This window comes from Ictidomys tridecemlineatus, unplaced genomic scaffold (genome assembly GCF_052094955.1).
Source record: "Ictidomys tridecemlineatus isolate mIctTri1 unplaced genomic scaffold, mIctTri1.hap1 Scaffold_103, whole genome shotgun sequence".
Lineage (NCBI taxonomy): Eukaryota > Metazoa > Chordata > Mammalia > Rodentia > Sciuridae > Ictidomys > Ictidomys tridecemlineatus.
The window spans coordinates 301,671-590,028 of record NW_027520990.1 but is presented as its reverse complement, the minus strand read 5'-3'; the positions used below and the strand labels follow the sequence as shown (position 1 = coordinate 590,028).

The 288,358-nt window shown below is 37.1% G+C and overlaps 1 protein-coding gene, 2 long non-coding RNA genes, 1 other non-coding gene and 1 pseudogene across 4 annotated transcripts; 1 reads left to right on the top strand and 4 right to left on the bottom strand.

Annotated features, from left to right (window-relative positions):
• Nucleotides 1–1,470: 1,470 nt before the first annotated feature.
• LOC144372429 (uncharacterized) lies at nt 1,471–65,380 on the bottom strand. The gene is made up of 3 exons (XR_013432446.1): nt 65,259–65,380; nt 53,852–53,966; nt 1,471–1,633 (listed from the first exon to the last, which is right to left on the bottom strand). It is a non-coding gene; the product is annotated as an uncharacterized LOC144372429 (long non-coding RNA).
• Nucleotides 65,381–116,709: 51,329 nt separating this feature from the next.
• On the bottom strand, nt 116,710–124,937 carry LOC144372428 (uncharacterized). Its single transcript, XR_013432445.1, has 3 exons — nt 124,914–124,937; nt 117,170–117,221; nt 116,710–116,909 (listed from the first exon to the last, which is right to left on the bottom strand). It is a non-coding gene; the product is annotated as an uncharacterized LOC144372428 (long non-coding RNA).
• Nucleotides 117,812–258,912, top strand: LOC144372427 (transport and Golgi organization protein 1 homolog; annotated as a pseudogene).
• Nucleotides 226,751–226,857, bottom strand: LOC144372441 (U6 spliceosomal RNA). Its single transcript, XR_013432450.1, has one exon. It is a non-coding gene; the product is annotated as a U6 spliceosomal RNA (small nuclear RNA).
• A 4,499-nt stretch (nt 258,913–263,411) lies between the features above and the next one.
• Nucleotides 263,412–281,915, bottom strand: LOC144372435 (axin interactor, dorsalization-associated protein-like). Its single transcript, XM_078035809.1, has 5 exons — nt 281,827–281,915; nt 281,462–281,568; nt 266,109–266,231; nt 264,358–264,480; nt 263,412–263,548 (listed from the first exon to the last, which is right to left on the bottom strand). Exons 1-5 carry the CDS (start codon nt 281,913–281,915, stop codon nt 263,427–263,429), a joined length of 564 nt encoding a protein of 187 aa, XP_077891935.1. The 3' UTR covers nt 263,412–263,426.
• Nucleotides 281,916–288,358: the final 6,443 nt, after the last annotated feature.

Here is a 288,358-nt window from a genome sequence, read left to right as displayed (position 1 = left end):
AGGAGGGAAATTAGTTCAAACTCAAGCTCAAAGGAGAAATTTGATAGCATGCCATGTTCAAGTATGACTCTTGGGGACACAGGTATGGATTTTATTTGATTTTTGTAAATCAGCATGTAAGGTTCTGGAAGAAATCTTCCCATACCACATATATATTTTTTTCAGAATGAAATAAAGCCACATATATTTAGTTATTATTTTTATGAAATAAATGCAGGCTGAAATGCATTGACAGCCGCCGATAAATTCAAGACAGAACTAAGAAACTCTCCTACAGGATCGGGATAGTAGTATAATTTCTTCCTGAAATTCACAAGAGGAAATGTATGCGTAGTCATTACATATCCGAAGACAGATATTATATCTAAAGGTAATAGCTAAATTGCACTGATATATTAAATTATTATAGAACACAAATAAGATTCATAACTATAAGAGTTTAGGATTATAGAAAATCCCTAAATGTTAAGAAAGCAAACAAATAAGACAGTTTAGGAAACAGAGTTTATAAATGATTGTGCTGTTTTACTGTATGATTTTGCTAATCTTCATTTTGAGGGTTTCAAGTGAGAGTGCACAATCATGTCACTCACCCTAAGCAATGGAGGTCATGCCCCCAGCATTTCTTTGTCAGTTAAGAAATACGGGTTCATAATTGATGCCCTATCTCCTTTTATTGACTTTTAGATAAATTATTTCAATTTGAAAGATTCAGACCATGCTTTGATAGGCTTTTTATGTAGATTACATACAACACAAATATTTATACAAACAATAATAAAATAAAATGAAAAGTTCATAAAGTTATTCATAACAAGTGTCCTACTTCAATTTGCCATTTTTATTTCCAAGGAATTGGAGGAATTATACAGATGATAAGATTCCAATGAGAGTCATATGCTTTTATTTTTTTATAAATATTTTTTTCAGTTGTCAATGGACCTTTATTTTATTTATTTATATGCAGTGCTGAGAACTGAACCCAGGGCCTCACACATGCTAGGCTGAGCCTTAACCTGAGCCCATCTATGCTTTTATTTTGCTTCAGTGTGTTGCTTATTTGATTTGCAGATATTCAGTCTTTTCTTTTCTACTAATCCATTTTGTACAGAGACAAATTAAGATGCCAGCAAAGCACTCTTGTAAAGACTATTTGAGGGAGTTCAACTGTGTTCTTTAAATGTCTACCCCAATATTCTTACTTCTATTGCCCATGTTGTACTTTCTACAACTTTGATAAAATACTAAAACACATGTCTATTCATAATTTTTAACTGGATCCTAAATGCTTTCTGAGGAGACATTCTCATTTCCATCAATCAAAGTTGATCCAAATGCTTAACTTTCTTGCAATATACTTAGGAAAAACTTGGAAGTAACATCAATGTTCTGATATTTATTAAATATTTAGTAAAGGATAGATATTAAAATGTATGGGTTTGTTCTAAGGGATTCATTGGATATAAATCTTCATCTTAAGATGATAGCATTTATCAAATTTAGAAATCTTACTGCTTCTCTCAGGCCTCAGTAACTGTTTTTGTCTTCTTGTTTTGGCTTCCACTTTCATGAAGAGCCTTGAACCAATCCCGCAATCTGTTGGCCACTTCCCTGAATTCCAGGTCACTGCATGCTGAAAACAAAGTGAAACATCACAAATCTTTATTAAGAATTCAGTAGGATGTCAATTCTATTTCTCCAATTGTTCCGATAGCCAGTGGAAGGTAACAGTAAAAGAAAAAAAACTAACCCAGGGACTAATTGTGATTCAGTTATTTTCAATGATAAACCTCAATACATGCTTCAAGCATAAGATGAAATTTAGCTATAATATCTTATTTGATAGAAGAGTATTTTTATTTTTTACACATTTTTATTGGTGCATATTTATTGTATATATAGATGGTTCCTTCTGATAAAATACTTGGTTTCAAGATTCCTATTGTGAACATCACAAAAAATTGTCTTGATATTTATGTGATTAATATGTTATGGAAAAGTGGTGGGGCATCTGAGATAATGAAGGTTTGAAAATCCAAAATGAACATTATACATTTATAATTGGCCATTCCTATAATAATATGTTACAAATTAGAATTCCTTGCTAGGATATTCAATATATGTTAAAATTCATTAACTAATACTGTTTCTATTTAGTTTAAGATAACATGTTTTTAAACAGAAAAATAAGATCATGCTATTTGGCATTAGAAAAGAGACTGTAAAATATTTAAGAAAATAAAACTACATTTTTGTCATTAAAAAGTGAAGATTAGCAAACTTTGACATTTGGAACTGAAGATAGTTTTGTCTATTTTAAAAATCATTATTTATCAAAAATTATTTAAAATAATACATGATAAGCTACACCAAAGCCTAATGTGCATGTGATTAATGCTACAATGTGGTAGATGAATTCAAGAGTTTGGTAGTAAAATGCTTTGAAAATATATTTTTAAAAACGTATTTATCTCACTTAGAGGACAACAGGTATTACAGATCTATGCCTTCTGCATGTTGCAATAAATAAGTGATTTCCTCAACTGCTAAGTATTCTGTACAAATACAGTTCTTGCTCATTTTATTGGAAAAAATTCATGCAATAGTGTTATAAAATGTTACATTATATATAAATTGCCTTCTGATATGATATATGGTATATATAGATATACTATAATACAATGTATGGAATCTAACACAATCAAGACAACTTCTTAGCACTTGAGGGCAACAAGATCTCAGATTTGAAAGACCTGGTACAGCTGGTGACCCAGATTAGCAAATCATAATTTTCGGAATTACTAGAATCAAAGAAGAAGGTTATATATATTTTTATGGGGGAAGGTAACAATTTTTCTTTTCATATACGAAGAATAAGGAATCAGAATGACATAATCATGCAGGCAGCATGATCATGGGAAAAAAATATTTCCTATGTCTAAGCCAGAAAATTCAAGTAAACAAAAGAGATCTGAAAACCAAATCTGAAAAATGAAACACACATTTTATCTTTTTTCCAGAAAATAATTGGGAAATAAGATATACCAAAGACTAAGGCAAGAAAGTGGATTACTGAGAAAAGTTGATAAAATGGAGAATTGAGGGGTGAAGAGCATTTCTAGGAAGATGGGAAGGGGGATTCCAGGCCAAATGTTGTGTGCTAAGTGCAGAGGCAAGTGATAGGAGGTCTGAAACTGCCTGTTCTGGGACAGAGCAATGTACAAAATACATAGCTCTCTCTTCACCTCAATGAATCTTTCTTTTGCTGAGAAGAAGCTTTTTGAGTCCATCCAATTCATTAATTCATGATTTTATTTGTTGCGCTTTAGGAGTCTTATCGGAAGTCAGGACCTCATCTTATACAATGAAGATTTGGGCCTACTTTTTTCTCTATTAGGCACAGGGTCTCTGGACTAATTCCTAGGTCCTTGATCCATCTTGAGTTGAGTTTTGTGCATGATGAGAGATACGGGTTTATTTTCATTTTTGATGCATATGGATTTCTAGTTCTCCCAGCACCAGTTGTTGAAGAGGCTATCTTTTCTCCAATGTATGTTTTTGGCACCTTTATGTAATATGAGATAACTGTTTGGGGAGACAAAATTTTTACCACATGCACATGAGATAGAGCAATAATCTCCAGGATATATAAAAACACAAAAATCTTAACACCAAAAAACCAAACAACCCAATGAGTAAATCGACTAATGAGCTGAACAGACAGACACTTCTCAGAAGAAGATATAAATTTAATCAACATACATAAAAAATGTTCAACATCTCTAGTAATTAGAGAAATACAAATCAAAAGTAGATGACTGAGACAAGTTATAACTGCCAGTCAGAATGGCAGTTATCAAGAATACGGACAATAATAAATGTTGGCAAGGATGTGGGAGGAAAGGCACAGTCACTGCTGGTGGGACTGCAAATCAGTGCAACTATTCTGGAAAGCAGTATGAGATTCCTCAGAACATTTAGAACGGGACCACCATTTAATTCAGCTATCCCACTCCTCAGTCTATACCCAAAGGACTTACAATCAGCATAATATAGTAATGCAGCCACATCAATTTTATAGCAGCTCAATTCACAATAGCTAAACTATGGAACCAACCTAGATTCCCTTCAATAGATGAATGAATAAAGAAATTGTGGTATATACACATAAGGGAATATTACTCAGCATTAAAAGAGAATAAAATTATGGCATTTGCAGGTAAATGGATAGACTTAGAGAATATAATGCTAGTTGAAGTCAGATAATCCCCTCAAACCAAAGGCCAAATGTTCTCTCTGATAAGTGGATGCTGATCCATCATGGGGGGGCATGGGGAAAATGGAGGAAATTTGATGGGGCAAAGGGGAGGGAGGAGCCGGGTGGAAGCATGAGGGTAGGAAAGATGGTGAAATGAGATGAACATCATTACCTTAGGTACATGTATGACTGCAAATATGGTGTGATGCTACATTTTGTATAACCCTAGAAATGTAAAGTTGTGCTTCAATTGTGTACAATGAATCAAAATGCATTCTGCTTTCATATATACCTAATTAAAATAAAGTTAAAAATGCATAGATCTTTTCAAACAGATGAAACAACAAACCTAGTGAAAGGCAAAGAAAATATGAATTTTATTGATGAGTGACAGTGATAAGGTCATAAAAGTTGTGCTCCTAATACAAATATCTACACTCTTCTGCTCAGGAAGATCTTAGGAAACAAAAACCTGCTCAAATTAGAGGGAATCTACATATTTATGCACTTTTAATATATGCATCACATATCTCTGGAAGAATATATATGAAGATGGTAAAACTCTCCACTTCAGGGATCTGGGTTAGAGGGAGAAACCTGTTTAAAGGAGTCCTACTTTGGCTACTCATCTCTTTTTTCACTTTGATTTGTGTGCTATATACCTGTTTTGACATTAAAAATAAACAGAACTTAAAAACTTTTTAAAAAGTTAGAAATGCATATAAACCTCCATTAAAAATCTCTTTTCTTTAAAGTTTATCCTGAAAGTATACAACATGTATTCAAGCATATTCTCTGAAATTGTTCAATATCATTTGTTCCGCTATACCAAGCAAAAAGCAAAGTTTCACCTACCAAGGTATCCCCTAAAGGTTCAAAGTTATTTTGTAGAACAGATTAATATGACATATCTCATTGTGTTCTAAAATCTGAGTATAGTGATAATACTTACTATGTATGTATAGTTGAACAATTCTGAAATCTCATGATTTTTGAAATTAAGTAATGCATAATAAATATAATAACATTTTAAACAAGTTACCAAATGGGAGATCCTATATCAGGATTGAATATAGAATCAAAGTTTTAGTCTCAATATTACATTGAGCTTAAATATTCCAAAAAAGTTGAAATACTTTTAATTAATAATTTTAGTAATTATAATGAATCAAACAATAATGATAAAATGCATACTTAGTGTGATAAATACTTAACATGTATTAATTATTTTAATCATTATAAAAATATATTGCTTCCATTTTAAAATATTAGGAAACTGAGGTATAGAGAACTGAGTAAGTCATCTGAGGTGTGTCGGATAAAGTGGCAAAACCAAGTTTTGAATCTATAAATTAGACTTCAGAATCCAAAGTCTTAATCCTGACCACAAATCACCTCAGAAATCTCAAAGGAAATGAACAAAGCAGCAAGTGCCAATTTAGAACAAAAAGAAGTCAAGCATCGCCTCCCTGAAAGCTTATAAACTCCATTTCATAAACGATGATTGCAAGGCTGTGAGCTGATCACCAATGCAGGGAGGTTTGATGTTAGCAAAGCATTTTCAAAAGACAATGTAAGACCTATAGGATGTAATTGTATCTCTGAATTCAAAGAAATCACAAGTCTTCAGGTCCAATGTTTGATACCAATTAAAAACAGATCAGGGATCTCAGTGAGCAATGAACTTCTGTACATGCCACCACACAGTCCACAGTAGGGGACAAGCCTCCTCCCCATGGGAACCACGCAGAGGTCCCCTACAAGTTTCTGACAGCAGCAGTGAGTTCCTAGAGTTCTTTTCCAGAAGAAAACAATTGATATTATTGTCTTTCTATTTTCCAAAATGTCTCTCACACAGATTCATTTTTCCAGAAATAATATCTTTCATTTATATAGCATGAAATACTTCTTAATGAGGTTTCAAAAATTTGATTTTAATAAAAATCCTGGAAGGTTAGGGAGAGGATCATTATCTTTATTTTTAATGCTGTGGAAGCGAGGACACCGAAGTTAAAGGACTGCTCTCAATTTTATAGCCAGTAGTGAACCGAAGCAGTGCTTAGTACTCATTAATCTAATTAAATTTGTAGTTAGGAAGGAATAAAAGAAATAAATCATGCTAAAATCATAATAAATATGATTTTAAATTAAAATTGAATAGTATTAAAAATTGCTTTTCAACCCAGGGTTGTGCAGTTGTAGTCAATTATTAATTAAAGCATGATGTCATATAAAGCAGAAAATGGGTGGGAAAAAGGAGAATTCATACATTTTTTAAAAATTATATAACTGTTTATTTTTATGTCCACAAACATTTGATGACACAAAATGTAGAGTAGAGAAGTAAGGATAAAACAAACAAACAAACAAAACCTCTATAATACAGAATAAAAACAAGGAAGGAAATACAGAAAATCTATCAAAGAAAGAAAAAGAGCCCTGGAGGATTGCTTAAGAAGTCTAACATCTGACACAGAAATGTTCATCATTTTGTTTTGTTTTTGTGGTACCAAGGATTGGACAATACCGGGCAGCCTTCCACTGAGCTATACCTCTAACCCTGTTTATTTTTGTGCTTTAAAACAAGGTCTCATGAAGATGCCTAGGCTGGCTTTGAACTTGGGATCTTCCTGTCTCAGCCCTCTGAGTTACTAGAATTAAAGACATATGCCACCCCACCTGACTGAGGAAAACACACACACACACACACACACACACACACACACACACACAGAATATCTTTCAAAATTTAGAACATTAAATATAGAAAGATCACAAAAGTTTTTAGGAAAAAAATTAAATAAGGAACAAGCCAAAGATCATCCATAAAAGATAAAAATATCAGCTCTGTATCCCACTAATTATAAACTATGATGGGTTAGAGAAGGTAACAAACCAAACCTTCAAAATTCTAAGGGAGATAATTTTAAACTTGAATTTCAAATCTATTCAATTATCAATCAAATAGGCCAGAATAAAGACATTTTTAGATGTGCAACAAATCAGAGATTTTACATTTCATATTACCATGAGAACGGGCTATAACAAAATGATAGAGGAAATTAAAAAAAATAAAGACATGAAATTCATAAAATAGTGACCCATGGAAGAAGTAACTTGAGAGGTAAAGAATTCAACCTAGCTGTGTAATGTATAAGGACAAAGTAAACTGATAGGTAGCTCAGGGACAAATCTGGTGGGCAGTAAGGAGAGTGACTTGGCACATAATGTCTGGTGGACAGCTTGTAAAAATTTGTACTCACAAAGGCAGTGGAGATATGAAATGTAGAATGTAGTTAAAATGGAAACTAGATTATTTATTTATTTTTCCCCTTGTTTGTTTGTTTATTGGTGCTGGGGATTGAACCCAGGGCCTTGTGCATACAAGGCAAGCACTCTACCAACTGAGCTATATCCCTAATCCTAACACTCCATATAATGAGGCAAAAAGTATATTCATACAGATGTACTTTTAGTGTAAATTTCACTGTTCTGTAAGCAATATTTCTATCATCATGAAATTGTAAAATTGTTGATATGCAACTTGATGCACCATATAAAGAATACCAATGAGACTCAACGGTTATGAAATATAAGTGCTATTAATTTTGTGAATAAGTGTCCAATTCTGGCTGCAAGAGGTAGAACAGTGAAAGTGAGAACGTCAAGAGTGAAAAGTGGCAATGCTCAGGACCTCACTTTTCAAAAAAGAGAAGGCTTGAGGTACTACTATCTAAAGAACTGGAAATGTAGTTAGGGGTTTTTGTTCTTTTACAAAGCATTTTTGTTTGTTTGTTTGACTAATACATTTTCACTGTTTATAGATGTCATCGGTAGGGATTAAGAATAATCATGACTAATACTGGAAAGAGAGAGGAAAATGGAATATATTTTTCCTTCATCAAACCAGAAAATCTAAAGTAATATTTGAGGTTGGTAGTCATTTTAAACATAAGAGTTTAGTCAATTGAAGAATAGTAACAATCACAATCGGGTGAAGATACAGCCCAAACCTATGTTCTAATATTCCCATTCAATGACACTAAGATATTTTCCCCAACTTCTGTGTCTATGCATAGATAATTTCCTCAACTCAGTCTCAGTGTCTGTGGACTTCATCCATCTCATCATTTAGTCTCTGATGTAAAATGTCACTTAAATATATTACTCTAGAAGTTAGTACCAAAATAAAAGCATGTCATTAAAAAAATGAGCTAGTCAGGTACTTAAAACCTGCATCATTTGAAAATGATTAGCTCTATGACCCAGGAGAGCAGGGGTGGGCATGAGCAGAAGGAGGGCAGTAGGTTGGTGGCTGTCCTAACCATTGATCATTTTCAACCTCAAAATTAGCAGAAGAAATCATCTGTCCTCTTCTTCCTCATGACTCTCTTTTGTGGAAAGCACTGGGTGATAAATACATGCAACTTATGTGGATGAGATTGAAAACAGGACAATTAAGATTTGTTGATTATATTCATTAAGTCAAAAATTGGGGTATTAACTTGTATTATGTAACACATCATGCTTAGAGAGTTTACATACTTTATCCAAATCACAGGTATGTGGTGGCAAATCTGGTGCTTCTAATTCAGAAAAATTTCTATTATGTTCAATTATCATCTTTTCCATATCAATAACCAGTGTAATATACCAGTGATAAACCAAATATACCATTTATTCACAGCTCAGATTTTTAACATTCATTACTCAGAGAGGATCAAATTTGAGAGTTGGAGAGATTTCAGGAACAATTTAGTGTCTTCCGTAAACCCAGGGCATCTATTTTGAAAAACTCAAAATTCAACATTCATTAATACAATATTTTATGCAGAAACTTTTGACAATATTTTTTTATGAATTTGAAATAATTTTTGCTGACAATTAACTCATTTTATTTAAAGTTGGCAATGATTTAACTACAATTACTGAATAAAACAGGGATTCTTGCCAAGTTAGAAACTTTACACATTTTCTTAAGTTTAATTAAACTTCATAAAAATGTAAAAATTAACAAATGTGATGCATTTAATAATTATTTAACTAATCATTTATTATTGGTGATTATTTATTTTTCTTTATAGAGTCAATACTATTTTTTTAAGTCTAAAGTGTTTAGTTTTGACACTTTAATAGATATCAATGACTCTACATGTCACAAAAGAAAAAGATGAAAGAAAGAAACTTTTTTTTTTAGATTGGCTAACTTCACTTAGCATTTTTCTCTGATATAAGGAGGCTGATTGATAGTAGTTAGGGGGTACTTGGGAGGAACAGACAAACTCTAGATAGAGAAGAGGGGTGGGAGGGGAATGGAGAGGGCAGGGGGTTAGCAATGATTATGCAATATAATGGACATCATTATCCAAAGTACAGGTATGAAGACACAAATTGGTGTGATTATACTTTATACCAGATATTTGAAAAATTGTTCTCTTTATGTGTAATATGAATTGTAATGCATACCACTATCATTTATTTAAAAAATCAATAAAAAAGAAATTGTTAAAATGATCCTGATTGATTCATAATGTGTTTACTGAATGCTATGTCCCCTCAAAATTTATATGTTGCAAACTAATCTGCAATGTTTTGATATTTGGGAGTATGAGGTTGGGGATAGAGCCTTCATGGTAAGGGTTAGTATCCTTTTACAGAGGCCAGCGAGATCCCCCATGCCTTCCACCATATCACACACAGGTAGTCAATGGCCTTCTGTGAACCAGAAAGCAGACCTTTAGCAGATACTGAATCGATTGGCGCTGCCTTGATCTTGGACTTCTTACTCTCCAGAAGTGTGAAGAAGAAATTTCAGTTGTTTATGAGCCACCCAATCTGTGGTATTCTGTTATAGTAACCCAAGTGGATTGAGACATACTATCACAGATATAGAGATTATTATTATTATTAAGAACACCCATTTATTAAAAAATGAATACTTATTTATGACAATATGATTCATTAAAATGATTATATATTCTAAGAAAACTCAGATGTAATAAAGAGTTCCAGACAGTTGGATGTTCTGAGAAGATTCAAATTAGGGACAGAGATCACATTGTAAGTGGGCATTATCTTTGAGAAAATTTTGTTTTCTTACAACTGAATCCTATCTCTATTGGACTTGACTCATGGTTTTAAAAATAATTTATCAGATGATTCATTCTTGTGAAATATTAGAAAATAATTACATTATGTAATGAGCGATGAAAGGAAGTAGTATATAGTAATTTAAACACATTTGTGTTAGTTCACAAAATACCAGTCATTTTTGGTCAACAAATTTCCCTTTCTCTGATTTTCTATGGTCTATGAGGTGAAGAAATGACATATCACCACTATCACTCTTGATGAACCTGTGACGTTCCCTTCTTTCATCATTTAAAAATATATATTCTGATGGTCTCTGTAGTGGGATCAGGTTGGTATGTGAGTGTAGTACAGTTAAAATCTCTCAGAATACAATTATCCTAAAGATAAAGAATTTAAGTTTGTCTTAATATGAGTATTTTCTTGCAAAACCAAATTCATTATATAATAAAAGATCCAAGGTATTTTTCTCTAAATATCAACTCATATTCTCCCATTACATATGGCTACTTTGTCCCAAAGACACAAAAAACAAGGTAAGGGAAAGTACTTTAAAATAGTACAATGTTTATTTCAGGTTGAAGAAAAATTATCACTTGTTGGATATAGTCTTAATTCTTTGACTCTACATAATCATATATTACTGAATCATCCTATATTGTATAGCTACCTCTACAACACAAAAGTGATAAATGAATGTTTATGAATAGATGTCATAGATTTATATATTTGCTTATTTCAGTTAAAATAATATCTGTCACACCCTCAGACTGTTTCTTGTTATTTTCTTTGAAAACTCTTAAAAACTGGATCATAGAGTATGAACATTTAAATGTAACATGCTCTGTAATGTGCAAACTTTTAATTCCAGAAAACACTCATGAAATATTAAAATGCACATTATTTTCTTTTGCATCCTATAATTCAGTCATTGAGAAATGAAGTAGTATAGGTATGTAACTGTTTAAATGAAATCAATGAATTTAAACATTTTTCTTTGGAATTAAAACAACATAATTGACATGAATTACATATTTATCTAGGACAATCTAACAAAAATGAGTATAGAATGTGTCTTCCACAGAATAACTGGCTCCAGACAATTCATAAAACTAGAAAAAGTTAAAGATCCCAGAAATTTCCCTGGAATATATTTATGAAGCTGCAAAACAAAGAGTTGCTAACATTCTCTCAAGTTGTGAACTGTGTTCCTAGCATGGAGTACAGTCAGAAAACTTTTTCCAAAGCAAAATTTCAAAATGTACCTATCACTAACTTAAGGTAGACAATAGAAACACATAAACTTGAAAATAAAATAACATTTCCTAGCTAAAAATAAATAATTCTGGACCTTTTGCAGATATGTTAGAAAAAAATTTCTTTTGTAAAAATCAGTAGATAAATATTTTAGGAGAAAATTCATAAGCAGAGGCTTAAGATGTTGGATAAAGGACAAGTATAGTATGACTCACACTTATAAACCAATACATCTTTGGCTTGATCAAAATAAACTTTTAGTCCATTTGTTACAAGAACATAGACTAAGTGACTTATAAAAAACAGAAATAGTTTTTTAAACAGTTCTAGAGGCTGAGAAGAGTATTATAAGACTCCAGCAGATTTCAGCAGATTTGGTGACTAGGGAGGGCTCTCTCTTTGCTGTGTCCTCACCTGGAAGAAGGATTGAGGAGCAACTGAGCCTCCTTTGTAAAGGTACTAATCCTATTCAGGAGGTCTTCTCCCTCATTATCACTATCTCTTCACTTTCCCCAAAACCCCACTTTCTAATACATATTTTGGCTGTTAGGATTTCAACCTATGAATTTGGGGGATGCAAATATTCAGACCATTGCACTCTTCTAGGTGCTTTCCCTGGTAAATAAAGAGGGACTTTATTTATAAAATTTTCATTTTTATTTAAAAGCCCCATATATAGATGCATATGCGCGAATGCGAAGCACACACACACACACACACACACACACACACACATATATATACATATTTAATATTTGTATGTGCACAAATTTACAAACATTTGTCTGATTACAGAGTATAACACAAATACAAATGTCCCATACTAGAATAGTGTTGAGAATTTTTAAATGATGTTTTTCTTAAAAAGCTCAGTATAAAATTTCCTCCTGATATTGTCAAGACAGAAGGATGGATTTTGAGTAGATCCTGTTGTAATTAAGTAGCCATGTGTCTGCTGTGCAAACATACAGAATCAGGTAAGTTACTTTGTAAGTCCTCTAGGACAAAGAAAAAACACACAGGCAACACATACACACACAGAGACACACACAGACATACACATCTTTGAGAGTAATTCATTACCAAGGATTATTTTGGTCTGAGTGTGCTGTAAGTTAAAGTCACAGAAATATTTTTAAATGATAAATTATGAACATGAAGGTGTGAGTCTTCAGCATTCCTATAAATCATAGTTTTATTAGAACATGAGCTACAATTTCTATAGCCATTAAAAAATATTGATGTCACAAGTGTATTTGAAACTTTGTGACTCATAAATAACTGTTTTTTTGATGTGCAGCCTAAGGAAGGAGGTGTTCTGTACTGAAGGCATTTTGCTCCGGCATTACAGAAGACATGTTGAATAGATGAGTCTCCAAGCAAGCACCTGGGCAATAGAATACATGATTCATTATATTCTGACATTCAGTGGCATTTGGGTTATAGAAAGGTCTTTCTGAAAAGCAAGAGCAACTAGGGACCAGATCAAGTGACAAAGTAGCATTACAGACAGACATCTAAAAGATGACAAACTTTGTTGGAATATTTAATGTCCTGCAAAACACAAGTCCATTTCTGTCAAAAGAATAAGAATGAATATTAGATTATGCCAATCCTTTTGAAACTAAATCATTTGAATCAAACTATTTGAAACTTCAAATATTTGCTGATCTTTTTTACTAACAGATTATGACACGAAATTATCTATAACATTTAATAATTATATAACCAAAAATGCTATTTAAATTCCATGCCTGCAGTTATTACTAATCTGTATTTCTAGAGAGATCATGGAGATATAGTCATCTAATTAAACCAAATTTATAGAATTGTCTCTATCTTTTTATTAAATGGAGATCACTATCAAGTTGATGAGAGAAATAATCCTCCACTAATTTTAATATCTTCTCCACATTTTCCAGCAAACCAAAGAACCATGGAGTAGTCAGTAAAATTAGAAGGTAGGGGAGTACACTAGGATCTATTTTGGGATAGAGGTGCTGTATGATTTCTTCATTGGTGAAAGGTAAATGCAGCATTCTATTGTGACTTTTTTTTTTTTTTTTTGCAGTTGGGGATGCCATGTGATGTAAAGACAATCTTGTTAGATTTCCAGGGCTGTCATAACAAACTACCAAAGACTGATGAGCATAACAATAATAATTTATTTCCATATACTTTTAGATGTCTAAGATCAAGGTGTTGGCAGATTTGCTTTCTTCTATGGCCTTTCTCCTTGGCTTGCAAATGGACAACTTTTTATCCCTGGTCCCCTCCTCTCTCTGTTGTTTGCTGGTTGCCATGAGTTGAGCAGCTTAGTTCCACCATGCGTTTCCATCATGATGTTCTACCTCACTTTAAGCCCAAAGCAGTGAGGGAAGCCAACCTTGAAATGAAGTCTCTGAAACTGTGAGCATAAATAAGTCTTTCCTCCCTTAAGTCAGTTTTCTCAGATATTTTGTCTTAGTGACAAAAAGCTAACAGTCTGTTTTGTCTGTATCTCAATTTCTTCTCATAAGTATACCAGTCAGATTGGAATAGACTCTGTTATTGGGCCTCATATTAACTTAATTATCTTTTCAATGGTCCTGTGTCCAAAATCAGTAACATGCTGAGGAACTGGAAATTGTACTTTATCTACCATAAAAACATTAGGGGGACATAATTCAGACCACACTAATAGACATGGTTTGAGCTTATGACACATTGTCAGGGTGTCACAGAATGCAATTTAAACTACCTAACAATTATATTGTAGGTTGACTATAGGTAGTGATTGTATACTATACTGAAAATGCTAGAAGAAAGAATTTTAAGTATTTTCCTCATAATGAAGTGATAAATGTTTGAGAGGTACATATGTTTAACCTGATTATACAATATGTATAAATACTGAAATATTATTTGGTAACCCCTTAATATGTACAATTCTATATCTATTAAAATAAATTCAATTTAAAAAGAAAGATAAAATTATTCTCAGAGTCAGCCTTCTAGATCTGTAAGTTCTATATTCATGGCTTCAATCAACAGGGAATGAGAAATGTAGCACAGTGTCTCAAAACCATTTTGTGGTCAATGTCATCATTGTATATGTATATACAACAGTGGTTCCATAATATTATGTTGCCTAGTGATATGTTAACTATTTTACTTAGAGAAAGTACACTCTATTATAGCCACACAATGACAAATTCTACTATTGATGCATATTTCAGAATGTATCTCCATCATTGAGACACATATGACTATATTTAAAAAACTACATCTGTACTGAACATTTACAGAACTCTTGTTTGCATCATTCTCTAAATAACAACACTATTACAACTACTTACATAGCATGTATATTGTATTAGATATCAGAAATAATCTACAGCTTTTTAAAATTATGTGAGAAGATGTGTGTAGGCTATTACCAATACTGTGCCATTTTAATAAGGGATTTTATGAATCCTCAGATTTCTGTGTCCTGAAGATTTTAGTACCCTCAGGGTCCTGCATCCAATTCCCCTGCATATATAGAGAGGCATTTGTAAATGTTTTAGATAAATTTTCATTTTTTCCTTGTGTTTCTTTCTGTTTCTCAAACATTTCATTTCTTTGACAATTTTCACTCATAATTGCATTCTGAAGAAGGTGATGAAAGGAGAGCCTGCATTTCTCATTTTTTCCCAATTTTTACTAATGTTGTTACACCCCAAATCTCTGACTCCCTCTCTAGTCTGCGCCTGCCTGAGATGAAAGCACTGCTCGGACAGTCCACTTAACCACTGCTCCTCCCAGCACCAGCCTCAGTGATGGTGCTCTGTGAAGGGTTATATTTTATTTCATGAAGCAGGGTTCTGAAGTATAGCACCATTCTTAAACATGGAGCTGAAAATTTATTAAACAAATTTATTTTCTTTATAATGTAGCAGATGTTTACTGTGCTTTCATTTAATATACATCTCAAAGAGTGATATAACATATATTATCAATTCAGGTTTTTTTTTTTGTTACCACACCATAAATCTTCTGTATAATAAAGTTCTGTGTAGGGGTGAGTGTGTGTGTGTGTGTGTGTGTGTGTGTGTGTGTGTGTGTGTGTGTATATATATACACTTTATTAAATTTTTTGAAATGTGTATTTTTTGAAATGACACTTCAATAAAGAAAATTGAATTACACCTATTATAATTTCCTCATCTTCATGGGATAATTACTCTGACAATAAAAATTTGAAATTATTGTTTGAATAAATGGATGGTCAAACAGGGGTCAAATCAATGGAAACTACAGTATTATTCTTTTTTAATGTTTTACTTCCATTGAGATTCTCCTTTTGTAATAGCTACAAATTTTAGATATCTAGAAAATACGTTTCAAAACCCATGTATTTCATAAGCATACCATGGCATTCTGATATGTCTTCTTTCCTAGTGGATGGTAATTTTATGGTCACATATATCTACACAGAGTAAAAATAATAGTCTTCTGCCATTTGAAAGATGAGGTAAAGTAATGCAGATCCATTCAGATTATTATTTTACCTGATAGACTGGCAGATTAATCTTTAATGGCAAAAGACGGACAGTAAAGGTTGTAGAAGGTTAGACAGTAATCAACAAATGCATATTTAATCAGATGAATTCCATTCAGGAACCTGCCAAGAACTGCTTTCACTCTTGCATAATATTGATGGAAGGCATGCCTGCTATTAAAATCAATTCTAGTAGCCATTAAGAGAATTACTGTGGGGTAAAAATGAAGCAGTGAGCTCAAAGGTTGGTACTTCTGGCGATCATTTGAACTAATAAAAACTGACTGGCTTTGCAAGAGAAACATACATAAGTTTGAAATAAGTGAATGAATTTTCAAGTTCATAAAACACTGTCAGGTCATTTCAGAAAATCCTTTACAATGAATACTTCTCAAATAATTTAAACACATTCTTTTCTAATACACTAAAAAGTATAATCTAATACTGCATTAGAATATAATTACCGTTTGTGGCAAAACACAATAAAAGGTTAATGAATTTATACTCCTGATGCGGATGCAAAGTTAATTAAGAGTTGTAGAAAAGCAGTGTTATTGAAAAGTAATGTTGAGAAATGATTCTCAAATTAGTTTACATTGTTAGCAAATAGGTATATGTTTTTTAATTACTGGTTATTGTTATTTAAATATTATGTACATAAAATTATAGGAACAGTTAAAACCTATGTCACTTTTTAATTTGAAACTGCAGTTTAGAACATGTCTTTATATTTAGTGTCTTAAACTAACTCACATGACTCAAGTCTTTGTATCGACCTCCATAAGAAATTAAATCTTTAGATTACAAGCAATACATAACACTCTATGTTTTATAATTTGTATTGCTTATCATAAGTGAATAATTCTGTATGAACAAGGAGATTATTTCTTTGGCAATTTACCTATAACTCAGAGGAGTTTTTATTAAATGGGAATGATGCTTCTATTTTGCATGTTACAGAGCATAGTTAAACAATGATGAAATTGAAAAAGGTATTTTTATAAGAACATTATGTCCTATAATGAAATATTATTTTAGAAACTTTAAACACTGAAATGGTTGAATATATTATATTATTAAACTTTTAATAAGTAATTTTTGTGTTATTAGTGTTTATTTTTTACTATTAATTGATTTGACTTAAGGTACATATCATTATAATTTTAAAACATATTCAACACTAACACAAGGAAGGCTTAGTAGTATACTTGACAAAAGATAAATGAGACTCTAAACAAGGACAACTAGCCAGACCAAGCTTTTGCATTTTATTGCTGAATAATTCAAGTACTAAGAGATCTACATGGAAGAGACACAGCTGGCTAGAGAAGGAAGCTAGTCTCAACAGTCTCAAGGGATTGCACGACTAGCTATGAGGCTGTTACTAAGCATTCCACCTGGAAGTAAGCCAGGGCCATTGGCTTCCTGCAGTAAGTGGATATGGATTGTATTATATCATTTCTTTCATGTTCAAGTGTAGTGTGACCGATTAGCAAAGTCATGCTAGGAGCACAAGAGCTCCCACATTGCTGTTATACAAGGTGTGTTGTTGTGTGATCTATGACATTTGCTAAAGCAAAACAAACATAAAATGGTTAAATCTTGCTGTGTCCCATTATTTTGGCCATTGATATGAACTCAAGGTCACTACTGCCAGCTGAAGAGAATGAGGGATTGTCTCACCAACATTGTTTAGGTTAAACTCAAGTGTTTATTATTTTCTCAATCATAAAGTTTGAATACAACATGAAAAGAAAAAAAATTTTAATGATTGTATATGCTAAATATTCTATTTATAAAATCAGAATAAAAAATAGTGCTCGATATTATGCATTGCTTTTCAGACTGTATATAATGTCTAATTCTTGATCCCTGGTAGAATTTGTGATAGTTTGAATCTAGAATGTTGCCGAAAGTATCAGGTGCTGAAGGCTTGGTTCCCAGATAGTGGCACTATTGAAAGGTGGCAGAAACTTTAGAAGGTGGGGCTTAGTTGAATGAATTAGGTTCCTGAGAACATGCCTTTGATGGATACATTTCATGTTGTGTACATAGTTTCTCTCTCTTTCTCTCTGTCAAAATAAACCTTTCCTTCTTTTAAGTAGCTTATATCAGGTATTTTGTCACAGCAGTGGACAATTGACTAACATAGCATCTATGTTATGTGATATTTCCTCTGTTCCAGATATTTTTCTCATGGGGGATCAGATGGTTTGAGGAAGACTTTTTGTCTCTATATTAGTCCTGATAGAATCCCAAGGCCATAATAATAACTGGTGACAACTCAAGACTCTTTACCTCTTCTGTGTTATTTATTGTACTGTAGGTTGACAAGACTTTGATTTACTTTTCCAGAATCTCTAACAGGACTTCCCCAGATTAGATTCCATCTGAATGCAGTCTCAAGCTATATTTGGAACACAGAAGAGTAGTATGTTACTAAACTTTTTGTAACTGTGCCCAAAGTGCCTGACATAAACAACTTACTGGAGGAACAGTTTATTTTGGCTCACATTGCAGAGACTTCAGTACATGGTTGGCTGACTCCATTGATATGGGCCTGAGGTGAGGCAGAACATCATGGAGTAGTACATGAGGGAGGAAAGCTGCTTGCTCATGGCAGATGGGAAACTGAGAGAAAGAGGAAGGGGTGGGGAAAAGTCAAACCTTTCTGTGGTATGCCCCTAGAGTTCTCCTTCCTTTAAATATGTCCTGCCTCCCAGTTGTCCATTAAGCCATCAAATGGATTTTGATTATCCTTTTGGGTATCAAATGGATCAATCTACTGATGTTGTCAGAACCCTCATGAATCATTGTCAAAAAGTCCCACCTTCAAATCTTGCTGCATGGGGACCGGTGCTTTTAGTACATAATATTTTGGGGGACATACCAGATTCAAAACATAACAAGGAACGACAATATTTTTGCTTACCTAGCAGAAGCAAGCAGACCTAAGGTATGGTTAGATGTATGACTTTGGGGGCCTCTTCTCTGGATGTATTTTTTTTCCCTAAAAATCATTCACCTGTATTTTATTTTCATACTTTCTATTTTATTTCCTACTATGAATTGTAGTGTATTCCCCCTAAGTCAGATGTTGAAACTATCATCCCCAACATGATTTTATTTGAAAATAGTCTTTAATAGGTAAATAAGTGAAAATGAGGATATGATTGGAACTAGGATTAGATGAGACTGTGACTTTTTGGAGAAGAGGTAGAGATTCTCATTCTCCTGTCTGTCCCATTTTCTGTGTTTCTTCTGTGTTGTGTTAGGACACAGAAGGGAGATTTCATGGACACTCGAGGAAGACAGCCCTCACCCAAACTTGATCTTATTGGTTGGGACCCTGACCTCAGATTTCCAGCCTTCAAAGCAATAAGAAAATAAATGTCTGTTGTGTGAGTCTGTGGTGCTTTCTGATGACAGCCTTAACTAAAAACACTGAAGAGAGCATTAGACAGATGAGCATCCCTAGAGCACTCCTTGAAAGATGGCAAAAACCTGACTGTCATACCTGCCTGCCTTTACTTGTTTCTCCAAAACTTTCAATAAGAGCACAAAAATCACATCACTTTGAAATACCCACAGTGATTTATGAAGCTCCAACTGAATTTCAGATAAAGTCTTTTTCTAGGATAGACAAAGCCAAATGGGTTCTCATGGGACTAGCAGGTTTTGTTGATGGTGTGAAAATCTCATGGGACTATTTCTCAAATAGAACAAAGCCATTTTGTCCCTACTTCAACAACAGGGGTATTGCTACACAAGTTTTTTTGGGTGGTTTTTTAAAACAAATATTCATTGCTACACAAATAGATATAAATTTTCTTCTAAAACAGCTTTGGAGTTTAAGAAAATGGAACAAGAAAACATGATAATTAAAATGCACTTAGATGAAATGTAGCAAAGTATTTCAAAGAATTGTGCCTAATTAGTGATGACTTTAAATAGTAATATTATGGGCCAGGCTATGTGGGCACTGACCAAATAGACTGCATTTTACACTGAGACTCTATATCGTGTAAGAAATGCTTCTCCCATGGGACAGCCCCACTGCTGTACCCAAAAACAGTTGCTTAGCATAGCACGTTTGGCAACACAAAATGACAATTCTTATACAATGTAAAACTGTTTTATTTTGGGTTCCCATTTTTCTTGGACAATATACCCTGTCAGAGAATGATTTTCTAGACTTTAGTAACCATTCTTTAACTTGTACTCAAGTAGGGTCGGTCATTTTGACCCATTTCCCCTTTTGCTTATGATTTTAAATCTCATGATATTTGTTTATGATTTTGGATTATAGCAACCACTTATGATTAATATGGTTGTGGAATATAAAGATTGCTTTAATCCTTGTAGGAGGTGGAAGGGTGCAGACTTATAGCCTGCCCCTTGGCCCATCAGCCAGTGAATCTGGACTCCAGCTGATGTATAAAGATTGTTTCATATCCTGCTTTAAGATCAATCAATTTAGCCATAAAATAAAAGTAAGTGGATGACCATTAGAAAACTGTTATATTCATGGGAAATATACATTTTTTCTTCCTTTTTTCTCTTGTTCCTTCCTTTCATTTTAAATTTCTTCCCTCTTTTGGTTTTGCTACCATTTTTACTTAGGCTACTACAAAGTGCCAGTATAGACAATTGATCAGCATACCCAGACTTCACAGATCCCTAGAGTGACAAGACTCAGGTGTCCTAGTTCCATCAGCCTTGGTGGAAATTTGCAGCTATTCACAAACCGTTTCCTTTGGAGCAGCATGACTATCCACAGACTAGTCCTTGGAGATGGGCATCTAGACCAACCCAGTAAAGTCCTCTACCAAGGAAAGACTACTGTCCTGGTTGGACAGACTCATCTTTTGGCCTCCATCATCATCAGTCATAGTGTGGGTTTTGGGGAACATCTGAGACTGTGAATGTCCTTGTATATGTGAGATTAAGATGTCAGCCAGGTGAGTGTCAGCTCTTGTGTCCAAAAACTGCCTTCACTGACACTTTCTCCAAATCAGACAGCCTAATGTGGAGGAAGAATCTATTTTCTGAGACTCATAGGGTAGTAAGCATAAAACTTTTCCATGGTGGGACCTATGGGCAGATCCTAATAGTGTCCACCCCCAGTTCCATACTCACAGATAACACTTCCAGAATAGATCTAGTGCCAGAAAAAAATGCATGGCTGCAGTCTATTCAACTTTTATTCCACCCATCATCACCTGTCACTGATGATACAGTCATAGGCCATAAGTCTGCCCTCACAGTAAACAGTCCATAGCAATGTGGGTCTTGGTACAACCCTGTGCTGATATGGCCTTCACAGGCTGGGATCTTAAATTGTAAAATAGTATTGTAACATTTGTAACTACAGACATAGAGGACTGCTGATTCTTTCCAGAGCTAGGTGGATTTCTACAGTCACCAGAACACAGGCTGGTGACTGTGGATGAAGTATTTGGACCCATGGAGAGGTTGGTATGGTTAGAGTACACTTTATAGGTGCTTCCACAATTCATGACCAACAACTATCCACGGATATGGGAAAAACTGGGCTTGAATTGCCCTGTATGACTGAAACAGTGGCAATAGGTCATAGCAGTTTCACAGCAAGCTTGGACTTAGCCCATCATCTAGTATTAAAATAGTAGATATGACTGCAAAACTCAAAGTACATCATCTGCATAACATTCTGTATAAAATTAAAGATTCATAAAACAGAACTAAAAACCTAATCTTTCAATGTGAAGATGATGTTGGCCATCAAAAAGCATCATGAACTCGCAGGGAACTTGGATTTCAACTACCAGTCAAAATAAAGTCCCAGTCACCAACAAGAGAGTAACCATTTGCAGGTGGAGAAATTAAAATTTATTTTAAGAAAATTCAAGAATCTTTAAAAATATATAGAAAATTATTTTATACTTTAAAATAAAGAACACATGGAAGCAATATAAAAAAATCAAATCCTTGAGCTGAAAAATGCAACAGATTGAAATTTAAAAAGCAACAGAAGGTATCAAAAACAGAATAGATCAAACAGAAGGGAGACTGGTGAGAATAAAGACAGGCTATTTGAAAACACACGAAGAAGAAAACAGAGAAATCAATGAAGAGAGATGAAGAAAGTTTACAGGGACTTTGGAATAGCACTGAGAGAACATATATTTGAATTATTGAGATTCAACAGGGACTTGTGACTTGAGTATGGCAGAGATGAATAAGAAATTTTCAAGTGGATCATAATAGAAAATGTCTGAAACTTAGGAAAAAAATTTAAATGCAAAGCAAAAATAAAATAAAAATCAAAACAAAACAAACAAAGTAAGGTACAAGTCAGTCAAAGCTCATCAGACAGATTTAACCAAGTCTATGCCAAGATGTATCTTAAGGTAGCAATCACTCAAAAGGAGAATCCTCAGCATAGATCTCTCAGACCAGTGAAGAGGGGCCTTGGATTTTTATAATACTAAAGGAAAAGAACTGGTGATCTTTTGGCACTCTGCAAAGATAACATTTAGAAATGAAGGAGAGAAGAATACAGACCCAGACACACAAAAGCTGTGAGAATATGTCCCATCATATTCCTAAAATAAATGCTAAAGGGAATTCTTCAAACTGAAAGAGAGACATTGAAAACTCATAGGAAAACATGGGATATTAGAAAACATCTCAGTAAGAATAACTACACAGACAAATAGAGAATGCTCTAGTATTATAAACATGGTGCACAAACCATTCATATCTTCAGTATTATAACTAAAAAAACATTAACATAATAAGCACATTAGTGTGTTAAAACATAGGTAATTGAAAGATGTAAAATGAGAGATCAAAAATTTTAAATGTAGAGAGGACTGGAATACAAGTATGAAATTCTTTGTTAGTATATTTTCTTTTCATTTGTTGCTTCCATTCTACCTTTTATGAAGACTTAATGATGTTGTTATCATTTCAAAATAGCTTATTATAGTTAAATATTTTTATAAACCTCAAGGGACCACAAAGCAAAAATGTATAATGGATAAAACAAAAATAATAAATGATAAATGAGGCATCAAAACACACTACTATAGCAAATCATTTCACCACAATGAACACCTGTAAGAAAAGGAGAATACATAGACCAATGGTACAGAATAGATGATACAGAGACAAACCCACATAAATACAGTTATCTCACACTAGATAATGGTTTCAAAAACATTCAGTGGAGAAAAGATAGTCTCTTCAACATATGGTGCTGGGAAAACTGAAAATCCATATGTAGCAAAATGAAAACTGCTCTCTCTCACCCTATACAAAAATCAACTGATAGGAAAAAAAATATAGACCCAAATCTCCACCAAGTCAGCTTAGAAACTAACTTCCTTAACAAGATCCCTAAATCACAAGAAGTAAAATCAAGAATCAATAAACGGGATGGAATCAAACTAAAAAGCTTGTTTGCAGCAAAGGAAATGATCATTAATGTGAAGAGAGTGCCTACAGAATGGGAGAAAATCTTTACCACACACACCTCAGATACAGCATTAATATCCAGGATATATGAACACAAAATAAATTAACACCCAAAACACAAATAACCCAATCAATAAATAGGCAAAGAAATTGAACAGACAATTCACAGAAGAAGAAATACAGGAGATCAACAAATATATGAGAAGATGTTCAATACTACTCTAAGATTTTGTCTCACTCCAGTCAGAATGGCAATTATCAAAAACACAAGCAATAATAAATGTTGGCAAGGATGTGGAGAAAAGGCACACTCATACATTGCTGATGAGACTGCAAATTGGTGCAACCACTCTGGAAAGCAGTGTGGAGATTCATCAGAATCCTAAAATAGAACTATCATTTGACCAAGTCATCCCACTCTGCAGTTTATACCCGAAGGACTTAAAATCAGCACATTACAGTGACACAGCCACATCAATATTTATAGCAGCTCAATTCACAATAGCTAAATTATGGAACCAACTAAGTGGCCTTCAACAGATGAATGGATAAAGATTCTTTTGTATATATACAAAAGAATAAAATTATGGCATTTACCAGTAAATGAATGGAACTGGAGAATGTTATGCTAAGCAAAATAAGTCAATTTCAAAGAAACAAAAGCTGAATGTTTTCTCTGATATGAGGATACTAATTCAAAATAAGGAGAAGGGATAGGATAGAGGTATTTTGTATAAGATAGAGGGGACTGAAGGGATGGAAGGTGATTTGGGGGTTGGAATGATAGTAGAATGAATCAGGCATTATTACTATGTGCATATACAACTACATGGCCTATATAACTCTTCATCATGTATAACCAGATGAATGAAAAGTTATACTCCATTTATGTATGATGTGTCAAAATGCATTCTACTGTCATGTATAACTAATTAGAACAAATAAAAAAGTTAAAAAGTTAAAAAAGGAGATAGATAAATGCTAGAAAAGAGTTATCAAACAATTGTAGTAATATCATTTTTATTGAAAACAGTCTTAAATTGAAAATAGACTGAATATACCAATATAAAGTCATAGAGTAATTGAATGAATAAAAAAAGAGAAGCATCTATCTACAATGTGTTTCTTTTTTTAAAGAGAGAGAGAGAGAGAGAGAGAGAGAGAGAGAGAGAGAGAGAGAATGAGAATTTCAATATTTATTTTTCAGTTTTTGGCGGATACAACATCTTTGTTTGTATGTGGTGCTGAGGATCGAACCTGGGCAGCATGCATGCCAGGCGAGCGCGCTACTGCTTGAGCCACATCCCCAGCCCTTTCAAGCAACTTAATTCAACTCTAAGGTTCACAAAGATGAAAGTGAAGGTATGTAACAGGATATTCCACGAAAATGAAATCCAAAAGAGATAAGGGGTCATCATACCTCTGATAAAATTGATTTTAAATCAAAAGCAGTACAGACAAGATAGATCATCATATAGTGGAAAGGTAGCCAATAAGTAAGAGGAAAAATAATTCTATGTATATATGCACCCAATATCAGAGCAAACAAATATATAATGCAATATTAATAGACCTAAAGGGAAAGAGAAAGGATAACACCATATTAGTAGCATTTTAACACAACACTTTCAACCATGTATAAATGGTCCAGATGGAAATTCAACAAGGAAACAATAGAGTTAAAGTTGCACTTTAGAGCTGGGGGGCCCAACTGACATCTACAGAACATTTCCTACAACCATAGGATATAAATTCTTCTCATCATCATATAAAACATTCCCTGGGATAGATAACATGATGGCAATGACAAACATCAACAAATTAAAAATACTGAAAACATATTGAGATCCTTTTCTGGTAAAAATGCAATAAACCTAGAAATCAATAGCAAGAAAAAATTAGGAAGCCATCCAAATACATGGAAATTAAACAATTTAGTCTTAAGCAATCAGTGAATCAAGAAGAAATCAAGAAGAAAATTTTAAAAATTTCTTACAACAAACAAAAATAGAAATACAATATACCAAAGCCTAATAAATGAAGTAAAAGGGGGGATTTTATAGCAGTTGATGCCTATATCAATAAAGCAGAAAGATTTATGGGACAAAAAGCAACCCTTTGCTGCATCTCAAGAAAGGAGTAAACCAAGAAAATAAGAAAAAAATAAACTCCAGATTAATAAAAAGAAAGAAATAATAATAAAAACAGAAATAACTGAGATACAGAATAAAAAAATAAAATATAATGAAACAAAAACCTGGTTCTTTGGAAAGATACATTAGCTTGACAGACCCATAGCTAGACTAAAAGGAAAAAGAAGACAGTTAAAAAATTAGAGATGAAAAGATGATATTACAAGTGATGTCACAAAAATGCTAAGGATCACTAAAGATTATTAAAAACAACCATGTTTCAAAAAATTTGATAGGCCAGAAGAAATGGACAAATTCTTCAACTCAATCACTTTACAAAGACTGAAATGTGAAGTAACACAATGCTTGAACAAATAAAGAGTAACAAGATTGAATCAATAATAAAATCTCCAATCTAAGAAAAGTCCAAGAGAAGATGGCTTCACTTCTACAAAACAAGAGAAGCAAATTCTTCCAAGCTCATTCTATGAATTTAGAATTAGCCTGATACTAATCCAAACAAGTGTACAACAAAAATGAAGGCTATAAACCAGTATCTGATGAACATAGCTAAAAACTTGTTCACCAAAGTACTAACACACTGAATCCAGTAACACTGCAGTAATTATTCACTATGATCAAGTGGGATCTAATTGAGTGATGCAAAGGTGATTAAACATGCAAATGAATAAATAAATGAATGTAATGCATCATATCAACATATTGAAGAACAAAATCTATATTTTCATCGCAATATAAACAGAAAAGTTATTAGATAAAACATCCCTTCATGGTAAAAACACTGAACAAATTAGGAATGGAAGAAGCATACTTCAACAAAATGAAGATTATATTTAATAAACCGATAGTCAACCTTATGTTGAATGGGGAAAAAAGCTCTTTCTCTAAGACCTGGAATAAGACAAGGATCCCCATTTCTACCACTTTTTTAAAACAATGGGTTGAAAGTCCTAAACAAAGTGTTCAAGCATGTAAAAGAAGTAAATTAAATCAAATTAGAAAACAGGGAAATAAATAGTCACTGTTTGCAGTTGCCACCAGAATACATTAAGGAATAATGAAGTAATTTAGTAATTATACAGAGTATAAAATTAACATGTAAAAATCAGTACCCTTTGTTTATCAACCAGTAGAGAATTATCTGCGCTAGAAACCAAGCAAGCAATAGTATTTCAATAGCTATGAAAATAATAAAATGCTTAACAATATATTTAACCAAAAAGGTGAAATAGCTCTATAATAAAAACTATAAAAAATACATGAAATAAATTGCAGAGGATGGACAAAAAATGTGGAAATATGTCCTGTGTTCATGGATTGAAAGAATCAATATTATTCAAGTGTCCATACTACCCAAAGCGAGATTCAATGTAATCTCTTTCACGTACCACTGAAGTTCTACACCAAGATAGAAAAAAACAATTATAAAATTTGTTTGCAGCCCTATGCAGCCCTGTGTAACTAAAACTACCTTGAACTAAATGAACAAAGTGGGAGGCGTTATATAAACTCACCTCAAACTATACAATAAAGCTCTAGGGATCAAAGAGGATGGTAAAGAATAATAACAACAACAAAAATAAAACATGGAAATTGGCATAAAAATTTACACACAGAACAATGAAACAAAATAGAGGCTTAGAAGTAAATCCACATATCTGCAGCCAACTGATTTTCAGCAGATGTGCTAAGAACACTATGGAGAGCAGGGTGTGCTGTCATCTGAGTCACTCCATGAAGGAGAGAATAGCCGTTCTCAGGCTGTGTCTACACCTTTATACTCTGTTTAGTAAAGCAGTAGTTTGCCATGAGCTATTCCACTTTGAGTTTCTTTGCTGAGGCGGAATGACGTATTGGTACAAGGAAACAACTACCATCTGCCTGGGACAACAGTAAGGCATAAACTAATAAATAAATTAATCTTGCTAATAATAATGAGCACATGTAAACTTATCAAATTACTCGGAAGCATGTGGATACATGGAGTTATCAAAATTGTATTGGAAAAATTAGGGCTGACAGCTTATTGAACATACCAGGCCACCAAATGATGCAAACTCTCACTTGAGACCCATAAAAGGAGGGGCACTTCCAGACTGGATATGGCATCCTGACCCCATCCCCTGGTCACTCCTCACAAGCTTTGCTCAGGAAAATTGCCACAGCAAAGAATTTCCAAATCTCTGTCCTTGAGCTTATAGCAGAGTGTGTTTCTTCTGCCTGTGACAACCGTGCAAGTCCCACTTCAAGCTTATAACCTCACTTTGACATTCTGAGCCAACACTGAAACTGCATCTAGATCTCTGTCTGGAATAAGTTCATGAGCTCTACCCCTGAAGTAGAGAGCTTCAGCTGGTTTGTACTCTAATCTGACCATCTACAGTGACTCTGCATCCATATCTGCTGTCTGCCTTTGATCTCAGTTCTGAGCCCCTGTGGGCTGCCATAAAACTTTCTTAGCTTTCCCATAAACCTCAGATACAATTGTGATTCTAAAAATTAGAATTTAAATAAAAGAACCTTTGATTGCCCAGCTTATGACCACTAGGTAACCCACAAGTATTCAGTGAACAACCCCCATTTATTAAAGTGATTAGCCTATGAATTTATTGTTGTTCAATAAATTCTGTCAATGTGAAAAGACACAGATCCATTTGGTCTATGTTAGTGAGATAGCTTATGACAAATACATAATGGAGAAAGGTCAGCTCTTTTATTTTTTTCAAAAAAAAAATGGTGCTGGGAAAATTGACTATCCACACACGAAAGAAATTAGACCCTTATTTTTCACTAATTACAAAAATCAAATGAAACGGATTAAAGGTAAATGAGAGTCCTGAAACTGAAACTACAAGAAGAAAACAGAGGAAACACATTAGAACATTGGAAAGGATAAGGACTTTTTGGACAAGAACCCCAAAGCACAAGCAACAAAAGTCCAAATAGACAAATGGGATTATATCCAACTAAAAGGTTTCAGCTCAGCAAGGGAAACCATCAACAAAAGGAAGAGTCGGTCTACTACTTAATGGGAGAAAATAATTGCAAACTCTATTATCTTATCACATGTTGGTATCCAGAATATACCTCAGAATACAAAAGCAAAGGAAATACACTAGTTTAAAAATGGTCAACATACCTCAATCAACATTTCTCAAAAGAAGACATAGAAAAGACCAGTATGTATATAGAAAATTGCTCTGTGTCATTAACCAACAGGGAATAGTAAGTCAAATTTTAATGAGATATCACCCCAGAACACTAAGAATTGCTATTATGAAAAATACAAAAGATAACAAGTACTATTAAGGATGTGAAAAAAAAGGAACCCTGAAAACTGTTAGTGGATCTATAAATTAGCACAGCCATTTATGGAAAGCACTGGAGTACTGCCTCAGTAATTCAATATAAAACTACCATATGATCTGGCAATTCCAATGCCAAATATGTAGCCAAATACAATGAGATCAACCTGTCAAAGAGACAGCTGCATTCCAGGTTAAATTGAAGCATTATTATTAAAATCAAGAAATGAGAATAAGTTGTGTCCATTGATTGGTGAATATATACATAAAACGTGGTATACCATGGAATACTATTCATCCTAAAGGAAGAAAGGAGTCCTGTCATTTGTGACAAGGATGGACCTGGAGATAATTATATTAAGTGAAATAAGCCAGGTGCAGAAAGACGTGTTATTTCACTCATGTGGAACCTAAATCAGTTGTTCTCATAAAGTTGAGAGTACCAGGATGGTTATGAGAGAGAGCAGAGGGGAAGGAAAGGATGAGAAGACGTTGAACAAGGGTATTAAGTTGTATTTAGAAGAAATTATGGCATGCTCTTGCACCCTAGTATGACTATAGATAATGGTGATGTACTCTATATTTTAAAAGATATCAGAAAAGAGTTTGAAAGCTTTTTTCATAAAGAAATGATAAATGTTTGAGGATATGTAAATATCCTCATTTGTAAATATGTATGTGTATATATAGCCTGAAATGCATTATTATGTTTTTATATCAGTTTAAAAAGTTAATTAATAATATCCATACACACATATACCCAAAGATACACAGAATAACAATATATAATATTTAATTTAATTAATTATATAATATCATTAAAGTTATTACAGGTTTTAAGATTTTTTGTGGGTAGTGGGTTTGTTTAAAATTAATAAAATATAAGCATTTTGATTTCATTTTTCCTCAGTGAAGCATAATGAATTTTCTATTTCAATGATTTCATTTTATGAGATAATTAATATAAATACTATAGTTGTCATATCAGAGAAACACAGCTGCTTATTCTCATAGCTTCAAATTAATGTTCCATACACACATTCTGTCCATGATTAATGTATCATAAACCTTAAAATGATTTAAATTAAATTTCATTTTCATAAAGTAAATCTGATTTTACTGTCCCATCACTATTGGAAAGACCACTGATACTCAGTCTGTAGAACAAAAGCTAAATGACTGTCAAGAAGGAATAGCAATAACCATTCAGGGAAAGGTTTTGAAAACTGTCTGCAGCATATTCTTACATAAAATATAATGGTCCCATTCTGAGATTCTAATCAGCCGGTAGAAATGAAACAACAGGTGAATGGAAGACTCAAGGACAAGGTAGGTTCTGACGAAGGTGTCTGCAATGACACCAATGCTATGCTCACCTCAAACTGAAGAACAACAACTCCAAATGTAACACCACATAGAAACTAGATGCTTATCCTCAAAGAGTAATTCATTGGACTAATTCATTGGGTGATTCATTTCAGTGACAAATGAATATCAGAAGAAGGCTTACTAAAATATTTTATAGGGAAAAATTAGAATAATATGTCAGTATATGTATTATATTTTGCAATATATTAAATGTTATATAATGCACACACAATATAATTTTGTATAATACATTTGTATGTGTTAATTATATTCAGGAAGGAGTAAGAAAAACAGTTGTTTATATTATTAATTTCAGATATATGCAATAATTTTTGTTAGAAAAACTGTAGAAAGAATTTAAGAACTTTATAATGAACATTCCACCTAACTCCAAATTTCTAAGATATGGAGGGAGTATATTCTGCATTTGGGGATATTTCTCACATTGTCAGAATATAACAAATAATGTACCCACCAACTAATCAGAAAACAAACAAACAAAAAAGATTAAGATCACAGAATTATATAATCAAAGAAAGCAGATTAAAAACATATCATAATATTGATATATTAGTTATTAATTGATAAGATCAGTACCTTCGATACTCTTCTTAGTAATATCCCAAAACCATACATTTGATATGGCTGTAACATTTCTGAATAACCTGTCTGGTCTTTCAAATGAATCTGACCTACTAAAAAGTTATGCACATTTTAGAGATAAATATAGTTTAGGTCTTATTGTAGGTCATTAATATCACTATTTTAATCCTCTTAGATATACATTGTTTCTATTTTAAGGAGGAGGAATTGAGTTTCAGGGTATTTAAATATTCAGATCAAATCCACACAGCTAGCTAAACTGTATAGCTATGCATTAAATCTAATCAAGTAAGACTTTACATCTCATGTCATTCATATTATCATGCTATCACATCCTTACAATTACAGAGGATAAAAAATAAATCTGGTAGGAGCTATTGGAAAAGTCCTCTACTAAGGTACAAAAAAATATAGAAAATAAACTCAAATAGCTTCTGCTTTAATTATAGCTTTTTTTTGTTCTTTTTTCTCTCCTTTAGAAATGAAAATAATTCATTTCATAGTCACTTAATGCCATTTTTATTTAAATAGTCCCTGGTTAAAAAAAATCAAATTATCCTTCAATCTTATTTTTTAACTTAAAAATGTATTGGCTTTGTTCCTTGATGCTATTTCAACTGTGTATGTGTATATAATTTTTCACACGTGTTGTGTTTTGGGGCTGTCTCAAATTTCTTTATATATCCTGGGTAATTGGTGCTATAAACTTCATTATTCATTCTGTTAATTCATGCCAAAATGATTCTTATGTGTGTGTGTGCATTTTGGCCCTACCGGTTTGTAATTAATTTCATTGCCATCAAGTAGAATTTTTATAAAGCATCCAGCATGCTTTGTAATGCTGCAATTTCCTAGGCTGCCAAATGAATTTTTCTTTTCCCCTGTGAGGGCAAGCTTCCTCTGGAGCTACATGATATCACTGTGTTGATTGGAAAGGATATTATATCCATATCAGCCGCTTCGTGGTAAAATGAATGCATAACTAATTTTAAATCACAGTCATTCTAGGGGGTGTGACAAGATGTCAAAGAAGCACATATTCCTTATTTTCTTCCTCAAACCAAACTGGGAAAAAACATAGAAGTAAAAAAAAAATAGATATTGATGAAAACAATCAAGGAAAACACAATTAGAGCTCTCTTAGAAGACAGGTGGCCTCTGTGTTTGGGATTAAAACAGGAAAATCTTACCCCAGGGGTCTGGAGCCCAAGGTTAAAGAAGAAGTTTGAGGCCCCTTTCCCTGAACATGGTACTGGGTGGATCATTTCCTACCTTTCACCACTTTTTGGCAGAAGGATAGTCTCAAGAACAGGAAGGATTTGAATGTTTGCCCTGGTTTTTATACAGCAGTCAGCCACAGTATTTTGGATAATGGCAGAAGACCTACAAGCTTCAGTGCAATGAAAAAAAAATGTCGGTTTATTATACACAGCATTAGGAGCAGCCTGAGTATAATAATTGTCTTGCTGTTTCCCAAAGGCTTGATTCGCACAGGGCAATGTGACAAGGACCAGGTGACACAACAAGGATAGGTGATGCATGCCCTTGTAGTGTTTCATCTGAACCCTGAGCGGAAAAAACCTGTATCTTTCTTAATGGGCTGTAGACGAACTTCCCTCCTGACAGGGTGAGAAATATTGAATCATCTTCCAAGGCTATAGGCAAACCTACTTTTTCCCTGAAGGAAAATTCTGACTTCCTCTTCAAAAGCTGCTCGCCTCACAGTCATCGGTAAATAAGCACTCTCAAACCAGGGCTGCCAGTGCCTCTGCGTGAAATATGTGCATCAGTGTGAGGGACCCAGGAGTATTGCATCCCTACTGATAACAGCGGAAATTCAGGGCCCCAGGGTAGTATCCTGTGGCAGCAGAATCAGGCAGGAGTAGAAAGTAGATTATAATTAAAACAAACACATTATCTGCCCCTGAGATATCCCTTGTCAACACCTCTCCATGTTTACTGAGGTCAGAGCTATGAAATAAAGAGAGAGCAGAGCTCTAAGAAAAATTTTAAAATAAGGAATGCTAAAAAAAACAAAAACAAAAACAACAAATACATAAAAATCAGCCAAGTCAAATACAAAGAAAATTAGAGTTACCCTATTAATATCAAACAAAATAGAATACAAAAAACAAAAAAAACAAAACAAAAAATAGCTTAAAGGGTATGGAATGCTGTGGCATGAATTTTAAGAGGAACAGTCAATTAAGAAAAAAAAATGCTATTTGATAAAAGGACACATAACAGTTTAATCCTAAAATATAAAATAAGGTATTTATTTTATGCATATGATGTGTCTAATATTGCTTCAAACTTTAAAAAATTATTTTCTCTGGATAATTTTAATAACTCTATAGAGTAACTAATGTTATGCTGACTTTTAAAAAATAATTAGAACACCAATGCATAAAATAAATAATTTGTAATGATTTATATGTATACATAGGCATTGGGGATGCTATCATTGAATAATATTCCCAGCCCTTTTCTATCCCTATTTTTCATTTGGAAAAAGGCTCTCACTAAGTTTCTGAGGCTGGTCTTGACCTTGTAATCCTCCTGATCCTGCCTCGGCCTCTGGAGTTGCTGGGATTACAGGTGTGAGTTACTGTACCCAGCTATGGAGTTAATAAATATGTTGTCCAGACTATAAACATTGAAAAATAAAGCCATGAATCCTTTTAAAGCCCTCTTTATAGTGCCAATAATTATGAAGGTGCTCAGGACATGTTAGCTCTAGTTATTTAACATCTTACCATAATAACTAATATCATCATAAAATGCTTTGATCTGAGTTATGAAATTATAATTATCCTGTAGGAAGAAATAGATTTCTTTTCTTCCCTTGGCAGGATCAAGTCATATATATATATATGACTTGATTTGTATATATATACAAATAATTTTACTTGAGTCAAAAGTTACTGTCATGCTTTCTACATAATCTAAACCTAAACATCATATCCACTAAGTTCCTCTTTCCCTCTCTTTTGCTACCAACAAAAGAGGCACTTTAGTCATCACACTTACAATGAAAAGCTGCTGTTTATATTTGCCCTAAGATTCATACTTCTTTTTAAAAAATTCTTCTCTGAAAGTATAACCTTATATCCACACTAAAATTGATGTTAAAGTTTCACAACTTACTTTAAGTTTTATTTCAAGTATAGATAAAAGTTTTAAATGATTTTCAATCAACTGAATTTTACATAGAAACTTATAAATTTATTATTTTTAAAAGTTAGAGATGGACACAAAATTTGATAGGTACCCAAGTTTACAATTCTCTTGGCTTTATTATAAGTCTATTCCTTGGTACTGTATACTGTAAAGTGAATTTTCCATTGATTTTTGGCACATCACATAACTACTCTCTTAGTGGTGTTGGGGGAAACAAAAGGAGGAAAACTTATATCCCTGTTTATAAAACTTGTCATTATTTAAAAAATACACACATTAAGAAAAGAAATACACATGAAAGTTTCCATAGATCTTAGAAAATCATTTGGAAAAATCCAATACTTAATTACTCATGATAAAATCTCTAAGAAAACTAGGAATACATCTTGATAAAAGGTATATGCAAAATGCCTACAACTAAGATCATAATTGAATATGCAGAACTGAATGCTTTCTCCCTAATATAAACAACAATGCAAGGTGTTTGCTCTTACTTCTTACACACAACATTGTATTGGAAGTTTTAGCCAGAGAAGATGAGAAGTAAAATTGTCTTCATTTGTAGAAAACAAGATATTGCATTTAGAAACTCTTAAAGAACACACACACACACACACACACACACACACACACACACACCACTACTACTAAAATTAATAAAGAAGCTCAGTATGGTCACAGAGTACAATACCAATACACAAACAGAAAAATCCATTATATACAACGAAAAATGGGCAATCCAAAACAGAAATTGAAACTAATTTCATTCACAAGAGTTATTCAAAAGAATAAGACAGTTAGAAATAAATATGAAAAAATAAGTACACACTGAAACTGCACATTATTGCTGAAAGAAATTAAAGATCTACATAAATCAAGTGAGATTCTACATTCATGAATTGGGAGGGTCAACATTATTAAGATGGCAGTTCTCTCTGAATTTATGTAGAGAGCTAATATAATACCTGTGAATATCCCAACAGAATCTCCAGACACAAGCAAGCTGACCCTAAAATTTATATCAATATAAAGGACTGAGAACAGCCAAAACAATGCTGAACGCAAACAAAGTTAAAGGATTTACATTTTCTGATTTTAAAATTTACTACAATGCTATAGTAATAAAAATAATGCATGGAATGTTGAGTATAGTTGTTAATAGTTTAGGACAAAAGCTAAATGACTGTCTAGAAGGAATAAGCAATACAAATTGTTATTTAAAAATCCTAAAGTAGTAGATTTTAAATGTTCTCATTATGAAAACAAATAGAATTGAGAAATGTATTAATTAGCTTGATTTATTAGTTTCACAATGTATATATAGAGCATTAATGCAATGTAGGCATTCCCACATTGTATGCAATTATTGTCAATTAAATTGAAATAAAAATATACAAAACAGTGTAGTGTTCATATAAAGATGGAATTTTAGCTCAGCAGTAGAGCACTTGCCTAGCATGTGTGAGGCACTGGGATCGATTCTCAGCACTACATATAAATAAGTAAATAAAATAAAGGTTTATCAAAAACTAAAAAACATTTAAAAAGAGATGATATTTAGATGTATAGAACATAATTGAAAGTCTATATAAAATGTCATAATCTTATAAACCTAAGACTTGTGGTCAAATGTCTCTGACAAAGATGTGAATTGCCATACCAAACACAAGTATTGATATCAAATGAATCATGTATCCAGATTTTAGTTAAAACTAAAAATCTCCTCAGAAAAAAACTTAAAAAGAAGTAGATCTTTGTGACCTAAGCTTATGGGTTGACTTCTAAGCTATAAAATAAAAAATACTAGTGATAAAAGAAATAGTTGATAAATTAAACCTCATAAAATCCTGCATTTCAAAAGATGTCATCAAGCTCTTTTATTGGTAGCAAAAGAGAATGCCAAAATAGGTCATAGACTGAAAGAGAATACTTGCAAACTATGTGTCAGGTGAAGGACTAGAAGAAGGCATACAGAAAGATCACAATTTTCTAACAGGACCACCAATAATCCAATTAAAAATAGACAGGATTTGAATAAATATTTCACTAAAGTAGATATATAAATCACTGATAAGTGAAAGAAAAGATTCTCAGTGTCATTAGCTATTAGAAAAATGCAAATTAAAACCCATAACTACTTCACAACCAATAGGAAATCTAAATTTTTTGGTGACTTTAATCTATGTTGATAAAATTACAACCTTCAAATGCTGGTAGTGGAAAAGTACAATAGTGAAGATACTTTGTGAATCGCTTTGGTTTCTAAGCCATTCCTTGAAATGTTTGTAAATTTACCAGCTAATCTAGAAATTCCACTCACAAAGGTTAAAACATGTCAATACAAGTTGGTTTTTTTTTTCTTAATGGAAGTAACCATAATAGCATTATTGATAATAGCTTAAAAGTGGGAATAAAATATCCATTTCCTTGTAAATGATAAACAAAATGTTTCTTCTACACATTTAATTGCTATCCAGCAATAAAAAGAAACACACACAGAAATATGTTCCAATGTAAGTAAATCTCAAAAAATTATGCTAAAAGGAATCTAATGCAAAAGATCATGTATTATATGGTTTCATTTAAATAAGCTATTTAGGAAAGACAAATATACAGAGACAGAAATTAGATTCTTGGTTTCCAGGAAATGAGCTTGAGAATCAAGAAGGATTGCAAATTGGCATAAAATTTCTTTTGGGATAATGTAAATGGTGAAAGTTGATTTTCTAAAAGTTATTTAATGGTATATTTTAAATGAGTGAATTTATGGCATGCCAAATATATCTAAATAGAACTGTTAAAATTACATGTGCTATTATTACTACAGTTGGATGCTATACAAACATAAATAACCTTGTAGGTATTTAAAATAGAATAGCATTCTTAGAGAACTTTCCTCTGTGTGTGTGTGTGTGTGTGTGTGTGTGTGTGTGTGTGTGTGTGTGTGTGTGTGTTTTACTGGGGATTGATTCCAGGGCCTCCCTCATACTAATACTAAACAAGCACTTTACACTGAGATATATCCCCAGATCTTTTTGAGACAGGGTCTTATTAAATTTCTCAGACTGACTTTGAATTTGTGATCTTCCTCCTCCTCAGCAGCTAAAGTAGTTGAGATTAAAGGCATGGACCACAGCTTAGGCTTAGACTGCTTTTTAAAAATAGATATTCTGGAAATATTTCTGCCCTTTTTTTCACCTAATTTGATACTGACAATAAAAATAATATTGACATTTATGGGGCTGGGGGCATAATTTAATGGGAAGGCATGCATCCAGCATGCCCAAAGCAAGGGTTTTGATCCTCAGGAGCAAAATAATAATAATAATAATGTTGAATGTGGATCTTGACCTAAATGATCAAATTAATTGCATCAGTGTTTATCTATGAATCTGTAGGTCTTCCCTAGTGATAGTCCACAAGGCACAATCAGCAATGGCATTTGCTCTGAAGGTTGTTGATCTGACTACTTAATTTTGATCTTCCACTCATAAATGGAATAAATTTTGATGAATTACCTAATCTATTTCTCTCTTGTTTTTTTCCCCTCTGAACATGTGCATCATTACTTGTCACATAAATTCATTATGGGACTCATAGAAATATCCCATGTAAATCTCTTTGAACACTCTTTGGCCATCCACCATAAGCACTCAATACATTTGAGCTATTATTTTGACTTGCTTCTGAGATTTTTTTTAATAAATTAATAGAGAAAATTCAATGAAACTAAAGGGCAGTTCTTTGGACATATGAATAACATGGGAAAACAATGGATAAATCAAAAAATACATAAAGAATACAAAATTTAGAATTACACAGACATGCAAAAGAGTCAACAATATTGGTTTCCTAAACATTAGCAAGACAATGAGGATATATTATCAATAACTATATTTCATACATTTCATAATTTAGATTAACAGACCCATTATTTGATGGATTGAAACTATTGACACTCTTTCAAGACATAATATATAAAATGACTAGTACTACACCTAGTAAAAGTAATTGAATTATTAGCTAAAATGTTGCCAAAAATGAAAATATGAAGCACATATTTTAATTGTGAATTTTATCAAGCAAACATTTAGGAAAAACCATTCCTAATTCTACGTAAAAATTTTCAGGTATTTTAAGAGAAATAAACATTTTCCAACTCACTTCATAAGACAATCAACATCCTAATGATAAAGCCAGATAAAGATATTATAAGAAAATTACAGGTTAACATCTCTCATGAATATAAAAGCAAAATATCCTTAACAAAGTATTAGAAAATTGATTTCAGAAATGTATAAAATAAGATTTTATGTTATGCTCCTCTAGAATTCATTCCCAGAAGTAACACTGTTTCTACAGAAAGAAATCAACTAGTGTACTTTATCATGTTAGATTTTCAAAAGTATATTGGAAACTATAGCAAATAACAAAGAAAAAAGGGGCATACATTGAGAAGAAAGAAATTAAACAACTCTTAATTTACAAATAATATAATTACCTATGTAAAAAGTTCTGCAGTAGAAAACAAAAAGCTAAAGTGATTATATACATGTATAGTTTATAGTACATGTGATTATATAATAATTGTTTAGAAGTTATTATAACAAGGTTGCAGAATATTTGATAAATAGGAAAAATCAGTTGTTTTCACATATTACAAATGAAAAAACGGGATATGATATTAAATACAAAATATCATATATCTCAATACCTCCAAAAATGAAATACTGCCATATCTATAAAAAATATGTACAAGCTCTATATGAGGAAAACTACAAAACTCTAATGAAAGAAATCAAGAAGAATTAAATAAATGAAAAGATAACAATTGGGTATATACATGCATAAAGATGAATATAGGCAGAGAAGTTATATACGTCACAAAATTAACTCTAAATGGATCATAAACCTAAATGTATACTGAAAAATTATATATTGCAAAATAATAACATTGGAAGGAAATCTAGATGAACTTGGTTTGGCTATGACTTTTAAACTTCTAAAATCAAATGTGTGATCCATGAAAGAAAAAAATTAATTATCTGGACTTTATTAAAATTAAAATCTGTGAAATAAAATGTCAAAAAAATTCAAAGATATATCACAAAGTGGGAGAAAATATATGAAAAGGCTTATCTGACGTATGACTGTTATCCAAAATATACCAAGAACTCTTACATCTTAACTATAAACAACACAACCAATTTAAAAAATAACACAAAGACTTTAACAGATAGCTCACCAAAGATGACATAAATATGTCAAATAAAGAATATGAAAAGATGCTCCATATTATATGTGATCAAGGAAATGCAAATTAAATCAATAATGATAAACCACTATATATGTATTAGAATTAACAGTATACATATTTTTGACAATACTAATTGCCAGAAACTAATAATTTTTAACACTTGGATGTCATTAACATGTCCTTTAGGGAGTGAATGGATAAACTGGTATGTCCACAAAAGGCAATATTATCTAAGAAGAAATGAGATACCAAGCCATGGAGAAAAGGAGGAAAATTAAATGCATATTGCTAGGTGAAAAGAACCAGTCAGAAAAGTGACAGATTCTGTGATTTCAACTAGATTATATTCTGGAAAAGGCAAAACTATGGAGACTGTGAAACTATAAGTGGTTTCCAGGAATTAGTGGGGATAGAGATCTGAATGGGTGGAGTGTAGAGTATTTTTAAAATAGTGAAGCTATTCCACGATAAAATAATGGATACATGTCATTATAAATATGACCGAACACAATACCAAGATTGAACCTGAATAAAAACTAAGAAGTTTGTGTGATTTTGATGTAGTTTCAGCAAATGTCATAAATTCAGCAAATCAATCTTATGGGAGATGTTGAGAACTAAAGAGGATGGACATGCATGAGAGCAAGAGGTATACAGGACAACTCTGTGCCTTCAGCTCAATATTACCTTGAGCCAAAACTAATCAACATATAAACATTTTTTATTGAAAGTATTCATTTCTAGTATCATGTATTTGACTTCAAGGACCATGATGCAGATAAATTCTAATGCCCCTTCCTTAAAATTCACTCTTACTACTACATTATTTAGACTCCTAATTAATTTGTAAACTTAACTCACTTGATCTCAATAATAATTTTCTGATCACTTTTCATAAATGACATTAGGGAGGATTCTAGGCAAAGGAGCTGGTAGTCAGGGAAAGGTACAGAACTCAAGTGAGGCAAGAGAGGCAGATTTCATAAGAAAGAGAAGAAGGCAAAGTAGCATTGAAGAGCTCAAAGCATGTGGGTATTCACTAAGAAGCAAGGAAGAATTTGCTAATGATGGTGTTGAGAGAGAGTGCCTCAGTGTCCCTTGTATGTACATGCACCTTATAAAATGTTTTGTTCCAGACTATCATATCAAAGATGTTGTTTAGCAAATGAGGTTGGAAGATTGAGACAGTATTCCCACCCTCCATATGGGAAAGTACAATGCTTTCTAGAAAAATAAAGATAAGACTTTTTTTGGGACCCAGTTTGGACAAGGTTGCTACTATGCTAGTTATGTGAATAATAAGAGTTTCCCATGTCTGAGGTTCCTCAATTGAGACTAAGCCCCACTGTGTGCAGAATATTCTCCTGCACTGTTCTGATTCTCATCTGTGGAATGAATGCATACAGTGAGCTTTTGGTGTTAGCAGTAATGTTCCATATCTCTGTGCTAAGAGTCTGCTGTGTGCTGCTACCATCTATGAACCAGCTAGCAGGCTGACTTCCAAGTAGGGTGAAGTATCAGAACCTTGACCAACGCAGATCTTGACAAATAAATGTTATCATTTAGATACCATGCTAAGGACACTACATCTACTTAATTCAATCTAATCTTCACAGTTGCCCAGTGGATTATATTTTACCTAATTTATAGAAGAGGACATTGGAAATTAGAGTGCTTAACTAACCTCAGGGTCAAACTTCAAAGCAGCAGCAGTATCACTGACATAAAGATATTCATATCAACCATAGCACCTGAGTTTAGCTACTAATGGACTCCCTGGATAGTTGTATTTTAAAGGAAGCATTATAATGATCATAATTCTTAGAAATGAAACCTGATCTGGTATATGAGATAAATGCAAAATGATGGAAAATTAGGCCTGATGCAAATTTAATATCTTATTGGAAGAAGTAATACCTTAAATTGTAGAATTTTAATAAAAAAGTCCTTTTGACTAACCTAGTTAAGTAATTATATCCATATCTTCTATTTATATGAAGAGACTATAATATCAGAAGGTCATAATAATCTGTCCAAATGTAAAACATTTTTGTCTCAAATAATTGTGTTCCTTCATTTTGTCATGCTTCAATGTGGCCAAAATCTGTAAGGGAATTATCTGATAGAGGATTGGCTGACATTTAAAGCTTTTTAAAGGTATACATGGATATACCTGTTATATTTTCAAAATGTGAAACAGTAATGACATACCAGAATTTAACATAAATTAGAAATTCTTTTTAATAAAATGATATTTTTCCATGATATGCTTGAATATTTCAAAGAATAAGAATCTGAAATTATGTATGAATGTATGATAAAATATTTACTTCTGAAGAAAATTAAGTGCCTAATTATTTAACATATAGGTTTGGATTTTCTAGTAGGTACAGCTCGTTCTATAAGTATAACACTAATTTTATTGATACAGTACTCTACAGTATCTGGTATATGAGATAAATGCAAAATGATGTGATATAAGAGACACTATTGTTCTCAATCAGTAGGAGAAAACAAGGGACCAATTTCTTCAAATACAGAAGGACTATGTTATTTCATCTAACATTAAATTCTTAGGCATACTGTTGTCCAATCCTATGATCAAAATAAAGAATTTTCTTATATTCAAAGTCTGCCAACACTCCACCATCTACATCTACCTATAAAGACAATAACAAAATATATATGGCCAAACAAAGCTAAAAGAAATGTCATAAAAAAAGTAAAGATAATGAATCAGTAAAAATGTAGGTACAGTGCAAGAGTGGAATATATGAGAGTTACAGATGTAGGTTTATTTCAGGTTTAGAAAACATCTGCACAGGATGACAAGGAGAAGAAAGTATAGACAAAGTGCCCTGTGGAGAGCACTGATATGCCCACTTACCCAATCTTCCTAATACTGATTATTCATGGCACAAGGGGTAGCTTGAGTCTCTTATCCACTGGGGTTACCATTCTCCCAAGCTCTCATGGGGGAAAGGGGTCCAGGGGAATCTTGAGCACATGGTGGATCTGTGGCACAACTGGGAAAGGGGGCTTAGGAGCTGCCCAGCCCTCTCCCTTGAGAAGACTTTTAGCAAACTTAGCACTGTTACCTTGGAGGAAGACATTCCCTGTATTACTGTGAATGGAAATGAATCTTGGAGAAGCAAGTGACTTTCACTACAAGGTAATTAAATATGTCCCACTCAAGGCTGGAGGGAAAAATTATCCCAGGAAGGTTTACTTGAAAACATAGATTGAAGAGTCAAAAACACTATGGAGAATTTCTTCCCTACACAGCATGGGGGATGTGAGCAGCATTTTGGAATAATTTATGAGACTAACGGATTTGGGAAAAAAATCCTTCAGTATATAAGCCACATACCAATAAACTAATGGTGTATGGTTCTTTCAAAACAAAAACACAAGGAACAAAAGAGAGCTATTTAGAAACTCTGTGGAGAGAATTAAGAAACCCAAGAAACAAAAACACATGGCCTAGGAATGAATTCAGGATAAAATAAATGCAAATAAAGTCAAATCAGAAAAAAATTCCTCAAATACAAGATTAAAATTTTACACAACTTTAAGCAACTCATGATGGTAAAAAGAGGATCTCTTTGATCTTGATATTGTCATTTTATTGGTACATCACTTGGAACTAGATATTGGTGATGGACATAGATCCATGGCATAGTATATCACATTGCAATAAAATTATTTATAGACATAAGAAACTCTACGCTTTTTTCTAATCAATAAAGTGGGGTTTTAGGGGCTGGTGCAGGTTACAGTTGATCTCATTGAACTACTTAGTGTTTTACCATATACACAAATTATTATTGAAATATAGAAACTCAAATTCAAAATCTTTGGGAGACATTTTAAAATTCTCTTATTGTGATTCAGAAATATATTTCTCTGTGGCTGTTTTCTCAGGTTATTAATAAATATTCATTGGTGACTTATTTTTCTTTAGTTGAATTCTGTTATTACTGTTGAAAAAATTCCTTTATGGTGATACAACTGTCAAATTTTCAGTAAAAACTTTCATTACAAAAAAGAAAGAGTAACTAGAGATCTCATTTTCAGAAAAATCCAACATAAAACCGCATAAATTGTCTTCTTAAGAAAATCTGACATAAATTTCGATCAAGAAGGGTGCTTAAATACCACATTTTGGTGAGGATACAAAAGAAGAAAAAGACGTGATAAAAAGGAAACTGAGAAAATAAAACTATTTCATATCCAAATTCAGAATACATAATAATGTGGAAATTCTCATCATCAAGTCATTTTTGTTTAGGGATATATATTATACTTTCATTATGAGCAATGTCTTGGGGAAATAATGTATTGAATCATTGAACAGATTTGTGATTTTTGGTAATATCATCTCAAATGATTTTATGTTTTCCTGATTTTAGTGATTCTGTAAAACTAATAAAAACAGTGGTAATTTTGCCAAAAATAAATGAAAATTGGCATTAATGTAATTTAGAAGAAAATATGTGAGAGATTAATTAGTAACACATTAAGTAAGTTGTCCACCACTACCATAATGATCTTCGTGAATCACCCTGGAAACATGAAAAATCCTGCAGGGGAAGATACAAACAAGACATTAAGAAAAGAAAGCTAAATGTTGCATCCTTCCTTGTTGGCATCTCAGAAACTTTATTATGTAATATTTTCTGAAAATTTGGCTCCAGAAAATATACACTCTCAGGAGTTGGCCAAGATTGTAGTTGACATAAGGTACTAAATCTTAGACTTTCAACAAGTAACACAACATGATTAGCATTGCTTTTTTAAAAAAATATATATATATGCATAACTATTTGCTTGCACTCAATTTACTCTTAAAAGCTAATATCATTCTTTATATATCTCTGCTTGGTTACTAATGTAATATATACTATAAATTATTTTACACATGTCATCAATGCCATATATTTTTAGTGAAAAAGCATAGATGATCTAATAGAATAGAAACTCTGAAGAGCTAGCTTGATAATATAGTTAGGGTAAGCCAGGATAGGTTGAAATTCTCTCCCTAACACTTTTTAACTGTGTTACTTTTGCGTGGTTAAATAACTTCTCTGTATGTTAACCTAATTATTTCTAAAATGACTATATAAGCAGCATACACTTCATAGGATTTTCTGAGGATTAAATGAAATAATACATGTAAAGTAACTAAAGGAGTGTCAAGCTTATATCAATGAGTGTTAAATGGCATAAGTCCAGTTCTTTTTTTTTTTTAGTCCAGTTTTTCAAATTACTAAAAAGTTAAGTTCAACCTATTTAAGGGATTTAAACAGTTTTTATAAAAGTCACAAGTCTGGCCTGAAATCAGTCTTTTTGAAGTTAGAAAAAATATACAGAGGGTAGGCTAGGAAAAGTTAGAAAGGTAGCCTGGTAACTATTTCAAATTAAAGGAAAGTCCTTTAATTATTTGAGTTTTAATTTCCTCAAATGTCAACTGCTCTACAGAAAATAGTCTTCACTTTCTCATACTTGACATCTACATTTTGTTCACTCAACCCCACCACAGTGGTGGAAATGAATTTTATGTTGGGGATAGGAGACAAACTGTAGTGGGAGACAGAACGTTTATTGCATCTTATATAATATGCCAAGTAATTTATTTACATTATTTCATTTAACTCACACTAGATGCTCTTTCTACGGTTGTAACTGACATTTTAAATGCAAATACTTGTGGTCATTTCTCAGGCTTTATATTACTGAACATTGCTTCTGTATTCAGGAGTTTTGTTTCTCATTTGAATTCCATCAATTCCTCCATAGATTCTCCTTCCTCTTCAATGTATGTGCCTGTGTTACAGTTTGGATGTGAGGTTGTCTCACTAGAGCTCCTGTGTTAAAGCAGGAATGATTGAAGTAATCAGAATATGAAAGCTGTAACTGAATTAATGAATTAATCCATTTCATAAATCAATAAATCTGAAAGTACTACTTCACTGAGTACTAACTGTATGCAGATGAGTGTGGCTGGAGGATATGGGTCATTGGGGTTCATGTATTTTGGCCCCCTGGCTCCCTCCTCTTCTGTATCTGTTGAATATTACTACTCTGCCATGCCCTATAGCCATGATGTTCTGCCTCATCTCTTTCCCAGAGCATCAGAGCCATCAGTCCATGAACTGAACCTCTGAAATGGTGAGCTCAAAATAAACTTTTCCTTTCCACATTGTTATTCTCAAGTACTTTGGTAACAGCAATGGAAAACTGGAAAACTCACCTAGTTCTTCTCACTTGTGCACATCATTAGATTTTATCCACTGTAGTGGTTTGATTATTAACTGGGTCTATTCCAACCCAGATCTCTAACCTTAGATATGTAAACATGATGGTGTCTAAACATGGCAGTCCATAGACACCTTAAACACATGGTGTCCAATACCAAACTTAACATCCTTCCTATCTCATATGGACATTGTACCAATTTTTTTATCAGTTTTATCAGCACAGTCTTTTCAAGAGTTACCATTAATTTGCCTCTTCTTTCCTATATTTGATCAAACAACAAGTCCTAACCATTTAGCTCCCTACACATTTTTTAGTCCCTCATCTATCTGCTTCCCATCCCCAATCTCTTAGTCACCATCATTCCAGTGCAGTTATTACTGACCTCATAACTGCTCATGTTTCTTCACCATTGAACCATCATATTTAACTACCACATGTCTCAAACTTTTCAAAACTCCATGTATAACCTCTCTCATATTTTTTGTACTCACTGAAAACCCTTGAAGACTGATTTGTTCTACTATTTACTAAATATATTACCTCTTTTTTATATTATGAATTATCCATAGACCTTAATAAAATGTTTGTAAAATAAGCTTATCAAGCAAATAATGAAAGTATAAATTATAATGAAACTCAGAAAAACATGAACACTTTAAAATTGTCACTTTAAAATTATTGAGTTTTGTGGAATTAAATGAAATATGATTTTATTTTTGTTATCTTTTCCAATAAAAGAAAATCATGGACATAGTTCAACATTCTTTAACCTACCAATATAAACAACACATGATTGTATCTATATATTTCCTTAGACACTTACAAAATAGCAAATAATTTGACAAATCATTAGCTCTCAAAAGTTGTTTGTTACTAAGATAAAATGATTCATTCAATAAATTAATTAATATTAATTCAGAAATTATAAAACAAAGAAGTATAGCGTAGTATTGCTCTGGATGGCTGGTTAGACTAAATTACTCATTTTGAATAGGTATTACAGAAAAAAGAATGCATTATCACTTTTTTGTTTTTGATTCAAACTGGCTTTAAGCTTTCTTGTTTTCTCCACAAAATATGGACAATATTTTTATATTTAAAATGGACAATCTGTAGGTGTTTTCCTATTTCTGAAATAACAAACCAACAATGTCTTCATGAGACTATGTACATACTGCACTGACTGTCCTTTTCTCATTTTGAGGCTTTAAACTATCACTGGATACCTCAAATCTCACCCACAGTGTTGTAAAAAGCTTATAAATGACATAAACTGTAATACAGTCTTAAAAATGTATGTGGTGCTACACTTCATGAAATATATTTCATAATTATGTCACTTACCACACGAGATCTTCTAAATACAAATTATTTGACCTCACTAGACAGAGTTGGAAAACTTAATACATTCTAAATTAGTAGTGGAACAGCACATATAACATTAATACCTTCCATAATATTCAATATTGATGGAGGTCAATACAACCTACTATGGGGATGATATTCATTGTCACATAACCATTGAGTGGAAAGGCAGATAGTGGGCATGAGTTCTTATGGTTAATATCTGAGATATCCCCAAAATCTCATGTGTAAGACAATGAAAGAAATGTAGGCAAGTTGGGAGTGGATGGAGAAGGGAGGTCACTGGCAGTGTTCCTTTGGGGTTTATATTTAGTCCCTCGTGAGCAAAACTCTTTCTGCTTCCTCCTTGCCACCTCTTGAGCTGTTTTCTTCCTCCACACTCTTTCACCATGATGTTCTACTTTACCTTGGCCCCAGAGCAATAGAGTGTGCCATTTATGGACTAAGATCTCTGAAACCATGATCCAAAATAAACTTTTTTTCTTCTAATAGTTCTTGTCAGGACTTTTGGTCCCAGAAACGCAAAAACTGAAATATTCTTGGAAATAGGTAATTTTGTGCCTTTATCTGAGGTATGTGATTATTTATTTCCTTTCTTGATTTCAATGTAATGAAATGAAAGGAATGTAGTATCTAGTTTAAGATTAAAACCCGTCAAGAGCATTCATCATTAAATCAATATGATGCAGATCAGAACTTAGAAAAAGTTTGGAAATATCATCACTCCATTAATAGTAATTTTATGTGCTCTTTCAAAAAAACGTACACATGTGAATTTCAGGAAAAGGGTTGATGGATATCAGACTCTTAATGCATTTCAGCCTATTCATGGAAACCCAGAAACATCAAGTTCCAGAATTCATCTTTGGGTTTTATTTAAACTTAATGTTCATCTACTAGGTACCCATAGGCCACTACTATTACTATTTGCCTTGATCTTGTTTGGGTGTGAGTCAGTTCTGATTTGTTCTTATCAAGTACTGTGACTATGACTGCTACTTTTAAAAGAGTGCTTCTACTACATTTTGCAACCATTTATCCTCAAAGTATATGAAAGAATAAAGATTGGAAAGAAGTTGAATAAAGAATAAGTATAAACAGTCCTTTAAGGCTACAATAATTAAAATAGGAGGATTTCTACTTTCATATCTGATAATGTGCAAGTGCATAAGCTTAAAATAAAATGATTCTGGCTAGAATTTATAGGGAAGATAAAAATCCCACAGTAATTTTATGTGCAAATTAAAATATTTGTGTGAAATTCTAAATTAATCCTTTGAATAGCTTCACAAAATATAGTCTTCAAGGAATAGCTCTAACAATTTCCAAATTTAAAATGTACTTTTGTTCAGTTTATGTTCTGTTTTGGAACAATATTAGCTTTAATCCAAGAATAAATACTCTAAAAATTTAACATTTATTTTATTGTAAATTATCATGCAACACTTGTCAATAAATTTATTTAATTTTATAATTCTCTAAAGCTAATAAAAATCAGAGAACTTACTGTTTATAAATGTTGTACTTATGTATGCATGTTGCCAGAATATATTAGCATACTGGTGTTAGTCTTTTTCTACGGTGTCGAATGTGCATTTTAGTAAAACCATATTCTGATACAAACTAATTAGGAAACCCAAAGTACTAAAGAATTTAAGAAAATCTAAATTTTACAAAATGTAATTGCTTAAACAGTGAAGAATGGAAGTTCAGGCATTAATGAATGAGTTCAGAGTTATAAAGTCTATTACATATTTCCTAAAAGTCTTGTGACCTAGAAAAGGTGTTTTTAATTACAAATTTATATCATATACAACTTTGGATAATACATTCAAAACCTTCAAAAATGGTCATTCATTTGAAATATAAATTAACATAATTTATATTAACATAATAAAAGAAGCAATACACACACACACACACACACAACACATACTGAAAAGACCAACAGATGTGAAAGAATGTATCAGGTTTATTAAAGAAAATAACCATTAACCTCTTGGCTACAGAATTATACTGCTAAGCTATTTCAAAGTATACAATGAATTCTCGAAATTTATAAATACTATGAATGACAGAAAAAGTTGAAAACCCTCCAATGTTTTTGTAATCAAAGAAACTATGATTTATAAGCTTAAATATATATATATTGCCAATATATACATGTTCATCAGTGGAAAACTATGATTTTAAAATCTACACTATAAACACTAATTTTTGCTACCTTATAGGATAACAATGCACAATGCAGGTAGAAAGTATGAAAAATACAACAGACACGAGTATGGCAGTATGCAAAAAAGTGGATGTGGAACCAATGTGAATCTGCAATATGTATATGGGGTAAAAATGGGAGTTCATAATCTGCTTGAATCAAATGTATGAAATATGATATGTCAAAAGCTTTGTAATGTTTTGAACAACTAATAATAAAAAAAGAAAATAGGAAAAATAGTTAAAAATAAAAAAACTTAATCAAAATTTGGAGCAAGTATAGTTTATAAATAAATAGAATCATGATTACACAGTTATTTAATTCTTATCATCTAGAGAATAAGGCATAAAGGGAACTATGCAATTTACCTATTCTCAGCTCTTGGTAAAAGGAACCTTGAGTTGTACAAAAAAAATGAAGGTAGAGAAACAGTATGACTCACAAGTTCAGGAAGATAAACTAGACATTTGTGTTAGCATGCATAAATCTCCCAGATTATTAAACTCAATTATCTTTGATACATTAATTTCCTTGTCTATCATATTCATTCCAAGCCTTGTGAATTCTATTCCAGCAATTCTATTCCATTTCTATTTTCCTACCTCTTTCCCAAAGACATAAACATGAAATTGCCTGTATAGAACAGTTACATAGTAAGAGTAAGAAAATGTTTGGGAAATTTTCTTTCAAGACCTTAAACTTCTTTGTGTGTCTGAATTCAATGAATTAAAACCAGAGCATTCGTGTCTGGCAATGGTTGCAGCATGTTTCCCTAAAAAGCACTCTGCATCCAAGAACCGAAGGAACATATGATTTCCTTGAATGTGTGCTATAACTTTTGTGATCTATTTCCTTTTTATGTTCTATTCCTTTCACTCAGTTGATCTGCTGAAATCTTTTATGTATTGTCTTTGTTTTGATGGCTGCTTCCACTGAAATTTGGTATTACAAATTATTAGGAGTGTGATGGTGTGTTTAGATACCTGTTGGTAGTGTTAAAAATATTAAAAATGACATTATTTAAAATGAATAAAATTCTAAAAGATGAGATATATAAGACTCAGAATCAAGAAAAATATTTCACACTTGGGAAAATCTGAATTTGTAATAAGAATAACAACAATTAAAATAAACTCTTGCATCTAACCAATCAAATGAGTGACCAAAGGGAGCACTTTGGATATGCCTAAGTCTAAAGTTTACTATATCTGTAAATCACTGCCATGTGAGCAATTAAGATTTGTCTAAGGTAATTCTTTTGATTTACCATCCACAATATAAATCCTTTCCAAGGTCTTTACCAATTATCTTGGTATTTGATTCTGTAAGTTCTTTTTATGATTTAGAATTGCTAAATATGTATGTGGAAAATGGCTTATTCATAGTCCATGCTCACAACTATGAATCTTATATTTCCCTAGCCATATAAAAACATCAGGGAACTTAAAAAAATCAGCTGAAAGGTCAGTAATCTTTGAATAAAATTGTTCTTTGTTAATTAACACTATATTTTTTGCAGTACTGAAGACTGTACTTTTGTTTTTAAATGAAGGGAAAGAGAAAAGAAGAACAAATTTATGAAAGAAATCTAGAAGTTTCTGATTGAAGAATGGTATGATTATCTACTTTAAAAAATCAGAATCCATGATCATAAGAAATGTAAATTATATTGTTTTTTAGTTATGCTACTTGGATATAGACACATGAACCTACATACATGGAACACATTATGGAATACATTAGGAGAATGGAGGAGAAATTAATTTTCCTCTACTTTCTTTATAAAGGAAATCTATTTTTATTAGTCTTACTGCAGTCCAAGCAGATTTAAATGATTTATTCTGCAAAGAAGGTGAAAACATACTCTGGTGTCAGTTTAACCTCAAATGGAGGAAGCCAGAAAGATTTAAGAAATATTTTATTGTTAGTTGTTTCTTCCCCTCTTCTTCTAGAACAGAAATAATATCAAGTAACATTTCCTGCATTGCACAGTTCACCTAAGACATGCTTCTAATATAAATGGGTGTTGAAAGATTAGAAATGATTTGGAACTCAGTTTTACATTTCCCTTGTTTCTTGGCCTTTGGCACTGTGGAGAAATGACATTCAAAATTTTCTGCACTGCTTTCCCACAGCAGCTAGCAAAATCCTGTACTTACTTTGCCCTGACAATCTGTCAGAGCAGGATTAGTTTAAATTCCTCTTGCCTATTTCTCAATGCACAATTGAACACAAATGATCTTTATCCCCTGATGATAAGACTTTAAGAAAAGTTTCTTTCTTGACATTTTAACATAAACACTGTACAGAAAACTTAAATAATAACATAATTATTGTTTATTCACAAGGGTCCTCTCATATGTGTTACCTTCCAATATTTAATGCAAATTCTAGAAGATTATGATAAATTCATACTATCTCCAACATATGTTCCCATTCATGAGTAATCTAAAAGCAGGAAATATTACTGAAGAGAAATCTTATTGAAGAACTGTAATGTATCCTAAATATATATTTATTAGAGCTACTTCTCAGATGTTATTAAAGGCTCCCAGTGAAAGAAAGAAACATAGATATCAAATGTGCTAGGATTTATTTCATGCCTATGATTTTTCAGATGAAAATGTATTCCACTGTTTCTTCAAATCAATCGATGTCTAAATTGGGAGTGTGGATCAGGAAATTTCAAGCATCAAAGAATCTTGGCGAAAGGAAAATTATAATTGATTCTGAATCATGTGGGGGATGATTGATAGATTCAGAGTGGTGCTGGAAATCCTTATTTGGGCTTAAGATGGAGAGAGAAAATCCAGGATACAGAGGAGGGAATAAAGAAGGAAGCGAGCTCTGAAGATGGCCCTACACTGGGGTGAGGCAGCAAAAGTGAGGATTAAAGATCAGACGTCCTAGAAGACCACTTCACCCTTTCCACCAGTCAGTCTCATTCTATTGGTGACCTCAAGTTTTAGCACTAACTTAACAGTTGTTTGCAAATTATGTAATTTACTTTGGACAAACAAACCTCACTGTCTCCTCTGCTAAATTTAATGTCATTACATTTTTTTTTAATTTTAAATTTGTAATTTCAAATATAACTTCATTGGGTAAAGTCTGATATAAGTGACATAATTGAAGATTAGATGCCTTTATTAAATATTCATTATGAGACTATAACATGGACTAGCAAGTGCTTTAATTTAGATTTTGAATGTCCCTAAAAGTTTGGTCTCTAGCCTGTGGCATGATAGGGGCGTGGGGGAACATTTAATTGGGCACTGGGAGGCCTTGGAGGAAGTTAGGTCAGGGGCATATTGGGACTCTGGCCCCTTGTCTTTGCTTCATGGCTACCCAGAGGTGAGCAGCTCCTTTGTCATGTGCTCCCAGCACGATAAACAGGAGGACTATTACAAGCCCAGTAGCTATCAAGTCAAGTCACCATGGACTGAAAGCTCTGAAACTCTGAAAAAAATAAACCTTTCCTCCTTATAAATTAATTATCTGAGATATTATGCCACAATAGCAGAAAGCTGACTGGTACACCATGTTCAACAGAATGTATAGTGTGTTGAATGCATTTCACATTAACTACACATTTTTTTAGTCTACATATCTATTATTCACAGTTTTTGAGGGGGAAAAAAGGCAAAAATCAATTCTCTACCACAATAAAGGCACCCCATGATATTTTTAATTACAAGTGTCAGAGAGTTATAAAATACATGGAAAATGTTGATAGTTATCTGTAAAATAGTTTTTGACTTAAAGAAACATCTATTCCCTACACTACCTTCTTTATCTAGAGCTGTGGAGGAATCAAACTAACAGCCATGGAGGCTTTTTAAAAAGCATCAATAAGGCCAAGTGTGGTGGCACATGCCTGAATCCCAGCAGCCTGGGAGGCTGAGACAGAAGGATCACAAGTTCAAAGCCAGCCTTAGCAACTCAGCAATACCCTGTCTCTAAATAAAAAAATATACAAAATGGGGAGGGTGTGTCTCAGTTGTTAAGTGCCCCTGAATTCGATCTCCAGTATCAAATAAATAAATCAATAGATAAATTATAAAATATATAAATAATACCATAAAAACTACAATAAATAATCTAAGAAAATTCAAAAGTTATACTATAATACATACATTATATTAATCTCACAGAATTAGTTTATTTGGTGTCAAATAAAGAAAATAGTGTTTAATTTATGAAATTATTCTATAGGAAATTATACCTATGCAATATATGATAGAAATAAATAAGTATAAAAATAAACAGAGCAAGACCTAAAAGACACGTTTCATACATAATTATTTATAGAAGGCATATAGTAAACACGTTGAAAAGAAATGGTTTTCTTTAGATTTCCTATTTATTCTGATAAGAAATGTCAAAAATATAAAAACAATTATTTGCTATGGGGCTAAAAGGTAGAAAAATAGACATAATAACTGTTAGCTACATGTATAAGAGTAAATTTCATTCTGCACTTAATGTCACTTATTGCAAAACTTTTTAATAGGTTGGAACAAATATAAAGCTACAAATAAATGTTCATCACTTACCTCTCTTAATGTTTCTGCTTGTACTCATGGACTTAACTGAAGCACATGGGCAACGTACTTCACATTTGACTGAGATATGCTTTCCTAAGATACATGCCTGATATTCTAGCTTGCACTGTATAAAAAGAGAAAAATACTTAAATCAAATGCATCTAGTATCAGCACAAAGTCAGGAAATATTTAGAAAGAAAAAAGTAAGTTGTTATGCATTTAATTTGAAAATCTTTCTACATATATCTCCAATACTAAGGTGCACTTTTAAACACTCATATATTATTTATTATTTTATGAAAGAGCAGGAATGCAGTTACCTTGGTCATTGTGGAGAACAGTCACTAGGGAATACTCCAATAGGTTCAAAGACCTGCTCACTAGATAAAGCTCCCTAGGACTATTGTGTGTCTCCACAAGGCTCATGGTCTCCAGCAGGGAAGAAAAACTGCTGACTTTGCTCATTTTCTCCAAAATGTCGTATCCTTACTGCCTTTTGGTATAGGCTAGTCTATGTTCTACACTCAGACCTTTACCTTGGTCCTTTCTATAAGGTAAACCAAGAAGCTGGTGAGAAAGCCATCTAGCAAGCTGTGCCATATTCCCTACCTTTGGGACTGCCACCAACCTAATGAACTCTTTAAGGTGAAAATGTCTGTTAACACTTTTTGTTTTTTTCCAGTAATGCTGTTGATATCCCATTTGGTCATGTGACTGTGGTTCCATTATCATGTCCTCTGAAACTAATCTGGGTCATGAGTTTTTGTGGATAGTCTGCAATCTGACAATACTGTACCTATTATCACCAAATCTACTAAATAAGGTAATGATCAGCAAGGTGTTTAATGATCTTCCATTCTCCCTGTCAACTTCAAGAATCTGATATTGTCTAGATGAGGTTAGTCTCTGAAGTCGTATACTCAAAAAGATTTCTGATTCTACCTCCCACACTTCCACATAGTTCACACACCATTTGATGGTTGAATATTGTTCCAAAAGAGGGCATGTATGTTCTTGTACTTATTCAGGATTTTTTTGCTACTTCTCCTAAGAGCAGCCATAGGCTGATATCTGGCTGTTGTGACTCTCCATGTGTCAGGCTGTTCAAGAGAATCTTAGGGATTTAAACTCAATTCTAGATCTGAGTCCCCTGGTAGTGGTTCAGACAGGCCAATGTTTTGGAACATAATTGGTCTCTCTAGTTTCCACAGAATGCCCTTGTTGCTCCTGCATTATACCCTTATGAATAAAATGTTTGGTTGACTTATGCCTCCGGAGTGGTCTAAGAGTCCTTCAGTTGTTTTGAGAAACACTACCAGTAGATCAGATGCCCCTCATTTAACAGGAGATCTCTCTTAAATGAATCCATTCTTGGTTACATATTTATAGATGGGATAACTGAGTCATTATTTATGGCTACCTTTCAGGGAGTTCTTCATGTACAGGAAGTATCCAACCAGAAAAGTTGATATAAGAAGGCATTTGGGTCAGGTGAATCACTGGGTAAATTATTTTGGAAGCTGTAACCTTAAGGCCTCTTGTAGATCAAGTTGTGATATTTATGCAATCATGAATGCATCTTGATATATATATTAAATCCTCATGTCAGGTAGAAAAGGCAGGTGGAAGCTCAAGGAACTACCAACTACCTGAACTTCTATAGTGTATTTTGATTGTTTACAGAATTTGTTGAGGTCGTTGGCTTTTGAATCTGGAGAGAGATTGTGGGAAAATATGTAATTTGTCTATGAATGAACTGTAAATAGTATGACAGCCACATCTTTTTGTGTTCATTTTATAATTCATATTATTACAAGTTTATAAAGTACATATTATTTATAGCATACCATTTTCCTTGTTTAGAAAAATGATTCCTTTTTGTATTAATTTTTAAATTACATCTTTATAGCAAATTATCCTCATTACTTATATAGCATATTAATAAAAACCATATGTGCACTCCATTATATAAAATATTTTGCTATATTATTAGTTTTATAACATGCATGTTTTTATTCATGTTGATACAAAATATTATTATCCCTGCTCTTTACCAGTTCTCTGTCCTTAATAATATATTAAACATCTTTATGCTTCAGACTACCTTTGAAATGTAGATAAAACAAATGAATATATCTTTTAGAATTCTTAAAGGAATAAATTAATGCATATAAAATTAACACATTAATTTAATTTGTTAATGTTGTATAAATAACCTAGAACACTGATTTAAATATATTAGGTATTCACAAGATGTTAGTTTTTTTTGATTCTTTTGTTGTTGTTGATATGAGTTGTGCATCTTTGACAAAAGAAATGAGCTTTTCCAAAGTGAATGTATGTATATTGATTTTTGAACTTCCTAGAAATTCTGTGAATACATTAGCTAGAATAACTAATACCAACAGAATAAGAATGGAACATGCTACTGGTATCGGTGCACATTGGATAACCTATTTACCTTCCTACAATATAAGTTTTTAAAGAGTTGGAATGTATATCACTCCTTGAAATCTCTCCTATTACCTCCCATGGTTCCTTTATCCTGGAAAAATGATGAATAATTGATGTTTCAAAGGAGAACATGAAGTTAAAACCCACACATATAAAATCCATCAACTCGAATCTTGCTGGCAGTTTTATTGCAAAGTATAGCACTGTGGTTAACCGTGTGAGCTCTAAACTGGGCTTCATCTCCAGCATTGCTGCTTCTCAGTTCCCTGTCTCCTAGGGATTCCTTTCAGTTATCTGCATATTGAGGATCACTACCCAATATATCTTACAAGTTTGCTTTGAAGGTTAAATTATAACATGTAAAATACCAAATATCATTGCCCAATTATTTTAGCAATTTATACCTAATGCTACTTGAGAATACTTTTGCTATAATTAGTATACACCTATTGTCATTATTATTATACTTCTCTAAAGAATATGTATTTTCAAGAATATTCTATATGTTTTAAAATTTTGAGAAACTAATCTCTTATAAACCATGTGAAATATTATAAAAGATGATATTTTATTTAAGAGGCAAATATTTTACTATTTAAGAAATAAAATTTAATACAAAAATTCCATGAGTGCATGCATGTAGTATAAATCCTTTCTTTTGGTGGTGCATAAGATATTGGCAACATAAGATATTGGCACTCCATGTCTCTATTCTATGAAGGCTGCAGAAATCCAGGTTAAAATTTCCTTATGCTCTACTAAGGTTTTTAATTTTTTTTCACGGACAAAAAAACTATATGTAACTTTCTACCTACTAGTGAAAATGCCTAAGATTATCTTAATTGGGACTAATGCAAGAAGGTACATTAAACACTACTTAGCCAGAACAATAAGGCAAATTAATGAAGTAAAAGACATTAAATATAGGAAAGGAAGAGATACATCTGCCTTTTTTTCATATAGAGAAAAACTGGATATTCAGAAAATTCTGAGATCATTAGAAATAGTAAGTAAACGTAGAAAAGTGGCAACATATAAGATCAATATAGAAAAAGAACTATATGACAATATATTAAAAACAATTAAAAATAAAAATTCAACTCACAATAGCACTAATAAAATTACTTAGTTTTAAATTCAACAAAAAACATTATAGGCCTCTATTCAGAAAAATACTAAACATTAATTGTGAAATCTAACTAAATGAAGAGATAGACAAGTGTGTGGAGTTGACAATTCAACTTTTGGCATATATTAATTTTCTTTGAATTTACCTATGTATTCAATAAAATCCAAATCATAATTCTAGTTGATTCTTTATAGAAACTGACAAACTGAATCTGAAATTCATACATAAATACAAACGACAACCACCAAAACAATATTAAAAATTTTATAGGTTTGGATGTAAAGTGTTCCCTAAAAGTTCCTGTCAATGCAGGAACATTCAGAGATAAAATGATTGCATTATTAGATGGAAACCAGAGACCTTTCATCTTAGTTTGAATGAGTCTAACTGGGTGGCAACTGCAGGCAGGTGGAGTATGGCTGGACAGTTGGGTCACAGAGGATGTGCCCTGGGGTACCTCATCCTGCAGCCCCTTTCTCCTCTCCCTCCCTTTTTCTCATCTTCCCCACCTGCCATGAACTGAGCATCCTTCCTCTGTGGGGCCCTTCATCTACGATAGCCAAATCTAAGAACTGAAACCTCTGAAAACCATGAGTCCCAAACCAACTTTTTCCACCTCAAGTTGTTCTTGTCAGGTTTTTTTAATCACAGGGACACAAAAGCTGACTAAAAGAGCCCCTGAATTCAAAAGTTAGCATAAGATATAAAAAACTTAGGTACATGGTACAAGCCTAAGAAAAACAGTCCACTGAAACAAAGTAGAGACAGAAACAAAACAATACTTCTAGGGCCATTTTGTTTTTGACACAAGTACCAAAGAAATCCAGTGAGGCAAGGTGCTACATAGGAAGATCCAGCAGTCAGTTACCTCTTATAAAACAAAGTTCAACCATGTACTAAAAGTAATAATTATGCATCAGATGTAAATTTAAAAGTTAAAATGTTAAAAATTTTGGGAGAAAATGTAGAAAATTTCATTTCTGTAGAAAGTAATAACTATAAAAATGATAAATTAGACCTACTATGTAAAAATCTTAGAAAATACAATTTTGAGAATTGCTATGATATCTCAGGCTTTAAGAGAAGAAGAAATGACTCCCTAGGTGTAAAAGCCATATATTGCTATCGTTTTTAATGTTTCAAATAGATACACTTATCACAATAATTGTGTGTATTAATGTAGAAAAATAAATACCAATAATAAAAAAGTTTTGGAAAAGTGTATCTGCTTCAAGTTCACATTTAAAAATGGAAAAGCTGCTTAGAGAATGAGTGATATTGGTCAAATTACCCCATTTCTCATTTATAAAAGAGAAATAATATATCGAAATTATTTCATACATAGTGGCTTACACATAAGAAAATTACAAGCTTGAAAATGTCTCAAGATATAAATTTAGATGCATCATGAAAAGTTCGGATACATGTTTAAATATACACACACATATATTCATATATGTATATATGAACTTATGAAACTTAGTGTAATAAAAGGTCATGCATTATCATAATGAAAATGAAAACACAAGTTATTATAAATGGAAGACAAAAAATATAAAAAATTGGGCACTGCAGAACATGCCCGATGTCCCAGCCACATGAGAGGCTATCTGTGGTGAGAGGATTACTTTGGTTCAGGAGTTTAGGGCCACACAGTTTAGGGCAACATAGTGAGAACATGTCTCAAAAAAAAAGTTAAAACAAAAAATAGCCCCCCCAATACAGGGCATCCCTTGCTTTAACTCCTATGCTCACCTCATCTCTACATCTAGACCAGGGTCTGGGGTTATAGTACTAAAGTTTTCTGGCACAACACACATGTTCTTTTGGAAGCCTCTCTTTGATGGTGCCATAGTCATTGCTGAAGTGATGGTCACTCAGGGATTTAAGTCAAAAAGGCAGAAAATGATAAGGGATTCATAACACTGTCAAATAATTTATTACCACTTAATAAGGGAGGGTTTCAGAATATTCATTGAATTTGATGGTTTTTCATTGCTCATATATGTCAAACTCCTTACTTGAATGGATGGTAACACATTTATTTCCCCCAGTGTGTTGTGAAATTGGCAAGTGAGTAAATAAAACAAGTAGATCAACATTGTTCAGGTTTAGATATTATAGATGATCAACATTTCAAATATGAGTGTGTGAAAAGACACATGGATTGTCTAGCTTCTCATTTTTCTAAGGAATCATGTAAACTAATAATAATAATCAAGTAAACTAATAGAATTTCATAAATCTTAGAATAATATCAATGTAGTTTTTAAAAGGCCATTTTGATACAAAGTGGCTCATACATAAGAAGATTACAAGCTTAAAAATGTTATGTATCTAAGAAATAAAAAAATGTATCAAGATATAAATTTGTCCTAACCTCATCAGGGTTAATATACTAACTCAAGAGTCTTGATCAGGCCATGGAGGTAAGTCTATGTACTGTCCATGTTAAGGTTAAAGAGAAAGATATAGAATAATTCATTCCTGGAGGGGAAGGGCAGGTGAGTTCTAAAGGTGGACAGAGCAGAGCATGAACCCTGAAAAAGGAGTATGCTCACTCAGTACCTCAGCAACTGTCTTCCAAGATGCTCACCATCCTGAAATATACCAGACTTCTTAGTGTAATATGATCATGGAAATTAAGTTGAATCTCTTGAGCATAAGTTGTAGAAATGGAATTCGAATAATAAAATAACAATAAAACAATAAAATAATAATAACAAATAAAATAAAGCAAGGCATTCCATTGTCACAGAAAGGCTATGCAGAATTATTTGTTAATGAAAAGATAAAAGAATCCTTTATTTAGCAATAGAAGCAGTTGGTTTAATATATTAATCCTTTCATAAAATGTTTTTCATTTTTACGTTCAAACTTAATTTTATTTTGTATCCTTTTCCTTTCTCAAAGAGAAAAGTCTTTAATGGCTATAAATTATCATTTTGCTTACCTTTATGTGTAAATTGAAATACACTAATGATAAAATAACACAATATATAGATCATGAAATATTCTATATATTCAAATCATTAATATGAACAGAAAATAAACCCAGGATTGAAGACAAAAAATATTTAGAATTTATTTATACTCTATATTTCTCTACAAATATTTAAGCATTATAATTCACAGATTATTTCTAAGTCTACTGACAAAAAATCATCTTTCACTTCTAACTTGATAATGATATTTAACACAAACATGAAATATTTACAGACAAGTGCATATTGTTTAGATTCTCCTGAAGGAGTGATTTTTTGATTGACAACAATAAAACATTACACTTTTTCCTTCAACTTAAGCCACACCATGCTGTACTCTTTGGGTTCCTAGTGACTTCAAACCCTGTATTTCTGTCAGAAGTTTATGCTACATCCATGACACTTTTTGCTTCCTAAAATCTCTTCGGTCAACTAAAACCATAGTCATATAATTTAATTAAATATGACAAATCTGATCAAATGCCAGTGTAAAAGAGAGGGCTGAATTTCTATTAAAACAATGTTAAATGTCTCAAGCACAGCACAGATGAGCTTCACAAAAAAAATGTTCATATTTAAATAAATGAATGGGTGTGAGATTATTCTAAAGCACCGGGGATAGGGTTTTAGACATATTAAATAATGTTCTACCCCTCAGGCTGTTTTGCTAGTGCCTTTTAGCTTCTTGTTCCCATTTTAAATGGATCCAGGAAGTCATATTTTTCCCAGTAAATGCAGAAAAAAGAATATATCTTTGTGTTTCATGATGTCTTCAGAGGTAAGGATAGGGAGTTCTGGAATCTAAATCAGTGTAAGGACAGGACAGCTTTTCTCAACATTAGAACTATCCTCAGTTATAGAGATTTATCTCACAGAACATGATGTCAGACGAGGGACCTTTGCCAGGATGGCCCTTGTCATCCTGTTCCATTCCTTTTAAATATGGGATTTTATGATGAATTTCATGTGTATTTTTTTTTCATGTTCAGTGCTTTTATGAGAGCTTATCCCAGTAACTTATCATGCTGATGTGCTGGAGGTGTGACCTCAATCCAGTTGGCATACCTAAGCCAAAAGTCAAACCTCTGCTATGCTGAAAATCAGTTTAAATAGAAATAGTACCCTACATTTCCAAATATTGATTTTCCTACCATAAAATGATCTCAGCTCGAAGTATTTAGGGGAAGGAAGGTGGGACAATTAAATCCTAAATACTAATAGATTCAACATAGCAAACTTTAATGTTGAAGTGTCAGGAATCATCTACCTTTCAAAATGCACATATAGTAACTCTGTTACCAAAATTATTAGCCATTAAAAGTTCAGTAAAAATGCGCCTAATAATGGAAAAGTAAATGACAAAAAGAATAAAACATCATAGAATGTTGAAATTTAAAGTGGAATATTATATTAGAATATAATATAAATACTTATTTAATGCTGTTATTGTGTTATTATTCTAGTATATAACAAATATGTATATATATATGTATATATATATATATATACACACACACACATACATAAACATATGTATACATATGGTTCTCAACCATAGTTACACATAAACGTTACCTGGGGAGCATGTAAAATTTATATGTGTGGGGCCTTATCTTGAACCATTTATGCAAATTCTCTGCAGCTAGGTTGAGAACTCCAGTATAAAATGGATAAGCTTTCCATTTGTTTTCCTTCAATGCAGGTGCACACACACATAGGCAATTTCAAAAGCAAACACAGATTCCATACTGGGGAAAAATTTCTCTCTCTTAACGAAGCTTAACATACAATCAAAATAGACTTTGCCTGAAACAAAGAAACAAAGACCTTCATTTTTGTGTCAATTTTAAGAATGAGTACCTCTCAAATAAACTTGAACAGTTATGTTTTCATTTTTTTATGACATTGCTGAATTTTCAAAATTTCAACAATCATTGGTCTTTTAAAAAGACTAAGCATTCATCCCACAAAAGTCAATAATTTCTCTTAAGAGTAATAAAAGATGATATTACAAAAAGATTTCTTATAAAAATTACAAATGTTCCAATATATGAAAATATAGGTTTTTTCAACCTATATTTTCATAGTTTTTTATCTGTTAATTTGTCTTGTAGTGTATGAAGTTTTTATTTTGCTGAGACTCTAGAAAAGCTAACAAGTTTGAGTCTGAACTCTGATCAAATAATATTCAAATTGGTCACATTGTAATAAAAAACAGACATTTTTAAAAATTATGCCCTAGTCTTGTCATTTAACTGAAATAAATAAACTTGTGGGGGGGGTCCAAAATACAGAAACATGAATAAGAATGAAACTGATATTCCAACCTGCCTATAGTGTCTGACATCCAGGACTCAAAGTATCTGTCTTCTGGACAACTTGTACCATCTCAGGGCTACTCAGCTTCCAGATTAATAATGTCATTGGGGGGCTCAGTTGACCATCAGAGTCAGCATGGGATTTGGAGCTCACCGTTACCATGAAATAAATAACAAGCCCCAAGAGTTGTTCAAACATAGTGAATGTTGGAAAACATGAAATGACCTTTTCAAGAAGGCATGCCTTTGTGATCTTTGGTCTTGATCTAGCTTAAATAGCCTAGAGCAATACTTTCTCTTTAAGGGAGGGAAAATAAACCCTGGAAGTCCTAATTTGAATTTCAATAACAACAAACTTAAAAACAGTAACAAGAATTTAATATAATTTCTTGTGAGGCTAAGAGTTCTGTTTAATTTTATTGTTTTATGCAATTCCCCTTTCCTGGTATCAGTGAAAACAATTAAGAGGAGAATGGGTGGTTCAAAGTGCAAAAGTGGCCAAGTTAAATTTGTATGGGCAACAATAAAGATGATGATTTGAGGTTTCTGAAGAGCCATGTATTCATTCTAACCATATTTTTAATCTTCCTATATAAATAAAGCATTTACTGAAAATAACACATGTAAATAAATATCAAATATAGATTATGTTGAAAATCAATTTTAGGAACAACATTGATAGAAACACTTTATTTGTAAGCTAAGGCTTCACTGTGTGCCTAGTACACATGAAGAACAATGGAGTACCCTATGGAACTGGAAATATACAAGAATGAATTTACTTAACCACAAATGCATTTATGAGGACTGTGTTTAAGCACTTAATGACATAGTGATCATCATTTTTGAGTTCTTTATATACTCCAGATATTAGTGCCCTATTTGATATGCAAGTGATAAAAATTTGCTCCCAAACTGTATGCTGTCTATACACATCACTGATATTGTTTCTTTAGCTGAGAAGAAACTTTTTAGTTTGAATCTATCCCATTTATTAATTCTTGATTTTAATTCTTGCAATATAGGAGTCTTGTTAAGGAAGTAGGAGCCTAATCTGATATGATGGAGATTTGGGCCTACTTTTTCTTCTAGTAGATGTAGGGTCTCTGGTTTAATTCCTAGGTCCTTGATCCACTTTGAGTTGAGTTTTGTGCATGGTGAGAGATAGAGGTTTAATTTCATTTTGTTGCATATGGATTTCCAGTTTTCCCAGCACTATTAGTTGAAGAGGCTATCTTTTCTCCAGTGTATATTTTTGGTGGTGCCTCTGTCTAATGAAAGATAACTGTAATTATACGGGCTTGTCTCTGTGTCCTCTATTCTGTACCATTGGTCTACCAGTCTATTTTGTAGCCAATACCATGCTGTTTTTGTTACTATTTCTCCATAGTATAGTTTAAGATCTGGTATAGTGATGCCACGTGCTTCATTCTTCTTGCTAAGAATTGCTTTAGCTATTCTGGGTCTGGTTTTCCAGATGAATTTCATGACTGCTTTTCCTCTTTCTATGAGGAATGTCATTAGAATTTTGAACTAAATCTGTATAATGCAATTTAATTGCAATTTAGTGCAACTTAATTACATTAAATCTGTATAATTCTTATGGTAGTATGGTTATCTTGATAATATTAATTCTGCCTATCCAAGAACAAGGGACTTGCCTAGTATGTGTGAGGCACTGAATTTGATCCCTAGCACCACATAAAACTAAATAAACAAAATAAAGGTTAAAAAAATAGGGATCATCAAATAAGTCCTCCAACATAGTCTCAGACCTATGGAAATCATCTATGATGGCAAATTGGTGTAAAGGCAAAGTCAAGTTATAAGAAGAAGGACCATCTGTCAGGACTATCCTAAAAGCAGTACCAAACAGATACAATTAGCACTTTCTAGGGATAATGACATCTTTGGCACAAACATATCAGCACTTTTGGAATATATACTGTATTTCTAAAGCAAAGAAATACATAGAGTTGTCTTAGCTGGATTCCAGAAAAAAATCATTCAATAAATCCACTGACTCAATTTATTCAGCCATCAATTTTCGTAAAGTTGGGATTAAAATTTGATTCCCATGTAGCTCTACCTACCAGTTTGGATATCACAACCTCTATCCTTCATTGTAACTTAATAAGTTTTTGTAATTTGCTTGTCATTTTATGTGGGCTTTGATAATGTAATTAGGTACATTCTCCCTGGTACTAACAATATGAATTTTGTAAACACACAAAGCTGAGGTCCTGCACCACACTACATTCACCAAGATCCAAGGCATGTTGAGAAGACCCAGAAACATCCATTCCCTCTTTTAACAATAGCTACTTTTCTATGTGCACCTTAAAACTTTAGCAGACAGACACAGACCTCTTACAACTGTTTACCCAAAACACTCAGGACACATTTAAAAATTAAGATTTTTTCAAAAAAATGTATTTAAAATAATATAGCATATTATAAGGTGTCCCCAGTGGGATCTAAACTCAAAAATAAACATATTAAGGTCCCCTTAAGGAACTATTTGTTTTTACCTGAGAGGAGTAGGTATGGCCATCTGAACCACAGACAGGACTGGAATAGACCACTGGACACTGCTTGCAGGTGGATGACGTGAGACCCCTCCACTGCTTATGGCCTACCCCTACTTCTTTCATACTGTTAAAAAGAAAGAAGAAAGAAAGCAACCACGCTTAGTTCATTTAATTTTACAAATACATTTCTATTAACATGGCTTTTCTTTCTTATCAACTCTTGAAAAACAGAATCAGTAAACTATATTCTCATTGTCATTGTATTCATCTCTGCAGTGTTCTTCATTATAACTTTGTTTCACATTTCAATATTTGTATCTAATAAAACCTCGCCTTAAAAATCTTCTGCTGGTTACACATAGACTATAGTTGTATTTCATTGAGTAGATTCTTTCCTTTTAATCTATAGCTGTGAAATGTGTTTTCAATAACCCCAGAAGCAGAAGCAACACTTTTTCAGCAATACAGGACTCATGCATATGGCACTTTCTTTAAAGCTGCCCTTTGTATTCCCTTAGGAACATTGTGGAAAAAAAGAAACATCTAATTTACTGGGTGCTTGAAAATAAGAGCAGCTTACTTTTAGAGGAAATAGTAATAAATTACTACAATTTTCCAGCACCTATCCGTATTTAGAGAACTAAATTAGTAGGTTTAGTGATAACAAACCCCCTTTTATTGTGTAGAATTTCTCAAAATGGATCCATTAGGCTTTGATCTAAAATAACTTGGGTAAAACCATCCTCTCCTGCAAGTATTTGTGTCTTTTCTTGAATTCATCTCTGTTATTCCTCTGCTACTTGTGTGAATAATTTACACAAAAATAGAGAGGGCTTAAAACCAAGAAGAAATGGGATAGAGACTCTGTATCAAAACATTGACTATTTAGAGTTAATTAGCACTCCCTCATTAATAAATACCTGTGGAAAGAGTATAATTTGATGGAAATAAGACTCTTTTTTATCTTTTTCTTATATTTTCCAGAAGTCAAATCTATAAAAAGTGTTCCCAAAGATGGTCTCAAAATACTATTTCAGAAGCATGGGGGGTGAGTGTTTCATTTAGGGAAAAATGTTTATAAGTTTAAATTTGCTAAAATTTAAATGGGCATTAAGACATTTGAAGCTCTTCCCCCACTTCCAAAAAACTTTTCATGAAGTCTACCAGAGTTCCAAGTATATTCCTTCAATTCATTTCATAGTAGAAACAATGAGAAAAAATAGCCAGACTCTCATTCCTGATTAAATAATTGGCATAAAATCCTAATGTGAATTAAAATAATTACTGGAAAACTGGGCTATTCTATGCCCTTTAAGATTCAAATTCCAGAACTTCAGCAAGGGGGATGAAAAAAATTAAACATTCTACGGTCACTGTTTTCATTTTGTGTAATCAAAATAAGGTAAAATATTAGGCAAAATTATTTTCTCTCCAGATACATTAGGGAAAGTATTTATTTATTTATTTATTTATTTATTTTTGGTACCAGGAATTGAACTCAGGGGCACTCGACCACAGAGCCACACCCAAGCTCTATTTTTTATTTTTAAATAGGAATAGTCTTATGAGTAACTTAGCACCTCAGTAACTTTTGATGAGGCTGGCTTTGAACTCGTAATACTCCTGCCTCAGCCTCCCTAATTGCTGGAATTACAGGCGTGTGCAACTGTGCCTGGCCCAAGTTTGGGTTTCTCATCACTGAAAAACATTTTATTAGAATCAAATACAACCATAATAATAAATCAGATGCATATAGAATTGTTTATGTATCCTTTTGAATTTGCCTTTTTGTCCCCTTTCCTAATGAATCAGCCTTAAAAATCCTCATGAAGTACAGAAACTAAAAAATTGTTATAATAATGACCTTCTTTTATAAATATATGTTTGGATGACTTACTAAAAAAATCTTTATCATTTATTTCAAAGAATAAATATATCCAGAAATAATTTTTAATTGCAAGATTTACTAGAAATATTTAACATTGAACAGATCTTAAACAGTGAAATTATAATGTACTTGTCAAGTAAGTTATGAGGTAAAACAAGCTTGTTTATTCTTGATCTGTTTGAGGTCACCCTTGTTGAAAAGAGATAAACTTTTTCAGATTCTTAAAGTAGATCACTAAAAATGATGAGGTTTCTGTGTAGTTTTGCTCCTGATGAGGATTTTCTCAAGTGAAATATAATCATCAAGATCAGAGTATGCATATATTTATATTTCAGTTGAATGTTATGGCAAAGTATAACATTGCCTAAACATAATATGTAGTTATACTTATTTTAAAATAAATAGAACATTAGATGACATTAAATTAATAAGAATTTGTGTTAAATGAATATAATTCATACTATATAAAGAAGAGTAAATCTTGCAGTTTTTATTATGGTTAAACAATCCTAAAATGCTTAATATTTTGTCATCCAAGGATGATTTTGATAGAGCAGATTTCCACTTTAGCACAATAGTTTAGAAAACTAGGACCTAAATTTGAAATCTGAAGTTCTAAATTTTATAGTTTTTATGTGTTCTTAAATCATCTCAAGACTGGTACATCACACATGAAAAAATTAATTACATTCCCTTTTCAATGAATCAGATTACATTTCAGTACAATAAAGAGCAGTATAAAAAATGCTTTTTTCCAAATTTTTTAAAATTAAAGGCATTTTAAAAGTTTTTTTTAATTCCAAGTTGAAATTAGTGGAGAAAAACAAACATTTCTAACAATCTTATTACTTAAATAAAAAATACTTTAACAAATGTACCATTTAACAACGTACTGGTAAAATCAGTATACATACAAAAATAAGATTATCTTCATTATTTCAAAGAACAAAATACCAATAATTGATGAAACAAGGCTTTTATAAGTGAAAAAAACTTATAATTCATCATTGTTAGAAAAAAAAACTAACAATATAATGCAGCAGACACTTGGGCAAATAAAGTGTTCCATTAAAATGGTCTTAAGAGGGGCTAGGGCTGGGGCTCAGTGGTAGAGCACCTCATAAAAACAAATAAATAAATAAACAAACAAACAAATAAATAAATAATAAACAAAGAAATATATTGTATTCATCTACAACTAAAAACATATTAAAACAAACAAACAAAAAAATCCCCATTTCTCCTGATGGGCAGAATCATAGCCTCTGGTACAGCAGTTCCCTGTGTTTCTTCTTCATTAGCAAAGCAATGAGGAAACTTCTTAGAAAAAGGCAGGGGTGTGGGGGAGTTAAGAGGTTCTGAGTAACTGATAATTTCTAATGACAGATGTCAGAAAGCCTTAGCTGAAGGCTTAGCCATAGGAAGATATGCAGGTTGCCGACATTGTAGACATTTGTGACTTCAGTTCTGTGAAGTACTTCACTTGTCCAATTATATGTATCTCTGTTCATCATAGAATAAATTTTTGCATTTCAAGATTCCTTTTATCAGAAAAGTATCTTGTGACTCAGAATTTTTTTGGTTTAGCATCAGGTGTGCTTCTCAGAATTAACGTTATTTACTATTTTATTAATTGAAATATTCTGTTCTCAGGAAGATCAATTTTTGTAGAAGAAGGTCATAGTTAAAAATTTCTGATATAATATCTCTGTATTTATTTTATGTTATATATAAACACATGTAATTGTACGTAAGTGAAGTTCATCTTTTATTGTTGGTTTTTAATTGCATTTCAAAGTTCCTACTTTAGGGACAGCAATGTGTTTCTAAGACAGAGATGATGTCAGGCCTAGACAGGCAAAGGAACATGCTTAGGATAAGGTAAGCTGATGCAAGCTATCAGAATGGTTGCCTGGCAACTGGGAACAGAGAAATGACAGGTGAAAAAACTAGATCTAGCAAGAACATTTCTGCACATTTCGTCAAAATATCGCAGATATAAAAAATACCTCTTAACCATTGGGTATAAGTCTAATTTTTTAAAAAAATACCAAGGGTCACTTGCTATTAATTATTTTGAATTATTATCTGATAGGGTAATTGGTAATATAATTTGTTTCCATTCATGACATACAAAATTCAAGATGACTGAAAAATTCTCAATATATTTTGGAAAAACTCTTCCAGGAGCAACTGTGAAACATATACCTTCCAAAGAACTATTAATAAAGGAGACTTTGCTTTACAATTCAAGCTAAAAATCTATTGAGTTTCTAATTGCATTGTAGATATGCCCATATTTCCCTTAAGAAGCAAAAAGGAAAAAAATGTAATTAGAACCCAGGGAAATGAAACACTAAGTAAAAATACATGATAAACAAAGTCAGGGTATATTTTCCTCAAAATTTCCTTTTTAAATTTCATAATGCAGAGAACTAAGTTATTTTCCTACCAATATAACTGTCATTTTATTTCTAATTGCTGAAAATTTAAAATGACAAACAGAAATTTAATCCACTGGTGTCATTTTTCTACACATCTCCTTTCCAGGGAGTAGAGTCATATTATCTTCTGATTATCTGAAGCATCACCTTGTATTTCTTATTCATTTTTTTTACTCTAGCCTGTTCTATACTCTAGTATAGATCTCCCACATCAGTCTCATATGAAAAACAACAATTTCTAATTTCTCTAATAAGTACTATGTTAATCACCACTACACTTGTTTGCTCATTTAAGGTCTACTTAATTTCTGTTCAGCTAATCGTGTTGTGCATTTTAACAACATAATTTTAAAGAAGCATCCATATTTTGGAGTTTCTATCAATTTTCCAAACAGGATAAATGATGTTACCAAAATGATTAAAAAAGAAAAAAATAGCGACCTAATCCCAAGTTGATTTGTTTCACATAGAACTGTGCCATTAATCAGTCATGACAATTCAGTAACTTGTCATGGGTGTAAATTTCTTCAGTGGAAATTTTAGGTTTCATCATTATGAATCATTAAATCTTTTTTTTTTTATCTTTTTTTTTTTTATTGTTGGTCGTTCAAAACATTACACAGTTCTTAATACATCATCTTTCACAGTTTGATTCAAGTGGGTTATGAACTCCCAACTTTACCCCGTATACAGATTGCTGTTTCACATCAGTTACCCTTCCATTGATTGACATATTCCCTTTCTAGTGTCTGATGTATTCTGCTGTCTGTCCTATTCTCTACTATCCCCCCTCCCCTCCCCTCCCCTCCCCTCCCCTTTTCTCATCCCTGTTTAATGTAAATCTTCTTCTCAAGCTCTTCGTCCTTACCCTGTCCTTGTTTACTCCCCTTATATCAAAGGGGTCATTTGGTATTTGTTTTTTAACGATTGACTAGCTTCACTTAGCATAATCTGCTCTAATGCCATCCATTTCCCTCCAAATTCTATGATTTTATCATTCCTTAATGCAGAGTAATACTCCATTGTGTATAAATGCCACATTTTTTTTATCCATTCATCTATTGAAGGGCATCTAGGCTGATTCCATAATCTTGCTATAGTGAATTGTGCTGCTATGAACATCGTTGTAGCAGTGTCTCTGTAACATGCTCTTATTAGGTCTTTAGGGAATAGACCGAGAAGGGGAATAGCTGGGTCAAATGGTGGTTCCATTCCCAGCTTTCCAAGAAATCTCCATACTGCTTTCCAAATTGGCTGCACCAATTTGCAGTCCCACCAGCAATGAACAAGAGTGCCCTTTTCCCTGCATCCTCTCCAGCACTTATTGTTGTTTGACTTCCTAATGGCTGCCAATCTTACTGGAGTGAGGTGGTATCTTAGGGTAGTTTTGATTTGCATTTCTCTAACTGCTAGCGATGGTGAGCATTTTTTCATGTACTTATTGATTGATTGTATGTCCTCCTCTGAGAACTGTCTGTTCAGGTCCTTGGCCCATTTATTGATTGGGTTATTTGTTATCTTATTGTCTAATTTTTTGAGTTCTTTGTATACTCTGGTTATTAGGGCTCTATCTGAAGTGTGTGGATTAAAGATTTGTTCCCAGGATGTAGGCTCCCTGTTTATCTCTCTTATTGTTTCTTTTGCTGAGAAAAAACTTTTTAGTTTGAGTAAGTCCCATTTGTTGATTCTAGTTGTTAACTCTTGCGCTATGGGTGTCCTATTGAGGAATTTGGGGCCCGATCCCACAGTATGTAGATCATAACCAACTTTTTCTTCTATCAGATGCCAAGTCTCTGATTTAATATCAAGCTCCTTAATCCATTTTGAGTTAACTTTTGTGCATGGTGAGAGATAGGGGTTCAGATTCATTTTGATGCAAATGGATTTCCAGTTTTCCCAGCACCATTTGTTGAAGATGCTATCCTTCCTCCATTGCATGCTTTTAGCCCCTTTATCAAATATAAGATAGTTGTAGTTTTGTGGATTGGTTTCTGTGTCCTCTATTCTGTACCATTGGTCCACCCGCCTGTTTTGGTACCAGTACCATGCTGTTTTTGTTACTATTGCTCTGTAGTATAGTTTGAAGTCTGGTATCGCTATACCGCCTGATTCACTCTTCCTGCTTAGCATTGTTTTTGCTATTCTGGGTCTTTTATTATTCCATATGAATTTCATGATTCTTTTATCTATTTCTACAAGAAATTCCATTGGGATTTTGATTGGCATTGCATTGAACTTATAGAGAACTTTTGGTAATATCGCCATTTTGATGATGTTAGTTCTACCTATCCATGAGCAGGGTATATTTTTCCATCTTCTAAGGTCTTCTTCTATATCTTTCTTTAGGGTTCTATAATTTTCATTATATAAATCTTTCACCTCTTTTGTTAGGTTGATTCCCAAGTATTTTATTTTTTGGGGGGATATTGTGAATGGAGTAGTTGTCCTCATTTCCGTTTCAGAGGATTTGTCACTGATATACAGGAATGCCTTTGATTTATGCGTGTTGATCTTATATCCTGCCACTTTGCTGAATTCATTTATTAGCTCTAATAGCTTCTTTGTAGACCCTTTTGGGTCTGCTAGGTATAGGATCATATCATCTGCAAATAGTGATAATTTAAGTTCTTCTTTTCCTATTTTTATGCCTTTAATTTCTTTTGTCTGTCTAATTGCTCTGGCCAGTGTTTCGAGGACTATGTTGAACAGAAGTGGTGAGAGAGGGCATCCCTGTCTTGTACCAGATCTTAGAGGGAATGCCTTCAATTTTTCTCCATTCAGAATGATGCTGGCCTGTGGCTTATCGTAGATTGCTTTTACAATGTTGAGGTATGTTCCAGTTATCCCTAATTTTTCTAGAGTTTTGAACATAAAGGGATGCTGTACTTTGTCGAATGCTTTTTCTGCATCTATCGAGATGATCATATGGTTCTTATTTTTAAGTCTATTGATGTGGTGAATAACATTTATTGATTTCCGTATATTGAACCAGCCTTGCATCCCAGGGATGAATCCTACTTGATCATGATGTATAATTTTTTTGATATATATTTGAATCCGATTCGCCAGAATTTTATTGAGGATTTTTGCGTCAAGGTTCATTAGAGATATTGGTCTGTAGTTTTCTTTCTTTGAAGTGTCTTTGTCTGGTTTCGGAATCAGGGTGATGTTGGCCTCGTAGAATGAATTTGGAAGTTCTCCCTCTTTTTCTATTTCCTGAAATAGCTTGAAAAGTATTGGTGTTAGTTCCTCTTTAAAGGTTTTGTAAAACTCTGCTGTATACCCATCCGGTCCTGGACTTTTCTTAGTTGGTAATCTTTTGATGGTTTCTTCTATTTCCTCTATTGTTATTGGTCTGTTTAGGTTGTCTATATCCTCCTGACTCAATCTGGGCAGGTCATAAGCCTTAAGGAATTTATCTATGCCTTCACTATCTTCTATTTTATTGGAGTATAAGGATTCAAAATAATTTCTGATTATCTTCTGTATTTCTGAAGTGTCTGTTGTGATATTACCTTGAGCAACCTATGAATCTTTAACAAAATTATTTTCATGAAGACACTCAACAAATTCAGGAGCACAAAGGGTGCATATTGTTCATGTGTTGATTTCAGAATTTGAGGTAGTGTTACCAAGTAAAATGAATGTATCATTATGGCATAAAGGATTAGGTTGCCTGGAACAAGAAATTTCTAGGAATGCAAAAGTTGCAAAGCTTGGTCATTTAAAGGTAGCAAATGACAGACATGGAGGGAATTCTGTCATATGATAACTAAAGAAAGTGAGAAGATGAAAACATGGTTATGTTTAAGAAGACATGATTTCTGTGAAAGTATACCTAAAAAAAATAGGTGATCCTTAACACTTAGGTTACAATTTCAAGAAACCATGCCAATAAATCATGATAAATAATATAGTATGTTTATGTACTATAAATACATATATAAATATACATATGAATAGATATTTTCATAAAACTTTCAATTCCTGAATCTGACTTCATGTATTAGAAATTCTTAGTTTTACAGGCCTTAAAAATGCAAAAAGAATAAAATGTCAAATTATGCATTATGTATTTAACTTAAAAGAAAAACATTAGCATATAAATCATAAATTCTTAGATATATTTCCTCCTTTCTATGTATGGCAATATTAACTTAATTCTTATTGACTTTGCTCCAATGCAAGAATTTGCCTATAATTCAATAAAACAGCCTTCAAGTCAAGAGAGAGTCTGTACATTTCTTAACCGGTGGCAACTTGGTACATTTCTTGTCCACTCAATATGCTTAACATTTCATTTCCTTCAGGCAGTTGGTTTGTTAAATTCTGTCAGAGTTGTGGAAGAGTTCTGTTTTAAAATTGGACTGGCTAGTCATGTTTCATATCCTACTGGCTGTAGCTCTTTAGAAAAGAAGGCCACCCTCACTGCTTCTTGCCATGGGTCTTAGGAAAGGACAGATGGGATTCACAGAGTGCAGTCAATTATCTTGTATGGGGAGAAACAAGCAAACTTATGTGAACATTGAATTTGTATGAAACTTCTTGAAACTACAGCAGCTACTACATATTTTAAATGATTTATGGCATCTAGATGTCATTAATTTGAGTATTAAAATAAAATAGTATAAATTATGACAATTTTAGTGAAAACAATTACTTCAAATATGAAAAACATTATGCTAGGGAGTATTATGAGCAATGTGGATATAAAACAACAAATACTATATAATAAGTTGACATAGTATATCTATCATATGAATAAAAACCTTACTTGCTTCATATATTCTATGAAGAATAAAGATTCACTTAAAAATCCCATGTCTAGACATATTTTAAAACATATTGGTAGAAATAATTGTTAAAAGGTGCCTTCTGAAACCATTCCTAACATAAATTGAATACATCCTAATAAACGGTTGTAATGATATATTTTAAACATCAACTATGCTTACCAGACTAGCGGAGAGGATCTACCAATATTATCAAGGAGCCAAAGTAAGTAGTGATGTAGAGTACCTGCTTCACAGAGGTAATAAGATATTAAACATTAGTGTTTATACTTTAAAGAGTAGTGTACAATTTATAATGAGTACCTCTTTCTTTGAACATATCATTAAAAATGTTTGCACAGTTATATTGTACTAAGGAACAATACAGTTGAAATTGCATTTATATCATGTTTTGTTGTTTCTGTACATAGATATTAATATGAAAAGCCCTTTAGTGAGGGAAATTTTCTATCAAAGAAGATTTTACTGATCTTATCTGAAAGTTATGTTATCATCAAGAGACTTGAATTATGAAAAGGTGATAATGATATTTAAATACATACCCTGTTAAATAGTTTTTTTAAATGGTAAGGATAGTCATAATTTGTGAGAACATCAATAATTTCAAAATTTCAAAATAGACAACTACAAATGACATGAATGTATTGCTATATCTCTTCAATCTGACTCTCAGTGGATTGAAGGAGTAATACAGGTTTGAAATATATAAAATGCAGATGATATTAAATGCAGATTACAGGAATCTAATCTCCACTGTTGTTTCTACATATTTAACTCCAAACAATATTTTAATAAATAAATATATTTTCAATAAAACCATGGAAATGTGTATTCCACTGCAAAGTATACTTACTGTATAAGATATAAAGAATCAGTGCATTTGTGGACTAGGAGTATCCATAAATCTCTTTCCAACAAATTATATGGCAACATATTGGAAATTCATATCCTATGTATGAAAAACTAATTGCCAGAATAATAGCTATACACAATTCAAATCCTTGGAATACATGTTATAAAGTTACGTTTTGAAGCAAAATCTACCAATTATGCCATGTCTGTGTATGAACATAATACAGTGAAATCCACTTGTGTGTGTATGTGTGTGTGTTCGTGTGAATATATATATATATATATATATATATATCATTACATATAATAATAATATAAGGCAGATCAGCAGAGTAGAACACAGGGATCAGGTGGAGGGAAAAGGGAAGGTACTGGGGAATGAAATTATGTTATTTCCACATACTAATATGGCACAATGAATCCCACTATTATGTACAATTATACTATAGCAAGAGCAACAATTACAAAAAGGAATTAGAGTCAAATTTTAAATAAAAACAAAAACTGGAAAGAACCCGTTATGTGAGTTTCCACCACACTATCCACTGGAAATAAGGAAAGTAAAATCATAAAATATGTTACTTAAGATATTTAAAAGTGGGGAGGGGGCATGGATCTGGGGTTGTGGCTCAGCGGCGGAGTGCTTGCCTAGCATGTGCGAGGTCCTGGGTTCGATCCTCACCACCACATAAAAGTAAATAAACAAAATAAATGTATGCGGCTGGGGATATGGCTCAAGTGGTAGCCCCTTCGCCAAGCATGCGTGAGGCACTGGGTTCGATTCTCAGCACCACATAAATATAATGTAAAGATATTGTGTCCACCTAAAACTAAAAAAAAATAAATATTTTTTTTAAATATTTAAAAGCCATCGTATACCAATTTGGGAATAAATGTATAGCAAACACTTAAATGTTCTGTTTATTTATTTGCATAATAAAAGTCAAAGTACTTTGCCTTTTGAGAATAGAGAAATACCACAAGGAAAAATGCTTTGAAATCAAACATCTTTGCAAATGTGTTGAATTACAGAGAAAAGGAGAAAAGAATGTATATCTACATATTTTGTCAAAAGATATTTCATGTTTTCCCTTTAATGTTTAAACCTAAAGAACTGAATTGAATCAAACATTTCTGGTAAATTGATTGTTACTGAAGTTTGTTTGCTGATAAGAATTTTCTCTGTGAGAAGGGAAGAAATGGCTAGACATCTTCAATAGGAGGAATATTTTTTGTCCATGTACAATGGAATCCTTTGAAAAAATGGTTTGTAGAGGTACTCATCCATGTTAAGTTTATGAAAGGCAATGTGGCATTCAAGTGTCATAGTGTATTTTCTTAAGTTGGATGACAATTCACAAAGGTTTGCTTTTTTATTGTACTTCAAGACATGCAATTATATTTTTCTTCTATGTGATTTTATGCATCAATAGTTTACAATAAAGATTAAATTTAAAGAAAAAGTTACTCTGAGTTTCAAGACAATAAAATATTCTAAAGCAATATTGTAGAAACTGATCCACAAATTTATAGTTAGATTTTCATATATATTTATATATCCTAAAATGTGACAGACACATATATAGTAATAATATCTATAAATTTAGCAATTCTATTTTATGTTATTCTTTAAATCATAAGCTTAGGAAGGGGGGAGTTTAGGGAAATGAATGACTTTCCTTAAGCTTCTGTGGCTTATAATTCAAAAATTTGGATTTCAAGTGACACTGTTTTCATTTCACCATTTATGTTTCTTGTCATGAATGTCCACATAAGAATTTAAATGTTTAGGAAAACCACATTTCAAATATTTTATAAATTTCTAGATTAGTATTACAAGTAATAAAACAAAACAAAATTATTATCCCAATTTTTACTTTAACAGTTCCACCACCACTAAAAAATATTGTCTAATAATACATATGACTAATTAAATGTAAAACTTACATAAAGTGAAATTGATAATATAACATCATATATTTGATTCTCACTTGGGAATCTGTAAAATGACTAATGGACTATGCATTGATTGTTTCACTTATTGAATGACAGATGTGCTTTCATTCCTGATTTGAACATATAAGAATAGTCACTAAGTCCAACTTATTGTATTTAAAATAAGAACTAGAAACTTCCTCAGATTTTTCAGTCATGAATGTTTCCAAGTAGAGCAAGTTTTCAACCATTAATTGTGTTAACAACTTAACCTTGAGGAGCTCTCTGGCATCAACACCAATCAAACTACAAACTCATAAAAGATGTTCACAAAAAAACAAATGTGTGATTCTTAAAGACAAGAGAGATTCTATATTTGGAAAAATACATGCACATTTAAAAAATAACAGTGACAGACACATAATTATAAAGGAAATAATATTCTACCTAAAAGAAAATAATTAACAATGGACCATTTCTCAAAAGTCATGAGAAAATATTCTGTTTGAAAATTCAAAATATTTTTTGTATTTCAAAATATGTCTTGATCAAAAATTCTTTTCATTTTTGTTCATTTATAAACAGAAGGAAATGTTTTAGCTCATCTTCAAGAAACAGGCCTGACAGCTTTAACAGAAGCGTTGAGCCATTAAATGCTGCATTTTATTTAAGAAAACAGTTATTAAAGGCCAACCAAAGTTCAGGGAAGAAAAACATAGCTTTTCCTTCATGTACTCTCTTCACGGAAGTCATAATTCTTAACTCATTTCTTGCTTTATTGGAAAAAGAAGTTTACAAAAATAAAAAGGAGAAGGGAACAACCATATTTTGCTTGTGTGTGATTTATAAGCTTAAGAGTATAAAACCTTCACGATGAATTGGCTCTGATAGTATAGTATATGTTTCAAGTTAACAACTAATTATTAAAATTAAACAAAAAGCCTATTTTTTTTAACTCTATGGTATTTTTCTCTCTACTAGATTTTATTTGTTTCCCATCCTGAAAAATATATACTTTCAAGCATATGTTGACTCTCCAGTGCCATCCAAGTAATGTCATATTTGCAACATGGAGGGACGATCTTCAAGAAATGTTATCTCAATAACTTGTACCATACCTAAAAGTTCATGAAAAAAAGCCCTTCAAAAGCATTTTTATTACTTTTATTTATCACAAGTCTTATTTTCTAACCTACCAAGAACACTTACTCACCCTATGAATATACCTATTATGTGTTCAGGAACTATTTTACAATCTGAAAAATATAGGGGGAAAGAGTCTCTGAATTCATGGAACTCAAATTTATTTGTAAACAAAAAGATAAATGTAGCTTATAGTAGGGTTTTGCTGTGGTCCAGGAAGAGGTCTGGACAATCTATTGCCTATCTCACCTACTCTTTCATCTTTCAAGTCCCAACACGGATATCATTTCTTTTGCAAAATATTTTCTGACTCCCCAAGCATATGTGCACTAACAATATGGTGTCCCTCATATTCCTTTATTATAATGATCACCTCTGTAGTATTTTTCCCATTTGATGCAAGGTATATTCACACTTCTCTAATTCTGAGTCTCTATCTTGCTCCTATGACATTGATCAAATCATTAATGCCTGTGCTTACTGTTCTTTTCTTGCTTACTTCTGCCATTTCTCCTAGCTCTAAAGTTTGGGAGCTAATGGAGCCACTTAGAAAATAGGCTACGTTCTACAGCCTAAAAATATCTCTCACCTTATGTTGAGCCTCACCATTCACAGGCAAGCAGAAAGCAGCTGGGCAGTAAAAGATGTCATTGGAATCATAGCATGAGATTGTACACAAATTGGATTTGACTGCCGCATCCTCTGGAGTGGCCATACTATTTTGCTTTCTGTGCAATTTGCCCAATTACATTCCTGCCTTTCCTTAGATTAGATCATGCTTCCAGAAATAGTGTCTTAAGATTGTGGAGTGCATTGGTTTCCTATGTCTGCTACATTAGATTACCCAAAACTTGCTGATTCTAACAGAAGTTTAATCTCCCAAATCTGGATCATCAAAGTCTGAGAGCAGTGTCACAGGACTGAAGTCAAGATGTTGGCAGGAGCACAGTCTCTCTGGGGGTTCCATGTGACTATGTGTCCCCTGCCTCTTCCAGCTTCTGGGAGGTATCTGCATTCCTTGGCTTATGGCCTTATCTTTCTATCTTTGTTGCATTTCAAATCCTCTTCTTCTCTGTGCATCTCCATCAGAATTTTTGTCTCTCTCTTATAAAAATACACATGATAGCATTTAGAGCTCACCCTGATAATCCAGGAAAAACTTCCTCTTCTGAGAAACTTTAATTGCATTTTTTCCCACATTTGGTAATATTCCTTCTAATAGTAAATAAGATAACATTTGCCAATTATGGAAAAAAGGTGAGGGCATAAAAATTTGAGGACTGCCATTTAGCTAATTTCAGAGAACACACTTGGTAAAAAGAGATTTCACCTTTCTCACAACAAAGAAGCTTCAGGAATGAAGTCAGGATTAGAAAGATGCCTTAACTAAGCCCATTCATGAAACCATCTGTTTGGTGCGTTTTGCCCTTTGCCTCCCCTAATCCACTCTTTTACATCTAAAAGGAGGATGTACGGTTGGTCACAGTGATACTTTGGGACTCAGGCATCACCTTCAGCTAGCTTTACTCTTCTGCAAATGCATGTTTTGCTTACTCATGAAAACAGATATAATTCATTTCTCTTTCAGGAAAAACAATACAACAATAACAAACCTAAAGCTCTAGGTTTACTATCCATGGTATTTCACATTCATCTCATTTTCTCAGTGAATTAGATAATCAATTTTATTTTTTATGTGTGTCATAGACTGTATCAGTGTTTTAGTAATGATGAGTGGAAAACAATGAAATCCCCATTTTCTACCAACAAAAACTAAATGTCCATGACATGAACACTTGTCTTCTGCTTATATGTTTTACTGATAGAAGAATAGAGGATGGAACAAGTGGGTTGTTCTTCTCTTTGTGCATTCAGCAGTAGTGGTCATTGGGAGAAAGTTGAATCAGAGTGGTGAGAAGACAGGCTTAATATAATAGCTTAGGGCTAGATACAGGCTCAGGAGCATCCAAGGTTGACAGCAGAGAAGCCATTGCAGTATAACAAAAATTGGATTTACCCAGTGTTGTTTCTTGGCTTTCTTCTCATGATAGTTAATTGTGTTTTTGTTCTTTGCTATTCAATATTTTCCAAAACTATCCTGCATGCTCTCCCCTCTCTCCATAATATCTTTTCACCATTTTTTTTTGTATTATTGGTAGTGGGAATCAAGCCTAGGACCTTACGAATGCTTGACAGCACTCTATCACTAAGGCTTACCTCCAGCCCTGTCTTCACTGTTTAAATCATAAATCATTGTTCTCCAGTATGTTTTTCTGAGCCCAGCATTAAGTAAGTATTTAATAAAATCATTGAATAAATAAGTAAAGGAAGGAAGAAGAAAGAAAGGAAAGAAGGAAACTAAATTTCCTGGTTCAAGCACTAACAATGACTATTATTTAGTTAACTTCATGCCCACTCAGAAGAAATTTTATTGCATAATTATAAATGTTTTATAAATACTTTGTCAATTAAGTCCTTGGTAAATGTAATTAGTTTTCATATAAAACCTCATCACTTAGAATAAAATAAAAATAATAGACTTGGCTCTGGATTCAAACAAAAGTCTTTTTGCTCCTAACAATTATTTGATGTCATAACCTAAAGGAACATGACAAAGCATTTTATATAGTCTCCTTCAGTTGGTTCAGCCTACCAAGGATCCTTTTCAGCTTTGAGTTTTAGAATACTTAGCATGCTTTCCATGACTCATTTAGGAAGCAAGCAATCAGGAAATTAAAAATTGTCTTTTCATATCTGTAAGGGTGAGAGTGGTTTATATAGGCTTCTTTTAAATGCTTTGCTTATTTTAATAACATTATTAATTTGCTGTATTTTTTGTTTTGTTTTGTTTTGGGTTCCTCATATGACTTTTTTTAGTATAATAAAATCATTGGACCTATAGGTTTCTTTGAAAACTAACACAGTGCCTCTTACCCTTCTAATAGTTTTTCTGTCCCACTGATAGTCACTAAATACAGAGTAGCTTATAAGTTCATAACTGCCCCACTAACAACCTGGACACAGTGCAGAAAGATGACTGAGAATTTATCATGTTCAGTGTTACTTTACTGACCGGTAGAATTGTTGGGAAGAATAAAGGTTTTGGGGTCCGGGTGTGTAGGTTTCTATGCTAAACTGGCCTGGAAGATGCTCCCTCTCCAAAGAATTGGTCACTGTCTCCCTATATTGAAGAGATGATCAAATAAGTAACATATTCTAGTAAAGCTCTGTTATCAACTTTGGATCACATAGTTACATTTTTGTACTCTCTTTTATGTGGTATCTTTAGCATTTGTTTGATCAAATGCATGCCTGGATTAATTTGGATTTTGCCTTTCAGGAAATAGAGAGAGCTTCTGGTTTATCTTATTTTAATGCTTTTTGTATATTATTTATGCACCCTAGCTTATGTAAAATCATGTTCCATGGGTTACTGCTAAACTGATTGGCATGCATGGAGGTTGTATGTGAAGCTCCAGTGCAGGGTAAGTATTGACTTATTTACATTATTTTTCATTGCACATGTGTCTAAAATTTGGGTATTCCTAGATTCCTTTAAATCACTTTCTAGAATCAGACTACATATAACTGAATGGTAGTCCTCTCCCTCAGTATTCATTAGAAATAAATATGGATCAAGATGTATGTTTATACATTATTATGACAATTGTAGAGATGCCACCAAATATTACTTACTTTTTATCACACCCTACTATATTGAATATTTAAAGAACATTCTTAGCTCTTCAGTTTCTGTAAAACCAGACTGTCATCAGGATGCTGTCCCCAAGTCTAATATTTGTTTATTTGTTTGTTTGTTTTTTCCACTGTTTTAGGAAGAAGTAAGGCTACAGAACAGTAAGCACTTTCTTTCCTTAATCAACAAGGAAGAAAGTCCTCCCTGATTCCAAAATATCTTTCTCAGTTTAATAGGTGTATACATTAGGTCAGATCACTAAAATTTTTATTCAATTTGTTATAACTTAGTACTACCATAAATCATGTAAATATGTGGTGCAATCTTAACATAATATCTAAAATATATTGCACTTTAACACAGTTAAAAAATGAAAAAATAAACCGAGTGTGGTGGTACATGCCTGTAATGCCATCAGCTTGGGAGGCTCAGACAGGAGGATCACAAGTTCAAAGGCAGCCTCTGCAATGGGAAGGCACTATGCAACTCAGTGACACCCTGCCTCTAAATGAAATACAAAAATAGGGCTGGGGATATGGTTCAGTGGCCGAGTGCCCCTGAGTTCAATCCCCAGTTACAGCCTCCCCCCAAAAAAAGAAAAAAATAGAAAATATTTTCTATACTTCTTGATTTCTTTTTTTTTTTTTTTTTTTTTTTAAGAGAGAGTGAGAGAGGAGAGAAAGAGGAGAGAGAGAGAAATTTTTATATTTATTTTTAAGTTCTCGGCGGACACAACATCTATGTTTGTATGTGGTGCTGAGGATTGAACCCAGGCCGCACGCATGCCAGGCGAGCGCGCTACCTCTTGAGCCACATCCCCAGCCCCTATACTTCTTGATTTCAAGTCAGACTTCATTTATTTAAAATAAAATTACTGAGACTTGGGGTGTAGCTCAGTGGATGAGCTCTTTCCTAGCATGCATGTGACTTTATGTTCAATCCCTAGCACCTCAATATATAAAATTTTAAAAATAGTGCTTGAGTAAATTCTTTAAAATTTTTTAACTTATAGTTCATTAAGCATAAAATCTCTATCTGGGGATTTAACGTGTGAGGAAATAAATAAAAATGTAATTCTCAACAAAATACACATTGAAGTCAAGTGCTTGTGAAATTTTTAACCTGCAAGATGAAAAAGTTTCAAAGTTCATTCTGCCTTAAGGTAACTAATGGGAATCATACGAAAGCATCACATTTGCTCCATTTTGGTTTTGTTTTTGTTTTGGGAAGAGGGCTTTTCATTTTCATTTTATGTTACAACTCGCTTTAAACAAGTATGCAAATGTATCTATTTTATATCCTAATGGAAAATCAAATTACCTTTTCTACTGGAAGTTACAGACATAAATTTACAGAACCACTTGAGTGAATGATTAGTAGATAGGCTTTTCTGAAAGCTCAGATAATTTCTTACATAAAGATTATTGTTTGAATAGCACATCTATCACTGTCATCATGAAAAAATAAAGAATGACATAATAATCTCTTGGTGAAGCTAAATTTTACACACCCTTAGATTGGAATGAAACACAGATGTTGCATAAATGGTGGAGCTTTACTAAATATAGAACATGACAAGAAATTAAAAAGCAGTTTATGAATTATTCATTGAGTTTCCCGTTGAATAACTGGGGGAATCCTGCTAGTTCTTAGGAGCATGTCAGCACACCCAGCCACCTAGCTCACCTGGAACCTCTGATGAGCATCAGTCTTCTCAAGGATGTCAGGACAATTATGCATTTTTTAACAAAAAAACCCCGCCTTCCTCCAACTACTGACCAGAGTGAAGATATAAGAACCAGCTCCCAGCCAGGCATGGTGGAGCACACCAGTAATCCCAGCAGCTTGGGAGGCTGGGGCAGGAGGATCGTGAGTTCAAAGCCAGCCTCAGCAACTTAGCAAGGGCCCAAACAACTGAGAGAGACCCTGTCTCTAAATAAAACATATATTTAAAAAGTCTGGGGATGTGGCTCAATGGTTAAGCACCCCTGGGTTGTCAAATCTGCAGTACCAAGAAAAAAAAAAGAAAAACAGCTCCCCTGTCTCAGAGGAACACCCCACCTCCTGAGTCCACTCAGGAACCATCTCCCAGCCTGGCTTCTCTGCCCTCTCTCTCCCACAGCCCTTGCTCCTGAGAGCACATGCCATGAGCCTCCTTCCTGGTAATCCAGTCTGTTTCCCAGAACTTGCATCCCAGATACTCTAGAACAGAACAGATATGGTGTCTGTCTTCTCCTGACGACCTGCTAGGTCCTGCCCAGGCCCTCACCATTGAGCATCGCTGGACCTGGGTCCCCTTTCCTGGGAACACACAGCCCCTGGCTCACAAGTCTATGTGAAAAACCCCAAATCATCACCAGACTGCCTCTGCACCAGGACTGCCCTGTGTGCACCTTGACCTCCCAGGACAGCCAGAGCTCAAGGGCAGGGGAGGGCTCTTGGACGTTTTGTCCTTTTCTACCCACCCCCAGTGCCCAGCATGCCCACCCCTGGCTCTGCCAACCTCAGCTCTCAGTCCAGCCCCAGCACTGTGGATAGATCCTGTAAAGACCATGCCAGCCACAGAGGCTGACCACAGAGCTGGCCGGAGCCCCCAGGTCCCCTAGCCCACCATCCACATCTGAGGGCAAAGGAGCATTCTCCACCTGTCCCTGTCTTCTTGGGTTTCCAAGGGGCAAATCAGTTCCCTCCAGCCTGAGAGCCATCTGCACCATGAGGAAGAGCCCGGCCTGTCACCACCAGAGTACAGCCTGGCTTCCGTGGCCTCAGGGAGCTGAGCCTCATGGGTGGTAAGGCTACCCTAGCTGGCCTTGCTGACCCCAGCTACAAGGAAGGCTGGGCTGCTGGGGGTGCCCAGCTAGATCCCTTGCACCCCACAACACACTGGTTCTGAGCCCAGCACATAGTAAGGCTAATGGAAGAGCACTTAATGCCCCCATAGAGCCCCAGGGCCTGCATCAAGGGTGTCTTAAGGGAACCACTAATTCAGTGCCTCCAAAATGTCAGAGCCAAACTCAAGAGGCAGGTGGATTGGGGCAGGGAGAGTGGAGAGGGGTCAAGAGTGACAGTTGTGGCCCTCATGCATGACTGAGTGGGGGTCTTCACCCTCTAGGTGGAGGATGTGGACAGCCGCATGAAGCAGCTCTTCTTAGGGCTTTAGCGAGCCTCCTTGGGGGGAAGAGGGCAGTTTCATTTCTTGCACGGAGATTGTGGTATTGTGTTCAATAAGAAGAAAAAGAGCTGGGGTGGTGGTACATGCCAGGAATCCCAGGGGCTCAGGAGACTGAGGCAGGAGGATCACAAGTTTGAGGCCAGCATCAGCAACTTATGGAGGCCCTAAGCAACTTAGCGAGACATTAAATAAATAAATAAGAAATAGAGTACCTAAAACCCTTGGAATCGATAAAGTGACTGGCCCCCCAGGGGCTGGTGGGTAACCTCATGATGAGGGCTGGTTGCCCTCTAGTCATCAGCTGTGTGATTGGTTGGCCACTTTCGTTTCCTAGGGAAGGGAGGGGCCGAGGGTGGAGCTGATCACCAGGGGCCAAGGATTTAAACCACTGTGCATGCTCATGTCAGGAAGCCCTCATACCACTGGTGAGGACCAGTTTGGAAAGTTTCAGGTAGGTGACCATGTGGTGGCTCTGGAAGTGAGTCACCTCACGGGGTTGGAAGTTTCTCATCCTGCCTGCCCACCCCCCAATACCTCGCCCTGTGAATTTCTTTTCTGACTCTTCAGAGAAAAGAAGGAGAAGCAAAGGGGTGTGTTGTCCCCATCCCCAATGGGGTGGCTTGACAGGATTGGCCTTGTGAGAGTCACTCCCTGTACCCACTGTCCTGGGCTCAGGGTGGCTCCTTTATAGTAAACGGTAAGAGTGACTGAGCTGCCCTGGCTGATTCTCAAACATGAGGAGGGGATCCTGGGAACCTCCAGTACATGGGCAGTGGGTCAGAAGCACAAGTGACAATGGACCTTGCCAACGTGGGCAGTACTGTATTCCTGAGCCCTCAGGCTGTTGGATCTGATGCGAACTCCAGGCAGCTGGTGTCAAGGTTGAGTTAAATGGTGGCACACTCAGTTGGTGTCCCGAGAACTGGATAATCTGATGGAGTGGGGCAGCGTTGGGCAGGGGGGCCCCAACATGCATCTGGCATCAGAAGGGAAGCCCTGAGGGCCATAGGAGAGAGGAAACAGGGTTGAGATCCCAGAGACACCACCATCCTCTTCAGAAGGAGGAAACCCAAGTGCTCTTCACCTTGGGATGGGTTATGCCCTAAGAAGTGTCCTTTGGCTTCCGCTCACGATTGCCAGGCTGCCCGGGAGCTGCAGCTCACTGTTGCTGCCCAGCATGACGGGAGAGTACGGGACAGGCATTGCTACCCAGGAAAGGACCAAAACTCCAAGTTCAAAGTGTGGATTCCATGGGAACCATGTTGTTTCCCACCGTCACAGAAGCCGAACCACCCTGAGTCCAGGACCATCAGCTCTCTCAACTTTGTCAAACCACCCATATGGGGATGGGGACAACAGGCTCCTTCTGCGTGCCCTGGCCTTGTCAACACAGGCCACATCACTGCTGAAAGACTCAAAGGTTTGTGGGTATATTGGGATGCTCAGGGACCCTCCACTACCGTTCCAAAGTGGCCAGGATGAGATACAAGAAGTGGGAACATCAGGTGCGTGTGCACCACTGTGTGGCCGGGCTGGTGTGTCAGGAGCTGTAGTCACTCCAAGGCGGAGTTATGTTGGGGCAGACGCTGAGTCTGATGTGTCCCCACCTGCAAATTCATAGGTTGGAGGCCTGACACCAACTGAGACAGTATTTGGAAACAGGATTTTGGGGAGGCAATTGAAGTTTAATGAGGGCATAAGGATGGGGACTAATCCAACTGAGAGATGCCCTTGTAAGGAAAGGAGCTACAGAGAGCCTGGCCTCGCCACCACGTGAGGGTGTCTGCAAGGTCCAAAGCCAACCTGGTCTTGCATATCCACCTCCGTAACTGTGAGAAGGCAAGGTCTGTGGTTCGAGGCCAGGTCCCCAGGTTCTGGCCAGGTACAGGGCAAAAGCGCATGCGCGGTAGGCCTGAGCGCCTAGGAGCTGTCATTGATGGCCCGCATCATCAGACCTGGCAAGAGCCCACAGAGAGCTGTCCCTTCAGCGCCAGAGCAAACAGTGCCACTGTCCTTAAGATCAAGGACTTAGAATTAAGGCTCTTTTAATGGGAACAGGATTCAGGAGCCAGAGAAGCCAGTGGGAAGGTGTTGTTACCCGATGGCTCCACAAGGGGGCGCGTGTCACCACTCGGAAGCAGGTTGATCTGCGTCCTGTGCTGTTAGCGAGCAGCCTGGGAAAGGGGGACCCGAGTTTGAGGATCTTACCAGGGAAGGCTGCCCTCCTGCCACAAGGGTGACACAGAGGTACTCCCCATTCTTGAGGCTTTGCCTACTGCCTCGCATGTGGGCAAAAGAGACCAAGGACAGAAAGTGACATGGCTCAGGCTGCAGGTTGGGACAAAGCTGAAGCAAAGGAGGTGGGATGGCGCCAGAGACCCCTTCTGCCCCTCTCCTGTCATGGGGTGGAGGGACGGCTGCGCCCAAGCCTGAGGGTAATGGTAGGTTTTGCAGAGAAGCAGGGAGGAGGGACATCTGCCTGAAATCTTGTTCCTGGCTGCTCATGTCCCCTGTTCCTTTGAGCTCAGTCACCAAGAAGCAATCCCCTGGTCCTCAGCAGGCAAGCCTGCACTGAAGCAGGAGGTGCAGGAGCTCAGCCTCCATTCCCAGGGCAGCTAGGACAGTGGGTGTGGAGCTGGGGTCACAGGATCAAGAAGAATCAAAATGTACACACATTGTCCAAAACAGCTATTCCTTCAACCAGCTCCTACTATCCTGCATACATCCAGGTTTCCAGAGCATCGTGTGGCACCTGACCTGCGAGGGCTCCCCACGCTCCTTCTCCAGGCCCTGAAAGGACATATTACTACAGGCGTCAGGACCTGTCATCTGGGCCTAGCCGCTGGGGAATCTGCCCCTGGCTCTGAGGTGCGGCTGCTCAGGTGCACGCCTCGCACATGGGCCTTCTCTCTGGGCCTCAGTTAGCTGCTCTGTGGACTGAGGAGCTTGTCAAGATGCCCTTCAAGACCCTCCCAGGCCACTGCTTCCTCACATAAAGAATGGGGAGGATGGAGGAGAAAATTGACAGGGAGGCCCCAGGCCAATTTTGGGAGTGAGAGGACAGGTCATAAGGCCCAAGCAAATAGAGGTCCCTTCAGAGCCAGGCTACACTGGTGTGGATTCAGGAGACCCAAGTAAGGAGAAACTGAGATCTTCGGGCACAGCCCTACTAGGCATCTGGACTCAGCCTGGTATTTGCTGTTCACAAGGTTTGTTCTGCTCTGTGCACATCTGCTAAGCATCTGCAGTGTGCCTGTGCCTGGGGCAGGCCAGGAAGAGGGCGAGACAGAGGCCAGAGGCCACACTCCTTAGGGGAGGGCCACTAGCCCCACCTGGAGGTGGAGGGGAGGGATTTGTAAGGGCCTTTAGAAAGCAGAAGCCAGAAGGTTACTAGGATGATCAGTGGTCAACCATACTGACCCCCCTGGGCCGGAGCCCCTAGGCTTGAGTTCTAAAGGATGAAGTGCAGCTGGGTGGGAGGGAAGTCTACAGGGTACAGGGTAGGAAAGGTCCTGGAGGTTCAGAAGTAGCAGTCAGCAGCCAGTAGGATGGTGACAGCAACAGGACCACAGCCAGACAGCATTAGCTGTGACCATGACTCCCCAGCAGAGGTAGTGCCTACCTGACCCCGTGGGAGAGTTGACACTGCAGAGGAGCTGACCAGAGTCTTTTGGGGCCTGAGTTCATCTCAAGAATCTGTGCACTTTTAATTCTCCAAGAATTAGAAATTGTCATTTTGGATTGAGCACCGTGAGAGACGAAGATGATCATACTAATTAGGTAATGAGTGATGGATAATCAATAATTAGGTGATAGGTAATAAGCAATGTTTTTCCTTTCTTTCTTTTGTTTGGTCCTGGGGATGGAACCCAAGGCCTCATGTAGGCATGGGTTCTGCCACCGAGTCCCACCCCCGCCCCTGGTAATGGCCACAGCAGCTCATGTTCTCATGGAGCCTGGAAGGACCTGAGCTCTCCTGTGGATATTTCCCCCTTCAGGACCGCACCTGTGAGAAGACAGGTATCAGGCGACACTCTCCCAGGTGTCTCCCAGGGATGGAGTGGAATGTCCTGGTTTGGGGGGGGATTCGAGGCAGGTGTGAAGTGGGGGCCACCACCCCAGAGCCCTGCAGGCCCAGCAGTCCTATTTCTGAAGACCCCTGGGATCTTTCTGGTGACCCAGGAGCTCTGAGAGGCTGCAGCTCAGTGGCCTTGGCGTAAGGTTCCAGATACCTGCCTCTCCCACCCCCACAGAGGGCCGGCACCTACCTCCACAGAGGCTGGGAGGCCTTGGTGTTGAGGTCACTGAGTCTGGGAATCCAAGGGGGTGGACAAGCACAGAGTCTGGGCTTGAGGACCAACTCCAGCTCACTATTGACAGGCACTTGCTGGGCACCTGCTGTAAGCACAAATGACAGAGCTGGGGACAATCCTCACGGATCAGCAGTGTCTCTTATTCAGCAGTGGAGTCGGGCATCTAAGGGGCTCACTTCCTGGGCAGAAAATGGCCACCAATTACAGGAGGGTTTGAGGTTTTGTAGGTTTCATTGAGGTGACTTGTCAGTTCAGGCATCTAGGAAAGAAATTGTGAAAACTTGAGACTTGTTTTTACTGGGCAAGGATAGGGAGTTCAGAGCTCAGCGCCTAGTGCCTACCTTGTCCTCTGGGGGTCATTGTATTGTCACTGGGACAGGATTCATGTGTGGCTTTCCTGTCATGGGGAAGAATTTGCTGGGAAAGAATCAGTGTTTATCCTCCTCCCGGGGACTGCCATTTTAGGACTGATGTGTGTCTCCCTCCCAGGGATTGTCCTGTCACTGGGAAAGGATTTACTGGGAAGGGATCCACATTCTGTTCTTTTCCCCCCTCCCTCCTCCTGGTCACACCGCCTTGGGGGTTGTCATTTAACACGTCCTTCAGTAGGCATTCACAGTAGAGCCGTGTGTTGATGAATCCCAGGGACACGTGCTGACAAACGCAGCGTGAGGGGATTGTTGTCACTGACCCAACACCCCAGGTGTGCTTATGCCACCAAGACATCTATGCTGTCACTGGGAATACAATCAGACAGGACCATGGTCAGTGTATGCAGTCCACCATTGGCTGAAGCGTCACTGTCACGTGGCTGAAGATGCTCCCCTATCCTGGGTCCCAATGTCCCTGTGAGCCCAGTGTGGCGGCCTCTCTCCCAGCTTGGCTCAAGGCCACCTGTTTCTGTTACAGTCACTTAAAAATTGGTGCATCCCCTTGAGAGGGAAGCAGCGTGGCCAGGGAGGAGCTGGTTGTTGCTCTCTTGCTCTGACAGCAGTGCCTGACCAAGGAGAGCCAGCCGGGCAGTCCCTGGTCACCCAAAGCCTTCCTGCTCCTCCATCTCAGGGTCAGCACCACCCAGGGGTGTTTAGAATGAAGCACAGGATTATTTGAGAATTAACCAAACCCATACTGATAATTTTGCATGTAAAGTTCCCAAATTCTAGGAGTACTGTCAGGTGTAAAAGAATGTGGTCCAGGCCAGGCATCGTGGTGCACACCTGTAACCCCTGACACAGGAGGCTGAGGCAGCAGGATTGCAAATGGAGCCAGCCTCAGCAACTCTGTGAGACCCTGCCTCAAAATAAAACTAAAAGGCACTGGGAACACAAGTCAGTGGTAAAGCACCTCTGGGTTCAATCCCCAGTGGGCCCCCCCCCAAAAAAAATTCAAGCCAGGAGAGTAGAAGTTTGCCTTTTGATTCTAATTTAAACATGTCATTGGATACCGTGGCATGCCTTTCATCCCAGCAACTTAGGAGGATGAGACAGGAGAGTTTCAAGTTCAAGGCCAGTCTGGGCAATTTAATAAGACCCTGTCTCAAATTAAAAAATAAAAAGGGCTGGGGATGTGGCTCAGAGTACAATTGGGGGCAAAAAAGAAATTGTCAATTGTTGGCTGAAATTAAATGCAGGAGTGAAAACTAGCTGTTTGAATTGGTGAGTGTAGGGCAGAAGCTATTAGAATTATAAAGCCCAGGAATCTGGTTAATCTCTCCTGCACCAAAAACCTGCCTCAACCAGAGACGCAGGGTGCCCAGAGGTAGAGGGACCCTTGAGCCTGGGTACTATGGGTGGAGTAGCAGAACAGGAGTGGCACGATTAAGAGGTGACTCAAACTGGCAAAGGCTGGCGAGGACAAAATATGCCAACCCCACCAGTCACAATCTTTAAATATCGCTGTAAATTCGCATTTTATAGGCAACATCAAAATCCATCCTGTAATCTATTACTTAATAACCTGTTCAGTTTTTCATCAGTTTTGCTGGTCTGGACAGGAGCAGGACGGCTGGTCGCGAGCTATGACGCCTTGGCTTCCAGGCCCTTCCAGGGCCCCGGGTCTGTCCTGCCCTGGCGGGGACCAGGAACACAGGCATACCCTGCCTGATGGTCGGCAGATTCAAGGGCCTTTGAATCTTATTGACCGCAGATGACAGCAGAGGGGCTGTGGCTCTCCTGCTCTGACAGCAGCGCCTGACCACTTGCCTGGTACCAAGGGTAGGTTGCTGCTACAGTGGCCATGCGTTGCCCCATCCCAGCTGACCACACCCATCGAGGGGGTCTCTGTCCCCCAAGCGCTGTCCTCCTGCCTTGAGCAGAAGTCCTCATGTGGCTTTGCCTGTGTTTGATTCTTCCTGGGCCCAAGGTGGGTCACCGTGGGGCCTTGTGTGGTTTGGTGTATCAAATGCACATCAGACTTCGCTCCTCACACCTTAAGGCCTAAGGACAGAAAGGGTTCCATCTCAGAAACTCCCCCCTGAGGTCGAAGACCTCAAATTAATATTAACAATATTGAGTGCCTGCTGAAACCCAAGGGCCCTGAGTGGCCTGACCTCAAGTCCCCTCCCCACCTCTCTCAGGTCTTCTAGTCAAACACCCTCCCTGTCCAGGGCCCAGGCCCATTTCCTGCTTATTCCTATGGGGTAGACTCAGTGCCTTGTCAGCCTGCAGACCTAGTCACCAGGCAGCTGCACCCCCTCTTAACACCACAAAGCCTGCTGTCCCCCTGGTCCACCAGCCCTTGGTCCTCTCCCAAGCTATGAGTCCACAGGGCTATAAATTGTGTCCATCTTATCAGGACCATCTATTGATGATGAGGTTGGTTCCTCCCCATAACCTCGGGCAAGACCCCTCCATCACCGACGGGTGAGATGAGCACGGCAGCAGACCTCTCCCCCCAGGCAGAAGCTCCAGGAAGAAGGGCCTGGGATCTGAGTGAGCTCTGCCCTTGACCCTGCTGGGTTACATGCTTAGGTGCTAGTAAGTGGCAGCCGGGGGCGGGGGTTACCACTATTGGTCTAGACCACCACTTGGTACGGGAGTCACCAGGTCTGGTGATTCCTGCAGGCCAGAAAGAGGTCCCAACACCTGCACGGTTGTAAAACAGTTGTTTTTTTTTTTCTTTTTTTCTTTTAATGAAGCGCATTGCTGGGCACTGTGGCACTCACCTGAAATCCCAGCGGCTCAGGAGGCTGAGGCAGGAGGATCTTGAGTTCAAAGCGAGCCTCAGCAAAAGTGAGGACCTAAGCAACTCAGAGAGATCCTGTCTCTAAATAAAATACAAAACAGGATGTGGTTCAGGGTTTGAGTGACCCTGAGTTCAGTCCCTGACATCCATCCCCTACAAAAGAGGCCGGCACCCCAACACTTCCCTGGTAGGGACCTCATACTGCAGGCCACAGTACACCAGCCCCAATCATCCGGGATCAGTTACCTGACAACCAGGGACAGCCCTGGCCCCGGAGCCTGCACCATGATTTAAACTAGCCAGCCCTCTCCAGTGGCCAAACACAAGTGTCCCAGACAGCCCCCGCGTGCTGGAGGCTGACCCTGGTGCAACCCTTGCATGGCCCTGCCTGGTGGCCTGCTCTGTCTGAGTGCCTTTGTGTCCCCTGTCAAAAGAAGCTTTAATCCTTCTTCAACAATGGCAGGGTGAGGCCCAGGGCTGGCTCTGGCTGGGCCTCTTGGGGCTGCTCCCCACTCACTGAGGGGTTTCTGGCCTGGAGGAGGAGTATGGGGCTGAACTGGAGCTTGATTTCCCCTGCTCCTGGGTCTTCCAAGTCCCTCCCTGCCAACCTGAGCGTGCTAACTGGCTAGGCTCTGGGGACTGGACACCAGCAGAAGTGGGGCCACCTCAGGGCAACTGGAGAAGCGGCCACTGGCATGGCCCTTCCTGGGTGCTCAGTGTTGGCATTTCTTTATCACTTCTGGGGCCGAACCCTAATTCTGAGGCTTTCAGGGGCCTTCATGGAGGAAGGTGTTGGGTAGCATACCTTGTTGCTGTCACTAGGTCCGCGAGGACCCTCAGAGACTCTGCGGCAGATGCCCCTGCAGCCTCCCCTCCTGGAGTCTCTGGACCACCCATGAGGCTGTGAGTGGGACACAGGCTTCTGGTGCAAGGAGCTGCCTCTTGGCTTCGTGCTATTTCCACGGTGTCCACTTTGTGCTTTGCACATAGCCCTTGCTGCCCTGCCCTGAGACTTGTTCTTTAAATGGACGATTCTTTCTCTTCCTCTCTCCCTGCTCCTCCCCAATCTCCCCCTCTCCCTAATTTCAGGGGAAACAGGATCACCTGTCTTCCCCATCCTAGGCAGAGAGTACTGTCCCTGAGCACACACCCACCACAGGAACAGAGTCATCCAGACTTTGCAGAATTCTCTCCTAGTTAACCAGTGAGTGTCAACTCCAGCAGAGGACACCTGGAATTCTGCCTTTGAGTCACCTCTGTGAAAGCCCCCTGTCCCTGCTGAGGGACAGAATCCAAGCCTCAGGCACAGGAGTCCCCTGTGTTTCTCTTTTGCTAGTAAAGTAATAAACCTTCTTTTTCCCTTTTCTCAAAGCCGTGTCCTCCTTAATGGATTGACATTGGGGACAAGGACCAAGCTTTCGGCACTGTAGTTTAGATGTGAGGTGTCCCCCAAAAGGTCATGTGTGAGACAGTGCAAGTGTTCGGAGGTGAGCTGATGGGTCATGCGAGCCTGGGTGGCTGAACCCCTGACGGGGATTAACTGGGCGGTAATGCAGGCAGGTGGGCTGTGGCTGGAGGAAGTGGGTCACCAGGGGCATGACTCTGCGGTTGGTTGGTGCTTTGTCCCTGGCTCCCAGCTCTTTGTCTCTGCGTCCTGACTGCTGAGAGCCACACGCATTTCCATCCTGAAGTCCTGCCACACCTCTGGCCCCAGCTGTGCAGTCGGCCACCCGTGAACTAAGCCTCCGAAACCGTGAGTCAGAGGACACTTCCTCCTCCACTCTTTTTTGGTCAGGCCTGTGGGTCCCAGCGACACAGAAGCTGGCTCAAGCCGGGCCACTAGAGAAGAAGTAGCCGTTATCTATTGAAATAGATTCCCACACCCTGGTGCCCATCAGGAAAATATGTAGAGACCTAAAATTGGGCAGGCATATGGTAAATTCTGAATATGTGTTAATTCTTTCCATCTCCTTCACCATCAAAGAAGAGTAAGACTGGACAGGACCTCAAAGTTTATCTGTTTTCTCTTCATCATCGAGAGCTCCTGCCACATTTGCACCCTATCTGGTACTTCTGAGGTGTTCCTCATTCAACTTCATGTTGACATCCTAGCCACACCTTGTCTTTGGAAGACAAAAACTGAGAGCTATATGTGTGCTCAGATTGAGGAACAAAACAAGATATCGCACTGTGTTTTCTGGTTGCAGTTTATTTATTTTTAACTTCCCGTTATATTTTATTTTACTACACTTATTTTCCATTTACTGGTTCTTTTTTTCATTTTTTCCCTATGCTGTTGTATTTGATACTATTAATTTTTAAAGCTACTTTAAAATCATTGGGAAATAAAATTGATCAAAATTAAACCAGCCAAAAATGAGTTTGTGAAGGACTATTGCTTCTCGTTTTCTGGTACATAGGTGCACAGACACAAACACATATGCACCAAATAATGAATGGGATATCAGAACAGAAAGGAGAGGCAGTGGGTAGTGGAACTTAACAGGAATGGCAGGTGATTCCCACATAACCAATGTGAGTTTAGGTGCAAGAGAAAGTGTCCCAAGCCTGGGAATATTTACCCCCGTTTTCACAGTAGCTGGGCAAACACCTAAAGAATATAGACACACTTCTGTTTCCACATTCAGGCATAATAAAATGTCCATCTCACACTAGTATAGTAAAGGAAAAGGTGAAGGACAACAGTCAACATAAACATTTCAACAGGACCAATGACTGTGGAGTCTATTCTCAAAGTCAACTAACTTTCCAGCACAAGTCAGTAAGTGCAGTACATGCTACCAATTCTCATGCCTTGTGTCAGGTACATTTTCAATGCTTCTCTTTTTCAGAAAAATTTTTTGCTTCTTACAAAATCATAAGATTAATTTCATACATGACCAGGATATAAGCTGCATACAATGACCATAGACAAATACACATTTCCACTCCATCCTTTCAAACCCTTGTGATGTGACACTGCAGATCTTTCCATAGACAGGTACAGACTACATCTCAGCCTTGAATCTGAGTTGAGCATGTGACCAACTTTGGCCAAAGGACATTTTAACAACAGCACAATATTTAGTAATCAGGCACAAAAAAGGACCTTAAATATGTTTCTGGTATATATAAAATATGAAGGTTTTTTTTTCCTAAAAGCACAATAATGCAAATCAAGAATCAATACATGGGACAGAGTAAAACTATAAAGCTTCTTCTCAGCAAAGGAAACAATGAATAATATGAAGACAAAGCCTACAGAGTGGGAGAAAGTCTCTGCCACACACACGAGATAGAGCACTAATCTCCAGGATATATAAAGAACTCAACAACAAAAAAATAAATAAATAAATAATCCGATAATAAATGGGTTAAGGAGCTGATATACAGTCAATCAACAAATATATGAAATAATATTCAACATCTGTAGTAACTAGAGAAATGCAAATCAAAACTAAGATTTCATCTCACTCTAGTCAGAATGGTAGTTATCAAGAATACAAACAATAAGTTTTGGTGAGGATGTGGGGAAAAGGTACACTCATACATTGCTGGTGGAATTGACTGCAAATGGGGGCAACTAATTTGGAAAGCAATATGGAAACTCTTTAGAAAATTTGGAATAAAACCACCATTTAACCCAGCTATCCCACTCCTTGGTTAAAGTTTTATAAGGATAGAAACAGAAGTTATTTATCTTTTATTTTTTATTTTTTGGGGCAGGGAGTTAGGGATTGACTCAGGAGCACTCAACCACTGAGCCACATCCCAGCCTTATTTTGCATTATTTTTATTTACAGTTATGCTCTCATTGAGTTGCTTAGCACTTTACTTATGTTGAAACTGGCTTTGAATTCATGTCCCCCTACCTCATCCTCCCAAGTTGCTAGAATTATGGGCATGCACGACAGTGCACAGCCAGAGTCATTTAGTAGCCCAGTGGAGACATAATCTCCAAATAAAATATGGCCTTACTTCCTGTTGAAGTTCAGTTTACATCTAATTATCATATTTTAGTATTTGTTGTCCAATGAGCACATAAAGTTCTACAAGTGATTTTCAAACCAGTTTTCTCCTTTCTGCTTGATCTCTCACTAGTGACTTGGTTTGGGGGACTCACAATTCTCTTATGTAGATCATATTTCTAGTGTGACCCCCCAAATTCATAGATCCTGGTCTAGAGAGTTAGAAGAGCTAAAACAAGAATAAGAGTATTTAGGTTAGATGCTTAAAATATTTGATGACATTAACTCTGAAATAGAGTTCAGAAAGAAACTGTGTAACCCTAGAGCTAGGAGAACAACTCTAAATGAAAAAAAAAAATCTCTTGTAGTCTTTCCATGTAATGCTTCTAACTTAAAAATTGTGGTAAAAAAATTGTAATCAGTCTTATTTTTCATCTATATCAAAGTTAAGCATCAAATATCAGAAGAAATTTACCTTTATTTTGTTTAAGGCAATAAAATAGCACATATTGCATTGTAGAAGCTTAAAAAAGCCATTCAACCTGGATAGAAGTGTAGCTCAGTACAGAGCACTTGCTTGGCATGTACAGGGCCCTGGGTTCACAGTCTACAGCATCACGCTCCCAAAAAGAAAAAAAAAGTGTTTTATAATAATGATGGCTAACAAAAAAGCTATATATATATATATATATATATATATATATATTCATATGTATACAAAAATATATAAATATGTGTGTATACATATACACATGAGTGTGCGCGCATGTGCGCACACACACACAGTAACTTGTATCCATGTGAAAACAACTGTAAACAGTTCCAGCTAATATTGCATACAGATTGTAATGCTAAATGAACCAAGATTTAGACAAAACACTGACTGAATTAGTTCCCTCAGTTCAGCTAACAAGGGACTTCAGCACACTGGTGGTCAAAATCTTTTGGTTTATAAAAAGAAAGAAAAAATTTATTTTTACTCCCAGCTTTTCATATCAATAAGCAAGACATTTCTTCCATATTCAACATTCATGGAGTGACTTGCCCTGGTTCAAGTTGAGTTTAAATTGTCATTAATGCTCAAATTCAAAATTGTCCCCAATGTTCAAAGATATCATACTCTACAATTAGAGGAGGTTGCATCCAAAACAAGTAGCCTCCATCTGAGGTACTTTCTCTGGCATAAGGGGGAGAAATATAACTTAAATTATAGGAATTCATCAAATTACAATGATATTACCTCCCAATAAACCCGTCATAAGTTGAAAATATCACAGTTGAAAATTTGTTTAACAAACCTAATTTATCTATAGAACATTATAACTTACCCTCACCTAAGTTAAGCATGCTCAGAACACGTAGCTTAGCCTATAGTATAAAACCCATTTTATAATAAAGCACTGAATATCTCATTTAATTTATCAAATGCCTATATCCAAAAAGCCCACTGAACTCACAGAACACCACAGGGTGTTAGTGTTGGTCGTTTCCCCTCCTGATCACAGAGCTGATTAGGAGACAAAGCTGACTGCTGCTGCCTAGTACTAAGAGAGCATCTGCCATAAACCTGCCTGGCAAGGATAAGGACAACATTAAAATTTCAAAGTATGATTTCTACCAAATATATATGGTTTTTGCATTATCATAAACCTGATAAAAAACATAAGTCAAATTATTCTAAGTCCCAGATTGTCTGTATTTTGATAATCAGTGAGTATGTAGGTTTGAAAGACAGTTAAAAAGAGACACATCTGTTTTCTCAAGACTACCCAGAATTAGGCTAATGTCTTCTAGTGTTTCAAGTATACATCTGGTTACCAACCCTCAACTTCAGATAAGAGTCACATTTTAAATTCTGTGACAACCTTACTTTCATGTAGACAGACTTATGCATGCTGACTCACCATAAGCAACCTAGAACTTCTTATTTAAAAAGGAACAGAATCTATAGTTACTTCTACTAGTATTATAAATATCTCATTGATTCATTTTTTTATTTATTTCAAAGATGACTGCTTTTAGACTTATGAGTAAGGACACTGATGAGTATACAAAGGCACCTGTGATTTCTCACCTGCTCAGATGGCTCTAACTGGATGACCAGGCGGGCACAGGCTCAGCTTGAGTTTTCCATCAGTAAGAACAAGGACAAGAGCCCCTGCCCAATGTAGAAACTGACTTTTCAGCAACAGCCCATCTCTGTTCCACGTTTGAAATTAGAAACTGATGGCCACTGAATCCTCTCTAGAGGTGTTCAGCCAAATAACTCCTGGAGCTCAGGAGGTCACAGGATTTGAGGATGTGAACAAAAGAATAACACATTTCCCTGCAAATACAGTAAAGGAGGATATTAGGAAAGTGGAGTGGTGAAAAACCTTTTGGCTAAGAAATTCCACTCCTGAAAATTCCCATCAAAATAAAAGCCTCAGTATCTGCAAACACCTATGCAAATGTTTGTACTGGGGAAAAGTAGAGATAAGGTAATTACCTTCAGTAGAAAAGAGAAGAAAATATTTGTACACTTTCATAATGGAATGTTACATAGCCACTAGACAATAGAACCATACTTGATAACTCAAAAAAATTCCCACAATGTGTTATTGAGTCAGAAAATGCAGAAAAGTGTATTTGTAAATACTGCCAAATTCAGATAGATGAGTATTTATAAACATGTACATGAATATGAGCCTGTGACAGATCTACATGAGATTTGATAATGCTGGATGCAATAAGCTAGACAAACTAGTCCAATAACATGTCAGTGTTGGGAGGAAACACAGCTCTGCATGGAGAAGGCAGAAGGAAAGCAAAGAAATCCAAGCAGAAAGAAAAATTGGGAGGTGACTTCAGACAAATGGTATGAGAAGCTTTGGCTTTTCCTTCCCTCTTGGACACACAGATTCAAAGAAACACAGATCAAGTTCCTTTGTGAAAAATGAAGAACCCTATTTTATGAGCAGCACAAAACTAGCCACATTGAAACTGGTAGCAAAACCCATAAAACCCTAACAACATAAGTCCTTCCCAGCACAGTGTCAGAGTATCACTAGGAAATTGCAGCACCAGCTTCTTCCTGAGGAGGGAAGGGTGTGTCTGAACTATACATCCAAATCCAATTTTCTGACTTTCCTGAGGGCTACCCAAGGGTAACCCTTGGGTACTTCACTTCTTGCATGAATGTGAGTCCTAACAGAAAGTGACCCTGGGTGAGAGTCCCTGAGAACAAAAAGAAAAATGTGGAGGATATTTATTAAGCAAGTATGCTCTGTAGCCCTTCCCAAGGCTCAGTGCAGAGTTCACTGCTGAAACCCCCAAATCCCAGGTTCCTCATTGGAGGGAAAGAGATGGACTGCGTGTCCAACATTCTAAATTTTCCAGGGACTGAATTCTACCCAAGAGTCTGATTCCTTCTCACATATCTTGAAGCAAGTGAGAAGCTGGCATGCTGTGGACATGTAGCAGACACTGAGAACAAAGATAGTTGTTTAGACTAGCAAGTATGCACCTGCCACAGTCCCTCAACTTCGTAGAACTGAAAAGTAAGCAGATGGAAACCACCAAATTCCAGTTCCCGAGGAGGAAAAGGATTAGACTGTATGTATAAGTTTCCAACTTTTTCAGGGGCTGCCATAGAGACTCGCTTCTGTCTTGTTTACCTTAAAGCACTGATGGTATCCCCCAGATACCTGACACACTGGGGGGAAAGGTGGCAGTTTGGACTATCAAGTAAGTACTTATTATACATATCCTGTCTTTGTTGTTCAATAAAGTGGGTAAAGAAATCACCAAATCTCAGTTTTTCCCTGCAAGGGAATAGCTGGATCAAGCATGCAATGTTTCAGCATTTTCAGAGACTGTCTGAGGGACTGACTTTATCTCATCTGTCTAAGAGCACTGGTGAGAGCAGGCATATTCTAGATATACAAGGGAAACTGAGAATAAAGGCAAAGTTTGGACTACTATGCAGTCATCTTCTGCCCTCTCCTGGCTCAGCACAAAATAATCAATGAGAATCTCAGAGCCTGGCTCATTTCTGCAATGAAGAGAGAAGAAAGAAAAAATATTCCAAACATTCAGAATTGGCTTCAGTCTCACTGTTTTCAGAGCATGAATGAGATCTGGTACAATCTAGATGTCTGTGTGCTACTGAGACCTCAAAAGAGTCCAGGTGTGCTGCTGCACCAGAAAACCAGTGATACCACAGACAGAATCCAGAAGCAGCAGAAGATTGTGAATTCATGAAGGAAAGAAATAAATAAATGCAAACAAATATAAAAAGAACTTCCCTAACTGGGAATTTACACAACCAAATCCAGCAAAGACACATACACAGAGAGTTTGAAAGGTCCCTGGCAGGGCTTCCTACTGAGAGTCTTGTTCTATAAAACTCCTATTTATGAAGACTGGAAAAGATGGTTGCTTTTTCTAATGTGCAGGTATTAACTCTAAGAGACAAGGAAAATGAACAAATAAGAACACATGCCTCTCCAAAAAGAACAAGATGAAACTTCAAGACCCCAATTTTACTGACACATAATATATGAATTACCTGGCAAAGTATTCAAAATTAACTTGGAAAAAAATAAATAAAGAAAATGAAAATTTTAGCAAAGGTACATGTGAGCTAAAAGAAGTCTAGACCTGAAAGAAAAGAGTAACTGCATTGAAAAATTCACCAAAGAAATTCAGTCTGCATCAAAACATCATACTAGATCAAGCTGTAGAATCACTGAATTTGAAGACAGGTCATTTGAAATTACCCAGTTAATTGGATAAAAAGAAAAAACGTGAAAAAGAATGAAGGAAGTTTGGTGAATACACCATTGAGTAGACCAATATATATAATGAATGTCCAAGAAGGAAAAGACAGACCCAAAAACTTACTCAAATAAATAATGGGGAAAAAACTTGAAATTTTAAAAAAAGGAACAACTAGACTTATAAAATCCAAATAAGTCTAAATAAGATGAACCCAAAGAATTCCACATTGAGAGAAATTATAATTGAAATGTGAAAAGTCAGACACAAAGAAAACTGTGAGAGCAGCCAGTGAAAAATGACATATCACATACAGGGAATTTTCCCCGAGGTAGTCAATGGCTGTCTCAGCAGAAACTTTGCAGACAAAAGGGCAGTGGAACATTTTCAAAATGCAGAAAGGTAAAAAGCAACAACCAAGAATGTAATATCTGACAAAATTGTCCTTTAAAGTTGAAGAAGACATATATTCAAAAACAAAGCTGAAGAAGTCTATCATTACAAGACCAGTCTTACAAGAAATGTTAAACAGATTTCTTCAAGTTAAAACAAACCAAAGCTAAATAGCACCATCAATGCATAGGTAAGTATAAAACTTTCTATTGAAGGTAAATGCATAGATAAATGCAGAATAATATATCATTGTAACAGTACTGTGGCAATTGCTGTTAAATTCTAGTATAAAAGTTAAAGACATAAGTCTTAAAACAATAGTATAAGATATGTTCTTGGCTACACAAAACAAAATGATATAAATTGTGATGTTAATAATATAAAGTCCATGGAAAAGATTAATAATATGGTTTTTATATGCAATTTAGTTTTTATTAGTTTGAAGAAGACTGTTGTAACTATACAAAATTTTAAGTAAGACTGAGTGAAATCACATTAAATATATGGAAAAGAAAGAGAAATCAAAACATATCTCTATAAAAAATCAATAAAATATTAAAGAAGACAGTATAAAAGGAAATCAGGGACAAAAAATGTATGGTAGGCAGCAAATCTTTAAAAAATGCTAGCAATGTCTTTCTGTGGTACAATAAAAATTAAATATTTGGTATTTGTACCTGGTTCTTGACACATTGCTCCTACAATTTTTGAAATCTCCAGTGGTCTAAGTGCCTTCTCTATGCTCGTAAGGACTGGTGACTGAATGCTACCTCTACATGCCTACAAGATGGGAGCTGGTTGCCAGAAAGACCAAGAAATCATTAGAGGCATGGAAATTTCCTCTGCATTACTTGAAGTCTGAGAAGGCATGAAAGGATAAAGGTTGAACTTAATCTCCAAAGGCTAATGTCTTACTCTATCTACCTATCTCACAAAACATCCATAATGTAGGTTGAAGAATAGTTTGTAGAATTATGAAATTTCTTAAATCCTGTAAAGAACATAAGATACTAAGAAATTATATTTGTACATTAACTATGTTAGCATATTCAAATAATAGTCATGGTTGTTGTTTGAGGAAAATTCCAAGCATCACCTGGCAATCCGTGCCTAGTCCGATATAAATAATGTTTGAATTAATAACTAAATATGATGTAATCAGTCTAGCAAAGCAACTCTTTCCTCTTGTATATATGTGTGTGTGTGAGAGTGTGTTTGTGTGTGTGTGTGTTTGCATATATATACATGTATATGTGTGTGCACAGGTATTCAATTTGCTACAAGAACATGTACTTGCTTACTAAAAAGACACTGCAAATCTCAACATTGCAGCATTAACAACCATAAAACTTAATAAACTCACTTAAGTTGTGTGTTGCAAATACCAAATAATTACAAACAGCCATTAGGGACTGATTTCAGAAGCATATGCACAGGCATTGTGTTGCCTGAGCTAAATAACTACAGTGTATTTTAATGTAGTATGTGTTATATGAAATCCAAACAAAGAGATTCCATTGTAAGAGATTGATTTGGGGTAAGGGAGGATGATATGATATTCATCTCTGTACAGCCTCTTAAAACTGATTTACTGCAATGGCTTGTAGAAGTAACAGATGTTTATCTGAATGAATATTCATTTGTTCACATCAAGTCTCAGTAGACAACTCTTTCCTTTTAAGAGGTCAAATTTTCCTCTTATGCAGTGTTTACTATTGTGGTTTCCAATTGTCTATTTAGAGGATATAACAATAAGAATATATGTAAAGTGGAGTCTTGAAGGATAATGATGTAGAATCTGAAGCAGAGATAAATACGCTAATTAGAAACAATGAAAATTTCAGATATAAACATTGTGACTTACCTTATATTTCCTGACAGCATGGTGATCATTTCTCATCAACCAATCATGAATTCTCTCTCAAATTACCTTATTATCACACTGTTGGAGCTATAAAAAAATTTATTTAAGAAAGAGTATTATCAGGCTTGTGATGTGCATCAGTGGTACAGCACTTACCTAGCATGCATGAGGCCCTGGAATTGGGTCTCCAGCATTGAAAAAAAAGAAAAAAAGAAAAAGAAAAGAAAAAAAGAAATAACATTACCAAAAAGTGAAGTGACTTCTTTAAATAACCATAGAAACCAAATAAAGAATTTTCTTGTGAAGAATCTTTAGAAATTATACAATTTTATATGAATAGAAATTATTATCATTTGGAAGCCTGTCTGCATTTCTGCAACTTGCTATACAAAATATTGCTTTCTCCCATGCATACTTTTCAAGAAAACAGCAATATCAGAATTACAGATAGTCTGTTTTTTTCATAAGTTCATGTATTAGGGCCAGTTTATCATACCTATAGTTATTTTGGCTCTGCAAAAGATTATTTTGGCAGAAGTTTTATTAGTGTCTCAAATTGTCTTTTAAGAAACTTGGCTAGGTTTATTGCCTAAGATGGCAAGTTATAAAATTCAAACCTTATTATTGCATACTCCCAATCCCTTTCCCCAAGTCACTAGTACTATGAGATTTTTCCAGTGCAATGATTCAACATATATTTGTTACAGAATTCCATAAACAAATAGGATAATTTTAGGAGCAGAGTTATAATGAGATAATGGTTTGGCTTTATTTTTTAGTGCATGAAATGCCTAATATATTTGGCAGCTTAATTAATCTCCATTATCTATGGAATTATTAGAAGAACAGATATAACATGTACACTAAAATATGAAGCTAATTCAAAAGCTATTTGAGTCAGCCTTCTTTCTCAAACTCTCAGACATCTATCTATTCATGGGAAAAGGTACTACTACATTAACAAACCTAGCCTTAATAGCAACTGGGACAAAGTGCCTTAATTTTTATTATTTCCTTAGAATGAGGGGGCTTTTGTTGTAGCTCAGTGGTAAAGCATTTGCCTAGCATGTGTGAGGCACTAGGTTCGATTCTCAGCACTACATATAGTTTCTAGGATAAATTATGAGCATTGGAATTGCAGAGCCAACATGTTGCTTACTGTACGGGTTTGAAACATATTGTTAAATTTACAAAAATCATACAGCATATTCATTGAGTGTCTACTCAAATATTGCTTCTCTTTAGCCTTTCTTACTCCCTGAGGCAAAAATGAAAACAAGTAAGTGCTATGCAGTAGGTCAACAGCTGATCAAACAACCAGCCAACAAAGTCCCTGCCTCTTGATGAGCTTATAGATTTATTAATAAGACAGACATTTATTAGATAACGATACACAAATATGTCATGACAAACGAACTTACATGATCCTTCTCCTGCACATCTCTTGAACTTTATATCTAACTCCTTTATGACATTACCCTTAAACTTAATTGGTATATTTTTTCTTCTGTTAGACTTAGTTGCTTAAGGGCAGGGACAAACATTTGTGACTATAATGTCTAAGTGGATCAGTTTCTGCAGTCAGACAATCTTAACGTACATCCTGTCTCCACACTTATTATGTATCTTTTGGATAATTTTTTGGCCTCTCGTGCCTCGGTTTCTTAATATATGAAATGAATGGGGATAGTTATAATATTAACCCTATAGTGCTGCAAAAGGATTAAGTCCTAGGACACGTACAGAACTGAGAATAGTGCTTGACATATGGTAAGTGCTTAAGAACTATTAGCTATAATCATCTTTCCAGATCTAGTGTAAACATTTTGTAATGTCTACTGCCTAGCTTAATAGATAAATGCATTTAACTCTATCAATAATTCTGAGTTCTTTAACATAGTCAACAAATTGATAAATGACTAGTCTTAAAAATTAGTATGTGCTTTTGCCATGACATTAAATTGAAAGTTTGATTATAATATAATCATTATTTTGCCTCTAAGAAAAATTGTTGTCAGCTAAACAATGGCATAAATTATAATATCAAGTTAAAGAGTTAATTCAAAGATGCAACATTTTATGTGCCATTATAAGTGAAAAATCATTACCAATTAAACTGTAATAATATTTTTTGTTACTTAGAATTTTTATTTTATGTTTATTGAAATAATTTTCTTAAACTTATTTGTTCTTGGATTTTTATCGTGCATCACAATATAAAGAGCAATGGACAAGTTCATGCAGTCCCAAGCAATGTAATTGCATCACAATTGCTGCCTAAGAGTGATTGAAAACATCATTTATTGGATGGTACATTTTGATTTTAGAGATGATAAAAGGCACATGTTAGAATTGATGATATCACATATATATTTATATGTTACATATGATAGGGAGACCCTTAGAATATAAAGATTACTGATTCCCACACTTTCTCAGAAGTTGGGGTAGTCTGTGATGGGTGATGGTTTTAGCTTTGCTGAGATACATATTGCACATATTTTCTGTCAGGAGCACAGGGCATGGTTCTGCAGTCAGTGAATGAATGTGGTGGGTTAAGCACTCAATTCACATAGCTATGAGTGCACCCATGCAGAAACTCACACTTTCCTTGTCATTGTATTCCTAAATATAAGAGCAGGCAAAGATTTCCTATAGCCCTCTTAAATAACAAAAGTCTATTGTGGAGTAGTTATACACAAACAAGCAAAACTACTCTCGAGGTGAGGTAAGGAAGCAGGGCTGGGGTACACTTAGAGGGCAGCTGGAGCAGCATAGTTCACGTGGCAAGTGAGGTCTCCCTGAGGAGCAGCCTGGGCAACAGCCGCAGCCTCCTTCAAGCAGTGAGGTAAGGTAGTGAGGCTGGAATCAGCATGGAGGGCAGCCGTTGCAGGGGGGGGGCCGGCGGTGCCACAGCAGGGCAGTTTAGCTCCCGCCAGGAGGTAAGGGGCGGGGGAGGAGCCTGGGGTCCGCTTGGTGGTCATCCAGGGCGGTGGCAGCGGAACCTTCTTTCCCACAGGGAGGTAAGTTGGCAGGGTTTGGGTATGGTGGTCGTCAGCCAGGGCGGAGGCTGCAGCTTCATTCTGGCCCTGCGGTAAGGGTCAGGGCTGAGGTCTGCGTGGGGGGTAGCCGGGCGTGGCAGCAGCAGCTTCCAAGTCCACGTGGGGGCAGTGGAGGGGGCAGCGGCAACGGCTTCCTTCAGGCAGTGAGGAAAGGCAGGAGGCTGGGGTCTGCATGGGTGACACAGCAGCAACTTCCCTCCCGCCTTGAAGTAAGGCAGCGGGTCTGGGCTCCCGTGGGCGTCACCCTGAGTGGCAGCGGCTGCTTCCTTCTTGCCCCAAGGTAAGGCGGCCAGCAGCCGCAGTGGCGTGGGGGCCTGCGTTGGGGAACTCAGCAGCCTCCTTCCGGCCGGCGTGGAATGGCTGGCCGGCGGGGTTGGGGGTCCGGCCAGCAGGGGTGGGAGGGCCAGCCGGCGTAGGGGCCTTCAGCGGCCTCGTTCCGGCCAGCCGGCGGGGTTGGGGGGGCTAGTCTGCGTGGGGGCCTTCAGCGGCCTCGTTTTGGCCGGAAGGCGGGTTTGGGGGAGCCGGACAGCGGGGTTGGGGGAGCCTGCCGGTGTGAGGGCCTTCAGCGGCCGTCTTCAGGCCGATCGGCGGGGTTGGGGGGGCCGGCCGGCGCGGTTGGGGGGCCAGCCCGCGGGGGGTGGGGGCCTTCAGCGGCCTCTTTCGGGCCAGCCGGCGGGGATGGGGGGGGCGGCTGGTGGGGGTGGTAGGGCAGGTCTGTCGGCGTTGCAGGGGCCTGCCGGCGTGGGGGCCTTCAGCAGCCTCGTTCCGGCCGACCAGCGGGGTTGGGGGGGCGGCCCGCGGGGTTGGGGGGGGCCGGCTGGCGGGGTTGGGGGGGCAGGCCGGCGTGGGGGCCTTCAGCGGCCTCGTTCAGCTGGACCAGCGGAGTTGGGCGGGGCCGGCCCGCGGGGGTGGGCGGGCCGGCCAGCGTGGGGGCCTTCAGCGTCCTCTTTCAGGCCAGCCGGCTGAGTGGTGGGGGCTGCCGGCGAGGTTGGGGAGGCCGGCCGGCGTGGGGGCCTTCAGCGGCCTCGTTCCGGCCGACCAGCGGGGTTGGGGGGGCCGGCCGGCGGGGTTGGGGGGGGCGGCTGGTAGGGGTGGGGGGGCCGGTCAGTCGGCGTTGCGGGGGCCGGCCGGCGTGGGGGCCTTCAGCAGCCTCGTTCCGGCCGGCCGGCGGGGATGGGGGGGGCGGCCGGCGGGGTTGGGGGGGCCGGCTGGTGGGGGTGGGGTGCGGTCCGTCGGCGTTGCGGGGCCGGCCGGCATGGGGGCTTTCAGCAGCCTCGTTCCGGCCGACCGGCGGGGTTGGGGGGGCCGGCAGGCGGGGTTGGGGGGGGCGGCCGGCGAGGTTGGGGGGGCCAGCTGGTGGGGGTGGGCGGGCGGCTGGTGGGGGTGGGGGGGGCCAGCCTGCGGTGGTGGGGGGGGCCGGCCGGCGTGGGGGCCTTCAGGGGCCTCGTTCCGGCCGGCCGGCAGGGTTGGGGGGGGCCGGCCGGGGGGGGTTGGGGGGCCTTCAACGGCCTCGTTCTGGCCGACTGGCTGGGTGGTGGGGGCAGCCGGCGAGGTTGGGGGTCCGGCCGGCGTGGGGGCCTTCAGCGGCCTCGTTCCGGCCGAACGCCGGGGCTGACTGCCAGGGTCAGCCCGCGGTGGTGGGCGGGCCGGCCAGCGTGGGGGCCTTCAGCGGCCTGTTTCGGCCCGGCCTGCTGGGTGGTGGGGGCGGCCGGCGAGGTTGGGGGGGCTGGCTGGCGTGGGGGCCTTCAGGGGCCTAATTCTGGCTGGCCGGCGGGGTTGGGTGGGGTCGTCCGGCGGGGTTGAGGGGGGCCGGCTCACGGTTTTGGGGGGGCCGGCCGGCATGGGGGCCTTCAGCGGCCTCGTTCCGGCGGACCGGCGGGGTTGGGCGGGGGTGGGGGGGCCGGCCGGCGTGGGGGCCTTCAGGGGCCTCATTCAGGCCGGCTGGCGAAGTTACGGGGGGCGGCTGGTGGGGTTGGGGGGGCCGGTCCGTCGGCGTTGCGGGGGCCGGTCGGCGTGAGGGCCTTCAGCAGCCTCGTTCCGGCCGACCGGCGGGGTTGGGGGGACCGGCAGGCGGGGTTGGGGGGACCGGCAGGCGGGGTTGGGGGGACCGGCAGGCGGGGTTCGGGGGACCGGCAGGCGGGGTGTGGGGGGCGGCCGGCGAGGTGGGGGGGGCCGGCTGGTGGGGGTGGGGGGCCGGCTGGTGGGGGTGGGGGGGTGGCTGGTGGGGGTGGGGGGGCCGGTCCGTCGGCGTTGCGGGGGCCGGTCGGCGTGAGGGCCTTCAGCAGCCTCGTTCCGGCCGACCGGCGGGGTTGGGGGGACCGGCAGGCGGGGTTGGGGGGACCGGCAGGCGGGGTTCGGGGGACCGGCAGGCGGGGTGTGGGGGGCGGCCGGCGAGGTGGGGGGGGCCGGCTGGTGGGGGTGGGGGGGTGGCTGGTGGGGGTGGGGGGGCCGGCCCGCGGGGGTGGGGGGCCGGCCGGCGGGGTTGGGGGTGCTGGCCGGCGTGGGGGCCTTCAGGGGCCTCATTCCGGCCTGCCGGCGGGGTTGGGGGGGCGGTTGGCCGGGTTGGGGGGGGCTGTCCGGCGGGGTTGGGGGGGCTGGCCCGCGGTGGTGGGCGGGCCGGCTGAAGTGGGGGCCTTCAGCGGCGTCATTCGGGCCGGCCGGCGAGGTTGGGGGGACGGCTGGTGGGGTTGGGGGGGGCCGGCCCGCGGTGGTGGGGGTCCGGCCGGCGTGGGGGCCTTCAGCAGCCTCGTTCCAGCCGACCGGCGGGGTTGGTGGGGGCAGCCGGCGAGGTTGGGGGGCCGGCCCGTGGGGTTGGGGGGGGCCCGCCGGCGGGGGTGGGCGGGGCCGGCCCGCGGTGGTGGGCGGGACGGCCGACGTGAGGGCCTTCAGTGGCCTCATTCAGACTGGCCGGCGTGGGGGCCTTCAGGGGCCTCATTACGGCGGACCGGCGGGGTTGGGTGGGGCCGGTCCACGGTGGTGGGGGGGCTGGCCGGCGTGGGGGCCTTCAGCTGCCGTTCCGGCGGACCGGCGGAGTTGGGGGGGGCGGCCGGCGGGGTTGGGGGGGGCGGCCGGTGTGGGGGCCTTCAGCGGCCTCGTTCTGGCCGACCGGCTGGGTAGTCGGGGCAGCCGGCGAGGTTGGGCTTCCGGCCGGCGTGGGGGCCTTCAGGGGCCTCATTCTGGCCGGCCGGCGGGGTTGGGGGGGCCGGCCCGCAGTGGTGGGGGGGCTGGCCGGCGTGGGGGCCTTCAGGGGCCTCATTCCGGCCAGCCGGCGGGGTTGGGGGGGGCCGGCCCGCAGTGGTGGGGGGGCTGGCCAGCGTGGGGGCCTTCAGGGGCCTCATTATGGCCGGCCGGCGGGGTTGGGCGGCCGGCAGGCGGGGTTGGGGGGGGCCAGCCGGTGGGGTTGGGGGGGGCCGGCCGGCGTGGGGGTCTTCAGCGGCCTTATTCGGGCCGGCCGGCGGGGTTGGTGGGGGCGGCTGCTGGGGGTGGGGGGGCCGGTCCGTCGGCGTTGCAGGGGCCTGCCGGCGTGGGGGCCTTCAGCGGCCTCATTCCGGCCAACCAGCGGGGTTTGGGGGGCGGCCGGCGGGGTTGTGGGGGGCCGCCGGCGGTGGTCGGGGGCCGGCCGGCGTGGGGGCCTTCAGCGGCCTCGTTCAGGCCGGACGGCGGGTTTGGGGGGGCCGGACAGCGGGGTTGAGGGAGCCGGCCGGTGTGAGGGCCTTCAGCGGCCTTCTTCAGGCCGACCGGCGGGGTTTGGGGGGCCGGCCCGCGGGGGGTGGGGGGGTCCAGCCGGCGTGGGGGCCTTCAGCGGCCTCTTTCGGGCCAGCCGTCGGGGTTGGGGGTCGGCTGGTCGGGGTGGTAGGGCCGGTCCGTCCACGTTGCAGGGGCCTGCCAGCGTGGGGGCCTTCAGCAGCCTCGTTCCGGCCGACCAGCGGGGTTGGGGAGGCGGCCGGCGGGGTTGGGGGGGGCTGACCTGCAGTGGTCGGGGGGCCGGCCGGCGTGGGGGCCTTCAGCGGCCTCATTCCGGCGGACCATCGGAGTTGGGCGGGGCCGGCTCGCGGGGGTGGGCGGGCCAGCCAGCATGGGGGCCTTCAGCGTCCTCTTTCAGGCCAGCCGGCTGAGTGGTGGGGGCTGCCGGCGAGGTTGGGGAGGCCGGCCGGCGTGGGTGCCTTCAGCGGCCTCGTTCCGGCCCACCGGCGTGTTTGGGGGTGGCCGGCCGGCGGGGTTGGGGGGGGCGGCTGGTAGGGGTGGAGGGGCCGGTCCGTTGTCGTTGCGGGGGCCGCCCGGCGTGGGGGGCTTCAGCAGCCTCGTTCAGGCCGGCCGGCGGGGTTGGGGGTCCGGCAGGCGGGGTTGGGGGGGCCGGCTGGCGAAGTTGGGGGGGGGCCGGCCAGCGGTGGTGGGGGGGCCGGCCGGCGTGGGGCCCTTCAGCGGCCTAGTTTCGGCGGACCGGCGGGGCTGGGGGGGGCGGCCCGCGGGGATGGGGGGGGCGGCCGGCGGGGTTGGGGGGGCCGGGTGGGGGGGCCGGCCGGCGTGGGGGCCTTCAGGAGCTTCATTCCGGCGGACCGGAGGGGTTGGGGGGGCGGCCGGCGGGGTTGGGGGGGAGGCCGGCGGGGTTGGGGGCGGCAGGCGGGATTGAGGGGGGCCGGCTGGCGGGGTTGGGGGGGGCCGGCTGGCGGGGTTGGGGGGGGCCGGCTGGCGGGGTTGGGGGGGGCCGGCCCGCGGTGGTGGGCGGGCCGCCGGCGTGGGGGCCTTCAGCGGCCTCATTCGGGCCGGCTGGCGAGGTTGCGGGGGCGGCTGGCGGGGTGGGGGGGCCGGTCCGTCGGCGTTGCGGGGGCCGGTCGGCATGAGGGCCTTCACCAGCCTCGTTCCGGCCGACGGGCGGGGTTGTGGGGACCGGCAGGCGTGGTTGGGGGGTGCGGCCGGCGAGGTTGGGGGGGCCGGCTGGTGGGGGTGGGGGGGGCCGCCCGCGGTGGTGGGGGGCCGGCCGGCGTGGGGGCCTTCAGCGGCCTCCTTCCGGCCGACCGGCGGGGTTGGGGGGACCAGCAGGCGGGGTTGGGGGGTGCGGCTGGTGGGGGTGGGGGGGCGGCTGGTGGGGGTGGGGGGGGCCGCCCGCGGTGGTGGGGGGCCGGCCGGCGTGGGGGCCTTCAGCGGCCTCCTTCCGGCCGACCGGTGGGGTTGGGGGGGCTGTCCGGCGGGGTTGGGGGGGGCTGGCCCGCGGGGGTGGGCGGGCGGCCGACGTGGGGGCCTTCAGCGACCTCATTCGGGCCAGCCGGCGAGGTTGGGGGGGCCGGCTGGTGGGGGTGGGGGGGCCGCCCGCGGTGGTGGGGGGCCGGCCGGCGTGGGGGCCTTCAGCAGCCTCGTTCCGGCCGACCGGTGGGGTTGGGGGGGCCAGCAGGCGGGTTTGGGGGGGCGGCCGGCGAGGTTGGAGGGGCCGGCTGGTGGGGGTGGGGGGGCGGCCCGCGGTGGTGGGGGGGCCGGCCGGCGTGTTGGCCTTCAGGGGCCTCATTCCGGCTGGCCGGCGGGGGTGGGCGGGGCCGGCCGGCGGGGGTGGGCGGGGCTGGCCGACGTGGGGGCCTTCAGCAGCCTCGTTCCGGCCAACCGGCGGTGTTGGGGGGGCCAGCAGGCGGGTTTGGGGGGGGGGGCGGCCGGTGGGGGTGGGGGTGGGGGTGCCGGCCGGCGGCGGTGGGCGGGGCCGGCCGGCGGCGGTGGGCGGGGCAGGCCGGCAGCGGTGGGCGGGGCCGGCCGGCGGCGGTGGTGGGCGGGGCCGGCCGGCGTGGGGGCCTTCAGCGGCCTCGTTCCAGCGGACTGGCGGGGTTGGGCGGGGCCGGCCCGCTGGGGTGGGGGGGCTGGCCGGCGTGGGGGCCTTCAGGGGCCTCATTCGGGCCGGCCGGCGGGGTTGGGGGGCGGTCGTCGGGGTTGGGGGCGGCTGGCCTGCGGTGGTGGGCGGGCCGGCCGTCGTGTGGGCCTTCAGGGGCCTCATTCGGGCCGTCCGGCGAGGTTGGGGGGGGGCGGCTCGTGTGGGTGGGGGGGCCGGCCGTCGTGAGGGCCTTCAGCAGCCTCGTTCCGGCCGACCGGCGGGGTTGGGGGGGCCGGCAGGCGCGGTTGGGGAGGGTGGCCGGCGAGGTTGGGGGGGCTGGCCGGTGTGGGGGCCTTCAGCGGCCTCGTTCCGGCCAACCGGCTGGGTGGTGGGGGCAGCCGGCGAGGTTAGGGGTCCGGCTGGCATGGGGGCCTTTATCGGCCTCCTTCCGGCTGACCGGCGGGGTTGGGGCGGCCGGCCCTCGGGGGTGGGGGGGGCCCGCCGGCGGTGTTGGGGGGTCTGGCCGGCGTGGGGGCCTTCAGGGGCCTCATTCCGGCTGGCCGGCGGGGTTGGGTGGTGCCGGCCCGCGGGGGTGGGGGGCCCGCCGTCGGGTTGGGGGGTCTGGCCGGTGTGGGGGCCTTCAGGGGCCTCATTCCGGCTGGCTGGTGGGGTTGGGCGGGGCCGGCTCGCGGGGGTGGGCGGGGCCGGCTCGCGGGGGTGGGCGGGCCGGCCCGCGTGGGGGCCTTCAGCGGCCTCGTTCCGGTGGACCGTCGGGGTTGGGGGGGCGGCCGGCGGGGTTCGGGGCGGCTGGCCCGCGGTGGTGGGCGGGCCGGCCGTCGTGTGGGCCTTCAGGGGCCTCATTCGGGCCTGCCGTCGAGGTTGGGGGGGGGCGGCTGGTGGGGGGGGGGGCCGGCCGTCGTGAGGGCCTTCAGCAGCCTCCAGCAGCCTCGTTCTGGCTGACCGGCGGGGTTGGGGGGGCGGCAGGCGCGGTTGGGGGGGGCGGCCGGCGAGGTTGGGGGGGCCGGCTGGTGGGGGTGGGGGTGCGGCTGGTGGGGTTGGGGGGGGCCGGCCCGCGGTGGTGGGGGTCTGGACGGCATGGGGGCCTTCAGGGGCCTCGTTCCGGCTCTCCGTCGGCGTTGCGGGGGCCAGCCGGCGTGGGGGCCTTCAGAGGCCAACCGGCGGGGTGGGGAGGCCCGCCGGCGGGGTTGGGTGGGGCCGGCCGGCGGGGTTGGGGGGGCTGGCCAGCGTGGGGGCCTTCAGGGGCCTCATTCCAGCGGACCAGCGGGGTTGGGTGGGGCCGGTCCGCGGGGGTGGGGGGGCTGGCCGGCGTGTGGGCCTTCAGGGGCCTCATTACGGCCGGCCGGCGGGGTTGGGGGGGCGTCCGGCGGGGTTGGGGGGGCGTCCGGCGGGGTTGGGGGGGCGTCCGGCGGGGTTGGGGGGGCGTCCGGCGGGGTTGGGGGGGCATCCAGCGGGGTTGGGGGGGGCGGCCTGCGGGGTTCGGGGGGGCCCGCCTGCGGGGTGGGGGGGGGGGCCGGCCGGTGTGGGGGCCTTCAGCGGTCATCGTTCCGGCCGACCGGCTGGGTGGTGGGGGCAGCCGGCGAGGTTGGGGGTCCGGCTGGCGTGGGGGCCTTTAGCAGCCTCGTTCCGGCCGACCGCCGGGGTTGGGGGGGCCGACCCGCGTGGGTGGGGGGGTTGGCCGGCGTGGGGGCCTTCAGGGGCCTCATTCCAGCCGGCCTGCGGGGTTGGGGGGGCGGCCGGCGGGGTTGGGGGGGGCGGCTGGTGGGGGTGGGGGGGCCGGTCCGTCAGCTTTGCAGGGGCCTGCCAGCGTGGGGGGCCTTCAGCCGCCTTGTTCTGGCGGACCAGCGGGGTTGGGCGGGCCGGCCAGCGTGGGGGCCTTCAGCGGCCTCTTTCGGGCTGGCCGGCTGAGTGGTGGGGGCTGCCGGCGAGGTTGGGGGGTCGGCCGACGTGGGGGCCTTCAGCGGCCTCGTTCCAGCCAGCCGGTGGGGTTGGGGGGGGGCCCACCGGCAGGGTTGGGGGGGGCGGTTGGCGGGGTTTGGTGGGCCGGCCGGCGGGGTTGGGGGGGGCCGTTCGGCGGGGTTGGGGTGGCCGGCCAGCGTGGGGGCCTTCAGTGGCCTCTTTCCCGCCGGCCGGCGGGGTTGGGGGGTCGGCCGGCGTGGGAGCCTTCAGCGGCCTCGTTCCTGCCGAACGGCGGGGGTCGGGGGCGGCCTGTGGGGTTGGGGGGGGCCGTTTGGCGGGGGTGGGGTTGCCAGCCGGCGTGGGGGCCTTCAGCGGCCTGTTTCCGGCTGGGTTGGGGGGGCGGCTGGCGGGGGTTGGGGGGCCCACTGGTGTGGGGGCCTTCAGCGGCCTCGTTCCAGCGGACCGGCAGGGTTGTTGGCAGCTAGGGCTGTGGTGGTGGCGGCGGTCGCGGCAGCTTCCTTCCCGCCACGAGGTAAGTCAGCGGGGCTGGGGTCCGCTTGGGGGGAAGTAGGGGCGGCGGCAGCTTCCTTCAGGCGGCAAGGTAGGGCGGCGGGGCCGGGGTCCTGGGGGGTGGGCAGTTAGGGCACTGGCGGTGGTGGTGGCAGCTACGTTGTCACAGGGTGTCCGAGCTACCGGTGTCCGGGAGCTGCGGGGCCTTTTGGATGCTCCTATAACTTGGCAGCTGGGGCTACGAGCTATCTGTGGGCTGCCTTCCCCACAAAGGGCTGCAGAGCTGTGTGGTCCTCTGCGGCAGTAGCGACAGCGGCAGCAGCTCGCCTATGAGGGCGCAGACATTTGTTGCAGTTCTTGGGTCTTTGTTGTTTTTCCTTGGGCTTTTACCCTTCTTTTCATTAATTTTGGATAAAATGACCCCCGTGATGTAAAGATAGAGCAAGGAACATTGGTGACATGGGGAGCTTTGCAGAAAGTGCAGTTTGGATTCTGCTTTTTCATTGGTGATGGCCAGATGAATCTTCACTGCTGGCCCTGGAAAAGGCTAGGACAGCTTGTTAGTTGAGTTTTAAATTTCCCAGTTTGTGTTTAAAGGTTTTAAGTGCATAGAAGAGGAATGTTCGCCTTAAGTAAGCATATGAGCGGATAACAGGGAATGTTTTCCTCTGGAAAGGGAATTTGGTAGCTCTGACCCATGTCAGTCTGTGAATATTTAGACCTGTAGTGACTTTTTAACATTTTTCATAAAAATCTGTTATTTACAGTGTGTCATATGTTGTTAATACTCCTTGCCTTAAGTTCCCCAGCAAATCTTTTTCATGTCTTCTGAGAAAGTAGACAATTGATAGATTATCCAAGGAATGGAAAAAAACGTGAGTGGGTTATTTCCACAGTCCCTGAGAGCTGGCATTGTAAGACTCATCCTATCCCCAGTAACATTTTCTTACAATAAATGTGAACACTTTTGAAGCCTTTTTATAAAGATACAATTTGGGAATGATATTAAGATAAGGAAAAGCTCTTAATTGATTTCTTAGATTAACCTGTCTTCCCTTTTCTCTTTTCTGTTCAGTGGCCTCGTTCCTGCTGGAAAACTTGGAAAACTTATCACTTAGAAAACTTCATGAAGATGGCCAGTGATAAGCAAATGTCCGATGATGATGACAGCCCCAGCACCAGCACTGGCAGTTCAGATTCAGACCAGCAAGACCCTGCTGCTCCAGAGCCTGAAGATCATGAAGAAAGAACCTTCTGCCACCCAGTGGAAGAAGAGCACCAAACTCTCTAGCAAAACCACTGCTAAGTTATCCACTAGTGCTAAAAGGTAACATTGTCAGGTTGTCTTCCAAGCAATTAGATGCTTCCTTTCGTTTCCTTTTGTGAGTTATACTCTTGAGTGAAATTAGCATGTGTCCACGTGGGTGTCAGTCCAGGCATCTGTGGTGGCAGCTTCATAAAAAGAAATGTGTCACTTTTCATGAAAGGAAATGATCAAAAAAGTTTATATTTGCTAAAAAATGTTGAATGTCAGGAATTGGTTTTTTTTGAAAGCAGATTTTAAATTTGCTTAGTTTTACAAACAAGTCTTTAAATCCTGCATAATAGATATAATTTTTTGTAGTTATAGTTATCCCTCCTTGTTCTTGTGAGAACAAATAAAACTGAAAAGTAGCCATTAACAATCTCAGGTGTCACTTTGCTGTTAAAACTTTGCACATCTTTAAAACTTGTGGATGTTCTTGACATAGTAGTGAAAATCAACAGCAGGAAAAAACATTTTGTTGGTTGTAAGTGAAAGATTATTTGTTTCCTGCTGACTTTTATTTTCTATGATGGCAAAAAAAATCCATCAATGGGACTCCATCAGTGATAGTGGTTGTATTGAGTAGAACTCTTGTATCAAACATAAAATGTACCTATAGCATTACCTAATGTTGATGTTTTGTTGTTTTTCATTGATCACAACTAAAAGAAAAAGAAAATATAAAAACTTATTATTGTATTTTATAGCGATTCATGTTCTTATTTTTCTATACATTTTTACCGTCATTGCACCATTAACCAAACACTAATGAACTTGAGAATATTATATTGAATAGCAGCAGTCTTTGAAATAATTTAAAATTCTTCTCAGTGTGTTGTAATCTTATGGAGAGAACATTAAACAACTTTTGAAAACATTTTAAATTTCAAGAAAATCAGAGAAATGCTCTTTTTCCCCTTACCTCAAGGCCCTCTTTCCTCCAAGAGTATGAAATTTAAATTTACGTGCTGTACCTAAGATCAGAGAAAAGAAATGGTTAAGATTGCGAAAATAGTCCTTGGAAGTTTTTCTTTGGTAAAGGTATTTGTAAATTTTAAACTTTTTTTTTAAACAGATAAAATATTGACAAAACTATTAATGTACTCTTGCAATAGCTTTCTAATTTTTACCACAGTAAAAGTGGATTGAAGTCATTGTCAAAAATATTCTAGTGCTTTTTCTCCTTCTGTTTTGTCTCATTTGCATATAAGCTTGAAAAGAGAATTTCTTTGGTAAGAAGAGTTTTAAAATAGATTTTATATCCTTTTGTTGAGTAGTAGTGGAGGACTTTCTCAAATCAGGTGTAAATGACTTATCTATTTACAGTAGCAAGTGAGAAAAAATCTGCAATTTTCTGTTAAGGAGTTTGGGTTATGCCTCTGAGAACAAAGAGGAAGCAGCCATGTTAGCATTACTGAAGGCAAAACCAGCCTTGCATTTACCTGCATGATGGTAGAGGGCATTCTGATTTTCTGGTTATTCTGTAGACTGTCTCAAATCTTTTTTGTCTGTTCTCATTTCACTAATGGAATTCAGAAGGATTTAGCTGAAGTAACCCTTAATCCTCTCCTAACTGCAGGTAAGAAACAAATTTTGTTGTTTTGATTTCTAAATTGTGGAACAATATCAGGAGATGAATGTATTATCCTTGTATGTATGTGCAGCAGAAGAGGCTAGCTAGCTATGTTTGCTTCCTTAAAGCTTTGCAAGTGCTTTAAACAAAAATTGCCTAGGTGAATTAAATTAGGAGAAAAATACTATTAGCATGTATCATATATTCTGTACTTATGAATATAGTGATCTTGTGCTTCTTGCTGAGATTTGTTTGAGTGGTGTTGATTTTTCTGTTGTTTTTCTGTGGAATATATTTATTCACAAGTATTTTGTAGAAACCTGTAAGGTTTTAAGATTTAAAGTTAGTGCTTGTGTGCAATCTGAATTGATTTTCCAAATTTAGAAATTTTTAAATATGCTGTTACAAAATGTAAAAGCATTAAACAGGAGTATAGTTGTATCTGTTTGATTTATTCAGTAACTTGCCTAAAGGAAAAATTTTATGTGCTAAGCTATGGTTGTAGTTGTTATTTTCTAGAAAACACATTGTTGGAATTATTTACATTTTAAGCAAATATCCTAATGACTTGGGAAAATTCTTAGCAGTAAATTAATTGGAATTGTGAGAAGAATCAAATTCAGTGGAACTCAGAATTTAAGATTGGTTGACAAATTGTATTAAAAGTAGCTGATTGATTTTTTTATTTGTGTCTTATATAGTGTTCTGTTTATTTTTGAATGGTGACTGTGTGGTTGACAAAATTTATCAAATTTAGAGAGCAATATTATAAATAAATTGCATAGAAGTATGTGCTCAAGAATGAGAGGGGAAGGGATGCTATAATTAAGGAAGTGTTATGATTTGATATAAAAATATTTTGGTGTTTAACCTGTGTTTTTGCTACAAATTGTGTTTGCTCATGTTGATCAGCACCATCTCTGAAGTCTACTTGAGACATAATAAGGAATAATCCATTTGCTATTTATTGTGTTAACCAGATCCCCAGATAAAGGGGATCTGATCCTGATTTATCCAGTGAATTAACAGTTTTGCTTATATTTGTAGTCGCAGCCATTTCAGTTTAAAAGGAGACATGAATGTGAATTATAATTATTATATAATTATAATTATAAACAGAGTGATATTTCAGATCTCAAAGTATTACTTAAAAAGTATACTGCTCAATAGTGTAGCCACTAGCCACATTCTGACTATGGACCAGGATGTTGTGGTTAGTTGAAAATGTGATATGCTGTAAGTGTGAAATGCATACTGGATTTTGAAAACTCAGTACAATTTGTAAAAGAATAAATATTTTAAAGATATTTATTACATGTTGAAATAATATTTGGCATGTTTAGTAAGTGTTTTAAAAATTGTATTTTTATCATTTTAGCATAGTTATTAGCAAATTCAAAATTACGTGTATAACTTGCATTATAATTTTGTTGAACAGTATTGCTTTAGAGAAGAAGTAAATCAGTATTTCTTTTAGCCTTCTAAATGGTGTGTCAAATCTGTACCATGTAGGAGGTCAAGTTAAATTTGTTCTGTGGAAGAATCACTTAACTTTCAGAGTATATTCTGATAATTTCCATTATGAAAGATGTAAAGATCTGTCAATTTAAAACTCACATGTCTTAAAGTTGCATGTCAGGTCAAACTTTTTTAAGGGTTTCTGTTGATTTTCTGCAAATGGCTTAAACCAGTGTATGAATATACATCTAGAGAACATAGTAGACATATTGAATGCTTTCAGAGCAGTAATGTATTGGTACATTTGGTAAAGGAATGTACTTTAAGTGTTTAACCCAGGACTGTTTCCACAAGGTCACAGGATTATTTTAGATGGAGTAAAATCTTTCTGTGAAATAGAAAGTAAGTTTCACTTATCGCATATTTTTTCTCTTTATATACCAGATTTCATTTAAGTTCATGAAATAATGCTTAACATTTAGTGATTTAACTAGTGAAGCAGTAAAACTTTGGGCTTGGCTTGTGCACAGTATCGTGGAATACTTATATCTATTTTCTTTTGTCACAGTCTTTGGTGACTGTTGGCTATTGAAAAGGACATCTTTTAATTTCTCTTGTTCTTTAATATCTGAGTTTCTTTGTGGCTGTGTGATTCAGGAAAAAAAACAAATGTAAAATACAAGTTTCTTAGGAAATTAGAAGTTGTTTCTTACTACTTTGGGGAGAGACTTTTTTCCATATACCTCATATGTAAAATAATGCAGATGTTTTGTGTGTCTTTGATTTCTTCTGGGTAGAAGGTTACTTCTTGTAATTTTGATAGAAAAGCCTAAATTTGTATTGTGTTTTTGCTTTCATGCCAGAAAATGCAATAGATTTTGGTATTATATTTCTTTTAACTCATAGCTGCATAAATGAGAATTTTAGCTTTATGGTGGTTGTATTATTTAGATTTGTTAATTTATGTTGTAATTAAAAATGGGATTCCACAGTCATAAGTACATCTATAATTTGTGGGTTAATATTGCATGAGACCTTTAAAACCTTATGCTTGCTACTTCCAGGTACAATTATTTAATTATGGCTTTTGGTAAGGTGTGTGTGTGTGTGTGTGTGTGTGTGTGTGTGTGTGTGTGTATAAACTTGTCAAAGTATGTGACAGTGTTAATTATCCCTCAGGGAAGAAATGTTAATTGTATCTGGGTACATTCAGGAAAATGTTGAATGAGATATAGGAAAACTAGATTTACTTGTACTAGGGAGATTTGTCTTAAACCCCATCTTTTGTTTTAATTAATAAGTTATTCTTTAGTTACATAATTAGGTCTATATACACATCCAGGATGGCCTTTGGGTAGATATCATTGTCAAATTAAATGCAGGACTTTAAAAGTGTTTGATTATATGTCAATAGGAATACTTCTTTTTCTTTTAGTAAAAAAAGGTTTATAAATATTTAATTTCTAATGATTTGATGGTATTTTAGGTTTTAAGTATTGAAGGCCTGTGGGCCAATGCATTTTAAACACAGGGAAATAATATATGTTTTTTTGGTTTACGTTTATACTTTTTACATTCTATATTTTAGATTAGGGTATAAAAATCAATTCACCAGTAAGGGGGAAGGGAAATTATTATGAACATCCCTTTGTTTTACAGAAAGTTATGGACGATAGTTGTTTAGTAATGTGTTGACATTTATGTTCTATTTTTCAAAGGATGTGCTTCCTTTTTCACTTACAGTCAGCACTTGTGTAAACAGCAAAAGTTTAGAAAGGTGCTGGATTTCTAAGTTAATCTTGAATTTCTTTTCCTGTATAGAGGGTACAAACATGTACTCCTAAATATTAATGGGTTTGGACTGAATCTATGTTAAAGAAGATATTCAAGAGTAATTGTAAATCATTTTTGGTTAAGGAGAAGGCCTTATGGGGGGGTAGATATTACAGCTTCAAGTTTATATTAATCATATGTTGACTATCAAAACCTGAAATCAGCTACAATGATACTTGTAAATATTATAATACTTGCAAATTTTGTTAACTTCCCTTTTTAAAAGAAAGAAAAAGAAGTAGCATAAGTTCTAAGTCAGATGTTGGCAATTTGCACATAAGAGTAATTTTCTGAGGATAAACTGTGTTTCTGATGGTTGCCATATCTCTCGCTATTGTCCAGTGTAGATTAGAACTTTGCTAATTAAAGGGTGATCTTCAGACTAGCAACATCTGTATCACAGGTGTGATTGTTAAAACTCAGTATGTTGTTTTCCCCTAACCAGAAGTACTGAGTCCAAATCTGAATTGAGTAAGATTGCTAACTGAATTGTATGTCTATTGAGGTTGGAAAAATCCTGCTACTGAAGCAAGACTGTTCAGATCCATGCTGTGCCACTATTGGCATGCCACTTTATAATCCTGCTACTGAAGCAAGACTGTTCAGATCCATGCTGTGCCACTATTGGCATGCCACTTTATATAAGTTATGGGATATTTTTGTTCTTCAGTTTCCCAAGTTGTAAAATGAAGATTAAGTTGATCTCCCCATTGTATAATTTTTGTGAGGATGAAATGAATTTCTTGAAAGTTTTGTTAACCACATAAATTGGATCCCTAAAGTGGATACAGCATGATAAAAGTAGGTGAGACAGTTTATCAGCATGCCCTCACTCTTGCTGGTGTTTGCTCCAGTGCATCCACATCCTACTTATAGGAATAATTGCATCTTAATTCATCATCTAATTATTCAGTATATATCAAGCAGTTTGTTTTTAATGTGAATAAAAGCAGGATTTTAAAAACTTGAGTTAAAACAGAAAATTAGCCTAAAAGTGTTGATCATAGATGAACAAATACTCAATCCCTTCCAAAAAAATATCTATAAACTTAATGATACTTAAAAAGAATGCCTTGGGGCTGGGGCTGTAGCTTAGTGGCAGAATGCTTGCCTAGCATGTGTGAGGCACTGGGTTTGATCCTGAGCATCACATAAAAAAAACATAAAATATATGCATTCTGTCCATCTACAACTACAAAAAAATGTTTTAAAAAGTATTTATAAGAATACTATGACTATGACTGCCCAGTAAAGTATAAAAAAAAAAATTTAGATAGTTGTATTAGTTAATGTTTTCCCCTCTTTAAATATCCCATTTTAAGAGTTTGTGATTTCATTCAGAACACAGTAATTTCAATATTTGTAAAATTTACACTCATAATAGTATAGTTTACCAATTACTTCAACATAATGTAGTGTAATTCCAGGCAAAACAGTGAGTTGGAATTCGAAAAAAATATTAAGTAACTCATATTCGTTACTTTTTTCATAATTGTGATATTTAATATTAATCACTTAAAGATTATTTAGCTATCATTTCTATTTGCTTATAGAAAGTAGTTGATAATTACAATAATCCTAATTGTGTCTCCCATATATGCCAGTGGAGCAGAAGGACTCAGTTACCATTGAATAACTCAAAACATTTATCCAAAGAGTGATTGATTGAAAATAATATCTCCCCCACATAAGGTCACATTTTTATTAGCTGTCTATTATGTTCAATGACGATAATGTAAGGAGAAAGTGGGTGAAAACCTTGGGTACTTTTTAAAAACCTAAATGGTTATTTCAAAGCAACATGAAGTAAATTGTTAATTTTCTTTCTGCAAGTAAATGATTGGTACCTTATTCTCTCCTTGAATGTGTTGCTGTAACAAAATGTAGATTATGTTTAATTATGAGGAAAATCAACAAGTCTTGCTTAGAGTACAAGAGCATTCAGATTGAGAAAACTGAATGGGAAAACTTTATCTTCCATTCTTCTCTTTTCTATAAATATGATATAACAAAACCACTTGTAGATCTATTAGATCTCCAGGCATATAAAGTGATGATTTTTCTTTCCGTATTACTTTAGACAATAATTGTATTTGGCGGGGCTGGGCTTGTGGCTCAGTGATACAGTGTTTGCCTAGCATGTGCGATGCCCTGCGTTCAATCCTAAACACCACATAAAAATAAATAAATAAAATTAAGCTATGTGTCCAACTACAACTAAACATTAAATTAAAAAAAGAATTGTGTTTGGGCATTTTATTAGAATTTAAAAGATGAAATATCTTTAAACATTTAATGTTTTTTTGCATCTTGATCACAGAAGTTTTTGCCTCTACCCCATATTCATAGTCTAGGAGATAGTTGACAATACCTGGAGACATTTTGCTTTTCAAAACTTGGGGGGAAAGGCTCTAGTATACAACAAAGAATTGTCTCCCTTCAGGAGTTCTTACTGAAATAAAACATATATATGTTTCTGTTATGTTTTACTAGGAATATTGAAGTAACTTGTGACTACAGAATGCACGTCGCCTTTGTATTTTCTTAGTGATGAAAATAAAAACCAAATGAAGAACATGGCTTTCTCTCCAGTGTGTAATTTAATGTCAGAATCTAATATAATGTAATCATCACTTTCTGCAATCATAGAAAGTAATGTAATTGCCTCTTCGGTAAAAGATGGGAAGAGAGTATCAATATCAAATTTGGAGAAATGGTAAGAGTAAGGGAAGCATCTAGAAGAGATGGGAAGGCTCACTCTCTAACCACAAATTCTGCACACCTCTAGTTTTCCACCTCCTACCACATATCAGGCTTTCTAAAACTTTACTTTTTATTTTTTGCCTTAGATAACTTAACTAAAAATTATTCCAAAATTATGTAAAATAAATGTAATTTTCCATTACTAAACTTTTGTTTTCCATAACACATTAAAGGGAAAATTAAATAATAAAAACAGACATAATAAATTCTTGTTTGATATAATCATTTAAATATCTTTTTTAGACAGCAGTAATTCAAACAAAATACTTCCCTGACTTAAAATGTAATATTTTATATTAATGAATCAGGAGGCTAAAACACTAAAATTGTCAGACTTAGTAAATCCTTCAAATATTTCATCTATAGAGGCACAGTACACACTTAGTGTAAATTATAAAAGTTTTTTTTTAAAATATATAAATTCCAGGTCAAAATATATCAAATCAAACATATATCAACTTTGCTTCTCAATTTACTTCTCAATTTACCTCTCAATGTAATCATATTTTGTTGACTCTAAATAACATCGTCTGGTAACTGATAGTGACATTAAAATTTGTATCATCTTTCTGCTAAAATATAGTAAGCTCTACTCTGAACCCCTCATTCATAGGTCTTACATCTGTTATCCCATCGTCAGCAATAAAGCCAATGAGATTATTCTAAAATGTAAACGTCCCCATGTTATTCCTGTCTTTGCTTATTAAAGGAGCAAGCAATGTACTCTCTAATTTCTCTTTTGCCTATTTTCCCTTTGATATAGAAATATAATGTGCATTTCAATCAAATTAAAATCTTTCAGTTCCCTTAACTGTCTAATATATTTCTAGTTAGGCAAATGATGATGCACCTCCTGAAATCCTATTTTCTTTTCACAGACCTCTCAGTCTCGCTCTGCTCCATCTGTAAATATCCAACTCCTCTTTGGGATCCTTATAAAAATCTCCCTTTTGTGGATACACTTTATACAGTCAACTTGATGACTTGATGCTTCCCGTCGGTTCTATTTTGGAAATATTTGCAAAACTGCATTTATTACCTCATATCACAGTTATTCATTCACGTCACTATTTCCATTTGCTGACTATGAAAGAAAACCTTTCTGGTTTTGGCATCCGCCTTGGCAGCAGCAGTCGGAGAAGACAGCCTGGAAGACCTCCTCTTGGGCTTTTACTTAGCCTCACATTCTTCAGAGCTCACCTTCCTCTGGAGCTTCCTGGCTGAGAGCACAAGGCTCACACAGGTGCTGCAGGCAGTGGCTTTTGGGAACCTTCTGAAACTGTGCTGCCTGGCCACTGCTGCTGTTCCCACCACATGAGTTGCTGCGACACACCAAGTATTCAATTATTTTAATGCAGTTTTTATCATAATTGAGACATAACTATAGGCAATTTTAAATCTCTAAATTTTGTGATTTTAGCTACAACGAACCTTATAAAAATCAAATCCTTACTCTTATGTTTTGTTTATTCTGCTTTCTAAATAAGTTCTCATTTTGTCATTATTGCCAGTGCTTACAACCCTCCTTTCTCTTATCTCTAGCCTAGAGAACAGTGACCTGCCCCTAGTTGCTCTTCCTGTCATGAGCCTCTCTCAAGTGTGCCATTCTCCCCTCTCACAAGCATTAGTTTCTAAAATAAACATTTAACCATGTCATACCCACAAAAGTGAGAAAGTATTCTATTATTTATACAATAAACTCAATATTTATTCATATGTCCCCCAGCTCTTCCAAGCATGATCACAAATAGTCTTCCAAATTCCCCGTAGGAACAAACTCAGCCCCACTAATACTTGTTCACATAATTCCTTTGCTTCACACAATTCCTACCTCTTCTGATTTTTATTGCTTCTCTGTCTCTATTTATGGTTAACATTTGCCAACATAGCCTCCATTGCCTCTAGCTCTTTAAGCTTCACCTTGAATTCTCTTTTTTTCATGCCCCAAAGAATTTCTGCTGCACCATCATTGCTTTCCCATCCTAATAGAAGTGAGAGCTTATTAATCTAATATCCATATACTTTTTCAAAAGCTTTAATCATAACATTAAGTGTGCTTTGTCTCAGTTTTTACAAATAGATATCTTCTCCATTATGATGCAAATTCTTTTAAGATTGGTATCATATTGTATCATTTTTTATATCATCAACATCTAGTATATAAAAGGAAAAGTGAAAGAATAATCTAAATATAAAATATATCTAAAGTTTCTAGTTACTGTGTATTATATCCAATATTCAGAGCTATAATATTAGTTCTATATTTTGTGACAAGGAACTTCTTACAATAATTCTACAGTGCAAGTGGACACAAACTTTAAAGCCCAAATGAAAGCCCCACACCACTTACTTTCCCCAGTAATAAATGCTACTTTGGGATTATGCTAATAAAATCTAACCTTCCATTAGATACATGATTTCTGACTATTCTTTAATAAATTACCTCTTAAACAGAGTAAAATTAGAATAAAATAGACAACAATGTTCTATTACAAAAATGCGTTTCATATTTGATGTTAGAATACAACACATTTGTTTTCTAAGTTAGATTCAATAAAGATAAGGAGCTTAAAGTTATCTGGACAGAAGAAGAGAAAGGAATCAGTCATCAGTTAGAATGAAAGAAAGCCCATGATTGCACTTGAAAGGGTGTTAGCAGAAGCTGTCCAATAAATTCACAGAAGATGCTTCTGCTTTAATAAATTGTTGTGCTATCAGCCAGGCACGGTGGTGCACAACTGTAATCCCAGTGGCTTAGAGGCTCATGAGTTCAAAGCCAGCCTCAGCAACAGCAGGGTGCTAAGCAACTCAGTGAGACCATCTCTAAATAAGAATACAAAATATGAGGGCTGGGGTTGTGGCTTATAATATAGTGTTTGCCTAGCATGTGTGAGGCACTGTGTTTTATTCTCAGCACCACATATAAATAAATAATAAATAAAGGTCCATCAACAACTAAAAAATATCTAAAAAAATGCAAAATAGAGTTGAGATGTGGCTCAGTAGTCCAGGGCCTCTGAGTTCAATCACTGGTACCAAAACAAACAAACAAACAAACTGTTGTACTATCAAATCCTTTTGTAGCACTTGAGCTTCACTTTCTCTACTTGTGCTGACAGATCAAGGTTTTGTTTGTCCCAAATCTATAATTTGGTGCCAATTGTCTGTTTATCTTCTGAGCATGAAAGGGAAATCTCAGCCTTGAAAAAAATTTTATTATTAGTGTTATTATTATTGGCCTGGTAAGAACAACAATAGTACTTTTATGAAGCATAAGAAAATTTAGGGTTCTAAGACTTTATTCTGGAAAAAAAAAGTAATTTTATAAATATTATTTCATGTTCAAAGTATATTCATATACAGCCTTACATTTTCAAATGACCAAAGAATGAGGAACACTTAAAAATAATGTGTTTCATTATTCACATAGGTGGTAATAAAGTTGTAGCTTAAATTTTAGCATTAGTACTCATTCTCTAATTTTGTGTTATTTCTATTTATTGTCAAACATCTAACAATACTTTAGGAATAGGATGTCAATTTTTTATGTTCATAAAGTTCAGTGTAAAATAAAAAAGAATTATCCTCTTGATTATGGCTAATATTTTCTGTATAATCTTATGAATCATTACTACTGGATTAGCATTTTTCAAAACCAGGATCAAACATGTTTTTTTTTTCAACTTTATTACCTTTTTATACCTATTATTAGAGTAAATAAATTGGCATCATAACTTTAAGTTAATTTTTTTCACATAATGGATATGCTAAAATTAAATCCATTCCTTTATATAGACTTGTAGAAGCTACAAGCAATTTTCTGATGCTATAAACGATGTCACAGTAATCTTCATATATAAATACTATATCTATATATCTATATATATATATATATATATATATACATATATATATATATGTGTGTGTATATATATATAACTTGTTATATTTTGGAAGAATATTCATGAGCTAAAAGTTGTTCATATTTTTTATATTTTTTAAAGTCAGAAAATACATTAATTTGTTCTTTGATTAGTCCAAATGCATCTTAAACTTTTCCCATTGTCCTCCAGCTTTTACAACACAGTTGTTTTCAGCAATTTAATTGTGGAAACAGTAAAGACATTACACTGAAACAACTCTTAGTAGGCAAAAATTTTTAAAAAAATGTTATCACTAAGAGATAATCTCCATTGATAAAGCAGTGGATGAGTTGGTATTTTTATTTGATCAAAGTTATTACTCTGATCTGTTTAATCTGTTCCCATCTTGAACACCCTTCATTCTTCAAACCTCATTCCTGCTACTCTCTCTGAATTGGCCCCTGGGCTCCTCACTGTTGCTCCCATCAGGCCAGGCCCATTTCATTCTGTTTTTGCTCTTTCCTCTGCCTCAGACACTTTACCCCTAGAACATAGCTAGCTCCCTTATTTCCTTTCATTCTTTATAGAACATCCTTTTCTCAATGAAACCTTCCCTGGCCATCTTATTAAAATGCAAACCCTGCTCCTTTGAGACATTTCCTATCTTCTTTCCCTTTTTTCCTCTTAGCATTTGGCATATTATTGAAAATATTGTTACACTATTCAATATTGTTACATTATTTATTTATATTGTTTATTGTGACTTCCAGTGTAATGTGGGCTTTACAGGGAAAGGCTTTTTCTTCTGGTTTGCTCTTAAATCTGGACTGTCTGACAAGTTGCCTGGTTCATAGCAGGCACTCAGGAGTAGTATTTGTTGACTTAGTAAATGAGTAGTTGAATATTAGATTGTAGTTGACTGGCATATCAATATTTATGGATTTGAAAAACAACATGAAATGAAAAAATAAATAAAAGCCCAATACCCATGATAGTGTTTGCATTTGGAAAGTCAGGGAGGGAAAGGAGATTGAAGAGATTCCAAAGCAGCCATATTGATATCATTGCCTTTCTCTTATTAAAAGAGAATTTGGCCAGGCACAGTGGTGCACACCTGTAATCCCAGCATCTCAGGAGGCTGAGATAGGAGGATCGTGAGTTCTAAGCCAACCTCAGCAAAAGTGAGGTGCTAGGCAACTCAGTGAGATCCTGTTTCTAAATAAAATACAAAATAGGGCTGGGATGTGGCTCAGTGATTGAGTGTCCCTGAGTGCACTCCCCAGTACCAACAACAACAACAAAAAGAGAATCTGAGCAAATATTACAAAATGTTATAATGTTATAAATGTTATAAAAACAAAATTCTGGATGTTTATTACATTATTCTCTGTATTTTTCCAATTTGTAAAAATATTCAAAAAGTTTTTCAAAGTAAAGATTCAAATAAGACACACAAAGGCACATGTCTTTCATACTGTATTCCTGATTTTACATAATTAAAAAAAATTACAGTGAGTAGGGCCTTAGAGAATTACTCTCATTCATACTTCCATTACTGCTTTGCAGATAGACTTCATTAAATTCTTTGCAGGACTTAATTTTATTTTGTTTAGTGTTGTTAAAATTATATTTTTTCTTTATATTCTAATTTGCTATGATAAAAAAAGAGAAAGTACAGAAGGTTGTGAAGTAAAAGGGAAGACTCAGCCTGGGAACCTTTTAAAGATGTTCTTACCCTCCCCTAAAGTTACAATTTAGGCAGCCTAGGAGTGTATCTAGTGGTCTGGAGATGGTGAACTTTTCCAGGTGGACTTCTACATCTAAGTTTTTGAGTAATTTTTTAAATGTCTAATTTTATGCATCAAGAAATTGAGTTCAACAGATGTGAAATGACTTTTCAAGGTGTCATTTCAAGTGAAGGATGAAACTGGATGGCGCTTGCATTAGAGGGTGATAAATTTGTTGGTATTTCCATTATGAGTCATTCTTTTGCTTGAAACAGTATCTTTGCTGATGACTACACCTTGCATTTTGTGGGTACTCTATAAATATTTGTAGAACAAATGAATTGATAATGTTCTGAATACTGAAACCCAGTCTATATACTGGTTTTCCAGAGATACCTCTTGCAAATTTTAATCTATTATCAAATTTAGGGAAGAATATTAAGGCTTTCTGAATTATTTTGAAGACTTTCATAGAGTATTCCTGGTTTTGTTTCTCAGACAAAATATTTACTAATTTTTAAGTTGGGATGTTTTATGATATGTCATATGATTGCAAAAAATTTGCATAGATTAAAAACATACAACCACTAGTTAAGTATTCACAAAATTCGGTAACTATATATGTAAGCTATTTTTCCTTTTTATTTTACCAGATAGAAATATTCATTGAAGAATATTTTTACTTCAGAAGCTAAAATAGAGCATGCATCTAGGCATGGTGGCACACACTTATGATCTCAGAGACTCAGGAGGCTGAAGCAGGAGGATCACAAGTTTGAGGCCAGCCTCAGCAACTTAGTGTGAGCCCCTGAGCAAATTGGCAAGACTGAATCTGAAAATTAAAAATAAAAAGGGCTGGGAATGTGGTTCAGTAGTTAAACCCCTCTGAGGCCCCTAATGCCAAAAAAAAAAAAAAAAAGGAGAGCATGCAAGGTGCGTTCTTTACTTTTCTAAGAATATTTTGTTTGAGAATTATGAGCCCAAGTCTATGGGGTCACAGCTCTAAGATATAAGCTATAGAGGCAGGTACTTTCCATTTCTGCATGAGGATGGGCCATTTTTGGTTTCTTTGGTTCAGATAGGGGAGACTACTAGAGGGTCACCTGTCTCTAGACGTACTTTCAGGCTTGAGAGAGGATAAGTCATTGTGCTTTAAAAAATGAGAAATTTTATGGTATAGTCAATAGAGATATGTAAATGTTTATGTGCGTATTGTGTTTTGCTGTAGTTTACAAGATACAAAATAATAGACTCACTAAAGTCCTCAAGAGATGGAGTTCTGAAGGGTATGTTAGATTCTTGTTTGTGAACGATAGAAACCTGACTCAGGTCCTTGGTGTAGGTAGTAGAGAGAATCTGTAGGCTGTTGTACCTGAGAAGTCTAGGGGTTGGCTTCAGTGGTGGCTGGGCAAGAGCTGTGTGTGTCCTTCTGTTTCTCAGCTGTGTTTCCCTGTTTTGTCAGTTTCATATTTCGTTCTTTTTTCTCTTTTCTGTTTGATTTTACAAAGTTGTTTTTTCCTGTATCTTCAAGTTCGTGGATATTTTCATCTATAATGCTTCATTTGCCTTTCTTAACATTCAGGTGTTTTTCATCTTAAATACTTTAATTTTTATCTATAGAAATTAAATTTGGGTCTTATATTTCATGTCTTTACTTGCTTCTACAATGAATGGAATGTGATTATAGCAACTGTTGTAATATCCTGAATTCCATCATTTGTGTCATTTATGGGCTTCCAGTTGATTGATTTTTCTCACTATAGAACACATTTCCTTTCTTTGCATACCTGGCATTTTTTATTGGAATTCAACATTGTGAATGTTACTTTGTTTAGTGCTGCATATCTTTGGTTTACTCTGATTACCTTTGAGCTTTATTTTGGAATACAGTGAAATAACATACAAGTAGGTTAGTTTTTAATAATCTTGTTTTTTGCTCTATTATGTGGGGCCATAGTGTCATTAACCTAAGGCTAACTTTTTCCTTCACTACTGAGGCAAAACTTTCTGAGGACTTAATGCTCCCTGAATTCTGACATTTTCCACTCAGGTTTGTGGGTGTAGCAGCACTGTATGAGTCCGACTCTTGTACTGTTAGCCTTTCTGATAGCTCTTTCCCTGATAGAGAGCTCTTCCCACAGACATGTTCTGACAGTGCTCAGCTGAAGACCCATTGAGGACTCCTTGAAGTTCTCTCGGCAGCTCTCCCCTCTATGGTCCTTGCTTCATGAACTCAAGCTTGCCTTAATCCTGCCTCCCACCTCTCTCTCCTTAGCTGAGAGAGACTGCCAGTCTTTGAGTAGTGACTTTTTCCTGGGCTGAGGGTTTGTCTCAGTACGCTGGAGCAGTCTTAAGTCTTACTTTGTGTGTTTCTCTTCTCTCAAGGATCACTCAAGTTTTCTTGCCCAGTGTCCAGTGTTTTATAAGCCAGGGAATCATATCTTTTTTGTTTTTAAAAATCATTTTAGGCAGGATGGTAAATCTGGTCTCTGTTACTCCATCTTGGCCAGAAGAGGAAGTTTGAGTATAGGTTCTTGTGACTTCATTTAAAAAAAGACTTTTAACCACATGATTTTATTCTCTTTTATGGCTGAGTAAAATTCTGTTTTGTATATATTTGCCACATTTTTGTTATCCATTCATCCACTGAAGGGCATCTAGGTTGGCTCCACAGTTTAGCTATTGTGAATTGTGCTGCTATAATGCTAAGTGAAGTTAGCCAATCCCCAAAAAACTAATGCTGAATGTTTTCTGTGATATAAGAAGGCTGATTCATAGTGGGGTAGGGAAGGGGAACGTGGGGGAAATAGACGAATTCTAGATATGGCTGAGGAGTGGGAGGGCAAGGGAGGGGCAGGGGATTAGCAAGGATGGTAGAATGTGATAGATATCATTATCTAAAGTATATGTATGAAGACACAAATTGGTGTCAACATACTTTATATACAACCAGATATATGAATAATTGTGCTATATATGTGTAATAAGAATTGTAATGCATTCCACTGTCATTTATTATTTTTTTAAATCACTCAATAAAAAAATAAATATACCCTGTCGCTATTTAGATAATATACACAGGATAAAGTTTTAATCATTGGGAATAAGTTATGGTCCTTCAATATGAGGGATGAACTGACAATTTCCCTCTCCAATTATCTTCTAAATTAAGTAATTTTTATCAGAAAGTGACTGCATACCATATATATACACCAGTGCACAAGCAGAAGCATGTCATACATGAAAAAAAAAAAAGAAAGAACAAGTATAGACCTTTGCTTGGCTGTGTATGGACATTCCACTCTAGATGTGCCCTGATCGTCTCTAAACTTTACAGTTATATATATAGAAAGTAAATCATATTCACATTAAAAAAAAAAAAACTTTGACTTTGTAGTAGGAGCCCCAAACCAATATCCGTCATAGCTATTAATTCTAATGAAAAGAAACCCCTGTCAGTTTCTATATAATAAGCCTAAGGCTCAGGCTGATTTCAGTTGGGTCATGTGTCCCAGCATGGATCAGTTACAGTGACCTGGGAAGTGGTATGTTTCCACTGACCAATCAGAGCCGCTATCCCTTGTTGGGATGGTGCACTAAAACTGATAGTACTGCCATGCCATATCTATGAGGAGTGGGAAATGTTTACCCCTAGGTGAGGGGATGCTAGACCAAAAGATAGTAGGGAATGTCCATATATGATAGAGAATGAGAGTGTCAAAGAAGAACAAAAATTTTTATGGTAATTGGGTTCAAGAAACTGAGATACTTTAATCTGAGCTTCATTAAGCTTCAGCACAGGGGGCTGGATAAACCGCTTTCTCAACCAGCAGAAGTTACATGGGGTCCAGGGAAAAAGATCCAATAGGTGGTGAGAATAGTAGGGGAAAAGAAGAAAGTATTCACTATAAGTTTAGCAGGTATGTTTTATGATCTAACATTATTTCTATTCTGTGTTTTATTTTTTTAAATGTAGTAATCTGAACTTGAAAGTTGACAAATATCTAGTGGTAGGATTTTCCACCTTTTAGTATATATGAGAGATCTCTTTGTCCTCTTATACTGCAGGTGTCAGGAAACAGGACTTCTACCCTCTAAGGGGAAGCAGAGTTTAATGAAATGCATAGTCTTTAGAATAAAATCTTCAGAATTCGTAGGTCCACAAGAACACAGTACTGACTCTGAATAAACGTGCCAGTGATTCTTTTAGCAAAAAACTACTCCTTTTTAAAAGGTTCACTTATTTTTGATTTTTCCACTTAAAGGGTTCACTTATTTTGATTTTGTCCCGGGTTCTCATCTAATTAGAATGTTCTTTGTAAAATGTGTAGGAAGGGGGCTGGGGATGTGGCTCAAGCGGTAGCGTGCTCGCCTGGCATGTGTGCGGCCCGGGTTCGATCCTCAGCACCACATACCAACAAAGACGTTGTGTCCGCCGAGAACTAAAAAATAAATATTAAAAAAAATTCTCTCTCTCTCTCTCTCTCTCTCTCACTCTCTCACTCTCTCTTTAAAAAAATGTGTAGTAAGTAGGAAGGAGATCTGGACTAGGTATCATAAAATCATTGTTCTTTAGTTTGTTTCTAACTGTGACTTGAGGCCAGGTTCTGGCCTGTTTTTTTTATGGTAGATTGTCTCTCTAGAGGAGACATGGTACCTAAAATGGAAGTTTGATTTGTGAATAACTGGGAGCCGGGTTAGTTAAATTCGCTTTCTAGACTAAGATATTAGATATAATGGATTTTCCAAATATTGGAGTCAGTAAGGATTTGGGTTCTATACCAAAAAACAAAGACAAGAAGCCAAAACCTTACCATTTGAATTGAGAATAAAGTCAGTGATTTTTGGACCTTTTCTTAAAGCTAGGAACTACACTTACAGATAAAATAAAAGCTGATTGAAGGGGAGAGATGGAGAGAAGAGTTAGCCTGACTACACCTGTTATTTGAGCCTGTGTTCTTGGAGGCACTGGGAATGCTGGCCAAGCTGGTTGCTCCTTCCAGCTCCAAAATCTTGATTTCCAAAGTGTAGGGCATGTCATGACTTAGTGAATATTATTCCCTTAAAGTATTTTTTAAAAGTTTGTTTCTTATAATGAATTACTTTTATTCACAAAATACTGTGTTTAGTACTTTATTAGTAAAATATAACAGAAGTTAAATACTTCGCTGGGGTACCAAAATCTCTTAAGCAAAAATATTTATCTCTAGTTAATTGTTAAAAATCACTTGCCTATTTATAACATTCTACTAATTCATTAGTTTTATTTCTTGAGGTGTTAACATTTTTATTTATTTTTCATGATAGGGGCCTGATCTAACATTTTAATTAATTCATTTTCAAACAATATTTTTCCTTACCTATTATTTAATTTAAGCATATTTTTGAGAAAAAAAATTAAATTTATCTTTTTGGAACCGGGTCATTATCATTATCATTATTGTGCTGCTCTTTCTATGCTGGGGGAATATGACTGGGCCCTGGAAGCAAACATAAAAGCTCAAAAACTCTGTAAAAATGACCCTGAGTGAATCAAGGATCTAATTCAGCAGCATGTAAAGTTACAAAAACAAATAGAAGACCGACAAGGTATTTCACCTAAGATTCTTTTGGTTACAGTTGAGTTTTCTTTAAAGTTTCAAAGGTGGGTTTCTTGGATTAACAGAGGATCATAAATCAGTTCTCAGATGATTTGTGCTTATTTTGTTATGTTATCTTCAAGTTACTTACATTTTCTATATCTTTCTGTGTAGAGTTAGTAATATGTTCCATTAGGTTATTATACATGATTTGTATTTTTTATTTGAAACAGCCAGTAACTAAATTATTTATTCTTCTATAGAAAAATATTCTTTTCAGAAATTTTGAATAAAATAAATGCTTTTGAAAGGAAATTGTGTAAAACTTCTCATCATTTAAGTTATTTCTAAAAGAAAGGGCCCTTCAATAGAGTTGCTTAATTTGTTTGCACCAAGTTTGCAAATAATTCTATAGCATGTTGAACATCTATAATCAGAAATTGGCTGTGCAGGCTAGGACTTGTAAATTTCCATTCTTCAACCTTGTTTTCTGTACTTAGTCATTTTTCTTTCTCAGTGCTTGAAAAAATTTCTTTACACTTTGAGTATCTAGGTCTTTCCTTTTTTTTTTTCTTCTTTGGATATTCAGTGTCTATCGAGCTGAGCTGAGCAGTTTTGTAACTAGCGGATGTTGTCATCCAGCTGTTAACAAGATTCTTAGATTGTGAGCTCCTTGAAGACAGGTACCGTCTCTGATTCAAATCAATATATTACTGTCATCTTGTCAGTAATCACATGCAGTGGGATGTCAGACATGGTGTACAACAGTTTGTTGACACTATTCTGAAATTACTGACATCTAGGATTGTAAAATTGTTTTGATTTATTTTTCAACTTTCTAAAGTTGTTTGATGTTCTTAACTCAGCTTAAAGGAAATTTGAAAATGTGTTGAAGTCTGTTTTGCCAATCCATTGATTACTCTGTGTGTGTGTGTGTGTGTGTGTGATTGACTTTTATAGGTCGAACACCAAATAAGAATCCAATTAAAGCTTTTTATGAAAGCAGGTGAGTTAATATCAGATCAGTAGCTACTACTTGGAATTACTTTGCCCTGTGAACTTAAGAATCACTTGTGTTTGTCATTTTAAAAACTTAAGCGCAACTATAGTAAATTTAGGGATGGGAGAATAAGAGGGTTCTTTTTTTTTTGGTGTGTGTGTTTGCACACAAAATATCAGGTGATCTGTGAGTTGTCAGATTTATTTTATTGAACCACTTGGATGATTAGTAGCCTAATTTAGTGAGAAAAGAGGAGTGGAATGTTAATTTGAAGTTATTGTGCTTGACGGGGAGCAATTGGTCACGGGGTCCTGGCAGTAGAGAGCTGATACACAGCCTTTGCCTCATGCCCTTCCTCTCTGCCCTGGAAACGTTGCCCCAGCCTCTTGATACTTTTCAAAGAGCACAAATCGATTTAGGAATGCTTATAAGAAAATAAATAGCCAGGATTCTACATTTGCTTATTTGGCAATTTAAATAGATTAAGCCTTTCTCCCTTGATAAGCACACAGGATAGTGAAGCTGTTAATATGTGAAACATGAAGATTTATTTACTTTAATATTAGAACCCAGAATACTAGCCTTGAACTGGTTTTAAATAGTACTTATGTATAAAGGCTTATCTGAGAGGTAGAGGATCTTTTCAAAACAGTGGTACCTTGCTTTCAAGGAAGAAAGGCTATAATTGCTGCAACCTGTTTGTTTGAAGGATAACTTTTAAAAATGCTCATTAATTAGTAGGAATAAAGGGGTCATTTCTTTTATCCCATTTTAGGGCCTATATACCTAGGAATTTATCAGCACCTGCTTTTAGTACTTCACTTAACTTTGTTGAGACGGAAAGAGATCTCAAAAATACTAACTACAAGATGGCAAATGGTGGTAATCAGAATCTAAAGGTAAGCTCAGTTAAAAACTTAAAATTATTTCAGCTATTAATAGTAACATGTTGGTGATAGTGGAAACCAACTATTTTGGTGGTATAAACTCTTACTTGTTGAGATCAAGAAAATTATTCTTGTTTTGGATTTTGTTTTGTTTTGTTTTTGGTACCAGGGAATGAACCCAAGGGTGCTTAACCACTGAACCACATCCGTAGTGCAATTATTCCTCATATAACTACAACCAATTATACCTCATACAACTACATAAAAATAATATATTTAAAGTCACAGAATTTCTTCTGAAATCACACTTACATATCTTTTTTTTTTTTTTTTTTTTTTTACCAGGGATTGAACCAGAGATGCTTACCCACTGAGTTAACCACATCCCCAGCCTTTTTATTTTTTTTTATTTTGGGCCTTTCTAAGTTGCTGAGAGTGGCTTTGAACTTGGAATCCTCCTGCCTTGGCCTCCTGAGTTGCTGGGATTATAGGAATGTACTGTCAAGCCTGACTATATTTACAGGTATTAAAAGTATTTTTTTCTAGATATAATTTTGCCATTTAGTCCATTTTTATACCCTCCTTTTAGGTCACCCAGCCAGTCTCAGGAATGAGTGACAATGGGGTCTGTTGGCCAAGTCACTTCTGCCCCTCCCTGTGTTTTGGATTTGTCTTTTTCTCCCTTTTCTGATTTGTAATCTGTTTGTGACCTGGCACTGTAGCAGCTCACCAGCCAACTTGTGCTAAGCTGGTGTGCCTAGGAGGCACTCCTTCCCCACCTCTGCCAGGGTGTATCTACAGCTTCTGTTGCCCTTTCATGGCTGTGCTCAGTAGCAATCTTGGTCTGATGGTTTTTTTCAGAGCACCACACTAAGGCTTCTAGCCTGCCTCTGAGGTCAGGTGACCCAGATAAATGTGTCTGAGTTTTCCTCTACCTGTGATATACATCCAACACTCAGAAGCTATCACTAAGTCACATTATATTTCTCTTCAAGATTTGAGGAAAGAAAAGATCATGATGTTTTGGCATTGGGTGGGTGATGGGCATTGAAAGGAACTTTCTTAATATACCGTTAAGTCCTCAAAATTTCCAAGAGGCTGTATTAATTTAGGGAGAAGAGCACAGGAATAATGTGGTAATATTCAGTTTAGTCATTGTCGAATAGCTGCCACATGAGACATTGTTCTAGGCATCAGAGATAGAATTGTCATTCAAGAATTTGTCATTTGTCTTGATCTCTGGTCACTAGTTATCATTTTGTATGCTTACTTATACTTTTAGACTTAGTAACTAGATGCATATTTTAAGCGCTTGAGTGAATTCTATCATATTCTACTACAAATTCTATTACACGGCCATTGAATTCTTATTTTTTTTAACAGTACATTATAATTATACATCAAGTGGAATCCATTGTTACATTCTCATACATGCATATAACAATTTGGTCCATTTCATTCCCCAGTACTTCCTCTCCCTTCACCCTGGTCCCTCTCCACTACTCTGCTGGTCTCTCTTCTATTTTCATGAGACCGGTCCTCTTTTTTTCTTTATTTTTTCTCTAGCTCCCAAGTGTGAGAGAACATATGACCCATGACTTTCTCAGTCTGGCTTCTTTAACTAAACATGATGTGCTCAGGTTCCATACATTTTCCTGCAAATGGCATAATTTTGTTCTTCTTTATATTGAGTATAACTCCATTGTGTGTATGTATCACATTTTCTTGATCAGTTCATCCATTGATGACCACCTAGACTGGTTCCATAGTTTTGACTATTGTGAACTATGCTGCTACAAACATGGATATGCATGATCACTATAGTATATTGACTTTAGTTCTTTTGTATAAATGCTGAGTATTGGTATAACTGAAATGGCTATATTATTTTTACAGTCTCACTAGTTTTATTTTCATGGGCAGGTGGTAGATGAGGCTTTGAAGGTAGATGATTGTGACAGTCATCCTGAATTTTTACCACCACCAAGTGAGTATTTTTTCTTATATAAATTGTTGCTGAGTTGTCATAGTATTACCTAAACTTTATGCCCTAAAATTTGTACAAGCCTCATTTATATTTGCTCTTGTTCTCATTTTAATTTATAATGCTTCTGTATAAGTCAGCTTTCCATCACTATAATGAAATATTTGGCAAACGCTAGCTATGATGTAAAGAGAATTATATTATGGCTCATAGTTCTGGAGATGTGAAGATATGGTGCCTGTATTGGCTCAGTGCTGGTAAGGCAGTGGATTGCAATGGCAGGGAAAATGTGGTGGAGCAAACTCCTCATATCCTGAGCCAGGAAGCAGAGAGAGAAGACAAGACCAGGCTCCCACATTCCTCTTCAAAGGCATTTCTCCAGCGATTTAACAAACTTTCTTCAAGATTCTACAGCACTTCTTAATATTGCCACCCTAGCGACTAAGCCTTTGCACATGGACTTTTGGGGAACACTCAGCATAAACATGGCAGTTTTTATTGTTAAGAAAACATTGAGTATTTGAAATCAATGCTTGGTCTTTTCATTACTTAATACATTTAATTTTGGAACTTCAATAAGAAGAATGGAAAGGAACACTTAAGCACATAGCATTTCTTGATCTGTCCTTAATCACTTTTAGGCCACCTTTGTTTCTTGTTTTTGAAAGTTTTCATTATTATCTCCCTTTCCTTAATCTCAGCAGCCTTTATTTCTTTTTTTTTTACGTTTTCCCCCTAATCAATCTCCCTCTGAAATTTTTAATACCATACGTACTGCTTGTCTGTTTACATACAATATGTTCATCTGTGCTTTATATATAAAAAGAACTAGGCTTTTTCGTCTCCCAACAACTTAATTTTTTCACTGTATTTGGGGTAATACTCAACTCCTGTTGAGAATGGATGTCTGTTGTCAGGTGTGGTGATGCACACCTGTAATCTCAGCATCTTGGAAGGCTGAGGAAGGAGGATTGCAAGTTCAAAGCCAGCCTAAGCAATTTAGCAAGGCAATCAACTTGGTGAGATGCTGTGTCTAAATTTAAAAAACTTTAAAAGGGTTGGGGATGTGGCTCACTGATTAAGTACCCCTGAGTTCAATCCCTGGCACCAAAAAAAAAAAAAGAATGGATACTTTAGTCCTTTGGAACTACTGTAGCAAAAATACTATAAACTGGGTAGCTTTAAACAACAAACATTCAATTCTCACATTTCTGTAGGCTGGGGAATCCAATATTGTGGTGCCAGCAGTTTTGATATCTGGTGAGGCCTCTTTTCCTGGTTAATGGATGACCTTTTTTTGGATAATGGGAATTGAACCCAGGGACTTACTATTGAGTGCGATCCCTTGCCTTTCTTATTTTTTGAGAAAGGGTCTTGCTAAGTTGCTGAGGCTGACATTGAACTTGGGATCCTCCTGCTTTAGTCTCCAGAGTTGCTAGGATTACAGGGTGTACTACTGTGCCCAACAGTAGATGCCTAACTTTTTGCTGTGTCCTCACATAATAGAAGGATGGGGGCATCTCCTGGGGCCTCTTCTTATAAGGGCACTAATTCCTGTACAAGGTCTTTACTTTATGACCTAATCACCTCCTCAAAGTTCTACCTCCTAAAACCATTGGGGATTAGATTTCCAACATAACAAATCTTGTGGAAACACATTCAGCCCATAAGAATGCTTTAGGCTAATTCCTTTTTAGTTTTAATTTTGAGGAAATCTTTCTCACGTGGATTAAATGCTTCTCTGTTTTTTAAAACAAGAGTTTAAGGAAATAGACTTTTTTTAATGATTCTAAAGGTTATTATACCCAATAGTTATTTATCTCAAGCTTTCATATAGAGTACCTTTCAAGGTTATTGAAGTGAATTGTTGGCCTCCAGTTAGTGATACCCTGTTGCTCTCTTTACTTTCTCTCATTTGTTTTCTTTTGAATGGCTTTGTTTCTATCCATTTTTATCTTTTACTACCTACATTCTGTCTTCTCTGGTGTCTAATTCCACATGTTGAACCCCTGAACATTTGCAGTTCGTTAGCAATTAGTGTGCTTACAGTGAGTGGGAACTTAGGTGTTTGTCTAACCTATTGTGATTCCAACACCATGTGAAACATCTTTGAGGATTAAACTTTTTTTTTTTTTTAGAATGGTAGTTTTTAATTTGTTAATATTTCTTAGGCCATTTTTAGCAGACAACACATTTAACTAATTTATTTAAATACTATCTTCTCATCAGTATCCACGTTCAGTAAAAGAACTTGAAATCCCAGGATTAGGGTTAAATAGTTTTGCCCAACCTCACAAGCAGAAATTACACTAAGACACCTGTACCTTTCGTTTCTGAAGCTACTGAAGCCAGCTTGGGCTCCACCCTTCTTATTTCATTGACCTTGATTGGCTCTGTGCTGTCCCCACAAACCTAGCACATATTCTCTGTCCTTCTGCCATGCTCACTCTTCCATGTAGCTTTGAATGTGTCACTCCCCTGCTACACAGAGGCTTGATTCCTGCCAGTGGGATAAAGGCTAGCCTGATGACTCATGGGTATCTGAAGCAAAGGGTTTGCGAACACTCACCCCAGCCTGCCTTTGCAGTCATTTTCTAGCCTTCTATCTTGCTAGAGCTCTTAAGATTGTACAGGTTTACTTAGTATTTATAAATGAACTCTACTCTTGGGTTCCAACCAGTCTGTCCAAATCATTCATCTTAAGACCAAAGAAAGGCTGCATCCTCACCAACCCTTTCCCCAACCACTCTGCCTTAGGTGGGTGATTTCTTCCTTCTGTAGTTAGGAGAGAAGTCACTGGCTGTGGAATTAATGTGTCAATAATGTCATAGACTTTTCTTATCTTCATTACTAAAATGATGTGTCCTTTCTTTCTATCTGATTGTAAAATCATTTCCATTTTACAGTTTAGATAGGTGAAGTGATGAGCTCATGGTTAAGCATCAAGGAAGTAGTAGAGCTGGAACTTGAGTTCAGGCATTCTGACATTAGAGCATGTGTTATTAAGCAGGATGCTGTACTGGTTGTACTTAGAGGAAGGTACAGTATTACTGTTTTATTATATTAATATAATTATTGAGATGGTACCTGAGTTTATGAATTGAATTATGAATTTAGTGTCATTTTTGGAGCCATATGGATGCTTTACCAATTCTAGAAAAACTAATAAATTTTATCTCATATACCAGAACTTGCTTTTGTATGAAGCTTTTAAAAGTACAGGGGCCAACTTTTACAACTTAATAGTAAAAAGACAAATAATCGAATATACAAGTATATAATAGACATATCTGCAAAGAAAATATAGTGATAACCCATTAGTACAATATTGTTAACCATTAAGGAAATGCAAATAAAAACACAGTGAGATACTGGTTCATACTCTGAGGATATGCATAGATATTAAGTGTTGGCAAGGGTATGGAAATATTATAACATTCATACTTTGCTGGTTGTAATGTAAAATGGTGCAGCTGCTTTGGGACAATAAGATTGGCAGTTCCTCAAATAGTTAAACATAGGGTTACCATGTGACACAGCAGTTCCACTCCTAGATTTGTACAAAAAAAGGAAAACATGTTCTCCCCAAAACTTGTACATGAATGTTTATAGCAGCACAATTCATAATAGCCCCAAAGGGGGAACAACCCAAGTATCCACTGATGAATAGATAAACAATAAGTACTGATATATGATACAACATGCATGAATCTTGCGAACACTGTACGAAATAAAAGAAGCCAGACACAAAGATCACATGCTGTATGATTCTGTATATATGAAATATCCAGAATAGGCAAATCTGTATACAGAGACAGAAAATAGATTGTCTAGGTCTGGGCATTAGGGGAAAAAGATGAGGAACTGCTAATGGTATTGAGTTCCTTGTTGGATGATGAAAATGATCTAAATTTAGATTGGTGATGGTTGTACAACATTTTGGATATATTAAAAGTCACTGAACTGTATTCTTATGTAAGTTTTATTATATTTATATCAACAAAGCTGTTACAGAAAAATAAAGCACAGAGATTATTAGATTTTTCTCTCATTATACCATATTGGGATGGAGATATACAAGTTATTGTCAACAAAAAACCAGTACTGAAAGCATGGTGTTAGTCTCTTGGGGGCTTCTAATTCTCTAGAGTATTAACAAATACATGTGGCAGAGATAGATGAATGTGAGTGTTAGGATTTTAGATCAAGTTACATTGAGAAAGAGATGAATCATAGGATTTTCAGGCTTGCCCTAAGGCTTATTTTTATCTTAATTTTTCAATTTCTCTTAATTCTTTCCTTTTTTTTCCTGGTTTCTGGGCTGTGAACCCAGAGATATTTTACCACTGAGCCATTCCCAGCCCTTTTTTGTAGATTATCTTGAGACAGGTTCTTGCTAAGTTGCTTAGGGCCTAAGATGATAAGACTAGCCTTGAACTTGTGATCCTCCTGCCCCAGCCTCCTAAATCACTGGGATTACAGGCATGCACCATTACACCCAGCTTCCCTCTTGATTCTTAAAGGAGATTTATAAAAACTATAAATTACAAAACCAGTTTTGATGATAACAGAGGACAAGATTTTGATTCTGACTGAAATTCTAAAAACAAGAATTTTGTTCATTTCTCTTTGTTTACATATCTTTGTATCAGCTTCCTTTTAAAAGGAAAATCTTTAAAAATTGTATACATATAATTTGTCCTGGGTAAAAACATTCATTTCTATGCTAAAAATGTTTTGATGGCAAGAGGAATCACAAGCATTTTTTATTGACAAATCAGTGTTGTGATACTATCAGATTTGCTTATTTTGCTTTAGATGCTGTTAGAGAAATTTGTTGAAGAATGCAGGTTCCCTCCAGTGCCAGATGCTATTTGTTGCTATCAGAAGTGTCATGGATATTCCAAAATCCAGATATACATAACTGATCCAGACTTTAAGGTAAAAAATGAAATGTACAATGGAACATTAACTTGCAAAGTCATGCCTTAAAAATGAATCCAGAATAAATTCTGTAATTGGAGGCACCCAAGTTGTCACCCTGCTTGCCCCTTACCCTGGACTTTTTTAGGTCATCTCACATGGGAAGCCAGGGACACTGAAATAAATGTTTGGGGCTGGTGTGGTGACCATAGAAGACAGGCTAGCTAATTTTATTTCCTCCTCTAGCCATGTTTCATGTAACTGCCTCTTCCTTAGGAACATAGAAACAAAGTGAGATTGTTACCTCTAATTTGTTGGATTTCTAATGCCTTGTAAAAAATTGAGTCCAAGAATATAAAGGCCAGTGCAATCACTGAATTAAACCCAAAAACCTAACTTGTGCTTAATTAAGTGATTAACTTTTTGGTTTATTCAGGAAGATAACTGCCCTACTCTTAGATTAGTAGATCAGATGAAATGTTTGTTAAGATATTTGATATTCTGTAAAGGCTAATGCAGATGTCAGCTGTGGAAATGAAGATTTTTGCCAAGTTCTGTATCTATAGAACTCAGCATTTTGTAATACAGAGTATTTTATCCCTCTTCAAGGAGATAGATTATGTAGTTATATCTGCCAAGTGAATGCAACAGTTCTTTTTATCTTAATATGTGTGCTATGAGGGAATGAGTAAGTGCATGTGCATAGACATCTAAAATGTGAATTAAAATGTTTTGAAATCCAGGGTTTTATACGAATCAGCTATTGCCAGTATTGTAATATAGAATTTCACATGAACTGCTGGAAGTTTAAAACAACCACCTTTAATGATAAAATTGACAAGGTGTAAACCACAATAAAGATTGTCTGGATTTTTAAAATATGTATATTGAATGTTTAAAAAAAATTTTAAAAAGTCTTCAAGTGAATATAAATTCCTTCTTGAGGATTCTAAACTTCATTAGAAAGTTTTAAGTTATGATTTTAACAATAAAGTGGAAAATGAGTTTTTAAATTTTATACAAGTATGAAGGGAGTAACTGTAGAGGCCTTTAAAAATTATTTAACTAACTTTTGTATTGTGATGTTATAATCAGAAATAAAAATTTAATTTTTTCTTGTTTTAAAATACAGATCTTAAATTATGCACTGACAATTCAGCTCATCATAGATTGAAAGCGTTGATGTAGAATTAAGGTTCCAACATTTTAGTTTTTTTTACCAAAATTGGTTAAGGTAATTTGTCCTAAGAAATTAACTTAAATTTTATACTGCCATTTCTCAGGGGTTTATTCTTATTATCAATATAATGATTAGTTAATCCATTAGTTAGAATACTTTGGAAGAGGGCACAATTTTACAGTCTTATTTCCTTGTTACAATGTTTATTTCTGATATATATAATCTGTGGACTTAACAAAAAGCCTTTTTTAATAACCCTATGCAAACCATTATCTCTAGTGGGAAAAATGTGATTATATTAGGTGTCTTTTAGCAGTTGGAATTATTTAAGTTTGGTAGAAACTAATTTTCACATAGATAGCTAGAGATATAACTGTAACCCTGGAGCCACTTCTACTGTCTTTTTACTTACATTGAGTTTTGTAAGCTATATACTCTCCATTAGTTGTCTTAACCATTTCCAGAATTCTAAATACCTTCTATTAATTAGTCAGCTTTCACTATGATATGCTGAAGTAATATACAACCCAAATATTATGACTAACAATGAGAGGGTCTTTTCTTGGTTATATTACTTGTCCTGAAGTTTTGTCGTTGTTGGCCAGGATTGAGCTGCAGCCGGGTCTATTCTCTGTGGCCATGTTCTTTATTTCCAAATCCAAGTTGTACTTTTTTTGGAACATGTTTCTTTAACAGAGGGAAAAGAACAATAGCCAGTTCACACTGTGTTTCCTAGAGTGCTCATTTAGACCTGGTGTATGCTATGGCAGTTTGACTTCCTTTACCACAAAGCAAGTCACAGGGACAGGTCTGCCCCATACGTGTGGATACAGTCTTCCTATAAGAAGGCTCTGAAATAGCAGCAATCAGGCACTTTCGTTGCCTCCCTAAAGGAAATTTCATGGTATATTTTGAATGTACTTTGTGGTTAAAATAGTATATGTGTTGGGGCTGGGATTGTGCCTCAGTGGTACAGCACCCACCTAGCATGTGTAAGACACTGGGTTCGATCCTCAGCACCACACAAAAATAAATAAAATAAAATAAAATAAAAGTATTGTGTCCATCAGCTAAAAAAGTAGTTTAAAAAATTGGTATACATGCATAGATTTATCCCTCCTACACATACCATTCTTCTTTTAAATCAAATAGGATTTTCTACAAGGAATTTGTCTTACCCCTGACTGTGAAGGTATCATTTCTAAGATTATCATCTTTAGCAGTGGTGGTCAAGTTAAATGTGAAGTAAGTATCTAATAAAGGAGAAACTTTATTAAATTTGTAACCAAAATGTTTACACCTGTTGTGATTTGAATCTTGTCTTTTGTAAGAAAAAAAAAGTTATATCATTTTAGAAAATAAATATTAGGACATGCATTGCAGTGAAGCATTTTCACATTCTTTTATTTCCTCCTAGGAAAAGCATACTTTTTATATTGTGGTTTTACTCTTTTTGATAACTTCCATTTTATTAATACCCCAAAAGGGGTAGTGGTGGAGGTGTGGGTTTTAGAGAAGGGGAAGAGTGCCTTGAGGGATTACCTTTAACATCACCATCTGAATGTGGCAGGAGTGGGTAAATTATAATATATATATATATATAATTTATTGGATCTTCTGCTTACCCTTAATTATTTAAAGTTTCTTCATAAAGTGTGTCTACTCTCTTCTTTCTCTTTTCAGTAAATTATTTTGCTAAAGCTTTCTGGGCTTTTGTCTGGGTCAAAACATCATCACTGTTCTGTATCAAATTGAACATTGTGTGTGCTTCTGAAATATTTGTTACTTGTGGTTTTGTGCTTTATGTCATGGGAGTATGAGACAAATTTTGAATGTCTTTGTTTTATTTAAAGTTTGAACACAAGGTCATAAAAGAAAAGGTTCCTCCAAGACCTATTCTGAAACAGAAATGTTCTAGGTAAGATTTTTATCAATAAATCAGTAGTTTTTATATTGTCTCTTAGTATATAACTCTGTTAAATGCAGATTTCTAAATTGTGCTATTTTTTAAAATTGGCTGTGTACACATATATAAATAAGTATTTTAAAAATTATTTTTATGGATATTTAAAACAGAACTAGCTTTAGAATGATTAAATACTGAAAATTTGAAAAAGTCACTATTTAGTGGTGGAACTTGTAAGTAAAATTATAACATTTCATGTTATGAAATTACTTATCAACAGATTTGGCATTTAACAAAAATTATATAGTTAGCTTTTGGCTTTTAATTTCAAAAGCATTTTTGCTTTTTTATGTTTCTCCACTTTAAACATTTTGAACCAATGACTATTTCTTACCTTGAAATACTTAGTGTATTGTCAAAATTATTCACCTCTGTATCTTTCTGTTCAGATCAAATAATTCCAATCCTTTTTTCTTTTCTTTTCTGTCCTGCTTCTTGTTTTTCATCCTAAAAAGTGATTTTTTTTCTTATAATTTGTGACCAAGAAAAAACAAAAGAAAAGATGTATAGAATTATTTGTTGAAAAGGAATCAGTGTAACCAAATCAACCAAATTCCCATGTTGTTATTGGGTGAAAATAATATTTTATTATGGGATCTTGCTTGCAGAGTACATGTACAATTCTTATTTACCCTACACAGTAATTTATATACATTATGTACATGGAAATAACATCTATACAAATTATACATAGCTTTCTTAATTAAAAGTCACAGCCTATTGCTTGGAGAATGTTTTCTATAGTAGGCAACAGAAAGTAGTTCATTGAGCAATTAACAAAGGTAAATTGTCACTAATTGTAAATGTTTATCAGCCTAGAGAAGCTAAGACTGAAAGAAGACAGAAAATTGAAAAGAAAGATCCAAAAACAAGAAGCAAAAAAATTAGCACAAGAAAGAATGAAAGAGGACTTAAGAGAAAGTAATCCACCCAAAAACGAAGAACAGAAAGGTATGCAGAAGTCCAAACATGATAAGAATAGTATGCATTTGCTTAAACGTACAAATACAGAATTATAAGGCTCATATTATTATTTAATTGAAGTATAGATTTCAGTTAGTATTTTCATACTATCACTAAAATATAGAATTCAGTTAAAAGCGGCGCTCCCAGGGTCCTCCGGGGCTCACAGGAAAGGCTGTGCACACCAAGCGCACGGGGCGGAGCCTCTTGCAGCCAGATGGAGGGCGAAGTGCCGGGCTTCTTAGTAGCCTTCCAGGCGAAGGGCCAACCGGAGGCGATGAGGACGAGGGTGCAGGAGCAGGACTTACAGCAGTGCGGCCTGACAGGTAAGTGGGCTGCAGGAGAAGGGCCGCCCAGACACGCCACGTGGTGCACACCAACTTTTCGGGAGCGGGGTCTCCAAGGAGGTTTTCCCCGTGGGCGCCGGGGCTTCCCCTCCACCGGTAGGGGGTGGGTGGAGCTCGGCCTGGGGCACTTCCGGGTAGGGGGGGGTGGCGAGGAAATGTGCCTGGTGGGGCCCTAAACCCCGGTCCAGGCGCTCTGGCTGTGAGGGTGGCGCTGGGGTCAAACTTGGAAGACGCACCGCCCCTTTGACTCTCCTGAAGGAGCCTGCGCGCCCCGCAGGTGGCTGGCCGCTGGGTGGTTGTCCTCCCCGCACGTTGGGACCAGGGACACTCGCGCCTTCCTGCGCGGTCAGTCCGGGTCCCGTCCTGCCCTGGGGAGACACCGCAGTGACCCTCGCAGGCCTCCCAGGCCCGTTCCTCACGGGAGCCTGGGACGGTCGCGGCGCCCGTGGGAGGCGTAGTCGCCGTCAGTCGTCTCACGGAAGCTCTGGTGGAGCGGGGGGGGGGGGGGGGGGGGGGGGGGGCTGTGCGTCTCGGTGGAGAGGGCTCGGCCCGCCCCTGACTGTGGGGTCCCACCCGCGGTTCAGTGGCTCTCGGGAAACGGGAAACGAGGTGCCGCCGGCTTCCCGCAGAGGGTGGTGGGAGGGTGGAGGGGGGCCTGTGTGCGCGCGCGCGGCTGGTCCGCCACAGTGACCCGGAGAGACTGCAGGGGACTGCGGAGGTGGCGGGTCGCCGGGGAAGCCTTGGGAAGAGCAGTCGGGGTGTAAACTACCAGGCAGTGCAGGGAAGAGGGGGAACACTGGACCCAAGGGTAGCGACTGGTCATCCTGTTTGTTAAAGTAAATGGATATTTTGGGAAACTGTTTGTGAGCTAAGATTTTTCTTTTCCTGATTCCAGCAGTCGTGTGTGTTCTTTGTAAAACATTTGGGGAAATAGCCTATGCCTTTGGTGGGTTCCTGGATTCCTGGTCCTGGAGGTAGATACCACCGTCATGAGCCAGTTCTGTGATGGTTATCCAGCAGTTGTACCAGGAAGCTAAGCCGGGGGCTGCTTTTCCAGCCCTTCCTACAAAAAATTTTATGGTGACCTAATTCCCTATATTAAATCCTTTTCTGTCTAACTTCTTTTTGGATAATTTTTTTTTTTTTACTTTTGCAGTCATCTTCTAAGTATTAAATATTGTTATCTTTGTATAGTTTCATATCATTTTAATTAAACATGTTATTATATACTAATTACAGATTCACATGCAGTTTTAAAAAAAGAGATCCCATGGAACCTTCCTCAGTTTCCCCAGTGATAATATCTTGCAAAACTTCTGTAGAATATCATAGTCCAGACATTGACTGGAGTTTTAGAACAGAGGCCTGACTCTGGAGAGCTAACAGATCATTTAGAACAAGAGGAAGCTTCAAACTGCAAGGCATCCTGATCTCACAAGAGGGGAAGGTTAATCATGGCAAGGTCTTTTGGGCGCGGGTACCTGGACTGCCTCATTATAGTCACCTCCTCCTAATCACATCTGGTAAAGGGTGAGTGATTAGATTGGGTAATCCAGGGTAACTCAGTATCGTCTCCCCACCTCCAGGCCCTCAACCTTAGTCAGGGCTGTGGAGTCCTTTTTGCCAAATAAGGTAACATTCACTGATTCTGAGGTCTGTGCATGAACTCTTTGAGGGTCACTCTTTATCCACCACTTTAACCTTTTACTTTTTTAAATATATATCTTTATTTTTACTTATTATTTTATGAGGATCGAACCCAGGACCTCATATGTGTGACGCAAGTGCTCTTTCCACTGAGCTACATCCCCGTCCCATCAACCTTTTACTTTTATTTTATAGAGATAATTATAAATATATATATATAACATAAATATTTATAGTGTTTTGCCATCCTTGTTCAGTTTTAAACACCCTTTATGTAGCAGCATCTCCATTCTTAACCCTGCTTCTCTGTTGGCGCACAGTGTAGTCCTGTTTTCATTTTGTCCTTTAGCAGGAGCAGTCCACATCCCAGTTGTACTAGGTTGTGGGGAGGCCAAATAAGGTGCTGGAGACAGCATGGGAGACATGGTTTATCTGGGAAAGCTTCTAACAGATCAGTGACGGTTCCAGGAAGAGTTCCGTGGCAACAGACTGAACAGATAGCATCTGGGTCCCTGAAGGTGCTTCTCCAAGCAGTACCTCTCTTGCTCCTGGTGTTTTGCCTGGTGGCTCTGGCCAAACAAGTGATATGTATCCTTTCCACAGAGCCCTCAGTTCTCTGCCCAGCCCCATTAAGGGAGGAGGCTTACATGTTAGACTGAGGAAGCAGTGACATCAGCATTAGTTTGTGTGTATGACCAGCATACATGCAAGAAAGTAGCTTTTTACAGATAACACTAACTTGCCCTAGTGCCCAGTGTGCATAGAGAAAGCCAGTGTCCCTCAAGATGATATGTATCTGGACTTTCCAGCCTAGGCTTGATCTCATTGGTCCCTTAATTTTGCTAGGTTTTTGTAAACAGAAAGGGAGCATTCAGGATCATGATGTTTTACTGTCCCCCTTTTCTTTAAGGGACAATATAGCAGGAATGGCAGATTTAGATGAGTGCCATTAAGCAAGCATATGAACAGTCCATGTGTTGTTTGTCACATCACTTCCAGGAATACTTATTTACAGAAAAGGACAGTGGCTTGAGACTGGGTATTATAGAACAAATCCCAGGCTGAGTTTCTCATTGATCAAGAAGATTATATAACAGTGACTGGCTATTTCAGGGCTTTGAATGGTAACACAAGTCTGCCCAAAAAGAAATTTGGAAATCAACTAATGTTTGTATACATAGAATGTCCCAATAAAAGATAGAGCCAATAAAGTTTGACATTAAGGGAATGTAAGCCATGTTCTTCATTCAAAGCCTTAGAGCTTAGCCCACATATGTGCTGAAATGTCTGCTCTCTGGTTTTGCTCTATTTTTTATTTCTAGGAGTTCATTTATGCCCTTATCAACTGAAGGGAGTCAACTGGCTAGCCCAGGGATTCCACTGTCAAAATGGCTGCATCCTGGGAGATGAGATGGGCCTTGGTAAGACCTGCCAGGTATGTTACTTTGAAGAAGCACTGTTTACCTACACCAAAACACCTCCTCACAACTCATTACCATATATATATATATATATATATATATATATATATATATATAATTTTTGGTACCCCAGATTGAACTCAGGTGCACTTAAAAACTTAATCATACATCCAGCCCTTTTTTGTATTTTATTTGAAGACAGTGTCTCACTTAGTTGCTTAGTGCCTCGCTAAATTGCTAAGGTTGGCTTTGAACTCATGATCCTCCTGCCTTAGCCTCTGGAGCCAATGGGATTATAGGTATGTGCCACCACACCTGGCTTAATACCATCTTTAAGTGCTGTTACATATGTGTGTGTGTGAGGGTGTATGTGTGTGTGTATGTATATATATACTAGAATGTGAAATGCTTAACTTTTAAGAGATCACAACCTTGGGATTGATTTTTCTAGTTGTAGGGGTAGTTATTAATTATGTCATTACCTTTATATGAGCATTGACATGTGTCTGTGAGAAAAGTTACTTGAGTTACAAGTGCAGTTAATGGGCCCAGGTTTAGGGCTTTTCTCTGTGTGAAGCATATATACTTGCCCAAGGACCAAATTGACTGTGCTCCTTAGTAATACTATATGAAGTTAACTGTATTATTTCTAATATTACTCTCTCTTTCTCAGTGAGGGTGGGTTGGGGTCGGGCTGCTGTCCATTTTTCTACAGTGATAGAGAAATATGGAGGAAGTACCCTATGTTTTCCAAAATAAAACTTAGACTCTCTGACCTTAAAAGGGGAGAATGAGATGTGGCCCTCTCGGGCATTGATCTAGTGATTAATGGTGGAGTGTTGAAATTGATGCTTCTGCGAGAATAATAAGCAATACTGCCCTGGGTTGACACATGGCCTTTGATTAATGGAAAATTCAGTCACAACACCTCTTGGGTTAATCACATAAGGATTACTTATCTGAAGGATACAAAAGATATCTTGGTATAATCATGATATACGTCAGAGGCAGCTTGATCAGAAATCAGGAAGATAAAAACTTTTCAATCCCAGGAAAGTTTGACCAGTGGTCACTGGAGAGAATGAGCAAGGGTCTCATCATCCTTTTAGAAGTTCAACTGTCCCCTCCAATGCTCACTATATATATAAACTTTAAGCTGGAGCAGCGGTGCACATAGGCTAGTCTGATCATATGTTGAAGCCTCCTTTACTTAGGCCAGATGTATCTCATCAATCTTGGCATTATTCAGAAACAATGCAACCACTTATATAAGGTCCCCTGAGATTCATCACTTCTCTCTCTTGGGCAAACAAATCTGTTCCTGGTATATTCCTGAACGAGAAATATGAAACTAAAATCAGTTTCCTAGAGGTATCCTCCCTATAATCTCCTTTGTCTCAGTCATTGAAATTGTCCTACTGACTTCACAGAGAGCCAGCAAATTCCACTTGTCCTTTGCCTTTCCACCTCTACTTTAAATTCTCTAAAAAATATACCAACTCCAAGTCTGTTTTGGTAAAAGAATGTTTAGAAATTTTGCATCTATATTATGAAGGATATTGTTTTGTGATATTCCTTTTTTATACTAATTTTGTCTGGTTTTAGTATTTGGGTAAAGCTGGCCTCATAGAATATATTGAAAAGTGTTCCTCTTCAATTTTCAGCAAGAGTTTATGTAAAATTGTTCTCATTTCCATTTTAGATGTTTGATAAAATTCACTAGTGACTCTAAATTTATTTGGTAGACACTTCTGATTTGTGGTAATAAAAGACAAACTTTCTCTAAATTGCTTCTTCAGGGAGCACTCAACAGAATGGTTTTAATCCAGTTAAGCCACTTATTAGAGGGATGCTCTGGGCACAATTTGGGCTGGGATAGTTAAATGAGAAAATCATTTCCTTTATAAGATTAATATGATTGTGTCAAAAAAAATGAACTGCCACTCTGTCATCACAGCACTCTAACCACAGCCATAAGCAGCACGGTATGTTTTACATCATTGAAGTTACAGTGCACGCCTAGCCTATATGGTTTCTATTCATTAATGTAACATTGGCACTGTAGTTTTGCATTTTATTATATTCACAATCATTCAACTGGCATCGAGAATTTATAATTTGCTTAAACATCCTATTGATGAGGAATCATGAGTTCCCCCTTTTTGGGGTTACTTAAATTAATTTTGATGTGAACACCTTTGAGCCTATAGTTTTCTCAGGATTTTGAATTTGATCCTTAGGGCATATTTTTTCCTCAGAAATAGCACAGTATTTGGGGATGCAAGCTCTTCACGTGTTTTTGTTTGTTGAGAGCAACTTTAGAGACATAAGTGTACTCAAACATGTCCTGAAGTATGCACATTTGGCTTTGCAAAGTTTCATTTCATACTCCTACTTCTTGTGAGAATGATTTATTGTCTGTTTTCTGCATTTGAATATGTGTTGTAGATATATGCATGTACAACTATGGCATATGGATCTCGCTATACAGTATGATTATAATGCACCCATTATGAAAGACCAAAGGTTGTATCTGTTTTGTTCACATATAACTTGAGCTTAAAACTTGAGCCAGTAGAAGGCACCCTCTAAATGGTTATAGAAAGAGGGAGAAAGTTGGGGAAGAAGGAAAGCACTCTCATCAGAGCAGCCGAGCCAAGGGCCAAGGCTGTGATGTGCGGGTACTGTTTGCTGTCAGGTCTTAGCACTTCTGGCTTAATAGTTTCAAAGTACTCCTGCTGTTTTCCAACAGGTGTATTGGTTTCATTGATTTTTGTTCTTTCCTGATGTTTTTCCCTTTGGTTCAGTTACATAAATATTGAGCCTCATTGCTCGTTAACTCTTGAAGTAATTAAACACTATCAATTTCCTTAGCAAAGACACTGAGCTTACCTGATGTCGTTCTAAGAACGTACTAGTTTCCTAATATGTGGAAGATTGTATGGAATTTCTTTATAAAGCAAGTCATGTATAACAGTTTGTGTTCTCTGCCTATGGTTGTGGGAACTTTATGGTTGTGTCTCCTGGAAAGGTGATCAAAACTGCCTGCTTTGTTTCAGACGATTGCTCTCCTCATTTACTTGACGGGAAGGTTAAATGATGAAGGACCATTTCTGATTCTTAGTCCTCTGTCTGTTTTGGACAACTGGAAAGAAGAAATGGAAAGGTACAGAGTAGATGTAGCTGAACTTGTATTGTTTATGTTAAGATATTTTTCTAGATGATGGATAGAAGATCATAAAGCAAAATCTTGTCATATTCAATGATTTTATTCCAGAAAGGTTGAACTGAAACAGTGTAGGCAAGACACAAGATCTGATAGGGGAGGATCCAGTGGGTGTTACCCTTCTACAATTTAAAGGCTAGTACTTATTCTCAGTAAATTTTGCTGATGTAAAGGAGAAACTGTCCTTCTCACAGTAACATAGGAAGTAACTAAAGTGAGAAACATCATTGCATTTTTAGTTAGCACAAGACCCTCTTAGACTTGATCCTTCTCCCTGCTTAACACAGACCTTATCCTGGGGTTTAACCATTATTCTAGGTACAGTTCTGTGACCAGCACCTAATGAATGGCGTCTGCACACTGCAGTCCGTCCATGACATGCACACACCATCTCATGGCTGTGGCATTTGGGTTCATCTGATTCTTTCCTTGGATTTAGATTTGCTCCAGGTCTTTCTTGTGTAACATATGCAGGGGACGAGGAGGAAAGAGCCCATCTTCAGCAAGACCTAAAACAGAAGTCACGTTTTCATGTGCTGCTGACTACTGATGAAGTATTCATTCGTTTCTCCTAACCTGGGACCTTAGAAGTTGTAGAACCCACTGAATTATATTGACTTTTTTTTTTTGAGAGCACACATTTTTCTAGGAGGACATCCACCTTCATCACATTGTCAAAGAGGGACTATGACCAAACGAAGTGCAGGATCACTGTGCTTCAAGGTAGCTAGACATATTTCCCTCTCTACTGGTGGATTAAGTGGAAAGCTTCCCAGAAAGTGGCACTTTAGCCCTCTTTGTTGATGAACAGGAGGAGTCAGGTAGCAGGGCAGAGGGTTTCATGTACAGAGGCATCATGTCTGATAACCGGGGGATAGGAATGCAGTATGCCTAGTTTCAGTCTTGTTTTAAATCCTTATCTAAGTAAGTCCTCCCCCCAGCTCTTCTTGGCTACTTAATATCCAACTTGTCTTGTTTTGAAGTCTCTACTTAACCATAACTTGTATCTGTTTGTGTGATAGTGCTACTTAGAAATTGTGCTTAGTTTTTAACTTAGTAAACAAGTTAAAGGCTTAGATCCTGTGGTTTAAGAGTTAACAAGAAATAATCAGAATTTATCAATACCAGTCTTTATTTTTTTAATTCTAACTTTTTTTTTTATTTTGGTACCAAGGAATGAACCTAAGGGTACTTAACCACTGAGCCAATCCTCAGCCCTTTTTGTTTTTGAAGACAAAGTCTCAGTAAGTTGCTAAGGCTGGCTTTGAGCCTGCCACCTTCCTGCCTGAGTCTACAGAAGCTGCTGGGATTCAGGTGTGGGCCACCATGCCCAGCAATACCAGTCTTTTTAATGTGTCTTCCTTAATTTTTCAGATTTGCTTGAAAGATGCACCGTTTCTAAAATCGTGAGTATACTGTACCTTGTCAGAAACTGTGCTGAATGTGTGGAAGTCTTGTCTTTTCTTACATTTTTTTGATACTTGGCCTCTTTCCTGATATGTCTGGTCTGTCTTTGGGTCCTGTGGATGTATAGGCAGGCATGGTGGGAATTCTATGATCTAACCTCTACTCATTAGTTCTGTGTTATTGGGATGGTTTCTTAATTTCCATCAACTTCAGTGTCCTCATCTGTAAACTGGGGGTAGTTACCTTTTTTACTTTGGATGACTGTTGTGACAACTGAGATTAAATCTACATGGTTGATGTTTAGCAGATTACTAGAGATTTTTATTACTAGCAGATTTTTATCATTTTTTGGTTTTATTTTGGTACTGGGGATTGAACCCAGGAGTACTCTACCACTGAGCAACATCTCCAGTCCTTTTTATTTATTAATTTTTTAAATTTTGAGACAGGGTCTTTTTGAGTTGCCAAGGAAGGCCTTGAATTTGTAATCCTCATGCGTCAGCTCCCAGAGTCTCCAGGATTACAGGTGGGCCACTGCATCCAGCCTGGAAACTGGATTCTTTACACTGTAACTTGCACAGACACGTTCTCAGGACTGCTGCTTGAGATTTCACTGTAGTATAGGAGCCTTTTCCTGGCAATTACCAAGCAGCAGTCAGTGCTGTAGAACTGACTATTTGGAAAAGAAGCTTGAAGTATACTTGTAATTTGTCCATTTAACTATGTCTTGTTACTGGGGATTGAACTCAGGGGCATTTACCACTGAGCTGCATGCCCAGCCCTTTTCATTGTTTATTTTGAGATAGTCTCACTAAGTCGTTGGGACGGGACTCAAATTTGCAATCCTCCAGCATCCCAAGTAGTTGTCATTGTAGGTGTGCCCTGTTGTACCCTGTGTGCATCTTTCATACTCAGAAGGTTTTGTTCTCAAAGGGCCTTATCAATATTTTAAATATTTTTTCCTCATCCAGATTGTTGTGAATGAGTTTCTGTTTTACTCTTACTTTGATGACTGGGCCCAAGATTTTATGATTCCCTCCGGTATTTTGTTTTACTTAATTTACATTTAAATGAGCATATGATGTGTTCCCTCTTTTTCTTTCTTTTTACTTTATTTCATTTTATGTCGTGTCACGTTATTTCATGTCATTTCATTTTATGGTTCTGGGCATTGAGCTGAGAGCCTCCCAACTGCTCTTCCACTCAGTCCTTCCCCCAGCTCTTCTTGGCTACTTAATATCCAACTTGTCTTGTTTTGAAGTCTCTCCATGGAAAGGGAGAGTTACTGGTAATAACCAGGAAAGTAAATTATAGAGCTGCCCCATGGTCTGTACAATAGAGGGATGAGGAGTACAAAGATATCCATGAAACATGGTACTATCTGGCAGGTCTCAGAAGGTAATAAGATTGGGACATAAATGTTCTTGGGTACTTTATGTAAATTGTCCCATTTTGGTTTCATGAAAATCCTAGTAGGCAGAGATTATTATTCATTTTACAAATGAGGAAATTAAGAGATTAAGAATCCAAGTAAGGCAGAGCAGACATTCAAACCCAGCACTTGGTGCTTTGGGCCTCTTTTTTTTAATGTTTATTTTTTTAGTTGTAGTTGGACACAATACCTTTATTTTATTTATTTAGTTTTATGTAGTGCTGAGGATCAAAACGAGGGCCTCGCACATGCTAGGCAAGTGCTCTACTGATGAGCCACAGCCCCAGGCCCTGGACCGTGTTTTTAAGAGAGTGTCTCTAAGTAGGTAGAAGCATTGAAATGTCACCTTATTCAGTAGAAACACATTTTTACATTTCAGTCTGTTCTGAATGCATTTCTGGGTGGATTTAAGAGCCTTAGTAATAAAGAGACATTTATAATATTGACTCATATCAAGAATCCCAACAACATAGTTGTTTCTTTTAGTATGTTTGTTAATGTTATATTTCTCCATTGCTATATTTTACATTCTGAAAATAGGCAATGTGATAAAATCTGCACTCAAGAGGTTTATGAAGGCCATTTAAAGTTGTATGTTATCGCCATGAAATATTGAAATCTTTTGGACAACAGACAGTAGACTTGTAAAATCTTGGATCGAGAAGATCAGGAGTTCCCTTGTTGGACTCTCCATTCTTGTGTTGGAATTCCCTCTACTTTCGTTTCCGGGAAACAATCTTTAATTTCCTTTGATGAGTGATTCAATCCACTTTCACTCATTGAACCAAAATCCACTTCACTTAGCCTTTTGCGTTAAATAAGCATTTTTAGATGTTTGTGTATATACATATCTGTGTCTAGTCCTTCCAAAGGAATAAAACCTAGTCTGTTTTGAGTGGAACTATACTATGAACGCTCACCACCTATGTCATAACTACTATCCAACCTCATGGGGACCCTGTCTCCTTATAATCCTAAATATATCCCCTGCTTATTCTGCCCAGTTCTCTCCTTGGACTTCCTGCCCTCTCTTTGGATCCCCAGTTCAGTCTTCTCCTACTCCACTCTCATTAGCTGAGTGTCTATCTCTGGCTCTCTTCCTCTCAATTTTCTCATTTTTTCTTCCTCTGAGGAGGAAGGCTTCCTTTTTTTGTTGTTGTTTTTCTGCAAATATTTATTGAATCATGGTCCAGATGAGGCCATAGGGATAGAGAAGATTAAGACATTGACCTTGACTTTCAGGGGTGTGTAGTCTTGTAGCAGATGCAGACAAACAGAAACAAAGGCAAAAGGGTGGCATGTGCTCACCAGTAGGTAGAGTGCCAGTGTATTTATTAACCTGCCCACCGCCTATACTGTGAGCCTCTGTGATCAGATTTCCCACATTTAATTCCTTCCCTCCAAAATTCCTCTTACAGTGCTTGTGGGACACAAGAACTGTGTAAACATATTTATTAAATGGTTTAAATAAGAGGGAAAAATGGGAGATGCTTAAAAAAGAGTTGAGTAAAAGTGAGGAAGAAGATGATATTATTAACAGCTAGTACTTATTGAGATTTACTGCTATAGTTTGGATCCTATATATCTCGCAAAGGCTCATATGTTAAAGTCTTGGTCCCCAGCATGAAACTGGTGAGAGTGTGTGGAACCTTTGAAAGGTGAGCCCTCATGGGATGTCTTCTGGTCATTCATTGAGGATGTGTCCTTGTAATGGGTAGCAGGGATCCAGCCTCTTCTTTGCTCTCTCTGTCCCAGCCTTGAGATAGCTGGCTTGCTCTGCCATGCCCTTCTGCCATGGTGTGCTTAACAGCAAGGGGTCCAGCTGATGGTGGACTGACCCTCCAAAATTGTGAGCCAGAGTAAAACTTTTTACTTTATAAACTCATTATCTCAGCTACTTGTCACAGTAGCAGAAAGCTGACCAACACATTCATTATGGGTTAATTATCTTTCTTTGTATTAGTTTTTTTATTTATGTATGACAGCGGAATGCATTGCAATACATATCACATATATAGAGCACGTTGTTTTCATATCTCTGGTTTTATACACAGTATATTCACACCATTCATGTCTTCATACATGTACTTAGGATAATAGTGTCCATCACATTCTATCATCACTTCTAAACCCATGCCCCCTCCCTTCCCCTCCCACCCCTCTGCCCTATCTAGAGTTTGTCTGTTCCTCCAATGCTCTCCCTCCCTACCCCACTAAGAATCAGCCTCCTTATATCAAAGAAAACATTCAGCATTTGGATTTTTGGGATTGGTTAACTTCACTTAGCATTATTCTCCAACTCCATCCATTTACCTGCAAATGCCATGATTTTATTCTTTTATTGCTGAGTAATATTTCATTGTGTATGTTTGCCACAGTTTTCAATCCATTCATCTACTGAAGGGCATCTAGGTTGGCTCCACAGTTTAGCTATTGTGAATTGTGCTGCTATAAACATTGATGTGGCTGTGTTCCTGTAGTATGCTGTTTTTAAGTCCTTTGAGTATAGACCGAGGTGTGGGATAGCTGGGTCAGATGGTAGTTCCATTCCCAGCTTTCCAAGGAATCTCCATACTGCTTTCCATATTGGCTACACCAATTGCAGTCCCACCAGCAGTGTATTTTCTCCCACATCCTCGCCAACACTTATTGTTGTTTGTGTCCATAATAGCTGCCATTCTGATTGGAGTGAGATGAAATCTTAAGAGTACTTTTGATTTTTATGTATCTAATTGCTAGCGTTGATGAACATTTTTTTTTCATATATTTGTTGACTGATTGTATATCATCTTCTGAGAAGTGTCTGTTCAGGTCCTTGGCCCATTTATTGATAGGGTTGGTTGGTTGGTTGGTTGGTTATTTATTTATTTATCTATCTATCTATCTATCTATCTATCTATTTATTTATTTATTTTAGTGTTTAGCTTTTTGAGTTCTTTATATACCCTAAAGATGAGTGCTCTGTCTGATATATGAGGGGTAAAGATTTGCTCCCAAGATGTACACTCTCACAAATTGTTTCTTTTGCTGAGAAGAAACTTTTTAGTTTGAATCTGTCCCATTTATTGATTCTTGATTTTAATTCTGGCACCAAAGGAGTCTTATTAAGGAAGTTGGGGGATAATCCCACATGATGGAGATCAGGGCCTACTTTTTCTTCTATTAGATGCAGGGTCTCTGGTTTTATTCCCAGGTCCTTGATCCATTTTGACTCGAGTTTTGTGCATGGTGAGAGATAGGGGTTTAATTTCATTTTGCACGTGGATTTTCAGTTTTACCAGCACCATTTGTTGAAGAGTTTATCTTTTCTCCAGTGTGTGTTTTTGGTACCTTTGTCTAATATAAGATAATTGCAATTTTGTGGGTTAGTCTCTGTGCCCTCTATTCTGTACCATTGGTCTACCAGTCTGTTTTGGTGCCAATACCATGCTGTTTTTGTTACTATTGCTCTGTAGTATGGTTTAAGGTCTGGTATAGTGATGCCCCCTGCTTCACTCTTCCTGCTAAGGATTGCTTTAGCTATTCTGGGTCTCTTATCTTAGCAGATGAATTTCATGATTGCTTTTTCAGTTTTTATGAGGAATGCCATTGGGATTTTGATTGGAATTGCATTAAATCTGTAAACTGCTTTTGGTGGTATGGTCATTTTGATAAAACATTAATTCTGCCTAACCTAGAGCGAGGTAGATCTTTCCATCTTCTAAGGCCTTCTTTGATTTCTTTCTTTAGGGTTCTATAATTTTCTTTATACAGATCTTTTACCTCTTTCCTTAAGTGGATTCCCAAGTTTTTTGTGTGTGTTCTGGGGTTTTTGTTTTGTTTTTGGTTTTGTTTTTGTTTTATTTTTATTGTTGTTGTTTTGAGGTTATTGTGAACGAGATAGTTTTTCTCATTTCTTTCCAGAGGCTTTGACACTGATATACAGAAATGCTTTTGACTTATGATGTTGATTTTATATCCTGCTACATTCATTTATTTACTAGTTCTAGAAGTTATCTGGTGGAACTTTTAGGGTCTTCTAGGTGTAGAATCGTATCATCATCAAATAATGCCAATTTGAGTTCTTTTCCTATATGTATCCCTTTGATTTCTTTCGTCTAATTGTTGTGGCCAGTGTTTCATGTACTGTGTTAAGTAGAAGTGGTAAAAGAGGGCATCCCTGTCTTGTTCCAGTTTTTAGAGGGAATGCCTTCAATTTTTCTTCATTTAGAATGATGTTGGCCTGGGGCTTAGCGTAGAGAGTCTTTATGATGTTGAGATATGTTCCTGTTATCTTTAGTTTTTCTAGTGTTTTGAACATGAAGGAGTGCTGTATTTTGTCATATGCTTTTTCTGCATCTATTGAGATGATTACATGATTCTTATCTTTAATTCTATTGATGTGATGACTTACATTTATTGATTTCTGTTGAACCAACCTTGCATCCCTGGGATGAATCCCACTTGATCATGGTGCACAATCTTTTTGATGTTTTTCTATTCCATTTGCCAGAACTTTATGAGAATTTTTGTATCTTGTTCATTAGAGATACTGGTCTGAAGTTTTCTTTTTTTGATATGTCTTTGCCTGGTTTTGGAATCAGGGTGATATTGGCCTCATAAAATGAGTTTGGAAGTGCTCCCTCTTTTTCTATTTCCTGAAATTAATTAAGAGTATTGGTATTAGTTCTTCTTTAAAGGTCTTGTAGAACTCGGCTGTGTATCCATCCAGTCCTTGGCTTTTCTTGGTTGGTAGACTTCTGATAGTATCTTCTATTCCGTCATTTGAATTTTTTTTAAGAGAGAAAGAAAGAAAGAGAATTTTAATATTTATTTTTTAGTTCTCGGCGGACACAACATCTTTGTATGTGGTGCTGAGGATCGAACCCAGGCCGCATGCAAGCCAGGCGAGCATGCTACCACTTGAGCTGCATCCCCAGCCCATCGTCATTTGAAATTGATCTGTTTAAATTGTGTATTTCATCCTGATTGAATTTAGGCAAATCATATGACTCTAGAAATTTGTCAATGCCTTTGAGGTTTTCTATTTTATTGGAGTACAAGTTTTCAACATCATTTCTGATTATCTTCCTGTTTGTCTGTAGTGTCTGTCGTGGTTTTGGAAGGAAGGCTTCCTTTTTATAGGCCAGCCTTTACACAGACGTTTGTTTTAATTTTTCAGGTATTGTCCTTCCTTACCCACTTTTTTGTTTGACACACTTAGTTTTACAAGTGCAAAAATAATGCAGTGGGATTCCATAATGTTTACCAATAAAATTAAAAACTTAAAAGTCTTATAACGCCCACTTTATTATCTTTTGCATGATTTTCACATTTTTAAAAGGATATTCAATATTTATACCTTTTTCATTATTGTATTTTGCAGCTACCATTTATCATTTTATCACCTATTATTAGATAGTTTATTTTCATTTTTTGTTATTTTAAGTTAATGCATCTAGAATATCATCCAATCTTTTTCCATATTTTGGATTTTTTAAACAGCTTTCCACCAGTAGCATCTGTTAAAAATATGATTCTAGTACTGAAACTTCTTGAGAAATTGCTCTCGTGACATACCATACCATAAACTTGCTGTGGCAGCAGCCCCCAGTGACCTCCACGTTAACAAGTCCAGTGGCTGCATCATCCTGGACATCTCCGTGATCCTGTTCACCACTCTCCCATTTTAAAGTACTACTCCTTTAGCTGCTGTGACATCACTGTCTCCTGATTTTTCTTATGGGTTTGAATCTCTGCTCTGCTCTTATGATCTTTACCTAGTTACCTAGCCTTTCAGAGTTTTAGTGTCCTTGTTGGCACGATTATGGTTACTTGTCTTATTCCTTGGATTAAATTACACACAAAGCCACAAGCACAATGTCTGTTACAGAGTACAATATGATAAATGTATCCTTCCATTTCTGTCTCTGGCTCCTTACTTTCTGCATAGAGCTCTCTCATATGAGGGGAAAACAAAGCACATGGTAACCTTTCCAGATAGGAAGGTCATGATGCCAGGTATGCTTCTATCAGAGTGGGCTGTTAGTTTTTCTAACAAGTCATAATTGTATAGTAAGATGTGATTGTGAAATATATTTGAGCTACATGAAGCTGAAAGTTTGGATTTTCTCTCACAGCTTCTCCTAGAGTGTTCTTGTTGTGGATGAAGCCCACAGATTGAAAAGCCAAAGCTCTCTGCTGCATAAGACACTCTCAGAGGTAAACTCAAAGGATAGTCTTAGTTTTTACACACACCCCTTCCTTTTTTAATAGACTTTATTTTTTAGAGCAAGTTAGGATTACAACAAAATTGAATAGAAGGTAGAGAGTTCCCATATATCCCCTGCCCCTTTACAAGCCTAGCTTCCCCCATCTCAGCCTCTCCCTGAAGAGAGATGTTAAAACTAATGAAACTACATTGGCACCGCAGTGTCACCAGAGTCCGTAATGCTGGATTCACTCGCTGTTGCATGTCCTGTGAGTTTGAACAAACAGGTGATGGCATGTTTCCACCCTATAGTATCATGCAGAGCAGTTTCCTGGCTCAGAAATCCTATACCCATCTGTTCACCGTTCCTTCTCCCCTCTAACTCCCCTTTAAAACCACTTAGTTTAGTCTATACAGAGCCAACTAAATTGAAACTTTATTATTATTATTCTAATTTGTAATATATGATAGCAGAATGCATTACAATTCACATTACCCATATAGAGCACAATTGTTTATATCTCTGGTTGTACACAAGTAGAGTCACACCATTCGTGTCTTCATACATGTACTTCGGATAATGATGTCCATCTCATAAATTAAAACTTCTGTATTAAGACTTCTGCAGAGCTAAATAAACCTATTTTGGAGGGCAGTGACAAAAGTAGTATTTAATATGGCTAATTACTATTCCTTTCTCTTTTATATAGAAGATAACATTTACTAAAATCTAGTTATCAAATGAGTCAGACCCTACCCCAATAAAATGCATTGTATTTTTGGAGATGTTTCAACTCTCTTTTGAGTGCTTTTAATTTTTCTCTCTCTCTTTTTTTTTTTTTACAAATAAAGATCTTATACTCCTGTCTGCAGTTGTAGATGCATTGGATATACCTTATGCCTCCCCCAATTTACCTATTTAGAAACTTACCTTTCACGTGGAGTCATGAAGAGACCAATTTCTTACAACATATTGCCTTCAGTCTCTCGTCTGTTGTATTTTTAGTATGATACACTTGATTGCATTCCCTTCTCTTGATCTCTTGTATCATTCAGCAAAGTAGATGAGAAAGATCATTGTGGCCTGGAGCTGCCCTTGTTTCTGAGAAGCCAATGAAATGTGAAGTACCTTGTTGACTTGAAAATTTGCTCATTCATGAGACCACACTTGTTAATTTCTGAGATAATCAAAATTTGGTCCTCATCCTATAATAAATCACTTAAATTTAGAGGTCATTTAGAAGAAAATCTTAGACCTGGATTATGTATTTTAATATTTATTGGCCTAAAAGTTGCAGTGTTTAGAGTTTTTACTGAAGATATCATCATTTTTATTAGTTTCAAATATTGTTATTTCCTGCCTGGTAGGGCATCCTCTATCTCTGCTGTCCTCTTTGCCTTTTTTTAGGGACCCTTGATTACATGTCCTTCCCAAGAGTTTGTACTCTATATTTAAAATAATACACATGCATAGGATGTGACTTTTCCACATTACTTAATTCTGCTGGTGTAAGTTCTTGTTAATGTCAGCTCAGAGGTTGACCTTGCTTGGCCTAATATCTGTTGTTACTGTTTTTCTTCCTTCATTAGTCTCTTATCCTCCGTGTTCCTGTCTGTTTCTCAATGTTTTTCCTTTTTCTCTTGGAAATGCTGGGGTTTGACCCAGGGCTTCATGCATGCTAGGCAAGCGTTCTGCTGGTGACCCACATTCCCAGCCCTGTTTCTCAAAAATTTACAAAATCCCTTTTTATATTGGACTGTCCATGGCTTACTATCCAGAAACATCTAGAAATCTTGATATCTTGACTCTGATATATTGCAAAGTTTATGAACAGACATTGTGTCAGTGTAAATCTTGCTGTTTGCTTGTAGCAGAGAGGCCTGATGCTATAAATAACTTTGGCTTCTTAAACTCTTTGAATGAATGTGTTTACTCAGATACTCCCATTAATTCCCCCATGTAGGTCATAACATAGTTTGACTCCTCACATAGATTGCATTTAGTAACCCTAGTGAATACTCATGTAATACTCAAGAGTTTACAACTCGATGTCACATGCTTACAAGAGTGTCTTCTTACAGATTATTATCCCCTCCTTATGGTCGAAACTGGAGAGGTATTATTTCTCAATTAAATAGAGTGTACAACTTGAACCTGAGCCTTCTGATTTCATTTGCCTTGGTTCATTGTGTTATATCATGTCCCTCTGTGTTCAAATAAATGTTGTGATGGGTCACTTGGTTTTGCTTACCAGTGGTAGAGATTTTTAATTGTGTTAATTTACATATTCTAGTTCTCAGTGGTCTTCAGTCTCCTGTTGACTGGAACTCCTATCCAGAACAGCCTCCAAGAGCTCTACTCTCTCCTCAGTTTTGTGGAACCTGACCTGTTTTCCAAGGAACAGATGGAGGATTTTGTTGAACGTTACTGGGATATTGAAAAAGAGTCCAAATCAGGTTAATTCCCATTTAGCAAATTATCCCCAAGAGATCTTGACACAGAAACTTCCCTAATGCATAAGAGTTGTAGATTGAAAAGGAAGAGAATCAATAACTGGAGAATGCCTTCCAGGGAGAAAAACCACCACAGATATAAGGCAGATGATGGTCCCTCATGTGGTATCCACTTGTTTGCTATCCATGGCTCTTACTTGTTTGTTACATGATTCTGCAGTGGGGCTTATTGGTTCACTTTTGGAAAAAGTAGAAAGTACCCACTGATATGTGTGCTTTTTAAAAAACCAACTTCTAATTTTTTTTCATTTTTTTTCTCTTTGTGGTATGGAGATTGAACCCAGGGGTGCTCTACCACAGGGATACATTCCCAGTCCTTCTGTAAAAAAATGGAGACAGGGTCTTGCTCAGTTTCATAGGCTGGCCTTCAGCTTACCATCCTCATGCCTCAAGTTCATGTTACCATGCTGCTTCAACTTGTAATTTATAAAAATTATAGACTTTGTTAACTTTCCATGCCACTTGCCAGTGGAGAAAAGTAAGTGCATGCTATAGACCCAGACTACTGTTAAGAATTCTACAACACTGCTGTTTTCTTTTAACCAGAAGTTCGAGATGATTGGGATGTGGAAGGGAAAAGGGAAGCCTTCATTCGTATAACCGTAGCTTTTTCTTATACCTTTGCCACTCTGCCTTGTGGAACATTCCCATAATATCTGAATACCCTAGGATGATTGTCCAAAACAGATGGCAGGGGGCCTCCCAATGATTATGTGTGTGCTGGTTAAATATGAGTTGCAGAGGGTTCTTAGAGCAAAAATTCCCAAACCACAGGGTAAAGATGACTAGCAAACCTGCTCTGATTGATTACTCCCATGTTTAGAGTTGTCAGATATGGGACATCTAATTACAAATGACAAGGGACACACTGGTACTGAAGAGCTATGAATTGTTTATCTGAATTTCACATTTAACAGGTTGCTTGTATTTTTGTTTTCTGTTTCTGGTTTTCCTACATGATGTATACTTCCAACTTAGTGTAGCTTTTGAAGTCTAAGATGCCTGTAAAAGAACAAGGGATTAGAAGTTTTTAAAAATCCACTTTTAATGCTCGCCATTTTCACATTCACTTGTGTGTCCATGGATAAGTGGTCTGATTTCTCTGAGCCTCACTTAACTGTCATAAACATGGAGACAGTATTGCTCACCCTGCATTTCTACGCTGTATGCTGATCAGTGAGATGGAATGAAGAATACCCTGGAAAACAGTGTCTTGAAAATGAGATTATTCCTAAGAAGAATCCAGTTCTTTGAGTGTTGTAGTTTGGGTATTAAAAGCCAGTAACAAGTCCAGAAGGAATAGGAAGAAACCAGGATAGGGAGAAATGATTGGTCCTCTAATTATGGTGGTTCAGCTTATAATTTTTTGACTTTACCACTTTACAAAAGCAGCAACATTCAATAGAAACTGTACTTTGAATTTCAAATTTTTATTGGTGTACCTATTTGTACCTATGTTTGAGGTACATATTTATACCTGTTGATGTTTTGCATAGTGATCACTTAGGTCATTAGCATATCATATAGCAAAACCTTTATCATTTCTTTATGTTGAATATATTCAAAATTCTAGATTCTAACTGGTTTAAGATATAAAATGCATTATTGTTAGTTATATTAGAATGTTCAATATAATCATCAGGGAAATGCAAATCAGGAACATAATGGGAAACCTCCCCCCCCCTTAGAATGGTTATTACAGACACCAAACGCTGGCAAGGCTGTGGTGGAAGTGGAACTCTGAGACACCCCGGGAATGGAGATGGTATGGCCATCGTAAAAACCAGGATGGCATTTCCTCAGAAAACTAAATAGAACTGCTGTACAATTCAGCAATCCCATACTGGGCATATAGTCGAAGAAGGGGATCGACATGTCAAGAGATGTCTGTGCTCCTGTGTTCATTGCAGCACTCTTAACAGTACCCAGAGTGTGGAGCTCACCTAGGCGTCCATTAGCAGATAAAAAGGAAATGTGGTGTAGATACAGGATGGGATGCTCTTCAGCCATAAGAAGGCATGAGTTTCAGTCTTTTCCCAGACTTGGGATAGGTTGTAAGGTACTGTCCTGTGAGGCGGGGTGGCAGCAGCGAGGCACCACTCCCCAATGACTCAGCGACCCTGAGGGTAAGTAACTGATACCACACAGTGCTCTGTGTTGTCAGTTGTTTAGTCACAGGCATTCAGCACATTACATGAAGTATTCACAGTTTTTCATAGAAGAGGCTTGGGTTAGATTTTTTTGCTGAGTGGACTAATGTAAGTGCTGAGCACATTTGAGGTAGGGTGGGCTGAGCTGTGGTGTTTGGTATGTTAGGTCCGTTCAAGGCACTTTTTACATCTAAGATATTTTCAGTTTGTGATGGGTTTATAGGAATGTAATCCCTTTGTAAGTCCAGGAGCATCTGTAACTGAAAACTTACTGTACAGACTTAGAACGCAGAATTAGCATGAAAATGAGGAAAATGAGTTGCTCCATGTTCTCTAGTAGTTCGGCGCCTCTGCTGTATTTTTGTACCACACTCTTTTATGTTGTTTCCTTCCACAGCAAGTGAACTTCACAACCTCTTGCAGCCGTTTCTGCTGAGGAGAGTGAAAGCAGTGGTAGCTAAAGAACTTCCCAAAAAGACAGAAGTAGTGATATACCATGGCATGTCAGCATTGCAGAAAAAATACTACAAGGCTATTTTGATGAAAGACCTAGGTATTCAGAGGACACTTGGTCCATTAAGAAACTAAATGGGGATGTGATTTTTGTGCAGGGAAATATTTATGATTACACTCACTTTGTGTAGCAAGAATATAAGGTAGAATTTTGTATTCTGAATGATACGCCAATCACCTGATGTGGAACAATAGCAGTGTTAAGTGTAGCTCAGACTTGGTTGTTGCATGATGGAATTTCTCTTTTTCCTCTTGCATGGTTTTTCTTATGCCTGCAATATAGCAAACACTTTTAAGTGTCTACTCATGATTTTTATCCTCTATTTGCTTTTTTTTCTCCCATCTTAAAACCACAATAGCAGTTAAAGAAGAAATTTTAGAAGTTTACAATTGTTTTAACAAAGCACTGCTAAGTTCACCTTGTAGACTTCCTTCTCAAAACAAAGTGAGGAGTAAGAAAATCCCATATGGATATGATTTTAATTCTCAGTGCAATTGATTGCCATTTGGGAGGGTAGTATAAACTTGAGGGAAATACTATGAAATGAGAAAGGTTATGTTTGTGTTTTGTTTGTGTTTTGATTTGTTAGTCCCTTTTCCTCTCTATCTTCAAAATTTCAGATGCATTTGAAAATGAGATGGCAAGGAAAATTAAACTTCAGAATATCTTATCCCAGCTTCGAAAGTGCGTGGATCACCCGTATTTGTTTGATGGTGAGCCAGTGTCCTGTTTCCCCCCATTATTTTTCATTAGTAGTTCTGTAACCAAAATCATAGCCAGAGTCTTCAACAGAACTGCTGCATTCATGTGTCTACTCTGCTTCTTCTCATTTTCTGTATATTAATGATATCTCGTGTTATTCATACTGAAGATTTCTTCACATGTCCCGTAATATTCCTTAAGCTGCTTTCCTTTTTCTCTCTTAATGCAGGATCCATTGCATTTGCCTGGACTCTACTTTTCTGCAATCTAGAAATGTTTCTAAGATTTTTTGGAGGGCAGGGAGCTTTTCTTTCTTTCATGATAGTGACAGTTGTGGAGAGGAAAACTGGCAGCTTTACAGAATGGGTCATAATGGCGATTCATCTGACCCTTCTTTAGGATTGGATTTCCTTTTGTCTTGAGCCCTCTCGGTCACTACGCCCAGTTCTCTGTGTTCTCTGTGATGCCCAGGCATTGTCAGTTCACGTTTCGTTAAACTCTCAGATCCCTTGACACAGCAGATGGCTTCCTCCTTGGGATGCTCTTCACTCAGCTTCTGGGGTAGCAGTTTTTCCTGCCTTTCTTCCTGTCTGCATGCTCCTTCTCTGTGTCCTTTGCTCTCTCCTTTCATCCTAGTGACTTCTGTACATGTCCCTCTAAGCACTGCTCTTGTTGCCACAAATTTATGTGTAGTGTTTCATTTTCATTCCCATTGGGGTTTTTGGATGCACTCTGATGGCTGGCCCTGGAATTCCTTAGTGTAGAAAGATTGCAAAAAGTCTGCTGTACTTGTTTTAAGGAGTCTGCCAAGTACCATTAGGAGCTGTTTAAAAGTTTAACAGAACTTTAATCAAGTGCACATTAGAACTTTTTTTTTAAGGGAGAAGGGCCATTAGGAACATAGATTTTGAAGGACATCTTCCAGAATATTCTGACTGCCGCCTGTACCTTGAGAATCACTTTTATACACACCTAAGCCTATTTCTTGATTTCTTATCTAGAGTGAGAGCCTTAGAATTTCCTTTGTGGATCTTCTTGATCTCTGGCATCTTCCTTTCCCTCAGTTTCCTAAAGAGTGAGTTTGTTTCTTAGATAAATATTTATTAGACTTTTTGGATGTGCCAGGCTCTGCAGCTGATATTAAGCAAATAATTAGAAAATGCCTCGAATAGGTGAGACTGAAGGGCCTACTGCATTAGAAAGAGCTTGGGCTCTCTCTGTTGCCTACCTATTGGGTTTTCTACTTAAGAATTTTGCCCTGACTCAGGGCACACAATTAGGATTGGGCTCTCTGCTTTCCAGGTGTGGAGCCAGAGCCTTTTGAAGTTGGAGACCACCTGATTGAGGCTAGTGGGAAACTTCACCTGCTGGATAAGCTGCTGGCATTCCTGAATTCCAGGTAGGAATAGGTTGACATGTACTGCTCTTGGGGAGTGACTAGTTCAAACCTGAGTAATGAAGAACTTACTGATTCTTGAGACTGATTCAAGTTCCCTTTTTTAGAAGCCTGGAATTCAGGGCCTACTTTCTCTGCAACTGTACACCCACCCCATTCTATCTCATCCAACCCCACTCCTCCACTTTGATCCTTTCTTTCCTGAATTCCTTCAGCATTTAGGATCCCAGTCCAGGACTTGGCAAGCCCTACCTTACTCTGCTACCTTGTTGATCAATGTATGTTCACCTCATCTGTCCAGCTATGTTGGTTGCATCCACAAGGATGAGTCAACATTGAGCATTTCTTTTAAAATTGCCTGCTGGTTCCTTGAATTGAACTGACACATAATAAAGGTTGAGTAAACATTGGTTCTTGTTAATCTTTGGAATTTGATTTAAACTCAAGGCGTAGTTGGGGAATACTCTTTCCCTGAAATGCAAGTTGGGTATCAGAAGATGACATTTGGTTAGTGTTCAGCAGCCTGGTATCCAGCATGTACATCTTCATCACCACAGGAAAGGGGGAGTCTAGGAAAAGACAAGAGACTCAAGAATTTCAGAATTGTGCCTTTAGGATGATTGCCCCAGGTGTGGCCTGAACTAACTTAAAACTTCAGATTTGTCAAAATTGCCCAGTCTTTTGCAAATTAAATAATTGCATGTCCTGGGGCTGGAGTTGTGGCTCAGTGGTCGAGTGCTTGCCTAGATAGCACATGTGAGGCCCTGGGTCCAATCCTCAGCACCACACAAAGATAAATAAATAGCTCAGTGACTAAGCACTCGCCTCACATGCGTGAGGCAGGAGATTCGATCTTCAGCACCATGTACAAAAATATAAATAAATAAAACAAAGTTATTATGTCCATCTACAACTAAAGAAATTAAAAGAATAAAATAGATAAAGGTATTGTGTTCAACTATGACTAAAACGTAAATATGAAAAATTGTTAATAATCATAATTACATGTCTTACTGTATTTTATGGCCTTTGACGTATCTACCATAAGTGTGTGTGTTAGAGATGGAGAAGAACCTATAGATACCTTCCATCCAAGTTTTTCATGACCTCGAAAGGTCACGCCCAATGTCATATAGGTAGTAAGTGGCAGAGAGAGATAAGAATCCAGGTACTCACCTTCAAACTCAGTGCTTTTTCCAAAAATATGGGGCTAGAGCCTGGCCGATGTTCTCCCTAACTCTTGGTCTTACTCTCCTGGCAACATTAAGGTAAGTTCGTTTTCTTAGAAAAAAAATTTTTTTGACAGCATTGTCCTTGTTTGTTCAGGCAAATTTAAAACAATGTCTGATGATAAGGGCTGTCACCCTGATTTTGTTTCTTCTACATTATTTTGAATTATCCTTTCCTTTATTCACACTCTATATGTAAGTTTCTTGTGTACCATGGGGGATTGCTTCTCTAACATGATGCTTTTCGACTTTTCTAGATGGTAATGACTTGTACCGCCAAGTGGGAATAGCAGTAGATAGCCTTCCATAGCTCTTCAGGATCTTGGGGAGTGGGTGCACACACATTTGTACCTTGCCTTTACTCTTCACATGTATATTTATTTTACTATTGAAATGAAACTTCTGTCTTCATTGAGTGAAGTGATATTCCGGAAAGAAGATCCTTGGTTACGACAGGGCTTCCACACTCCCTGGTGAATTGACAGGTGCCCTGGGACTGCTCTGAGGGATGCAGCTACATGTGGAGGCACTTTGTCTTCTTGTATAAAGTATTCAGAGTTTCTGAGAAAGTTACAGGACATTGATATTTCTACTTTAGCATTTCCCTTATGTGTAAAGTTATCCCCTTTGGTCATGTTGCCTGAGGGTCACTCCCCGTAAACACTACTAGAGTTGGCAGTTTCTCCTTTTCTTCTTCTTGCCAGGGGTCATTGCGTCTTACTCTTCTCTCAGATGACCCAGATGTTGGATATTCTCCAGGACTATATGGACTGCAAAGGTGACTCCCCTTTTCCACTACATCATCTGAGAGTCATAAGGGGTGTGGGAAGGTTACCGAGGAAAAAGTTAAAGAAGGTGAAAAGGCTGAGGAGAGGGGACAGTGGTGTGTGAAGCAAGATCAACAGCAGGGTAGAGACGCATGGGCAGAAGTAACACCCACATTCTCACCAGGTGATGTAGGTGATGGGTATGGAGCAGACATTGTGAAAATGCTGAGTGGCTTCAAAAATGTGTGAGTCGAGTTTCAGCGACAAACACTTGCAGTGTCTCTCGACAGCTCAGCAGTTGTGTACTTATGCAGGATTAGTAAGAAAGGGAAGATAGATAGTATGGAGATCCCACAAATCAAGCAGAGGGAGGGTGAGAGCAGTTATTTCTGTGACAATAGGGGATGTAGGCAGTTACTTGAGAACTCTGCTTAATATATAATAAAATTGATGTGGGATAATGGGACAAAGCTTGAACAGGGGTTGATTTTTGAGCCTGTGGGAGAGTATCAGCCGCAGAAATAACTGTTTTAAAGTTTAGTTGGGAGTGGTCTCTCAGATCTACTTGATGCCCCCCAAGTACTGCAGTAACTGGACACTTCAGCTACTGGCACATTGAGGAATCTCGAGTACCAAAACATGAATTGAGATTATAATTCCCCTTCCTGACCTGATGCGTGGTGACAAGTGGAGAGCCCTAGAGCTTCACTAAAAAGCAGGTGCTGGGTCATCAGGTAGGCTCCCAAGCGCTTGTCTTACTGCTTGCCTAAGTCAGGATTGTGTCTCAGTAGTCACCAACTGCCAGTGTGTGGATATTTAGAGTGGCCTGGGAAGAGTCAAAACCAAATATTACCTATGCAAATGCCAAAGACTTTGGCTGCCTGTGGTTTTAAAACCCAGGATAGTGTGTTATGGTGATTTTTTTGGTGAAGTGATGAATTTTTTTTTTTTATTGGTTGTTCACAACGTTACAAAGCTCTTGACTGAAGTGATGAATTGTTCCCCTAAATTTAGATCTTTCAGACTGGGGTTGTGGCTCAGTGGTAGAGCCCTTACCTGGCATGTGAGAGACAATGGTTTGAATCCTCAGTACCACATAAAATAAGAAACAAGATCAAGTTATAAAACAATTGAGATTTTTCCTTTGGGCTTTATTGAAAGTAGGGCAGGCTTGGGTGTGGAAAGGACAAATAGGCATTGGCTTAGGGATGACTCGATTATTTTATTTCCTAAGAGTCCTTGCAAAGAGTAAGGACCTGTGTGTGGTTGTTGTCTTCTCTACGTAAAGGCTACAGCTATGAGCGTGTGGACGGTTCTGTGAGAGGCGAAGAGAGACACGTGGCCATCAAAAGCTTTGGACAGCAGCCCATCTTTGTTTTTCTCCTGAGCACCAGGGCAGGTAAGCCTATGGGTGTTGAGGAAGCAGACAGTCATCCCACCACTGGTACATTTTCCCCTAATTCTCTGAAAGGAGAGGTTCTTACCAAGGAGTATTGAAAAAAGAGAGAATCGAAGCACTTACGTAGCCTAGTACTGGACTTCTCGGTGTGGAGCTCTTTTCTGTTCAACCTGTGAAGCTGTGATCGTGAGAAGGGAGGCTGAAACCTGGGCCTGTTGGAAAGTAATTCTAATCCACTTAGACCACTGACCAGGAACGTCCTGTTTTGTTTTGTTTTTAATTTGGGGGAAAGTTTTATTCACATTCATTCATTCTCCTTTCTAGCCATGAATTTGGAAAATAAGATAATCTCTTTTCTAGTTTCCCTTCCTCCAGGAGTACCTCTGAAAGAGTGTTATAAAGTTTAATAAAGATTTGTTTAAAATATGACTAGAGTGAAACTGACAGCTATTTATAATTATTATGGTATTGTCCATATGACTTAATCATAAATAAATGACACTTGTGGTTTTGCCAGTTGCTTTCACATAGTATTAAATAATTTGAAATCGGTTTGGGGAAATGGAATTTTTCTTACATTCTGAATCAAAAAACCCTAAATTAATTTTGAATTCATAGTCTGGGTTTCATGATCTTATTTTTTTGATGGTAATCCTGATGGAATAGATATAGGAACACAAACAGGAATTGTGTCCTTGATGATAAAGAGATTAATGTCTTTATGGAATGAAAGGTCATCCTTATGTAGAAAGCACTTAGTAAGTGCTTTGTACTATATGGGTCTATAAAAGAAGTGTTAGATATGACCCTTGAGTATCAGGAGATCATTTCTCTAGTGTGTGTCTTAAAGCCAATAATAAGATACAATCAGATTCCTTTGGTCCAGTCTCTTCCCAGGTCATATACCACACCCTGTCATTCAGTCCCATTGTCTCATGATTATTCTTTGGGGAAGCTCAAAGGATGTGGTCAAAGGCATGGTCAGTGTTGGGAGAGGAATTCCATTTATGTGTTTAAGATTTTTTTTTTTAGAGGAAGAGAGAGAATTTTTTTAATATTTATTTTTTAGTTATCGGCAGATACAACATCGTTGTTTGTATGTGGTGCTGAGGATCGAACCCAGGCCACACGCATGCCAGGCGAGCACGCTACCGCTTGAGCCACATCCCCAGCCCCGCGTTTTAAGATTTTATTTTTCATATTTAGAGAGCAAATAATGTTTGAAACATCTAAAATTAGTTAATCTCCTTGGAGGCCTCAGAGTAGATTATCTAGAAGCTGAAGCAGTCCTGGACATTAGCCTTTTTCACGCACTAACTGTCATACGTGCCATCGTGTTGTAGCTATACCTGTGCCGCGTTTTCATTTAATGTTTCCTTCCAGCTTTCCACGGGGTTGTTACCACATATTGCCGGCAGATGGCAGCGATAGCTTAGGAATATGTCCCAAACAACTAAATGCAGCTTAAAATATCTTTGGTGAGGAAGGGCTGCACTAGCCACTATTAACTCAAGAGAAAGATAATTTTTTTTTAACTTTTTTAGTGATGACAAAGCAACTTTATTATTATTATTATTATTTTTTTAGAGAGAGAGAGTGAGAATTATTTATTTTTTTTAGTTTTCGGCGAGCACAACATCTTTGTATGTGGTGCTGAGTATCGAACCCGAGCCACACGCATGCCAGGCGAGCATGCTACCGCTTGAGCCACATCCCCAGCCCAAGAAAGATAATTCTTATGGAACACAAACACATTTTCAAATGATATGACTGCCTTGATAATTAGCATACAGTGGACAAAAAGGTTCTGGAGCCTGGCACATTAGTGCATGCCTACAGTTCCAGCTACTCAGGAGGCTGGCTTGAGCCCAGGAGTTCAAGGCCGGCCTGGGCAACACTGTGAGACCCTGTCTCTGTCCCAGGAGTAATGACCTCAGATTCTGGAATATGGGATGGAATCCTGACTGTTTTATCTTCTAGTGGTGCAACTTCAAATAAATCCCTTAATGTAGCTGTTTCCATTTCAGCATCTGCAAAATGAGAATAGTGCTAGCAAGGACACAGGGTTGTTGTGAGGGTTAGAAGAGTCAACACATGTAAAGTGCCATGAGCAGTGCTTGGCAGTAGTAAAATAGAAGTGTAGCTCTTATTATTGGGTATAACTTAGCCTTTCTCCGTATTCAGTCATTAGTATTTCTTTATTCCAACTTTGATTTTATAGGAAGACTTCAATGAGAATGTTCCTGCCTGGCTTGTCTTACATCCAGCCAGGAGTTAGTAGTCCTGTAGAAAGGAACCCTTCATTCAGTTCTTGGAACAAGTCCTTTCAGGCCTGTTTTAGCAATGAGCTCCAGTGACCCTGGCTAGAGTGTGTTCTGTACAGTTTCCACATTTATCAAAGAGAAGCCTGTGGTTTGCTTCTTAGTACTCTAAATTCCTGAACCCAAAGTGCTCTTTTGGCCTTTTCCTGCACCATTGGAGAAAGACCAGAGAGTTGTTGCATTGAGTGTTCTTGTCTTGAACTGATTTTACGACATCTTCTTTGATCAGTGTGGAAACCAGTACAGGAAGACACTCTCAGGTTTTCTCCACTCAGAGGCAGGTATCATCTGCTCTAATCATAGCTAGTGTCAGGTCTTCCTACCTTGTTGAAGCTGCAAGTGTGGTCATGTGTGTTTCTTACTGCCCACTGCAGACCTCTCGTTGTTTTAAGATACATTTTTAGTTGTAGATGGGCACTGTTTTAGTCAGCTTTTTCACCTCTGTGACCAGAACCAACTGTGGAGGAGGAATGTTTATTGGAGGGTTCATGGTTTCAGAGGTCTTAGTCCATAGAAGGCCGACTCCATTCCTTGGAGCTCCAGGGGAGGCAGCATCATGGCTGGAGAGTGTGACTGAGGGTAGCAGCTCACATCATGATCAGAAAGCAGAGAGAGACTCCACTGTCCAGATACAAAATATATACCCCTTATCCATTTGCCTGCTGAACCCCTTTTTCCAGCCACACCCACCTGCCCCAGTTAGCACTCAGTTAATCCCATTAGCAATTCATTCACTGATTAGGTTAAAGCTATATCCCAGTCATTTCTCCTCCAAACCTTCTTGCATTGTGTCACATGTGAGCTTTTGGAGGACACCACATCTAAACCATAACAGATGATACCTTTATTTTATTTATTTTTATGTGGTGATGAGGAAGGAACCCAGTGCCTCACGTGTTCTATCACTTGTGTTTTATCACTGAGCTACAACTGCAGCCCCCAGACCTCTTATTTTTGTAGCTGTTTTCTGAAAGAACTTGTTCCTTATTCACAGACTGTTTGAAGCAAAATCCAATCAAGGTTTTCAAACAAATATTAAATGTCTTCATGCAATTAACTTAAGCATCCTTTTCTTCTGCTTACTTCTCATTCTGTTATATTTGATAATTAAATTTTCCCAGTTCACGCAATGAAAGGTGAGGTAGCACTTTTGACCACTGTAGGGTGGTCAAAACCTGAAGTTTGGGGCAGAAATTTCAGTTTGAAGGATGAAACCAGTCAGTTGGACTGATTTCAGATTTTCAGTAGGACCCAGTCCTGCCTTGTGTGTTTTCTAGTTCCTTATTTGTGTGTTGCTGATCATGCTCCTTTTTTGTATGGTTTTCAGGTGGAGTTGGCATGAACTTAAAAGCAGCAGATACTGTTATTTTTTCTGACAGTGATTTTAATCCTCAAAATGACTTGTGGGCAGCTGCCAGAGCTCACCGAATTGGCCAGAACAAGTGAGTGAGTTAGTCATTGGCACCTTTCTGCTCTGTTGGCTTGCAGCTGTGGATTGGGGAGGAAGGTGGACCATGTAGTCCTGACAACAGTGCCACGTTGGAGTTAGAGTCCACTGGGTTTGAACCCTGTTGTGCTGCTGGCTTGTAGAATCATGTTGGGGGATCAGTGGTCCCATGATCAGTTCAGACTCACTTTGTTGAAAAGAACAGTTAAATTCCAAAATGATTAGAAGAAACTTAGAATTTATTTAGTTCATGTTTCTCACGTTAGATCCTAATTCAGTTTAAAAATGAAGTTAAAGCCAGTGGGTGCACATGCCTGTAATCATTATCAGCATGGGAGACTCAAGCAGGAAGATCAAGTTTAAAGCCAACCTTGCAACTTACCTAAACCCTGTCTCAAAACTTTTTTTTAAGGCTAGGATTATAACTTCATGGTAAAGCTCTCCTAGGTTGGGTTCCCAGTATCACAAAGAGGAAACAAAGTTGTGTTCAGCTACCCTTTGACTTGAGGTAACATGCCTGCCAGGGGTTATCCTGGCTACGGATGAAGGCCCAATAATGGTCACTTCATCTTCCTTCCTCTTCCTCTTTTGGGGAAAAGTTCAGACAGAAGTTGAGGCCAGATTTCTCTAACAAATGCTCAGGTCCCAATGAGCAGTGTCCTTTTCATTGTTCCCTGAATGTGTCATTTGGTTTTGCTTCCTTTTGGGTGTATTTTCCTGGCATGCTTTTTTCCCCAGCTTTGCAGACTTCTAACACTGCTCTCATTTGACTCCCGTACAGGGCTGTAAAAGTGATCCAGCTGATTGGCCGAGACACTGTGGAAGAAATAGTTTATAGGAAAGCAGCCTCCAAACTGCAGCTCACCAACACAATCATAAAAAGAGAGACCATTTTACTCTGGGAGCCCAGAAACCTTTGGCTGATCCTGACCTCCAGGTAAAATGTGTTCTTTTTAGAGTCTCATGATTTATAACCAGTACTATCTTTGGATGAGAATGCAAATAAAAGATGAGAATAAAATAAAAGCATTAACCACCCATTGTTGCAAATTACACATTTTTTTCATTGGCCTAATTCTTACCCTCTCAGTACCTAACTACATGCAAGGTGCCATACAAGCTAAAAATGAGGGTGGCATTTAAAGGCAGAGAAAATAGAATAAAGAGAATGAACTTTGAACCATCTAACTTGGATTGAAATTCACATCTTATCCCTTATTGGATGTATGACTTTGAGCATGTAACTGAACATCAAGAATCTAATCTCTTTATGGCTTCTAAAGATGAGTGTGCCACGAGTTACCTCAGAGAGAATTTGTTTAAGTTAAAAAAAAGGAAGAAAAAAATTTTTCTTCCTTATTTTTAAATCAGTGATGATTAGTTCCATAGCTCCTCTTTAATCCCAGACGCTTTGAGTAGTGACTTACAGTACTCATTCCATACTCAGAGATGAGTGAACAAGATTAGGAATTCAAAATTATGCCATAGGATATAGGGATGAAAGCACTAGAGTTAATTTGTTGAAGAAGGAAAAATTAGATGGGAGTCAAATGCTGTCTTAGAATATCCTAGAGAACTCTCTTTTGGTAGGAGGTTTAGAGTTATTCCTTAGCAGCAGCCTTTGAGATAAAATTGAACCTATATTATAATATACCCCAAGTCCTTCTGAGGGATTAGATGCAGAGAGATCAACCCCTAGTATCTAGTATGATTCAAGCATGAAGAGAGTAAAAAATGTCTGAGAAAAGGTAGTAGCTGTGGGAAAGTCTGCTGTAGGAAACTGCAGAGAAATGACAGGAGTTGGCTATTGTTTTGAGGCAGGCAGTGAGAGAGAGCAAGTTCCAAGATGGCTTTAAGCCTTTAAGCCTGAAAGATGAGAGTAGAAAGTAGGAAGATAGGGATAGAAATTAGAAAGATGAAGATAATGTAGGCTTTAGTCAACAGAATTTGTAGTAAAAATCAATATACATTATTGTTAGAGGGAGACTCAGAAAAGAAAGGAATTAGAAAAATTTGCAAGAAAAAACAGGCTTTAAAAGGATCAGCTTATCAAACAAAAAATTCAAGACGTATATGAAAGGGAAAAAATTACACAGTATTACAAGCAGAATCATCAAATTTACAACTAGCCCAAGCATGAGTTTAAAAATGGCAGTTTTCTCACATCTGTATCTTTACACATCAGCATTGCAGACAGGGAAAGCGCTGTTTTTGTTAGGGAGTCACTCACCTGCAGGAAAGGGTCACAGATTTGGGGGTACTAGAACCCGAAAGAAGAACCCTAGGTTTTGTTTGTTTGCTTGACTTTAGTTTATCTTAGAGAGTAACTGGAGTCTTTGGCCTTTTGTGTTTTGAGTCTTCTGCATGCTCATCTGTCATGGTGGCCGGGCAGGCTGTGCATTTTATTTTCACACTATTGAAGAGGCAATTTCAAATGGAAGGTGAAAGCTTGAGAGAGAGGTGCGTGTACACTGTAGGTGTCTAAATATACTTCTTTACAGGACCTTGGGAGAGGAGCTCATCATGGGCTGTTGTGAAGGCACAGGCGTCAGGAGTTAGAGGAGATGCTTCCCCAGTGGAGGGAGCTCCAGACATTCAGTCAGGGGTTTCCCTGTGGCATTAGCTGCTAGCACATCATTGTGAAATGCACAGGCACAAACTCTGCCATGGGACCAGATCCTGGGGCCAGTACAAACTATGGGCTGGTGGAGAGGACCTCGGTGGGACTTCCTGCCCAAGCCATGGCAAGAAATCACACTCTGGTTCTGTCTTGATTCTTTCCTCCCCACCAGACTGTGAGTTATTTATGGTTGCCAGGAACAAGGGTGATAACTCACTGCCTTGTCTCAAAATACAGCAGGACATTTTTTTAAGTTATTAAAAGAATCTAATAGTAAAAGACGTGGTTCTGGTTTGATAAATCTAAGCAGTATAGAGCAGTGAAGTCCTGAAAAAGGAAAGCAGGTTCCTTGTTTTAGAAGGAGAACACAACAGAAACAGAGAACAGATAAAGATGCGGTGAACACTTATTGAATGCGTACTGTGTGCTAAGCATTGTGTGTCGTGCACTTTTTCCAGTTGTTTTAGAAGAAGAATAACAAAAAAATGAGATAGACGTTGTCTTTACCTCCATCTTAAGAAATTTTCCAAACATCAGATTCATGACTCTAATCCGAGCACTCTTTAACTTCCAACTACATGCTCTTAGTTACTATAATAAAGTGGTTTTCATTTAAAAAATGGGTAGTTCCTTAAAGACATGTTGTGAGTGAGCAGTAGCGAGGGAAGCCAGGAGACATAGTCCAAGGAGTGGAAGAGGGAAGGGTCCCAGTATGGACTGAGCCTCATCATAAATACTTGGCTTTCTTCTGTTTTGGGTACTAAATGCCAAAGCCATTTGGCTTGGTTATATATATGTACACCAAAGTTAAATATAAATATAACAGGTATGGTTTTGCTTAGTTTTTGTCATAGTTTTCATCTCAGGTATTTTCAAGCTAAAGTTTCCAAGTTACAGAATAGGCAACCTAGAGATAATTAACCAAATCTAAAAGGGCAAAATGAAAATGAAGTCCCATGATGTGGATCCCAATTGGTTCAGAATTCCTAAGAGATAGTACTTAGGGAGGTGGAGAGTTGCAAGTAGCATTATCTAAGATTCTGGTTCCTGTAGCCATAGGAAGTAGGCTGAGTATATCCCCTAGGGGGAGCAAGAGGGCAGGATGGGGAGTGCCGCAGGATTATCCAGGGAGACTGAAATTGAGAAAGGGCTTTTGGGTCTGGTGATCAGGGTGGTTATGGTTTTGCCAAAGTGGGTCTCATAAACCACTGTAGTATCAAAGCGGCTTGGCAAGGACAGGTGGCAGCTCATGGTGAGATGAGGTATTCAGTGGCACCTTCTCTTTATAAGAGTTTGGCAGTGGGAGAGGTAAGAAGGTAGCCAACAGGTTCTCTGAGTTCTCTCAGGACTGCTGGAAGTGCCTGTAAAAAATGCTGGTGAGAAGTGCTATAGAAGATGCTGGAATCATTTTATCTGCCCCCACTCCTCAAAAAAATTGGAGGCCCAAATTTTTTTTGGTATTGTAAATAATTGTCAAAGTCAACATCTCTGATCATCATTTATCACCTCTCTGCTTATTCCTCATCCAACTTCAAAACAGCCTGGCAGGTGTCATTTGTGATGGAAGAGAAGAAAGTCCATCAGGGAAAGAATTACCTGGTATCATTTAGACACTTAGCAAGTCACACATCCTCATCTGTGTTTTCATGAGAACTAACTGGGTCTCTCGTTTTCTTCATTCAAGTTGAGTGACATACTGAAATTTGGCTTGGATAAACTGCTGTCCTCTGAGGGGAGCACCCTGGAGGAGGGAGACCTGGAGTCCATCCTGGGAGAGACAGAGAATAGCCAGTGGGCCTCTGATGCCCTGCCTGCAGCTGGAGGAGGGATCAGAGAGCAGGAGGAAGGAAGTGAGTTGGGGTTAGGTGAGCCAGTGACTCCATCACCTCAAGGTAGGGTGTGAGTGAGATGCGTCCCCACGGGAAGTCTGGGACCTTTCTTTCCTACCCAGCCCTGTAGTCATCTGATGACATTCTTAAGGCTTCCTGGTTCAAGAACTGCCAGAGTAATCCTTGTTCCCTTGAAGCTGGACTTTGAATCCAAGTGATGGTATTAATGTTTATGGTCCTGTCAGTCTCAAGGATTAAATTTGAACCTTTTCTCCCTTGACGCAGACATCTTCTCTGGAGTTTATTTGGTAAACCTCCTATCTTTATGATGGTGCTTTGCACAGTGATTCCTCTTCTCAATAGTAGAATGTTTTTTAAATTGCAACTGATATTTATGGACATTTATTGTGTTCATCAACAGTACTGACTATGTCATGTGCTTTAGGTCGTTTAAGACCCATGAGGTGGGGGGCTGGGGTGGTGGCTCAGCGGTAGAGCACTCACCTCGCACGTGCAAGGGCCTGGGTTCAATCCTCAGCACCACATAAAAACAAAAATAAAAATAAAGGCATTGTGTCCAACTTCAACTAAAAAAATACATATTAAAAAAAAAAGACCCATGAGGTGTAGGAGATCATTTTGTCTTCCTTTTTCTTTTTTCTCAAATTTGGTGTCTCCCCCTCTCTCTCTCTCTCTCTCTCTCTCTCTCTCTCTCTCTCATATATAAATATATATATAATTTAGTTGTAGATAGACAGCATGCCCTTATTTTATTTTTTTAATGTGGTGGCTAAGGATCGAGCCCAGTGCCTCACACATGCTGAGTAAGCACTCTGCCACTGAACTACAACCCTAGCCCCAATATTTATCTTTTTGTCCATTTTCTGTTCTGAAATATTTGAATTTCAGACTTGAAAGGGTTTTTTTTTGTTTCTCGTGATTATTTTTAAAATGACTGTTCTCCTGTATCAGCAAGAGGGAGTCAGTATGGGCTGGTGTGAGAGGGTTTTACGGACCTTTTAAAACATTTTTATTCATATATGACAGCAGAAAGCATTATAATTCTTATACATATAGAGCACAATTTTTCATATCTCTGATTGTATACACAGTATATTCACACCCAGTTCCTGTATTCATACCTGTACTTTGGATAATAATTATCACATTCCACCATCATTAATAACCTCATGCCTCCTCCCTTCCCCTCCAACCCCTCTGCCCTATCTAGAGCTTGTTGTTCCTCCCATCTCCCACTCTCTATCCCACTATAAATCAGCCTCCTTATATCAAAGAAAACATTCAGCATTTGGTTTTTTGGGATTGGCTAACTTAGCATTATCTTTTCTAACTCCATCCATTTACCTGCAAATGCCATGATTTTATTTTCTTCTATTGCTGAGTAATATTCCATTGTATGTGTGTGTGTGTGTGTGTGTGTGTGTGTATACACACATACACACACACACACACACACCCCACAGTTTTTAATCCATTCATCTATTGAAGGGCATCTAGGTTGGTCCCAGAGTTTAGCTATTGTGAATTGTGCTGCTGTAAACATTGATGCATCTGTGTCCTGTAGTATACTGTTTTTAAGTCCTTTGGATATAGATTGAGGAGATGGACAGCTGGGTCAGACGGTGGTTCCATTCTCAATTTTCCAAGGAATCTCCATACTGCTTTCCATATTGGCTGCACCAATTTGCAGTCCTATCAGCAGTGTATGAGTGTGCCTTTTTCTCCCACATCCTCGCCAACACTTATTGTGGTTTGTATCCATAATAGCTGCCATTCTGACGAGTGAGATGAAATCTTAGAGTGGTTTTGATTTGCACTTCTCTAATAGCTAGTAATGATGAACATTTTTCATGTATTTGTTGACTGATTGTATATTATCTTCTGAGAAGTGTCTGTTCAGGTCCTTGGCCCATTTATTGATTGGGTTATTTTTTTTTTTGGTGTTTAGCTTTTGAGGTTCTTTATATACCCTAGAGATTAGTGCTATATCTGATGTGTGAGGGGTAAAGATTTGCTCCCAAGATGTAGGCTTTCTATTCACCTCACAGATTTGTTTCTTTTGCTGAGAAGAAAGAAACTTTTTAGTTTGAGTCCATCCCATTTATTGATTCTTGATTTTAATTCTGGCACCAAAAGAGTCTTATTAAGGAAGTTGGAGCCTAATCCCACATGATGGAGATTAGGGTCTACTTTTTTTTCTATTAAACGCAGAGTCTCTGGTTTTATTCCCAGGTCCTTGATGCATTTTGACTCGAGTTTTGTGCATGGTGAGAGATAGGGGTTTAATTTCATTTTGTTGCATATGGATTTCCAGTTCTCCCAGCACCATTTGTTGAAGATGCAATCTTTTCTCTAGTGCATGTTTTTGGTACCTTTGTCTAATATAAGATAATTGTAGTTTTGTGGGTTAGTCTCTGTATCCTCTGTTCTGTGCCATTGGTCTACCAGTCTGTTTTGGTGCCAATACCATGCTGTTTTTGTTACTGTTGCTCTGTAGTATAGTTTAAGGTCTGATATAGTGATGCCCCCTGCTTCACTCTTCTTGCTAAGGATTGCTTTAGCTATTCTGGGTCTCTTATTTTTCCAGATGAATTTCATGATTGTTTTTCTATTTCTATGAGGAATGTCATTGGGATTTTGATTGGAATTGCATTAAATCTGTATAGCGCTTTTGGAAGTATGGTCATTTTGATAATATTAATTCTGCCTATCCAAGAGCAAGGTAGATCTTTCTATCTTCTAAGGTCTTTTTTTGATTTCTTTCTTTAAGGTTCTGTAATTTTCATTATATAGATTTTTCACCCTTACTGAGATTCTTAATTCAAGAGTTCCTTCTAGCCTGGCACAGTGGTGCACACCTGTAATCCCGGTGACTCCAGAAGCTGAGGATCATGAGTTCAAAGCCAGCCTCAGCAAAAGCGAGGCACTCAGTGAGAACCTGTCTCTATTAAATACAAAATAGGGCTGGGGATGTGGCTCAGTGGTTCATGCCCCTGAGTTCAATTCCCAGTACCTCCCTCCCCACCCCATCCCACCCACCACAAAAAAGAGTTCTTTCTCTCATCAATACAGAGAAGCACAGTGGCTTCAGTAGGGTGCTTCCTTTACTGGTAGGGAAAGGGCTGGGTGAGGCTTTTGGTTTTGTCCTTCTGAATTTTCTCCCATTGCTTCTCTCTTTCTCCCTGCCATAGACTGTCGAAGGCTGTCTGCATTACCCCTTTCTCACCCGAGGGCAGAGCGTCCCTAGATGTCTGACTGCGTCTCCTTCCAGCCCTTCCTTTGAATTCCTAAGCAGCCACTGCTCTGAACTACCAATCTCAGTCATCCTGGGGTGACCTCATTCTGGAGGATGAACTTCATCTGTCTGGCACTGCTAGAGCCCCACTGTCCTGCTCCTGTGCAGTCTCTGTCTGCCTCCCCAGACCAGTGAGGGCTTCAGAGCTCAGCTGGTTTGGGATGTTCATTCTCTGTTTACCTCAAGTGGAAGTTTATAGTAGTTCCCGACTCCTAATTTTGTGGTAGGCTTAGATTAGGGGTGGTTTCATTATCCTTGTTGACTGGTGTGGTTTTTATGGAATATATGGAGAATTCAAAATCTAGGCAATTGGCATTATATTACAGAACACAGTTCTTGGACTTTTCTTGTGTTTTATCTTTAAAATTTGTTATGATACTATCACATTTATATTCTTCAAGAACTCTTTCTTGTTCTCAGCTTGTTGTTTTAATCGTATCCTATTCCCATTTCAAGGATATAATATCCTCCCCGAGGACATTTATTATAGCTTTTTAAAATATATCTCAGGGAGGATATTTATTATATCTTTTCAGAAAGTGTTACCCTGCCCACTGTATTATCTCTTTTTCCTCTATTTGCTTTTCCTTCTTCCTCCTCTTTTTAAAAGTTTTGTTTTGGAGTCTCTCGTTCTTGTTAGCAGTTTATCTGAAACATCTGGTGTCCTCTGATCATCCCAAAGCTGACAGGCAGCTCTGTTGTGAACAGGTGGGTGGCCTTTGGGCCTCATGCCAACAGCACTGGTTGGCAAGCCAGCTCTTGCACTGGGGGAGTCAGATTTGAAGATTTCACTGGACAACTCATTGTATCCTAAGACGAGTCCTATACCATTACAGTGAAATTGGTGGTTTAAATTGGAAAGACAGGGAGCTGAGGGCACATGGTGCTCTTGGTGTTTGGTGTGCTGATCCTCTCAGTTCCTCCATACTGTGGTGCCTGTGCTTGTGCATCTGAGTTTTTGGAGGACTGAAAGGGTTTCAGTTCCTGCAGTCAGCCCCAGCTAGATACCAGTGTTTTGGTTCCACAGCTCTTTTGAATCTGTTGTCCTCTTCTTATGCACTTTTTATCTTCCAAAGAATTCGTGCACTGTTTCATCTACCATTGCCTCATATATCTTTTTAGAAATCTGTGTATTGTCCTTTAGCTGTTTCGGGTGAGAGAAAAAATAGATGTGTGTGGTCATATTTTTAAGTTGTATTTGGTTACCTTAGTACCAAGTTTCCACCCTTTTCTGTACTCATCTAGATTGACTTTATTTACTAGAACAAAATAAAATTGCAGTGTTTTCAGAAAGATAATTATGTATCTCAGTCTACCTACAAAACAAGTTACATTTTTGCAGACAGTTTAACTGTTGGATTCTCTACTTGGATAAAAATTTGGAATGTTGTCTTCGATGACTGTCTTGATTCTCTTTGTGGTAGATGGTTCCTCTGGCAGGACCCAGATGAGGGTCTAGACCTGTGGGCTCCAGCTGCCTCTTCGAAACAGAGTGAAGACATAAAGCATGGTTAAAAATAACAAATGAATATGAAAGAGGAGTAGTTAGAGCAGCCCATTCACAATTAAGTATAAAGTAAGGTTGCTTTATCTTTAATGCCAAGTTTTTTAAAAAGCACAGTTATATGGTAAGCTGAGCATTCCCAGAAACCTGCCTTGGGAGCATACGCAAAACCTAGCCCCGCCCAACTCCTCCTTTGAAGGTGGAAATGGAGTTGCCCTCCCCTTGAGCCGGTACTGGTTAATGGAAGTGAACCAGGAACTGAAAATAGGCTACTGCCTTCCCATTTGTTTGGCCAGCGATTTACATAATTCTGTCTCATCCAGAAGGTGTAAGATTTCCATTGCAAATAGAGATTGTGGAGAGGGGTCAGCAGCTGGACTAGGGGAGTAAGATGTTACTTTTCCTGGTGGTCCTTTGGATTTTGCTTCGCTTTCCAACGCCCTGTGCAAACGGAAGCATGGCTGATGGTTCTTAGGAGAAAAATACATGAATAGTCTTTTAATTGGTTCCTTGATCATTCTTTTCTCTTTTATTACAATTTTAACTTTTAAGTGACTCAGCTGCCTTCTCTACTATTTGGTCATGAATTTCTTTTTTTCCTTCTCAACAAGGATTGTTCTGGGGACCCAAGTGCTGTCAGCTTTTATAAGGAATGTTGATTACTTTATATGAAATAGGATGGAAGGAGGTTGATTAAACCCTGTGAAATGAGAGACAGTTGGGGAATTCTGGGAAAGATGGCAATGGACAAAGATTAGTGGGATCACAATGTACTTCTACAATATTTGTGAGAGGGATGTGTGAGATAAGGATCAGATTTTTTTTAATAGCATCAGGTATCAACCAGCACTAATGAGTGAAAGCTAAAGGGAGGCAGCTTGAAAGTCTTTGCAAGAAAGGATTTTGTTCATAACTATGACTTCACAAATAATGACTCTCCCAGGATTCTCTGAATTTCCCCTCTGAGAGTGGACCATTTGAGTAGAACCAGAGTATCAAAGAAGAAATTTTAAAGTCTAGTAAAAATTTATATGTGGATTTTTCAAAATGCTACAAATAGTTGATTCTTTGCTGTCTTTAAACAATATACAGTAATCACAAGAAAAGTTCCTTCTGTTCTTTGTGTCATTAGTTCTTGGCCTCACTCAAACCTAAGTGATGATGTGGAGGAAGAGAGCACACAAGATAACATGGCTATTAGCTTCCAGTTTAGAGGCTTGTCCTGGCGAACATTTCTTCTCTTTTCATGAGGTATAAAAATATAACCAAAATCCATCAGGACACATTTTATATGGCTAAAAATTTATGCTTTCATGAAAATAGGAAAGAGTATTTCTGATTTTTCTTAAAGTTTTCAAATACATCTAAATACTAGATAGAAAAGACAGTGGAATGAGATTACCATCATTACCCTAAGTACACATATAAAGACACAACTAGGGGTTGGGGATGTGGCTCAAGCAGTAGCGCGCTTGCCTGGCATGCATGCAGCCCGGGTTCGATGCTCAGCACCACATACAAAAAAAGATGTTGTGTCCGCCGAGAACTAAAAAATAAATATTTAAAAATCTCTCTCTCCCCTCCCTCCCTCCCTCCCTCCCTCTCTCTCTCTCTCTCTTAAAAAAAGACACAACTGATGTGACTCTGTATACAACCAGAGATATGAAAAATTGTGTACCATATGTGTAATATGAATTATAATGCATTCTGCTGTCATATATAACAAATTAGAATTAAAATAAATAAATTTTTAAAAAAGATTTTAAAAAGTGGGAAAATCAGAAACTAATATCATTCCATGCTGTACATATCACTTCCCTTTCTCAAGTACAATCTGGCACAAAATGTGTTGAGAAGAGATTCCCCTCCAAAAAAAAATCCACTGGGGCTGGGGATATAGCTTAGTTGGAAGAGTACTTGCCTCACACGCACAAGGCTCTGGGTTCAATCCCCAGCACTACCAAAAAAAAACCAAAATCTGATATTACATCCAATGGTATGAACAAGATTTAAAAAGCCACATAACCATACTGAGAGCACAAAGCACACAAAAGGCTTTCTAGATTCCAATCTAGGAAAAAAAAAACATATCCCAAGGAAGGAGAACAATGTTCTTGCAATTACTTTTCTCTAAGGAGTGTCTTAGTATGGTGATGAATGACCTTTTTTAACCCCCAGCACTGAGGATTGAACTGAGGAGTCCTCTACCACTGAGCTACGTCTGCAGTCATTAATGTTTGTTTTGTTTTTATTTTTCTTGAGACAGAGTCTCACCAAGTTGCCCAGGCTCTCCTCAAACTTACCATTCTCCTACTTGTCAACCTCCTGAGTAGCTAGGATTATAGGCATGCACTATTGTACTGGCTACAAATTATGTTTTTAAATCAGGAAATTGTCATTTAGAGAATATTATTCCCATAAGTTCTTTCTATATAAATTATTATAGAGCAAGCTTCACACAACCAATTGAAGAGACATTATTGTTAATAGATTATCCTATATTGTAGTTAATCGTATGGAAAAGAAACAATGTAGCAAAAATGAAATCATAAAAACAAAGACATTTCACATAGTAATGTAGATTAAAATGTCGTATATACAACTATAAATTCCCCCAAAATGCGTGGACCAAGATCCTACCCAAGATTGAGACTTGAGGAAGGACTGACTGTATCCTTTAAAGGCACAAACTGATTTTTTCTTCTCTGTGGTACCCTGTACCACACTGTAAAGAAGCCCAGGCTATCTTGCTGGAGGGAGAGTCCATTTGAAGAAAGCCCCTGACATATGAAAGACCACATGGAAAGGGAGACTACAGAAAGCCAACAGTCAGCACCTTAGTTCCGGACATACAAAGCCATCTCAGACCTTGTAGTCTAAATCAGGCGTATGCTGTATGGGTGAGCCTAGGTGACACTGGAGCAGAACCTTGGTTAAAGTCTTGACTTACAAAAGTATGAGAAATAAAATGGTTGTTTGTTTGGTAGTGGGGATTGAATTCAGAGGCTCTCGACCACTGAGCCACATCCCTAGCCCTATTGTGTATTTTATTTAGAGACAGGGTGTCACTGAGTTGCTTAGTGCCTCGCCATTACTGAAGCTGGCTTTGAACTCTCGATCCTCCAACCTCAGCCTCCTGAGCCACTGGAATTACAGGTGTGCACCACCACTCCCGGCAAATGGTTATTTTTTAAAGCCACTAAATTTTGGAATTTTTAAAAATATAACAATAGATAACTAAAACACTGTTTATTGATGATTTGTAGGGCTTTTATTTAATGACCAGTTTTATTAAAGAATACCCCATTTATTTCTACTGTGATCAGCAAACAAACTGAAATTCAATATTTAAAATTTTTTGCCAGGAATATAACCTATCTTGCAAATTTCCATGAGGACTAGAAAAGAATATATATTCTGGAGTTGTTGGGCATTGTCAGTCAATGTCAATAAGGTTAAGGTGGTTGATAGTTTTGTTCAGACTCTTGTGTATCATTAGTGATTTTTTTATAGTGTTACTATCAGTTGTTAAAAGGGTGTTAAAAATTCAAAGTATAGATTTGTCTCTTCAGTTTTGTCAGCTTTCATATATTTGGGGCATATAAATGTTTGGTTGTATGGTGTCATGTTTCTGTGTTCTTAAAAACACATTATGGTATTATGAAATGTCTTTCTTATCTCTTATAAAACTCTTTATCTTGAATTAAATTCATCTGATGTTAGTATAGCCTCTGCATTCTTCTTGGCTTACTATTCATGATGTATTTTTATCTATTTCTTGTTTTCGTTCTATTCATATTTTTATTTAATGTAATTAAATAAAATTACATTAAATAAAAATTAAATTTTTTTAAATTTATCCATTAGCTTTTAGCTTTATTGCTTTTCATTATTGTTTTAGCAATGTTTCCAGGAATTATGAAATGCATTCTTTAATTTATCACAGTTTTCATAATTTAAATTGTGTTACTTTCTCACATCTCCCCAAGTCCTTTGTGCTTTGTTGTCATACATATTACAGCTGTGTACCCTATGTTTTTTACCATAGTCATGTTTCCAAGAAATTAAAAGAATAAATATGTATACATATTGACTTTTATATTTACCTACATTTTAGTATTTCTAGTACTTTTCATTTCTGTTTATGGTGCATTGTCTTTAAAAATATCTACCCCAAATTCTCCACATTCCTGTATCATGTTGCTTCTCTCATTATGAAGTAATATCTATTTTCCCACCCGCTGAGTCTGGGCTGGTCTTTTGTCTTGTTTTAATGAACAAAATATATTTTTGGTGAAAGTGATGCCATGCCAATCCTAGACCTAACACCTTGGGAAGGTGTATACCTTCTACTTTTATCCTCTAGAAATCTAATCAACAAATAAAAAATTTTAGAATGACTGAATGACTAAAAGCATTTGAGGAGATAAGCCTTACCCAACCAGTTGAGCTAGCAGACATGTAAACAAAGCTATTTTGTCAGTTCTACCTTTGGTTAAACAATCCCTGCTAAAGGAAACCACATAAGCATTAGTAAATACCTAGAGCAAAGGACCCATCAGGTTATGTAAAGCCAAATCATAGAATAAGGAGAAATAACAAAGAATTTTTATTTTAAACCATTAAGTTTATTACACAGTGAACTAAAACACACAGTGCATCTGTTTCTACCTGATGGATCATCTCCTTTTATCCTGAAGAGGTTCTTTTAGCATTGTTAATAGTAGAGATCTATTGATGTTGAATTTTCTTACTTTTTATTTATTTGAAAATGTCTATTCTGCTTTCAGTTTTGAAGAGTATTTATCCTGGATTAGCAGTTTTTGTCTTCTAGCACCTTAAACCTTTCCGTTAACTTTAATCTTTCATTTCTGATAAGAAGTCAGCTATCATTTTAGTCATTTTTACCTATGTGTAACACACCACTTTTTTCTAATTGCCTTCAAGACCTTTTTCTTCCTAATTGATTATTTACAGTTGACTCTGATGCATCTAGATGTGATTTGCTTTGTAACTAACTTTAGTATTCACTGAGTTTCCTAAATCTGTTAACATCTTTTTTGTTAATTTGAGATAATTTTAGCCATCATTGTCTTAAATATTTTTTCTGTACAATTTATGCCTCTATTCTTCTAGAAATCTAATTATATGTATGTTAGGTCACTTTGTCCTGATAGTAACCAAGTCTCTATTTTTTTCTTTCTGATTTTTAGACCAGATAATTTTTATTGGTCTATCTCCAAGTTAACTTTTTGCTGTTTTTGCACTATATAATCTGATGATAGATTTGTTTCATGAATTTTTCATTTCAAATACTATATTTCTTTTAAAAGAAATTTTTCATTTATATGTTGACACCCATATCTACTTATTCATTATGATTAAGCTTTTCTTTAATTCCTTGAAATTAGTTATAAAAACTTTATAAATTTTTTTTCTGCTAATCCTAACATCTGGGTCAGCTCACGGAACTTTTTTTATATGTGACATTTTCTCTCGTGGTTCTCATTTTTCTATCTTCTTTGCATTCTGGCAAAATTTAATGATATTCTACATGCCTATAATCCCATCGACTCAGGAGGCTAAGGCAGGAGGATCAAGAGTTCAAAGCTAATAAATTATGCATGGCACACATTGTTTAATTTTGCATGTAACTTCTTTTTAGTGCATCAATGAGGTTTTAGTGACATTGTCATCCAACACTTGGCCTTTGTTGTTCAGGGAATGCCTTCATGATTTTAATACTGGTTTTCCTATTCAGACTGTGGATTGGGTTTGAATATACTGTTATCAACCACCTGGTCTTTTAATTACTCATCCCAGTAAACTTATAGTTTGTGAAGCATTTGTTTCTCAGATTCATGACACTGTTAGAATCTGAAGTAGTAGCTAATGGGTATCTGTGAATTCTTTTTTTTTTTTTTTTTACTTGTAGTAGATTGTCTGAAACAGGCATATTCTCCTCTGTGTTTATCCAAACCTCCCTGTCATGTGCACTACAAGTTACAATTTGGAAGTTACTGTATTAAAATTCTGTCTGTTCATGGTTCTAGAAGAGTGATGTTCTCTCCCAAACACTGGTTACTACAGCAGCATTTTTAATATTGTAAAATAAGAATAAAGGCTCTGAAGGCCAAAGATTTTAAAAAGTCATTTTACAAATGTTATGTTAAATTAAAACTGAGCTTTGCTGTAATACTGTTTTCTCTTCAAAATGTGATGGTACAGGAAAGGTGTTATATGAAGGGGTGGTATTGCAGGGGAGCATTTTATATTGAAGAAGTAAAAAAGTTATAATATTTATAATTTTGATGAGTTTATTTTTATAGGGAAGATTTTTCTCCCCTGAAATTTTTTCTGGTATAGCAAAATGTTTCCATTATTAAAAATTGAAATTGTTAAAAAAAAAAGAGTTCAAAGCTAGCCTCAGCAACTAAGGGATGCACTTAGCAACTCAATGAGACCCTGTATCTAAATAAAATGCAAAAAAAGGGCTGAGGTTGTGGCTCAATGGTTAAGCACACCTGGGTTCAATCTATGGTACCAAAAAAATTTTAAATTATATTCTGGTCATTTATAGATAATATATCATAAGAAGTCTGGATTATATTGTCTTCCTATAAAGGATATTCTGTTTTATGTGTCATGCAGGCTAATTACTGGTGAATTGTTTTGATCATATTAGATTTGGTATTATTATTATTATTATTATTATTATTATTATTATTATTATTATTATTATTATTTGGTACCAGAGATTGAACTCAGGGTACTCAATTACTGAGCCATATCCTGTTTTGTATTTTATTGAGAGACAGGGTCTTGCTGAGCTGCTTTAGCACCTCGATTTACTAAGGCTGGCTTTGAGCTCGTGATCCTCTTGCTTCATCCACCTGAGTCACTGGGATTATAAGCATATTCCACCTCGCCTCACTAGGTTTGGTATTTTTCTTTATTTCCATATTTCATGGTGCATTATACTTGTACATAATGGTGGGATTTGTTGTTATGTTTTCATACATATGTACAATATAGTGATAAAACTTAGCCAATATCATTCTTGAGTATTTCTCTTTTACCTGCTTTCCTCTCTCCCCTGATCCCTTTCCTCTATTCTACTGATCTCCCTTTGATTGTCATCAGATTCCTTTCACACACACACACACACACCTTTCTTTTCTTTTTTCCTTTCTGGCTGCCACATACATTTTCAGCATGAATCAATTTTGATTTCAAATTTAGGTCTACCATTTTCCCTTTACTCTTTTGTGTGTGGTTCTTTTTGCTAAGGCTTATTCCTGAACTCTTAATTAAGTACCTGATATATTAGTGAAGCTGTTGCAACCTGACTCTGCTGGAAACCATTTCTTCCAACATTGCCATTTAGCATCATCTTCAGTCTCCTTTATAGCAGTCAAACTCTGCTAAGCCTTAAAGAGTCTCATCTGGTACATTCCTATCAAAAATGAATTTCCTCCAGGCTTTTAGTATTCTCTCTCTAACACACACATAATTACATTGCACCCACCATAAATAGCTCAGACATTCTTGTCCACAAAATTCCAACCACTATGATAATCTTGCACTTTGATAATTTTCTCCTTAACTCAGTATGACCACCATCTTACTTGAGCTTCATCTCCCTAATTGTGTTTTGTGCACCAGGCCTACAGTCATGTCTGAAATTAATACCTGAAAATGTTTAGTTTTTCTAGTTTTATACTCTTTTGTGTCAGGAAAACAAATCAAGTACATTAGATCTATAACAGTTTCAAGTAAAAATACTAACTTATATCTTTGCCCATCAATAGTGGTAGAGACAATTAGGTCACAACAACAATTTCATTGTCCATGGAACGAAAAATTAATTGAAAGAGTAAACCCAAAATGGATATCTGAAAAATAAACTGGTCAAAATTAGTAAGGCAATCAGACTTAAATAATCATATATTTCACCAATAGCACTAGCTTAAATGTATGAGTCTACAATAACTAGAAAAATACATGTTAATGGCTAGAGTCATAAAAGTTTCTATTATGATAGGCAGTCTCTTATGATGCTTTAATATTATATGATAGTTGTGAAATGATTACAAACTAATAATGAATATAATCTATTTGAAGATTAAAATGTTCTTCCCTGTATTATCTACAAAGTTTAGATAAACCTAAAAATGCCCTGGAAAAGAAATTTCTTAAGTCTCATCAAAATGAACTGCCAGGTTTTTTCCTACATTTGACATGACACAGTGCCAAGATTTCTAGTCCTGAATACACACTTTCTATAGGGAAGAGACTTTTATCTTGGCAATTAATAGATCATTTATCTCATTTCATACAGCCAATTTTAGTCGTAAGAAAAGAAATGTTTATGTATTTATTCTGCTGACTTTAATCTATAATCTAATCAGGGATCAACAAACTTTTCCTGAAAAGAGACTGATAATAAATATATTAGACTTTGTAGGCAAGTCTTCATTGCCACTCAAGTGCCAGTGTAGCACAAAACAGCCTAGACTGTGGGTAAATAATATAAGTTTCTGTGTTCTAATAAAACTTTGTTTACAAAAGCAAGTGTTATTGTTGGACATCGTGGTGTGCTCCAACAGTCACAACTACTCAGAAAGCTGAGGCAGGAAGATTACTTGAGCCTAGGAGTTTAGGCCAGCCTGGGAAATAAGAGAGAGAGAGGGGGGAGGGAGGGGAGAGAAGAGAGAGGAGAGAGAGGGAGGGAGAGAGAGAGAGAGGGGAAAGAATGAAAGAAGGAAGGAAGGAAGGAAGGGAGGGAGGGAGGGAGGGAGGGAGGGAAAAAAGGAATAAAGAGAACAATTAAAAAAAAACTGTCAGGCTCATCACTGTTCCAGAGTATTAATGTTTATGCTCACAATAGATGTTTGGCTAGGCTGTATACATACATACATACATGCATACATGAAAGCAATTCTGTTCTTTTGTTTGCTTTCTTTTATTTTTTCCATTTTTTTGTTGATACATTATAGTTTTAAATCATGGCAGTATTTGTTGTTACATATTTCCACATGCAGAATATAACACTCCAGTTTGGCCTATATCATTCCCCAGTATTTTCCCTTCACTCCTCCATCTCCTGGTCCCTTTCCTACACTCTACTGATCTCCTTTTGATATTCACTTTCTTTTCCTTTTTCCTCTCTTGCTTCCACATCCGAGAGAAAACATATGCTCCCTTGATCTTATGAGTTTAGCTTATTTTGTGTAACAGAATGTTCTCAAGTTTCATCCGTTTTCCAGCAAATGACATAATTCATCTTTATGACTGAATAAAGCTCCATTGTGTGTATATGCCACATTTTCTTTATTTATTCATCCTTGATAAGCACCTAGTTTGGTTCCATAGTTTGGCAACTGTGAATTATGCTGCTATAAACATGGGTATGCATGTACTACTCTAGTATTATGACTTTAATTCTTTAGGATAAACATTGAGTAGTTGTATAGCTGGGTTATATGGTGGTTTCCTGCCTAGTCTTTTGAGGAACCTCCATACTGATTTCAATAGTGGTTATATTCATTTACAATCCTATCAACAGAGAAAAAAGTGTCCCTTCTTCACATTCTCTTTAGCATTTATTATTGTTCATATTCTTTTTTTTAAGTAGTTGGACACAATACCTTTATTTTTATTTATTTATTTTTAATGTGGTGCTGAGGATCGAACCCCGGGCCTCGAACGTGCTAGACAAGCAATCTGCTGGGGTTTTTTTTGTTTGTTTGTTTTTAAGGGCGGGAGAGAGAGAGAGAGAGAGAGAGAGAGAGAGAGAGAGAGAGAGGGAATTTTAACATTTTTTTTATTTCTTAGTTTTCGGCAGACACAACATCTTTGTTTGTATGTGGTGCTGAGGATCGAACCTGGGCCGCGCGCATGCCAGACGGGCGCGCTACCACCTGAGCCACATCCCCAGCCCCAGCAATCTGCTGTTGAGCCACAACCCCAGCCCCATATTGTTCATATTCTTGGTGGCTGCTATTCTGACTAGAGTGAGATGAAAGCTCACTGTAGTTTTGATTTGCATTTCCCTAATTGCTAATGATGTTGAACATTTTCATAGATTTGTTGTCCATTTTTATTTCTTCTTTTGAGAAGAGTCTGTTTAATTCATTTGCCCAATTAAGCTAGGTTATTTGAGGTTTTGGTATTAAGTTTTTTAAAGTTTCTTATATAGTCTGGATATTAATCCTGTGTCAAAGAGTAGTTAGCAGGGCTGGGGATGTGGCTCAAGCGGTAACACGCTCGCCTGGCATGCATGCAGTGCAGGTTCAACCCTCAGCACCACATACAAACAAAGATGTTGTGTCCGCCGAAAACTAAAAAATAAATATTAAAAAATTGTCTCTCTCTCTTTTTTAAAAAAAAAAGAGTAGTTAGCAAATATATTTTCTCCCATTCCGTAGGTTCTTTCTTCATGTTACTAATTGTTTCCTTTGCTGTGTAGAAGCTTTTTAATTTGATGCCATTCTGTTTATTAACTTTTGTCATTATTTTCTGAGCTTTAGGAGTTCTAATAAGAAAGTCATTGCCTGTACCTATATGCTGGAGTCTCAAACCTATATTTTCTTCCAAGGATTTGCATAGTTTCTGGTCTGATTCCTGGGCTTTTGATCTCTTTCAAGTTTGTACAGGGTCTAGTCTTATTTGTCTACATATAGATAACCAATTTTCCTGGCACCATTTGTTTAAAGCCTGTCTTTTCTCCCAATATATTTTTGGCATCTTTGTCAAGAATCAGATGACTGTTAACTATGTTGGATCTTTTTCTGTGTCTTCTCTTCTTTCCCATTGGTCTATGTATCTGGTTTTATGACAGAGCCATGCAGTGGTTATTTCAATAGCTTTGTACTATAATTTGAAGTCAGGTATTGTGATGATGCCTCCAGCTTGCTTATTGAATTAGAATTGTTTTGGCTATTCTGAATATTTTATTCTTCCAAATGGATTTCAGGACTGTTTTTTCTAGGTCTGGAAAAATGACATTTATTATTATTATTATTATTATTTTAAATTTATATATGACAACAGAATGCATTACAATTTATATTACATATATAGAGCACAATTTTTCATATTTCTCTTTGTATACAAAGTATATTCACACCAATTCGTGGGTATTTTGATGGGAATTGCATCAAATCTGTATGTTGCTCATAAAACCAATTTCAAACATATACAATCATATTAGTAGTGATTTTAGTGTCCAAAAAGAGATCTACTAAACAATAATTACTGGGCTGGTATGGTGACTTGTAGTCCTAACTACTCAGAAGGCCAAGCCAGGAGGATTGCTTGAGTCCAGGAGTTGGAGATCAGGTTAGGCAAAATAGCAAGACCCCCATCTTAAAAATAATAATAATTACTGATGTCAAAACACATCTCAATCATTATGATAGTCACTAACTCTTCATTGTTTTCCTTGAAACTCTAATATACAATTAGTGAATGTCAATTTAGGACTAATTGTGCTTGTGCCTCAGCCCTACTCATCATGCCCAGCCTAAACCTCCATCTTCCCTGGATTTAAGGACAAGATACTTGTTTAAATTCCACTTAAGTTATATGATCCCTTTACTTAAAGTCTAATATTTTATCCATTTTTATTAAGTCTAAATCCTTATGCTTGATTTTCAAGGAATTTCATAATCTGACCTAAGCACACAAATATGTCATCCTTTATAGAATCCTTTCCTCTTAGCAAAATGAGGTGTCCTTACTGTCCTTTAAACATACTTCTTTCTGCTGAGTCTTTTATGCTGTTTAATTCACTTGCCTTTTATTCTCTTTTTAGAATCTGAATCCTATGTACTTATCCAGGTCTAGCTCAAATCCCAAGACTCATCCCTTACTTTTAACTCTTTAGTGTTTACAATTTGTACCAAAATACATTTTAGTATTTATTTTGTGGCAGGGTAGGGCCCTTGCCACCCTCCCACTACACTAACTTTTACCAAGGAGGAAACTGGTGTTACCAAGAAAGACCTGTTTATAATTTAGGAGTTCCCATTCTCGAGATTATAATGAGGATCTAGAGTCACCTCCACCCTTGGAGATAGATCCAAGATTGGGGTCCTTCGGCACAGGTGTAAAGGTTGATCCATTGCCTAAATCTCTTACATTGGCACAGAGGATGATGTACACACACACACACATACACACACACGCCAAAACTCAGGAAGGAAGGAAGGAAGGAAGGAAGGAAGGGAGGGCGGGAAGGAAGGAAAGAAAGAAAGGTGGGCGGGCGGGGGGGAAAGAAGGAAGGAGACCCTTTGAAATCCATTGAGAAATGATACTGTTCTGGTCAACCTCACAGAAAATGGATATTTCTTGTCATTTTCTGACTTACCATATTGTGACCAAGCATAGTGCTATTATTTTATTTTTCTACTAAGACCTTTACTAGGATTCACCTGGTTTATAACTTTCTAATTTTAAATATAACTGAATCTGCTGGAAGGTGGTGGCAGAGTCTGTAATCCCAGATATTCAGGAGGCTGAGGCTGGAGGATCGCAAGTTTGAGGTAATCTTGGGGAACTGAGCCAGACTCTGTTTCAAAATAAAAACTAAACTGGGCATGGTGGCACACATCTGTAATCCCAGTGGCTCAGAATTGTGAAACAGGAGAATTGGGATTTCAAAGCCAACCTTAGCAACTTAATGAAGCCCTGAGTAACTCATTGGGACCTATCTCTAAATAAAATACAAAAGAGGGCTGGGGATGTGGCTCAGTGGTTTAGTTCCCAAGAGTTTCATCTCTGATAGCAAAAAAAAAATTAATAATAAATGAATAAATAAAATAAAAAGGGCTGGGGATGTAGCTCAGCAGTAGAGCACCCCTGGATATTTGTACTAGGGAGTACAAAAAAAAAGAATTTTCAATACATATTACTTTTTGTCTAGTTTATTTCACTCAGAATCTCCCTGTTTTTGCTATTATCAATAGTTCTTTATTCTTGCTAAGTATGTTTCCAAAATTTATTATCTATTTTCCTATTGATATACATTGGGGATTTTTTTTTTAAGTAAACCAGGTTATATTTATACAGTGGAAAATTATTAAGCAATGAAAATAAGAAGTACATTCACATTCAACAACTTGGATAAATCTTATAAAAATACATATGGAGCTAAAAAAGCCACATACCAAAGAACACATGTGTATGATTACACTGTATAAAGTAACAAAACAGCCAAAACTAATCCTTGTTATTAGAAGTTAAAATAGTGCCTAACTCTGGGGGAGCGGAGGGAATAATTAGGGGAGCAATGAGAAAGGGCTCATGAAAGTGCATTTGATGTCCAATTTCTTGACCTGGGTTAGGGTTCAGTGGATATGTTTACTTTGTGATAATTCATTGTGCTATACGTGATTTTCTTTTGTCTGTTATATTTAATAAAAGAGAAGCTCTATTAACAGTAAAAAAATCAATCTCTACATTCATGTAATAGTTAGTAATCAAATGTCTACTATATGGTTAATATGAGTATAAGGGTTCTGAGGCATGTAAGACAGACATGTTCCCACAGTCCAACATTGGGGATTTTTTGACTATTACAAATAAAACCACCATGAATAGTTGTGCACAAGTCTCAGTGTGGATGTATGCTTTTATTTCTCTGGAGTAAATATCTCGACAGATGTGATTTAATTTTTAAAGCAACTGCCAAACAGTTTTCTAACAGTTTGTGCCATTGTTTATACTACATGTTATAGTCTGCAGTTCTAAGAGAGATACCATAGTCTTCATCTTTGTCAACATTTGTTATGATGAGTCTTAAATTTTGTCCATCCTACTGTATGTGTAATAACATTGCAGTTTTGATTTACATTTCAACTTATGTTGGATATCCTTTCATGTGCACATTCACCATATTTGTGTCTACTTTGGTGAAGAAAAAAAGTCTTCTGCCCATCTTTTCAAATTGGGTGATTTTTCTTATTAATAAGTTGTAAGAATCATTTGTATATCCTAGATATCATTCTCTTGAGAGAGATATGTTTTGCCAATACTTTTTCCTAGTCTGTCAGCTTACCTTTCCATTTCCATAACAATGAATATACAATAGACAAAGTTTGTTGTTGTTGTTGTTTTTGGTACTGGGGATTGAACTCAGGATCATACCACCACTGAGCCACATCCCCAGTCCTATTTAGTATTTTATTTAGAGACAGGGTCTCACTGAGTTGCTTAGTGCCTCACTTTTGCTGAGGTTGGCTTTGAACTTGCAATCCCCCTGCCTCAGCCTTTTGAGCCACTGGTATTACAGATATGCACCACCACGCCCAGCATGAGACAAAGTTTTTGAGGAGAGAGAGGAAAAAAGAGAGCATGAGGCAGAGAGAGCTAGTTAGTTTTAAAAGCCTCTGCCAAGCAGCTTTTTATATTTTCTTCCAGAAGTTGTATAGGTTTAGCTGCTACATTTAGGTCTGTAGTCTATTCCTACCAGTAGTGTGTGAGGGCTCCCATTGATCCACATCCTTGCCAACTTATTATTATCTTTTTGATTATAACCATCTTGATAGATGTGAAGTAGTATCTCACTGAGGTTGTACATTTCCCTAATGGTGCTGGGTATACTTTCATTTGCTTATTTGCTTTTGAATATTTTCTTTGGAGAAATGTCTATTCTAATTTCTTGCCATTTGTCTTTTCATATTGAACAATAAGAATTGCTTGTATATTCTAGGTAGTTATATTCTAACTACATGAATTGTAAATGTTTTCTTCTATGATTGTGTTTTCACTTTCTTCGATGGTAGCCTTTAAAAGTTTTAAATTTGATGAAGTTCATTACTTTATTATTTTTTCTTTTGGTGCTTGGGCCTTTGGTGTTTTAAATACAAAGTCATTGTCTACCCCAAGACTTACCTATGCTTTCTTACATTTAGTTTTGGTTCTTACATATATATATATGTTGTCCATTTTGAATTCTTACATTTATGTCTGTGGTCCATTTTGAGGTAATTTTTATGTGGGGTAGGGCTTAACTTAATTCTTTTGCATTAAAGACTATATCATTTTGAAATATATTTTCATTTGGAATGCAATTCTAGGATATCAGTTTTTTTTCTTTCAGAACTTGAAAATGTTGATGTACTGTTTTCTGGTTTGCATGGTTCTTGAATGAATTTTGACATTTTAGTTTCACTCCTTTGTACATAATGGTATCTGTTTTCTGTAGATGCTTTTCAATTTTTTTCTTAGCACTGGTTTTAAGCATTTAGTGTAAATTTGTGTCATCTTTATCATTTTTCTTATTCATTGAGCTTTTTGAATCTGAGTGTTCATCAGATATAGAACATTTTTATTTATTATTTCTTCAAATGTGTTTTTCCCACCTCTTTTAGGAACTACCGTAACATATATATTGGACTGGTTGAAGCTGTGCATACTGATGCTTTGTTCAATTCAGTCTCTTTCTCCGTGTTTGATTTTGGAGTCTTTATCACTGCATATTCAGTTTGCTGATATTGACTTCTTCAATGTTGAATCTGCTGTTAATCTCATTCAGTGTAATTTTCACCTTAGCCATTGTTTTATCTGATTTTATCTAATTTTATCTAATTCAGACATTTTTATATCTTCTTTTTCTCCTTTACATGCTTATGCTTTTCCATAGCATCTTGAACATATGGTATACAACTGTATTAATGTCCTTGTATAATAACTCTATCACAGTGTAATTAGTGATCATTTTTATTAATTTTCTTTTCAACATGGGTTATATTTTCCTCGCTCTTTGCATGCCTCATACATTTTTATTGGATTCCAAACATTGTGAATTTACCTTGTTCAGTACTGGATATTTTGTATTCTTTTAAATATTCTTGAGCTGTGTACAGCTTTTTGCTGAACTATCTTGGAAACATTTTGTATTCTTTTAAATATTCTTGAGCTGTGTACAGCTTTTTTTCTGAACTATCTTGGAAACATTTTTATCTTTTTAAGATTCGGCTAGACAGGAGTTACCTTAAATCTTGGGCTATTTTGTCCCTTTTACTGACTATGTTACTTGATGCCCTTTTATTATAGATTTTCCATTCTAGCTGGTGATTACAAAAATTGATCTGCATGCCAACAATCACCACCACCTTCCATTCTGTTCCTTTCTGAAGGTTCTTTCTCTGGCCTTACATGTGAGCCCACTGTTACATAGCCGCAGACTTCAGGAGAACCCTCCATAGATGTCTAGAGAGCTAGTGCATGTACACACTCTCCCTGCCTGTGCAGTTCTCTACTGTTTCCTTTATTCTGCTCTGGAACTTCTAGCTGCATCAGTCTTTTCAGACTTTAAAATCCATCTCTTCAACTCAGGAGATTTTCTATTTGAGTTTCCCTTCTCTGGATGTGGCCTGAAAAATTCTTTCCAGGGAGTAAATTGGGATAATCCTAGCACTCATCTCTCATGCCTAACTTTATCTTAGAGGTCACTCTTATGCTGCTTATTATCTAATATCTGAGAACTGTTGTTTGTATTTTGTCCACTTTTTTTTTCCAATGTTTCATATGCGAGGGTAAATCTGTTGCCCCTCTTGGAGAGATTTAGTCTTCCATAAATGTTTAACACTATTCTCTGGCACATCATTTACAATATATGAGGTTCTTCCTGGTAACAGCAGCGGTAGGCCTACTGAATGCTCCTAGGCAAGTGCCTTCACAAATTTCCAATGGTATATGTTATTATCCTGCCAATTATTTGTTTCAGATATGTTTTTCTTGTCTCATTTAGATTGTACTCTGACATTAGGAACCCTTCATATCTTAGAATTTTATGTCCCCTCCACCCAAACTGGTCACATTTATCTTTAACAATTACTCAACCCTTACCCCGTAAGAATTCCCTTTGAGGTATTAAAGAATAATTCACTTGAGATTATTTATCTCCATGCCAACAATCACCACCACATTCTATCCTGTTCCTTTTCTGAAGGTTTTTAATATAACCTTATATTAAACATGTTAAACATCAATGCCACATATTTAAATGCTATGAGTAAAAGTGAATGCTGATTCATCCACTAATTGTATGTATCCTGGTAGAAAGAACTACCACTACCTTATTGTGGCCAGTTGAGAAATTTTCTTCTCATTATCCACCAAACTAGTTAATATGTCTTTAAGGCAATAAGTTTAAAAAATAATACTGATAAATCAAAATATTGAAAACTTTACAAACTAAGCAGCTAGTTCTTCAGTACCTGGAAGCACTGACTATGCATATAAAAGTATATCTGATTATGAGTCAAAGTAAATATCAAGAAGGTAATATGCAATTAGATCATTTTGCTCTTCTGATTTTTCCACCAATGAATTATCATTAATTTCTATTCTACAATAAGAAAAAATCTAAAACATACCATATTCTATAATAAGAAAAATAAGAAAAAATTAAAACTAGTTTTAAAAGATCTACTTAAATATTCCAGTATCATGTAACCAAACAACTACTCTCCACACAAGTATGTTTTTATTCAACAAACACATTCAGGGGTACATTCCTGGAGTTGAGGATGCATGCTGCTGAGAGGTGGACCTTAAATGCCTTGTTCTCATAGCTTATTTCCTCTCAGTACTATTTATATATGGGGGCTTAATAGTTAATATATGTGTTTAGGTTAATAGTGTAGTATATTTATAATATTATTGGAACCATGAGTTTATCCAACAAATCATTTGTTAACTCTCTCATACATTCTAGGCATTTCCCTAGTCACTGATGTAACAGTAGTGAACAAAACAACTAATTTCCTGCTCCTGTTGGAAATTGTGTTTGAGGTTGGGTCAGAGCAGTCAAGTAGATAAACAAATGTAAGGCAAGTGGTAAGAGAAGTCTAAAGTGGTAAGGCAAGTCTGAAGAGAAAGAAAGGCAGGGTAATGGGCTTGATAGTCATGGCAAGAGGCTCTATTTTGTGTAGGATGGCCAGGAAAAGCCTTTATCACATGAAATGCCACTGTTACAGAGACATGATAAAGTGAGGGGGTAGTTAGCTAGTTAGATGATTTGGGCAGTTAAGGTTGAGGCAAAGTTGCAAGTGTAAATGCTCTGAAGCAGGGGTGGGATTGGTGTATTTAAATGGAACTAACAGACAAGAGAAGAATGTTAGGAAATGGGGAGAAGAGGATGAGGGGAGTCGCATTGAATAAGAACAGTCCATAATAAGGCAGGGCAATCCATAATAAAGTCATGGCTTTTTTTTCTTTTTTTTTCCTGATACCAGAGATTGAACCCCCAGGGGCACTTAAACACTGAGCAACACCCACAGTCCTTTTTAAAATATTTTATTTAGAGATAGGGTCTCACTGAGTTTCTTAGGGACTCACTACATTTCTGAGGCTGGCTTTGAACTCAGGATCCTCCTGACAGCCTCCTGAGCTGCTGGGATTACAGATGAGTACGACCAGGCCTGGTTAAAGTCATTGCCTTTTATTTGGAAATGGGAAGCTATAGGAAGATTTTGAGCAGAGAGACACAATCAAATTTATATTTAAGAATATCACTCTAGTTGCCATCAGGACAATAGATATTGGGGAAAATGAGGGCAGAAGCAAGGACATAAGAAGGCTATGGGAATCATTCAGTTGACTTATGATGTGGGTTTGGCCTGTATATTGGCTTAGCAGATGCAGAGGAGTGGTCAGATTCTGGGCATGTTTCAAATGCTTATTTGGAAAGAAGGAAGTCAGAAAAATAAATAAATAAAATGCTTTATAATTTATATCAAATTCTAGAAAATGCAAAACAATCTATGATGACAGGAGATGTTTGGAGACAGCCCAGAAAAGGAGAGGGGAGGGATTACAAAGAAGGATGAAATATTTTTTTGATTTTGGTGATAGTCTCATGGGTATATTCATGTCAAAACTTATCAAATCGTACACCTTAAATGTGCAATTTATTGTAGGTCAACTATATCTCAATAAAATTATAAAAATAAAGACATAATATTGTCTAATGGACTGGAGTTGGAATGTGAGAGAAAAGAGATCAAAGGTGGTTTGTAAGTTTTGGGCTTTGAGCACCTGGATAATGGGAATTAAATTGTCATTCTTATTTCTGAGATAGGGAAGACTGAAAGCAGATTTTGAGAGAAAAATGAGTTCAGTTTTCAACATGTTGTTAGAGATGCCTACTAGATACATTTTATAACATAATAAATACATGGTAGAAAAGAAATGAAGAATGACTCAGATAGACAGTTTCTCTGTATGATCCACTGGTTCTCCAGAAAGCGCAGAAGTACACTGGACCAACGGGGACCTCTCATGGCCCCTGTAGACAAATGTTTGTGCACACCTTTTTTTTCCCATCGTTTTCTTTATTTAACATTGTGAACATGGTGGACTACATTCTTTTTTCTAAGTTTTAAAGATTCAGTTAATTTGGAGAAACAACTGATGGGTTCATTGTTGGAGGTTGATGAATAACCTTAGCAGAGACTATAGTAACAAGCCCTTGGTCACAGACAAACGAGAATGGCTCCACCCAGGATGGGAGCATTGCAGACACTCTTCCTTGGGCTGGCTAGCTTGTGCCTTTCCCCCCTTAACTGTACATATCAGTAATTCAGCTATATTATGGTTTAAATCAGATTTTGCTCCTCTTCTCAGAAAGTACAATTGCTTGTTAGTTGATAGGTTGTGATGAAAAGGAGTCTACTCCTTGGGCTTGATACTTAGCTCCATTACTCACTGGATGTGTGACTGCCTCAATTTACTCTAAAATAAGGATTGGAATAGGACCTACTACTACTGTAAGGTACTATTGTTATGAAGATTAAATGAATTGATATGTATAAAACCTTCAGAATAACAACTGGACATAAAGAAAGCATTCAAGAAATGTTAGCTACTAGCTTTCTTCTCTGACAGTCGGTTTTGTCAGTTGGTTCCCACTAAGTTGTGGACTTTTTTGGACCAGGACCAGATATCTTGTCTTTTGATTTTCATTCACTCCCACACCATGCTAGGGCTTTGTCCAGCGTCTGGCATGAATGGTAGCACAGAATGAGAGTTAAAAATATGCTTTTGAATTAAATAATTTCTTCCCTTACGGATAAAGATAAGAATCTCAAGATCTTAGCCTGAAGACTAATGTCCATCTCTCTGCCCCCACCTGTCCCCGCCTTAAAAAAAAGCAGGCCACTGTCTCCAGTTTACACCCTCACTCACAGTTCCATTCACCTTCCCCTTTCCTAATCAGAGGGATCTTGGGGTGGGGCTTCAAGGAACCTCTAGGAGTTTGAAGGGGAGGGAGCCTGGAACCATAGACTAGCTGTGACAAGTCAGGGGTGGGATTTGGTAGTTCAGAAAAGGAGGTACCAGACCAGGAATGGGGGATGGGAGTGATGGTGGAGTGGGCTAGTTCAGGATGAACCAGAAATGAGACGTTGAGGAAAGCCAGAAAGGACCAGTTGGCGGGGGGGGGGGGGGGGGGGGATGGGTGGGTGACTACTAGAATCATGTGGAGGGTCGCTTGTGAGGGCACAGAAGCAAAGGCAGGTGATTGGACGAGAAGGAGAGTCCTAGTTGCCAAGGCAGCGACTAGAGGAGAAGGTCTTCAGTTGAGGAGAAGGTCTGGACTAGAGAAGGACGGAGCTCCAGCTCCGTGTGTTCTCCAGTAGAGTCTGTGGACTGACCCCCAGATATCCCTGCTGAAGTGTCACCCGGGAAAGGCGTAAGCCTTCCCTGGCGCCACCCCTCTGCGCTTGGCTACCCACACGCCCCCTGAGCCCCACCTCCTACGCGCCCACAGACGCCCGCCGCAGCCTACTTCACCGGCTCACCCAGGTGACCACAACATGGCTGTGGCGCAGGTGCTGGTCTTCTGGCTGTTCATGGTGCTCTTCTGGCTGTTCGTGCTGCGGCCGAACTGGCGAGTGCCGGGCCAACCGGACCCGAACACTGGCCAGCGCTGGTCGAAACACAAACTCTGTGCAGACGACAAATGCAGCAGTGAGTGCGCAGGCGGGTGGGCAGCTCAGGGTCTCCACTGTGGCTCTTTGGGGCTGCATGGGGCTCCGATCTCCCGGTCCCCAGCCCCGAGGGCTGGGTGAGGAGGGTCGCAGGATGACGGGTGGGGAGCAGGAGTGACAGAGCCTCGGGACTCTGCGTGTGTCCCCTCTGGCTCTGCTGGCGCCCCAGCCAGCCCGCTCGGGTTGTGGGGGGCTTCGACTCCCACTTGTTGCCAGCGTTTTATTTTTCTCTACTGACTGAGGCGGGGGTTGGGAAACACTATTCCCCAGGGACAGCTCTCAGTTTATTCCCTTCCAGGATTCGCCTAGGATCTCAGTGGGTGATGGGGTTGTGCCCACGCTGTAGCAGAGCGCTTTTCTGCCCCCTCTACAGGGACCTGGGCCGGTGCAGTATCAGGGCAGATGCTCTCCAGGGCTCGGTGGCCCTAATTCCTGCCGCAGGTTGATGGTGGGGCTCCTTGGGAAGGCTCACTGGCCCCTTTGTCCTTTTGCTGCACTGGGGATTGGCCTGGTTTTGCCTTTTAACAGGGACTAGAGTTTAGGCTTGGGAAGAGCACCGAGTCCAGGCACGCAATGTGTTCCGAGGTCTCGGCCCCGACTCTGCTTCAATCCTGTCATTTCTGTGCATAGAAGCCTCCCTTCATATTTGAGGTAGGGTAGCAGGTGGGCCAATAATCTTTTGCTTTTGAAAGAGGCCAAGGATCTGCACCAGCCACCTGGGAACTGCAGCCTCTTCTGTGCGCAGGAAGCGGACAGAATTCCTGGATTGGAGGTGGGCAGTGGGGAGGATGTAGCCATTCAGATTCAGATGAAGAGGTTTGTTGCAATAACAATAAAAAATACTCCAAGATTTTTATAAGCCAATTCAGTTTTAGACTCAGTCACTAGTATTGTTGGAACCTCTTTCCTCTATATATTTACTGGCCCAGAATACTTCTTATGGACTCCCGCTTGGTTTCTAGTAACCTTGCAACTTGATGACCGTGTTGTCCATAAATTGTAAGCAGTACATATTTTAAAATATTCATGCTAAAAAGGCCAAGAAGTTTACCATTGAGCTCTTTATGTCTAAATTGGTGTTACCAAAACCAAATTTTGTAATTTGAATTGTTTGTTCCACTCCAATAAAGAAAAAAGATGTCTCCAATATATGTTAAGAAGTTCCTAGAGGTAACCCTAAGGCTGGAATAAATAAACACTCAGAGAAGCAAAGCAGCTGCCATGATATTTTCTTTCATTTTTGCTATTCTTTGCTATTGAGTGCTATCCTACGTGGGATACCTGGACAATCTCATCACTGATGCTTCGTCAGTACTAAGACATGGTATTGGTTAGGTTCAGTGGGGTAACATAACTTGAGAAATGGCCTGTGTCCAAAAAGATGTGACCAAAAACAACAGGTGGGTCTGTGTTGCGTTGTAGGAAGTAGTGAGGTGTGTATGTAAGGTGTCCTTGTGTGCCTTCCAAATAAGTGCTCCAAAAAAAAAAAAAAAAGAACTAAATAGGTGCTCCATAGTATGCATTATGTTGTCACCTAATATATTACTGATTTATAAATCCTCTATGACCTAAGGGGGAACAAGAGAAACATTGCCATTTCCACTTGTGATGAGAATTCCCCACCTTAAAGTGTCTCTCACCTTCAACTTGGCCTCTTAATTACATATGAATTAGGATGCTGACAGTTCTGAAAATAGTCCTATTTTAGCTTCAAAAAAACAAGTTACCCTCTCCAAATCTGTGTTTGTTCCTCAGACATATATTTTTATAAAACAAACATTCTCGTGTATTTTACTGCTAATTGGCTTTTAGAAAAAGTGTTATTTCCATTTCTTTGTGCTTTTTACATACATCTATTGTCCATTTCATCTTAAATCAGAAACTGTCTATTTGGTCAACCAAAAGAAAAATGTTGCTTCTACCAGTTTCTAGATCAATTGTGATCCTAGTCCTGCATTTTAAGCATGAAGGTATTGCCTGACCTTTTCTCGTGGTTAAACTTGTTCCTTGTCAGATAGGATACCCACTTTTGGTTTTGTTTATTAAAAAAATACGAATGAGGATGTTTTGAAACAATCTTAATGTTGGATATAGTCAACAATATTTGCTCAGAGAAAATATATTTCCTGGTTATTTACCCAGATCCTGAACCCAGAGACAGCAACTCTGCTGCAAATGAAATTGACAGTGTTTACGGCTGCATGATAGTACTTGCAGCCACTTAAAGGTAATGTCTTTTAGCAGTTAGTTCAAGTTAATTAACCCCTTGGGGGTTCCTGGATATTCTAACCTCTTCCCTATTACCTCTGCATGAAGCCATACTTAAGCCTGTCCATGTCTACACTTGGATTTACATATTTGCAAAATGAAGCTTTCTATGATTATGAAACAGAAAAAATTTGAGGAGGCCTGCAAGAACCAAGAGTTTCACTGAAACCAGCTATGGTTGGTGGTAGCCACTTTGCTTTTTATTTCTCAGCACAGAGAAAAATAGAGAAGCTTCCTTTTCCCTCGTCTAATTGCAGGGAATATTGTATTTTATAGCAATAAAATCTCTAAGGATTTTAGATACTTTGAGCAGGTGAATTAAAAGTGATTCCAGAGAGTACTGGAAAAACTTGATTTTTGTTCATAGTGGGATTCATATTTCCTGATGAGTCAATATGGACTGTGAAAAATCAAATCCTAATGTTTGTTTTTTTCTTTTTTCAATGTTTATATACAGTGTTAATGTATCGAGGTGAAGCTGTTGAAGATTTCACAGGACCAGATTGTCGTTTTGTAAATTTTAAAAAAGGTGACCCTGTATTTGTCTACTATAAACTTGCAGAGGTATCACCAGAACTTTGGGCCGGAAGTGTAAGTAAAAGTTTGACAGGTGTTATATTCTTAATTTTGATGGGTAGCAGTGTAGATTTAAATGACTGATTTCTTGGGGTCTTTGTAGAGTTAACCTGACCTCTTTGCCAGGCCCTGTGCTCCTAACACACCTAAGGCCTGGCACAGCATAGAAAGTCAGGAGACTTTCTGAAACAGAACTGAACTGGTTGTGGTTGCTACCCCTCACATCAAGTTCCAGAAGGCTCTACACATCATAAAGGTCGTCATGGTGAAAACATGACAATTCTTAGCTTTGCTGTTTCAAAAGGGAAGGATTCATGGACATTAGAGTTAATCCTGTAAATTAAGTCTGAGATAGTAACTCAGGCATGCATATTTAAAGTTGATTTTTTGTGTATTTTACCTAATCAATTGTGCTGTTTTTAGTCTAAAAAAGCAGAATATTATGTCCATTGTGTGCTTTTTTTCCCCCCTTTTTTTCTTTTTTGCAATTTCTGGGTCATCCATTTCCTGCTTTTCCTATATTCTATGCCTGAAGGTTCCCCCAGGGCTTCTACTTCCAGCCAGTTGTATGGATCTTCTGATGAAAGACATGACATTGTTTATATCATGCTTTGATATTTTAAATGGGGAGATTCACTAGGAGTGTCCTCCTAGTGGCTTATGAGTATTGTCCTTTTCATTTAAAAAAAATGTGATATGTGGATTGTTTACGTAAAATAGTAGCAAGGGTCTTTGATGACTGTAGGAATGTTCCAGTTTAGAGACATTCCGGGTTGCATCCTTGAAAGTTCTCACCCTAAATAAAACACCACACAGCAGAAAATGAGACAGAAAATAAGAGTAATCCCTATGGAAAACTAGTTTCATTTTGTTGCCATTTCTGACTCTTAGGGAATGATCTTGAAACATGGTGCCTCTAGGTACAAACTTTATATTTAGACAGAGTCCCAGTTGCAGTACTCCATATAAAGAACCATCTATTGTTTCTTTCAAGTATACCAAATAGGATTGGTAACCTTTAAACTTGGAACTGTTTTTCCATGTACCTAAGTGGCATTTTTCATGTAGTAGTCGTCTTTCTTTCCTTCTTTGAGCTTTTGGATAAATGGGCTTGATTTGCATTTTCTCCTCTCACATTCTAGCCTGTTAACTCTGTTCATCCCTAGGACTCTTGCCATTCTGGGTGGCAGCACTCATCCTGTCTTCCTGAGGAGCCCTGCTTTCAGCACCTGACCAGAAAGGATCTTTGCCGACTGATGAGTGTTTGGGTGGCACCTTGTTTGCATTGCTCCTCTGGCATTCATTTGTCCTCTTTGCCTTCAGTTAGGTTGTGTTTCATCTTAGCTCCCTATAAAATGAAAAACTCAGTTAGGAAAGGACCCCTGTCTAATCCATCTTCCTTTTGAATATTTCCTTTCAGGGCAGTGGCACTTAAGTACATTTGTTCTGATAGTAGCTTATGCAGAATTTGTTCTCTTGTGGCAGTTCTTGGCTCCCCACCCACAAATCAAATCAACAGCACCTTAGCAGGGATGATGTATGGAAGCAAAATTAGATATAAAAATTATTTCCAGTCATGAGCCTCCATGATTCTGCATCATTTTTTTCATATCACAAGAAATGGGATACCACCCAGTGTGTAATTATGGAGCTTTATATAATCTATGGTCTCATTTGACACAGATTAAGAAGAGATAAATGTGTTCCCTTTCTCCATACATCTCTGGTTTCTTTCCCTTTTCCAAATTTAACCTTAATAGAATTTTCATCAGAAGGGAAAAGTGTATTTCCCCTCAGACTCGCCTCTCATGTCATAAGTGTTATACTTAAGAAATTAAAAACTCTTTAGTTTTCAAAATGATTCTCCTTTTGAGTTTTCAGTTTTCATTCTGCACTGTTGTTGGTTTTCTAGAGTCTCAGACTTTATCTGCAGTGATGAAACTTTTAATTGCTCCGTCTTATCTAATCTTCATGGCAGTATTCTACCACTAATACTGGCTCTCAGATGGTTTCTAGATATAACAAGAACATTCATGAATGGGGATATTTTAGAGGTAGTGATAAGATGCCTTTTTAATTTTCTTTTTTGTGCATTTGATTTGCCTATCAGTTTCCTTTAATTATTGGCAAGAATCTTCTGTTCCTTTTAGTCAGTAGTTAGTAATAGGAGTGTCTTTCTCAAGGGGAACTTTATATACCTTTTGTACACTTTATGTAACTTCATATATTTTAACTGTTGGTGCTGAAAATAAATGGGGTTCTTTTCTGCAGAGGATTTATTTTGGGTGAAACTGAAGTTTGATATGTGGTTTCATATGCATTATATTGTAATTTTCTCCCCTGCTGAGGGCCATTAGGAATGAAGCTTCAAAATTTCTTTGCTAGCGTACCCCATGTTAAATGGATTTCACTGTTGACATTGCATGTAAGGTGACCTTGCTCAAGGACCAAGGCGGATCCGGGTTTAGAGCTGATCAGGTTTGAAGAAGTATCCCACTCCTTAGGGTGTTCCCGGTTTAAGACAAAAGGAGTTTTAGGGAAGTTGGAGGTTGAAGATTATTGCTGCTGGGAGTAGGGCGTGCCTGCAGCCTGAGTTCCCGCTGAGTTCTCCTGGAGAAAAAGTTTTTAGGAGGTGAATTGTTCGGGAGATTGGATTGCCCCCGAACATGTGTGGAGGCGGTGTGAGTCGGGAATAAAGAATTTCTGTTTGAATCTACAAGGCTGTGAGTGCCTCCTGATTCTGTGCCCAGCCAAGACTGCAGCATTAATTATCTCCCCCCTTCTGATTAATTAAACAACAAGCAATGTGGCTACAGGACCGTGCCTGGTAGGTTGTCCAATTCAACATATGGTTCTTACCCGTCATGGGAGAACTGACCTTTAGACGTCAGTTTCCTGTCTTGGGTTGAATCCACTGCAACCAGATCAACCCGTCACTGACTACCGGTCCAGCATTCAGCCATGCTGTGGATAGGCCTAAGAACCAGTGTGGGTGGGTGAGGTTCTTGCCTCACATCTGTTGGCCCCCAAATTTAACCTTGGTGCCAGTGGGGGGGTGAGGTTCTTGCCTCACCTCTGTTGGCCCCCAAATTTTAGACCATCACTAGTAGAAGGGAGGAGGATACAGAAATGCCACGACACCAAGCCAATTGACGGCTCCTTTGGAAAAATTGTGTCACTGGTGACACCATCAGCAAAGATGCCAGCATTACCACAATTAACATGGGGTGCGCTGGCAAGGAAATTGCATCACTAGTGACACCATCAGCAAGGATATGCCAGCAGTACCACAATTCGCTGCACCAGACGATAGTTCACAATGCATGCAACTCATATATAGTCCAAGCAAGTTCTGCAAGCAGTTCAAATCGGAGGAGTCTATCAATATGTTCATTTCCTCCCAAAGTAAATCAAGTCCTTGATTGAGCATTACTTGTTGAGTTATATTCATTGATGCATCAGTTTATACAGTTTACTGTGATAGCTGTAGTTTGGTTTTCTTAGTCTTCACTGGCACTGGGATGGAGATGGGAATTCTGGCAATGATGTTAAAGAGACATTATCCTGAACAGAATTATTAAATATAATGAAAAGGAAAAGTGAAAGTAAACAAACAGATCTGTTAATCACCTTTAAAAACAATAGTAAGCAAACAGATCTGTTAACCACCTTTGAAAACAATCATTAACAGCTGTTTACCTAATTTAGATTAAACCACTTAAATCACGTGAATAAAAAAAAAAGAAAATTCGGATCCATTTTTTCATGAGCGCTCCTCATATAAAAATATGGACATACACACATACTGACATGCAACACAAAACAGTGCACTCATAACATACAACACGTAAGACAATAATAACAGCCTTGTAGCTTTACCTAGGTAAAATCTCCATTGCAATGTTTAGAAACTCCACAGTCAAAAAACACAGTCAAAAAACAAAGCTGATCAGAAAAACATTAACCTAGGTTTGTATGAGCTCAAAAAATAAAATAGAACTTTATGATGTGGGAAAAATGCAATAATAAAATAGATATTGAAAAAAGGCACCGTGGTTAATCACTGTCGCAGATGTAAGAATAGCCAAGCTGGAGCTCTGGATATCAGCTGTTATGGTTTTGAGTCAAATTATCTTCTTTTTGGTCTGTAGAAATTGTTTTAGTTAGTGTCTCTGGAATCTAAATCGGCTGCTGTTCTCCCTGTGGAAACACAAAAACAGAACCCCGACTCCAGAAAAACACTGGATCAGGAGCTTTCCAATGTCCTGTTAGAATATCTTTCCAAAGTACCTTAGGCTTATGTACATTTTTTGGATACATATGTCTTTCCGCAGCATTAAGTCCTGATGAATCCAAATTTAAAAAGTTTAGAGTAAAAAAAGGGTTATTTTAAGTTTATCTTTGGGGGATATATACCCCTTTAAGATCCTTTTAAATTTAAGTCTTTCAAAAGCATTTTGCCTTAGTTTTTAGAATTACTTTAGACCTTTTAATTTTTAGATGTGGTTTGAAACCATAGTTGTCTTAGCCCTTTGTATTTTCTATCTGAAATACCTTTACTTGACATTTTTAACTATTTTCTATCTTATTTCTATCTTCTAGTTTTCTTCTAAGGTTTTTATATTTACCCTTAGTTGCTTTCTTCTCTCCTAGTTTTCTTTCGTTTCCTATTTTGTGGGTATAAAATTCTTGTCTTTCTACATCTTTTTATCTTCCTATATCTTTATCTTTCTACATCTTCTCTCTTTTTTTTTTACCTTTTTGTACTTCTGTTTTTGAAGTTTTCCACTTCAAATTTTTAATCTTCTTTATCTAATCTTTTATCTTATTATCTTCCCATTTTCATGGGTTATATTTTTTTTTTACTCCATCATGAAGGCATCTTAACCACCTTCAATTTAACCTTTTAAAGCTTTTTGCAATGTACTTAGACATTTTACAACTTTTTACTTTACCAAACAAAGATTATCTCATCTCCCTCTTTTTAGTTTAATAAGTACATTTTAATAGTTTGATGAGTAAAGCAATCTTTTTTCTCGCCATGAAGGTATCTCAACAACCTTCAATTTAACCTTTTAAAGCATTTCATTTATCATCTATACTGTACTTTTAAATGTACTTTTTCACCACCTACAGCTTCACTCTTTTAAATGAGGCTTAGATTTTGTTTAAATCGCTTAATATTAGTTTACATGGCTGCCCTTTAACCAAAGGCTCTTTTTTACTCCATTAGGAAGCTTTGTCTCAATCTGCCATGTACAAATACCTTTTTTTCTTTCTACCTTTCTCAAGCTTTTAAATTAAATCTAGTTTCCTCAAAATCTTTTTAAATGGCATTTTACAACTTTTCACTTTACCACACAGAGATTATCTCAACTAGAAACATTTCTTTTTCCTTTAACCTTTTATATTAAAATATATTTCCACATCTTGAATCTTTTTATATCTCTTTTTTAACCATTAACCCTTTTTATAAATTCACATTCTAAAACAACCCTTATAAAATTACTCCACTTTAATAAGATGAAATACTTTCATGTTTTTTAAGGTACTGTTATACTGTAATTGAAACCCAGCTGAAACTTCTTATACTCTCTGTATATAAATTACACATGATAGAATCTTAACACTTAGTAACCTTGTTTCAGCAAAGACACAGACCAAAGCAATATTAAACATTTTTCCATTTGCCAATTTATGAAAACACACATAATGTTTAAATATATTACCTTATGGAACTTAATAAGTAAAGAGTACTTGATTTCATATTTAGTGGTTGATAGTTTAACATTTTAGCTTTGTAAATGAATTAGCTGTCTGTAAAAACCAAGACAAGTATAGTGAACAGAACTAGCCATCTCTTACTTGTTGAAGAAAAATCCTTCTACAGGATACCATAATGGTCCCATTGATACACTTAATAACTCATCTTTATAAAGCCATGGGCTACATTTTTGTATTGTATCAACATATGCCATAGTTTTTCTTGGTCTTACTGGGGTACCTCCTTCCTCTAACAATTTTTCTTCCTCGGAGGCGAACAACTTCAAACCTTGAGTCAACCATTTTCCTTAGTTTGCCTGAGAAAGTTCTAGGAACAGGCCACTTGAAATGAAAAAAAAAATAAATCAAAACAAGAACACATTGTTTTTTGAAATGGTCACCCATTTTTTTGCTCTCCTTCAGGAGCAAGCAAATTCACTTACCCCCAAGCTTCAGACATCCCACGTACGGGCCACCATAATGCCGCAGTCTTGGCTGGGCACAGAATCAGGAGGCACTCACAGCCTTGTAGATTGAAACAGCAATTCTTTATTCCCGACTCACACCACCTCCACACAGGTTCAGGGGCAATCCAATCTCCCAAACAATTCACCTCCTAAAAACTTTTTCTCCAGGAGAACTCAGCGGGAACTCAGGCTGCAGGCACGCCCTACTCCCAGCAGCAATAATCTTCAACCTCCAACTTCCCTAAAACTCCTTTTGTCTTAAACCAGGAACACCCTAAGGAGTGGGATACTTCCTCAAACCTGATCAGCTCTAAACCCGGATCTGCCTTGGTCCTTGAGCAAAGTCACCTTACATGCAATGTCAACAGATAAATCCATTTAACATGGGGTACGCTGGCAAGGAAATTTTGAAGCTTCATTCCTACTTGACAATGGCCCTCAGCACTCCCCAAGTGCGTATAAAAGTAGATTTGGACAAAGCTAGGAAAGCATATACTATCAATACATCTGCTATAGTGGTAATACATTTTAGAGATTTTTGTATTGTTTTTACTTATTAATTTTTATGACTGTTGTGTATTGGTTAAGAAAGACATAAATATTGGTTTATGAGCAATGCTACAAAATGTACAGGTAAATTCTTGCTAGAGGTTATTTGGAATTGCATTTATAACCAACTTTGATTTACATAGTTTTAACCATATAGTATCCAATAATCTTCTATGCAGATCTTTTATTTACTTCAGAAGTCTTAACTTTATATGCTCTGTGTTGAGAATTAAGCTAAATGTAAAAAAGAAAACTTCAGTGGTTGGAAATGTTGCTTTAATAGTTCTGTACTTAATTTTTATTTGAAATAATAATCTCAGTGTAATTGTTATAGCAACTTTCTTTCTTGGTTATACCTTATATCTATCTATTATGTGTATATTTCCTGCCACTTCTGTATTCCTTGTACAGAATGTATCTGATATTTGTCTCTTTTGCACTATAGGTTGGCCATATGTTTGGATACTTTCCAAAAGATTTCATCAAGGTAGTTCGTGAACATACTAAAGAAGAGCTACAAATTCCAACAGATGTAAGTTATGGATTTCTTTTTTGTTCTCAATTGTAAACTGGCTTATAAATCCATCAGTTATATTCAGATAACTGCTTCTGAATGTTTTATAATGTGTTTGGGGGGCAATCTAACATTTGTGTGTCAGATTTTCATTTGAAATCAGACTACCTGTAAAAAAAAAGTTTGAAAGGCATTCTAGGGTGATTATATTATAATCTGAGAGTTGTCTAATATATTGAAACAGATATTCTAAGAGGCAAATAATTTCATTTTACAGGCAAAACTCATTGGATAGTTATTAGACATTTTAAGTATATTTAGGTTAAATTAATAAACTCTAACTTTTATACTAGGCTAGAAATATGTACTTACAAAGGTTTTCTTATTCTTAGTCATATACGGGATCATAGTCATGTTATAGATTTGGAAAAGGGGACCTGAGCGTTTCAGGTGATGTTCAGTCTCAGATCTTTTAAGGCCCCAACTGCTTCCTTTATACAACATTCCTGTATGGTGCTCTGACTTAAATTGATTTTGTGACTGAAAGGATTTCGTGTTCTAGAATTCTCACTTCAGCTGATTATTTTCTAGAGTTTTAAATTGTATAGTAATTGATGCCCACCAACACTGAAACATCTTTGGGCAGCTCTTTGTAGTGGCTGTAGAATATGCAAACTGCTAGGCTAGGACAGTTCTTAGATTAGATGGACTGAATGGATAAAGTCATCCTGTTTGTTGTTGCTGTTCCTAAAATTTCTTTATAATCTCAGGGGCCATAAAATCACTTCTGTTGCTTGTTGGACTTCATTGTTGGTAAAGAGAGTTCTTGGGATTTAAGCTGTGACAGCAGTTCACTGATTACAGAGAACTATTTGTTTTGAACTCTGCCTTCTCATTGTATTTCCCATTACATGCATCCCTCATGGCTTAGAAATGCATGTGATGAGGAGAGGAAATCACTCATCCCTACTACATTGAACTGCCTCCCCCACCCCCGGAACCCCCGCAGAATATTATGAAGATTTAATTAGGAATGGAAATTTTTTAAAAACATGTCCATTCATACTATGGCTCCTTTTATATCAATTTGCTTACTAGTAGCAAGAAGGAAGACTAGATAATATACACATAATCCTGAGAGAGATCTTAGTGACTGTGAAACCCTGATGAAGAGAAAGGTGTATACCTTGTTGAATTTTGTTTTCAGTTTGTTCTTGTGGTAATAATAATGTGAGGAGCCTCCTTAATATCATTCTTTATTCCATTCAATGTACTTGTATCTCAGTAAGATACTTTAAAACTGATTCATTTTTCTCAATGCTGCAGGATCTTCCAGCTTCTCCTGAGTAAATGATTAAGAGTTAAATTTCTGAAACATAGGTGTAGATATTAAGAGCTGGAGGATCCTATAAGTGATACCTTGCCTTTCCCTACTTATGTTCAGAGCAAATTGAGAGAGACCCAAGAGTCAGGCAGTTGGAGACCAAATTGTCACCATTTTTACTCATTATGCTTTTTAAAGAATATGACCCATGTTAAAAAAAGAAAGAAAGAATAGACTTTCTAACACCGTAGACTAGAAAAAGACAGATTTACTCAGCCATAGATGGAGTTAGGCAGTGGGGGTTGGAGGAGGGTAATCTGGTTGACCTCAAAGATTCTTTAGAACCAATCCTGAATTTGGGAGCGTGGATGAGTTTGCTTTTGTGATACTTTGTTATTGACACATTAATGGTTTTCTTTTCCTTACAGGAGACAGATTTTGTTTGTTTTGATGTTGGAGGAGATGATTTTGATAATTATAACGTAGAAGAACTTCTAGGATTTTGGGAATTGTATGATTCTGCAAATGAAGATTCTGAGAAACCTATAGAAAAAGTGGGACAATTTCCTGAAGTCTCCCAGGATGTTGAACCTGAACCTAAACCAGTAGTAGCAAACTCACAACAAATTGAAAGTGCATTCTCAGAAAACACTGTGGATCTTGAGGAACAATTTTTGGCTCAGAAGAACCATCCTCATGCAGATAGTCAAACAGATAATGCTCAGGGTGAACAAACTTCACTTGAACTTTTTGAAGAAATACTACCAGATAAATTGAAAGTGCCAGAAAGTGAAAAAAACAAAACCAGCAACATTTCTCAGGTCTCAAACGAACAGGAGAAGACTGATGCTTATAAACTTTTGAAAAAAGAAATCAATCCTTATCTAGAAACCAAAGAAAACAAACAAGAAATGAATATAATTTGGAAGATTTTAAAGAAAACTGAAACCACAGCCAAAAGGGTAGACATTTCTCAGGTCTCAAACGAACAGGAGAAGACTGATGCTTATAAACTTTTGAAAAAAGAAATCAATCCTTATCTAGAAACCAAAGAAAACAAACAAGAAATGAGTATAATTTGGAAGATTTTAAAGAAAACTGAAACCACAGCCAAAAGGGTAGACATGATGGACAAGGAACGAGGTGATATGGAAATGGGAAAGGAGGAAAGTCCTCTGGCAGATGAGGCTTCTTTATAAATTTGACTGTATAGTTCAGTCATCCTTTAAATGGGATGAAAACAATTAACCCTCCCGTATCCTTGCCCAGTTGTTCTCATGGGCTCATGCCAGGACATGGAGGGCAGTGTTGACGTATCTGGAACTGTGTGCTGAGGGGGAGTGCTGATCATTGGGCTTAAGTGGGGGTAGATAGTGTCATCCATCTGGCTCAATGCATTCTTCTCCCTTGTAGAGATGCAGCCATCCCATGAAGATGATTTTCCTAAAGAGAACACAAATCGTCTTAATAGAAATCTTCATGAAGAGCCAAACCTCCTGCGTCATCATTTTAATATGAACCATCCTGAAGAGCCCAGCCTCTTGAATCAACCTGTGACTGAGGACATGGGTGTTTCAGAAGTGTCTCAGATCCCAAATACTGAGAAAGTAGACCCAGGTAAAGCTTGCCAATTTTTCTCTACAAAGTAGAGGCATTACCATAATAAAGGCTTTCAAGGATATTTGTTGCCAAAGGTACAAAATAGAGCAGAGAGTGATATAGGTACATGTGAGTTCAAAAAAAAAATATCTTAAGTGAGAGAAAAGCAAGAATAAAGATGACTAGAAATCAAAAATAGGCCAGAGACTGTAACTCACCTAAAAGCAAATGTTTAGGTATGACTAGCTTGTGTAAACCATTTACAACTAAAATATTTTTCTTCAAAGGCCTTATGCTCTAAAACTGTAGTTTTCAACCAGACCAACAGCACCAGAAACTCTAGGGGTGGGACCCACAATCTGTGTTTAGCAGGCCTTCCAGGAAAGTCTGGCCTAGTACAAGTTAGCTTGAATAATCACTGTTCATAGTCTCATAAATTCTGTGTTTTTCTTCCCTTTTCTTCTAAATGGAATATAATATAGCTCAAGTCCTGTTTTGACTTGCTTCCTGGACATGGTAATTAAACTTTTTCAAATGCAGTCAATGGTCCAGATCTTTATACTATATACTTACAGCAAACAGTACAGAACTGCAATCGATTTTAGATTGACACTTACGAATACTTCATCATAGTGCACAGTATCCAGTGGGAGATGAGAAACAATTTTTCAAAAAAATCCCCAATAATGGCATCAACAGCATTCTACTTTTGTGTTGCTCACTCTCATTTTATCAGTAAATTAGATGATGACTAATTGTTTATTTTAATCCATCCAGTATGGTGCTATGAAGCCATAATTACTGTATTTTGTGTTTTTAAAGGTTCTGGTCTGTAAGCATAGCTATAAGCATTATCCTGCACCAGTGCAGGGCTTGGCAGCACTGATCTGAACCTCCCCCCCACCATCTGCACACACAGAGTGTAGGAGAACTCATAGCAAGGGGGGATTCAGTTAATTTGAGAAGGAATAACATATGAGTTCTCCCATTTTCCAGAAGACATTGCATCCATATATGAACACTACTGACTTCTGAACTGTCTTTAACTCTATAAGGTTATGAAAATGAATCACGCACCATTACAATTTGTTATTTTCATGCTCCAAAACTTTCAAGAATAGGGAAAACTTGACTTACAAAATTAAGAATGAATTATTTCCCTGGCCTTTTAAGTTCCACCACAAAATGATGTCAATGACCTTTAATAGGTAAAATCTTCCCTAATGTCATTTAATGTGTCTCAGGTGCTGAGATGCTGAGCCAATGGGGCAGACTTCACCAGCAGTCAAATTCATAGACCAATAGTGAATGGAGGGCCTGGGGTTGTAGCTCAGTGGTAGAGCGCTTGTCTAACATATGAGGCACTGAGTTTGATTCTCAGCACTGCATACAAATAAATAAAATAAAGGTCCATCAAAAACTAAAAAAAAAAAAATTAGGCAAAAGCTTAAAAAAATAGTAGTGAATAGAATCTCAGGGTTGAGAAAGACCTTAGAGGCAACTGGTCCAACTTCTTAATAACTGCATGCTGGACTCCTGCTGTTTAATCAAACATACCCCAGGCTCATGTAACTCATACTGAAATTCCACCCCTACAAGCTCTCAAGTCTAACTGGAATTCTACCTCATTCACAGAGCCTCAATGCAGGTCTGTACCCAATTCCCTTTAGTCTCTCTTGGTACTACTGTGTTCTTTTTAAATAGTTGTCATCTGTCCATTCAATAAATAATTGTTGAGTATCTCTGCCAGGTGCCAGATACTGTGTTAAGCCTTGGCCCATTCCACCTGCAAATCTGCAAACCAAGACTCCCTCTCTTTCAGCTTTCCTAAAATTTTAAACACAAAGTTTCACCAGCACTAAATCCATGTTTTTTGAATGTGACCCTGTCTATATATCTCTGGTTTTAAAAATTTTCCTTGAGTAAATATTGTTCTGGTAGCAGTTGTATGGCCATGGAAGTAGTGGAGAGTAGACTGGAGATTGTTCATTTTATAATTGAAGGGTTTGACAGCTCTAATTAGGATTTTGAAGTTTTCTTCTCTGTTGTGTTAATTGTCTTTAGGAGAGCCACATATTCCAGGCACTGTGACTCATATATTTAGTGAAACACTCGATGAATATTGAAACTGAAGAGAGACAATTCTTATTCTATAGCATAAAATAAAATAGCAATTTCCCCTTTCAATTTTAGAGCTACTTATAACAGAAGGTACTCCTGTTGATGCTGCTGATACAGAAAACCAACTAGAGATAAAGGTCGAAGAGCCAGCAGATGCCACCCTTTTGGACAACATACTTTTCTTGTTATATTCATTCTTGCTTTATTTGTCTAAGATGGTAAGTTTGACATAGTTTCTTCAATTAGAATGTTGATTATTTATTAGTTTTTAAGTGGCTTCTGGTCATGAAGTGAAAAACTTAAAATGTCTTTATGAAAATGACTCTTGACCCTTTGAGTAGATAGCTCCTGAAACAAAAGCCATAGGGGTGTGGCTTTAATGGCTACTTGGTTTAGCACATGAGGAAGATTTGCTGTTTACCAAGGCTGGACATTTGCACACCTGTAAAAACTTGGTTCTTCCCCTCAGAACCTTTCATTCTGGCAGGGAGATAACAGCATTCACTTGAAACACAGTAAGATAATGGCAGAAAGAGAGGTATTTATTCGATGGTAGAACATTATTGTCCATAAATGCATTTATTATGGTTGGAAGGGTGATCAGTAAGGTCAGAAAGTGGTTGAGATGTGATTGAAGCACAGGCAAAAGGCAAACAGGAGTCTGACATGTGGTTTGTTGTTGATTAGACAGGCTGGGGTGGTGGGGGAAGCTGGCAGTCAGAAGAAATGTGTTCAGAGAAATGGAAACATGAAGAAAGGATATTTGGGGAGGGCAGGAGAATGTGAATAGTTGGTGTTGTAAAGTGTGAAGTTGGAGGGGGATGGGCCTGTTGGAGAGGCCAGCAAATCTTAAAGGAAGTCATGAGCCAAAGTAGCAGACCATTAATAGTGGGGATCCTTAGAAAGTTTTAAGAATGAAAGGAATTAGGTTAGATCTGTTTCTTAGAAAGAGTCACTTAAGGCTGATCTTTCTAAAGAAAATCATGATCCAAACAAGACATTTAATCTGTCTAGAAGCTTATCTAAGCATTTTAGGACTTACCTCCCCCCTATTGGTATTTGTTGATATTGGACTTTTAGAGTTTAATTATAGGAATGAGAAAGCTTTTAGAGGTTGGAGGATAAGATGGCCCTAGGGCCATTGTGACAGTAATCCTCCTCAACTGAAGTTGTTTCCTGTAGGTTGTGTTATTTCAAGGCTTGTGTAAGAAAGATGATGTTGTTGTTTTCCTTGTAAAATGTGTAGATTTTGAAGCCAGGTAGATCTGGTTTCAAATCCCAAGGTTATCATTTAGACGTGTGGGCAAATAACTAAACTTTTGAAAAAAGTTTTCCTCATCTGAAAAATGTAGATAATGCTTACTCCAATCATAAGAATTAAATGATTTGACAAGGTAAAATGTCTGGTGAGGTGTCTGGCATTTTGAAGGGTTTTACCCCTACACATGCCCTAATTCTCATGTAGACAGTCAGAAGGTGATATAAAGACAATGAATACCTGGGGAGGAAAGACCACCAGGGTGGAAAAGATGTGGTGGGGAGAAACAAATCATTTTTCAGTTGGCTCCATGTTTGTTCATGATGGTGGCAGCCACCTGGGTAAGGGGTATGTACGAGCCAGGCAGTTAGAATAATTATATTTCCAGTGATTAAAGCAGTCTTCTACAGTCATAATTTGATTATCAGAATGAATCAGCATCACTTGGAAAGTTAACAGCCTCATGATATGGGAAGGATTTCTTTATTCATATTTTTTAGGTATGCACAGAGCCCTCCTCTAGGTCTAGGTCAGGGGACATGAATGTGGTGCAGGTATGGTCAGTGATTGTACGGTGATAGGTAAGACATAGACGTGAGTGGCAAAGAAGAGGCACAATGTTAGGAGACTGATTTGAAAGGAGATTTCAAAAAGGCATTTTGATGGCCCAGTATGTACAGGACATTGTGTGAGGACTAAAAGAGTCTAACAGGTGTAAGGTATGATTGTGATTTTTGAAAGCCTTAAGAAAAGGACTTAACAAATATATGCAAAAATTATGAACAAGTCAATGTAAAATCTTAAACAAGTAGTATGATATCTGATAGGACTGGAGAGTAATAGGCTCTGATGTGTTTGGGAGATGTGCACCAATCAGATTCATTGATCAATGGAATCTTAGCAGAATCTTAGTGTTAGAAGAAACCTTGGAAGGCTGTTAGTCTAGTTTCTCACTCATTGCTGTTATTTTCTTTACTGTGGCCCTGACGAATAGTTATGAGGCCTGTACACCAGTATTTCCTAGCATGAGTCACTCTCTTACAAGGCTATATGTTCTTCTGTTGTCTAGTTCATCCTTGTATTGACTCCAAATTTTCCTCCACATGATTTCCTCTATAAAATTGAATTCTTTTCTACATAGAAATCCTTTAAATATTTGAAGTTATATCTTAATTTAAAAATTATTTTTAGTATTTTTATCATGGAAACTTTCAAATAAGAGCAGAGAGAATAGTAGGGAACTATAGGTAACCATAACATACTGTATATTTTAGAATACTAGAAAAAAAGATTGTGAAAGTTTTACCATAAAGAAATGATGTTTGAGGAGGTAGATATATTTAACTGATTTAAACATTACATAGTGTATACATGCATCAAAATGTCATGTTACCTACTTCAATAATTATAATGTTTGTTTCTATGTACTAGTTAAAAAATAAATTTAATTAGAAAAGCTTTAAAGAAAAGCATAGAGAATAGTATAATGAACCCACGGGCCATCACACAACTTAACAGTAATTCCTTGATAGCCAATATCAGTGAGTTTTTAAAATTTGTTCTAATTGGTTATACATGATAGCAGAATGCATTTCAATTCATTGTATATAAATGGAACAAAACTTTTCCTAGTTGTACACAACACGTGTAGTCCTACATGTACCTCGGGTAATGTGGTTCATCTCATTCCACCATCTTTCCTATCCCTCTTCCACCTCACCTGTCCTACCTCCCCTTTGCCCAAATTCCTCCATTCTTTCCATGCCCCTTACCACCCACCTCACCCCCATTATGGGTCAGCATCCACTTTCAGAGAGAACATACAGCTTTTGGTTTTGGGGATTGGCTTACTTCCCTTAACCTGATATTCCCATTCACCCGCAGATGCCATAATTTTTTTCTCTTTTAATGCTATAAGTAATATTCCATTTCATATATGTACCACAGTTTCTTTATCCATTCATCTGCTGAAGGGTTGGTTCCACAAAACTATGGAATACTTCACAAATGTGGGTTTCATCCTTGCTCGGGGACTATGCTGATTTTTTCTGTATTGTTCCAATTTTAGTATATGTGCTGCCAAAGCAAGCACACTCTGAGTTTTAACAAATGTAGATACCCATGTAAAAACTACCATAATAAAGATATAGAACAGTTTTTTTTTTCACTAGAAAAGGGGTTTCCTTGGGATCCTTCCCAGTGAGTGCCTTCACCACCTGTTCCAGGCAACCATTGATAACTTTTTTTTTTAAACTATAGATTCATTTTTCCTACAGTACTGTTTCATATATATGCCACTATAAGTGGACTCATATCTAGGAGTGCAATTGCCTCCTACGTTTAATGTATGTTTTTGTCTTATGTGATACTGTCAAGCCATGCTAAAAAATGACCACAATCATTTTATACTTCCACCAGCAATTTAGGAGACTTCCACTTGACTTCATCTTCACTAGCACTTGGGCCATTTTAGTGGGTATGTCTTTGTGAGTGTATTTCCTGATAATTAATGATATTGAGTGACCTTTTTTTTTCTTTTGAGATAGGGTCTCACTAACTTCCTTAGGCCCTTGATAAGTTGCCAGCCTCACACTTGGGATCTTCCTGCCTCAACCTGGGATTGATTGCTGGGATTACAGATATGTGCCATGATGCCAGGATCAAATACTTCTTCATGAGCTTGTTGACCATACTGTTTTTGTACGTCAACTCTCTCTGGCTAGCTGGAATCCAGACTTCTCCCAGCTCAGTGCCAACTGTGGGATTGGTTAGCTTATAGTTGTTCTTGGCACTCACAGGTACTGCTTAGAATGTAGCCCCAAACTGAAGACCACCTCCATGCAGATTTCTGTAACTCTTTTTCTTTGTGGCTCCCATGTTTCTGGTAGTTTTCTCTACATATTTTTGGCTGCTTAATCTCCTGGAACTCTGGTCTCTCTCTCCTCAGTGAGACTGTTGTGCCCCATTTGTGTTCCCCTTTTCAAACTGAGGTCTAGAGGGTGCCTCCAGGTAGAATGCTCACCTATTTGTTCTCCTGCTCTTAGGGGTGACAGTTGCATGTTCCTTGTGGCTTTCTATCTGAAAAATAGCTCTTTAAAAATCTTTTTTGACTGGGCATGATGGCACATGCCTTAATCCTAGTGGCTCGGGAGGCTGAGACAGGAGGATCACAAGTTCAAAGCCAAAAGTGAGGTGCTAAGTAACTCAGTGAGACCCTGTCTCTAAATAAAATACAAAATGGGGCTGAGACTGGGGATGTGGCTCAGTGATCAAGTGCTCCTGAGTTCAATCCCTGGTACCAATATATATATTCCAACTTTCTGGTTGCTTTCAGTGGGAGAACAAGTCTCATATAAGTTACTCTCTATTGATTTCTCCTTTTGTTGTAACTTTTTGCAATAATTGAAAAAAATATGTTTGTGGGACTTCTAGGATATATTGTAGTTTGGGTGAATAAATGACATCCCCCTGGTACAACAATTTAACCTGTTTTCTCTATTGCCTTTTTTTTGGTGGTGCTGGGGATTGAACCTCGGGCTCCATGCATTCTAGGCAAGTGCTGAGCTAACAACCTCAGTCTCTCTCTGTTGCTTTATATTTCTTGGAAATTGGTAGTCAGGTTTAGGTTCAATTCTGTTTCTTATGAAAATTTAATAGGAAATATTGCATTGACATCTGCATGTCCTCTCCTTTGATGTTGACTACTAGTCAACAGTGACCTTGGTGAGATTTGCTAATATATTACAGGTTGCAAAATAGCAATGGTCTGAATTGCTAGGATTTTTCTTTCTTCATTTAAAGGCTGGGATGCCTATACAAATAAAAATTTATGATTGATTATTCTTTCTTTTTTTTGGTACTAGGGATTAAACTCAGGGGCACTTGGCTAATGAGCCATATCCTCAGCCCTATTTTGTATTTTATTTATATACAGGGTCTCACTGAGTTGCTTTAGCAATTCACTTTTGCTGAGGCTGACTTTGAACTTGCTATCTTCCCTCCTCAGCCTCCCAAGCTACTGGGATTGCAAGTGTGTGCCACAGCGCCTGGCTATGATTGATTATTCTTTACACAGATATTCGGTTTGTATAGTTAAGGCAGGAGATAAACATTTGATTCCTTTTCTTCATTTAAACACTTTTCAGAATAGTAAGGTATTATTCTAGCATTATCAAATGATACCCAAAGTGGCTTTTGAAATCTTTTTAACTTTTATTTAAGAGTCAATATGATGTCATGCATTTAAAAATATTTGGTGTGTTTAATCCAGTTAGGAATAGTAATTGTTCTTATCTGATGCTCAATTTCTCCCCCTTTTTCCTTGTAGAAGCCTCTTTATCTTGGCTCCTGGGACCCTTTGCCACCACCTAGTGGTCATTGTTACCTGTTTCCCTTGCTTTTGAACTATGAGATGTTCCAAGTTCATCTTAAACATTTCCTATCCAGACCTTGAAGGAACTATTTCTCTAAAAGAACTTTGGTTTCTTTCAATCGGAAATGATATTTAGAGGCTACATTCCAAGTACTAGGATTGCTTATTGCTCAAATTGACTGTCATTTGTAAGCCATTTTAGTGAACAAAGCTCAGAAATATGTGGGGATTTTTGATCATGTCATTTAGATAATTCCCATGAAAATTCAGGATGTTAGAGAGATTTTACTTCACTTCATCTATCTTAGATTTGTGTTTTCTTTCTCTGATGTTGGAGTTCCAGTTTTCAATGACATAAATATAATTGTTTACAGTCTTGTGCCACTTAATGACATTTTGGTCATTAGTGCATAATAATGGAGCTAAAAAATTCTTGACACCTAGTATTTTTAATCTTTTTTGTGTTTTGATATGTTTAGATATATAAACATTTACAATGTTACAATTGTCTACAGAATTCAGTATAATAATATCTTATAGGTTTTTATCCCCAAAGCGATGATATACCATATATGAATACCTACGTGTGGAAATGGCTATATTTTCTAGGTTTGTATAAGTATACTCAATGATGTTTACACACTGAAATTGCCTAAGATGTGTTTCTCAGAATTTATTCCCATTATTAAGCAACACACGACTATATTTATGTTGTTTAAAATACTTTCAGGAATGTATTCCTGAAATGAAATGAAATTCTCTTGTCTTTAAGCTATATCCCACTAAGGTATGTTTGAAATAATTCATTTCTGTGGTTTGTCACCAACATGATATCACAGGTTGTTTCATTCTTGCTTTCAATATTTAGGTGTTAATTTTTAAAGATTTTTTTTATTTATTTTACAATTATTTAAATATTTAGAAGAGCCAAAGTTAATTTGTGAAAATAAGTTGTTTCTGTTTTCTGGTACTGGTGATTGAACCCAGGGCTCCTATCCACTGAGCCACATACCTAGGCTCTTTATTTTTTATTTAGAGATAGTTCTCACTAAGTTGCGTAGGGACTTGCTAAGTTGCTGAGGCTAGCTTTGAACTTGTGATTCTCCTGCCTGATTTTGAAAGAACTCTAGCTTTTGTCCCAGTTCTGTCTATCCTGATATTACTCTCTTTTATAGTTAACTTTTAAAATTTATTTCATTATGCATTCTGCTATTAAAAAAATAAGCAAATGAGAAAAGGGATATGCAGCTCAGTGGTAGAGCACTTGCCTACCACACAGGAGGCCATGTGTTCAATCCCCAGCACCATAAAAAGAAAAAGAAAAGCAAATGATTTTTACATCTAGCTATGATAGCTTTATATAGGTACTGGCTTCACCTTCCCAACTGAAACAACTAAAATAAATATGAAAAAAAACCCACAAACATATAAAATTTTAAGATCCAGTAACATTGAAGATCAAGCAACAAAGAATGATTCTGGAAACATAAAGAACAAATGCTATGAGCTCTTTAGTTGCCCCAGCTTTTACTATGTTAAGAGATTCCCAAGCCATGACAAAGAAGGGGAAGTCAGGCAGAACCAGAGGATACCATGAATTGAGAGATGGTGCTGAGATTCCAGGAAAACCAAAGTGACTAGAATTCACAGGGTGGAGTACCAAAAGAAGGTTGCTACATTGAGAGACAATTCTGGAAATCTGTGAAAGGCTCTCTGAGTGTTCAGCAGGGTATTGATCTGCACATAAGTGTGATGAAACTGCTTAGCAAGTCAGAGAAACCATCTTAAGTGATTAGAAGGAACAGGTCTTAACACAGGGACCAGAATAGCACCTGGAAAAAACTATCTAAGGAAGTTGGGTAGAATAATCAGAAGGGTGTTACCTCGGACTGACTATTACAATTTATGTCATACCTAACAAATATTCAGACCCAAGAGAATCAAATTGTTTCCAGTAATTTAATTGTATACGAAATATTAAGAATAGTAATTCGTAATGTATGGCATCGAATCAAAGCTTACCAGGCATGCAAAGAAGCAAGAAAAATACAATCCACAATGATGAGGAGAAGAATCATCCAATCAAAGCCAACTGAGAACTATCGGAGATGTTAGAATGAGGTAATGGCATTTTTTAAAAAGTCATTACTACTATATTTCGTGTGTTAAAAAGGTAAAAAGAGATATAGAAGATATATTTTAAGAAAATCAGACTTCTAGAGTTGAAAATATATGATAAACACAGTGGATGGGATTAATGCCAGAATAAGCATTGTGATGAAATTGTTAGTGAACTTGAGGACATAGCAGGAGAAGTACCCCAAATGAAACAGGGAAAATTTCTTCTGTTAAAGAAAAGTGAACCAGAGCATCAGTGAGCTGTGGGACAGTTTCAAGTTGAGCTATGAGAGGTATTCAGAAAAATATTTTAAGAAATGATGGCCAAAAATTTGTGGAAACTGTACATCTGCCGATCCAAGATATTAAATGGGACTACAATACAAAAAGCATGAATAAAGCTATATCAAGGTATATTATATCATAAATAAATTGCTCAAAACCAGTGATAAAGAGCAATCTTAGCAGTTAGAGAAGACATTTATGTAGAGAAGAACTAAGGATGACATCAGATTTCTTGTCAGAAATTAGGCATAAGAGAATATAGTGGAGTGATACCTTTAATATATTTGAAGAGTAATAATGTTGGCCAATAATATCATGCCCAGTGAAATATCTTTCTAAAATGAAGACTTGTACTGACATACAAGCTGAAAGAATTCACCTACACTTGCACCAAGACAGCAGATGGAAATAATGGAATAAAGGAGTAAAGAACACTGAAAATGGTGACTGTGTGCATAAATATTTAAAATAATTTTTCTTATTTGAACATTTTAAAAAGTCATTGACTGTTTAAAGACAAATATCAGTGTAGTATGGGACTTAGAAAACATGTAAAGTAAAATACATGACAACAGTATAAATCTCAGAAGGGTAGTAACTATTGTAACGTTCTTATTGAATATGTGAAGTAATATAGTATCATCTGAAGGTAGATTGTGACAAATTAAAGATGTATATTCTAAACCCTGAAGCACTAAGATTAGAAAACAGAGTTATAGCTTAATAAGCCAATAGAGGAATCACTAAAAATACCGATAGTGGTATTTCTGCAAAAGAAGACAGAAAGAAAAGAAAAAGAACAAAGAACAGAAGGAACAAATAGAAGATTATATTAAGCTTACACCTATGCACGGCAGTAATCCTATTAAGTGGAAAGTATCTAAATACATCAGTTAAAAACAGAGATTGTCATATTGCCTAAAGAAGCAAGACCCAAATAGATGTCTAAGGGAATAACACTGTAAATAGAAAGACACAAAGAAGTCAAAATTAAAATGATTGAACAAGGTATCTCATGTTAAACACTAGTCAAAGGAAATCTGGAGTAGCTACATTAAACCAAAAGAGGTTGTGGGGCAAAATATATCATCAGGACTAAAGAAAGTTATTTCCTAATGATAAACGAATCAGTCAAGATTATATAATAAACCTAAATGCTTGTACTTTTAATATTAGACCTTCAAAATACATGAAGTATCAAAATTGATAGAATTATGAGGAAAATGATGAATCCTATAGATTACATTTAGAGATTTCAATATCCTCTCCTCAGCAATTGGCAGAAAACGAAAAATAAAAGTAAGGTTGTAGAAAGTGTGAATGACATAATCAATCCATCCATTTGAAATTAATTGACATTTATAGAAAACCCCCAAGGAGCTTAGTGCACATGGAACATTTACCAAGATAAACTATATTCTGGATCTTAAAAAAATTATCAGTAAATATAAAAGTATTCAAAGTCAGGCAAAGATTATTCTCTGAACACAATAAAATGATAAATCAATAATGGAAAAATCTGGAAAATTCTCAAATATTTGAAAACTTAAGTGCCAGGCTGCTATCTGCTATCTATCTATATCTATATGTATATCTGTATCTATCTATCATATATATATATTTGGTATAAATGAACAACACAGTACATTTATTTTTATGTGGTGTTGGGGATCGAACCCAGTGCCTCACACATGTGAGGCAAGCACTTTACCACTGAGCTACAACCTTAGCCCCCACTGCTAAATAATTTTTGAGTCAAATAAATCAGAGAAGAAATTCATATTTTGAGTTGAATAAAACTGAAAACAACATATCCATTTGTGCAATGTCACTAAAGTGTTATTGGAAAACTTATAGCACTCCCAGGCCCAAGATAGCTTTATTAAAAAATAAGTCTCCAGTCATTGACTTAGTTCCTACTATGAGAAACTAGAAAAGGAAAAATAAGTTAATCTCCAAGTAAGCAAGAAAAAAAGATATAATAAAGACCATAAGTCAGTAAAATTTTAAAAAAAAGGAAAATAAGAGAAAATCAATGAAACCCAAAGCTAGTTCTTTAAGATGAATAAAATTGATCAACATCTAGTGAGGGAAATAAAAGAGGAGACACGGGTTACCAATATTCGCAATCAGAGAAGGGATATCACTACAGATTTCACAGATACTAGACTGATAATGGGGATATTATGAACAGTTTATGTTAATTAACTTGACAATTTAGATGAAATGAAGAAATTTTATTTAAGCCACAAATTGCAAAAGTTCACTCAAGAAAAACAGACAATTTCATAAACCTTGTTGACTATTAAAGAAATTGAAGGTATAGGTAAAAACCTTTCTTCAAAGAAAAAAATATAAGACCAAGATAGCTTTATTGGTGATCCAATTAAACCTGTAAGGAAGAAATGATATTAATTCCTAATAGTAGTAGTAATACTAAACCCTTGTAGAATATTAAAGCAAGGAAATAGTTCTCCTATGAATCCAGTGTTATCACTACACCAAACCAAGACAAAGATATAATAAGAAAAGAAAACCACATACCTCTCATGGGATCTCCAATGAATCTGTACAGAAATTCTAAACAAAAATTTAAGTCAAATACAACAATATGTAAAAGGAAAATACATCATAGACAAAAACTAGACGGATGATGGGGATTTATGTCAAGAATCCAAAATTTATTTAACATTTGAAAATCAATGAAATTTACCACATTGATGTACCTAAAAGCACAATCTTTGTGTTTAGCTCGAGAGATACAAAACAAGCATTTAAAAAATATAGCAGAGGGGGGAAATGTTGGGGAGTAATATTGGCCAAATGATATTGTTATTTTGTGTGCATGTACAAGTAGGTGACAATAAATCGCATCGACATGTAAAAAAAAATCAGCCCTGATTATTAATTAAAAAAATTTTTTAGATGTTGATTAACTTTTATTTTATTCACTTATTTATATGCGGTGCTGAGATTTGAACCCATTGCCTCACACATGCTAGGCAAGTGCTCTACCACTGAGTATCAACCCCAGCCCCTCAGCATTGATTATTGATGTAGAAAAACAAACAACAAACTAGGAATAGAAGGGAGCTTAAAACATCCTCTGAAAAAATGCAGCTAACCTCATACTTAATGGTTGATAATTGAATACTTTTCCCCAAGATCAGAAACCAAACAGAGATGTCTACTCTCATTACATGTATTCAGCATTGTACTGGGGTGCAGTAAGGAAATAGCTAGTATACTAAGGCAAGAAAAAGAAATAAAATGCACTCAGATTGGAAAGGAAGAAATAAAATTCTCTTTTCTTTTCAGATAACTTGAATATATATATAGATACAATCTGGTATGATCTAGAAAAAAGCTATTGTAAGGTTGACAGATAAAATTTACATCTAAAAGCAATTATATTTTCTATATATTAACAATGAATAATTAGAAATTGAAATTTTAAAGATTTCCATGTACAATAGAATAAAAATATGAAGTATTTAAACATAAACGTGGCAAAAACTAAAATGTATATATTAAAAACTATAAAATATTGCTGATAGAATTTAAAGAGAACCTAAATGGAGAGATATACCTAATTTATGAGTCAGAAGACTAAGGTGTCCATTCATCCCAGTTTAATCACCAGAGTCAACATTATTCCAATCAAAATCCCTGCAGAGTTTTGTAGAAAATGACAAGCTGATTGCAACGTGGCTTCAAGACTTAATCTAGGGCTGGGGATGTAGCTCAGTGGTAGAGGACTTGCCTAGCATATGCAAGGTCCTGTGTTCAATCCCTAGTACCATACAAAGAGGAAAAAAAATATTCTAAAGCTACAGTAATCAGGATTGCAGACAAAACATCAAGAATTCAGAGATAGATACACAATATATATGGCAACAGTCATTGACAAAGATGGAAAGACAAGTAGAGAATGGAAAGTTTTTTCAGCAAATGGTACTGAAATTACTGCATATTTATATGCAAAATATTGATCCATGCCTTGCATTAGACACCTGAATTAACTCACAGACTTAAATATTAAACTCAAAACTACAAAACCTCTAGGAAAAAAAGTAAGAGAAAAAATTTTGTTGAACTTAGGTTTGGCAAAGATTTCTTAAATTTGAGAACAAAAGCATTAAAAAGGATTTGACAATGTGGGATTCATCAAACTAAAACCTCTGTAATTCAAAATACACTTTGAAGTCAATGAAATAGACAAAACACAAGCTGGGAGGAAATTACTGTAAAGCATTTATCAAGACTTGCATCAAGGATATATGAAGAACTCTTAGAACGCATTAGAAAAAAATATAGTCCTGTAAAATAACACTTCATCAAAGAAGATAAACAGATAGTAAATACATTAAAAATGCTTGACATAATTATCAGGGAAATGCAATTTTGAAGCATAAGAGTTACCACTACACACTTATTAAATATCTAATATTAAAGACAATTGTGCTGAGTGGTTGGAGAAGAGATGGAGGAACTGGATGGGTACACATCTGGTGGGGATATAAAGTGGTAGAATCACCTTCTTAAAAAGGTAAACATACACCAGTCATATCCAACCATTCTTTTCCAAAGAAAAGATAAGTTATATAGCAATAGGAGGAATTTTATATCAGTGTTCTTGGCTATTTTATTTGTAAAAGCCCCAAACTGGAAAAAAATCCAAATGTCTATCAATAGATGATAGACAAATTGTGGTATGTACATGTAATGAAATTCTACTCAGCAATAAAAATAGATGATAGATAAACTGATGTAGATGAATCTCAAATTATGCTGAATAAGAGAAGCCATAGAAAATACAATATATTATCCCATACACATAAAACTTGAGGAATACAAAGCAATCTATTAAGATAAGACATTTTGCTGGAGGAATGGGAAAGTGGGGGGCAAGAAAGAGGGGTGACAAAGGGCAAAATTACCTAGAGAATGAGAATAATTTTGGAAGTAAAGGATGTGTATATTATCTTGATTATAATGGTGATTTCATAATTTCATGTTAAAATTCATCAAATTGCACACTTTAAATACATGTAATTTATTGCATGTCAGTTTTACCTCAAAGCTATAAGAAATAATATATTCATCTTTTTTCATTTTCTAAGATACAAATAGTATTCTATAAATATTTTTCTCTACTTCATTTTTAAAAAATGTATTCCGGAAACCAGCTCTTAGCAGTATTTAAAATTATTTTCTTTCTTCTTTGGTTTATTCAACAACTTTCATTGATGACGGTTGTTTCAGCCTTTTGTGACCATCTTGTATTGTTATAATTAATGCTTGAATAACATAGTTTTGTAAATACAAGTTTTAAACATTTGTTGTTGTATTCCCAGTATCTTTAGAAATTAGGGCTGGTGGACTATAGCTCAGCAGTAGAGCACTTGCCCAAGATACCCTTCCCCAGCACTGAAAAAGTTAAAAAAAAAAAAGTGGGATTGTTGAGTTAATAGGTAAATATATAAGCAGTTTTGGGAGATGTTGCCAAATCTCATTCATAAGGGTTGTATCATTTTGTATACTTATTAGCAGTGTCTGAGAATTTGTATTCCCCCACATTCTCTCACCTACTGAGTATGTTTTCAAACGTTTGGATCTTGCCAATGCAAGTGAGAAATGGTGTCTTGGTGTGGTTTAATTTGTATTTTGTTCATTATGAGCTAAGCAGAGCATGTTTCCATATGTTATAGCTATTTGCATTTCTTTTCCTGAGATCTGTTTATTTCTTCAGCCCATTTTTGTATAGGTTTGCTGGCCATTTTATTTATAATGTTCTTTATATTTCAGGAACATGATTCTTTGGACAATAATATGTTGCAAATATTTTTTCTCAGTTTGTCATTGTCAAACTGCGTGTGTGTGTGTGTGTGTGTGTGTGTGTGTGTGTGTGTGTGTGTGTGTAGCAGGTTTAGATACAGCCAGGAAAGATTTTTTCAATGAGGCAGGTTTTGCCCACTCATAATACATAGAAAATTTCACTTAATATTTTCTAGTACTTGTTTATTTTCTATTTTTACATTCATGTTTCTTATCCATTTGTAGTTTATCTTTTGAATAAGTAGAGAAAAATCCAATTTTATAATTTTCCATGTGGTAACGCTACTTATTAGAAAGTCTATTTTCCCCAAACTAACTTTTATTGTACCCCAAATGTCCAGTTGGTTCTGTTTCTGGATTCTCTATTCTGTCCCACAATCTCTATGTATTCCTGGGCTTGGACGAGGGTACATGAATTAATTATATAGTCTGCCCTCCCTGTACCCTTCATTGCTCTTCTTTTTCAGTGCTTTCCTGCTTATTCTTGTTCTTTTGAATTGAATATATTCAACTTGACGACAGATTTTTAAAGATCCACAGATGTTCATTTCCTCCCCAAGTTAAATGTCCCCAGTTTCTTCAATTTTTAGCACGTGCTTTTCGGGCTATTCATGATTCTGTTCTTTTCCACAAGTCATGCAACCCTAAAATGTGGCATCCAGAAATGAAGCCACCGGCGTGGGGTGATAATGACATGATTCCTTAGGGTTAGGCTTTTTTAAAAAGAGTGTCATCCACGAGTGAGCAGGGAAGGAAAGCCCAGCAGTAGTCTTTTAGAAGGGAGCAGGAGAAGCTTCTCCTCTTCTGTCTGCACTTTTGGGGCAGGTAGGTACCTGGTGTCTCAACACGTTGACAAAAGGGTTTTGCTCTGGGAGGGGCTGGGAGGCCTGACTTTCTCCTTTTTCCTAGTCTCTGCCTATAATCCCCTTCTGCTAGTTCCCTGGCTTCCTCCAGGGCCTTCTAAATCGCCGGTCCTCTCCTAGTTCCGGGGACAGGTGAGCCTCTTTCCTTCTGGAGTCCTTTCATTTGGACTCTTCCGCTTGGCTCTACTGGCGCTGTCCCCCACCGGGCTCCGCAGTTGGTTCTTCCCGCTCCCCGCCACGCCCCTCAGCATCCTCTGTCTGCTCACTGCAGTCCACCCAGGGGCTTCCTCTGATGACGGGTTTCACGTGCCTTGGGCGGAAAGCGCCTGTGGTGGAGGAAGGCAAAGTTCACTCCCAGTACCCGCCCCCTGCGCTGGGTCCTACTGAAGTAGGAAACGGTGAAAGAGAGGGTCCTGTGCTGTTCTGCAGGGAAGCGTCGCTTCCACTCAGCTGTCCCTAAACCATGGACTCAGTACCTGCCACTGTGCCTTCTGTCACTGTTTCCCTGGGGGACCCAGAGCTCCTGGGACCCCTGTCGGGTGGCTGAGTTCTGGCAGAGTGGGTGCACTGACTGTCGTGGCGACGGAGAAATGGAGTGTGTCAGGCCCAAGGCAGGCAGGACGTGACTGTATGGTTAAGCGAGGCCGGTGAGAGTGTACTTGAGCTTTCCCCACTTGCACTTTTTTTTTTTTTGACGGAATAGAGGTGACAACCTCATGGTATGTTCTGAAATGCAGCCAACAATCCAAACAGCTAATGTTACTACAGGTCTTTTCCCTAAGGAGACTGCTGGGGAATTGGGCCCAAGTGACAGTTATCTCCTATTACGTGTAGAGGGCGGTGAAAACAGGGAAGAGTAGGCAGGTGTTTACTGCACTGCCTTTGAGCAACCATTTAAAATTAGGCTCTGAATTTTATAGAAGGATGTTAAATTCAGAGAAGTTTATCTAAGCCAGTTTTCAAGAGTTGTCTGAAATTACATGTCACGTATCTGTATATAAGAGTGGAATGGAAGTAAGATTTAAAATCTTATACATATATCGTCATTGTTTTTATTTGTTGCCATAAAATTAATTAGTTCTTTCATATATTTAAGTTTTGTCTTAAAAGAATATTTTAAATTATAAAAACCAGGTTATCTAAGAGAAAAGAATGATCCAGAGGGATTCTAGCCAGGTGTTAGACAATGTGATGATATAGGGCCTGTTACAAAGTGGAAATGTATGCTCAATTTAAAGTATTTAGATTCGGGCTGGGGTTGTGGTTCAGTAGAGCGCTTGCCTAGCATACATGAGGCACTGGGTTCGATCCTCAGCACCATATAAAAACAAAACAATGTGTCCACCCTAAAACTAAAGATACATAAATAAATATTTTTAAAAAGTATTTAGATTCATTATACTTGAAAACACTGGAAGCAAACAAAAAATATGAGACTGCCAGTATCCTCTCTCTTGAAGAAGCTATTGGAAAATATTGAGGAGGTGGATTTCTGATGAGGAAGTTGGTTTAGAATTGCCATGATTCTTTGTGACTGTTTTGTTATAAATTTAAGGTTTCCCATTTCTTCTAATTTGTCTGTTTAAGCTGTTTACTACATTGCCTGATGATACTCAACCTGGGCCTGATTTTTATGGACTACCATGGAAGCCTGTAGTATTCACTGTTTTCTTTGGGATTGTATCCTTTGTCATTTTCTTTTGGAGAACTGCTCTTGTGAGTAAATTAACTTACTTATACCTTAGCACATAAGCACAAGGATTATTTTATATAGTCACTGCCCCCCCCTTTTTTTTCTTTTTCAATTGCTAAAACACAAAATAGTGGTTTAAGTCAAACTAACATTATAAAATAATTTAGTGTGGGTGCAGTTGGTAGAACTGGTAATTCTTACAGCCATCCTGACCAGTAGTTTCATATGTATCAGAAGTCTTAAAAGTGGGATAAAAGATGGGATAGGTTAGATAAATATCCTTTTATGTAGCATATATGTCTAGTAATCTATCTTAAAGAAATAACTATGCTTTGAAGATTTTTGGTAATGTTTTTCAATGGAACAGTGTATTAGATTGAAGACTTAGCACAACATAATTCATTTAGGGGTTATTGTATGTTCGATTAGTGGAATAGTAGGCAGATTTATTTATTTCAAAGCTTTGAGGTACAGAAAATGCTCACAATTAAATGTGAAGTGGGAAAAAAAAGCAGAAACTAAGATTTAAATGTTGATGAACTGTATGTTAATATAAACATACAAACAGGGGGAAATGCTGCAAAGAAATACAGTAAAATGAGAAAAAGGAGATGATATAATTTTTCCAGTCTTTTATATAAATTTTTCCCAGATTTTATGATTTGATCATATGTACAGAAAATACCTTTTTATTTGGAAGTATAGATTATGTGTTGTCCAAAATCCATTAAATGTTTTGTTCATTAAGGATTTTTTTTTCCTGAGCAGAATTAGTCTATCTCTGTGTATGTGTGTACATATATGTATAAGTGTGTGTGTGTGTGTGTGTGTGTGTGTGTATATATATATGTGTGTATATATATATATATATATATATATATATATATATATATATATATATGCGCTTATACATACTTATGTTTGTACTGTAGGTCATTCTGTTTCATAGTTATTTAACATAATTGGAAGAAAATTATTTTTGGTAAATGGACTTTGCATATGAAAAGCCTAACAGTTAAAGAGGCCAAAAACATTGGATACAAATCTTTTCAAATCTGAGTGTTCTTTTTCTGATTTCTTAATTATTTCAGACATATCATTGTTAAGATAAGTTTCCTCTCCTTGTACAATTGAGTGTAAAATCTCTTAAAAAGTATTCCCTTCTTAAATAGAAGAATTGTTTGCCTGGATTCCTGTGAGGAATTTTCTAATCTCATTGAACTTTTTCTCAGCTAAAAGTAAAAAGGAAATAGAAGGATAAAGAGAAGGGAAAAACATGAAAACATTTTATATTTCTCTCTCTTGTTTCTTTCATTTCAAGAACCCTGGTACCTGTTTCTCTTTTCACTAGGTTATGTGGGATGTGGTTCCTAGCTTGTTGCTCCTCAGTTTCAGCATTTGACTTTAAAACTTTAGTCTCCCTACCTTAGATGACTGCTTTTATGCTACTTCCCATTTTCCTCTGTTGTCATTTTGAGTAAAAGGTTAGCAAGGCTATGACATTAAAGAAATGTTCATTTTTTTCTGTGTTGGAGTTTTCTGAATGCAATTTCCTGTTACGAAGATCCCCTGGATGATCTGTGGACACATCTGAATATCCCATCACCATTTATAACATTTGAAAGGACAAGTAATATGCTAAGTTACAAAGAAATTTAGTGATGTTTTAAAAAAATTTCTGCTTAGGTTTTATTATCAGGTAGTTTATTGCTGTTTTTTGGAAACGATTGTTTTTGTCCTTTCCAGAATATGTTAATTGTCATTTTTCTTATTGCTTGTGCATTTTCTTCAAGCAGTCTTTCCTTTCAGATTTCTTGCTATATATTTAGTGGTTTGCAGAAATAAGATGATGTAGCCTCTTAGTTTCTAAATTCAGCCAATAGCCAAATTTAAATTGGAGTTCTAAGATGTTTTCTGGTGAGTGAAAGTGGCATATCTTAGTACAAAGATTATGCATTTAATATTGTTTCCTCAGATTTATTTTGAATAGTCATTGTTTCTAGACTTTATCCTGGTTATTTAGAATTGTCAAGTAAATGATTTTGAGTATACACACACACACACACACACACACACACACACACACACACATACACACATCTTTGCTGTGAAATAAGGTACATATCTTAGTGTTTTTATGTCAGAGGCTATTTATGAAATATCACTACCAATTAAATTTAAAAGGCTTGTTAACCTTTACTTATTTTTAATCCTATAAATTATTATCCTGAACCAGAATGTTATTAAATTCTCACTTGGTTATGATTCTGACTATTGTTTTAGGAATGCTGTTTCTATTGAGCAGATGTTTGACATCAAATTTAATCTTTTTTCTCTCTTCTAGGTAAAAGATAGAGTATATCAAGGTAAATTTTTAGGTTTCTTAAACTTGTAATAACCCTTTGTATTGGTGTTTGATGTGTGTTTTATTTATGTTAGAAGTAGATACAGTGACTTTTAATGTCTATTATCTTTTTTACCTCCTGAAAATTTTACTATTCCTAGGTTGCTAGCATGGATAATAGAGTAGATGATGATGGTTCCAACTCTGAGATAGGAGATAAAGAGGAGGAACAAATTGTGGATAGGGAGATGATGATAAGTTTTAATTTGGGGCAGATTAACTTTGAATATTGATGTAATGCAGATGTATTACATTTGAAGAGTATTTCTATGCTAATGATTTAATCATGCATTAAGTAATTGAGTAGATAATTTGAAGAATGGTAATGTGAATCAGTATGTTTTCATTTCTGTTTTTCTTTGCAAAGAATTAAATGATTCCATTTTCGGAAAAGAAAGTATTTTGAGAAGGGGGGAATATCAAGCTACAACACTTTACTGTATTTCCCATCTGTGAAATAAGCTTAAATTGAAATATCATTTTGGATGAGAGGGGTTCCTGGGATTGAACTCTGGGGCACTCTACTGAGCCACATCGCCAACCCCCTATATTTAGAGACCAAGTCTCACTTAGTTGCTTAGTGTCTCGCTCTTGCTGAGGCTGGCTTTGAACTTGGAATCCTTCTAGCTCAGCCTCCTGAGCCACTGGGATTACAGGTGTGCACCACTGCACCCAGCAAAATATCATTGTTCTTATATTTTTCTTAAATTCTAATAATTTTTATACTCTTATTGCTAATAAGCATAGATTGCTTTTTAAAAGCATAATAGTTATGCTAAGAAGTATTTCCTCATAGTACCATATAACATGTCTTTGCTTTTAGTAGATTGAGTAATTGAATTTCATTTAGTGATTGTAATAATCTTGTGTATTTCCCCCTTTTAGTCAATGAACAGCAAATTTCCAAAAAGGTGAACAATTTCATGAAAGAAAATGAAGAACTAATGCAGAAATTGTCAAATTATGAACAGAAGGTATAATTATTTTTTTCTTTCTTTCTCCCTTGGTTCTAGCTTGAATCATTCCTACCTGTTTTAATTTAAAAATCATATTTTAAAATTTTTGTTTCATTATTTCCTACAAATCATCCAAATTCTAAACAGTCATATGTATTAAGTACTGCTTTCTTCTGGAAAGGGTCACTTGTCTGGAAGTAACTTGTATGGTAGCACTATAATTTGTGTATCTTAATTCTGAATGCTTTATTTACATAGATGAAGGAATCAAAGAAACAGGTCCAAGAGACCATGAAACAAAATATGATTCTTTCTGATGAAGCAACTAATTATAAGGTAAAAATCCCTTCTTTGGGGGGAATTACATTCTAAACTCAAAAGTAAATGTAATGAGTGAGTAATCTTGACACCTTTTTTTTCCAGGATAAAATGAAGCTTCTTGAAAAAGCTAAAGAACTTCTGGATGAGGGAGGTAAAAGTCTTCATGTTATGTTAGAATCTGAGAGAGAACAGAAAGCTAAGAATCAGGACTTGGTAAGAGTTTTGCTGCTAAGTATTACTGCAATTTGGCTTTTGAAATATTTTGTAAAATTGGTTAAGTTGAACTTAGTCCAGCTGTTAACTAAAGTAAGATTAGGAGTCAAGGAAGTTGAACCCACTTCTGCCCATTTTGTGGAACTTTTAAGTACTGATACAACAACTTAAAAAATTTTTACTTACATATTTCATTTTCAATTTCTATAAGTTTCTGTAATTACATAAAAGTTGCAAAAGATGGTAGAGAGTGTGTTCTGAAATATCCTACCCCCAAGTAAGCTTGATCACCTAGCTGAGGTAGTATTTATCAGATTTCTCCACTGTAAAAATTCTTTCCAATCCTTTTCATATTGTATTCTTTGGAAGTTACCATGCACAGCCCACAGTTAAAGTATGAAGAGTTACAAGCTCAGGATGCAGCTCATGGTAGAGCACTTGCCTAGCATGCATGAGGCCCAGGATTCAATCCCAGGCATTGCAAACAAAGATTGCAGATTTATGTCCACTTCCTTAAGGAGCAAGTATCTTTATAATTTTTTTGGAATTCTTCTGTATGTGAGATTAGTCTATTCTTCCTTAAATTTTATCATTTTTTACTTCAAATAAGAAAATTTTAAAAATGATCTTGGGAAATTTTTTTCTCTATCACTAGAAAAAAATTACTAATTTGAACTGGTTTACTTGAAACAGTAATTAATTAGTTAATTTTCTATGCTTTAAAACATTTTATTTACTTATTGCATTATGATTTTCTATACTTTGAACTTTTTTTCTGGTTATCTCATAAACAGTAAGGTTGTGGATGCCATGAAATATTTATGACTTCATTTTCCCTCATCTCTTTCAGTTTTTGATTTTTTGCTTAGTCCAAAGCTGGATCCCCTGCATTTACCTGATATGTAATGGGATGGCTTGACAAAAATTTTGTTGTGTTTATCTTTTTTAGTATATATATGTATGTGTACGTACACACACACACACACACATATATATCAGTATTTCTACTGAAATCCTAATGCATATTTTGTGTTCTGTTTTCACCTGGCAGATAATGGAAAATAAGAAATCTATAGAGAAGCTTAAAGATGTCATTTCAGTAAATACTTCTGAACTTTCAGAGGTAAAGCTGCCAACTATTGCTAACGGATATTAGTACTACATCTTAGTTTTGTTGCGGACCAAAAATTTGAGGTGTGCTAAAATGTGCAAAAAATGAGAACTATATGATGTCTTGTTTGGGAAAGTATAACTTTGTTTCTTCTTTGGAATTAATTCACTAACTGTAGTGTTTTTCATTAGCTTCAAATTCTCCTTACTGAAGCTAAGCTTCGTGAAGAGAAGGTGAAGTTGAAATGCTGTCAGCTTCAGAAAGAAAATACCATGCTTAAGAAGGAGAAAGAGCAGGTAAAGAAAATTTGATGTCATACATAATGTAAACTAGAGAAGTGAATATCATTATCTTGTATCTTTCTTGGATCTGTTTCTGAGGTAAGGAATTTTCATGCAGGACCTTTTCTAGATATGCAAAGTTTAAACAATGCTCCCCAAATTGAGTGCATATATATGGTCTCCATCTGTTTTGGATTTTTGGATTATTGCTTTTCTTATCAAATGTCAATCAGTTATTAACTTGCATAGCCTCAAAGAAAATTTTTAAACCAGAAAATTAAGTATTTTATGATCCTCTTTTGAATAGTTACTGATTCACCGGCCAAGGGAAGATTACATGATAAGGAATCTAAATTTAGGAGACAGTCATATGTGCCCAGCCATTCCTGCTGGAGATAAATTATTTGAATTGGCAGCAATTTTCTGGGGAATGCAATAAACAGGCTCAACTTCCTGATAGCTCTGATGTTCTTACTGCAGCTGTGAGAGTTGGGGCCACTCTGCCCTCTTCCTTAACCAAGGTCTCAACCCCCTCGATTGAGGCAGGCCACCGAGGAGTATGGCTCTCTATTTCTTTGTCTAAGTCTTGTAGTCCTGATATATCCAGTGCAGAAACCCCTCCCTAACCCATAGGAATTCATGTGTTTTGACTTTTCAGTTGCAGCAGGAAGTAAAAGACTGGAGTACATCACACGCTGAGCTCAGTGAACAAATGAAATCATTTGAGAAGACCCAGAAAGATTTACAAGTAGCTCTTAGTCAAAAAGATGATACTATTAATGTAAGTTTATACTCCAAATACATGTTTCATCTCATGAATTCTCCTGAAATCTTCTGAATTAAAATCGAGAGGCTTCCAACCTTTTGCTTCTTTTCCTAGGCTTTGACTAATCACATTACACAGTTGAATCGGTTTCAATGTGAATCTGAATCTGAGGATCAAAGTCGAGATGAGTCAGATGAATTAACCAATGGAGAGTTAGCAGGTAAGATCAGTCTCAGGGAGGTTGAATCCTTTTTTGCTTTCCTGTCTTACAGATGCCACTTTTCAGCTGGCTTAATTTTTTCTTAAGCTTCAGGGTTGTAGACACATATCACTGGATCTATAGATATGTCTGTTGCATTGGCAGAGGTGGGTTGTTGGGGTATAATGTAGCAATAGGCATGTGAAGAACACTGACTTTTTCTATCCTATTGAAAACTAGTAAGTACACTGCAGCTACAATAGTCATATCCTATACCTCTAAGTATTGAACATTATACAGTAAGAGAAATTTATTTCTTAACTTATGCAGATGATACTTGATTTTGATACTCATCATCTCTATGGCTCTGTGGTTTTAAGGTCCACAGTCAGTCCGGAGGCAGTTGGAACCATAAACTAAGGCTGTGAGAACAGAGGCTAGAGACTATCAGAAAGCTAGAGAGGGAGTGTAACAGTGTTTACTGATGAGGAAAATATTTCCAGATGTTTTCTCCCAAGTTGGATATTGCTTACATAGCAAGTATTTCAAACCACACCTGGTAGTAGATTCAGGGAGAAAATAGAGGATTGAATCTTTCTAAACAAGACACTTATTGCCCAGGTGAAGATAGATCTGAGAGAGAAGAAAAGCTTTTATCTTACAAGAATAGCATAGATAACATTTTAGTTGTGCAAACTAGAAATTCACCTTTTTTTTTAAGACAGACACAGTACTTTTATTTATTTTTATGCTGAGGATCAAACTCAGTGCCTCACACATTCTAGGTGAGCACTCTACCACTGAGCCACAACCCCAGTCTGAAATTCACGTCTCTCTCTTTTTTTTTTAAATCTAAGCTTGCAATTCTCTTAAAAGTCATTAGTCTAATCAGTATAATTATTTAATTGATTTTTTTCTTCCAGTATTTGAACACAATCATTCTTTAGTTTAGGGAAGTTAGGAGAATATAGAGTTAAAAGTAAGGAAAGAAAAAGCTAAAGTCTTTTGTTTTTTAGGTGATCGGAACGAGAAGATCAAAGATCAAATTAAGCAGATGATGGATGTCTCTCAGGTATAGTTCTTTGTAAGAGTCCCATAGTACCTGTGAATTCTTCCTGTGCCTCACTTTTAAGAATACCTCTCTTTTCTGCAATTTTTAGACAAAAACTACAATATCAGTAGTTGAAGAGGATCTAAAACTTTTACAACTTAAGCTAAGAGCCTCGATGTCCACAAAATGTAATCTAGAAGGTGGGTTCTTCTTGAGAAGAAATTGCCATGTTGGAAAGACTTAAAAATTTATTGGAAAGATAAAGAATGGCTTCTTGCTTTCATGCTTTTTACTTTTCTTGGCACTACTCCCTCAAACAAGTTCTTAAGTCCTTGTACACATATAGAGATAAGCTGTTTTATCCTTTACAGACCAAATAAAGAAATTAGAAAGTGACTGCAATTCACTACGGTCTTCTAAAGTTGGACTGGAAGAGGAATGCAAAACTCTTAGGCAGAAAGTGGAGATTTTAAATGAACTCTACCAGCAAAATGAGATGGCACTAAAAAAGTAAGATTTCCATTGTTTGTTATTGTTATCATTGTGTGAACTAACAGATAATTTTATCTAGTAGAGATTTGTCTTTTTTCCTTTGTGTTTTGTTTCCTATAAGTTGCATTTTTCTTTCCGTCATCAGTCTTAAGAGTCCTGAGGTAGTTGGAACCATAAACTAAGGCTGTGAGGACATCGTAATCAATTGTCAAATTCATATGAAGGCAAGAAGTGGTAAACTGGTATTAACAGTCACTGATGTGGAAATACCTCTCAAAGATCTAGACCCTTTCTATGATCCCACTATTTTAATTTCCTTTCATTGTGATCAGTTATGTAATTCTAATATTTTGAACTTGTATCTCTAACTCTGGACCTTTAAAAATACTGAGTGTTTTGGAATGACATGTTTTAGTAGAATAAAAACTTCAAAAAGGAATAATATTTACTTATTGATGGTACAAGTTTTGGACTTGAGTATCTCAGATGTTCACACTAAAAATTGAACTGTGGCAAGGATTTTAGGAGTTACGATTACAGAAGTACTTGTTTGTAGTATATATTTATATATTAATCTTCTCAGTGTGGAGCTAGTTATTTTTTGGAAGTTCATTTGTAGTTTTTAATCCACAAAAATACTTGAATTCTCTAAAAATAGTTTTTTTGTGTCAGATTTTATTTGTTTGCACCTGATTTATTAACAAGATATATATATATATATATATATATATATATATATATATATATATATATATGTATATACAGACCTTCTTATAGACCTAACTATTTTTAGGTATTTTGACTTCTGTTGCCTAATTAATGCATTAAATATTGAAACCTTTCCATTAACTTTTCTAAAATTCTGTGATCTCCAAGCGACCTTTTTAGAATCTCAAATTTTTGTTCAGGCCAGTTCTAAATGCCTGGCCTGTTTCAAAGAAACATTTCTCATTTTATCACTTTTTTTTTTCAAAAGAACACTTGTTTTCTCTGTCCCTACTAGTAATATGAATGACCTAAATGGCAATTAATTTTCTTTGTAATGCAGTTAAATTGTAGCACTATTTTCCTCAACTCCTCCAAAATTCATTCAGTCATCATCTGTGGTTTGTACTCTTTTTTTCTCATCCCCAGGTACTATGTTAGTTCATGCCTGTGTCATCTTTTCTGTTTCTAACCTAGGTCATCTGTCTTCATTCTCCATTATTTATATTTTTATATAATTTATTTCAAATTCTTAGTAATTTTCTCTATAGCCGCTTGAGTGGACTTTCTAAAATATAAGTCTGTCCATGTCAATATGTACCTGTGGTTTATGAAGAATTTGCTTTCTATTTGATGACCTGTTCTTTTTTTCTTCCTTGTATCTTTTTAATAGTTTAAATATTTTTAATTATTTTCCTCATCACCTGTATAAGCTTGATATAATCATAAATTATAATGGAATTATAATTATATAATTATAATTATAATTTTATTCATCTTCTCATAATTTAAAGGCCTTGGTATATATTCTGGATTTAATAAAAACCTGACATAGATTAATAGGTTTATTACTTGTTTTTATGGGCTTTAAGTAGCTCCTGAATCAGATAACTGTTGTGGCATCGTATGTTAGTACTTCATATACTGTGAACTCCACAAGACATTCATTCAATTTATACACATATTTAAAGTTTCTGTAGTTCTGCATTCTACACTGTTGGTTTCTTATTTGAAATTATTTTCATTCTATTTGAACATTGTCCTTTAATGATAGATTTGATTAGTGTATCAAAGTAGTACAAGGATAAACAGAGAATAGTATTTTATCCACTAAATATTGCTACCTTTATATTCTGTATTAGGTTGACATGAACTTCATGATTAGAGTTAAAACCAGTTTCCATTTTTAAAGGATCTTTCTTTTGGCTACTGAATTTTGACTGTTACTTAGTTTTAGCAATTTGAAAATATCCAATTAATTACCATCTGTTTTAATTTTTTTTCTTTAAGGAGTCCATTATCATTGTTGTTTGGTCTTATCTCCCTCCCCTAGTTCCTGTAGTCATTTCTCTCTTTTTTTAACAGTTGTATTGGGAAGTGCCTAGGTGTAGTTTTCCCCACCCCACCCACTTTTTCCTCTTGCAGTTATGTTGCTTGGGACCATTAAACATTTCTTGAATTTTCGAGTCTTTTTCTAAATGTTGATTTTACCTCATTCTCTCTTCTGATTATAATAATGCATATTAGAATTTGATTTCCCCTGCCTCCTACATTCTGGATTTACTTCTTCTGGATATTTTCTTCTGACCTGTCTTAAAAGCGGTAGGATTTATTTTACTTCCCAAATCTGATGTTAAAATCATTCATTGAGTTTAGGATTTTAAAAAGTTCAGGGTTTAAAATATTATTTTAGTTGTAGATGGACATAATATTTTATTTTATTTTTTATAGGATTTTTTTAAGAGAGAGAGAAAGATAATTTTAATATTTATTTTTTAGTTTTTGGCGGACACAACATCTTTGTTTGTATGTGGTGCTGAGGATTGAACCCAGGCTGCACACATGCCAGACGAGCGCCTTACTGCTTGAGCCACATCCCCAGCCCGACACAATATTTTATTTATTTTATGTGGTGTTGAGGACTGATCCCAGTGCCCCACACATGTGGGGCACGTGCTTCACCACTGAGCCACAACCCCAGTCCTATTTCAGTACTACAGCTCAAACCCAGGACCTTGAGCCATGTGCTCTACTATTGAGCTACCTCCCCAGACTCCTTGCTCTTTCTCATAAGGGACTAGTGTCTTACTGCTTTCCAAGCTATCTTTAATCTCATCATTCTGCCTCTGCCTCCAAGTATCTTCGACTGTATGTAGGTCACCACACCCAACTATTTCTTGGTTTTATAGTTTCTAATCCTTTGACAAAATTCATAATCTTTTTTTTCCTCTTTTGTGGTGCTGGGGTTTGAACTCAGAGCCTTGTGCATGCAAGGCAGCACTCTACCAACTAAACTATATTCCCAGACCTGAAATTCATAATCTTGACTTTACTTTTTTGACTATATAAAGCACAGTGATTTTAAAACATGTGCGGTTAACCCCATTAGGTGGTTTCCTTTTCTGTGGGATTTTTTCTCACAGAATTTTGTCTTATGGAGTGCCTGGTCAGTTTTGATTGGCTAACATTGTTGTGATAATTATACATGAAATTTGAGGACTAAGATGAAGTTATCTTCTTATAGAAAAGTGTTGAGGTTACTTGAGTAAGATTGTCACTTCAAACTTAGTCAGCAATTAAGATAATTCAAAAATGACTTGTCTTTTCAATGTTTCAGTATTGTTACTTTTGGATTTTTTGCCTGTTCATCACTTAAGTGTGCAGTACTTTCTAATCTAAACTCAAAGGCTAGGGCTTTTATTAAGGGTCCCTTTATTTGTAGCCCCAAACACTTCTTTTTTCCTCTAAGCCCAGGAATTTGATGAAGGCTTAGTTCAGACTCATTGTATCTTTGGGTTATCTTCAATATGTGGGTAAACCTAGGAGAAAAGTACCTTAAAGTGCCAGCTTTACTTGTAATTCTGAGATTCCTTTTTCTAATGGATCTTGGCCACATACATATATCTTCACTGCCTTTTTAGCTTGTATCCTTTCAAACACAATTTTATATTCTTATAAAGATGTTTTGATTGTTCTTAGTGCTCTCAGACTAACTCTTTGGTAATTGGAAACAAAATTCTCTCTGTCCTTCAAGATTCAGTTTTCTCCATATTCCTTCTTAAGCCAGTGGGGAAAATTATTATATTCCTTTAGGCGTCATTTATACCTGAAACAGTGAGCTCTTTTATTCTTTAGCATCTTACAAGGTAACTAGTATATTATAGCCACTCATAAAATACTTGCTGAAGAATTAAATGCGAAGCTATATAAGAATATATAATCCCCTTTTTCTATTTGGTATCAATAATCCTTTTTTACTATAGTTCTTCTGATTTATGGAAAATTAAGTTTCAAGTTAATTATCTTTTGAATTGGAACTATGGCTAAAGTAGTACAAGGATAGCAGAAAATAGTATTTTTAAAATCATTAAATGTGGCTACCTTTGTCTCAGTAGATGAACATCTTGAGTTTCATGATCAGAGTTAAAACTTGTCAGTAGATAATACTCTGATCATGGGTCAGTTTGGCTTCTTTTTCTGGTTGACAGACATTATCAAAACTCAGATTTGTCTTTTTGCTTAATTGCAATTCTTTTGAAATATATATCTAAAGTGTGAAAAATGTTCTGTGGCTAATTGCATAGCTAAAAGACATATTCTAGAAGATTTTTTCTTTGATTGACTATATCTTTATTATGGTACCAGTCTTGGATTGAGAAAAGAGTTCCTCCATGACAAAGATATACTTAGTGTCCTACCCATGGCAGAAACGAGAAAAGAATTATCCCTTGCTTTATCCTAATATGTTTAATTATGTTAGGTTTATCAGTCCTGATCTTCCACATTGAAGTAAAGTGAGTTTTTATTATCTTACACACAGGAGACTTGCCCTTGGGGCACATGTTGTTTTCACGTTTATTTTATTTACTGGTAATTAGAGAATTAAGAGGAAAAATTAGAAAATGTAAGTGATTTGCCAGAGTTTGATTTACGAAATTGCAGGTTTGAATTCCTATTTTATGTGCCTAAGCATTTTATAGAATTGTGGGAAGTGATATTCACAGAGAGAAACTTTTGATTTGATAACTGGCTTTATTTTAGGAAAGTGAGCCAAGAAGAATATGAGAGACTAGAAAAAGAGCAGCAGCTGTCAGCTGCAGATGAAAAGGTGGTTTCCGCTGTACAGGAAGTTAAAAATTACAAGTGAGTTCAGTTTCTAAAGGAGGGTGTCAATGTCTAATAAACTAGTGGTGGCTTTCTTTTTTAATCTTTTTTTACATTATGTAGATAGAAGAAAATAGCATGGAAGTATAAATAAAGAGAGGATATGAATACATTCAATTCACACAGGAGAAAAAATAAATTTCAACTTTACAAATGAAAAATGTTAACAAAAATTTACTTATACCCAATGGGCAAGACCATAGGGAACTTGGTCAATGCAAACAGTTCTGGGGGTTTTGTATGTTGTAGTAATTCTTTAAGAAATCAGTTTGCTGTGTGATGTATCAAGACCCACAAAAGTGTGGCATTTGATAGACCTTGGAAATCTTTTATGGATATAATTTGAAAAAAAGAAAAAAAGTTTTAAGGAGGAAGATATTTCTAGCAGAATTACTTGAGAACACACTGATGAACAGTTAAGGAAATTATAATTTATCATTCAGAATCTCTAGCAATTAAATGATAAAGAAGTTATTAGTATTGGGTCTTTATTTTATTTATTTATTTATTTATTTATTTATTATTTATTTATTTTTGGTGCTTTACTACTAAGCTACATCCTTAGACCTTTTTTTTTTTTTTTTTTACTTTGAGACAGGGTCTCAGTTGCATAGGTTCCCACTTAATTGCTGAGACTGACCTCGAACTTGTGATCCTCCTGCCTCAGCTTCCCAATCATTGGGATTACTGGCATGTGGCATTGCACCTGGCCTGTAGTATTAGTTTTGATCACACTGGATTCATATAACTATAGAAATGTTTTTCTTATGTATGATAAAGTCTTTAAACGTATAGCTGATGGAATAAAGGGAAAATGGTCAGAAATGTTTCAAATGTTATTCAATTGTTGTAATTCTTAGGCGGAGAATTGAAGAGATGGAAGAAGCATTACAGAAAACCAAGCACTCGTTTAAAAACCAGGTAGTCATTAATACTGTCCTGTAGTTGCAGAATTTCTTGATATCTAATACAGACAATTATAGGCTATTATAATGAGTCCCTAAAAACATATTTTTTAATGTATTGTCTTTTTCAGATTGCTATGCATGAGAAGAAAGCTCATGATAATTGGGTAAGATTTTTTCCCCCTTTTCTTTATTTTGTGCATAGCCTACTGCTACTGAATTTGAATATTTTCTCTTTAATAGCTCAAAGCTCGTTCTGCAGAAAGAGCTATAGCTGAAGAGAAAAGGGAAGTTGCTAATTTGAGACAGAAGTATGTGATTTTGGTATCTTCCTATGTTTTATAGTGTTTTAAGGTTATCTATGAAGGAATAGATTGCTGTTTCATAATTCAGTCCATTCTTTCTCAATATTCAAGACTATTGGAAATGACCCAAAAGATCGCAGTGCGTCAAGATGAACCCGGGATTGTAAAACCTATGCTGGGAAGACCAGATTTACAAAATCCTCCTCAGAGAGGTAGGGGGCACTTTGTAAAAGGAGCTATTTTATTTCTTGGTGCAGAATGTATGTAAATTACTTTTTATTTCTGTGTGTAATGGTTATGAAATAATCTGAATGATTTGCTAAAGCAGGAGATGAGGGTTGGTGTCAGGGAGAAGGCTGCCTTAAAGTAGTAAGGTCTTTAGGTCCACTGAGCCATAATGGCTCTTTTGGTCCATCCCCCATGAGTGGTGGAGAATGTTCCCCTCCACTGACAGCAGAGCCAGCTGGGAGACCTCCTTCTGCTACTCTTAATCAAAAAGATATGCCTAGAAACGGATTTGGTGAGCATTCACATGTTGCTTTATAGTAAACTGCTTCAAGGTTTTTTTTTCCCCTTTTGAATATTCTAATGAAAACATTGAATTTGGGCCTGTACAATATATAGAAGATAATTTCTTACTTTATCTTAGTGAATGTTTTCTGGAAAATCTGTTCTAGAATAGAAAACATTTTTTTTTCCTGGAGGTCCCTGTATTGTTTTTTTCTTTTAAATTTTACACTGCGAAGTGTAAACCTTTATCTTTAAATTAAATCTCTATGGTGTTCCTTTCCCAAATATTATAAAAGTAGCCTTAAACTTTATGTAGCATACATATTTCCAACATGAAATACTGAATCTTATTTCAAATTCTAAATAGGACTGTAGTCTTGGTAAGATTGGAAGTCAGGTTATACAGACTAAAGAAAAGCCAGCCTACACGTACTTTAAGTCTATAGCTTAAAGTTTAGGACCAGTACTTATTAATCTCCTGTTCTATCAACCCAAGGCAGTTCTTTATTTTACTTAAGTCTCTTCATAAATTGTGATTTACGTATTGGGCAACCCATTTAAAAAATATTTTTAATTGTAGATGGACATGATATCTTTATTTATTTTTTAAATGTGTGCTGAGAATCAAACCCAGTGCCTCACACATGCTAGGCAAACACTCTATAACTGAGCTATGACACCAACCCCTGGGCAACCCATTTTTCATGTTGCTTTCTAGTTATTGTTGAACCCTGACCTGTCCACCAGTGGTTTATTTCTTCTGAAAAATACATACAAGGGCTCTGATCTTTCTTTCCCAAGGTCAATGGATGGACCTTTACCTCGTACTGGTCTTCTGAGGCATCTGGGAAACCCGTTGCCTCTGGTAAAGGGACCAAGTAATTTCAAAGAATCTGTAATTGTGGATGGAGGATTTTTATTCTTTTCATGTTAGAATAGTCTGAATCCATTCTTTGATCTCTAACAGACTCAGGATGTGGTCCAGCTCACATGAACAGCAGCTCCAGAAGTTCTTCTCCAGCTAAGGTGACGAATGAGGGCAAGGTAAGTTCTGTAGTTACTGTGAATCATGTGGTCATGCAGGAACATGTAGCTTTCCTACAGTACTTGCTCTTTGCTTTATCCTTCTTTGTGTTCTATTTGTACTATCCCATTTGTTTTTTAAAAAGCAAACTGTTCCCCAAGAACCTGAGACCCCCTCAGTCTCCACCCTTACTTCTTTGACTGAGCATCCAGTTGGAGTAAGTACTTAGAGGTTGAGAACTGAATTGGGTTTTATTCTGTGCATTTATGGGAAGGATATTCAGAGCATGACACTGATCTTGTTTGCTTTAAACTGCATGCAATATTGAGCTTACTTTTCTCTTTAACTTGGGAATGTTGCTTAAGTGTGTACAACTATAATGAACTACAGAATGTGAAAAGTTATCACTCTAACTTTATATGGTGTTTTGTATTGAATGTTCTAAGGCAAAGTAAATTCATTATAAATTATATAATTCATCATTTTTATTTTTGTTTGGAAGAATGTTATTTAAGAATTCCTCCATTTGTGCAAACCCTATTTTGAGTGATTTGAATTAGATTGGTATCAGATTTTCTGTGAAACAATGATCATCTGAAATGACCTCTTGAGCCAGTCCCAAGAAATGGTCTCATTTGTTCACATAAGTGTATTCTCTTGTAACTGTGTTGCTATTATATCTAGTAGGTCTTCTGCAGCTCTATAATAAAATAAATTTTTAATTGTTTAGTTTCAAACCCACTACTCATAGGAAATGATAAATCAATATCTCAAATGGTGTACAGTAAATGAAAGTAAATATTAAAGGCTTGTCTTCCTAATTTGTGTATATAGCACTGTGATGGAAAATACTTCTCAAGTTCCAGTGTATATATATTCCAGGAATATACATCTCTGGAGAAATCTAAGGGCAGCTTAGATAAGACCCCAAACCCCTTTGTAGTAGAAGATTTAAAAGAGAGCAAAGACCCATTGTTAGAGAGGAATAGAGGTGGGAAAATCATGGCTTGGAGGCAAACCTGGGATTGAGTTCTTTAATATGCAGTGTGGCCTTCAACAAATTATGATATCCCATTTGCTTTTGTTCCCTCTTATTTAAAACAAGACAGTCTACTTAAAGATCTCAGAGGTTGAATAATATATGAAAGACTTACTGAAGATATAGTAGAATAGTAGCTATTATTACATGAGTAGAGAATGGATTTTTCATTTTATTCTGTTCATTCTTAATATGGAAGTAATGAGCTATTGTGATGAAAGGGAAGTGATGGGGATGGGGGGACTCCTTTTGAAATAGATTGTAGTGAATACAGCATGACATACTGGTCAGAAATCACCTCTGTTAATAACCCCTGCCAGTCCTATTGCCTTTCCCTTTCCTGTGCAGATATAATCAGTAACAAACTGCTCCCTCTTGTGGCATCCTTCCAACTTCTGTAAGCTGTCAGTGGGAATACACAGGAGGGGTGGGTAGAGTTTTGTTGCACTGATGGTGTTCTCTGGACAGGTTTTGGGTTTTAGCTTTTATAGGTATTGGTACTTTGTCTTAATACATAGGAATTTTAAAACTTTTAACTGCTTTCAAATCTTAAATTGCAGGTTCATATGGCTATGAAAGGGCCCCCTCCTTTCTCAGGGGTACCCTTCATGGGACCCCCGATGGGACGGCCTCCACCACCTCCCATTTGGTATGGACCGCCACTTCAGCTCGGTGGGCCTTTTGGGCCTCGGCCAATTCCTCCACCATTTGGTATGATGATCTGAACAGTAGTGATTGACTTATAAATCACATTCATCTTCCACTTCTATTGCTTGCTAAAACAGTTGGTTGCTATCTCAGGTCTTAACAATGAAAGGATAAAGCTGAGTACATTTTAACTTTTCCTCCAGTTTTCTGGGACATATGGGACACTACATAATCTTATACTGAGATAGGCAATAGCTATCTCTCATAGACAAGGATAAGGGGCTATATACAGAAAAGCCAGAAATATTACTTCTGCAGATGTTTGTTGAAAATCTGTTGATATGCACTGCAATAGATGGAAAGGTGGATGAGACGCATGCCATAACTTAAAATTTTGTCACAGATATGAAAATCCTATAACATAAAGTTTGTAATCACCCATAATGGAAGCATAAGCAGTAGGTTATAGAATATAGAAAAGGAAAAGTCAAACCCTCCTTACCTTGAAAAAAGTCAGAGGGAAGTGTTAAAGAGGATTTAACAGTTACCTAATAAATGTTCCTGGTTTAATTAGGTGGCTGTGGAAGGCCTTTTCCAGGAGGGCATGCGTGCACCTTGATTCTGATGGCATGTGTAAAGTCCATGCTGAAATACTTCATGAATTTTTAATGGATACACTAATAGATAGTGAGCTTTCCTTTTATCAAAATTTCTTTGATGTAGTAAAGTTCTTATTTCATAATCTATCATCTTGTCATGGTAATACTTCCAAATATAAATGGAGCTCTTGTGAGATAGAAATAATTCTGCAATTATATAGTAGGGAAAGAAAAAAGACAAGCCTGGAGCTAGGTAGAGCCATGTTAAATCCTTAATATGTTGCTTCATGGCTGGTTGGTCAAAGGCTATAACCTAAACTTGTTCCATCTCAGTTTGCCTCATCTGGCAAGTCAGGATGTTCACCAGCTGATGTTCTAGGCTTGGGAGAAATTAAAGACTATATTAACATACTTGAAATCACCCTAGTTCAGAAATTTCTGGTATTTACATAACTTCCTTTTTATTTTCCAGGTCCTGGTATGCGTCCACCAATAGGCTTCAGAGAATATGCACCAGGTGTTACACCTGGAAAATGGGATTTGCCTTTTGACCCTCGTGATTTTTTTCCAGGACCTGCACCAGCACCATTTAGACCTTTAGGCTCATTTGGCCCAAGAGAGTACTTCATTCCTGGTGCCCCATTACCACCTCCAACTCATGGTCCCCAAGACTATGGGCCACCACCTGCTGCAAAAGACTTAATGCCTTCAGGCTTTAAAGATGAAACTCCACCTAATTCTCAAGAGTAGTGAGGGCTGTTCACAGGCCTTAAAAACAGGGCCCATAAAATTAACCTCTGACACTTAGTCAGAGTTAAAGGATTATTGGATTATTGGCTTCAAAATATAAAAGTTTATTTTAAATGGTTTATGTTTTCAGAATGAAGCTGCCTTGGTGCAGTATACATTTTGAGCCAAAATATTTTCCCCCTAAATATCCCCCACTTAAGCTAGAGTATCCTTCCAATTTAAAAATGTGCAATAAGGAATACCTTTGTTTTAGTTAATGTAGCATATACAATTGCTAAATGATTTAGAATGTCATAATTATGGACATTTCCTGTGGAAATGCTTTAAGAACATGTATTTCCATTATCCTATTATTAGTGTATTCCAGTTGATAACAGAGAAATGGTGTTTTATAAGCTTGATATTTTTTCTCTTTCAATATCTGGTCGCAGAGACTGTTGGGCTAAAAATGTTTACTCAAAGATCATAAACATCATTTTCCTTCTTGCTGAAGTTCTTTGTTGTAATAGTTCATAAAAATTGTTTATTAATATTTCCCAAGTGTCTGTTGATTCATTGGATCGTCATGAGATTTTGTGCCATTGAGGAAGCATGTAAACGCACTCTCAGAACTGAAGATAGTGACTTGGCAGCATATTCCCTGTTGCTCACTGTTAAGGAGGCTGGACCTTGGTCAACTGTGGACTTCTACAGAGGATTTCTTTTACTTGTGAGAAGTCTTGTGGCTCTATTTTTGTAGCACATTCATGTACTTTTTTCTAACCACTGTCCATGTGAGAATGCTTTTCTGAGAATGAGTTTACATTAGTAGCAAGAGCTACTGCTTTTGCCATTATTGCATTGTAACAGTAAAATATAAGGTGGTATGTTGTGTCTATAAAAAATAAGGAAATTTCTTTTTAAAAATGTACACAACACACTCTTCTCTTTCCCATACCTTCCCACTGATTTTCAAGGAATATGATAAAAAAAATTAGAAAAGTATAATCCTCTAAGAATGAATGAAACTCTAAGGCCTATAATGTCTTTACTCAGCAACTACGGGCTGAATTAAATTCTTTTTTTTTTTGATAGATACTCAAACATATTTTATTTAAAAAACAATTAAAGCAAGTCCTGGATCTGTAACTACTGTCTTTAAAACAATGTTTCTAAGAACTAGCTCTCCAGAACTGTAATTTTAATTACGGCAATTTTAACAGTACATTTTAAGAGGTTTAAGATTTAAATAAAATTATAAAAGCCTGATACTTTTGTTTACTGCTAGACCATATTCTTCCATTCTTTTAAATTCTAGAAAGTAATAGGATTGTTGAAACCTAGAACATAACATATCATTGTTTTTTTATGTCCCCTAAGTATTCTCAAAATAGGGGCAAAAGCTTCAGTGTGAAACAAAATCTCTGTGAAACAAAATCTCTAAACTACTGAAGATAACTCAGAATAAAAATGAATTCTTCCTAAAGGACTCAAATTCTATCTACATAACCTCCATTTAATATTAGAAGCAGCAGCTGTGTGTAAGAGGAAAACCATATAATAGCTTATGCCATTTTTAACCATGTAAAATAAAATTTAAGTCACAAACACATTTTGAATGTATCTTTCAACCTCTACAGGACACAAGGCAATGCTGAAGTTACTTAACTTCTAATTTTAAAATAGCATTTAAATAAAGGTGATGTCAGCTAGGAAGATAGATTTTCAAGAAAAGGCAGATTTATTATTTTATTCAAAGCAACAGTAGTTTTCCCTCTAAAGCCTTTTTTGTATTTATTCTATTAGTAAGTTATAATGCGTTCTACGTAGTTTATCTGAGCAGTTCTGAACCCACCCATAGTTGCCTCTCCTTACATCCATCTGATTGATTGTACCACTTCTGTAGCAAAGCCCAAGGTAGCTGCCCATATACAGGTTGTGTAGAGAATACTGTCCCTTGATTCAAGTATACTTTTGTATCTCAAAAGTTTTAGAAGTCCTCTCCAGCAAGTTGTGTTTGAATTTAGTTACTAAAATCATTTCATTTGTGAAGCAGTAGTGTTTCAACCTGAAAGTATTATTGCTATAGTTGTAATTATTGTCCAGTAACTCATCTCCTCCCACACTAGAAAGTAAATTTAAACAACTAATTTGTGAGATACAGATTGCTTTGTGTTAACTGCTTCAAGATAAAATCACCTTTTTTTTGGGGGGGGGGGAGGTTTGGTCATTCAGGTCTGAATTAAAGCTAAGCTGATGACAATGTTCAATTTAAGTTTGTTTAATGCTGATGAAAGACATTCATACAAAGCATCCTCTTTTTTTTTTCATATAACCCCATTCTTTGGTGGAAGCTGGGGTTGTGGCTCAGTGGTAGAGTACTTGCCTAGCACAGACAAGGCCCTGGGTTTAATCCTCAGCACCACATAAATAAATAGAGGTTTAAAAAAAGCATTCTTATGTGAAGGATGCTAAATGTTTCTTCATATAAATTATCACTTTGAGGGGCTGGGGTTGCATGTGAGGCACTGGGTTTGATCCTCAGCACCACATATAAATATAAAGGTACTGTGTCCATCTACAACCAAAAAAAAAAAAGGTTTGTTTTTTTTTAAAATTATCACTTTGATATACATGTTTTATAGTATGAGAGAACAGAAAGAACAATGTATCCGTTTTGCTACATTTTAATAGCAGATTTTAAGGGAGCAACATCAAACATCAGTAACATCAAACAAAAAGGTACTGAGTACTCCACAGGGTACAGACTGCTGCCAAGCACCTTGGAAAGTTTACATGACATGGAGAAGATGAGGCCCTTCTCTTGAGAAGTTTACAGTCTGGAAATTTTGACTACTCAGAGTTTCAGTTGAGTGAACATTTTATTAAGGCAAATTCTTCATTTCCTAGAACTACTGTAGACTGAACTATTTTTGCACTTGTGAAATTAACCCAATCCAGATGAAAGAAAAGATTAAATTTGGTTGATAATTCTTTCAGGCTCATATAGTTTTATGAGTCTAGTAAACAAAACTGACCTAACAGACAACTGAAAAATTAAAGACTAGATCTCTTGAAGTGCAAGGGCTAAAACAACTATTATTTGTTTTAAAAAGCAAACGGATGGTATGATTAGGGTTTACACTATTTTAAAAATAGGCCAAGTATTGCATTCCCTTCATGCATTGTTCATTTAAAATAGTGAATATTAAAATACGTGGGTTCTACATGTAACCCACAAAAAAGCTCCTCACAAATCTTTATGTTCTGTGTATCAAATATGCACCTTGTGTACTATGAAAGTTTTATTTATGTCTCATCAAGTTAAAAGTAATGTAAATAGTGAAATTATAATAGGCTAATGACCTGCATATTTTTATATGAATGTCAATATATCTAAATAGGAAATAAATGGCAGTCATATCTACCTATATTAAAAAAAATAAAATATCTTTCCAGATTTTTCATACTTGCCGAAGTCTGGCTTGGCACAAATCAGGAGCCACTTGTCAAAAAGAAACTAACTTTATTTTTAGAACTACAAACGCCAAACAAAACAGCTCCTCAGGGAAAAAACCCTCAGAGCCCAACTGCCACCACCGGCTTCCACAAGCCTCTCACCCCCACACCAGCCTCTCAGCCTCCCACAATCCTCCTGCTCTTGAGGCCGATTGGCTGGGTTGCGTGGGCAGAGCCAAAGAAGTCACCAATGAGCAGCTCCGTGGAGGAGCCAATCAGCTAGATGTTGCTGGGGCCGCTGTGAGCCAATCATCAGCTGGCAGTCTGAAGGGCAGGGAAACAGCCCAATGAAAATCACCGCAGAGGAGCCAATCAGCTAGATGTTGCTGGGGCCACTGTGAGCCAATCATCAGCTGGCAGTCTGAAGCTTGCTGGCAGCTGGAAGTTTGCTGGGGCCCCTTTGGCTGTGGCTCTCAACACATACTCATCACTTTATAAAGACAAGGTATGCAGGTTTTAAGGTTTCACAATCAGTTGTCAGAAAAACAGCAGTTGTTCCTAAAGTATCTCATTAGCATCTGACTCAATTTTTTAGATGACATGATTTAGAAGATGTAAACCCACTCCAAAATTTGTAATTATTCTGAGAGAGATGGTTTTAATGTTAACCCTAGAATCATTAATGTTAACCCTAGAAACAATAGCAATGTGATGTAGAACAACTAATCAACATGACTAAAAATGTGCTCACTTTCAGAAAAACAATCTGGTCATCTGGAAAAAAAAATCACAGCTACAATCTGGGGAACACTCCCATATAGGATATTGATCTGATCAAGGCACACTATTTCTAAGTAGAACTATCAGATGAGGGTGAATTTAGGCCAGCTCTAAGGAACAGCCTATAAGACAGACCATAACTAATCCAATTTCCTTTCAAAGCAATCTGGTACTATCCTACCCACTTCAATTCAAAAATTTGAAGTTAATTCAAATCAAAAGACCATATTGGAGCAAAAGTGAGCAAATGTGTAAATCCTAGCACATTCTTATTGCTGTATTAAGTTTGAAGATGAGCATACCTACCACAGCAGTATTGTTCCAGGAAGCAGGGTAGGAACAGTGGTAAATTAGGAAATAGACTATTAATTGCACAATTAATAGGAAAGTAAAAACAAGTTTCAAAATCTACAATAAACCTGTATCCAAAGGAGTCATAACAATGAGGTGCTGGACTTTAGTTCTGTGGTACAGCTTTGCAATGGACTCACTGGCCTATAGGTACGGCTCACTTCCTGCCTCCTGAAGGATGAATATGCTATACAGAGCTATGATGGTTTCTACTGAGTGGTAAAATTCACAGAAATTAGACATTACTCATGTCAGAATCATTCCTTGTGCAAAGTTTGATGTAGATGAAGATAAAGTGGTTTCTTGGTCAATAACTGCAATTTCTTTTAAAGTCAGTGGGTTTCTTGTATCTGTAACCACAATAGATTTAAAATACTTTGATGATTGATCTACTCAAATGTTACATTCTCGATAAGAGGGACTAAGAAGAAACATGAACTAGTAACCATTAGAACAGTATGAATCCTATATGTATATCACTTACAGTTCTATTACAGTTGGCCCAGGTTTAATCTCATCCATCTCCATGAAAGCAAAACATTTGGTGCTGGTAAACCTTTTTGTAAGCTTGTAGTGTTTGAATTCAAAGAAGATAGCTGCACCTAAGGAATTAAAACAAACAACATAAGCCAGAGACCACACATTTCTTATGTGTCACCAGAAGCCTATGATTTTACAAAGTAACGTGTCAAACAGTCTGATGACACAACTGTTGATAACTCACTGTGGCTGTCACTCCAAGCTCTGGTACTAGCATGTCTGAGTGACATTTCTCCATATCATTTAATTCTACAAAGTACAACAAAATTTTATAGCAAGAATGTAAGTTATGTACACAGGTAGAATCATAAACTACCAAAGAATATAAAATATTAAATACTACAAGAAAAACAGAAGTTACTTAAGTATCAGCAGTACCTATAAAAATGGTTTCAATAAGCACCAATATTAGATAGAATAGAAATTTAAGAGTTCCTTTAAAAAAAAATTCTACCTTATATCATTTCTCTCCCTCCTGAAACAACCACGCCCAGATTGTCCTTTCCATATTCTTACAAACTAACTGCCAGTTATACTATCTTTTTACCCAATGCATCTTATTGAAAGAAAAAAAATAATTTAACTGTTAGAAAGTAATCATTAGGTTCCTAAAAGGACTTAAGGTAATTATTAGGGAACCTGCTTCCTTAACTCTGTATTATGAGAAAAACTTCCCTATCAAATAATATTTAACCACATTATTACACAACTAGATAATGCAACTGCTAATTCTCATATTTTAAAAAAATTGATTTGACTTTAAGTCAATATTCATAACTATGTGACATAAGATCTTGTGTTAAGTACACTATGAACACAAACCCAGATAAGTACTGTGTCCTTAAGAAGTCAGTAACTGATAATTACAAACCTTTGGTTAATTTTTCAATATGCTTCTGGAGCTCAATGTCCACATTAAAATGAACATATGTATCTTCTTTTCTTGAAGCCACAGGAGTATCTTGCACAGGAGTTAAATCTATGCCATTCAGATCTGGAGAAAAGTTTCTGCTTATGAGCATTCACATATACAGACAGAAAATATAGAAACTGCAAAGGTTACAGTTCCTAAAGAGGCATGGAAAGAGCTGAGAGGAGATTCTCAGGTTAAGAGATTCCTATTTGGTGTGAGCAAGTATGTGACAGTTGTTGAAGTTCATGGGGTATGTGGAGAGAAATGAATATAGACTGGATAGGAGACCTCATGAAGGGGACAAGGAAGCCTTTACATGGCCAAGTGGACAAAACTTGATCTTCATAGTGAAGTGGTAAAAAGAACAAACATGTTTTTCTTAGGGAATAGCCCACTATATTTTTCTATGCAAAAAAAAAAATCTGGAGTATTTAATTTGCCACAATGGAGCTCTGCCACCAATTTCTAACTTTGATCAAGTATGACTTATTTAGAAAAGCCTTTAAACCTAACCTTATCATAATTTCCCTGTTAAGAACCAAAAATGGATGAGAACAGCCAACAAAAACCCTTTTGTTAATGAATAATTTTTCATATATATTATCTAAATTCTGGTTATACTGTTTACAACATACCCTGAATTTACAACAACCAGATGGTACGTTATATATAGTTTTAATTTTCTGGTTTTTAAAATCTCAGTTTAGTCAAATGCAACATGGACTCATTTAATAACTCCTCAGTGTTTATGTGTTATTCATTTATGTGTCTCAAAAAGCTCAAAAACAATTTAGTACATTTAATAATTAAAAAATATTTACATAAAAATATTTCAGTATAACATATTCAAAGGTAATTTAACATTTACAACATCATTAAATATTTTTGTGTTTTAAGTATACTTTCTGAATGAGTATGCAGTTTTACAAATGGCCTATCAAACAATGTAAATATTTTCCAGTATACTATATATTTGATAACTGGTAACATCGGAATTTAAAAGTGTACCAGTATTAGTGCTGTGGATTCTGTTCTTTAAATAAATGTTTTTCTTTGTGGTCAATTGATAAAAGTTTCTCCATTTAATTTCAGCACCAATCTGTTCCTTTGGTGCAAAACTATAGATTAAAATAAGCCGTTTGTACTAACTATAGTTATTTCTGTAAAATGGTATAATTTATTCCTTAATCACATCATCATCCCACGGGATTGCTTTCAGGGCATGGATGTTATGGACGCACCCTACTTCCCTGTCCCCTGATTTTCATCTGCCTCTGTAGGACTCACCTAAGTAGATACCTCAGTAGCACAGGAAGAAGAAGGGGTTGAAGCAGGAGAGATGGGAAAACAGGACATTGGGCTTTGTGGAGAGAAATGAATATAGACTGGGTAGGAGAAGGTGAGGGGTGCTATTGTTAATCTACATCCTGAAGGCTGTAGCTGCTTTTAAGGATAATGTGTATGTTTAGTCTGCACGTTAGATGGAATCTGAAGAGCAAAAATCTATACAAACTCAAAAGCAAAAGTGAGTGTATAAGTAGGAAATATTTTTTGTAAGTCTTTCGAACTATGTTCTGTTATGATCTCTTCTAGGATTTTGCCTCATTATAGAATGCATTAAAGTAAGTTGTCACATATACAAGATCATCCCCTGTCAAAAACTTTGTCCCATATGAGAAAAAACATAATGCAATTTGCCAGTTATTTACCCTTTACACTAACTGTAATATAGGGATCGATGCACTGTCCAGCGTCTTTCAGACCAATTTTCTCAATCCTGATAGTGAGTAATGTCATTCCCGGTTCTGATGGCAACCTTGGTAATAAAGTACCTGGCAACAGAGAAACCTCAATAAAAGTTAGCTCCACCAATAATGCAGAGTAAATACTTTGACAAACAGAAGATATAGCCTACCTCTTAGGAACTAGCTAGGCATTATGTATTTTTATTTCCAAAATTCATGAACATCTGATGTTATACATTTTTAGAAAAATATTTAAATTTACACATAATATATCTGCATTTCCCAACCATACAATCACCTTTAAGCAGAAATAATAATTTCTATAATAATAGTATATAGTATGTATAATAAAAGTATGTTAAAAACATCACTTGAGGAAGCCCAATGATACATAATAGTATAATATGCTCACATAATATTTATATTCAATATGTACTTCTATATTATATTCAGCATCTTAATATGAAGTGGTAGAACAAAGACAAGAAAAGCTTTTAAAATACTTGTTATACTGTTCTAAAGTCTGAGACATTTAATATCACAGTTGATCAATACATTCTTCTCTTTAGTTACTCCTAATAAAGAAAATAATTTACAATTTGATATTTATGTTTTAATTTAACTAGATAGTCTAACTTCTATTCTTCATTCTATTTTGTATGATTTATTCCCTCAGAAATTAGTACTATACAGACTGACATATAAAATGGCCATTTGTATAACTGAACATTTTTTCCAAAACCAACTAAAATTTTTAAAACTAAAACCCACCCAGAACAACATGACAACATTCACCCACCAAGAACATATGAAGGAAGAAATCAACTGTTCAGTATGTTCCCTTTTTTGAAACTACCAATAGAGAACAGATGCAAATAAGCTGATTTTAATCAAGTATGTATACAGAACCTCAAAATACACTTAACAAAAGATTTTGGTTGATGTTTTTCAAGTTTCTATTCAACAATGTGTTATGCTACTTTTAATGATGAGTTATTTGAAATACATGAAGTAATCAACACACTACATTTGAAAATACACATTTGATTGATGGCAAATGTGGCTTGAGGAAATTTTGGGAGGTGATGGGAATGTTCTGAACTTGTATAGTGATGGCAGATGCAAAACTCTATAGAGGTGTCAAAATCGATGAATTTTATACTTACAGAAGGGAAATGTTATGAAATGCAAATTGTACCTCAACAGTGCTGTTAAAAATGTATTACTTTCTAATTTAAACAAATATGAAGACAATACAGACAAATGCAATAATAGGAAGGCCTGGAGGCTGCATTCCACTGTTGCATTAACAAACCTAAATGGGCTCAGGCTGATATCATTAAATATATACATAATACATTTTATGCATCTTCTTTGATTGACAAATGAGGGTACTTTTAGAAGAGGGGCTTGTACCTGGACATCTGGGATGAACTTCAGAAAATTAAGAAACACTTCTGAAATTTTATGAAAAATGTGAATATGTATACATTTATATTTATATATATACATACATATTCATATGTATGTATATCATATATGAATTTTTCTGCAGAAAAGTTCATTCTATTATGTAGTACATGGCTGTATAAATATGCTACAGTTTATGTACACATTCTTGTGTTGATAGACATTTGAATTACTTCAAGTGTTTGGATATAGTTAACAGGCTATTATAAATACTCTTCTAACATCTTCTAGTGCCCATAAGCACCCATTTCTGAAACAGGGGAATCACTAAGTCACCTGGCATGTTACCTCCATACCTACTATGTAATGACAATCCATTTCCCAAGGTGGTTGTGCCAACTTTTATTCCTAGCCCAAGTGCAGTAGTGTTCCCATTGCTCCACATCCTCACTAGGTACTGTTTTCTCAGATTCTTCATGTTAGCCAATTTTGGTATAAAGAGATCAATCATTTTAATTTGCATTCCTCTGAAGATTAATAAGGTTGAGCACCTTTTAGAATAAATCAAATGTATGATTTCCTCTTTTCTGAAGTGTGTTCAATTATTTTGCTCGATTTTCTATTGAGATGTCTATCTTATTGAGCTATAGGAGGTCTCTATTACTTTGCTGGACAAATGTTTTACAAATAGCTTCTTAGTAGTTTTCCTTTATAAAGACTTTTTGTTGAAGTAGAGCATATACATTTTAAAATGCGCAAATTGTTAGTACAGTTTGCTGAACTTCCACAAAGTGAATACACCTGTATAACTAGTATCAGATCTAGGAAAGATATGATCAGCCTCCTGGGAGTGTCCTTCCCCCCACCCTATCCAATTCACTCTTCCAAAAGATAGCAACCATTGCTAACTTCTAACACCAAGTGTTAGTTTTGAATGTTAAGAATGACTTTTCTCTGCCATGGTGTCTTCTGATTATGATAAATACTTACTGCTAGTAATATTAAAATTTCTTAATATCTTCCTTTACAATCAGTGCTTTTTATGTCATATTTAAGAAAACTTACCCCACTCCAAAATCATAAAGGTATTATCTTGAAAGCATAGTTTTGCCATTCACACTTAATTCTATATGTCACATAGAATTATTGACTACGGTGTATAGTAGGAGCTTTAATTTTATTCAATTTCACATAAATACTCAATTGTCTCAGCACTACTCATTAAAAAGACTGACATTTTCCACCACTGATCTGCAGTCCCACCTCAATCATAAATCATGTGGCAATCACTTTCTGAGTTTTCTATTCTGTCTTACCGGACTGTTTATCCTCTTACCACTAATACAGTATCTTAATTCTACAGCTGTATAAAAGGTCCAGGAACTGCAATAAAAATTCAGATGAGTTTCAGAAAGAGTCTATCTTTATAAACTGCTTCTTCTAATTTATGAACTAGTATATATCTTTACATTTTAAAAATCATAACAATTATTTAATAGAATTTTATTTGACCTAAAAGCCTTCAGAAATAAAGACCTACAGATCCAGGGAAAACTCCTGTTTTTTTGTTTATGTTCCATGAAGAATGTATGGCCATGTAGAAATGACTGGAAAAGGGGGTGTGAGCTAATGGTAAAAGGCTGCCAGGGTCCCAGCAAGCCCTGTCTGGTCAGATTCTTCTTGGCCTCTCTGTATAGCTTTCTTTCCTACTGGACCTAAGGCAGGTCCTGTCTGGAATGAGGGTTTGTAAGGGAGGGGTAAGGGAGGGTAGGGGGACAGTAAGGGAATAGCAGGGAGGGAAGGAAAGAGAAAGAGAGAGAGAGCGCTTTCTAGGTTTTATGACTGGCTTTGGGAGAGAAGAATGAATGGACAGGAGGGCAGGAGGAGAGCAGAGGCTTTGCTGCTGAGGTTGCTTTTGGGATTCCAATCTCCTTCAGTTAGAAGTTCTCAGCAGGCCAAAACCTCACCCTTTGGGCTATCATATTCTGATCTGACCCTGCCCACCTTCCCCCTCTCTCTCTCCCTCCTCCTCCCTTTCTCCTTTTAAGAAGGGAATGTGTAGATCTTTCCATCTTCTAAGATCTTCTTTGATTTCTCTCTTTAGGGTTCTGTAGTTTTCATTGTATAGATCTTTGACTTCTTTCATTGATTCTCAAGTATCATTTTTTTTGAGGTTATTGTGAATGGAGTATTTTCCCTCATTTCCTTCTCAGAGGCTTTGTCACTGATATACAGAAATGCCTTTGATTTATGGGTATTGATTTATATCCTGCTCCTTTGCTGAATTCATTTACTATTTCTGGAAAGATCGACCTTGCTCTTGGATAGGCAGAATTAATATTATCAAAATGACCATACTACCAAAAGTGCTATATAGATTTAATGCAATTCCAATCAAAATCTCAATGGCATTCCTCATAGAAATAGAAAAAGCAATCATGAAATTCATCTGGAAAAATAAGAGACCAAGAATAGCTAAAGAAATCCTTAGCAGGAAGAGTGAAGCAGGGAGTATTGCTATATGAGACCTTAAACTATACTACACAGAAATAGTAACAAAAACAGCATGGTTTCAGCACTAAAACAGACTAGTAGGCCAATGGTACAGAATAGAGGACACAGAGACTAACCCACAAAATTACAATCATCTTATTTTAGACAAAGGTGCCAAAAACATGCACTGGAGAAAACTGGAAATCCATATGCAACAAAATGAAATTAAACTCATAACTCTCACCATACACAAAACTTAACTCAAAATGGATCAAGGACCTAGGAATTAAGCCAGAGACTCTTCGTCTAATAGAAGAAAAAAGTAGGCCCTAAACTTCTTCATGTGGGTTAGACCACAACTTCCTTAATAAGACCCCTATGGCACAAGAATTAAAACCAGGAATCAATAAATGGGATGGATTCAAACTAAAAATTTTTTTTGTCAGCAAAAGAAAACAATCCGTGAGGTGAACAGAGAGCCTACATCCTGGGAGAAAATTTTTACCCCTCACACATCAGATAGAGCACTAATCTCTAGGGTATATAAAGAACTCAAAAGCTAAGCACTGAAAAAACAAGTAACCCAATCAAAAAATGGGCCAAGGACTTGAACAAACACTTCTCAGAAGAGGATATACAATCAATCAACAAATATATGAAAAAATTTTCAACATCTCTAGCAATCAGAGAAATGCAAATCAAAACTAAGATACAACTCCAGTCAGAATGGCAGCTATTATGAAGACAAACAACAATAAGTATTGAAGAGGATGTGGGGAAAAAGGCACACTCATACATTGCTGGTGGGACTGCAAATTGGTGCAGCCAATCTGGAAAGCAGTATGGAGATTCTTTGAAAATCTGGGAATGGAACCACCATTTGACCAAGCTATTTCTCTCCTTGGACTATACCCAAAGGACTTAAAAACAACATACTACAGGGACACAGCCACATCAATGTTTATAGCAGCACAATTCACAATAGCTAAACTGTGGAGCCAACCTACATGCCCTTAAGTGGATGAATGGATTTTAAAAAATGTGGCATATATACACTATGAACGTTTTTAAAAGAGAATAAAATCATGGCATTTGCAGGTAAATGGATGGCATTGGAGAAGATAATGCTAAGTGAAGTTAGTCAATCCCCCAAAAACAAATGCCAAATGTTTTCTCTGATATAAGGAGGCTGACTCATAATAGGGTAGGGAGGAGGAGCATGGGATGAATAGATGGATTCTAGATAGGGAAGAGGGGAGTGAGGGAAAGGAAGGAGGCAGGGGATTAGCCTCCTAATGAATGTGATGGACATCATTATCCAAAGAACATGTCTGAAGACACAAATTGGGTGTCAACCTACTTTATATAGAGAGATACGAAAAATTGTGGTATATATGTGTAATAAGAATTGTAATGCAAAAAAAAACAAGTACATGAATAACGTGAATTGGAGTGAACATACTTTATACAAAGTTAAAAAAAATTGTGCTCTATATGTGTAATAAGAATTGTCCATTGTCGTGTATTAAAAAAAATAAAATCAATAAAAGAAAAAGAAGGGAATGGGGAGTGGGTAGAGAAAAACTGTGGAATGAACCCAAACTAACTTTCCAATGCACATATGTGAATACACTATAATGAAACTCATCATTTTGAATATCTATAAGATACTAATTTTAAAAAATGTAAATAAATAGATCAGTAAAGTGGATGAAAGGGAACAGTGGGAGGGAGGATGAGGAGGGTGAAGGGACTGAACTGGAGCAAATTATATTCCATGCATTTATAATTAGTCCAAATGAATCTAATGTCAAGAATAACTATTATGAACAAATGAAAAAAAGAATAATGACTTCACTGTTTTTATAAAATGCATTCTCATAAACAATTCAATTGAGAGAAATGAAAAAAGTAAAAGAGAATGTATAATTCAACATCTCACAAACCATAACAATTGTTAAGTCACTCTTCCATCTTTTTCTCTAATTTCAAGATGGCTCCAGTTTCATTTTCTTTTGATATTCTTTTATTTTTTCAACAAAGGTTTATTTTCTACATAAAATTCTTATATTTCTTTTGTTGAATTTATAATAAGGTCCTTGATATTATTTAATACTACTATAAATATTATAATAGTTCATTTTCTAAGCAACTATTACTTGTTTGAGATAGAATTGATTTGTCTGTACAGATTTTATATCCAGGAACCGCATTATCTTATTAATGAGTTATGAATAGGTTTTTGCATATATTCTCTATATATTCATAAATATGCAAATAAAGAACATCCCCCCTTTTATATTTCATTTTCTTGTCCTAGTGCAGTAGCTAGGGCTTCCAAAACAATGCTGATGAAAAGAAGTAATAGATAATCTTGTTTTGTTCAAATTCATCATTAAATGATTTTGGGCTGTAAATGTCATGTAGCCATGTTTTATCAAGTTAAGGATGTTTTTCTGTTCTTTGCCAAGAATTGTTTAAAATCAAGGCTGTATTTCAAATTTAACTGGAAACTTTTTCTGCATTGTTGACAACTTTATGAAATCTTTCCCCTTAATCTGCTAATGTGAACTACCTTGATAAATTCTGCTAACAATAAATTGAAAAATCACTCATTAGTTCAGGGAGATTTTCTGAATTATTTTCCACAGCATCCTCTGTTTATTCCGTCAATCTTCATTTGGCAGTTACATTATTTCTAACTTTTTATCATTATAAAAAACACCTAAACAGAGAATCTTGTGTATATGCATATGTTTTCCCCTCTTTTTCCTGTATTTTGGGGGTGCATCTTCAGAGTAAATTCTCAGGAATGGGATTGCTAAGGAAAAAATATGTACTTATATTTTGTTAGAGAATGCTCAATTCCCCTCCAAAGGAACTGTACCATTTTTCTATTCCCACCAGTGATTAATAAGTATCTATTTCCCCTAAGACTCTCCAACAGTAGCTTTAATTTATGTTTTTATTAAAAATAAAGTTGAGTATCTTTTTATATGTTTAACGGGTATTTTTAAAATGTGTGTGTGTGTGTGTGTGTGTGTGTGTGTGTGTGTGTGAACGCTCACGCGCTTGCTCATATTGTCTGTTCCTCTCATGTATTCTGCTTTGGTTATTACAATTAAAATTTTTCTTTATACATTAAGAATGTTGGGTTGGGATGTAGCTCAGTGGCAAAGTGTCTGCCTTGCATTTGCAAAATCCTGGAATCGAACCCCAGTTCTAAAAAAGACAAAAAAGAACCCACCCCACCCCACCCCCAAAAACCCCCAAGAATGTTACCTCTTTTATGTATTACCTCTTTACTACCTGTTTTGACATTCAAAAGATGATTGCTTTACAACTTTCAAAAAGTCTTTTTGATGTTAAGATTATTTTTTGCCAAGTTGATATTAAACTTGTTGTTACTTTGGGGTGAGTCAATTTTATAAGCTGTCATTATCTAGATCTTTCAGTTGAAATGGTAGGGCTGATGCTACATTCCTTACCAACAATCTTTTTGCCTGAGACTACACAGTAAGGTTTAATGTAATCATTATGCTTCAGATAATTTAATATGGAGGCAGTGATTTCAAGTCTGAATTTCTTGTTTAATTCAAGGTAGAATGTCAAACATTGTGTTCCATAATGAAGGAAGCTGACTGTAATTAAGATCATAGATTACATAGAAAGGTGCCTATTTAAGGTGTTTCAGAATGCTCTATGATGTGCTCTCTCTACATGGTCAACTCCTACATACTCAGTGAGTCCTAAATCTGGCCAGATTTATTGAACTCCCTCAGCCCTTCTTTTTTGCCAACCTACGACATTGGTGCACATCTCTAATCATAATCATGTGCTTTTGGCTCTGTCTTGCTGACTACACAATAAGCATCCTGAAAGGTGTGGGAACTGTTCCTTTTGTGGTATGCACAAGGAATAAACAGATCTTTGTTGAAGAAATATTTTATTGAATGAATGAATGAATTTCCAGTTCTAGAGGTTATCATGCTCTAGTAAACAAATGGCTAGAGAATCTATATCAATGAGTGAAGAAATAATAAACATAAAAGAAGATCAAATACTAGAATAATACCATACCATCTATAGCTCCCAGGTAGATGAAAAAGGGTGCATGTTTTTGCATCAAAGATAGAACCATGATAGTTGTAAATTGAGCCAATGCATTAAAAGGAAGATTTCTAAGTGAAGAATTAACATATCCAATTACATAGTGTAATATGAGAACAAGTCAACTACATTCATAAAATTCGAAGACTAACAAGGATAAGAAAGAAAACACTACACACAATCCAGTGTAAACTGTGCTATTCCAGCTAGATCATCTGCTCTCAGATCTAGAGCAAAGATCAGAAGAAATGTTCTTCCACATGGAACTGCTATGTAAATAAGAAATAGCTAACACCTGTGAGTATTTGTGTTGTGCCACATACTATCCTACTCCTCTCATCTAATCCTCACAACAATAGTTTAGTTCTATTTTTCAGAGGTGAAAAGTGAGGCATAGAAAAACAAATTATCCATAATCACACAGCAGTTTGGCTACAGAGTCCATGCTTTTAACCATCATGTCTCATTTTAACATTTTTATTTTAATTGTCCCTAAAGCCTTAAAAGGAACTGCAGGAGAACCTCCCCATCTCAAGCTTCTGCAAAGTTCCTTTTGCCATGTAAACATAACAGTCACAGGTTCCCAGGATTAGAATATAGACATTTTTGTGAGGCCACTATTTGTGCCTCATACTTTTAAATATGGAAAACTCTAAATGGCTACAGCTGTCCAAACCAAGTTTTCAATAACATCCCAGGGATGTTATTGAGCTGTCACTAAGAACTCCCAAGTAAGGGATTGATTAAAAAATAGTAACATTTGAACTTTGTACACTGAGCAGTGCACATTCACAGGAATGGACAGAGACTGAGTAGCCCAGATAGCAATATGATAGGTCTTTAACACTCATATAGCAGTGAGCAGCAGGACTGTGTTCATTTGGTTAATTCCACTTTCAGTTTTTACTGCAAGACAAAGGAAGCCATTGGTAGCTGGTGAGCCCCAAGTTGTACTGAACACAGAAAGCATGTCTTTTTTTGACTTATCTGCCCCCAACCACCTCTTATGCACCAACCAGAGCAAGCATGCTCTCACTGGTGTCAAAAAGAGTTGGAAGGAATTACTGAATTCAGTGTGATTTTCTGTGAGAGGAAGATTCTAAGCCTAAACCTAAAGACAACTCTGATAAAATAATGACAATGAATTGGAAGGTTTGGAACCATTTTACCACACTACTGTAATAGGGGATACCAAAAAGTCCATCTTGTTGATGGAAACTGTTTATTAACAGGTGGTACTTGGGTAAAAACTTAAGTTGCTCTATTTCATTGTGCTTCATCTGTGGAAAACAATTTATGAAGGTAGCTATGGATCCCCAAAATGGCTGTTTGTTAAACAGGTCCATCTCTGTCAATGCTTTTAGGACAGAGATGGACCTGATATCTAAAATGTAAACTAAGCATTATCATATGTTCTTTGCTTAAGAATGTTTTAAAAACTGTGTAAAAGCATCTGACCTAGCCAAGAATGTTACAGCAACTGCCACTGTGGAGAGGAAAGGGAATTGTGCAAGTAAGGCCTCTGCCTCTGCTGGTCACCCAACAGCACTGACACAGACTGAGCAATGAAACACCACTGTACCTGCAACAGGTACAGAAAAACAATGGGAGAACATCTGAAGCCCCTCACCCCCCCCCGCCCATAACTTCTTTGTTCCAAGAGGGTGCTGAGAAAAATGAAGGTCTAAGTATCAAGTAGGATGGCCTCACATTCAATAGTCTCTGTGTAGCCATAGAGATCATGGAGAATCAGACAATAAAAGGACCACCAACCCGAGGATGAGTCTGGAGTGACATGGATATGAAGGTCAGTGGGATCCTTAAGGCCCTGTCCTCACATGCAGAAGAGGAAGTCATTCTTTTCTTTCAACTTTTTATTTTTGCTTTTTAAAAATTTCTATTGTTTATATCTCATATCATACCATAAGGACAATTTCTAGTCCAAAATTGGAAATGGCATGACAGTCTTTGTTCCAAAATAGTACATTATTGTCTAGGTAAGAACATTAAAAGAGGAAAATTACCAAAGATTATATTTTTTTTTAAAACACTGATTTGAATTTGCTTTTTACATGATATTGTACAAATGTTTGTCACAGGCATTTACTTCAATAAGAGGTGAGTCAGTCTTCATTTTGCCTTGGTGCTTGGTGAATTAAATGTCATGAATAAGGAGTACAAAATTTGTTGTCCATGCTTTTAGGACAGAGATGGACCTGATATCTAAAATGTAAACTAAGCATTATCATATGTGTGTGATTATATATTTATGTCTTCTTTGTTTTAGATTTATCATACTTGCAATTAAATTCAGATGTTTGATACTACCAATTCAAAGTCTGTCACACACATTTTTTAAGTGCACATTTCTTTGTAATTTTAAAATCCAATAAAAAGGATATATATAAAATAATATTTTCTATTATTTTGGGATAATTTTAACATAATTTAAAATAATGGTATTGTCAAATCATTATTTGGTCATAACATTTTGTAAATGGCACAAAACATGAAATGGGTCTTAAAAATCTAGCAAGAGAAAAATTTTGCAATTTGTACTGCACATCTGCAATTTGTACACACATACAAATTGTGTGAAAATATGAAAACACATGCACAATTTCTTTTGGTTGGTAACTGATTAGTAGTTGAGGAACTGCTCCAACCTTTCAAGATAAAGAGTAAAATCATAAGAAGTTTATTCACTTTGAAATTATATTAAAAGTTTGATAAAAATCTTAGGGGTCATTAGCATTCAAACAATAATATTTCTAGGTCTGTCAAAAATTATACTTTATTAAAGTTGTTTGTATATAGGTTATATGAGTATATTCTTGTTTTTATTTTCTTTATTGACTGGTACTAGAAATATGTATTTTTCTGTGTTCAGAAATATGTGATTTGGATAATGGCTGAATTCTTAAGTGTCACCATCGTATCTGGAAAAAAATAATAAATACTCTCACAAAACCTAAGATGAATCAGTGGGTATATGCTTCATACATAGATGCCATTTAGCATGCAAGGAAGAGTTACTACAGGTGTTGGGTTAAAAATTTGAGTGGCCAGAGGACTTTCAAGAAAAAGCAGGCCTGGGGCTGGGGATGTGGCTCAAGTGGTAGCGCGCTCGCCTGGCATGCCTGCGGCCCGGGTTCGATCCTCAGCACCACATACAAACAAAGATGTTGTGTCCGCCAATAACTGAAAAATAAATATTAAAATTCTCTCTCTCTCCTCTCTCACTCTCTCTTTAAAAAAAAAAGAAAGAAAAAGCAGGCCAGATGTTGCTTAGAGCCTTGATGAAGAGCCTACTCAATAGACATTTCCTATGAACCAATTTCTGCAAAGCTCTGGAGAAAACCTTTTGACTTCAAGTGACAAGATTCATGGATTAAAAAACAAAACAAACAAAACAAAACAAACTGAGCCAGACATAGTGCTGCATGCCTGTAATCCCAACAACTTGGCAAGTTAAGGCAAGAGAGGCCAGTGTGGGCAACTTAGCAAAACCCTGTTTCAAAATAAAAAAATAAATCAAAGAGCTGGGGATGTAGCTAGGTGGTAGAGCATCCCTGACTTCAATCCCCAGTACTACAAACAAACATGTAGAAACAAATTATAAAAAAGAAATCTTTCAAAACTGCTTGAGAGTAATAGAATATTAACAAGCCTTAAAACTATTGAAAAACAGCTAGGAGAACTACCAGATAACATTGAATGGTATTTTCCTTTCCTTTCAATATAAGTACATGACTGGATGAGGGACTCTGGCTTTGACTGTTTGGCTCAGTCTGAGAATTTGAGACTTTGAGAGAAAGGATGTGCTCGGAGAGCCAGAGTCTATCTGCACACTTTGGTGGTATTTACTGTTTAACCCTAAATATATTCTGAAATTCTGTGAAATAAGGATGCCCTAATATTCATGGAACAGCAATGAATATTTTGTTGCAGTTTTCAACTTCCTATACGCATGGGTAAGAAAAAAACTGCACTTTAGCTGAAAATGAAATACATATTTGCTTAACTCTCAAGTTCAACTCAGAATTGAATATTTATGCAGGAAAGAAACAAGTACAGGTTTAATATTAAAGAAGTAAGATTTACTCTTCATTTTGAGTTTCAAAAAAACATTTTTTGTACATATCTAAGACTATATAAAAGATGAATAACCAATACAAATCTAGAATAATGTTGAGATTGCTAGGCTTATGTTTAGGTCACTCAGAAACTTTTTTTTAAATTTTGTCTAAAATTGTGACATGGCTATTTGTGCACGTGGTACTAGGAAATGAATGTAGGGCTTCACACAGGTGAGGCAAGCACCCTACCACTGAGCTACATCCCTAGTTCTTTCTATTTTGAGACAAAGTCTCTCTAAGTTGCCCCCACTGGCCTCAAACTTGCAATCCTCCTGCCTCAATTTCTCAAGTAGCTAGGATTATAAGCATATAATCCTGGCCAGCTATTTTTTTTTTAAATTTGTATTACTTTGGTTTATCATTTAGAAGCTTTAATATTCAACATGATAAATAAATTTTCAGGTAATAAATAATAGGTTATAAATTTTTATCCTCTATTTAAATGAAATCTACTGAGATTACCTTAAGAAAATTAAACTACTATATGGACTTAAGCCAGTTAGTGTTTAAAGCAGTACAAAAAAGTTACTGTCTTATGAGAATTGAAGGCTTTGAAAATGATAATAATGTCAAAGAAAGGTTCAACAATTTTTTATTCTTTTCAAGAAAGGTTGGATAAAAATCCATTTTTGATTTTAAATGGGAATAAACTACTCTTGATCATACCATATTCATATATTATACTTTATCTCATTAGCTTAACAGTAGTAGTGTTTACCATGTGTGTTTGTCAAAACTTATAAAGCTGTACATTAAAAAAGATGCCTTTTATATATGTAAGGGACACCTTAATAAATCTTTTTTTAAAAAGATCACAATAAGCTAGATGCTATAGCACAAGCCTGGAATCCAGGTGACTTGGGAGGCTGAGGCAGGAGGATCCCAAGTTTAAGACTAATCTCAGCAACTAAGTGAGGCCCTAAGCAACTAAGTGAAATCCTGTCTCAAAATAAAAAATAAAAAGGGCTGAGGATGTGGCTCACTGGTAAAGTACCCCTGTGTTAAATCCTCAGTACCAAAAAAAAAAAAAGTACAACAAACTTACAATTATATAAATTACATAAAATAAAGGTAATAAAAATGTTATAATTCTTAGAAGCACCCTGCCATGATAATGTAGACACAACAGCCTTATCACGAATGAAAGCTTGGATGTCCACAGTATAACAATTTTTTCCCATTCTACAATTAAGTTAAAGGTCAAATTGTCCTTCAATGACATGTTCAATTTTATAATGACACAGGCCCTGGAAAATATGATCAAAAATCAAATATAGCCAATTGAACTATATGTACTCTTTCTTACTTTGAGGAAAATAATTCATGGAATAGAAAGGTTTAGTGAGCTTTCTGTATCTCTGAAATAAAATACCAAAATGCTATATCAGAATAAAAAAATCTAATTACTTTGGGCTTAATCTTTCATAGCAAATAGACTTAATTTACAGAGTTTCTTTTCAACTCAGCAACCTGAACCCCATAAAGACCTGTCCATTTCATGACTTACATCATCTGCTTTAAGGATCTTGTTTGCTACAGAAGTATAACTAGTGAACAAATAACCAAACCCAGAAATTTATAGAACTGGAATCTATTTCAATTACAGCATGTGGTTTGAAAAGGAAATAAAAAATGCAGAAAAATTTTAGCAAATTTATTTACCTCATCATCTCAGCAATCTTGAATTTCCTACAAATATAACAAGTAAAATATAGCTCTTTATTCATAAAGACAAGCAGATTGGAAATAATTACCTTGTACCAAAGAAACACTAACAATAACATTTTATAGTGATTGTAATTTTTCTAATAATCCTATGGTGTAGGACTGTTAGCATCATTTATAGGTGATAATGAAAATACAGTAGCCACCACTACCCCAGCAAATGAAAAGTATAATGCCAAATGATTTGTATGTGGTGCCTAATTTTCATTGTAACCCTATGAATTAGACATTGTCAACATCTCCTTTTATAAAGAATTAAGTACAGTCACTTAACTACTGATTGGCAGATGTTAGACTCAAAAGCGCAGGTATCTTATTGGTCTAAGCCTATACTGTTTATATTTCAAACGTCTTCTACCAAAGAGTATTTAAATTACTGGAATATGACTTTAATTATGAAGTTTTCTGGATGATATGTATATTATATTTAATTATACCATAAAGCATAGAGTCTTTTAAAAAAATGCATCACAATAGTACAGTGCTATTTCTACACTTCCAAAAATGAACTAATTCATCAGAAGTAAAAACTGTGCACTGTATAAGAACAGAAGAAAGTATAGAAGTAGAAGAGGCAAATAATTTACTCAGGGTGCTTGACTAGGGTATTTTACAACCTTGTCAAGATCTTCCAAAAATAAAAAGGACTTGCTATGTATTCTTTATTTCCCTGTTAAGGGCAACTGTTTAGTATCTATTCCTCCAGGTCCAGGTTTCACAATCATATATGATTATTTAAAGAACAGCTAGATATATAAAGAAAAGAATTAACATAGCAAACAGTTACTCTAGAAAGCCTACTTACAATGTTGGTCTATGGCTAGCATCTGGGAACCTGGATTTCAGCAGGATTCCCATGATGCCCTGTTAAGAAGATCACTGTGCCTAAACCGTCCATGCAAACAATATGGTTTGTGCTGAACACTTGCTTTCTTCCTGGAGTCTGTAGTTTTGGTTCATGCTAACCCCAATAAGTGTCTTGTGCACTGAATCTCTACAGTGCTTCCACAATAGACAATATTTTTTCATTTCACAGGTGTGAAAGAATGTTGAGAGAATCAAATACATATTTGACTCTGCTGGGAGAGGACTCTTAGAAGTTTGGTTTCCTCTGGAATTTGCCTGTGTGCCTTTACCCTTTGCTGATTTTGTTCTTGTGTTTTCTTGTTGTAATGACTCAGAATACAACTGTGAGTACAGCTATATGCTGAGTCCTGTGGGTCTTCCTAGCCAATCACTAAACATGGGATGTTTTGAGGATCCCTGACACAAATAGTAAGATACTTTCACAATAAACCGATAGCTACCGCTAACAGAATGGCCATGATAATTTGCTTAAGATTGGCAAACCTGGAGATGTTTTACCCGCCACTAACAAGTACAAAAGTAAGTTCCAAACACCTGACCTTGAATTATATAATGTACATTTTTTGTACCCACCAGGCACTCTAGCAGGAAAAGAATTAGGAGACCCTGCTCCAGCACCACCTTCTTCTTCATCTTCTTCAAATTCCAAATGCTCTTCCTCACCAGGGGCTAAAATTCTCCTATATAGAAAAGGACAGAAAAATTAGTGAGCTACTCCACTTAATACACCAGCTAACCCTCATAGCCACTAACTTCCCAGATAAGATGCTGATTATTAGGTTGATGTTGATATAAATGTCAATGTCAATCATCTCATTGCTACCAGTCATATCACCAATACCAAATTTGATAGGGAAAAAAATACAGAAATATTTGAAAAACAGGCATAAAATAGATAATAAAATCAGAAGACAAAATATGGATGCTTATTTATTTACCTTAATGGGCTAGGCTGAACATCAAATGGAAATTCTTTATTATATGTGAGAATATTTTTTAGGACTAGAATAAAGACATAGACAAACATTAGTCTTATATCTTAGTCTTACATGTTATGTAAGTCTTATATATTAGTTAGTCTTATATGTTATATCTTAAATTGATACTTTTAATCATATTTTATAGTGTATTAAGCACACATTAATATATGTATTTTAAATTCCGAGCTTCACTATCATTTTAAGACTCTGCAATTGACTACTGAGTGTCTTAGCAAAATAAAAATGTCCATAGTGGACTGCAGGTACCAGTATTTTGAGAGTACTGTAAGATCTCCAAGGAAAGTCTCAGAGCCTTCATAGAAAATGAACCATAAAATAGTTCTCCAATGTACAAGGTCCTAGGTGATATGGGGTACCAGTGAAAGAGAATACCTCTTCTCCTGAAGTATTTTAATTAAAAGATTGATACTGAAGATGACTAATTAAAGAGAAATAGATAATCACATCTTATTCTTTATCCTAAATAGATTTCCCTCAATACTTATCACACTGGTAAGGTTTGTAGCAGCAAGGTTATAATTCCAATATTCCTTTTATGATGAAATTTATTGTATATGTGTGCACACATATATACATGCATATATATATATATATATATGTGTTTGTGTGTATATATATATATATATATATATATATATATATATTTACACCTGTGTACACACACATACACATACACACACATACACACAGCAGACTTTCTCCTCAGGGAAGTCATCAAACAACATAATGCTATCACCTCTTGTGTCCTGGTTGATTACTTTCTGGCATGTAAGCCTACAGACAGATGTTCTACAATTCTATCTGTATCTGGAAAAGTATTTTATGAAATTTATTGTTTCATTTCCCAATTTATGGGTTCCTAGTGACTACCTGCAATTATTTCAAGGTGAATATTTAGCATTATTAATTGGGCAACCCATGGTTTTTACTCTAATTACTCAGACTTTAATTTTGGAGTCTTACAGATTTCAGTTAAAAGGAGTATGGCATATTGGGTTCCTAAATAAGGAAATTCAAAAAGAACAGGTTGTAATTACATAACTTATTCCAATAGGAGTCAATCATCCAGTGAGAAAGAAGTTGGAAACTTGTACCCAGATTCTCATTACTCACTCTTATTCTCTCTCCCTTTAGCTCTTCTTCATCCTTTATCTCTTTCTTCTTCTCAACAAATACATACCGAGTACTCACAATGTTCCAATTACTGTTTTAGGTGCTAAAGATACACAGTAATCAAGAACTCATATTTGGACCTTAGACCTTACTAAGGAAAAGTAGACAATAAATATGCCAACAAATAAACAAGATAATGTAAGATGTGATTAGTGGTATGAAGGATACAAGCAGGATGCTGTGTAAAAGCAGAGAGAACCTGGTAGAGTAGCTAAGGTAGACAGGGTGCCTTTCAAAACTAAACTGTAAGAAGACATTTGAGCCAAGACCTGAGATGAGAGGAATCATCCATAAGTGGCTCTAGCATAAGGCTTCCCAGGTATTAAATAACAGGCTGGAGCAACAACAAAGGTTCCAAGTAGGAAACAGTTTGCCTTATTCAAGGCACAGAAAGGACTGTGGAAACTTAAGTCTGACAAGCAAAGGGGAAGCAGCAGGAGATCAAAGTAGAAGGTTTAAACCAAAACCTAGCCCTACAATTACAACAATAACTTGAACATTTACATAAATACTCTAATCTCCCCAGTTCTAAAATGAGAATGCTACTTCCTTTACAGGCTATTGAGAGAATTACAGCCTAAATAAATGTATACAAAATGGCAAGGGAAAATCTAAAATGGACATTCACTCTCTCCATGACCTTTTTGATCTAGTTGACTAGAATCCTAATATTTCTTATCTCACTAAGAAGTACTGTTTATTTTTTAATACAAGAACATCTTTTCTATACTTCTGCATGATCATTGTTACTAAACTATTAAATCAACTCAAAATTAATAAGTAATATTAATAAATATTGATCACTTACACAACAATGGAATAGATACCAAGAATGGGGAGCAGGTAACAAAAAGATCATGTCTCACTCATACCAGAAACAAACACACAGAAATGATCATATTGTAATAAGAGTTTAATGAAATGAGCAAAAAAAATCAACCATTAAAAATGTATATAACAATAATTTTTAAAAGCTGATCCTGTTATGGTGGCATGTGTCCGTAATCCCAGGTACCAAAAGCCTGAGTCAGGAGGACTAGAAGTTCATCTGCCTAAGCAATGTAGGGAGACCCTGTCTCAAAATAAAAATAAAACAATAAAAGGGCTGGGGTTGTAGTTCAGTGGTAGAGTGCTTGCCTTGCACATGTGGCAATGGGTTCAATCCTTAGCACTACATGAAATGAATAAATAAAATAAAGGTATTGTGTCCATCTACAACTAAAAATGTTTTAAAAAATAAAAATAAAAAGGACTGGAAATATAGCTCAGTGGTAGAGCACCCCTGGGTTCAATCCCCAGTACGTCAAAAACAAACAAAAAAGTTTAAAAATATCTTGGTTATTAAGAATATCTTGGCTGAGTGTGGTAGTGCACACCTGTAATCCCAGAGGCTTAGGAGGATTAAGAATTCAAAGCCAGCCTCAGCAAAAGTGAGGCATAAGCAACTCAGTGAGACCCTGTCTCTAAATAAAATACAAAATAGGGCTGGGGATGTGGCTCAGTGGTTATCTTGCATTTGTATTGTAACAGAATAATTAAATAGTATTTTCATTTCTTTGGTATCAAAGCTCTGAAGAGGAAGTATTTGCTTTAGAATAATAGCTTTGTTATATTATTTTTACAAGTTAAAGTACTATGAAACATTTAATTTATGTGAATAGCTTTAGAACAAATTTAAATAGCTTTAAAACAAATTCTGTTTTACTTTCTACAACTGTATTATAGGTTTACATTTTCAACAACTATGGAATAACAGATTCTATTGTTCTTTTAAAATAGCTTAAACTTTACATAGAGTTTTCTTTCTACCAATACTAGCAATGATGTCTTAGGAGGAATTGAAGAGGAGCTTGAATTTTACAAAAGACATTATCATAAGTATGAAGCATGTCATGGGTTGGAGATTCATTGGCTGATTTGGTAGGACTTACACACTTTGGATCACTACATGGCAGACATCTGAAGCTACTCCACCATGGAAAATTCAGGACTCCCAGCCTTTCTCTTGGAGCACAGACCTACCAACCTCCTGAAGCTAACCCTCAAAAGATGACACACAGGCAAATATCAAAATGCATTTTGCTTTTGGTGACTGACGTGTTTCATTTTTGTGGTAGGAAAATGGGCAGCTGCCTCAATTTTGAAAGGTTATTTTTTAAATTATAGGAAAAGATTCCTTCAAAACATTCAAATCTATTTAACTCAACACAATCTTGCCAAGTTTATACTACACTTAAAGCATTCAATAGGCTCTGGGGTGGGAGAAGAGTTCATTCAAATCTCTTTGAGGACTAAAACAAATACAAGTGAAAATAACACATGTGAGAATCTGACAATGGATAGTTAAAATGATTCTATACAGGAGAGGAGGCAGAGTTTAATTTCGCCTCTATAGAGACAGCAGAGAAAGCTTTCAGGGAGAGGTGGGATTTCTGTGAAGCCTTGAAGGGTGGCTTAACAGAAGGGAATTTTGCAGGGTGGTGGTGGGGAGATATGCTTGAGTAAGCAGCAGTACATTACTGCAATTAACATAAGAAAAAATGGCTCAGACTTTCACAATCATAGTTTTAGTATTTTCAGCAGAATTTAAAAGATTTCAAAATGTTCAAGTAAAGAATACATCAGCCTAATAAACCAGCCAAGAGCTAGTGATGTAGCTCAGTGGTAGAGGATTTGCCTTATATGGGAAATGCCCTGGGTTCGATCCCCAGCACCACACACACGCATTAAATTTAAAAAAAAAAAACTTTTTTTAAAAGAAAGGAAACCAGTTAAGTTCAACATATTAAAAGTTAGAATTCACTATTTTCCTTAGAAGAGGCTTAACGTTTTAAAAAGAAAGCTTGAAGAAGTATACTTAATCTGAAATATTACTAAATACCAATTTGTAGAAAATATTTAATTCCAACTCAATAATTAACTCACAACAAGTGCCCTGCTTGGATAAATTCCAAATTACAGAGTCTACCCTACTGAAATACAGAATACTCACTTATGTTTCTTTGAGAAGCAACAGCAAATTAAAATCATCTAAAAAGATAACTATCAAGAAGGGAAAAGTACAAATGAAAAACATTATATAAAGTATAATAAAGTGAATCTCCAAAATATTCTTTCCATTTCTATTCCAAATCTTTTTTAAAAAGCCAAAAAAGTAATAGATTTTAACCTGATCTTCGACTAATACATGGGTCAATAATTTCTTAGGAATTTGAACTGGAGAGCTGTACTTAGGAATGATGTAGTACAGCACCACTACAGGTATTACTAACAGCATAGTGAAAGAACCAATCCAGGTGACCCTAAAACTCATTGCTGGGATTTACAAGCTAGTGTCGGTGTTGTCCTTAGCAGAATGTTACTGAGAGGATTCGAGTGCTTAGCATATAGATGCTATTCTAAAAAAAAAAGGCAATTAATGAAAGATCTTGTGAGGCAATAGAAGTACTTGAGTATGCTCAGAGGAAGAGAAGAGATAATAAATATATGAAATAAACATCCACAGTCTTTACGGCCACTTTGTGTATCTATAAGATTCTTAAATTTTGTTTGGAAACAAACAACTAATAGGAAATAGTGACTGAATAAGAAGCCAAAATCCTAATAATTTTTATCATAAAAAACTGAGGGCTGGTGACATAGTTTATGGTAAAGCACTTGTCTAACATGCCCAAAGCCCTTAGTTCAATCCCCTGCATCATCTCTCTCTCTCTCTCTCTCTCTCTCTCTCTCTCACACACACACACACACACACACACACACTCACACACAAACATAATTTTCAGTAGAACCACCATATAAACAACTGTTGCAATCTTTTATTTAAAGCCATCAATGTGTTTTTCTCAAAATAATCTTATATGTAGCCAGTCATAAAAGATCATATATCATATGAGTCCATTTAAATAAAATGTCTACAATAGGACAATTTATAGACAGAAATCAAACTAATGGTTTCATAGGGCTGGGAATTGGAAGGGATTTTAGGGGGATGGCAAGAAGTGAATGACTGCTCATGGGAATAGGGTTTCTTCTTGTGGTGATGAAAATGTCTTAAAATTGATTGTGGTGATGTCTGCATAACTCTTCCAATTTACTAAAAAAATTGAAGGATACATTAAATTGGTGAATTGTGCTTTATATAAATTATATCTCAATCTTATACAAAGTATTTATTAATGCTTTTGAGAAATAAAGTTTTAGGTACAAAAAAACCCCAAAATTTCTGAGAAATATTACATTGATTAGTATCCTTATATACATTGGATATAGGCATAAGAACTATTTCTGAATATAAGTTGTGTCTCTTATAACATCTCCAACTCTTATGATCTAGGGCTGGAGATGTAGCTCAGTGGTGAAATACTTGCCTAAAATGTGTGAGGTCATGGGTTTGATCCCCAGAACCACAAAGAAAACAAAACTTTATGATCTGGATTACATAAAGAAACCAAAACTATTAAAATGACAGAATTCTTGCCATATTCAGAAGAATGGTGTTCTGAAGAAATGAAATATGATCATCTAAAACTGTGGAAAAGCCACCAGAATCACAACAAATCTGCTATGCATTCCTTTGTTGTTGTCTGTTGTTGTTGTTAACTTCTCTTTTCCAACCCAAACAACAGAAAATCAGATCCCCTTCAGTATACTCTGAGAATCCTTTTTCTATCCTGGATCTGCAATACAATCACATTTCAGCTATCTCAATAATATATGTCTTTGTTAGAATTGCTATAATGAATTAGATATTGGCAGTTTGTGGAATTTATAGGAACATTCTATTTAGTTCTTTTTTTGGCAGGGGGTACTGGGATTAAACTCAGGGGCACTTGACCACTGAGCCACATCCCCAGCCCTATTTTGTATTTTATTTAGAGACAGGGTCTCACTAAGTTGCTTAGTGCCTTGCTTTGCTAGGGTTGGCTTTGAATTTGATATCCTTCTGCCTCAGCCTCCCGAGCGGCTGTGATTACAGGCATGCGCCACTGTGCAAGGCTCTCTTTAGTTCTTAAATTAATATTTTATCTCTTACTCAAAGCATGTTTACATTAAAAGGATTGCACTAGTGTGAACTGAGATACACTGACAAATGTTCTGAGATTTAGGCCCTGCTCAGTTACTGGAGATTGAAGTGAAACAGGACAAACAAATCATTTCATTTCTTTCCTCAATAGAGAATGTGATCACAAGTCTGAGACTCCTTTCTGTTTGAAAATGCTTTGATTTTATGATTCCCTACTTAAAAATCTTACTTAGTTGGATAAATAAAATCTACTATTCCCTAGTCACATAA

What these genes read in the sequence shown, in the direction of transcription:
- LOC144372435 (XM_078035809.1), bottom strand. Translation starts at nt 281,915, where the DNA reads ATGTTTGTCTATGTCTTTATTCTAGTCCTAAAAAATATTCTCACATAT. An exon ending in TTTTCCTGCTAGAGTGCCTG is followed by an intron (nt 266,232 to 281,461) that starts GTGGGTACAAAA and finishes CTCTGTTGCCAG; the next exon opens with GTACTTTATTACCAAGGTTG. An exon ending in TATTACAGTTAGTGTAAAGG is followed by an intron (nt 264,481 to 266,108) that starts GTAAATAACTGG and finishes ACTTTTCTCCAG; the next exon opens with ATCTGAATGGCATAGATTTA.